This window comes from Anastrepha obliqua, chromosome 1, assembly GCF_027943255.1.
Source record: "Anastrepha obliqua isolate idAnaObli1 chromosome 1, idAnaObli1_1.0, whole genome shotgun sequence".
Lineage (NCBI taxonomy): Eukaryota > Metazoa > Arthropoda > Insecta > Diptera > Tephritidae > Anastrepha > Anastrepha obliqua.
This window is the reverse complement of record NC_072892.1, coordinates 73,694,222-73,940,826: the sequence shown is the minus strand read 5'-3', so window position 1 is coordinate 73,940,826 and position 246,605 is coordinate 73,694,222. Positions and strand designations below refer to the sequence as shown.

At 36.5% G+C, this 246,605-nt stretch overlaps 10 protein-coding genes across 21 annotated transcripts; 6 read left to right on the top strand and 4 right to left on the bottom strand.

Moving 5' to 3' along the window:
- The first annotated feature begins 7,725 nt into the window (after positions 1–7,725).
- On the top strand, positions 7,726–40,380 carry LOC129240781 (aminopeptidase N-like). Of its 5 annotated transcripts, none has more exons than XM_054876784.1 (6): positions 7,726–7,909; positions 34,246–34,799; positions 34,870–35,025; positions 35,095–36,508; positions 39,354–39,874; positions 39,938–40,379. In XM_054876784.1, exons 2-6 carry the CDS (start codon positions 34,261–34,263, stop codon positions 40,194–40,196), a joined length of 2,889 nt encoding a protein of 962 aa, XP_054732759.1. In that variant the 5' UTR covers positions 7,726–7,909; positions 34,246–34,260; the 3' UTR covers positions 40,197–40,379. The 5 variants fall into 5 exon arrangements, with proteins under 5 accessions (XP_054732759.1, XP_054732742.1, XP_054732767.1 ...); XM_054876767.1 differs by lacking the exon at positions 7,726–7,909 and adding an exon at positions 19,226–19,346 and having other exon boundaries at positions 39,938–40,380; XM_054876792.1 differs by lacking the exon at positions 7,726–7,909 and adding an exon at positions 19,247–19,357.
- Positions 40,381–60,617: 20,237 nt separating this feature from the next.
- Positions 60,618–81,825, bottom strand: LOC129253443 (pneumococcal serine-rich repeat protein). Of its 2 annotated transcripts, XM_054891932.1 has the most exons (6): positions 81,499–81,825; positions 80,774–80,972; positions 67,799–68,617; positions 66,367–67,657; positions 65,584–66,265; positions 60,618–65,494 (listed from the first exon to the last, which is right to left on the bottom strand). In XM_054891932.1, exons 3-6 carry the CDS (start codon positions 68,604–68,606, stop codon positions 64,205–64,207), a joined length of 4,071 nt encoding a protein of 1,356 aa, XP_054747907.1. In that variant the 5' UTR covers positions 68,607–68,617; positions 80,774–80,972; positions 81,499–81,825; the 3' UTR covers positions 60,618–64,204. The 2 variants fall into 2 exon arrangements, with proteins under 2 accessions (XP_054747907.1, XP_054747830.1); XM_054891855.1 differs by having other exon boundaries at positions 80,774–81,825.
- Positions 81,826–86,559: 4,734 nt separating this feature from the next.
- LOC129246123 (elongation factor 1-gamma) lies at positions 86,560–88,486 on the top strand. The gene is made up of 3 exons (XM_054884688.1): positions 86,560–86,675; positions 86,816–86,965; positions 87,094–88,486. Exons 1-3 carry the CDS (start codon positions 86,664–86,666, stop codon positions 88,213–88,215), a joined length of 1,284 nt encoding a protein of 427 aa, XP_054740663.1. The 5' UTR covers positions 86,560–86,663; the 3' UTR covers positions 88,216–88,486.
- Positions 88,487–89,017: 531 nt separating this feature from the next.
- Positions 89,018–90,867, bottom strand: LOC129246133 (CDGSH iron-sulfur domain-containing protein 2 homolog). The gene is made up of 3 exons (XM_054884698.1): positions 90,618–90,867; positions 89,486–89,703; positions 89,018–89,414 (listed from the first exon to the last, which is right to left on the bottom strand). The coding sequence occupies exons 1-3, from the start codon at positions 90,712–90,714 to the stop codon at positions 89,328–89,330; spliced, it is 402 nt and encodes a 133-aa protein (XP_054740673.1). The 5' UTR covers positions 90,715–90,867; the 3' UTR covers positions 89,018–89,327.
- A 5,217-nt stretch (positions 90,868–96,084) lies between these two features.
- Positions 96,085–213,428, top strand: LOC129236422 (PH and SEC7 domain-containing protein). 4 transcript variants are annotated; one of them, XM_054870808.1, is made up of 15 exons: positions 96,086–97,916; positions 170,607–170,673; positions 179,598–179,651; positions 179,727–180,556; positions 180,630–181,958; positions 191,584–192,776; positions 192,906–193,099; positions 193,915–194,107; positions 194,255–194,433; positions 194,529–194,626; positions 194,917–195,192; positions 195,337–195,474; positions 195,547–195,812; positions 208,774–208,983; positions 211,178–213,428. In XM_054870808.1, exons 1-14 carry the CDS (start codon positions 97,782–97,784, stop codon positions 208,793–208,795), a joined length of 4,974 nt encoding a protein of 1,657 aa, XP_054726783.1. In that variant the 5' UTR covers positions 96,086–97,781; the 3' UTR covers positions 208,796–208,983; positions 211,178–213,428. The 4 variants fall into 4 exon arrangements, with proteins under 4 accessions (XP_054726781.1, XP_054726783.1, XP_054726782.1 ...); XM_054870807.1 differs by having other exon boundaries at positions 211,161–213,428; XM_054870809.1 differs by lacking the exons at positions 208,774–208,983; positions 211,178–213,428 and adding an exon at positions 207,555–207,914 and having other exon boundaries at positions 191,584–192,070; positions 192,257–192,776.
- A 2,647-nt stretch (positions 213,429–216,075) lies between these two features.
- LOC129236425 (uncharacterized) lies at positions 216,076–217,848 on the top strand. 2 transcript variants are annotated; one of them, XM_054870814.1, is made up of 3 exons: positions 216,076–216,168; positions 216,377–216,818; positions 216,894–217,848. In XM_054870814.1, the coding sequence occupies exons 2-3, from the start codon at positions 216,639–216,641 to the stop codon at positions 217,746–217,748; spliced, it is 1,035 nt and encodes a 344-aa protein (XP_054726789.1). In that variant the 5' UTR covers positions 216,076–216,168; positions 216,377–216,638; the 3' UTR covers positions 217,749–217,848. The 2 variants fall into 2 exon arrangements, with proteins under 2 accessions (XP_054726789.1, XP_054726787.1); XM_054870812.1 differs by having other exon boundaries at positions 216,377–217,848.
- A 20-nt stretch (positions 217,849–217,868) lies between these two features.
- On the bottom strand, positions 217,869–223,116 carry LOC129236424 (ribosome-releasing factor 2, mitochondrial). Of its 2 annotated transcripts, XM_054870810.1 has the most exons (9): positions 222,675–223,072; positions 222,323–222,615; positions 221,896–222,262; positions 221,602–221,824; positions 221,234–221,543; positions 220,948–221,158; positions 220,677–220,890; positions 219,906–220,055; positions 217,869–219,590 (listed from the first exon to the last, which is right to left on the bottom strand). In XM_054870810.1, the coding sequence occupies exons 1-9, from the start codon at positions 222,953–222,955 to the stop codon at positions 219,426–219,428; spliced, it is 2,214 nt and encodes a 737-aa protein (XP_054726785.1). In that variant the 5' UTR covers positions 222,956–223,072; the 3' UTR covers positions 217,869–219,425. The 2 variants fall into 2 exon arrangements, with proteins under 2 accessions (XP_054726785.1, XP_054726786.1); XM_054870811.1 differs by lacking the exons at positions 217,869–219,590; positions 219,906–220,055 and having other exon boundaries at positions 220,777–220,885; positions 222,675–223,116.
- A 1,479-nt stretch (positions 223,117–224,595) lies between these two features.
- LOC129249531 (S1 RNA-binding domain-containing protein 1) lies at positions 224,596–231,599 on the top strand. Its single transcript, XM_054889368.1, has 13 exons — positions 224,596–225,030; positions 225,084–225,397; positions 225,458–225,771; positions 225,845–226,083; positions 226,158–226,543; positions 227,496–227,778; positions 227,873–228,072; positions 228,134–228,323; positions 228,390–228,524; positions 228,745–228,840; positions 230,141–230,270; positions 230,349–230,478; positions 230,562–231,599. Exons 1-13 carry the CDS (start codon positions 224,822–224,824, stop codon positions 230,774–230,776), a joined length of 2,841 nt encoding a protein of 946 aa, XP_054745343.1. The 5' UTR covers positions 224,596–224,821; the 3' UTR covers positions 230,777–231,599.
- Positions 231,600–237,057: 5,458 nt separating this feature from the next.
- Positions 237,058–238,150, top strand: LOC129235383 (60S ribosomal protein L27). The gene is made up of 2 exons (XM_054869197.1): positions 237,058–237,155; positions 237,568–238,150. The coding sequence occupies exon 2, from the start codon at positions 237,576–237,578 to the stop codon at positions 237,981–237,983; it is 408 nt and encodes a 135-aa protein (XP_054725172.1). The 5' UTR covers positions 237,058–237,155; positions 237,568–237,575; the 3' UTR covers positions 237,984–238,150.
- A 1,821-nt stretch (positions 238,151–239,971) lies between these two features.
- LOC129248939 (isocitrate dehydrogenase [NAD] subunit gamma, mitochondrial) lies at positions 239,972–243,696 on the bottom strand. Of its 2 annotated transcripts, XM_054888552.1 has the most exons (8): positions 243,533–243,696; positions 243,333–243,410; positions 242,570–243,241; positions 242,411–242,518; positions 242,160–242,346; positions 242,022–242,097; positions 240,546–240,982; positions 239,972–240,463 (listed from the first exon to the last, which is right to left on the bottom strand). In XM_054888552.1, exons 1-7 carry the CDS (start codon positions 243,587–243,589, stop codon positions 240,958–240,960), a joined length of 1,203 nt encoding a protein of 400 aa, XP_054744527.1. In that variant the 5' UTR covers positions 243,590–243,696; the 3' UTR covers positions 239,972–240,463; positions 240,546–240,957. The 2 variants fall into 2 exon arrangements, with proteins under 2 accessions (XP_054744527.1, XP_054744531.1); XM_054888556.1 differs by lacking the exon at positions 240,546–240,982.
- Positions 243,697–246,605: the final 2,909 nt, after the last annotated feature.

The window sequence follows — 246,605 nt, the reverse complement described above, 5'->3', positions numbered from 1 at the left end:
CACTTCATTTTGTACTGGCCTCCTAATGAGCACGGCGAAAGAAAAAAAAAATCAGCTAGTCTATTGCTATCTATCTACCTTTAACAGCTACCCCTTAGATGCACATATGTATATTTATAGGGCAATTTTGTTATTACCTTTTAAATATTACTTATTTGAAGCATTAAGTGAATCTGTTAAATGCCATTTATTTCCGAATAAAAAAATTTAAAATGCCTAAGTGAAGCACGACAATTTGCAGAAAAACGTGCATCGTTTCGTAAAATTATCAAAATTTGTGTATGCATTCGGCGAGTGCGTGTAGAATATCTTGTGTACTTTTTAATGATTTCATCTTTCTGACAGGTGTTTCATCTAAAGCCATTATTATGATTTTTTAAATCATAGTTTTAATTCTGCTTTTCTTTGGATAAATTCAATGTTACGGTCGATCACGTGATTGTTAAATAAAAGTCAGAAATTAATGTCAACATAACTTGCTTGCTTTATTTTCTGCACTTTATCACTTTACTATTCGTTTACATGCTAACACGCTTAACTTAAGGCTACATGCACCTCTTGTTACATAAAGGGTGATCAGATTGGAGGTACTTTTACAATAGGGTTTTTTTGACAGATCACGCGTGACTACTATCAAACTCAATACATAATTTTTTCAGTATTCATTGACATTTCATCATAGAAAGATTTACGCCTCAACTACGTTTACAAAACGTATTTTATTGTAAAACGAAAATCGACGCTCTCTGTCGCTCCGTGTTCATCGCGGGCTCAGGTCAACTTATTTTGTTCAGCGATGAGACCCATTTTTGGCTTAATAAGCAACATTTCTGTAGTTGGTTTGAAGAGCATCACGTTGTTAAATGTTCTCGAAGACTACTCAACCGATCTTGATGAAATTTTAGATACAATTTACTCGTGCTTGGACGAAGGATTACAACTATTTAAAAAAAAAACAAAATGTCAAGCAAATTTGACCGAAATTTTCATATAGCGTTTGCTTTTTGAACCACCTATTTTTTTGAGAATGGTAACACAAATGACATGTCAAATGTGTTCATAATTTACTTAAAGGTTTAACATTTACGAAATGGGACGCTATACGCTTGGGTGGCTCAAAAAGTACCAACAAGATTTTAGTTTTGACATCCTACCTATTATAACTATATATAACACAGATAAGGCATAATTATTTGTTTGACGCCACTCTTCACTATTACTTTGCATTCGATTATCACCCGCACTTCCTTATCTTGTTGTTGTTGAGGTGGTTGAACATTTCTTAGCTGAAATGCTCCTAATTAGTGACCAGCGCCGTTTTATTACCACTATCTCGTGAAATGATTTTTTTTTTTTTTTTTTTTGTTGTTTCCAAGTCAGATCCATTTAGTGAGGTCCAAGTAGTATAGGAGCAAATCCTTTATCTCGATGACTGAGATCTCCTTGATTTGCTGTAGGAAAGGCTTACCGAAGAATCGGAGTCGTGCCCTGGCTAGTCCCGGACATTCACATAAATAGTGGAACAGACTTTCCTTCGCCCCTTCCGCTTGACAGCTTCTACAGATAGGATTGAAGGGTAGATTGAGTCTAGCTGCATGATCCCCTACTTTCCAATGTCCTGTAAGGGTTGCTGTGATACGTAAAATCTTTGGCCGAGAACATCCTAACAGGTCATTCGTCCTTTGGATTTTATATGACGGCCATGTGTTTTTTGTTGTGATACATGTAGGTATTTGCTTCCATCTTCTTTCGGCTAAAGCATGATAGTGTGAAGCAATAGATGCTTTTAGTGTGTTCAGTGGGGTGGAGACTGGCACCGCCTCTGCTATGTCTAGTGTCATTGCCCGGTATGTTCCTATGACCGGGAACCCATATCAGGGTAATTTCAAGCCAATGGCTGAGCAGTTTCAGCTCCTCTCTACACTGTAGGACCAGTTTGGATGAAATGTAGTTGGAGTCTAAGGCCTTAATAGCTGCTTGACTGTCTGAGAAGATAGCTACTCTTGCACCAACTACCTTGTAGAGTTCTAAGGATTTGCATGCTTCTCTGATCGCTAAAAGTTCTGCCTGGAACACGGTGGCATAATCAGGAAGACGAATTTATTGGGATAGGTTGAGTGGCTCCGAATGGTTCAGTTCATCTTAGAACCATCGGTATAAATTTCGATATCGTGTCTTCCAATCACCTCTCCTTTGCTCCACTCGGCTCTTGATGGAAAACGTACCGTAAAGCCTTTCTTGAAGTTGAGGTCGGGGACTGTGTAGTCTGATCCGTTTTTGAGCAGCGGGGGTCCCTGTAGGAGGATCTTGCTGTGACCGTACGGCCTTGTTGTCCAGCTTCCTATGTCTCTGAGTCTCACCGCGCTGCAAGTAGCTATTGTTTTTATATGTAAGTCTAATGGTAATAGATGAGTTAGTACATTCAGCGCTTCAGTAGGACTAGTGCTAAGCGCTCCTGTAGTTAAGATACACGCTGTTCTTTGTATCTTGTTCAGCTTAGTTTTGTTGTATTTCCTTTCTGTTGCAGGCCACCAAACTAGTGCCGCATATGTTAGTATTGGCCTTACAATGGCTGTGTAGGACCAGTTGGATAATTTTGGTTGGAGACCCCATTTTTTCCCCAACATTCTCTTACACGTGTAAAGTGCTATAGTCGCTTTCTTTACCCTGTACTCTACGTTGGACTACCAGCTGTGTTTGGGGTCTATGATAACACCTAGGTATTTTGCCTATTGGGTTAACGTGAGACTGACGCCGTTTAGTTTTGGGATATTAAAGTTTGACACCTTGGTTTTCTTGGTGAATAGCATCAGTTCAGTTTTACTCGGGTTTACACTTAAACCACAGTCCGCGGCCCAATTGCTGAGTAATACCAGAACTCCTTCCATAATCTCACTGATTGTGGTTGGAAACATTCCTGAAACCATAAGCACTATGTCGTCCGCGTACGCCACCACTTTAATTCCCTTTTGGTTAAATTTGGTGAGGATGTTGTTGGTGACTAGTAACCATAGCAGAGGGGATAAGACTCCTCCCTGAGGGGTTCCCCTGTTGACAGAGCGTTTTATCGTGCTGCTGCCTACCTCACCGATGATTATTCTAGTTTTGAGCATGTTCTCTATCCATTCGTTGAGACCTATGTCTATGCCTAATATGTTAAAAGCCTCAATTATAGATCTTGTGGTAACATTGTTGAAGGCCCCCTCTATGTCGAGAAAAGCGACTACTGAGTATTGTTTGTATTCTATGCTCCTCTCAATCTCACTTACAACCTCATGAAGAGCTGTCTCTGTGGATTTTCTTTTTTAGGTAGACATGTTGAGATGGTGAAATCGTTGTGTCTGTAATCTTCTCCCTGAGATATACATCCAACAATCGCTCGAGAGTTTTGAGGATGAAGGAGGATAGGCTGATGGGTCTGAAATCTTTCGCTGTATCATGACCGCGTCAACCAGCTTTAGGGATAAAGATTACCTTAACCCTCCTCCAGCTTTTTGGTATGTGCCCCAGCATAAGGCTTTTCCTGAAAAAGACCTCCAGCCAAGGAATCGTCGTTTCTCGAGTGTTCCACAGCATGGCTGGGCTTCCTTATCTTATTTACCGCATTCTGATGAGGTGGTGATGTAGTACAATTAAAAGAATGTCCAAATCGGTTAAAATTCGCCTTCGTACAACATACTGCGCATATGTAGACAATCAACGAGCCCTTGAGAGATGATGAAAAAAGGATACCGACCAAATGGCAAAGTAGAGATTACCGCTTAGTTCTCTCCCAGGATAATTTACTGGAAGAATATTCGGCTGTACGCATCCTCATATGATTTGTAGCATACATTTTACACCTACATACATCTATGTACTGTTACAAAGCTTGATCTAAGGCTTAAAATGGTGTTTATTCGAATCACTTTATTTACATTTCTACCTTCATTATTTGATGACTGTAGCTAGATATCAACGAGCGGAGATATCAACAATCAGAGAAAGAGTGGGTTGGTTCTTTACTTGTGTAACTACTGTCAGGAATGTAAATAAATACTAACTCGCCCTCGGATTCATGTTGGTGCGTTCGAAATTAATCGCCGATGTTTGGCTTTTCTCACAACCGTATCCGAACACTTGGACAATAGGCTCATTGGGTACCTGCTAACAGAGACTTTGCGACCCTGCAGCTAGTTTCCCCGCGTTGAGGTTTCCTTAAACGTCTGCTCCTGGAAAGAGCGAGTTTCACATCAACTAAGCGAACATTGGGTAAGTGCATAAATGTACAATGTCACGAGATCCTTCCTAGATTCGAGACGAACTTCTAACGCTCTCAAATTATGTGATATTCTTTCCGGATATTGAACGTAAGGTCTCCACTCTCAGAAACTTGGTATTACAGCGCACGCTCGTTAACGTGAACTAATGCAAGCCAAGACAGTTCACGTTAACAAAAGTGTTCACGTTTTGGAATGCCCAAAAAGACTAAGTAAATATATTTTTTCACATTTAAATTCACATTGTATTCTTGTTTTCGTTACATATTAATTGAAAATTAAGTCATACGATGGTTTTATTTAAAAAAAATCAGTCATCTTTTTTTGTATCTTCTGTTTTTCTAAAACTTGAAGCACAGCTTTCTCCCTTGACCGTCTTAGCACACTCATATCATTTTGATCGACGTCTTCATGACCAGCCCATATTAACGCTTTGTTGAAAATTTCAACTTCTTCAGTCGGCTTAATTTTCTCCAGTTTCTCTGATACGCTGTCATCATCGGATTCATCCTCTTGTTGATGATCGTAATATGCATTGCCCTCCTCGATATTTTCGCTCCATTCATGAATGGCTGGTAACGTGAATTCAATCTGAAACTTTTAATAAAAAAAAGTTTTTTCAATAACCCACATACTTATCTTTGAGCATATCTGCGAACACGAACGAACCTCAGGATTTAAACTACTAAGGAGATCGACGGTGTTGCTCATCAAGGTGGAGGAGAGCTTTAATTCGTAAGGCTTTCTCCTTTAAAAACCATGTAACCTTAAAAAACAACCAGTTAACCTTAAAAATCGGACAAAACTTAAAAGGAATATTCACCTGTGGAACAAAAGACTCATAAAACCATTGCTTGAAAATAGCCGACGTCATCCAGGCGGATTTCGAGCTTTCATAGTCGGTGGAACACTGAAAGTTAAATAAACGGTTCACATAGGCAGGGCTGCATAACCTCTTGCCTGTCCCTTTTTTCTGGTTATATTCTAATAGCGTCGATCACCGCTCTTATGACATTTTTCAAGGATGTTTTACTAGTGTAAGAGGTAATTAAGGGTTCGTTGCTTCAAAAAGGACATTAAGAGTTGTATGTAAGTAAATGCATATTATTGTAACTTATTTCAAAACGGGCAACATTTATATACGCAACAGGTTTCTATATGAAAGTCTTCATTGAATTGATGATTGTTCGTAGGCTTGAATACTGTAAGCTGCATGTAGAGTTCTTACAGACTTCCCTAGGTTTAAATATTACTATGTGGTCAATTTAATAATAACTAGTTTATAATGGAGGATGGTTCCATGTGTCCCCACGTAATTGGGGAAAGTTACGATCGCCATTCACTTCGAAGTGGCCAGGACGATTCTTCTGCATATGGTTCAAGCAGATCACAAAACCCCTGGATTAGCCCAAGTACCCTCTGGGTAGCTTCCCAACACCCGTTCTAGGATAGCTGGTTGTGCGCAGGGTTTGGGACCCGCCACTTAAAAATCCCCCCCAATGAAAAGATATACAAAGCCTCTGATGAGAACTACCTTTACTGATGATGACCCCTGCAATCGAAATAGGGAATACGATTTGCGGGCATGCACCTGGAATGTCCGGTCCCTTAATGGAGAATGTGCCTCTGCCCAGCTGGTTGATGTTCTCGTGAGAGTAAAGGCTGACATCACTGCCATTCGAGAAATGCGATGGACAACAATATTTTATAAGAGCCTACATTTGTTGGCGTATGCCGATGATATTGACATCATCGGCCCTAACAACCGCGCTGTTAGTTCTATCTTCTCCAAACTGGATAAAGAGCCAAAGCGAATAGGTTTGGTGGTGGACGAGGACGAAACGAAGTACATCCTGTTATGAAACAAACAGTCGGCGCACACGCGTATCGGCACGCACGTTACTGTTGACAGTTATGATTTCGAGGTTGTACAAGACTTCATTTGTTTGGGAACCAGCATTAACACCGATAACAATGTCAGGCTGGAAATCCAACGTAGAATCTCTCTTGCCAACAAGTGCTATTTTAGACTAAGTAGGCTACTGAGCAGTAAAGTCCTCTAACACTCTACAAGACTCTCATCATGCCCGTCCTAACGTATGGCGCAGAAGCTTGGACGATGACAACATCCGATGAAGCGCTTGGAATGTTTGACAGAAAGATTATGCGTAAGATTTTAGGACCTTTGCACGTTGGCAACGGCAAATATCGCAGGCGATGGAACGATGAGCTGTAGGAGCCTTACGACGACATAGACATAGCGCAGCGAATAAAGATGCAGCGGCTACGTTGACTGGGTCATATCGTCCGAATGGATACAAACGCTCCGGCTCTGAAAGTATTCGATGATGAGGTATGATGAGGTACATACAATGTGTTGCCATCGAAGAGCAGACTTTACTGTGGCTACTTAGTGCAAAGTAGAACTTTTTGGAAAGATAGATTTTCCTTTAAATATCAAGTAAAGCTCTTTATTAATTCAAAATTGTGGGGTGCCAAGATGCGTTGGGTTCCAGATCCGTTCGATTTGCTTCTATTAGAGGAATCCAGTCTGGTATTGAAACACTCTGTAAGCTACTAAACTTTCAATTTTCTGGTAGAATTTCGTTGAGCATTCTCTATCAACTCAAGCTTTTTGTACTCTTGTATGTACTTGTATGTGCATATGTCCCTTTTCTCGCTTCAAGTCACAAATAGGAAAACAAAGACGTTTGTATTATTACATATAAATTATCATTGAATATAAGATGAAATTTATAAAGTAAACCGATGCACGTCCATCATACAAGTAGTGCGCTCTTTCAAATATAGTTCTCTTTCACACATTCGCATATCCTCTTTGCCGTTGACGGTATATTCCTTTGTAATTGCATAAAATTCCTCAACTCTTTTCCATGATGAGCTCCAGCTAAGCGTAATTTATTTGCTACGCAAAAAATAATCAGACATTGGCGAATTCTACTGGCACAGCATTTCTAGCCCTCCATCGACAGCAACTCTATGTTGGAGCCTTAATAGCTAGTCGCTGACATCGACAAACGAGTACAATAACAAAAAATACCATATACGAATTATGCTGCCACTATGACAACTGTTGCTATCACCAAAAGCTTACCAAGTACAATTCTTTACACAAAACTTACGCACATGCATACTTACAAGCACTCGTACCCATATAATGGCTAAGTGGTAATCTGCTCACGCGCGCAACCGCGCAGCGGCAAATTTCCACAAGTCGCAGCGTGTAATACGTAAAGTTGTATATATACTTGTGTGTGTGTATATAACTTTATTTATTTGCATTTAATTTTATTTGTATTTTATTATTTTCTTTCCGGCAGCAATTGGCGTTGGCAAAACGAAAGCGATATCTGCCCAGTCGCCAGCAGCCGAGTGCTCGTGCGTTTGTGGAGCGCATTGATGGCTATAGCTATGGCTATTTGCTTATAAGTGGCCGGTAGGTTGGTGAGAACGCTTCAGATAGACGGCACCTGTGTGCGGTGCTGGTTGTTGGTTAAAGCGTTAAGATAGTAAGTGCGCGGACGCAACTCATAAGCAAAAATACTCGTTTAGTGTATTACGGCAAATGTTTTCTAATTTGTGCATTTTATTGTAAAAAAAAACATTTGTTTGTTGCTGTTTCTGAAAGAGTAAGTGCGCAGGAAGTGTATACGGAAAAGTGCTTTCTTCAGCAATTAATTTTCACTGTTTGAAGCATTGAGTTTGATTTATAATCTAATATATGTACACAAATAACATTAACTTTGAGTTGAAAGCACTCACAAAAAGTGCAGTGAACGCAATATGTAAATTAAATATTTTGAGTTCCAATAATAATCAAGGAAGTGAAAAACCCAATGCAAAATAAATATACTTATTTACCTGCTTGTATTTTGTTGAATATGTGGTCGGTAGTTAATTAAAAGACAATCAAGTTATTAGCATAAAAAATCAGTTAACAGTTTAGAAGTTAATTTGTGTAAGATAAGAATTATTTAATTTTCAGTATTCAGTATTCCTTTACTTTAATCAAAAAATAAAAGAGAAAAATTGTTGTAACTGTCAGTCCCAAGATATGTATGTTAAAAAAGTGCAAGTACTTGATCAATAAAGTCAAAAATATTTATTATCTACTCATTCAAATTTATTGAATCCAAGGAATGCCCCTTTCGAAAGAATACACAGATCCCAATGAATAATTCAATCATTAACACAATCCTAAATGCATCAAACGCTTTTCCGATGTCGAAATTCGTTCACAATGAGTGGTACAAAATTGATAATATTTTTGACCAAAAATCTGGCCTTTTTTAGTGGCTTCTTTTTTAATTTTTACAGTCCCTTTAAATAACACCGGCACACAAAAAAAAAAAAGTGGGGAGTACTTTTGACTAGACCCATATATCCCTATGTATTTTGACGCGCTGAATCCGAATTCGGTGTCCGTTTTGCCCGTACACCCCCAAAATTTTAAGTAAATAGCGAAAAACCGTGAAACCCCATGAAAAATCGCTGAAAATCGCATTTATAGACGTTTGTCAATTTCAAAAACTTTTCTTATTATGAGTGTATTATACCTGATTTCAGTGTATTTTGACGCACTGAATCCGAATCCGGGGTTTGTTTTTCCCGTACACCCCCAAAATTTTGATTAAATAGGCTAAAACCGTGAAAACCGTGAAAAACCGTGAGAAATCGCTGAAAATCGCCTTTTTATACGTTGGTAAATGTTAAAAAGTTTTCGTACGAGTGTATTATACCTGATTTCAGTGTGTTTTGACGCACTGAATCCGAATCCGGTGTTTGTTTTGCCCGTACACCCCCAAAGATTTGATTAAATAGCGAAAAACCGCGAAAACCCGTGAAAAATTGCTGAAAATCGGTTCACGGTTTTTCGCTATTTACTTAAAATTTTGGGGGTGTACGGGCAAAACGGACACTGAATTCGGATTCAGCGCGTCAAAATACATAGGGATATATGGGTCTAGTCAAAAGTACTCCCCACTTTTTTTTTTTTGTGTGCCGGTGTAATCAATGTCCAATACTTTTTTATAAAATATAGATGTATGTTTGTTGTTTGTGCATTATTTTAAACTTAGGTATACTGACCGAATTTGAAAACGCTGGCAGTTAAATAATTTCCATTACACGAGTACCTTTGAGAATAGCGCCCCTCTCGCTTTGCAAATAACCAGGTCCTCTCAGCCAATGTACCGATCAGCCGGTTTTTTTCAACAAAGAACCTATATGCATTAAGCTAACCGGCGGTAAAAATTCTTGCGCAGCCATCTGGGGCTGGGGCGGGGGCTCTGGGGCTCGAATAACTTTAGGGTAAAGTAAAGTGAAAGCAATGCGTTATGTAAAGCTCCTTGAGATGTCTTAAGGGGTAACACCACTGTACACGCGTAAAATAAACACGATTTTTAAAGAATTTTTTTGTATAGAAGGAAAGGGAAAACAATCACTCTGATTTGGGAAGTTATTACTTATATACTAAAATACAAAACTACAAAGTTTGATCGAAAAATTTTACAAAATGGCGGCATTGGAGACATTTGTGTAATGTGGTTTCTCTTGAAGGAGCTCCGCGGCACGCAGCACAGAGGGTGCAAATTTTAATCTGGAACAAAGAAATTTTTTTTTTCTTAATCTAGATAAGAATAGCTAGAGAAACACGTAGGAGATTTAAAAAATATTTATTTTTGTGGAATTAGCAAGCATTTGAAGGAAAAAACTCTATTTTGGACGAAAAAAACGGCACTTAAATAATTATAACAATCGTTTAAATTAATCTATCGAAAATCCCCTAGGCTCTTCTCTTAAGAAGGTTATTATACAGACGTAGTGAAAAACCTGATTAAAAATATTTAAAATTGTTTGAGTTATGCTGCGTGCCAATTTCAGAAAACGTGTTTTGAGCAGTCACTAACGCTTGGTAAAAAGCTTAAAATATTTATGAAATAAACTTCGGTAACGTATAAAACTTTTTGTTCTGTATTTTAAAAGGTTCAAAGAATTTTTTAAGCTTATAAAAATAAAATCAATTTTTTGAAATTTCTACAGTGGTGTTACCCCTTAAGATCATTCTGCCGAAATTTAGTTGGGTGTCTAATTACACAAAACACTGCACATTCCCATATACCATATAGTGTAAATCTATCACTTCTGATAGATACTTGTCAAACAAAGCCAAGTCTCGAAATCGAATCTTGTGAAGATATTCGTTTAAGTTTGTCCATTTTAATCAGACGTAATGACTTTGAGAAAGACTTTAAGAATATAATTAGAAAAGTTTAAGCATCTCATAAACCGCCCTAGGGACAAACTGGGAATTCTCACATACCCTCTCACTGGTCATTGCAGACTACGTAGTCATCTGCACGACCCTTTCCGATTCTGCGATCTATCACCAGAAACACCATTATACTTGCATCTCGAATGCGATGCATAGCTTTAAGAAGAAATAAAAAATAACGGGTCCATCCTAGGTTTATTGAGGAAACTCGGCCTGGATGAGAGTAGAGTAAAGTGGAGAGTGGAAGAGTATTGTGAAGAGTAAAAGGCACAAAAAATCCTAAGGTCAAGATGCAAGCCTCTATTTCATTCCATTCCGTCCCATATATAAATAAGTGCACCATACAACTACTACCCAGTCTGCTAAGTGCTAGCAGCATTACGTATAATTTATATTATACGGCTGGCGCACAAATTCTGTGGCATGTATTTAGCATAGCTTCTCTTCAATCTTTACTACTTCTTTTTTCTTTCCTACAATATTTGGCCCCTCTTGCTTACATTCCCGTTCAATTTCATAGATCGATAACAAATTGCGATGCATTTTTTCTGTTACTTCTTACCCATATGTACTATGTGTTAAATGTTAAATGTTGCAACGACATTGTTGCAATGTAACAATAAATTTAACTATGAAGTAGGTATGAAAATTTCACACCCATCTGCATATATAATTTCTTATATACCCCTCACTTGGAAGAGCTGCCGTTTCACTCACATCTCAAATATAGTAGACGCTTGTCGCTATCGTTACCTAAGTCAACCGGTTCTACACACCATCTCAATTTATTTCCAAGCACTTCTCTTCTACACCCCACAACGTCTCAAGTTACCTACTTTCACATCGACTGTTTAATTAGGTTGAGTGAGCGCAAATTTAAAATTCGAATTTGATTGTCTCCAATCAATTGCGGTCAAACGGCGTTCAACAGCGTCAACAACTAAGTAAGAGCATAACAAAAACTGTCACACTGTATGGAAGGCACTTAACGATTTCACCAGTGGCAAGTGGACTAGACCAGCACTAACTCCTTCTAAGATTCATTTCTAGTATTTGATTGTTTTCTATTTTTTTATTTTTATTTCCTTATTTGGCAAATAATTCTACCTACGCTCCAAAAAATTACAATACGATTCAACTTTAAATTATCTGGAAATGTAGCTGATCAATTCTCAATACATCTGACACAAAAAAGAGCCTACTTAGTCTGGCCTAATGTCACACAAACACAGAGATAGAGAGCTCTGAAATGCCATTCTAACCGCGACAGGAACCACATATTTGGTTACTGATGTTGCCTATGGTAGCCACGAGTTAGCCCCATTAGCTCATTCTTGCTCAGTTTGTCGCTACTGCCCTGCCCGTTGACGAAGAATTTAGTTATTAAGCAGGCATTGCGCTTGCATCGACCGTCCCTGAGCCTTTTGTATATGGGTTTCTACAAAACTTGGATCGACATTTGGTTCTGATTTCACGATAATGACGATGAAAAGCTTGATTGACACACTGTGTTATTTTAACTTTAAATTCGTATCCGAAAATGTATGCCATGTGTGTTTTGCTGTGTTTATTGTTATATGGAAAGGACATTATTTTACAAGTTAAGATATTACTTCTTCACAAAAAAATGTTGAAATTTTTATATCATAACTCTGATTTCTGCCTTTAAAAAGCTTTTCTTAAAAACCATCGCAATGGTGCTTGTTGTAGGACTTTCTAGTTGTCGCGCACCTGCATTGGAAGGACAACTCAGAATAAACTCTTGTTAAGAATTCGCTATACTTATTTTTCAATTGCTGTTAGTGTATCAATAACAGAGGTGAATTAATTTTTATATTGTTTCATAAGTTTGTCTACATGTATTTATAAAATTACTTAAAAGGTACAGCCGCTATTATCTCTCACGAATATTTTGTATCTGCTTCATACTTCATTTTGATGGGTTTCGGTTTATTTAGATTAACTTTTAATATTTCTAACAACACTTACACAGTTACTCAAAATAATTTAATTTTGAAATATTTTCTTTATTAATATGTATACCATTTATTTCCGCTTTTACTATGTACTGTGCGTATTTTAATAATAAATAAAAGTTCCTTTTATAATTTATCAAAAATTGTTTTCAGAAAAAACATTAATTACGGAATCGAAGGTAGTTCTTTACGATCATTTAAAAAAAAATTACAATTCTTGCTTATTATGACTGCATGATTTGAGCAGAAAAAAAAAGTATGGAAAGAGCTAAATGTTTGTACGAAACCCAATTTTATATAGCCATTATTCAATTAGTTATGAATTGCTCGCTTATTATTTCTTCATGCGGTGTCCCTCCCAATTTCATTGTTATCGTATTCCTATACGTAATATCAATTTTAGCACATTTTATTTTTCAGTTTTTAATTATTACGATTCCCTAAGATATCTTCAAATACTCGTACGGACGCAAATAAAAAATCTGAATGTGAGGGTGGCAAACTGTGTTTTTTTCAAAAATTTCAATAATTATACCAAGTTTGATAGAGTTTGATAAAGAATATCAATTTTACTGGTACGAGTAACTAGCAAACGAAAGAGATGCTAGGAATTTTCTTTTTGCCAAGCATTAGCAGGTGGTGAATAGTTGAAGCAACTGGTATAACTGAACATATCTTAGCAGGGCTGGAATAGATCTGCCTAAAATTACATTTGTTTGTAAAATAGTGACTTACAATTATTATTATTATTTATTTAAAGAAGTAAATAAATTACAAATTTAAATTTAATTTCTCGCACTAGCACCTGAAGGCTTTCGGCTAGTCCCTGTTTGTCTTATACTTATAAATAGTTAAATAAACAAGTAGTCATTAAAAAGAAAATATTGGTGTAATTGATGACACACCACAGTCATAAAAACTATTGCTAATTTTTAAAAATTTGGAAATTAATTTTATGTTTGTTTTATTGACAATACCGAGTAGATCTTGTAGATTGGAGATCCCTATCGAATTTGCCGTGGCTCGAGCTGTTACACATTGACTTGTGAGGTGGTTGACTGAAATGTTGTTATTGTTGCACAGCGCGCATGAACGTTTTCCAGTTGATTCAAATAAGTATTTGTTGATTAACCTAGTGAGACCGATTCGGAATCTGGTGAAGGCGACGGCTTCTGGACGTGATACAGCCGTTGGATAGAGAGGAGGTGTTTTATAGGGGTTAACATGTTTGTAAAAGTGAGTTTAATTATTCCATTTTTGTGTGTTGATGTTGGCTACTATCGGATTGGCAGCTCTTTTGATGTATTTAGTGTTGCAGAATGGTGCAGTGATGAGTGGTGCTTTTTCATTACTATCATACAAATGCCAAAATGACTTGGTATCCAGAGTAATTTTAGCGATTTCTTGTTTTAAGGATATCCCTAATTTTATTCACTGTAAGTTCCGCGTTGTTGATGTTTTTTATAGCTGAGATTACCGAAAGAGAATCAGAACAAATAAAATTTTTTCTTTTATGCTTTTGTGTATATAAACAGGGCCCAAGAACTGCTTCCATTTCTGCTGCGAAGACGGATACATAGTTAGGGAAAATGGCAATTTTTAGAATGTTGAAATTTTCTTGGACAACACTAAACGCTGTAGTGGTGTCTGTTTTTGACCCGTTGTTTTGTGTTGTATTGCCATAGATAACTAGCGCATAGTCTATCATTAATAGAATTGTGGATTTGGCAATGTTGATCAGGGAATTGGTATTAGATTTCAAATTTAAATTGCTTAGACATTTGATTACATTTACTCTGGTATTTAGGGAGGATCATAAGCTATCCACGTGTGCTGACCATGCGTATTTTTCATTAAGTACGAGGCCAAGAATTTTAAGGTTTTGTACTTTTTCTAACCTCATATCAGTTTTATGACCAAGAATGGTAGAGAAATGAGTGCGTCTCTCGAATTCGCTGTGTCGTAAGAGTGAATGCGTAAGGGGGGCGTCCATAAATTACGTGAGATATTTAAGGGGGGAGGGGGTCGAGTCAAATCTCATCTAATCTTACGTTGGAGAGAGGGGGCGGTCTCGGCAAATATCACGCAATTTGTTTTCTGATTGAAACAAAAAAAAAATTATACTATTTTGGTCCATTATCCAGATTATATTGTACATGCTTAAGATTTAATCTTAAGCATAATCACTAATTCGTTCGAAAGAAAATAATTTCATTTATACATCAACGTTATGCACCACCGCTGTCAAACCACCATATTTGTTTTATACCAAATAGCTCAATTTAATCTGAATTTACGGTACAGTGTAGCCCGTCGTTTGTTTTCGCGCCACTATCAGCCGAACGTGCGACTCGATGAACAAGAGCGTACGAGCTGAGTGGCAGCGACACACGGACAGGTTCCAACCTTCTGTGTTTAGAGAGAGCCAATATTTACTCCAGGTACATTGCAGTTGATTCATATCAAATTTTTATGCGTGCTTATTTTATTTTTTTTTTTTTAGTTTTTTAACGAGCGCGAATGTCAACAAATTTTTATTAAGAGTTACAAAGGGAAATTGTTTTTAATTTTTTTTGGTTGTGAAATGCGATGATCAGAACTGCTGCAGCCCACGCCGGAGTGATCTGCGTATGATTCTTCACGACCGTTTTCTGCCACCTCCATACCCCATCACTTAGGTTGATTGACGTTTGATGATTCCGGACTTTAAAGAACATGACGGAAAGTCATTTGCTCCATTTCTAATACGCCTACCGATTCAACCGCTGAATACTTTTATCAGCACGCCTTATGATCTCTATTGCCCAAGTATTGCATCTATCACAAGAGCTGCAGAGCACAAGCGAGCAGCTCACATTGCACCAGCTATGTACCGCAAAGTGCGACCCTCACGGATTGTCGAAAGACGAGCTAATGAGTTACTGCGCGCAAGCGTCAACGGCTTGGAGTGGATAGATCAGAACGAAGTTGAAGGAGCAGATGATTTTACTGAAAATCATATGGACATGTTGGTCCCAATAATCTCTCTTGAAACCGCGCATGATTCTCCATGGACTGAATTAGAGTAGATATTCTTTTTTTAATCGCAGTAGTTACGATTTAAGTCTTCTACGAGTATTGTTAAATTTTTATTACACTTATAACTCTCAGCAATATTGATTACTAGTCTTAACTAGTTGTAAATAAAAGCACGAAGCAATTTTTTTTTCTTTTTACAATAACAATCTAACGCCTTTACATAAGAAACCCACATTTTGAAAAATCTCACGTGAGATTGGGGGATGGGGAGGGGGTTGAATAAAATCTCACGACATCTCATCAGGGGGGGAGGGAGGTACAGAAAATTGAAAAAAAAACACCTCACGTAATTTATGGACGCCCCTAAACAAACAAAAGGAAGGGGATTACTTGTGTGTGAAGAAGAAGAGTAGGTGAAAGCAATAGAAACAGCCAAATACAAGCAATTATACGCACACACACATACTTTCTTGCCGCACAAAAATGACAACCTGGGAATTGAATATCTAAATTTTTGTGAGAGATTTTTTTGGACTTAAACGTAACAAATTCGAAACAATATTCAGTCGAAAGTATCCATTTCACATTATTTTTCCCATAAAATCCATCTCATTTTATCCCATAAAATTTGCTTTAGGTACTAATAACTGATTTTTAGAATTTTTTAAAAGTCCCGTTAAATGCAATGTGGGCGTTGTTAGTGTATTTCGAAGACTAACCTACTTTGGAACGAAATAATGTATCATTGCGTCCATACATCTCGGCAGCGCGCGGAATTTTTAATGCTTCGGCTGATGGTCTTCCCACCGCTATAAACGCAGCTGACCATCATTATTATATTTTCATATGTGTCCAAAATTATGTAAACAAATTTCAATCGGCATAAAGTAGTTTTACTTTTTAATTTATTTTACAAGTTCACCTGTTCAGGTGATGTGTTTTCCCCGCTCTACCGCGCAGCTGACTATTTTTTTTTTATTCTACTTAATGTCAACAATACATGAAAAAAATTTCAGCCGGTATAAAATGAGTTGGTAGAAATTTTTTTTCGACACGTTTCGTACCCTCCCACAATCACACCCACCGCGGGTGCGCCAGCTGACGTTCACTTTCGTTATTCATGAAAGCTAAGTCACAAGTATAGTCAAGAATTTAACGGAATAAAAACGCAGTCTAAAATCGACCCCTGGCTCCTGGACTAAAAAGTTTTATAATGGTTTGTATTGTATTGATCAACGGAATATAACTGGCTTGTTGACGTTAACGTGTGCAATCAATCCGCAATGAGCAATGAATCTAAATTTTAATGCTTCGGCTGCAATATCATACATGTACGAGTATTTAACCTTTTCGAACCAGAAATCAACCAGCGAGAACATTTCGAGTTTAGTGATATATCTAGCTTCAGTACAGGCCCTGAAATCAGAAAATCTGAAAAGGAAGTCCACCACCCCATCCAGGGGCTCTAGCGGGTGAGATATATGTGTCCCCTTAGATGTTTTGAGCGGGACCTTCAAGTCCCATTAGGTCTCTATATCATACTAATAAATAAACACCAAATAATAAGTTGAATGTTTCATATCAACTAAAATAATGTATTTAATTTATTTTGAAATAAAATTAAATGAAATTATATAGGGTCCGCCATATAACTTTACGGAATTAAAAATGCTATAAAAAGGAAACTACTCAATATTTTTCCAAACTATTTTTTTTATTTTGAAGTACAATCCTTCCGGTTAATGATGGAACACAACTTCATTCATATGGCTGCCTCGGCTACCATACAAAGGTCTTTACGCAAAATTCGTCTCAATGATGTCTCCGAAATGTCCAATTGTTGAGAATGACGGTGAACTGATATTCCTGGTGATTAACGAACACTCTCGGCCACAGCAGCAATATTTTCGGGTGTACGCACGGTTTTTGGTCGGTCATGCGTTGGTTTGTCAATAAGCAACCCAGTTTCTCTTACTTTTTTCGCAAAGTAACGCACATACTCTTCATTCGGTGCTTTTCTTCTTCCCATTGCCGTACGTAATTTTCGTACACATTCTGCAACATTACCATGATTTTCAAAGTAATGTCGCAATATTTCCCAGCGTTCTTTGAGCGTATACACAACCATTTTCGTTCAGCGGAAGAATAAAACTAATTGTCTGTCAAATCAGATGACAGCTAAGTGTTACCATTCTTCAAATAATACCTAGTTCAAATCCGTAACGATAGATGGCGGGCCCTGTTTTTCATTTTGAACAAGAATTAAGTGAAATTATATTTCATTTAGATATTATAGCAATCAACGCTTATGATAAGGAGCGAAACAATTCTTACATAGTGGAACTTCACATTCTTCACATATTGTTTTAGTACGCCTTTCAACATTTTTGAGATGAAGCATTATTTCCGTTATCTTCGCTAGATTTTTCTGATAAGAAGCTTTCCTCTTCAGAGGGCTCGTAATTATCGTCACTGCTGTCTGAAAAATCGACGTCACCAAGGTCGCCAGATTCGTCACACTCCATTAGCTGGCCCAATATATCCTCTTCATTTAATTTTCTCGACATATTTCAAGGTTTTTCTAAATCAAAACAAGTTTATGATTGAATATGTTAATAATTTCGAAAGGTTAGAGAATGTCGACAAGCTCTAAACGGCACATATTTATACTAATAAATGAACCTAACGGGACACATAGATCCCATAAATAAAAATATTCGAAATAAGACTTAGAAACTGAAATAATGCTACATTAATTAACTTACCCAATTATGGCGATCCAATTCGAACTAAGTTTTAGTAAAATCTACTATTTTTTACACTTATTTTCGCTGAAAAAATCGAATATTCACAAGAAAATAGCAATTGATTTAAGCACAGTCACTTTAGAAGCAAACTGAGCAGCGTCTGTTTACTATTTTAGCATAAAAAAACACAGAACCGTTACCTGAACCTTCGTATACCAGACGGGACAGTTTTCAATGAGTTTTAATGGAAAATTTAGACTGTAGTTATAAGAAAACTGTTGCTGGGACGTATGTGTCCCAATAGGTCCGAAAGTGTTAAATATGTACATGCATATATATTTAAAATATGTTATATATAATATGTAATAATAACAGTATAATTATAATATTTTATAATTTCATTACCACTTGTCGATATTGAAAACTCCAATTGCTTTTCAAAGGCAACCAAAATTAGAAAAACTATTTTATCAACTGGGTTTTTATGCCCCCAGTTGAGCTCGGGCCCTACTGGATAGTCACGACAAACCTATTTTCGGGAAGTGGCACATACATGAAAAATGGAGTGGTAACGAGAGAAGTAGGTACAAAAACAGCAAAATATAGGAGCTAAGAAAGAAAGAATTTTTAAAATCAGGTAATCTCAGCTGTGGCCAACAAACCATTTCCAACACTTCTCTTACTCTCTATGCATGTAGATCTGTTAAATGAACATCAGTTAAGAAATACCAATCATTCCCTGCGGGAATAGAACTAAGCAGCCTTCTTAATTTCTTATAAGCAACAACAAGTAATTATACAATTTTAGAATTGGGGTTATGCTAACTTCACGACAGTGCTCGTATGTATACATACATATATATAATATATTACAGTTATAAACAAACATAGGACTGAAAATTTGCGAAAGCTGAGAAAAAGAGAACATTTAACATTTAGCAGCGTCCGTCTGAAGCACATTTCCCTTATAAAGCAAATGCTTGTTTGCTAATCGGAAGAAAATACTTGTATAATACATAAATCCAAAATGGAAATCTCTGCCTTACTTATGGTATAGAAAAAGTGTGTTAATTGTTCTCAACGCGAACGAGTTAGTTAGCTTCCCTTTTCAATTTTTTGTGTACCCGGTAGACATTGACCAATTTGTTTACCTGTATTGATTTAAACAATTCGTTGTGTAGCTTTAAAATAAAACAATTTTCGTATGCGCGGCCAGTCGCACAAAAGTTTCATGGACGCGTGCAAAAAAAAATAAAACACAAAATGAAAACAATAAAAAAATCGCTAAAAAAAGTTCATTAAACACACACAAAATTGAACAACTCTATTTAACTTAAACAAACACAACGAATGTGTACAAAACATAAAAAAATCAATGCGATAGAAAAGGTCGGAAAATTTAGAAAAAAATTTAGTTAATTATGTGAGTACATATGTATGTATATGCTGTACGTATAGAAAACTAAGAAATCAAGCAGGCGAAAACGTTGAGCGATAGGAAGTGGATCAGTACGCGCATCCGTAAACGGTTTCATTGGCCCAGACCTCAATGCGTGACATATATTTATATGGATTCTCAAGTGCAATTACCTGGCAACTCTGACTGATTTTTCTGTTGAGACGAATGATTTTAAATGAATTTTAAAAAGTTTACACATAAGCAAAAATTGCATGTACATATCGAGCGTTTATTTTTAATACACTCTCTCTGTAATTTTGACGACAATGAGTTTCTGGCGTTAACGTAAGATCTGACTTACATATTTTTCACCCATGTATTACATACCTTCTACTCAAATATGAACGAGACGTTATCAATAAAACGGTCCGCGGATGACATATGGCAAAAATAAATTTTTTGTTGGATGGTAGGACTGTTATAAGCTTACATGGCAAATTTCAGCGTGATATGTCACATAGTTTGTTTTCTGTGCTACTGTAAACAAGTCAAGCTCGAGTGTGTTTTTCGAATTTAACGATGGAAATTCAAGTTGAACAAAGAATTTGTTTGAAATTTTGTTATTCCAACAAAATTTCGGCTTCAGACGCCTTAAAAATATTGCAGACAACCTATGGGGACTCTGCTCTATCGCGTGCACGTGTTTTCCAGTGGTACAAAAGTGGCTCCCCGGAGGAGCCGAAACCCAAAAAACCACGCCAAAGTCGCTCAAAAATTAAGGTTATGCTGACTGTTTTTTTTCGATTACGAAGGTGTGGTGCATTCGGAGTTGCTGAATATTATTTAGACCTTTTAAAGCGTTTGCGCGAGAACATTCGTCTTAAAAGGAAGGAATTGTGGGACAGCAAGTCATGGTTCTTGCATCACGATAATGCACCAGCTCATACATCACGTCTTGTTCGCGATTATTTGAACAAAAATAATGTTAATATCGTTCCGCAAGCAACGTATTCGCCTGACATGGCTCCATGTGATTGTTTCCTGTTTCCCAAGCTCAAATTGCCGCTCCGTGGAAAACATTTTGAGACAATTGAAGTCATAAAAGAGAATTCGCAGAACACAGAACGAGCTTGACTTGTTTACAGTAGCACAGAAAACAAACTATGTGACATATCACGCTGAAATTTGCCATGTAAGCTTATAACAGTCCTACCAAAAAACAAAAAATTTATTTTTGCCATATGTCATCCGCGGACCGTTTTATTGATAACGTCTCGTTCATATTTGAGCAGAAGGTACATTGTCATTTGGAAAATTTCACCATCACCACTAACATTATACTGCAACGCAAAATTCTCTATCAACAAAATTTTTTTTTTTGTAATAATAATAGGTTTAATATACGTATTTAGAAAAACGTCATACTCAAATAGTGTGTGGTAGTGCACACGCTAAAATCAAAAACATACCACAGTGGCATACATCCCATTATGTAAATTATTGTGAAAAATTTTATAAAATATAATATTATATATGCAATATTAATTTTTTTGTGTTTTCCACATATTTCCTCATTTATTGACTATTCATATAAATGAAAATATTTATATGAATTTCATGTATTTTATTAATGTAAATTAAATAGATTAAAACTATCCACTCTCATAGGGACAAAAGTAGTTATTAGCCCACACGGCAATAAAACTATAAAATGTTGAAATAACTTAATTTAACATTTTGTTGGGGTGCCTTCTAACGTCTGGTTAATATTGTCTTTAACCGGTTGTAACGGCGACCGCCGTAGCCCAACGGATTGGTGCGTGACTACCATTGTCTTTAAACTGTAAGTTCGTCCATTTGTGGGACAACATCAAGACGCACGCCACAAATAGCAGGAAGAGCTCGGCGAAACACCCAAAAAAGGTATAAGCGCCAAAGAATGATAGCTTGTATTGACAATTTCGTTTTCAACAAGGCCTGATTAGCTCACGTCGTGTTACTTCGACCACTGTTAATATTTTACAACAACAAAAACTCACGAATGCGCGGAAACTCCACATCAGCTGAATTTTTCTGAAAATAATTGCATGCAAATAATCCTACCGCCTTGTGTACTGCATTTTTATTTATAATTCCGATAATATAATTTTATAATTATAGAATAGATAAAACAATTAATCGGCTACATATAATAATATATAATTTATTGATAGCACTCGCCGAGCGACACCCCAAGGTTGTGGAAAATAAAGAGAGGAAAGCGAATTATGGAGAGGATAAGCGATAGGGCATTTTAATAACATTGAACACTTTACTATTAATAAAACGGAAAATCGTATTATTCTTGCAAAGCTATTTAAACTTGCTAAACCAAATTGTATTTATTAATTTCATTACTGTCAACTGTCAGCTTTTGTTTCTACTTGCAGCTAATCAGGAGCTCATCTTCTGATACATTTTATTAGAAGTTAACTGAGAGATGTTCGATAGACATGTAATAAGCATTGAAAATTCACACACAATACATCGCTTGTGTAGATATCAAGTAAGCCTTTGACCGCATATCTAGGTTTTGACAGCTACTTCCTCAAAATTACCTTGAAACTGAGGAAGAGAGAAATAGTGGAATTCAATATAATGAATTGAAAAAAAAACCTCTGTAAGACAGTGTCTAAACAGTGTCGCCCTGTAACTCTAAGACTGTGTGTGTTCAGCCAAAAGGCCCGCTTTACACGCTCCTCCTTGTCAATAAGATTTTGAAGTTCTTGCGATGCGTTGATTGCGCTTCGAAGCGCTTTACTCAACAACAAATTTAATTTGTGCCCACATGCTGCTCCCGCCACCAGGCGTCTCATGCCTCAACGGCTACCACACCCCCTAATAGGCTGGCACTACCAATCGCCCCCACAAACCATATCTCTATGGTAAGGAGCATATTGGCGCAACACAACTTCCCCAACATAGCCCATCCCCTTCCCTCCTGCTCCAACCCTAGTGCGGGGACAAACCAACAGCTCTTGGTCACCCGCACAGTCTGTTTCGAGTGTCAGACCAGAAAACCACGGAGCCTGGCATCAGTCAAAGGCAATTTTTGCAATGGCTGGTGCCACTTTCGGAGATGCTCTGGCCTGCGCACCTCCCGTGAGTGGACAACTGACACGTTGCCCTCCCTTGCACAGCCCAGCATAATAAGGCTGCAACAACAATAGCGGAACGCACAGCAGGCCCAACGTAAACAACCTCACGCGTCCCTCATACCCCGAGCTACAATAGTCCCACCGAAAAGCTTCAAGCTTCTGCAATTTAACTGCAACGGACTAACGAGCAAGATAGATGCGATCGTTGACTTTATGAGCCGTCATGGAATCAAGATAGCTGCGGTCCAAGAAACCAAGCTGCACGCTAGCTCTTCCCTGATAATCGAGCTCGAAGTGTTTAATATATATATACCCCCTGTCACCTGCTGCCCAGCTGGATATCACCCTGACATAGATGCGCTCATCAGAGGTGAAAGCCGATTGGTTGTAGGTGACTTTAATGCGCATCACGATCTTTGACATTCAAGCCTACCAAACGATCGTAGGGGACATCAATTGGTAGAGCAGATAGCCGAATCGGCATTTAGCACAGTAAACGACGACGCCCCCATTATGATTGTGGGCAATTGCAAGAGCTCGCCTGAAATAACAATAGCTAGCGCTAGTCTGATAAATAGCATAACCTGGCGATCTATGCTATCGCTTGCATCAGACATCTTGCCCATTACCGTCTTGACTGAGAGACGATTTGTTTCCGCAAATCACCGGTCATATATTAACTTCAACAAAGCTAATTGGGCCAGATTCGCGGAATTCACTGAGGACACTTTCGCCACTCTTCCCATCCCCACCGATGTACGCGGAGGCGAAAGCGCATTCCGCAACGTGATAACAGCTGCTGCGGCTTGTTTCATCCAAGCTGGAAGGATGAAAGACATACGTCTTAATTTCCTAGCCGAAGCAACTGTTTTAGCAAACGAGAGTGGGCACCTACGCCAAGGAATCTCAATTTGGAGATTCGGCAACTGGTCATCCAACACAAGCGTACTAAATGGGTAGAGCACCTAAAGACCTGCAACTTCCCCACTGGTGTGAGAAAAGTCTGGTTCCCTGGTCCCTGTACCTGTCGAACCCAACGAAGCTCCACAATAAGGTGGACCTCACCTCCAACGGTTGCACTTCGTCGGTCCCGAAGTGATGCGCAAGCTATTTTAGCTGGGAATTCATACTGCATCCTCCGGCCGACAGATCCAAACGTAGTGCCACCAGAAGTGAAGTGAATTAGCATGGCTTCCGACGAGTGTAATCACCGTCACTAACACCCAGATCAACCGCGGGCTTAACCAAAACCGCCCCTGCGAGAGGACTGTCCTAGTAGTGTTGGACTTGAAAAAGACTTTCGATACTGTCAATCATTCCACGCTACTAGATGAGATTTCACTGTCGCGTGATGTCCTTTCACCCTTGCTGTTCAACTTTTATATATCGAAGCTCCCCAGCCACCGGAGGGAGTCTCCCTGGTCTCTTACGCTGACGATAATGGCGTCGGACAATAACATTAATGGCCTGTGCACCAAAGTAAGCGACTACCTCATGGATCTTTCTCGCTTTTTCACTGCAAGGAATCTACAACTTTTCCGCACAAAGTGCACGGCGACCCTCTTTACCACCTGGACAAGTGAGGTCAAACTGCAACTCAAGGTAAAAGTCGATGACACACCAATTCCGACTGCTAACAATCCTAAAATTTTGGGTGTAACCTTTGACAGTTTGCTCTCCTTCTCTGCGCACACAACCGATATTGCCACTAAAGTCCAAAATCGCAGCACTTGGGGCAAAGACAAAGAAATGTTGTTATCGACATTTAAGGCAATTGTCCGGTCAGTTCTAAACTGCGCTGCGCCTGCCTGGTCGCCTGGAACTAGTGACACGCAGTGGATAAAGCCACAGACTTGCCAAAACACTGTAATTCGGACAGAGGCGGGTTGCCTCCTGATATCCCCTCTTCAACATCTTTACAATGAGGCACAGATACTACCGGTAAAAGAGCACAACAAACTATTCAGCAAGCAGTTTCTGCTTGGGTGCTAACGCAGGTTTCAGGCGATGCCTCCTTAATTACGCCAAAAAACGAACACACAACTACTGGACCAGGCAGTGTTAAGACGGGCCACCTTCTTAAGCTCCCCACCACCGAATGCCGTCGGTCGGAGTCCAACCACCACCTACAGCAGATGAAGCAGTATCCAATAGCAGATTACGCTCCTACATTATCCAGACCATCCCTACCAAACATATGTCCTGCATGTGAAGGCACCTCGCACAACACTAACCACCTTTTCATATGCCCCATCAAACCCACTCATCTAACACCTCTCTCCTTCTGGACCCAACCTGTCGAAACAGCAAGTTTCCTGGGCTTACCTTTAAATGAGTTAGACGAAGACGGCCGGTAATTTGCACTACACTGACAGGGTTTAGTATTGCTACTACAACAGCAACAACGAAAAATTTAAAATGAAATGATATGCCACGAAAAAAAAATCTCTTTAGTTGACTGTTGCACATACGAGAAAGCAAACAGTTCGTACGGGATTAGCCATCACAGGTGCGTGCAGTTAGACGTCGAAAAGGTTCAAGGGGTTTGAATTAGACAATAACGATTTTCGTTTGGGACAAAGTCACTGTTGAGCTCATGATTCGTATGAGAATCTTTCTATTTCCAAAATGTAAAATAATCGATTTATGTGCAGGTACTCTTACGATGGGTGGCAATTAATCGATATACAGTACTTCCCAGTTAATTGCTTCCTCGCTTATTAGAATCGCCTAATGAGTCAGAAAAACGCTACATCAAAATAAAAGTAAATTTTTCCATATAATTTATCTTGTGTGTTATCGAAAAGAAATATACCTTCAATTTTTCCTAGTTAATTACACAGAAAATCATTAAATAAATAATCTGTTATTACCGCATGTGCGTACATATTTCCTAGAAATTGTGAAAAATAGTGGTTGTATCTCCCCTAAACATTTGAAAACATTTGCTTATGGTAACAAAAATTAGTAAGAAAGTGTAAGTATTTTTTTTTTCAATAGATTAAATTATCCAATTAAGGGAATTTTGTAATTGAACGAGCTTTTCAATTAAACGAGTATCAATTAATTTATTCAAAAATGGTGCAAGTTTGTAAATGCAATTTAGCGGGAAATACTATACAGATAGACTGAATTGTAAGTAAAATCGTCTACATCAATTATTGAATCCCTCCACCGACTAATGTCCTGGTACCTTCATAATTGTATTATACTTGCTAAGCTCGTCGTAATCCAAAAAAAAAAAAACGTGAGAAAAACGTCTTCATAGTTCATAATGAGGTACTATTAATAGATATCGCCATGAATTTTTTACATAGCATGAAATTAGAGTTTGTGGTCATTTCTACATACTTATCACAATATTCAAATTTACCTATACTACCGAGTAAGCCTTAATAGCTGAAAGACAAACACTTCTGCTTGAAAGGCAGACAGCAGAGGGCAACTAGTAAAGGATTACATTAAAAATACGGTATCAACTATCACCACTGATATTGGCATCCCTATGTTGTGACTGTATTGATTTATTAAATATATATGTATGTACTGTGCGGTAGCAAAAGCCTGCCATTAGCATTTGCCAACACTAAATGCAAACTTATTACTGATATTTGTTAAAAGCTTTGCAGCACGCCAATAATTTTAAATTACGGTAATTTGTCAACCTCACTGGAAATATTTGACTGATAGAATAGATTCACTGTTACTTTATATTCAGTATACGTTTTTATGGGCATATACACATTTGTACATTTGTATATGTATGTTTTCTTCTTTTTGTTTCGCACAGCACTAATAGGAGGAGGGGGTGTTAGCGCCAATTACATATACATATGTACATATGTACATACATTCTGCCAAAAAATATCGAGAATTGTTCATTTAAAAAGCGCGCATTACACATATGTCTAAATCTGTTGTTGCTGGAATATTGGTACAACTGTCCTTTATAGTGACGCAGAGTTTGAGCATGATCTGTCAATTAGCTTGTTTTTGGCATTTAATTATATCAGTCAACTGCAGGTGTGCTCTGTGATTTTCTCTATGGATAAAAATATCGCACAAAGAATTTGTCTTAAATTTTGTATTTTTAACGGGATTTCGTGTGCCGAATCGTTAAAAATGTTGCCTATGGCGAGTGTGTTTTATCAAAAACACGGGTCTGCGAGTGGTATAAGGCTTTTGGAGATTTGCCCCGATCTGGTCGCCCATCAACGTATTCAACAGATGAAAACGTCGACAAACTAAAGTAAATGGTGCTGAAGTACCATCATTTAAGTTTGAGGGAGGTAGCTCGTGACCTTAGCGAGTCTTATGAATCAATTCGCAACATTTTACACCATCAATTGGGCGTGAGACGCACGGCTGCTCGACTCGTTCCAAGGAAGTTGAATTTCTTTCAAAAAATTCATCGGAAGAAGATAGCTGAAGACATGCTTGAGCAAGTGAACTCGGACCCAACGTTTATCCAGCGTATCATAACAGGTGATGAGATGTAGGTATATGAGTTTGACATGCAAACCAGTCAACAGGCGGCTGAACAGCGCTATCCACATGAACCACGTTACAGTCGGACAAAAGTGAAAGTCATGCTACTCGTTTTCTTCGATTATCATGGTGTTGTGCACTCGGAATTCGTTCCAACAATTCGTTCCGACAAATATCATCGAACAACCACCGTATTCACCGAATTTAGCCTCCTGTGAATTTTCCTTTTCCCAAAATTTAATTTCCACTCCGCGGTCGCCGCTTTGCGTCAATAGATATGGCATAAGAAGAATTCTCTGAAGGAGCTGAAGAAGATCTCTTAAACGCATTTAAAAGGTGCTTTGATGTCTGGACTAATCGTTGGCATATGTGAATTTCCTCGAATGGAGCCTATTTTGAAAGCGAAAAAATAAATTTTGATGATTAAACAATTATTTTGCGTTTTATTGAATAACTCCCGGTACTTTTTTGACAGAATGATTGTTTTTGAGTTAAATAATATGCTCATATTTGCAGACGCAGGACAAACCAAAAGATTTTATTATTTTTTTTTCTCTCAAACCTCATTTCTCATTGAGTTCCGATGAACCCAATAAATAATTTCATAATTTTAGTTATATTTCCATAACTCAGTCTGAACCAGCCAAGATCCCTAATGATCTATGCAACCGCCGGAGAGTGGGGCACCGAATTTGAAGTATTGAAAGAATTGCGCTTGGTATTTGAAATTTTACACAAATTAAATATAAGCGCGGCAAACTTCGAGTTCCGTTACACAAAAAATTGAAATGCTGCAAATAGGCATATCCTTTTCGCAATAGGCTTTGTGCAATTTGATAGTTTTGTGAGAAACGTACAAAGCGTACGTTGTTTTTACAAACTGCGTTCCGCATATGAAAATCTATATGCAGCAGGGTTCCTATGTTCACACCCCAAAGGTTCAAAAAAGGCACGTGCATCTGCAGTAAAATAATACATATATGAAGAATTCGAAGAAGTTCATAAACAAATGGGTGCAACAGCATACCGAACTTGAAACGTTGATGATTTCCCCGTACAAGGCCCTAAGAAAAAATAGCTCTCTAAAGGAGAGAGCAGAAGGCCACTGATTTGCTTGTGACAAAGCCGAATCGTTGCATGCAAGTGAAGCAGTTTTAAACAAAAGTGGTGTTAATATATTAAAAAACACATTTAGAGGAAGAAGAACTTGGCAAACGTAATTGTATAAATACGCAGCATAAAAGAACAACCGGTCTCGATGAAGTAAACTAGGGAGTGAGTTTATTGAGCAACTTACTTATTCATAAGTAACGTAAAATTATGTATATATGTATTATTTGTGGCCATCTTAGTCGAATGGGTTGGTGCGTAACTACCATTCAGAATTCAGAGACAACGTAGGTTCGAATCTCGGTGAAACACCAAAATGAAGAAAAACATTTTCCTAATAGCGGTCGCCCCTCAGCAGGCAATGGCAGGCAAAAAGCTCCGCATAAAAAATATTGCCTTTCGGAATCGGCGTGAAACTGTAGGTCCCTCCATTTGTGGAACAACATCAAGACGCACGCCCCAAGTAGGAGGAGGGTGTACGCGTCAATTATATATATATATATATATGTCTTTAGGTACTTCTTATATACTAAAGAGAAACATTTTTGGAAAGTATGAAAATAATATAACTGTGAAAACGCAGATCGAAAGAGAATATGAGAATAAGCTGATACAATAAAGAGTAAGCGACTTAAATATTAGAACGCTTATTCGCGGTTGAATCTTTGGTTTCGACGAATAGTTTCAACTTCAAAGAACCATTAAGCATCCAGTGAAGGTTCATGTTTGGAGCTGTTTGTTATCGAAAGTTTGACAGGGAGCGGAAAAGATAGTAATCGGTCGGTGCAAGGTCCGGAGTATACGTCGGATGCCATACGAGCTCTTGGGGTGCTGCTTTGACGACTTGTGGAACATGGGGCCTGGCGTTGTGGCGAAGGAGTATGGTTTGACCATGTCGATCAGATCTTTTCAATCCAATAGCCTCATTCACGCGAGTAATGTAGAGCTCCTTGTTGACCATGACCTTCTTTTCGAGTATTTCCCAGTTCACCATGCCTTCCCAGTCCCACCAAACACAAATCATTATCTTCTTTGAATGAAGAATTCGAATTCAAAGGTTTTCCCCTGCGGAACGGGTCATCGACGTCAAAGTCGCAATTTTTGAACATTGCAAATCATTTCTGTGCTGTAGACTCGTCTATGACAGCTTCTCCATACATGTCGCAAATGGCCCGGGCTGATTCGGAAGCTTTTTGACCTCGATGAAAAGCAAAGAAAAGCAGATGTCTAAAATGTTGATTTTTGACTCCTGCGTATTCAAATTCTAAGCCCCAAAACTAATAAAAAATTAAATAACTCAAAAATACAAATAACATAGTTTTGTAGAGCAGAAAGAATTTTATCGAATGACAAACAAGCAAAAAAATCGTGGTAAAATAAAAGAAAATATAAAAATATAAGAAATATAATAATATAATAGTATATATACTAGGTGCATTCGCATAGGGTATTAGGCATAGTTAAATGTCTAAGTGCGTAACGAAAAGTAAATAACGTGATTCGCTAAAGCATGTGGTGTTGCGATTAATTTTTTTATTTGACAATTTAGTGATGGAGCTCAGAAGAATTATTGTAAAAAAATAGAGAAATATAAATATAATATAATAATTTATATACTGAGTAGAGTACAATAAACTTATTAATGGATTTTAATATTTCTAACTCTCTTAAAATTGTTTTTTTTTTTTGTTTGTTTTTTTATGAGGAAGAAAAACTAACTCCCCCTCACTGCAAAACTAATTCGAGAAGGTCTTCAACTTTGCAGTAAATTAAAAAATAATTTTCTTATTAATGACACCAATTCTGAACAAGCCTTTAAATTACAACGTGTGCTGTATAACTGCATATCTGGATATCGTGAGCTACATAAAAAATTAGTAGAATCATCATCGCAAAGTTTAATTACTGATTACATTTTCAGATAGAGCGAGAGTGAAGTTTGTGAAAAGCCATCGCCTTAACTTTCCTATACCCGCGTTAATTTTTGTAACACATATACCCGCACACGGTCTTACAGACCGAAAGTTCAAACTACATAAAATATTAGTTTTTTCAAACAAAACTAAAAACAAATTATTATTTTTCAATCCCGTAGATGTAATAAAAAAATAAAACTACGCATTCAATTTGTATTCACTTATTTTATTGATTTTAAGTGATTAAAAAAAAATCCATCAAAATCGATCATTTTTTCTTAAGTACTACAAAAACAAAACAATAACATATTTTTTTATTCACATAAATAAAAATAAGTTATAATAACTTAAAAAAACTTCTTGGACAATACATAAATTATAAATTATATTAGTTTTTAGTATTGAAATAAAAAGTCATGGCATATCGCAATTCATGTAAAAATCTGCCTTAAAAAGAAAACTTACGCTTTTACCTCTTCAAAAAAAAAAAACAAAAAATGCCTTTTCTAGCTTGAAAAATATTTATTTGCAATAAAAACGTCAAACTATCTTATTCATTATCCTTACGGAATTACTCAGGACACACCATAATAGCATGTTCCAAACAAAAATACTGTCGGCATGTAGCACAGTTGTAACACGTTTTTCGGTTTTTCTTTGAGGAACAGTATCCACAGCGACCACTTTTATTAAACGATGTTCCAGAAGTCTCGGGACCATCTATTTTACATAATTCAGAGAGCCGAAGTTTGATGGTTTTAGGCAAGGAACTGTTTAGAGCTCGACGTCGAAGTTGCGAGTTAATAAGATCATACGACAAAGATTCAAGAAAGGCTCTGCGGTCAATTTTCTTACTAGGATTATTTTGTACATGTATTATGTATGAATTTATACCCGCAACATTCATTCATTTTCTTGAAAAATTAGGTTTTATGAAGTTAAAAATAATCTCCAAACCTCGCCTATTTCCTTCAAGTTTTTTGCTTCTTTTCTAGGCCCTGGCAGTTGAGTGACTATATTCCTAGCGAGACGTCTTACACGATTTGACGGAGCATCATTATTACACCTAGTGTGTCCATCTTTACCAAGATAAAATTCTCTATCATCAATCTCATTCAACTCCTCGTCGTATTTTTCATCATCTTCTTGCTCGGTATCATAACTTTCTACATCTCCTGCAACAAAGTCTTCAACGTCGCTGTCATTTTCATCCTCATAATCAGAAGTCGAATTTTCTTCCTCCAAAAGTAGTCTGATTTCCTCTTCATTCATTGTAATATTAAAAAGTACCTGCAAAATAGTAAAACGTAAAAAAATAAGAAAGAAACAAAAAACAAAATAACTGCTTTAACTTCACAAAAAATTACACATATACCCGCGTCGGTCTCACAGACCAATTTTTATAAAATTCACCAACACGCCTGTCTAGTGCAAACGCCAAATCAACACTAATATAGAGCTTGCAAGAAAAGCGGAAGCTAGCAGTAAATTCGACTTTACAGAGTTTCTGGAACTCGAAAAACAAAAATTTACGTAAAATCATTTTCTCGGTCTCACAGACCAACGCGCGGGTATAGCAAGGTTAACCGCAAATATCTATTGCAGAAACAGTCTCTTCTGATAATGAATGTGATTTGGAACCACTTCGCAAACCATGCAAACCATTTTCAGATAGCGATAATGATTAAATAAGTAAATGTATTAAGTTTATTTTAATATTTTATATGAATTTCTTTCAGATATTCAAAGTAATTCATTAAGCACCCTATTTTTAAGTTAATTTTAGCGGTTTTAACTTAATTTTAAGTTGTTTTTTTTGGTTTTATGCGATTTTAGAAGTTTACGGAACGTATCCTTTTTTCAAGGCAATTAAAGTATTATGCGATTTTTTTACATAAGCTTTTCTGAACTACTCACCTCATAAAACGAGACCTTACAGTAATTAACTTTTCAATTTTGTTTAATGTTATTTCCCCAGTAACAGTTGCTAAAGTAATTGAGTTTGAGGGGATAAACGCTAAAAAAAAACACTTTTTTCATGAATTTATTGTAGCGAAACGGTTCAAGTCAGTTTATTAAAAGTTGTTGCATATTATAAAGTAACATTTCAAGAATATTTGATAAAATTTTCATGTAAAAATATTGCAAAATGAGCGAATGAGAGCACATTTACGTAGACGTCTTTTCAAAAATACATTTTGCAGTAGTCAGCATATCTCAGCGTAGAATCATCTTAAATCAAAAGAATCGAATAATTTAGTTAAAGTATGAGTTAAACTTCCCCCCAACGTTTATTTTGACGATTTATTTTCATTTTCAGCCATTTGGTAGTCGTTTGAAGTAAAAAGTGATTTTTGACGAAAAAATGCCGCCATTTTGTAGGTGTAAAACCACCTTAATATAAAAAAAAAAAATGGCGAAAAAAAACGTTGGGGGGAGGTTTTTTATATGTAAAATATGTGTGCAAAATTTCAAAAGGATCGGTTGAGTAGTTTTCAAATGCCAATGACTACGCACTTTAAAAAAAAAGGTTCGAGAAAACCGCGTTTAAAGTTTTAAGTTATGAAAACGTCAAGAAAATACGTTTTTTCTCTCTACTTACACGGAGTCGTCGATTCCAGCACCATAGAGTATGTTTCCACTAGCTTTGTCATTGTCTTCAGCATCTTTTTTAGCAAGTCTACGAGCTATCCTGCCCTCCTTAGTCTGTTGGTCGCATTTTTGGCCAGATCTTTCGATGCGAGTTTGGTCCGACAAACTGATGCTTCTCTCTGCTCCCTTTGAGATTTACAGTTGTTATATAGGTATAATACATAGTTTGAAGCATCAGCAGCTGTTATTGAATACAAAAGAATGTACTAGAAATATTTTTGGAGCAATAGACAGATACAAAAGTAACGGACTACGCGCGCAACTGCTGCGTCTCGGCAGATGTTTGAGGCGGCTCGGCTTTATGCTCTATAACTTAAAAAGTTTTGCTCGGATTGACTTAAAATTTTAACACGGTATTTTTGAAATGTTTTACTACAATAACATGCAAAAAAAAAATCGATTTTTATCCCTAACCCCCCAAAACTCAAAACTATGTTTTTCAAACTGGTGAACACTGTAACTTAAAAACCGCTACGTAGATTTCAATAAAATTTATACAGCTTTTGAAAAACATAAAAAACTTGTGCCTGATCGAAGGATTTTTTTTTTTTCAAAAATTTCGATTTTTTTTTAACAATTAACTGTTGTTTTTTTTTCTAAAATCTGGAAAAAAATTTCTGAGGCCGCCATTTTGTTCATTTTGAAAAAAAAAAAAAAAAAAGCTTCGATCCGGCTCGAGATTATCTGTCAATAAAAATAATTTTTCTCATCCGATTGGTTTTAGATGAATCTGCAAGGACTTGTGATGTTCACCGCAAGGGACTTCTGGAGAAACGGGCTTCACACAAACAGCGATAACTTTTGCAATTATTAATTTTTTTTTTTTGAAATTTTGGTGAAGTCAAGTTAAAACATGATGTTTTTATGCTATGTTTTTATTTTTGTTAAATAAATTAATTAAGTAGCAAAAAAAAATTCGTGAAAATCATCATTTTTTCGGGCCTCTGACTACCCCTAACCCCTTAAAAGCGTATCTGGTGTGTAGTATGTATGTACCAGTATATCCATGGAAATATCCATAGAAAAAGCCGCACGGCTTCGCTAAACTGAAGTTTCAATAATATTTTTTAATAATTTAGATCATTTTGTTCATTGAAAAGAAAATCCCTCTTTTTATTTTCGATTATTGCTGGATGTACATTTTTTGCTGGGTTTAAAAATGAAATTTCAAATTAAATTCAAAAATCTATACATATGTGTGTTAAAAAACTGATTGTTTACAAAATAATTTCCATTATATTTTTTTAGTACACTCACTTCAAGATGATTACCCGACTACGCCATCTCTGCGTCGCTTTGTGCTTCATGGGCATTGCTTCCCGAGTAGTCGCTTTCACCGCCACAGACGCCCTCGAACTAGATAGTGAAAACTCAGCAGTGCAACTCGCTACTAGCCGTTACAACCACTTCCGTCTGCCCAGATCGATCAAACCACAAAAATACACATTACATGTGATCACACATCTTGAGAATCCCGAAAATCTCACGTTTGTCGGTGAAGTTGCAATACATTTGATAGCGCTTGAGGATACAAGCAACATCACGCTGCATGCGCTCAATCTTACCATCAATAGCAACGAAATATTGCTGCACGATCTGCGTGCCAAGGAGAGTGAACAGAAGAATTGTGTGCATGCCACGGAAATAAATGCCTACCATGACTACTACATCATGTATTTGTGCGAACCATTACTCAAGGGCAGGGAATACATACTCACCATGCCATTCTCGAGTATTTTGAATTTGAACTTGCGTGGCTATTATCGCAGTTCATATGTAGATCGTGCGAGTAATCTAACTAGGTGCGTAATGATAGGAGGGAGGAAAGACTTTATTTTAAAAATTAAAAAAATTATATTTTTATGCTTTCAGATGGCTTGCAGTCACACAATTCGAACCAGCTTCAGCTCGTTTGGCATTTCCGTGCTTCGACGAGCCGGACTACAAAGCAAAATTTGTTGTTATACTTGGACATGATAAGAAGTACACAGCACTGAGTAATATGCCACTGAAGGAGACTCGCCCCATGTATGTATTATACTATACGTCCACGTTTGCATAAATTCTTGATAATTAATTAATTTTATCGTCCTTCAGGGCCGACAAAAAGGATTGGGTATGGAGCGAGTTCGAAGAGTCAGTGCCAATGTCGACCTATCTAGTCGCTTATACTATCAACGATTTCGCATATGTAAACTCGGAAACTAGTTTAAAGAACAAGGTGCAATTTCGCACTTGGGCACGTCCAGACGCCATTGATCAGTGCAATTATGCGGCCGAGGTTGGTCCTAAAGTGTTGCAATACTATGAGGATATCTTCAATATAAAATTCCCTTTGGATAAAATTGATGAGATCGCTATACCAGATTTTAGCGCTGGTGCTATGGAGAACTGGGGTCTTGTCACCTATCGTGAAACTGCCTTACTCTATGCCGAAAATGTTTCATCCCTAGAAAGCAAACAACGTGTCGCTTCTGTCATAGCCCATGAGCTGGCCCATCAATGGTTTGGCAATTTGGTCACAATGAAATGGTGGCAGGATCTGTGGTTAAATGAAGGTTTCGCCACTTATGTAGCCAGCTTGGGTATCCAGCATATAAATCCTGATTGGCGTGCACTGGAAAAAGAGTCCGTTGATAATACTTTGGCCATTTTCAAGCTAGACGCGCTCAAGAGCAGTCATCCAATTTCACAGCAGATAAATCATACAAACAAAATTGCAGAAATTTTCGACTCGATCTCGTACAAAAAGGGTTCAACCGTTCTACGCATGATGCATCTCTTTCTCGGCGATGAGGCATTTCGCGCCGGCTTACATTATTACCTCAAGAAACACGCTTACGCCAATGCAGAACAAGATGATCTCTGGTCCGCACTTACGGAGGCAGCACACAAATACCGTACATTACCCAAGTCTTTCGACATCAAAACCATCATGGATTCGTGGACATTACAAACCGGTTACCCAATCATTACGGTAACACGCGATTATGAACGTAAAATAGCCAAAGTGACACAAATGCGATATTTACTCGATACAGTCGTCTCCCGGAATGCCGAGCGCAACTGCTGGTGGGTGCCGTTAAGCCACACTTCCCAAAATGAGAATAACTTTGCTGATACTACACCGAAAAACTGGCTACAGTGTAGCGAAATGAATGAGCCCGTCACGAAGACACTTGGGGATATGCCCAGCCAAGATGAATGGATCCTTTTCAACGTTCAAATGTCAGGTCTGTACAAAGTTAAGTATGACGGACGCAATTGGAATATGTTGATTGAGACACTGACCAGTGAGGCTTATGAAAAGATCCATGTGATCAATCGTGCGCATCTCATCGACGATGCTTTGACATTAGCTTGGACAGGTGATCAGGATTATGACATCGCAATGCGTTTGATTGAGTACTTGGTGCGTGAACGAGAGTACATACCGTGGAAGGCCGCTCTAGACAATTTACGTGATGTTAATAGAATTTTGCGACAAACTCCAGAATACGAGTACTTTAAGGTAAGTCTACTGAGTGTTCGGGAAAAGATTTGCATATTCTGTAAAGACATTTTTTATAACATTTTTTAATGCTGCTAAAAAAAATTCGGGAAATGGGAATGCATGCCCGTAGCATTTCTTTAATGTAAGTAGTGGATAACCCGAAACGTATGAAATAAGTTTAGCTTATTATTTTCAAATAATTATCGTACAATTTATCTAAGCCTAAGGTATAAAAAGTCCTTCAGACATATTTGCAATGGCTTTGCAGAGGATTACGCACTAAAACCATGACAAGGAGGGAATAGAGAAGCTGTATAGTAAACACAGAACGGTAGCTTAGTAAACATCCTTACAGTTGGAAGAAAGTTTTATTGTTACCACGAGCTTGCTTTAACCAAATATTTATGTAAACATACTATTGTAGTGTATTACAAGCAAAACTAGCTGACGTTAAGGAAGAAGTCGATGGGCTCTGAACTATATATAGTGAGCTGACGTTATTTTATAAATAATGGTCCAGAAGAAATAAAATATTATTGACATCATTACAAAAAATGCGGCAACAGAAATATGGAAACGGAGGTTAGAAAACTCCGCAGTCGTATAAATTTTCAAAGACTTTCAAAGATTTTCAGGGAAGGTGGACGAAGTAGAACCGAAGATGAATGAATGAAAAAGGGGAGGTTTGCGCTTCAACCTCAACAGCGTTGTGCCCTAGAACCGAAGATAATCAAACTTCAGTCTCGGAAAATATATATATGTAATTGGCGCGTGCACCCTTTTTGGGTTTTCGGCCGAGCTCCTCCTCCTATTTGTGGTGTGCGTCTTGATGTTGCTCCACAAATGGAGGGACCTACAGTTTCACACCGACTCCGAACCGCAATATTTTTATGAGGAGCTTTTTCATGGCAGATATACACTCGGAGGTTTTCCATTGCAACCGCTATTAGGAAAATGTTTTTCTTCATTTTGGTGTTTCACCGAGATTCGAACCTGCGTTCTCTCTGAATTCTGAATGGTAGTCATGCACCAACCCATTCGGCTACAGCGGCCGCAAGTCTCGGAAAAGAAGCATCGAAATTTAGTCTAAAATGGCGTTTAATCGGCTGGCGTTTAATCATGGGATCACATATATTCCCACTGGACTCCCTGGTCTTGTGTAATTCTATTTTACTGGAATGGCTCCGGTTTTTCCCGACCAAGGGCTGCCGTCCCAGTAAACTAGCCCTGTCTAGTGTACCGCACCTCACTCCAAATACTTCTTATCAGGGCTGGTATCGAACCCAACCCTGGACCAGAAGTATTCTACTGCTGCATATGCCACAAATGGCTCTACCTCTGGTAGGTGCAATAAGTATAACGGGTGGTGCCATCTTAAGACCTGCTCAGGCCTTAAGTCACATAGGGAGTGATCCACGCAGTATGTGGCCACGTGTTGCTCCCACCATCAGGCGGCCACTCCCTCAACGGCTTCATCATCGAATGTGCCGGCAGGACCAACGCAGACAACCTCACACTCCGAGTTACGACTATACTGCCGAGGAGCTTCAAGCTCCTCCAACTTCACTGCAACGGACTCATGAGTAAGACAGACGGGATAGTCGACTTCATGAGCCGACATGAAATCATAATAGCTGCGGTCCAAGAGACAAAACTACACGCTAGCTCCTCCCTAATTACCAGGGATGGCTATAACGTGCCTAGCGTTCATAGTCCACCATACAGTGCAGCATCGTCTCATCGATGAAGGCATCCACCGCAGGGATATCACCTTAGAATGTCAAGGTATAGATGTCCGGTCAGGCAATGCCGAGCTCGAAATATTTAAAACATATAAAGTATACCCCCTCACCTGCTGCCCGGCTGGATATCACCCTGATATAGGTGCGCTCATCAGAGGTGAAAGCCGATTGGTTGTAGGTGACTTTAATGCGCATCACGATCTCTGACATTCAAGCCTACCAAACGATCGTAGGGGACATCAATTGGCAGAGCAAATAGACGATTCGACATTCAGCACTGTGAACGACGACGCCCCCTCCAGGGTAGTGGGCAATTACAGCAGCTCGCCCGATATAACAATAGCTAGCGCCGGTCTGATAAATAGCATAACCTGACGACCTATGCTATCACTGCGTAGGACTGTCTTAGTAGCGTTAGACCTAAAGAAGGCTTTCGGCACTGTCCGCCACGTCACGCTACTAGACGATATTTTACAGTCCACATTCCCGCCAAAACGAACATACAATTATTGGACCAGACAGTGTTTAGACTGGCAATAAACGACATTCATCGGGAGACTCTTACCATCTTCTTAAGCTCCCGACCACCGAATGCCGTCGGTCCAACCACCACCTACAGCAGATGAAGCGCTCCAATTTCCCCGTGAGACCCGCGTAATATTGGCACAATTACGTTCTGGATACTGTAGCAGATTAAGCTCCTACTCAACCAGATTTGACATACCAAACATATGTGCTGCATGTGAAGGCACCTCGCACGACATTAACCACCTTTTCATATGCCATCAAACCCACTCATCTAACACCCCTCTCCCTCTGGACCCAACCTATCGAAACAACAAGTTTCCTGGTCCTACCGTTAGATGAGCTAGATGAATATTATACAGACTTGTTTTAATAGGAAGTGCTCGGCGAGACTTTTAAGAACAAAGACACCAACTATTGAAAACAGTGGCATATATTTTGAAATTACCTCAATATTTCCTTACTAATATTTATTTATTTTTACGTTTTTCATAGAAATTCTTATTTGTTTCGAAATACAAGAATTCGCACGAGTTTCTGCGCTAAAGACTTATACAAAATATTTTAATCTCATGTATTTTCCACTTCTATTCCAGAAATACATGCGCAAAATACTCGCCCCTATTTACGTTTTCCTTGGCGGCTTGAATGTGACCAACGAAGCCAACATCGCGCCACACACTATTCTCCACAAAGAGCTCATCGCCAGCTGGGCTTGCCGCTTTGAAGTAGAAGATTGCATACCACGCGCACAGCATTACTTCAAGCAATGGCGCGGCGTACCTAATCCCGACGAATATAATCCAGTACCGAAGGATTTGCGCTCGGTCATCTATTGCACATCCATACGTCATGGCAATGAGGATGATTGGCAATTCCTTTGGGCACGTTACAAAAACTCCAATGTAGCAGCTGAGAAGCGTACCATTATTTCCGCGCTGGGTTGCTCACGCGAAATTTGGATTCTACAACGTTATCTAGAATGGGCATTCGACAGCGAGAAACATATACGTAGACAGGATTCCACCTTTGCTTTTGGTGCTGTGGCGCATGGAGAAGTTGGCTTCCATTTAGCCCGTAACTATTTCATCAACAACATTGAGTTCCTGCATGAGTAGTAAGTGTTGATGAAGTACGACGTCACACTGATTTTTTCATTTTCTCTTTCTCTTTTTACTAGCTATGAACCCAACGGCTCAGAGCTTCGACGCCTACTCTCTCCTATCGCCAGTCAAATGAGTAGTGAACGTGAATACGAGACAATGCGGACGTTCTGTGATGAAAACAAGCAGCTGCTACGCAAGGTCGAACAGGGAGTCCAACAAGCTTTGGAAACAATCAAGATAAACGCGCAGTGGAAGGAACGTAACTTAAATGAGATCTCACGTCATCTGCGCAGTCGAGTAACAGATAACGTTTGGGCTGCAAACCCAATATAATTCAACTTAAAAGTAGTTATTAATATATGTTTAGTTTTGTGTAGTCCTCCGGAAGCCTTTTATGGCATTATTATTTTATACAATCCACAAAAACCATATATTATTATTTAAAATTTTCACCAGCTCATGAGTAATAAAAGGGGAGAGATATGTGGAAAAATATTAAAGTAAATAAAATTTAATATTTTCCAAAAATAAAAAGCTACATTTCTTGAAATTTGTTGGCGGCCGGCGCAGCCGAATGGGCTTATGCATAACTAAGCTTCGAAAGGATCCGGGTTCAAAATCCATTGTGAGTATGAAACGCCAAATGATAGCAAAGCTTTTGTTTAAAACGGTCGGCAAGCCATGACAAACTTCAGTGTGTACTTCTGCCGTAAAAAGTCATCAGATGTTTGGAGGTGGACGCACACCAGAAATTGGAGGAGAAGCTAGTCGAAACATGTAATAAAAATAGTATACTCTGATTCACCTTCCGATTTTCGTCTAACTTAATGAAGCATAAAGACAAAATTCAAAGAACCATCGAGATTCCGCTGCTTCAAACTCAAATAGTAAGAGTGAGTAAATTAGGCGTCCCAGTAACCATCTCTAATATAGTTAACTGAAAAGATTGCAGAGGGTTGGACTAGGTGGAATTACTTACGAGTATCTTAAAATACAGACCTAGCAGCCGGTCTATCACCAACAGTGTATGAAATGGAATCAGCTGACCTCAAATATGAATGAATCGCTAATAATAATAATAGTAAGGAACATACACCTTGGGTAGCAGTGCAGTCCTATGATGACACTAAATGGCAGATGAATTTGATATGTAATAACTAGATTGTACAGTCGGTTAATAGGGAACGTGCCTTTACGCAACCGATTGATGGCTTCGTAAGAACAAAAGCTTGCATCGCCATCATAGAGGAGATGATGAGAACGGGGCAAAGTAACAAGGTCAACGGGCCATATAACCGTCTATTATAAAGGGTGATGAATTTAGAGGTATTGTATTTTAAATTGAAATAAAACAACGAAAATTCAAATTGATTGGGCCATCTTTATTATTTTTGTGTAGAACCATTCATGATATTTATTTCTTAAATGCAATCCCTTTCAAATGTTGGCCGTAAACACCAATTTTGAATGACTCGCTGGAGGACTTCGGTTCGGTACGATTTGTAAACGTTGTTGAGGTGTAAGCCTTTCCATGATGAAATGTCAATGAATACTGAAAAAATTTATGTATTTACTTTGGCAGTAGTCACGCGAAATCTGCCAAAACAACCCTATTGGAAAACATATATCCAATCTGAGCACTATTTAGTCTGAGCATCATTTAGCTGACGAATATTTCGAATATATCAAACCAAATAATGTAACATCTCGAGAACTTGCGCCCACGCTTCCATGGAAAAGAAAGATAACAGGATCAAAGATCGTTGCTATGAGCGCTTGGAGCATACTTAAGCCCTACCAGCCATCAAAAAATCAAAATCGTGCTAGGGTGGGAAAGGTAGCGAGTGGGAAAGGTAGCGAGTATGAGAGCTATAAGGAGAGAGGGGACAGAAAGTCAAAATACGTGAGTGTGAAGAACATAAGACGTTGGTCTACCATCCAAGCGCCTTAAAGATCATGGCCCTTATTATGAGCAGCATTCGATCTTCGACTATAGTCGAAAGTGCTGATCGAACGAATTTTCATTTGGTATTATGGTGCTCATTCGTTGAAGAATAGGACTATTGTGAATTTCGATCGCTCGACGCATTTACAATAGATAATTTTTCTCAGCTGATACAGCAAATCAAAATAAAAGAAAAACCGATTGTGTTGAAATTCTTTGCTAACAACATTTTTAAAAGTTAAAAAAAGTATTTTTTGTGAAAATGAGTACAACGGAGTTGTGGTTCGACGATTCATCGGACGATGAAAGATTAGTGAACTAGCTTAGAAGTAGAAAACAGCTGGGGGCGCATCCAACCCCCTAGAAATGGCTTCCACTCAGTAAGTTTAGTATTTTCAAAATGTGTTGACGTACTTAATATTACAGAAATTTCCTTACAGTTTTTTAAAGAACTTTAGATTATCTAAAGAGGCGTTTATGAACCTACTGTCCAGTACAGAAAACCAGTTGCAGCAGTGCACCCGAGCCAAGAGCTCTTCACTATTATCCAAAAAAAAGAAACACAAATTATTAATGTGTGTGCAGCTTTGCACAACATTTGCTTGTTTTATAATGTTCAACTTCCGGATGAAGAGTTATCCGATGAGACCCTCAACGATGATGCTGAAGATATTGAAGTGGAGCCAAATGACGGAGAAGCAGAAAACATAAGAAATGAAATTCTTAGAATATTATAGAAAAATCTAAAAAGTATTAAATAGAAACCTTTACGCCACAGTTTCTGTTTTATTTTTCTTATAAATTTTCTTTATTCAATTATTCGTGATTCGAAAAAAATATATATTTCAGTTCCTCTACGTATTTCAGCGAATACCTGGGAAAATAAAAATGTATTTCTATAAACATCACAAAAAAAAACCATTATTAACCTTAATCCATTTTGCTGCCGTCTAACTGGTGGTCCCAAGCAATTCAGCTCCGTTGTAAATTCCTCCCATTTTTTTGCTGCTTGTACTTTGGTGGAAATCCCTTTTGCGAATTGTGGATTCTCTTCCGTTAATGAAACTAGCCTTTCTAATTGCTGTTTGGTACTCACAACTTTCGACCTGCATAAAATTAACAAAATTAGTATATATTTATTATTTGGTTACTATAAAACTATAAATAATCGCAAACAACTTACATTTTAACAAGTTTTCCCACAATACGCTACACAATCGGAAGCAAAATTGCATTCGACTCTAAATTCGGTATACAACGAAAATTTCGACAGCGTTGCACCGCTCATAATACCAAATTGACATTCGATTTTCGATCTTCGACAACCAACCAATATCGAAGATCGAATGCAACTCATAATAGGGGCCTATATTACAAAGCTCGGCGGTTTACAGGTCTACCGTGATATTTTGTAAGAATAAGTACCATATTTTATAAGAGCGCTCAACTGCTGGTATTTGCCATTGATTTGAATAACCACGCCATAGATTCTGCCTTTTTAAGCTTCATAAAGACGCTAAGTGAATGGATCTGGGGGGGAATGAGCACAAGAAGACATCTTCAGGCATGCAGTCAACGCACTCGAGCCTCCCAATTATAATTTGAGGTGGTAAAGGACCTCGTTTCGAACTATCATTAACGTCAATAACAACCTTGAACGTAGAAAATTTCTTGCCAACAAGTGCGACTAAGCCACTGAATAGTAATGCCATCTCTCGACGATTTAAAATCACAGTTCACAAGACACAATTTGTAAGTCGACCCTTGGAGTGCTCGAGAGAAGAACCCTACCGAAGATTTTTGGACCTTCGCACTTTGGCTATAGTAAATATCGCAGACAATGGAACAACGAGTAGGATGAACTTTTCGGCGACATTCACATAAGGCAGGTCATGTTAGAAATGCTCCAATTCTGAGTATTGGATGCAGTACCTGCCTTGTGTTGAAAAGATCAGGTCGAGAGCTTGGAGTGGCCAACTATCATCAGTTATGCAGTAATCAGCCAATCAAGAAGGAGAAAAGAGAAAATTTTCCTTTTAATTAGCATTAAGAATGTCTAATTGATTTTCTGATAATAAGAATTATATTTTATTTCACATTTTCTTGCTCTTTTACTTCACTTCACTATTTAATAATCATAATCAGTTAATTATCCATTTAATAATAATAATAATCATAATAATGAGTGTTAATAATATATTTTTATGTATGTTTACAATAATGGTACTCACATAACTAGTTCTAATATCGTACATATGTATGAATGTATGTACATGTACAATGTAGCTCTACATTTTTTTTTTTCATTCTTTTAAGAGCATTCGCTTCTGTGCCACTGTAAACATATTTACTCTCTATGCACTATGTAAGTACATATGTATGTGTTATTAACTATTATATTTCATTTCACTTTTCGCATTTTGAGCTCAGAATTTGTTTTTTTGCACTGCAAACTGGCTTTCACTTAAGAAGTTGTATATATGCATGTGTTTTTTTGTAAATTCTTTATAAATATAGTTCGCATGCAGTTTCAAGTGAGGCATTTTGTATGTACCTGTATCTGCTACATACACTGTTCACTACTGCTACTCCCTTTAAACTATGTTTGCTAATTACCCATGCATAGTCGCCTGATTGTATGCAATTTATTTATTATAGATATTATTTAGATTACTGCTTAAATTAGTATTTTCATCCATTTATGTTAAGTAAATTTCAGTAAATCTGCCAATCAAACCTTCAATCAATAGACAATAATTTTTTTCATGAATTATATTTATGTATATATACTCGTATATATTTGCTTTACATTTTTTTATAATATGTTCAGTGGCTTAATATTTTTTATTAAATACAATAATATTTTTTGTACGATTCGTACGTATAGAATATTAATTAGTTGGTTGGTTGTTAATTTCCTTGTACCGTGGCTTTTATTGTTAAGCGCCTAAATGTATGCAATGATATCTTATGATAATATATAATTGGCGTGTACACCCTTTTTGGGTGTTTGGCCGAGCTCCTCCTCCCATTTGTGGTGTGCGTCATGATGTTGTTCCACAAATGGAGGGATCTACAGTTTCAAGCCGACTCCGAACGACAGTTTTTTTTATGAGAAGCTTTTTCATGGCAGGAATACACTCGGAGGTTTGCCATTGCCTGCCGAGGGGCGGCCGCTATTAGAAAAATGTTTTTCTTAATTTTGGTGTTTCACCGTTCTGAATTCCGAATGGTAGTCACGCACCAACCCATTCGGCTACGGCGGCCGCCCTAGGTTGCTTTTCCTTAATAATATGTATTAATAATTTTTTTTAAATTAAACTTTTTTTAAGCTAATACAACTTTTAACAATCATGCTCTAAAGTTACTCTCACTTATTTATGTTTTATTTTACTTTTTAGTTCTTTTGTATATGGTTTGCATTTTACTTACAAGTACAAATCACTTTATTGGCAATTTTGGAAATTGAATTTTTGCAAGTATCGACTTTGTCTATTATAACTTTTATTAGAGTCAGTTAGTTTTCTAATTACAATTGTAATAACAGAGCTTTGCTTTTCTACTATTTGCTTATTATTTTTATTCATATGTATGATTTATTTTCCGTTTGTGAGTTACAAGAAATGGAGGAAAATGTATGTTTTTTTCACATTAAAAAAAAAAAAACGAATGTGTGCATATTTTTCGACGTACTTTTTTGCGAGGATCATTTTCAGCATAAATAATTTTATGTAATATTTTTCATTCAGCTGCAGAAAAAGTTTAAAATTATATAAGTTAAATCGTTCCCAAAAAAGGAATTTCTACTGGAAAATCTCAAACGCTAAAACTGCACAACCAAATATTGCGTTATGGAAATAATGTGACACTCCTTGCAAATTATTGAAGAGTGTAACTGGATTGTCAGTTCTTGACCAGATATAAATCTATGTGATTCTGGCGGTGGCGATTTAGCAAACGTGAGTTTTCGAAGCTAAGCAAAGCAGTTTCGAAAAGTAATTGGATGCATTTATATACATTTGATAAGTTTAGTTAAGTTCTCCGCTTGAGTAAAGATATCGAAGAAAACTCATACTTGATTGTATTCGAGGATATAGATATTCAATATTAATACTGAAAGGAATTCAGATTTGTTTGCCTGAATTGTTTTCAAATACCGGCGTTAGCTGTCTCTATACATATCTACAACATATTATATATAAGCCGGTGCACACGTCTACGAAATGAATTCGAAAATTATGGCTTTCCATACACGATTTTGCGTCTTTAGACTATCAGTCAATTCCACACGCACAAAAACACGAAACTGAATTGCTGAAATTTTAATGGTCTTAAACTGTTTGACACTAGTTGTATTGCATTCACCTCTTTTTCAGTTAGTACTAACGTTAAAAAAGCAGCTGTTAAAATTTCATGATGTCCTATTCATTAGTTCAAGAGTTATTGTGCTAAAAAAATATCGTGTTTTAATTTTACACTGCTTCTTCATGGGATAAGATACCGTTCCAGCGAAGCAATGGCTTGAAAAGTATTATAGGGACTCCGCTCCATCAGAAACAGCAACGAAACGATGGTTTGCTGACTTCAAACGTGGTCGTAGAGACACCGACGATGCACCACGCAGTGAACGTTCAAACGAGGTGATAACACCAGAAAACATAAAAAAATTCCACAAATCATTTTGAGTGCTCAAAAAGTGAAGTTGCGTGAGTTAGCTGACATCGTAAAGATATCAAGAGAACGTGTTGGTTTTATATTGCATGAGCATTAGACTATGAGAAAACTCTGTTCACAGTGGGTGCCGCGTTTGCTCACTGTTTACCAAAAACAAGAACGTCCACCGAATTCGCCACATTGGCTCCAAGTAACTACTAGCTGTTCGTAACCCAAAAACTTGCTCGCCGATAAGAAATTTCGCTCGAATGAAGGAGTTGTCGCTGAAACTGAAGACTATTTTGAGACAAAAAACAAATCGTTCTACAAAAGTAATATTAAAATGTCAGAGCGATGCTGGAATGATTGATTGTCTTGTTCTTGATGGAAATTACGTTGATGAATAAAGCCAATTTTAAACAAATTAGACCAGGGACTTTTCAGCCCATGTGTTATATATGTACTGTCAAAAACTAGTTGCTTCCGAAGTGAATATACTAATAGGGGTAAGGGAACCAATGCATTTTCAATAACTTCTATATTTGCTAAACATATATTACATGTGGGTTTTCAGAGTTGTATATCTGTACACACATATGTACGAGTATATGTACTTTTATTAATCTTAAAAAAATTAACAAAGTTTTCAAAACACATTTAAACCGGCCCCTTCATGAGGAAGTAAACGGACTAAAATGTCCTGCAATAATATTGGTCTTATGTACATATAATATTAGTTTGGGGAAAAAGAAATCCTCTCTGTGGATGACTGTGGTGATCGATACCTCGTAAAGTATCGATCAAACAATTTAATGTTTATGCTCGTTTCACACTAAAAAACAAGTATTTTGCTAGTTTTTGTTTGTTCCACTCAGTTTTGAGTTACAGGGTGTTAACAATAGAAGTCAACAATGGGAAAATTCGGTAAATTTTCCAGTTTTTCTTTGATTAGGCGAAAATGCAAGCCAGGCCAGTGTTTAATGTACCGATACTGTAACAGCTACAGCTAATTAGGTGTAGTTTTTTTTTTTCGTCGATTCAGTTCAGGCATTTTTGATGTTAAAAAAAATGTCGAAAATGGCGATAAAATCACGGAAATAATCGAAGTTGACCGGCATGTTAGTAGTCGTAGCATACGTCAGGAGTTAAGGATCGACCATAAAACAGTTTTAATGTTTTAAAAATAATGGATTTCTTTTTCCCCAAACTAATATTGTACATAAAGGGTTTTTCAATAAGGGCGGGTAGATGTTGAAATGGAATAAAATGGTGTTTGCTGTGTGGCACGTAGCGCCGTCCTGCTGGAACCACATGTCGTCTAGGTCCATATGGTTCAATATGGGCCATAAGAAATTGGAAGGGCCACCACGTCTACCGAAAAATGGGCGCAATGCGCGCAACGTTTGCGTTAATGAACTCTCATTTTGATAATAAAGTTTTATCATTTGAACGTGCTGTTCAATCGTGTAACTTGCCATGATGATTTGGCATAAGCAACTGAATAATAAACAAAAGATTTGACAGATGACAGCAAAACAAAATGCCTGTTACAGGGCGCCAAAATCGACCCGCGCCAATTGAAAAACCCTTTATATACTCGTATATTTAAGTTAACACTTAAGTTTTACTGTTTTACCTGAGAATAGAAAAGGCCATGAAGATTTTGTATAGGGGGATATTATTTTCAGTCCGAGTTGAAAATCGCTTTAAAAAAAATTGGATTATATTGCAGTGCAATTAGCACAAGTGCATCCTTTGTTTGGTGTTTGGCCGAGCTTCCCATGGAAGAATCGCATGAAGAATGAAAATTTTAGACGGGAAATTTGCTGTTCAGGATTTCATTATCAGTCGCTGAATAAATAAATAAATAATCTCACTTAAAAGTTCTATAAGTACTATATGGATAAGAAATTTCCGGTACCAAAAATGTGGCAATTCAGTTTCTTCCATTTTCCCTATTTAATTAGTGAATATAAGCCGCCTCGATACTAGATAAAAATACTTCAGCCTAATCATATAAATCGAGCAGGAGTCATATTTTAGCGTGAGATGAAAATTTATCAAAATGAATTGCTGATTACTTTTAGGCATCGAAATGAAAAACTAATGGATGAAAACTAAATATGCAACTTCGAGGTACGCGCTAGAGATGCTCTTTCGGTTCGCTTTTGTGAGCTTAAACGTTTGTGTATTTTTAGGACTTTTGATAACCAACTCACATACACACATATACATTCAATATACGTATGTACGTATATACGCTACACTACTATATTTATTGTATTAAATTCGCTTTTTAATGTATGCATCTGTATGTGTATTCGAATTTCACTTTTTCGCATTCATTTCTATTAATCAACTGTGTTTTTATCTGCTTTTTATTTGTATTCTCCATTGGTGTTAATCAGTTGACGTTTCCTTTGGAATCTTACTTATTTTTAACTATTATTTTATTATAAATACTTTTTATTTCTTACATTCACCCACAAATATGTAACTATAAAATGATCATATATTTTTAGTAGAAAACAAAGGGGAATTATTTATATGTTTGATAGTAAATTTCTTACTTTTACATACAGTGTAGGGCAAAACATATTGAACTAAGTATTAATATAAACTTATTACCATTTAAACTTAAAAAATCAGCAAATATAATTCAATAAAATAAATAAGACTGAGTTCTTCATAATCGAATATGATTTGAATTAGGTTAAGTTAGGTTAGCCTGGTTGGCAATAAGCCACGCATAGACCTTTTGGACCCTAGCGATACCAGATGAAGACCGACCTCTATGAATACTGAAAGTAGACATCATGTAGGATGTCAACGCTTTTGGCGAATCTAAGCAGATTTGGGAGATCTGCTTTTGGGACACCCTCCAGACGCTCAAACAGTGGGTCTCATAGGCATTTTAAACGCGTGTTTAATAATGCCGGACAAACGCACAGAAGGTGTTCCAAAGTTGCCCCAACATCCTCTCTGCATTTCCTGCATTTGTCCGTGTTAGCAAACCCTATGGCCTGTCAGCGTACCTATGCTAGTTCTGCAGTCCTTTCGCGAGAGCGTAAGTACGAATTGAGCCAGTTTGTTGTTGTGAGTTCTACACATAACTTTTGCTGTTTTGCATGTTGTCAGATTAGTTCACCTAGCTTCCACTCGCTTTTTCGTATAGTCGTCCATTTCGTTGTATATTGTATTCAGCCGTTTTAATATGTCGTTCTCTTGTTCAAATGATAGTCTAACAGTACTTGCTATCTCATCTACTATTTCGTTTCCCTATTATGATTACGATTTGAATTACTATGAACCATTTTTTTACAAATTTGATACAAACGAACAGAAAAACAAGAATTGCGCGACATAATACCGTTATTTATAATGCGTAGTTTAAGCATTCTTAGCAAGATTTAATTAATGAAGCTCAAGCAAGTGTTAAAATTTAGACGTATTTAAATTTTTTAATACTTCCTTAAGAATCTAGTAAAAAAGTGTTTATGGCTATAAATAAACATTCAGTTCAATTACAAATATATTTATTAATGATAACAATAAACCGTTATTTCAGAAACACATTGCCACAATGTTATTATTAACAGTAAATTTCACAATAAGCAAGTCAGGATAGATGGAGGGCTGGAATCTTATTATCGAGGAGGGTGTCCTAAAGCTACAACAGGACAAAAACCACTCATGGATACTTATAGAAATAAATAGAAATAAAGAAACATCCACCTAGCATAATTCAATGCCTAAACTGAAAAGTAAGTGCAGGACTGTGTAAAGAAGAGTATGTGCAGATGGACTAAGAAGTTATAGACCAGCTAAAATTCACATATATTTCACGACAAAAAAAGGAAAGCGTTTTCAATTTGCTTCAGAACACATCCATTGGACAGAGAAACGCTGGACAACTGCACTCTTTTCTTATAAATCTAAATTTATTTGAAATATTCAGACGGAATGAGAAAAGTTCACTAACCCAGAAATAAGGGTTTAGAGGGCAGAGAGGGTGTCAATATAGGCAAAAATAAGTTAATTGAAACTGTTAACTGAAGAAAGAGTCTGGTTAAGTATGCCTCCAGAAATTAATTAAAATCTTATAGCTCTTAAAGTATTAAATAATAATTAGTCCATATCGTCCCCTTAGTATTAAAATAGCCTATAAATTTTTTGATGTTTTGAGAAAATGAATTTCAAACTTTTTATCGAAAGTATTTTTTTATTTATTTATTGAAAAGAGTAATAATTATAAACAATTATTCCACTTAAAGGTAAGAAAAAAAAAGGAACAAGCACTGGCTGCTAAGGCCTTCGGCTAAAGTAGCTCTAACTCAAATCTCGTTATGTCTGTAAATATTTATTATTTTTTGACTGACGTTTTGACCCACTTTGTGGAACTAGAATTTGACAAAATTTTGACCACATATAAATCGACGATGGAGAATCCAAAACTTCAAAAAAAAAAAAAATAGCCTATGAGCACGTATAACTATAGCCATACTAAGGGGACGATATGTTTTGTTGTAGATGCTTTCCATTTCAATTCAACCGGGCTATTCGGGTCATGTTCTTCGATTTCGATGTAACTGAAATATGTTGCCCTCTGGTCAAAATAATGAGACACGTATTTTTTTGTTCGGCCGAAAAAAATTTTTTTCAAGAGTTATCGGCAATTTTGTTTTTCGGCTCAAACTCGATTTTTTTAATTATATAAGAAAAATTTTTTTTAAATGCTCATAACTTAGTCAAAAATGAACCGATTTGAATGATTCTGGGTTCAAAATGATCATAATTACTTACACGAGCGACTTCATGCAGAAACAATTGCAAAGAAGTAGTTGAAAATGTTTTATTTTGCAAAAAACAAAAAGTGCGAAACACGGTTTTTACTCAAAAATTCATTACTCAAAAACAACTCATTTTAGCTACTAGGCATTCAGCTCAATTAAAGTTTGAGATGTCCTTTTGATTTGGAAAAAGTTATAAAAAAAAAAAAATATATACTTTTTGAAATATTGAATTTCGAAAAAATTTCAATTTTTTTTCTTTTTTGCTAAATAAAAAATTTTTGACTACTTTTTTGTAATTGTTTCTACATGAAGCCGCTCGTGTAACTAATTACGATCATTTTGAACCCAGAATTATTAAAATCGGTTCATTTTTGACTAAGTTATGGGCATTTAAAAACAAATTTTTCTTATATAATTAAAAAAAAAATCGAGTTTGAGCCGAAAAACAAAGTTGCCGATAACTCTTGAAAAAATTTTTTTTCGGGCGAACAAAAAAATACGTATCTCATTATTTTGACCAGAGAGCAACATATTTCAGTTACATCGAAATCGAAGAACATGACCCGAATAGCCCGGTTGAATTGAAATGGAAAGCATCTGTACTGATTATTGAATAGGCGCAATGTTTTCGTATATACATATACATATGTTATATCTCGGAGTGAAAGAAATTCTACGATTGTTTATGTTTTCTTAAAATGACTATTTATTCTTCATTTTTAAATAGTTTTATTATATTCAGAATAATATTTGTGATAATATCAATAATATGCATCAGTTCAATATGTTTTGCCCCACTGTATGTACACTGCAAGTTTTTTAATTTATTTCTAAGTATCTGTTGTAGGCTTTCACATTTTCCACTTTTATATTGTGTAGTGTTTCTAATTATATTGGTGATACATACTAATTATATGCTCGTATTAACAACAATATATAATATTATACGTATGTTATATGTAGGTATAAATGCTTATCAGCTTTGATTTATATCTTTTAAATTAAAAACAAAAATTTTAATTTAGTTTTCATACATTTTTAAATTCGTAGTGCATTTTATAGAACAAAGAATAAAGTATTGAAATCAAAACTTAATATTTTCTATTGACCGCGTTTTATTCGGCAATCAGCATAGGTTGGTTCGCTGGTTGATTGTTACAATAACACCTTGAGAACCAAGCTGATTTTAACTGTGCACAACCACAGGCCAAATAATTTCATTATTAACCTCATTCATTAAATTGCATACAATTTTACTAGTTTTTTATCTTATTTCATAATCGTTATTTTTGCCTCACTTTAAGATAATTATTATTAGATTTAAATCACGATTCATGTACTTTCCGCTTTAAGCAAATATATCTCAATCAAGGATAATAAACGAAGTGTAGGCGGATAAGCACCCAGGTAAGCAGGTTAAATACTGTGAGGCATTAATTCGCTCAAGCAAGCAACATTTAAGAATGAGGTAGACCGCTTGATTGGGGCCGACTTAAGGCTGCTCATACCCCTCCGGTTACACCATGTTGTAGTAAAATTTATGCAGCAAAAAATTCATATCCTCAGTTTTTCGTTTTCACATCAGTTTCATTTTTAAGGGACTTTAAAGTTTCAAACAAGAAAATTAAGAAAGAAATCGTTTTAAATATAGCGTTTTTCAATAGGTGCGCTTCAACTTTTTTCCGATAGGGAGGGCGAACGACGCAATATTTTTTACTTTTCGCTTGTCATTTATAAACTTCATTAGTATACATTTCATCATGGAACACTACACACTTGAGCAACGATTGCAAATCGTGCAAATTTTTTATGAAAATAATCGTTCTGTTGCAGAGAGCAGATTTTCCAAAAAATCATCTTCAGTGATGAAGCTCACTTTTGGCTCAATGGCTTTGTCAACAACCGAAATATGCGTTACTGGGCAGAAAGCAATCCACACGTGATTCATGAGGCACCGTTGCATCCCGAAAAAATCACTGTTTGGTGCGGATTACATGCCGGCGGCGTAATTGGCCCATATTTTTTCGTTGACGAGAACGATCGCCACGTTACTGTGAATGGAAATCGATACCGCGACATGATAAACGATTATTTTTGGCCGCAATTGAATGGTATGGACTTAGACGACATGTGGTTTCAACAGGACGGGGCCACAAGCCACACAGCACACGCTACAATTGATTTGTTGAAGAGTAAGTTCGATGAGCGCATTATTTCCAGAAATGGACCGGTCGAATGGCCGCCGCGCTCGTGTGATTTGACGCCTCTAAACTATTTTCTTTGGGGTTATGTGAAGTCATTGGTCTACAGAAACAAGCCGGCGACGATTTGTGAGCTCAGAGCCAATATTGAACGCGAAATTGCTGGAATTTCGGCCGATTAATGCAAAAGAGTGGTCGAAAATTGGGTTCAACGATTGGACTTCGTAAAACGTGCACGCGGTGGTCATGCAAAAGAAATCGAATTTCATACTTAAATGTATATGTTCAAACTCGATAATAAAAGTTAGTTCAAAAAGTCAAACCGTTTGTGTTTTATTCAAAAAAAAAGTTGAAGCGCTCTTACTGAAAAACGCTTTACTTATACTCACTCTGTGATATTAATATTTAATCCAAATGGAAAAGGATTTATCTAATTATTCAGGACAAATATAGTGAAATAATGTCCTTTGGAAAATTTATCCACAAATATCCTTGAAATTTCCTAATAAAGTATTTTGAGAAAAAAATGTCGAAAGTATACATAAAGCGCGCAATAAACGGTAGCACATCAAAATTTTGAGACGTTTCAACTATTTTAATTTTTCTTTTTTAAATATTCGTGTATGGGTACTTTTGTATAAAATTCAAAATTTGGGTTTTTGAGGTTTTACTTTTACAAAAAATAATGAGCTTAAAAAAAATTAAGGTAGTCAAAAATGCCCAAATGTTGAGGTGCTATCAGTAATGTATGTAGTAATATCAGGTCAGTTCTTTTTATAGCTTCTTTTGAGGAAAAGGTGATAATCACAAGGTACAATATCCAGAGAGTATGGTAGATGCGGCATTAGCTCTCATCCGAGCTCGTTCAGCTTGCCTAATGTTTGCCTTGCGGTATGAGGTCTTGCGTTGTCCTGGCGAAACAAAACTTTGCGTCTATTCACTAAAGACGGTCGATTTTTTTTATTTGCCTCATTCAGGTTTGATATAATAATCAGCAGTTATCATCTGGTTTGGCTCCAGAAGTTTATAATAAACAATATCGGCCATATCCCACCAAATATACAGGAGAATCTTCTTGGGGTGAAGGCCACCTCCAGGAGTCGGTTCTGGTGTTTCATCTCTATCTAACCATTGGCGTTTGCGAACAGAATTATTGTAAAGGACCTATTTTTCATCACCAGTAACGATACGATTCAAAAAACTTTCATTTTCAAGCCGTTGCAGCAGCTGAGAATACACATTCACTCTCTGCTGAAGGTAGGCGACGGAAAGTCTATGCGGAACCCATTTTCCCAGCTTTGAAACCTTTCCCAACTGAACCAGGTGCCTGTGAACTGTTCAATGCGATGAATTTAACCTCTGAGCTATCATATCGACCGTCAAATTTGGCTCAGCTTTCACGAGTTCGAGCAAGGCGTCAGAGTTAAAGACTTCAGGACGACCAATACGCGGGGCATCCTCCACGTCGCAGTTACCACTTCGGAATTTTGAAAACCACTTTTGCGCAGTCCTTACACTCACGGTACACTCCGTGAACAGTGTTTATTTCTGCAGCAGCAGTTGTTGCATTTTTACCACTTTTATAAAACAAATACAAAATATGCCTCTTATACGCGTTAATTTACGGAAAGAGAATACTCCAAACGCCGCTTACATGGCCAAGTTCGCCGAATCTATCGCAGACTACAAATTTAACGGATGGAAACTGATTTTTACTGACGGGTCAAAAAGATCCCACACTTCTTACGCAGTGGTAAAAGAAAATCAGGAAGTTATCGCGTACGACCTTCTATTTTCGTTCTGCTCTATTTTCACCGCTGAAGCAACCGCCATATTACAAGCCGTTCAATAATGCGCCAAAAGTAAGGGTAAGCATATAATTTGCTCCGACAGTTTGTCCTGCTTCCAATCCATTAAAAACAACAAAAAATCAAGCAAAATAATCGACAGTATCAAAAACATACTAATAACCCATCGGAGTAGCATCAAAATTATGTGGATACCTGGGCACTCCGGCATCCAGGGTAAGTCACTGGCAGATACAATTGCCAAAGACATGTCCATTACACCAAAAGTCACATCAGAAGTCATCCTATCTAGCGACATACACCGACTTATTCATGAACAGAGGCAAACTAAGTTACTTCGTGAATGGTCATATTACAAACACCATTATTCCAACATCAACCCCAAACGTTCAAAACCTGCCTATCCAACATCGGTACCCACCAACCACATTACCCCAAACACACCTCCGTATTGGGTACACCATAATTACCAGCGTACACCTATTACAGGGTAATACATCCAACACCTGCCCCTTCTGCCAAGCAACAGTCAGTGTATATCTCCTACTGGTATCCTGCCCAGAACTTGCTTCTCAAAGGCATCACCACTTCAGCAACACAGATCCTCTTCTACTTCTAAAAGAAGCAACTGAAGAAAACATCAAAAATATTTACAAATTTCTGAAGGACACCAACTTACTCCGTCGTATCTGATTCAACATATAGTACATCACCAGACAGCCGAAAGCCTCTGCTGCTAGCGCTGCGTTTGCTTAGTTTACTTTTAATTTTATTATCATGTAAGCTTTTAAAAATAAAAAAAAAATGAAAATAAAAATAAAAATAAATAACAAATAGCTCCGTTATATTCCGCAAATAATTTTTGTATGCAAAAATCGTACAAAAGTGAAATTATGGGTAAAATACGCACGAACCTATGGACTGACCTGATATGTACCTCAACTTTGTTCTTTTTGCTGTTTTATAAAAATTTAAAAAATAGTTGAACCTTCCTCCTTTGGAATAAAGTATACACAATTTATACCTCTGTTGTAGTATTCCGCTTTGCAATTTTGAAATTAATATTTTAATTTAAACTGATTATCCGTCATTACTATATATAATCTATAGTTTCACGTGTATATGTAACTCTTCTTGAACTATTTACAAAAGAGTATTATATTCTCATCCCAGCCGTGGCCGAATAGGTTGGTGCATGACTACCATTCGGAATTCAAAGAGAGAACGTAGATTCGAATCTCGGTGAAAGATCAAAAATTAAGAAAAAGTGTTTTCTAATAGCGGTCGCCCCTCGGCAGGCAATGGCAAACCTCCGAGTGTATTTCTGCCATGAAAAAAGCAGAAAAAATCATAAAAAAATATCTGCCGTTCGGAGTCGGCTTGAAACTGTAAGCCCCTCCATTTTGTGGAACAACATCGAAACGCGCACCGCAAATAGGAGGAGGAGCTCGGCCAAACTCCCAAAAAGGGTGTACGAACCAATTATATATATATACATATATTATATTCTCATCTGTATTAGATGGGTCGACCTTCCGCCTGAGACAAAATGGCGATTACGCCTGGAGGACCATAATACGCTCAACACATTTTATGTGAATATTCCATCTGGAGGGATCTATATTAAAATATATATTATACATATATTAAAATTTTTTATGAGAAAGATAGCTGATACTATGGCTACAACTACCATGGATATCTTAGAATTTATTAGTAAGTGTCAGATTACCTTGGGTATTGATTGAGGACCAGAGACTTGATATCGAATGGAAAAAGATCATTTAGGTCATTGTAACCCTATACGCCTTTTATATATACTTAATATCTTATCTAATCTGATTTATCTGTTTGGGATGCCTAACAGTCCACTTGATATGCCAACATAAAAAAGTTATAGAGCGTTTGAGAATTATAAATTCCCAAGTGAAGTTCAACATTTTCTGTTTATCTAAAAACTTCTAGTCTTCCAATTTAGTGGAGTTTAATAAAGTACGGTTCACTTGATTAGAGGCAATAATTTTTACAAGAGCCATTCAGTTGCCTAGATTTTTTGCACATTAAAGCTGTGGATTCGTCTTCTTAAGCATTCATTGATCGGAAACTTACTAGAACTTCTTAATTCTAATAAAATGGGAAAGAAGAAAGGTTTAATAGATCGTGGAAAAGGACAAGTAATATCTTGACTTCAGAGGGACATTCATATTGCTAAATTGCCAAAAGATTTGTCGAAGACCAACCGGTGCGGATTTTTTCATGAAACAAGGTGCCTATGGTAAGAACTACAAAGGCATCAAATTCCGACTTTCCAACAGCAAAAATCAAAGAAATTGCAAATGTTGCATCTGAAGCACAAAAAACTTTGAATAAATTTCGCAAAGAACTTCGCCTCGATTTTGCAAGGGACCACATGGGACAAATAACGATCCCGGTGAATGGAAAAAGTCGTATTTAGTGGCGGAAAGAAGTTCAATCTGGCTGGGCTGGATGGATACAATTACTATTTCGAAGACTTAAGAAAGGAGGAAAGTACTTGATTTGACATCACAGTCGTGAAGTTGGTGCTATGGTATGGGGAGCAATATCGTACTATAGCGCGCTCGAATTGAAAATTGTTGACTACAAAATGACGGCAAACAGCCATAAAGCTCAATTGGAATCATCTTTTCCCGAGATTCGTGAAACAGTTGGTTTATTAATTGGATCTTTCAACAAGACACACTTCAAGTGTGGTCAAAACTTGGATTGCGTCCCAAAAAATTGAAGCTTTTATCGTATTCCCCAGATCTGAACAGTATTGAAAATCCATGATGATGGCTTGTTCGTAAGGTTTATGAGAATGGGCAACAATTTGAAATGCTTTAATTTGAATTTGGAGAACTTGCACAAATCCATTCATCAACGTCTTTACGAAGTAACATAATTTATAAACAAGGTGGCAGGCAGCACAAACTATTAAGCTTTAAATAATAAATGTAAAAAATAGTATATTTATTATTTTTTCTTATTTGGTTAGTAAACCAATTCATCAAGCACAGTATTACAGCCGCAGATGTTTTACTGCTGCGAAATACCGTTAGATGGAATAATATTTTGATGCTTGTTTTTTTCGAGCAAAACACAGTTTTCACTTGAATTATCTGAAACCCCTGTGTTGCTTGATCAAACACGGTTGCTTTAATAACCCTTTTCTTCCATCAGAACTATTGTCTCTAATCAAGTGAACCGGACTTTATTTTACCAATTCTTCTGCACGGTCGAGACGTATACAGCTTAGATTTAGTACTAGCGAAAGCTGGAATCAATGCGCTTTTAAAATAAGTTTTAAAAGTTACGTGAAGGGAAACAAAAAACTAGAAAGTACGCGTTCACGGAAATATACTACTTTGTTATAAAAACATTTTTTGAAAATTAAATTGTTTTGCAAATAAGTATATACACATGGTAGAAAAAGTCTGCGTTCACGCACTGTTATAAAGTATTAAAATAATTTAACGGTTTTTATCTTAAAACTCTCAGTTATTTCTTTTCACTTATTTCAAAGAAAATTGTTCGTAGAGGGTATGAACAAAATTTTTTGGAGTTTGAGCTGCGTCGTGTTCAGATAACGGGATTGTAGTACAGTTACTTAAATAGGCTGAGCAGAAAAAGTGTGCGTTCATTTCGAAGAGTGACGATTATTTGCATGGCAATTACGTTAAATTTAATTTGAAATCATTCATGTAGTTGACGGTTAAGAACAAATCTAAAGAGGGAAAAATTGATATTAGAAATAAATTTTTTGTTACTATGGACCAAAGGCGAAAAGAAATAGATATTGGTGAAAGGAAAATCATTGCAAGTTTGTGGCAAAATAGTAAGAGCTATCGGGAAATCGCGAAAATTGTTGGGAGGCAATACTCCTCGGTCCAAAGATTGATAAACAACTTTAAGCAAACGAATTGTTTGGAGTCTAAGCCTCGTTCTGGGCGTCCAAAAAAACTGACGGAAAGAGAAGAACGCAACATAACTATTCTTGTCACGTCTAATCCACAATTAACAGCAAGCCAAATTTCAAAAGACATAGAAGTAAAATACCAAAAGAAAGTATATCCAGATACAGTAAGAAAAATTCTCAAAAGAATCGGATTTTACGGCAGAGTGGCCCGAAAAAACCCTTCATATCGCGAGTAAATCGACTTAAGCGGATGGCTTTCGCCAAGGAATACGTAAACAAGCCACCTGAGTTTTGGAATAGTGTGATTTTTTCAGATGAGAGCAAGTTTTGCATTTTCGGGATAAAAGGTCGTAAAATTATTTGGAGGAAAAACGAAACGGCACTTGGAAAGCAAAATCTGGTACCTACGGCAAAACATGGGGGAGGAGGTGCCATGATATGGGGGTGTATGGCTAGTTCAGGCGTTGGAAATATACAGTTTATTGAGTCGATAATGAACAGACATGATTATCTCGATATTTTAAAAACGAAGTTGAGGGAAAGTGCAATCTAACTGGGACTCGGTGAATGATTTGTTTTCCAACAGGACAACGACCCGAAACACACAGCAGAGATTGTTAGGTTGTGGTTGTTGTATAATGTTCCAAAACAACTTCGTACACCCCCACAATCAACTGACCTTAACCCCATTGAGCACTTATGGGACGTTCTAGAAAAAAAAAAATACGAGAGCGTACAATAACTAGCAAGGAAATACTTAAGAACGCGCTTAAAGAGGAATGGGAAGTCATAAGTCCAGAAATAACAGCCAAACTAGTAGGATCAATGAAAAGACGCCTTCTAGAAGTCATAAAAAGGCGTGAATATCCAACTAGCTATTAATTTTAAAACATTTCTATGATCTTAAGCCTTTTATTTTATTATTATTGAAGTGAACGCAAACTTTTTCCGTTTAGTTTGAATGGCCTTTTTAATTTTATGTGATCTCATTTTAAATGTGATTTTGTTATTGGTAGCGAAATATGTGTGATAGTTACGTTTAAGTGAACTAAATAAAACTCATTAAAAAAAATTTCTGAAATATTTATTGTTTTGAACTTTTTCTAATGCAAAGTATATTTGCATAGGTGAACGCAGACTTTTTCTACTATGTGTAAGGAGTGTATTTTCATATTTTTTGCGAAATAATCAAATGCAAATTTGAAAACAAAAGCAGCAATGCGAGCACGAAACATTCTTCAATATAAATATGATTATGTAAATACATTGCCTGTATATATAACATTTATATTTAAATATCTTGAAGCCGAATTTCGGGTGGCATGAAAATCTAGAGACGTTAAGTATCGAAAATTTTGTTTCCCCGGCTGCCCCTTATGTAAGCCAGATGCGATGCTAAGTGTTTCATTTATTCACACAAATCTTTATTTCAAAGCAAATCTCAAATATTTCCGTAAAAACGGTTTTATGCTCTGAAAGCCAAAAATGCCACAATTGTTTAAAGTACACAGTTTTGTAAAGCTTTTAATTTTTTTATGCATTTAATTGATTAGACATCAAACGTGTTACAGAGTTCTTGAAATTGCTTGGGAATACACCAGTTATAATTAAGTGATAATTTTACAATACATAGATATATATCCTCGTATATAAATGCAACCTTAGCTGTATTCAGGGGTTCTGCGAATTTAATTTCCCTAATTCATACATACTTTTCCATGGGAGGGATAATTAATGACTATAATAAAATACTTTTTTAAACAACCGATTACTGAAGAATCGCTTCACGTTTCCTGCCAACACAATAACAGCACAGTTTGATCACCTTGTCCCATGCTATTCGTATAATTTTTATTAACTACATAGCTATAGCCAAACAAATAAGGGATTTTAATTTGAAGTACAGTGCTCCATAATCCGGACACGCTGCAGTCACATTTTTTTCACTATGAATGGAACTCCAAATTAATTATTGCGTACTTCCGCTTTGTTTTGTATGAAGTGCTAAGTATTTTATAGGTAAATTTTCGTACGCAGTTAATTTTTGCTCTTGTTCTTTTATAGCAACATTTTATCATAGTGCCAATTGTCATAGCAGGCGGACGTGAAATTGTTATTGGTGCATATTGTTCTATTTTCCATATGACTCCATAAAATGGAGGTCTTGTTAAATATAAGAAAGTTGCTCAAACTCTTAGCTTTGATATTACCCAGGGCATTAAATTCAAGCTAATTAAAACCTTATTAGTAGCAATACTATTCTATCAAGGTTGCCATCACACAGCTCCGATGAAGAAATTGCAGTTACTAATCAACAATGCCGTTAGACATATTGATTCTAAACAAAAATGTTCCATGTTTCTGAATTTGCGATAAAAATTATTGACTGCAAAATCAAAAGTAAACAACATCGATCGTCGTTATGTGTTATTTATGTTTAATTAATCCACATGCAATAGCCAAATTATATTTTTGCTAGACTCATAATTGTAGAGTTAGACCGTACTTGTAACCTTATTGTGTCGTGCTTCAAGTATTCTGTTACATCAAGAATGTGCCTTAATATGAGTACATGTTCAATTGCCTTTACTTTCATCCTACTCTCTCGACTCTTATATTAGTATCTTCCTAATTTTAAGGTTTTTGAAACTTGATATTATTGAGATAATGCTTTTCAATTTTATATATAACACTATAAAAGACTGTATTATATGTATGTGTATAAAAAATAAAAGAAACTCCAAAAATATATGGTAACAAAACAGTAATTAACAATAAAACACAGTAAACGAATAAAAACTATACAAAAAGAAATAGTAGCAGCGTGACATATTTCAATGTTTTGACTGTTTATTCATTTTTTAATTTTTTTATTTCTTTGCGAACCATAAAAATCAAAGTTTCAAACTTTGTACAAAGTTTTCAAAGATAGTTATATAGCTTATTCAATTATGGTACAATATTGTGCAAATTTAAAGTGGCTGAAAATTCGCGTTGATTTTAGATACTTTTTTGTTGTTAACAGTATTATGCGTTTACTTTCAGATAAAGAATACTAGATTTTTTTATAGTAAATATTTTTTTATCATTTTATTTATTACAAACCCTGGCTATGTGTCACGCTGCTATTATTTTGACCGCCACTGTACATACGCTTGTTTGTATGAATTAAGTAAATTTAAAACATATTTTATTTGCGACAAAAGCAGTTTGTTGTGACTACTGTTAGCATTTATTACAAATTTAAAGTAAAAATAAAAATGGAATGAATTTGTTCGTAAAACAAGAAGGCAAATATATGTATGAATATGTTTTTTATCTTTGATATTTGTTTTTCCGTTTATCAATAGATTTCTTATTAATTAAATAATATTGTTTCTTTATCCTTGCATTTAACGTTTTAATATTGTTTGTTGATTTTTATTTCTTATCACCTTTAACGTATCTTATCAAGTAGTTGCAGAGTACGAACAGGCTTTTATTAAGTGTAATTTTTTCTTTCTTGTCATTTTATAATTATTATTATTATTTTTAATGCTTTCCAATTAGATTTTATATTTGATAGCTTTTCTGCATTGTATATATATATATATATGTATCAATATAAATGAGAGGATCAGTCAACTTTTTTATTTTTCATTAAATTAAATTAGTAAGTGAATATGATGATAAGATTATCCGCCACTATTAACCTCAGCTGCTCTAGGCAAATTAAAACGTTGAACCCAAGATCAGCCTGATAACTTCTAAAATACCTGAACAAGTACTGAATTCGGATTTGAAGCGGTGAATAAAATAACCGAAACAAAAAAAACTGGTAAGCCGAATTAATTTTGTATGCTTCTGAATAAGATTAAAGAACTTGATTAGACTGCTGAACAGTACTACTAAAAAGCAAAAAACCCAGTTGAAAAGGCAAATATCGAAATAAAAAAGTGATGAATAGCTGAATATAGTGCCGAACCGCAGAATTAAATTTATTTATAGCTAAGTCATCTGAATGCAGTTACAAAGTTCGTTTCATTTACGGAATAAACAGAAATAACCATATCTAGCACTGCTTTTATTTATTTGATTTCGACCACTGTATTAAACTAACTAGTCGATCAGTTAAATTGAAGCGTAGAATAGTTATGTTTTTCGGTGTTGCAAAATGTTGAAACTTCTAATTCATTTGATTCATCTTAGAAGATATTTGGCAAACTCAATGAACTAATTTTGCATTCAAAGAAAATATTGTTTTAAAGATTTCAAATAATGTTAAGCCGCATCCTGAGCAACTCGGCTGATTTCAAGAATGCGTTGTATTAGCAAAACTTAGTCACATAATATATCTATATTTTTTTTCTTATATTGCAGGCCTTCTCGCCTAAAACATCTTAACCGCTTAGCTATAAATGTATCTAAAGCAAAACGAATGCGTTAACTAAAATATATTACTTATAATTAGCAATACACGCACAATAATAAATAATATTTAATTGCTGAATGAAATGTGAAATGTAATTTAGTAAGCATAATTAGTATATTGATTATTACAAACTGGTCGCTTCAATGTACATATGTGTTTGTGTGAGTCATACTATAATAATAATAATAAGGAATACAAATAAGAATAATAATTAGCACAATCACAATTGGAGAAGAGGCAGGCGCGAGAAACATGCATGAATGATTTCTCGCAGCCGATGACGCGGCCAATGTGCGATTTTTCCGCCCACAGCAAAAATCCTCTATTTCAACGTCTCCTAGAGCTCGTCGTTTTCTACGTTTCAGTTCATTACATTTCCCCTCCATGCGTTTACCATTAGCCCGCGCCATCGTAGCCGCAAATTAAATTACCTGCTCACAGTTGCAGCGACGACGTGCACAGATATGCTGCCTAGATTTGCGTGCATGTGCTGCTACTGCAACCGCATCCATTAACTGGTCCAGCTGCTGCAACTGCATTTGCTGTTGTCGCGCCGTTGAAACCGTCGCCACAACCGACTCGCTCAGCGTTACTCACATTTTATGCAGGGCGGCTGCTGTGGCGCCTGGATTCAACGTCAAATTCTCATTGGACCAGGAAGATTGCTGCGCCGCAGTCGATGTGGATTTAGCGCTAGGCGGCGTCGATGTTTGCAAATCGAAGCGCGCATAGAAGAGCAGGTACGGCGTAACGGTGATTTTGCGCGCTGGCGACAGTAATTCTTCGAATTCGCGTTGCGTCATCGCTTTGATTTTATCATCGTCGCACATGTACCATATGGGTTCGCCATTGCTGCTACCCATCGCCGAAAGACTGCCACAACTGGATGCATAACCGCCACAAGCGCTGGCCTTCGTGCCACCTCGTCCAGTACTGCCATAACCAACTGGGTAGCTGCTGTAACCGCTAGTAGTGCTACTGCCACCACTACCAGTACCGCTGCCACCGCCGCCTCCAGCATTACTGCTACCGCTAATGCTCATTGAGGCTGATGCGTGATTGGAACCATTTGGCAGCGTCTCTTCGCTCAACTCATTATTGCTGGCACTCAACTGATGCTGTTGCAATTGTTGCTGCTGTACGCTGCAAATTCGCGTCGCGCAGCAAGTCAAACTGTGACATGTCGTGTTCATACTCAGCTTGCCAATTCCATTCGTGATGACTTTGCTTGTGATACCATTCAAATTTTTCATATTCTTACTCATATCACCACTGCTCGAGGCTTTGCTGCGACCGAACTTCATCTTCTTCATCAGACTGGATCCCGATGATGCGAGCGCCGATGCCGCCGCGCTTGCTGCAGAAGCAGCTTGTGTACCGGGGCTACTGCGTTCGTTTGGCGTTGAACCGCCACCAGATGCAGCCGAACCTACACCACCTCCCAATGGGTAAAGACTATTGTTCGAAAGTCCGTTCGCTTGAAGGCCCATTTGCTGCGAACCGCTATTAATATTCGCATTGCGTCTATCCTTTGGGCAATTCACATACTCATTGGCCCAGTCCAACGAGCAGGTGTAGGCGATGTAATGGCCCACAGACATGGTCGCACCAACATGCGTTATGACGCTATACAGTTTGTAGATATGCAGCTTATTGGCATCGCTGAGCTCGCAGCATTTAGCGCAAAAACATTGCAAAGTGAACGAAGTGGGAATGTAACTGTTTATCTTTTCCATACCCCCCGAGAAGCGACTCAACTGGATGACCAACAGGCGCGGCAACACCTCATACGAGATAGAGCGTATGGCTTCGGTGTAACCAGTACATTGTTCGCAGCGGTATTTGTTCTCGCCGCGAAAGAACTCGCGGGTAACACATGAATTCTGTGTAAAATAAAATAAAAATATCGAGTTTTAAGAATAACAGCTTATATAATATTTAAATCGAGTTTTTAAAGAAAAATGTCTCCTACCTGTATAAACGCACTGGGTTTATCCGTTAAATCGGCATTATCATAGCCAGAAATAGGTACCGGTACTGCAATGTCGATCATACTTTCTTTCTGCTCCGTGACCGTTTCGCAGCTCAAACATTTCGTAGTGGAGACGGTTACACCTTCAAAATCCTCACTGAAGAAGTCTAAACCCAACTCGCGTATCTTTTCGGCCAAGCGTTCTTTATCCTTTAACATGACAGGTGAAGAAAGCTCACTTTTCGAATCATTGCCTGTAGTACTAACTGAAAGACCTTTCACTGTAGTGCTTGGACTACTAGCTGACGCACTAACAGTTGCCGTCGCCGAAGTCGTGCTCGCATTATTCGATGACGCACCACTGAGATCTACAGAATTCAAGTAGAACAGACTGTTCGAAGTAGCCTGTATGCCACCACTCTGTCCATCTTTGAGCGGGGATTGCAACCGCGAGTTTTTGGAGTTTTTTGATTCCTCTTTTCGTTTGGACTTCCGCGAAAAAAAAGACGCTTTCGTAATGTTACTTGTGCTGAGACTAGACGACGATGAATTGGTGGCATTTGATGCCCCGGGCGCACCGCTACCACCATGTGCATTACTGCTGCTTGGCGTGGCATTGGCTCCACCCAGTGCATCACGTTCGATAGTGTAGGTGTCCAATTCATCGGGATTGCGAATGTAACTATAAAAAGTGATAAACGATAAGCAAAGCAATGAACACATAAAAGAAACACAATGGAGATTTATGAATCAGAAAAGTTTATATATATTAATATAGCTCACCCATTCATTATTAGGTCCGGATACTCGCCGATGGCTTTGATCAGCAGCTGGCAAGTCTCCCGTATGCTATTCAGCAAACACATTAGAAACTCATGTGCATCCTGCTGCTGGTTCCCTTCGAAAATCGCATTCACATCCTGCACGGCATGTAACAACGTATCCGCATGGAAAGGCTCCGTCGATTCGGCTAGTTCATTGCGATGCAAACACTGATACAACTCATGCAAGCGTTCGGTTAACATTTGGTGGCTACTTTTCTGCCCAATGCCGCCCCCGCAACCGCCCACGCCACCAACACCGACATTCATAAGTGCATTCTGTTCGAGCGCTGCCAAATCTTTGCTACTCCAGCTACGCGCATTCTCCAATTGTACGGCACTAATGCCACGTCCCAACGACGATGACTTGGCGGCGCGTTGACGCGCTATACACTGCTGTATGCTTGACAAATCCACTATCAAGTGATGAAGATTGTGTAGAAATTGTGGCGCAAAACGCAGCGTATACACAACCGAATTCAGGTAGCAAGTGTTGCCAATATTGCAGAGAGTCGCCATGGAAGGTGCGTGATTCAGTGCGCTGCCATTGCCTAGCGGTACGGCTGCGATAACACCACTGCCGCTGCTACTGCTACCGGCGAGGCCACTACTGGAGACTGATGCCACTGGCATGTAGTACTGTTGGGTGATGTCCTGTGTATTATCGGCGTCCGAGTGAACGGCGCTCGACGAGGCCGATGAAGTGCGCGTTGAACTGAGGTAGCCGTTTGTGACTACGCTCGCACCAGAGCGCGGCTCTGCGTCTGTGGTTTGGTACCGACGCTCATACAACGACATGCCGCCGCGTGCACGCTTTTTGCTGCTGCCGCTGCTAACGGATGAGCTAGATGCGGAATTAGATATAGCTGCTTTCGTGACTGCAACTACTCCTTTGGTCGCTGTTGTCGCCGTACTAGTTGAGGTTGCTACGTCAGTTAACTCAACAGAGACTGCTGTTGCTGTTGAGGATGTCTGTGTAGCGTTGGCTTGACTAATACTTTCAGACGTTTTAACGATACTAGGACCAGCGCTAATTTCTGCCGCTGGCGCACCAACGCAAGGAAGCGTGATAAAATCAAAACTTGCTGGAGACAAGTGCACCGCTGGTGGCGGGGTGTGCTTGAGGTTGATGCTGTTGCGCTTGCGTGCTGCTGCGACACTGCTGTCGCGTTTACGCTTACTACCGCTTTTTTTCACCTCAACTTCCAGCGGTTCGATTTTGTTCAGTAACGCCTCATTCAAATTATACCAGGCTGCAAGAAACCATAAAAATTTCAATTTAATATTTATCATATTCTTGTCATCATTATGAGTTGTTATAAGAATTAGTGACACCTACGTAACACAATTTTTCCACTTAAACACTACAAACATAATTTTATTCATGCTCTCACCTGCGTGCCTTTTCACTTGCAGTTCACAGTTGTTGTTCCCAACTTTTTGTTTTTTCTTGTCCTTACTGCTTTCTTCTACTTTCTTTCGATTGCGTAAAGTCGCTAATCGCGCTGCGGTTTCCTTGCTGTTGCCGCGAACTTTCAACACAGGCGACGCTGCCGCCGCCGCCGCTTTAGCCTTTGCTCTGTGCTTACGATTAGTAAAATTGGTAACGCTACGCCGTCGGCGTAGCTGCCGTCTACAAGTATTGTTGAGACGTTGAGTACTAGTAACACCGATAACACAAGTGCCGCCTGCTCCAACAGCTTTTATACTACTTCCTGTTGATCCTGCTTTGCTATTTCCGCTGGCGGTCAGTGACTCTAATTCGAAACAAGTCTCGATAACGATGGGATATAGTGTAGAAAAATATGGCGGAGAATAGAGTTTTTTTGATGTGGCTGATCTTGATTTAAGAGGCTTTTTATCGCCACTTGCTTTTCTTGTTGATGTTTCTATGGTTTTGGGAGTAACTGTGATAGTGCTGCACGTCGTGGTAGTAAGTTTCTTAGATCGTTTTTTGCTTCGCCGTTTTCTACGTTGTCCTCTCTTGTTTGATTGTTTTTGTTGTTGACCCTGCTTTTCTTTTTCTAATTCTGTTTGCTCACCTTGCTTTTCTCGTCTTTTTCCTTGTTGTGTTGTAATGGTTTTTGTTGGTGTAGTACTTTGTATTACAATTATTGTTTCTGTTACTGTTGTTGTTTTAGCTGTTTGTATTGGAAGACACACCACGTCGTTAATTAATTTCTTTACAGCATTTCTGGGCATTTTTTGAACACCTGGAATTTACAAGAATTTACAATTTATTTAGAAAACAAATACCAGTCAAAGAAAATAACTAATGTTATATATAAATACAGTTCTAAACACGAAACTAGCAGTACCAAGAAAATATTAGATTTTATCTACATAGGTATGATGTGATAGAGTTTTTATTATTATTTTGAAACATTATTAAATTCTTTAACTGAATACATATTTCAATCAATTCTTAGCGAAAAACAAAAATTTATATAACAAAAACCATTAAAATAGCAGCCGTCATAAGAAACAGATTCTGACCAAGTTTATATAAAAAACCACGCATCTTTAACAATTTAACAAAGTTGTTGATTGCTACTCGGCTCGGCATTTTGGACATCTCTTTTTAAGCCCTTTTTCATTTCTACTCTCAATTTCAGAATCTGCTTTCGTTGTTCTGTGGTGCAGTGTTTCGCTCGACCGCTGCGGTCAAAATCTTAGTAGTGCACATACGTAAAATGGAATGGTCAAACAAAACAAATCCCAAAAAAAATCCAACGTTTATCTTATTTCAGTAAGGCAAAATTATATTTAGAAAAACGTTAGCGAATTTCGAGCGGTCAAAAACTTTACTTAAAAACTTGTAACAAATTGTAAGAAAAATTTTGACAAAACTTTTATATGATGGTGATTTTATTTTTATTTTTACATGGGGTTTTGTTTAGTAATTAAATTAGTATTTTGTTGCATGACCCTTATTCTTTAGAATTGCAGCATAACGGCGTTGCATTGAGTCAACAAGTTTTTGGGATCTTTCAATCGAAATCGACTCCCATGCGCTCTTTACAGCTTCCCATAGTTGCGTATTAGATGTTAGCTTGCGTTGGGCTACTGCCTCATTTACAAATTTTCAATGGAGTTTATGTCTGGGGACTGTGGCGGCCATTCCATTACGTTGATCTGACTCTCCTCAAACCATCTTTTAGCAACTTTGCACATGTGTTTGGGGTCGTTGCCTTACTGGAACGTCCAAACAAGCAGCATTTCGTCTCTGGCATATGCAGCATGATGTCCTTGAGTATACATATCAACATATGAAGCGCCAGTCGTCATTTCCTTAACCCAATGAATGGGCCCTACGCCTAGCCATGAAAAGCATGCCCAGACCATAATGCTTGAACCACCATGCTTTATTGTTTTTGTTGTATACTTCGGCTGGTATTCGGTGTTATGTGTTACGTCTTACATATTGGCGCGATCCCTTTCCACCATACAAGATAATCTTCGACTCATCCGACCATAAAATGTTGCGCCATTTGGTCGAAGGCCAATTTATATGTTCTTTGGCGAATCGAAGTCTCTTTTCTAAATGTTTTTTTGTCAACAACGGTACTTTTATTGGACTGTCGGCACCCAGGTCGTGCTCAGGCAAATGCCGCAGAACAATCTCAACGCTCGAAGACACTTTTAAGGTATCTTTTATCTCAGTAGCAGCCACAATTGGAAACTGCTTTGAGTATCTGCCGATAGACTTAATTTCTCTTGCCGATATTGCTAGCTTTTTTCCACGCTTTTTCCCACTTGGTTTGTACTTGATGGCATTACGTACCATTGTTGGTGAGCAACCAATGATATTTTGCACTACCACATAAGTTTTCCATCAGCAATCAATTTTTTTTATGGGGACGTGTTTCTCGGGTGTGCAATTTTTCCTTCTGGACATTACTGAATGAGGAATAATAAAAATGTTGGCATTAGCTACAGAATATCAATTAAATAAACTAATCTCACCGTTTTTTTTTTATTTTTATTTTCACAAAGATAGTGGCGATAATATTAATCTTTCACATACTTTTTCACGCACTACTAAGATTTTGACTGACAAAAAAGCCGCTGCATCTAAAATTTCATGCAAAATTAACGAAGCCAACAGGTTAAGTTTAACAAGTGATTGCACTTGAAGCCGACTTCTTAATCTAACGGATGTTACAGTGGGTGGAAAAATTGTTGTGATAATGAGCCATAAGCACTACTAAGATTCTGAGCGCAGCTGCATATGCATAACACTCACTCAATTGCAAAACTATATATAAATACAATAAGAAATAAAAAAAAACGTTCTTCGGTCTGAATCTGTGTAAAATTTTATTAATATTCCTTGTATAACCTTAAAAACTGCTATTTCAACCCTTGGTAGATATTTGATATTGAAATTTTCTTTTGTATGATTTAAAGAGAAAAAAAATGACTTCAAAATAATTTTTTAAGGGTACTGTTAATTTCATGCCCACAGTTGTACATATATTTCGTAATTTTTTTTTTTCTAAAATTGTTTCAAAAAATTTTACAAAGAATTCGGGAGCTCCAAAACCATAGTTAAACCTAGTGAGTTGGACCGTTAAGAAAGATTTATAAAAGCACAACACTATTAAAAGTACAACACCAGCCAGCAAAAGGTTGCAGGTATGTACACTAAAAAAGTTTAATATTACTAAAAATGAAAAAAGGAAGAACCCCTGTTAATTACGGGCTACCAAGTTAAGTTCAAAAGCTTCGAAGACATGAAAAGAATTCTTCCACGACGCTTACAGCATAAAGTTCAAGTCGAAAGAATAGAGAAGTTGGCCTTAAAAAAACGTTAGGTGATAAGCTTCTGTCAAAAAAAGGTGTAAAAGAAACTGCATTTGCAATGCCGTAACATAGTAGCATATACAGCTGTGGCCAGAGAATTAGCGCACTTCGACGCTGTATTGTCCTCTATACGAATTATTTCTTAGAAGATTAACTAATATACATATTGGGATGCCAATTTTATGCTGTGAATCACTTCTCTCTAATATCGGACAACAAGTTCCATTAACTTTTTTAATGTTTCTTTTTGCCAAGACTCACTCGAAATGCATATTATTACGTTAGACAGCGAAATAGCAAATCATTAATAAAAAATTTTAAAACCAATTTTTTCATTTAAAATCATTATTGGCCACTTGAAAAGTACTCAACAAATACCATAAAACACGGTTGGGTATAATTTTCTGGGAATGGAATTGGACCAATTGTGGGAATAGAGGTTACTTATCTTGATGTCGTCAAAAATTCAATGGAGCAATATTGCTTCAAGTACATGCCTATAAGCTGGGTATTCATTCATGATAACGACCCCAAGCATACAGCAAAAGTGTTAAAAAATTGGCTTTCCAAAGAAAAAATTACAGTTCTGGATTTTGCACAGAACCTTGACTTTAACCCCATTGAAAATCTGTGAAACGATATTAAAGATAAAGTTTGAAAAAAAAAATTAAAAATGCCAATAAACTATATTAAGAGTACAGGCAGCATGGAACTCTATTACTTTGGAGAGAAGCCAAATGTTAATAAAACGTCACCTCGCAGGGTGTGAGGCAGCTTTAAAAAATAATTGATACTCAACAAAATACTAATCATATATGAAATTAATACACAAATTTAAACAATTTGAAATTGGGAACTGCTCTATTTCTGTGTCCATAGCTGTATGTACTATGCTCGTAAAGAGGTAGATATTTAATTTAATTTTTTCTTTATATTTAAATTTTTGTCATGCTGTTCACTTGAATATACATTTTTTTTACTCAAAATATAGTTGTTAGAAAATATTAGGTATTTTTAAGAGCCATATCTCATTATGTATGCATTGCACGGTGATTCAAAGGTGATTTTACGCATCACAAAAAGCTCGACAGTTTTATGTTTAGTAAAGTCAGTTGTTTATTACGGCGTTACAAATACGCCAAAGTTAAAAAGTCGGAGCAGGTGGTCAAAAATTTTTTCCTGTCTATGGACCTCTTTTTTAATTTAAGTTAAACTTAAAATTTTAATTTTATCAATTACAACGTGAAGGTCACAACGTTAGTGGCAAATTAACGAAAAATAAAACTGAAGCAAGCGCGTGATTATCGTTAAAAAATTTCGATAACCTTCCTTTGAGTGATGTTACCACCACCACTGCCATTCGTTTGTCAAAGAGCTTCTGAACTTATGCATCACCTGGCGCTTTTATCAGTAAACTCTTCGATTAGGTTTTTCTTTATTATTTTTTTTTAACAAAAAGTAAATAAATACACACTTAATAGTTTTTTGCGATAAGCAGCATTGGCACATGTACGCAAAACAACCAACAGATCTATTAAATAATCAATGATTATTTAATTGAAGAGTGGAAGTGGAATGAATGTCCTCAGAGACATCCATATATAGTACTTATTTATGATAAAAAATTTAGTGCAATACTTTTTTTTTACTTTCTTACTATTCTTGATATTTTTTCTTTGCATTTATTATTGCTGTTAGATGCTTTCAATTTTCAATTGAATGATTCAACCTTGTCATACACTGAAAGATATAATAAATATCACCAAAGACAAAGGAGCAGGAACGCTGAACGGCTGGGGTATTATTCACCCTGTTGTTGATGATGATAACAATAATAAATAGTAAATTTCTAATCTATATATATAAAAGAAAGTCATGTTAGTTACACTATTTATAACTCGAGAACGGCTGAACCGATTTGGCTGAAAATTGGTGGAGAGGTAGCTTAGAACTAGGAGACGGACATAGGATACTTTTTATCCCATTCGAACGCGTTTCCGTGAAGTCACTATAAAATGTGGTATAACAAAAACGCATCTGATATGGAATAACAAAACGCAAATGGCAGCTAAACGTAATTTTGTCTGTGGTTAAGTAGAAAATTTCATAATATAAATTTTGTCAGAAATATATAATCACAGTAATTTGTATTTTTTTTTTTGAATCATCATTATCAATGCCGCGACCAAGACGATCGAATCTTTCCCGACAAAGCCGTAATGCAAGAAGGATACGAAACATTGCGAATGAAACGACTGAAGAAGCGCAAGGAATTACGCATGAAGAGCGCCGCGTTAGTATGGCTCGACTTCGTGCTTCTCAATCACAAGAGCAAAGCGAGGCAGCCCATGAAACGGCTCGGTTGGTAATGCGAAATCGTCGAGCGAATAGCAGAGACGAACTTATCAATAAAGTATTCCCAAACATCATTAATAACTACACAAATAATGAATGGTTGAGTGAGCGAGCAATTTTAGCGACTAAGAATAAAGATGTAGATGACCTAAACTACATAATTCAAAATGATATCATTGGAACAACAATGCATTCATTCAAATCCATTGACTGTGTAACAAATGAAGATGAAGCCACCAACTATCCAATTGAATTTTTAAACTCCTTGGATGTGTCTGGCTTACCACCGTACACTTTACGCCTAATGAGCCAACTATTAGTAGTAATCATGCTTCGAAACATAAGCCCACCAAAACTTTGCAACGGTACGCGTTTGGTGGTAAATAAATTGATGAACAATGTGATTTACGCGACGATACTCAAAGGAAAATTCGAAAGTGAAGAAGTTCTCATTCCGAGGATCCCGATGATCCCAACCGATCTTCCGTTTGAGTTTAAAAGACTTCAATTTCCGATCTGTCTTGCATTCGCCATGACCATTAACAAATCACAAGGCCAATCCTTGAAAGTTTGTGGTCTGAATCTAGAAAATCAATGTTTCTCACATGGTCAATTATATGTGGCATGTTCACGGGTCGGAAAACCATCTGCGTTGTTTGTTCTTGCACCTGATAATAAACCAAAAAATGTCGTGTATCACAAGGTGCTTAACTGAAAAGTGCAATCTATTAAAGCTTCATTGAAATACTTGATTAATAAAAAAATTAACTTAATAAAATCAAAAATCTGCTTTTTTATTGCCTCTAGGGCGGAACAAAGTTCGCCGGGTCAGCTAGTTATTCATATGCGCATATTTTGTATCAATCACAGCAAGTTTCTTGCAGCGTACATACAGTGCGTCACGTGAAAATAAACCACCATAGAATTTCTAAAATAGCATGAGTTGCAACGGTTCATTTATTTTCTTTTTATTTTATTTTTTTCTTTTGTAAAATAACTTGAAATATTTTTTTCCTTTTACATTTTGTAAGACACTTAAATTTTTCGAAAAATATCTCAATCTGAGCGTCTTCTGATCAGTAATTTTTTAAAGCATATTTTTCACTAATCCAATATACAGACATACAGAATTATGGCATGGCACCTCTAATTGATTCCAGTGTTGCCCATACGTTGGTTCGATCAGCAAATTTACGGTGTTATGGTTATGGCACCCCTAATTTGGGCTTTAGTCCACGCGGAGACGGACTCTAGTGCAAAGGCTTAGTTTCATTTATAATTTTTTTTTTTCTCGGCAGTTGGCTATTATATGCGTTTTCTCTCAAAACATTTTGTACTGTTTGTGCATGAAAAATATATTCCGAATTTCTACGGCTGCTGTTTTCGGATTTTTGTCTACAATACTTTTGACGTTTTTTTAAATATTATTTGCACAGCTGACTTAGCACGACCATCAGTTTTAGCGATGGAATTCAAATTATTCCCCTTTTTTCTAAATCTTATTAGTTGATCTCACACTTCAAAGGGTTTTCGTAATCATTTGATAATAATAATAATATATTTTAAATAACTCAGCTTCGTCAATCGTTTTTCTGTATAAAATGCGAAATTTGAAAAAATACCTTGGCGTCATACGTTTGGTATACTTATCTGCGCCGCAATTTGCAAGTACCAAACCTGTACGGAACTAACGGGACAATTCGTTGCTTGTTTTAACAAATACTTCGTTACATATGCAAATACAAAGATAACATCGATCAGATTAACATCTGAAACTACATTTTTATGATTGTTTCGTATAGTTTCCTATGTAATTGTAAGTTTTGAATATAAGAAATCGTTGTTGTTGTTGTGACAGTATACTTAATCCTGTCAGTGTTGTGTAGATCACCGGCCGTTTTCGTCTAGCTCATCTAACGGTAGGCTCAGGAAACTTTCTGTTTCGACAGGTTGGGTCCAGAAGGAGAGGGGTGTTAGATGAACGGGTTTGATGGAGCATGTGCAAAAGTGGTTAGTGTCGTGCGAAGTGCCTTCACATCCCGAACATATGTTTAGTATGTCGGGATCAATCCTGGATAGGTAAGAGTTTAACCTGCTACAGTATCCAGAACGTAATTGTGCCAGGGTTACGCGTTTTTCAGGATAGCTGGAGCTCTTCATCTGTTATGGATGATGGTTGGACTCCGATAACGGCATTCGGGGGTCGGGATCTTAAAAAGGTGGTAAGTGTCTTCCGATGAATGTCGTTTAAAATCTATCTAAACACTCTCCGGCCAGTAGTTGTCAGTTCGTTTTGTCCTGGATCTCGTCGGCGTCTCTGCTGACGTGCCTGGGAGGCGGGGTCATAAGATGGTGTCACGTCCTGTCATAAAAGTTCTGCAACAACACCAACGTCATGCGTTCTTTCATCACAATATAAAGTCGAAATGGAAGGGGAAAAATATTTTTTTTTTAAATCCTACTCTAAAATTAAACATTGTTTATTTATTGGTTTTAACATAAAATAACTTCAAACGAAACAAAGTTATCAGCCAAGTTCCCATATTTTCAAACACGTTAGGCGCAATATCAGCAACAGGCCGCCAATAAACTAGCAGGGTAAATGTTAACCGCGGCGAACACACTCAAAGTTTTTAACAATGTTCGTATTATATATTATTAAGCTAAATTTCAAAGCCCAAGTGCCATATCATAATGCCACAACCCTAACCATAGTATTAACCATAACGATAGTTATGTCCATAGCCATAAGCAGCTGATACTTACCGCGTACACCCTTTTTGGGTATTTGGCCGAGCTCCTCCTCCTACAGTTTTAAGCCGACTCCGAACGGCAGATCCGAACGGCTTTTTCATGGCAGAAATACACTTGAAGGTTTGCCATTGCTTGCCCGAGGGGCGATCGCTATTAGAAAAATGTTTTTCTTAATTTTTCGAACCTACGTTTTCTCTGTGAATTCCGAATGGTAGTAACGCACTAACCCATTCGGCTACGCCGGCCGCCTTATATTTACATCACATAATTGTACATACCGACGTGTCCTTCTCCATTTCAGTATGCCTATCCAAATATGTACATTAAGGGATTAGGGGTAGTCAGAATTTTCAAAAAATCGATTTTTTTTTTGCATTTTCTTAAAGTATAATGTTTTAAAAATATTGTGTAAAAATTTGAAGTGAATCCGACAAATACTTTTTAAGTTATTCAACAATTAACAAAGGGCGCTCGGCCGCTCCGGAGAAGATAGCAAAACTTTAAATGCGTTTTTCTCAAAACTATGTTTTTCAAACTGGTGAACACTGTAACTTAAAAACCGCTACGTAGATTTCAATAAAATTAATACAGCTTTTGAAAAACATAAAAAACTTGTGCCTGATCGAAGGATTTTTTTTTTTTCAAAAATTTCGATTTTTTTTTAACAATTAACTGTTGGTTTTTTTTTTTCTAGAATCTGGAAAAAATTTTCTGAGGCCGCCATTTTGTTCATTTTGAAAAAAAAAAAAAAAGCTTCGATCAGGCACAAGATTATCTATTAATAAAACTAATTTTTCTTGTCCGATTGGTTTTAGATGAATCTGCAAGGACTTGTGATGTTCACCGCAAGGGACTTCTGGAGAAACGGGCTTCACACAAGCAGCGATAACTTTTGCAATTATTAATTTTTTTTTGTGAAATTTTGGTGAAGTCAAGTTAAAACAAGATGTTTTTATGCTATGTTTTTATTTTTGTTAAATAAATTAATTAAGTAGCAAAAAAAATTCGTGAAAATCATCATTTTTTCGGGCCTCTGACTACCCCTAACCCCTTAAATGATTTGAAAAACCTTGTTGCTAAGGTAGAGCTAGCCACCAACAGACTATGGGCATATTTTTAAACATAGATGGGGCGTTTGATAACGCCAATTTTGATAGTATGTATAGCTCTGCTAGTAGGCATGGCGTAGACCGGGTGCTAGTGTATTAGATTCGTTCGATGCTGGCCCAAAGAATCGTTACGGTGCGAGCAGAGGAAGATCTGCTGATGTCATCCGGAGTTAATAGAGGCTGCCCCAAAGGCGGCGTGCTCTCTCCATTGCTCTGGTGTATGGTAATCGATCCTCTGCTCAACACCTTAAATGATGCGGGAGTCTACGCACAAGCATATGCGGACGACGTTGCCTGTTTAGTAACAGACCTTTCTCTTATGAACATCTGTAGAAAAGTGCAGAAAACTCTAGATATGATTGACACTTGGTGCTGTGCGAATATACTATCGGCAAATACTACCAAGACTGTTATTGTCCTCTTTACCTTGATGGACTCATTCTGTTTAAGCTAAAAGGAGTGACAATCCATTTATCTAAAGAAATCAAATATCTTGGCATAATCTTCGATAGTAAACTCTTTGGAAGTCACATGTTGAAACAAGGACATCCAAAGCACTGACAGCATTCTGGCCTCAGCTCTTCAAATAAAGCTAGGGGCCTCCAAGCATTGTTATTTCTTTTCAGAATACAGGCTTACCAGAAATAATTTTGAATGAACGCAGATTCGTTGATTTCCCAATAACCATTATTTTAATTTTATGATTTCCAGCAGCGTTTGTACAAGTAAGGAACGTATTCTCTTATTTTTATTTGATAATTTTTCTACGCATATTTTTAGCCTCCGTATTCCATTTATCTTTTTAAGGTTTGCAACCCATCCATTGCTAGCGTGGAAACCAACAGACTCTTCCTGGATTCTGGCATGTAATAACTTGGCTTTCTCTTTTAGCCTATCACTTGTAATTAGTAAGTTTTTGGCCCTTTGATCCGCAAACCAATGAACTACGTCTTTTCCATTTTTGGAAACTGAGAAATCTTAAAAGTTTTCCTTTTACCTGGACCGATTCAAATCGAGTAAGAAACTCTTTATGGACGGTCCAATTTTTTTAATACGAGTTATTGTTGCTCTATGCTCGTGAAAGTTTTTAGCTCACGCATTAATGCAAATTCCCGCATTTGATTTGTTCGGGTTTCAGCTTTTTCTTTTATTATTAGCAGCGTAAATTTTCCCGTGCCATTATGAGACCATACCGTTCAAAAGTTAAAAAGAGCAAACGAGAAAGGCAAAATCAACAATATTACAAGTATCGAGTTAAAAATTTTCATAATGTCGCAAGTACTGAGTACACAATGAAAATAAAATCGTGGGCAAGTATTGAGTATGTGCAAGACTCGAGTTTCTACTGTAATATCCCAAAATTTTATCAGACTTGTCTTTTCCTAAATTTCCTACACACAATCTTTTGGTATCAAACATTCATTACTATTTAATTTTAGCTCTAATCGCAAGCCTACATACATATAATATATATTAAATAGTTTGTAAGAATATTCGTTCATTCCCGTAAATAAATAAATAAGCAAATCCCACTTCTGAGAGTTTAGGAAGTTGGTAAGGGTCTGCCGATGAATGTCGTTTAATGTTTGTCTGTATACTGTCCGGTCCAGTAGTTGCGGTTGTGCACCTGGTTGTGTCCTGGATCTCGTCAGTGTAGTTGAAGAGATGCCTTCTGAAATACATTCGATGCAGTATCAGCTGATGGTAGCAGAGCAGGAGGAAGGCCTCATTTGTATTGCAATTAGGTGGAGAACTTGGGTTCACTGGCACCGTTTAACACCAGAAGAAACTCGACCAAAATCTCTTAAATGGTTTACGCGTCAATCAAGAAGAAGAAGAAACATCAAATGAAGCATATGCAAAATTTGACGCGTTTTTATTGAAAATTTGTTATTAGGGTAATGCCTAACTTGAAGAGCGCAAAAAGAGACTAAACTAAGAAAAAGTGCAATTTTGTGTAGATCGGATCAGATTTTTATATTGACAAATTTTGATTCAAAGGAAACTACGCCTCGTTAACTAGGTTAGGGTTGAAATAAACAAATTAGCATTGTAACTCACTTTTCCGGCTTGTGGAATAGGAACGTTTACCAATAATTAATTTACATCAAGATGACCATTCCTAAAGACATATTGCAAATATTTCCGGTAAGACTCAAATCACGATCTGAAATGTAATTCATCTAACAAAACAAGAATAAGGCTGTATTTCGAAAAACTAGTTCGGAACATCGCAAAAGTCGATTATTCGCCACAAATACAAATATATGCAACCATAACAATACCAATCCCGGTGTATTCGATTTCAAATGAGAACTCAAATCACTTAATTTTTTATAAACCAATACCAAACATGCACATTTTTGTATTTGAAAAGCGCAGAAATAAAATTGAAAATATTAGAGAAAAACCACTAGATTGTATCAATTGGCATGGAAAATGTGAGCAAAGATACTGCAGTAGGGCTGTGATGCGCGATGACCGGCAACGAAATGACGAGTGACCGCTGACTGAACAAGGCCAAAAGCAAGGCTTCGAATACCCCCACATTGTTGTTGTTGTAGCAGTAACCTCTCTACCTCCGTTATTACTACTACAAAGTATTGTTTTTAATTTACATACATAGTATATTGCATGCGCAGGCTTGTCATGAACCCACAAATGGGGTGCAAATTGCTAATGTACAGAAGGTGAGTGTGCATTTAATAGAAGCAGGGGAAGGGTAGTAACTAAACAGTCAAATACTCACACATCATAACCGGGTATTCTTATGAATGCGAGCAATAGCGGGTGATAGCCATTCATTCGACACACTAACAATTTTACTATTGATTTGTTGCTGGATCGAAGGTCACGTCATATGTCACAAACACAACTGTATTTATATGACAACAAAAATATAGTAGCGGAAGACGTTGCTGCAATATAAAAACAACAACCAATAAATGTTAATAAAACCTTTGAAGTGAAGGGGAAGAAAACAGCATAGGCGAAAAACAGTTAGACAATGCCGCAGTCACATTCGCTGTTATGGTGCATCGCTCTGTCTCTGCCACTGCTATGTGCTCCTGTTGATGCACACTTTTCAGCCTGCCTCATTCTATAGTTATTGGATATTAACATTTTGTAAGTCTCTTATCTTCTGCTTTGTATGCGATACAAATTGCACACTATCTAATGTGCAGTCAATTGCATGCACACTAGCGTAAACACGCAAATATACGCATACCACCACTAGCATACCCATAAAATCTTACACCCATTACAATATATGTATTTAATCTCTGCAATAATATATATATAGTCTACTATTGTTTCTAAAACAACTAAAACTGAACTACTTACATAGTCTGTTGAAAATGCATTTGCTGCGGCGCTTGCTGCTACTGTAGACGTCCGATGTCCAGTTACAGCTGGCGACTTGGATTTCCTTTTAACAGCGAGTTTATGTCGTCAGTTGATCTTGGTTGTTGTTCCGCAAATTAGGAGCAAAACGGACTGAGATTTCGGTGTAGTGGTCACCGCCAATGAAACCATACTTTTTCTATTGAAAAAAAAAACGTTTTTTTCACTTCTGGGTGCAACAACTACTACAGATTCTGCTCCTCTGTGCCGTGCGAGTTTCTGTTTTTTATTCGTTCATACAATTTGCACACTAAGCACTGAATGCATGTACGGTTCTGCTTTCTTTTTGTTGTATCAAATCGATTTTTCTCTACTTTTCGTCTTTGATTATTTGTCCACGCACACACATTTAATATTTGTAATTTTAGCAAAAACGTGTAAATTGCATTATTCTATGTATACTCCTTTTAATTTTGGAACAATATACATGTCAATCATGTGACAAAATTGCCTGTTCGACTCGTAATAGTTGCATTTTGGGCGTTCAATAAATTATTTAGCTCACCCACTAAAAACTTAAAATTTTGGTCGAATATTTTTTTTTTTTGGTAGTTTCTATAAGCTGTTTGTAGCTATTTCTAGAAAACTAACTGCAATATCGTGTTTTCCGTTTGTCCAGTCTACAGTTACAATTCTCATAACACTATTTAACACTATTCGCCTACTCGCTTTCTCTGCCTTCTCCACGTTTTCCCCCGTTTATCTTCGATCGAACTCCTTTCTATTTCCTCACACCGCAATCGAATATGCGCAAGGGACACTAATCCAGACGTCGCAAATTATTTTTTTTACAGCGATAAAGATTTTCTGTCTCTGCTACAGTGAACATTTGAGATTTGTTTCCCTTAACTTGAACGACTTTTTTACATAAATTTACAAAGAAAACACTGAGTTTTTGTGCTTGAAAGCTAGAAATATGTGAAAATTTGTACGGCCGGCCGAACAAAATTGTTAAATTTTCCAAGATCGGCGTTAAGTTGGCTGCTCTGGAATGTGACAATTCAGCTTGGAAAACTTTGAACAGTACAATGTTGCCAGACACAAGGAGTCTGGTGGTTCATGTTCAAGCAAGGGGAACTAAATATGGAAGGTGGCGTCTTTCAAAACAGTTCCTTTATTTTTCGAGATTATGACAAGTCTGCACTAGGAGGCTTGATATTCATTTGTGTTTTCACAATTTAACGGCACTTCGTTTTCATTAGTTTGTTTAGTTTACATCTTAGGACATAACCCACTTAAAATGTCTCCTTTTTCAATTGAATTTCACAATTTTAATATTGTAGTGAAAAATAAATATCTCATACTCTGACACATCATTAATGTTCGCGAAAGTACTACGTTGTACACAAGGCGAATTTATTACAGGTGACAGCAAACACATATAAGTAAAACCCTACATGTATTTGTTGTTGCGTTTGGTGAAACCATCACGTCAAAATCAGCAAGCAAATGTAAACATACGAATGTAAACATACCAATACATACAAACAAAGCATATCATTTTGACGTAAGCCATACCTACGGTGAAAAATTCAGCTGGGTAAATGCTGTCACCTTAATAAATCCACCTTGGTTGTGCAGATCCACAAGTAAAAACACTCTCAGCTAGTTGCCAAAAAAATGCCCACAGCTGAGATGACCTGATTCCGAAGCATTCTTTTATGTAACATAGATATATAAAAAATGATCCAATTTCATGGAAGCTCGTATCAAGAAGTCTAAAATTTTATGTAAAAATTCAGATATTTCTCAATAAAAAGCATTATTATAGCTAACGATTCCAGTTAAGAACCGATCATGCAGCATTGAGTTGGTTACTCCAGTCAAGCATCCGAAAGGTGGATCGAAAGGCTGCAAAATTACGACCTCAAAATCGGGCATCGAAAATGAGAACAACATGGAAATGTAAGCATTGTTTCGAAGATCGAAAAATCTGAAAGAATAGTTATTATCAGATTAATGCAGTAGCCTTAAAAATTTTAATGGTGTTAGGCATCGTGTATGGGAAAGCGAAGACGGAAATCATTTCCATAATCTGATTATAGTTCCTAAATTCAAATTGCATCCGTGTTAGAGGAATTCCACAATGGACCTAGTGGAGGTGATCTGGGTATCATTAAAATGCTGGAGAAGATTAAGCAGCGATTTTATTGGGTGAACTGCAAAGTTGCTTCCAGGGCCGTCGGCTAGTTACTTTATTTCTTGCGATTTTGACAAGACTAACATCAGCTGCCTTCGCAATACAAAACAAGCAAAAGTAGGAGAAATGACATGTTTGTAAAAATTCAGTGAATGGCTTGGTAATATTGTGATTTGTGAGATTTAAACTAACCAAATTAATGAAAACAGAGTGACGTGTGTTAAATTGTTAAAGCACAAAAGAATGTAAAACCTCCAAATGCAGGTTTTTGCGTTTTTTGCGTATATGTGTGTGTGTATAATTTCTTGTGTTTGTTTCCATCGCTTTCGCCTACTCTTCTTCTTCACAAACAATTAATTCCCTTCCTTTTGTTTGCTTATTGATGGACTCTTACGACACGACGAATTCGAAAGGCGCAATCTTCTTCTCTATCATTCTTGACCAGTTAAGACCCTTTTAAGCAAATTTGGATCAAGCTAAATATGCTATACTGATAAAACCGTGAACATATCTTCGAGCCGAGTGTACCACCATAAAAAAAATAATAATGGAAAGCCGAATGTACGTCAAAGTACGTTCACATTTGCATTAATTACCAATAAATCCAAAAACTTAATCCACCCGTTTAGATATGGCAGATTACCTGCAAAATTGACAATCAGTTGTCAATACAGTTGTGAAAGGTTTTTTTTTCATAGAAATTATTTTGGTGGAATATTTCAGTGTTTTTGGTTTGTTTAATTATTATTAGCGATATGAAAAAATGGCAAAGAAAAGAAATAGCTTATTTAGTTGCGCAATTGGCTGCTAATAATAAACAGTTGGAGGAATATCCGTAAGCGACGTTTACTGAGGTTGCAAACAATTTTGGCAGCAATACGCACGGGAAATTCTATATTACATTTTATAATAAGTAATAAGAGGACAAAAGGTTTATGGACACAGGTTTTTTTTTTTTTTGTAAAATTAATCCATAATTAATAATTTTAACAAAAAACTTATTAGCATTATGTTCACAGACCTGTTTTCTTTGCTGACGTCCGTTTTATTTAGTTTATTTTTTATGTTTCTCCTTACATTCGTAATAATAATTTTCGTATGTCAAAAAGTATGGTTATTATCTAAGATTATTTTATAATCTCAGATTTTGGGAGAGAAATTGTGTATGGGAAATCTCTCTTTTTATCATCTACTTATATGTGAACGTATTATAACCCGCGGAATTTGAAAATTCATCTTATTTTTTGAACACACCTCATATTGGCATTGCCATATGCTGCAATTCAGCTATTTTCAGACCATACATAACATGTAGAACTGTTATATAGAAGAAAACTTCTCGCAAGAAAGAGTAACAAGAGAGCAATGGGGTAAACATGCTGGGATCCGAAAACCCATTTTCCTCAAAGTAATAACCGTTTGGCGTTTGTTGACGTTGTTAACAAAATTCTGAAATTCTTAACTATAAAATTATTTTTAGGGTATCAAATGAACTTTCTGAGAATTTCCATTCAAAATCATAGATCCTAATTGTTGAAATTTTAAATCCTGAAACTCCATGTATAACACAATTAATTTTTTGGAAATTTATGATCGTATTAAAAAAAGATTTTTATTTCAAATAAAAACAATTTTTTAAAATTTCAAATATAGTTTAATAAAATAATTTTAATTACTTACTTCAGCACTCACTTTTGGGCTATAAATACCTAACTGCTCATCAAGTGACAGTTTTCATGAAAAACTTGAATAACAATCAGTAACATTATTTTCAAGCAAATATTTGTTACAAAAATATTGATGATATTGCTGTATCCCACACCAAACCGTTATACCAAGTCGTCAACATTAACCAACACTCAAAGGACTATTCCAAACGTGATAACTTTAATATATTGTTTCGAACATTGAAGTTTCGCGATTAGGCTGGCAGCAGAGAACGTTCTGTCAGAACGGTTCTGGCAGCAATAGCGAACGAGATGCCAAAACAAAAACGTGAATTAGCTTTGATGGCGACAGCAGAAAGCGAGACAGACCACGGGTCTGGGTCTACCCTTATATGTGTTAGACGAAGACAACAGGTGACTACATCGGACAGACGGGGTTAAGAAAGCTGCTGCTAGAACAGAACTTGTCAGAAGATGCGAGCTGCCAGATCTACAAATTACGATATTTATTAAGCTCTATATAAGCCGAGGTGAATGCGCATGGGGTGGAAATTGAACTTGTAAGCAATAAACGAAATATGTTAGAGTGATTCAATCTTATAGCTCCTGATGACGCTCAAGCATGCATGTCCTGCAGCTTATATGTGTGCGTGTCGTTGTGCGTTGTAAAACAGAGAGGTTATTGTAAGAGGTTTAATTGAATTTTAACGTAATTCGTGACAATATCATGGTATAGTTGTATTATGGCCACTCTAATTAGCATTTATATTTTATTTTTGTGAATATTAATTTGATTTGAGCCGAATGGCTGCTGAAAACTAACTTAACAATGTAAGGACGGAAACGATTAAATGTTGTTTCGAGTTTATTTATATAAAATCTCTAACAATAATTCCTTGAGTTCGACCACTGGATTGCTAAATAAAAGTCTGAAATGAATGGCAGCACAACTTGCTGGATTTAGTGAATCAGTTTATTACTTTTCGTTAACACATTCACATATTCATCCAAGGATAATAAAATACCAGGCTGCGTCTTCCCAATTCACTGTGCCGTCAGAGCCCTTAAATAAACAAACAAAAAGAAGGAGAATTAATTGTTTTTACTTCAACAATTTATGTTTCATTAATTCGATTAGTTTAAATCTCACAAACCACAATATTACCAAGCCATTCAATGAATTTTCACAAACATGTAATTTCTCCTAGTTTTTTTCTTTTGTTTTGTATTGCGAAGGGAGCTGACGTCAGATTTGTCAAAATCGAAAAATAAGGCAACTAGCCGAAGGCCTGGCAGTCATTTAAGCAGAGATTTAAGTGTAGCATTGTAATTGTGTCTCTTGCTATTAATTAATAACAATAATAAAGTAACGGCGGCCGCCGTAGCCGAATGGATTGGTGCGTGACTACCATTCGGAATTCACAGAGAGAGCGTTGGTTCGAATCTCGGTGAAACACCAAAATTAAGAAAAACATTTTTCTAATAGCGTTCGAACCTCGGCAGTCAATGGCAAACCTCCGAGTGTGTTTCTGCCATGAAAAAGCTCCTCATAAAAAATATCTGCGGTTCGGAGTCGGCTTGAAACTGTAGGTCCCTCCATTTGTGGAACAACATCAAGACGCACACCACAAATAGGAGGAGGAGGATAGCCAAACACCCAAAAAAGGTGTAAGCGCCAATTATATATATATATATGTATATAACTGTTTTTAATGGCGTCACTTGAGACGCTCTATTTGCCTTGCGACGTTTCTATATTTTAAAACGCAAATGTCTAAGAAATATTAAGATATTCTCAGCTCAGATTTTTCTGTAGTAGTTCTCAAGTTCAACAGAAGTTTTGTTTGCAAAGCTCATCTATACATTCTTTTAAATTATTATTCTTTTATAAAAGATTATAAAATTAATTCGATTTGGTTTTATATATTTAAGTGGCAATACCTGTAAGCCTAAAGATTTCTTGACGGATGTTAACAACACGCCGGCTACTGTCACTCTTCCTTTTCTCCGGCAAGTAGCAAAGATGGCGACAGGCGTAAGTAAATTTTCACTAATTTAATTTGAAAATATCCAAATCATCGTGTTATATTATTAGCTAATTGTTGTTCGAAAATTTAATAGTCAAAAAACCTGCCGTGTTGATCGTAAATTTTATCAAAAATTTTTCATTTACAGACGCTTTATACCTACCCAGAAAACTTCCGTGCGTACAAAGCACTCATCGCTGCCCAGTACTCCGGTGCTCAGGTGAAAGTAGTTGAAAACTTCGTTTTTGGCGAGACCAACAAATCTGCCGAATTTCTGAAGAAGTTTCCCAGTGGCAAGGTAAGAATGGGTAACGGACGTGCCTGCTAAATACATTCGTGTGGTTGCTCAACCTATTTGGTTGGTTGCATGCACACGTCATCATGAACAGCAACATTCATTCATAAGCCTTTTATATACTTTTATAGGTGCCTGCTTTTGAAACTGCTGATGGCAAATACCTGTCGGAGTCGAATGCCATTGCTTTCTACGTAGCCAATGAACAGCTCCGCGGTGGCAAATGTCCACTTGCTCAAGCTGAAGTGTTACAATGGTTGTCGTATGCTGACAATGAGATCGTTCCAGCTTCCTGTTCTTGGGTTTTCCCACTGTTGGGCATTATGCCACAACAGAAGAATAGCACCGCTAAACAGGATGCCTCCGCCATTCTTACCGTATTGAACAATAAATTGTTAAATAGCACATATTTGGTTAGTGAACGTATTACACTCGCCGACGTGGTCGTCTTCAGCAGTCTGTTGCATTTGTACCAGTACGTGCTGGAGCCGAAAGTACGCGCCGAGTTCGGCAATGTAAACCGTTGGTTCGTGACCATCCTCAATCAGCCACAAGTTAAAGCCGTTATTAAAAATTTCACTTTGTGCGAGGCCGCACTCACTTTCGATCCTAAAAAATATGCTGAATTCATATCAAAGACTGGAGGGGCTAGCGAAAAGAAGCAGCAACCAAAGCAGAAGGAAGAGAAGAAGCCGAAGGAGGAAAAGAAAAAGGAAAATCCAAAAGAAGAATTGGACGCTGCTGATGAAGCGCTGCTTTTGGAACCCAAATCCAAGGATCCCTTCGATGCCATGCCTAAAGGAACATTCAATTTTGATGACTTTAAACGCTCTTACTCCAACGAGGACGAGGCGGTATCCATTCCCTACTTCTGGCAGAAATTCGACCCAGAAAACTACTCAATCTGGTTTGGTGAATATAAATATAACGACGAGTTGAGCAAGGTATTCATGTCGTGCAATCTCATTACTGGTATGTTCCAACGCCTTGATAAAATGCGCAAGCAAGCGTTTGCTTCAGTATGTCTCTTCGGCGAGGACAACAACAGTACCATCTCCGGAGTTTGGGTGTGGCGCGGACATGATTTGGCTTTCAAACTTTCACCCGACTGGCAGATTGATTACGACTGTTACTCATGGGAGAAACTCGACCCCAAATCTGAAAATACTAAACAATTAGTGCAACAGTACTTCTCATGGACTGGTACAGATAAAGATGGCCGCAAATTCAATCAGGGTAAAATATTTAAGTAAATAGAGGACAGAAACCTAAATGAATCATAAGCAGTTGAGATTTGTTCATCAATAAACAATAATCTTACCAAATGGGTCCTAATTTAAAGTTAACCAACCTTACCCTAACAACGATCCTACAAATAAACATTTAAGCTTACAAAAATGACCGCCTTTTGGTAATTAAAATATCTAGGTTTCTGTTTTTGTATTCCAGCAAACTCAAAAAGCCAGTCGGAAAAATTATTTATATTAAAATCTGTTCTTTTTTAAATAAAAGTTTGAAAACATATGACTATTGGATTTTCAATTTTATTGGTACAAGTTTTTCCTTCACAGGTAATGGCTCGAAAGACCAAATGCTTAATGATATGGTCGATTGGCTGACTTTCTCAACGTCGCTTTGCAATTCATCATTGCAACGCAATTTTTCAATACCACTGATGCTTTACCTCATAAAATTTTATGATGAACGATTTGTGTCTGCTGTTGTTGTAGCAGCGTGAGCATTCCCCATGCATATACGGGGAATGCTGAGGTGCCTTAGATATAAATCCGAGTAATTTGTATAACCGACTGTCGTGGGAACAATTATCTGGAGAGGAGCACTCTAATGAGTCTAAAAATGTATTTGCAATTGTGCTGCGATTACGCATCGACCATTTTAGTCACCCATTCCCAACAATTGTAGGTTGTTGGAGTAATAATGACATTATTTTACGAAATACTGAAACATTCTCAGGTTTTTCCTGAAGGAAGCATGGTTGCCGTTGGAACGTATGATTCCAATATGGTTAGCGCAAGTCGAGGATACAAATGCATATTTAATCTGTTATGCATTTTTGCTTGTTTACAATTTATTTTACATCAAAACTTTTGATCGATTCAATTGCTTCCAAAGCAGAATTTAAATATTCAATTTATAACTTTACATAAATTATTTATGGTAAAACGGAACATTAAAGCTTAACTTTACTGATCTCTGAAATGCGATTAGTGAAAGAGAAAAAATAACAATTCGACTGCTAATATCAAACTCAACAGTAGTAGTATTAATGTATAGCTGTGTATGCGTACAACTGTTCTTCGTTTTAACTTGCAAATGTGTTGGCAAATTCACGCCAACAATATATTTACTGCTTCCTCTGTAAGACAACAGGTCCAACGTTATCGCCCGTTCGCTTATTGTGTTCACCGTGACTGCCATCACAATAGGGCCACTAAAAAATAATTTGAAGGGTGATTGGAAATTATTCAATGTGAATTGTAATTTAAGTACTGATTTGCTTACGTTTTTGGTTTTCCAACAACGGCAGAAAGCTGCTTTTTCGGCAATGTTTTCAATGTCGATCATGTCCACGACTTTAGCTTCTGATTTACGAATAGACTGATTACAGCGGCCGGTACCTGAGCAGCCCTTTTGCGCAGCCGGGCAAAAGGCCAAGTATGAAACATAACCTAGCCCGGCAACGACAGCAGTGGGAGGGATAAGAGCTATCCAATCCTTAACTGTAAGAAATAAAGTGTTAATACTGTTCTTCTTGATCTATATGTAACTAGTATATAGGATGTATATCTCTTGTTAAAAGCTTGCCCGATCTTTTCCCTGCCTATCCAATGAGTTCTTTTATTGTTGTAATATATATGGGCAGACCTACAATTTTATGCCGCCTTCATACATCTGATGGTAGTTTGCTTTTGCACGTAGAGAACGGCTCCTGTTGACAATAAGTTTTTCATTTGAAGCTTCATGTCTACAGTGGGCATAGAGCCCGGGACATAACGAATGGTAGGCAGATACAATCCGCTCTGCTGTGACGGCTTCTTTAGGCTTATACATATCTAATTACAACTAACACCTGTTCGACCCTTACAAACGCTAATTAGCATTAATTTAAAGCAAAAAGCAAAGCAGTATGAATTTAAAATGGAACAAAACGAGCGCCAGCGCAGTAAAAGTTGCGAAGTGGACCGGTTGATACATAGAAACGAGACCAAAAAAAAAAAAAAAATATTTGAAAATTTGGTTTATTTAGCAATACTGTATTTAGTCCTTTATTTCATTATTCATATTACATATATGTATATGTATCTGCGTATCTATATATTTATTGGCGTAGCAGCATCAGTGCTTAATAAGGTTGACAGGTGAATTTTGTCTACTCTTGCATAATCGCAATGTAATTACAAATATTTGATCATACCGCAGGCTTATGTAGCACTGAGCTAATAGAAACAAACCAGTGGGATGATTGCAAGAAATCTTTATAATTTCGAAATCAAATCAATATAAATGCTAGATTGTACTGCTTTGGCCATACTAACCTTCTGACCTCATTGAAAAATATTGAATTGAAATTCGTTATGAACCACTGTCATCCTCTCCTTCAGTACATATCATAAATACACAAAACTTTACTTACATGACAATTTGAACCAACCCGAAAAGGAGTCTGGTATTGGCAAGTTGGACATGTAGTTTGGAATTGTTGTCTTGACTAAGCTCGAAACAGCCTGCATTTTGGCAATATTTTCTTTTAATGCAATGCTATGAATCTATACAAATTTTAAAATGGTCCTAATCTCTTTAATAACTTCGGTATTGCACGACAACACAGCGAGAGCAATTTACAAAACCAACCAAACAGCAAATGTCAACAGAATAATTATAGTGCTTTTGATGTTCAATGAAATATACATTGTTTTTGACACTTCGTTTATTGCAGTCATTCGCTGGCTGACATAGCCGCCACCAAGACGTACAGTGACTCAAAAAAGTATTGGCACACTCGAAAAATCAAAGTTCTCAGTGCTATAACTTTTCTTCTAATGAAAGTATAAATGGTATAAATGTATATATTTATTACGTATCTGAACAAAAAAAAAAAATAATTTCGACTTATGTTTACAAGCTCAACCATGAAAGGTAAAATAAGGCACAAAATCACATCAAAAAAGTTCTGGCACAGGTAGCGTAATCAACTTGTTTCATTGCAGCTGTAACGCGCTAATACTTTATGGGTCCTCCTTTAGACTGAATAACGGCCTGCAAACGTCTCTTCATAGTATTTACCACATTTGAAGTTTCGGAAGGTGTTATTTTATTCCATTCAGCAATTATTGCCTCTTTTAGAGATACCTTTGACGTTATGTGATGTGTGTGTGTTTTAAGTAGTTTGCAATAGTATATCAACCACTCCTGCACAAGATAAGACGAATGTTTTGGGTCATTATCTTGTTGAAATTGCCAAGTTATCCCATTAAGGCCCAGTTTTTCGACACTTGAACTTAAATTTTCTTTAAGAATGTCGTGATGCACATGCTTATTTTTTTTCTTTTTTTTTAAGGAGGTTAAAATTAAAATATCAGAAACATCATCAAAGGTGTCGTCACACCAGTGTTATGTGGGGCATGCTCCCACTAACACTATAACAACCCTCCTTATCGGGCGAGTTCCAGTCTGGGACCGTGGTAACACTTCGACAAGGTAGAGCCGCGTTTATATCTATTGACACAACAGGTACCTGCGCCCAGGTTCCTCTTACATGGGCGTATGGAGGCTATATGCTATCGATAGCATCCATTGCTTCCACTTCATAAGTGGTTCCGCAGCAAATGGAACATCGGAAAAGGTGTCGTAAGTATTACCGACATGTCGTAGTCTGATACCGTCTTGAGCACTGAGCTCAGGTGCCTGTTATTTGTCGTTAGTTCGTAGGCAGTTTACCTCCAGTCAATAGCTGCTGCTGAATTCTTCGCTGCGTGTTGCGTTGCCACTCTGCGCGTTGAAGATATAACCCTATCATTGTTGCAAAATTTGTTGCTGCTTTCCAGCAAGTATTTGATGCGATCATCTTGGTGATTAGATTTTCCGGGCACAGCTGACCACCCAGAAGTGCTTCAAGCGTTAGGCGCTCCTCTCTGAAACGATCGCAGTGGAAGAACACGTGTTCCGCTCTTTTTATCGCATTGTTGCAGTTTGGGCAGAACGGGGTGTCCTCCAGATTAAATCGATGGAGGTACTCCAAAAAACAACCGTCTCCACTCAGTATTTGAGTGAGCTAATATTTGAAATAAGCCTATGGGTCCAACGTCCGTTAGCTTACGAATCCCATCTGCTTAGCCATTCGTCTATCGAATGCAGTCTCTCTTTAGCTTTTTCTTCTAATGACGGCTTAGCCCGTCGCCTGCTATAGAGAAGGCTTAATTCCTTTGCTTGAATGTCGGCTGGTAGTTTGTCCGCAATAACGCCTATTGCGTCTCTCGAGACCATTCTGTAGCCACAAGCCACCCCTATTGCACTTCGGCGAAGTACCTGTGCTGCGTATTGTATGCTGGACGTTTTAGCTCCGGATTCCCTTTCCCAAGCATTTTGAAAAGTTGCAGTGTTGAAAGCTGATTTTTTCCATTTGCGGACACCCGTTTTGTATCTACGTACTTCGCTGGACGTTTGAATCATAATGGCCAGATGATCGCTATGCGAATGAATGCCTTTATCTACCGCCCAGATGGTGATATTCGCAGTTAGCCGATCCGCAAAGGCAAGATCGATGATGGAGTTTCCCTTTTTGCAGTCGTACGTATATACGCCAGGAGTGCTTAGAAGAACAAGGTCGAGCCATGCGACGGTGTTCTCAACCAGCCGACCCCTCTGATTGGTATGTATGTGTAGAGACCATCGTGGTGGTGCGTAGCAACTGACATAGAACACATCGTCCATTTTTATCCATGTAAATCCGTTGCGAACTGTCATCATTTTACACTGAGGAGTTTTATTGCCCACCAGCCAAACAACCGATCCCATGTTACTATCAGCAATCCAATTGTGGGTGTCAAATGGTTCCGAAAGTAGAACTATGTCAATGTTTTGCTCCGCTACAGTCTGCCATAGCAGGTCCTGAGCTGCTTGACCATAGTTAAGTTGAAGAACTTTCATGTTTTTCTAAGACACATTTCATTTCAGACTACCCGCTTTGTGAGACCTGCCAGGTCTTAACGGGGCGAAAGAGGCAATGAACCCTTCTGAAAGCCATTTTTGCAAGATTCCACTCCACATACTCAGGTAACAGAGGCTCATAGCCACAGCTTTTTCGCATTACACGATTAGTACAGCCGCTCCTTACATGGAGAGCAAACGCTGACCAGAGAGCCGCTAAATCTGAGGCAGATGCTTCTGGGTTTTGGTTTTTTGGGTAGTCCTCATACCCTAGCTTAGTGATAGTTGAACTAACCGCACCTCCAAGCAGGTGTTTGTCTGTTTTGGTCCGCGAGTGACTTCTCTATACTTTAACGTTCTCTGCTTTAACGTTCTCTGTCTACAGTCAACAACGACATTAAGAAGAACGAGAGCTCAAAGGGTGTCGATAGAGCGCGCGCAACATAACTAGGAAGTTGAGCTAAAAAAAATGCATGTTATGAACATGGCCTTACTAAAACTCATTTATGATTCCAAAACAAGGCGAATTGAGTATCTATTATGGCGCCATTAAAAAAACAGTTATAATACGTTCACATATGCATTAATCACCTATAAATCCACCAAATTAATCTACCCGTTCACATATGGGGATTGCCTGCAAAATGGAAAATCAGCAGTCAATACTGCTTTGAGAGGCTTTTCTGCATAGAAATTATTTTGGTGGAATATTTCGGTGTTTTTGGTTTCTTTAATTATTATTAATGATATGAAGAAAATAGAAGGAGAAGGAATAGCTAATTTAATTGCGCAATTATATATATATAATTGGCGCGTACACCCTGTTTGGCCGAGCTCCTTTTCCTATTTGTGGTGTGCGTCTTGATGTTGTTCCACAAATGGAGGGACCTACAGTTTCAAGCCGACTCCGAACGGCAGATATTTTTATGAGCAGCTTTTTCATGGCAGAAATACACTTGGAGGTTTGCCATTGCCTGCCGATGGGCGACCGCTATTAGAAAAATGTTTTTATTAATTTTTTTGTGTTTCACCGAGATTCGAACCAACGTTCTCTCTCTGAATTCCGAATGGTAGTCACCCACCAACCCATTCGGCTACGGCGGCCGCCTTGCGCAATTAATTTGATGCTAATAATAAACAGTTGGAAGAAATCCGTATGCGACGTTTACTGAGGTTGTGAAAAATTATGGCAGCAACGCGCATAGGATATTTAATATTACATTTTATAATAAGTAATAAGAGGACAAAATAGACACACGCTTTTTTCTGTAATCCCTAATCCCTAATTATTAATATTTAACAAACATTTTATTAGAATTATGTTTACAGACCTGTTTTTTCTTGCCGGCATCCATTTCATTTAGTTTTTATTTTGATGTTTCTCCTTACATTCGTAATAATAATTATCGATAACACAGAAAACACAGGGTTGTATGTCGAAAAGTATCGTTATTAACTAGGATTATTTTATAATCTCAGATTTTTGGAGAGAAATTTTGTATGGGAAATTGCGCTTTTTAATTCCGGATTTTGAGTAAAGCGGAAAAAAGTAGATCATCTACTTATATGTGAACGTATTATTTTTTTGTTTTTCGCGCTTTGACATGTCTGACGGCAGCTCAGTTCGCAATACAAAACAAATAAAAGTAAGAAGAATTACGTGTTTGTGAAAATTCATTGAAAGGCTTGTGATTTGTGAGATTTAAACTAATGAAACTAATGGAAATGAAGTGCCGTGTGTTAATCTCGGAAAGCACAAATTAATATAAAACCTATGGCCCATGCTGCTGCCTTGTGTGTATCATTTTCTGTGTTTGGTTGTTTCCATTGCTTTCGCCTACTCTCCTTCAAAAAGAAGTAATTCCCCTTCCTTTTACTTGTTTATTTTTCCGACACGGCAATTCAAACAAATGCCATATTTAAAAGCCAGAGTGATAGAGATACAGATTCCGCTTTTCCAATTCGCCGAGTCATAAGTGCGGACATGAAATTTTTCCAACTTTCGCTTATTTTGTTCGTTTGTTTTGTATTGCGATCTGAGCTGACGTCAGACTTGTAAAATAGCGAAAAATAAAGTAACTGTTTCTAATGGCGTCACCGTATATGCTCCATTCGTCTTGATTTAAAAGCTCTTTCCTAGTGGTGCCAATATAGGTTCATTTCAAGAATGATAGAATACAAGATTCCGCTTTCCGAATTCGCCGTGTCGTAAGAGCCCAATCGCGTACATTGATTACCTTAAGAGGGGCCATTAAAAACAGTTATTTTATTTTTCGCGATTTTGGTAATTCTGACGTCAGTTCCCTTTCCAATACAAAACAAACGAACAACACAAACAAAAGGAGAAGAAATGACATGTTTGTGAAACTGTTATTTGCGAGGTTTAAAATAAGCAAACGAATAAAAACGAAGTGCCCTGTGTTAAATTGTGAGAGCACAAATTAATATAAAGCGACCAAATGCAGATTGTTCCCGTTTTTATGTGGAAGACGGTGTGGCAAAAAAGTGAGTATGTGTGCGCATAATTTCTTGTGTTTGGTTTTATCCTTTGCTTTTGCCTACTCTTCCTCTTCGCAAACAAGTAATTCCCCTTCCTTTTCTTTGTTTATTCAAAGCCATCGGAATAAAATGAGAAAATGAATTTTAGCCGCCAAGTTTTATTTTAATATATTTTTGTTGTATTTAAGAAGTAAAAACTGTTAACTATCCGCAAGCAATAGGACATGGTACAAATACAAGAAAGTTTTTTCTGAACTTCAAAAAATTTGTATCATCGAACTGAAAACTTGGTAGCCACTTGTTCACCAAAATGTGTGTATATGTATGTAAACTAAAAAAGCTGCATGTAAATATTTTTTTGGACAATTCAAACAAGTGAACATGAATTAAAATTTTCCTTCATGACTGTCTGTTTATATATAATAATATTTGAATGGCAAATGTGTACGTTCCCGTCATTCCTTTTCTACTCAGTTTTTATGCAACATTGGAGTACTCGAAGACAACGACAGCAATTTCGCCGATTCGATGCGGCTGCGAAAGAATTTGAACACAACACTATCGTATATTTTGTGCCGTGTGCGCGTACTAAAAACAGTGTTTTTTAAGTTCTGGAAAGTGATTATAATATGGCAAATTAATTGAAAATTATTTTAATTGCAAATATAATAAAGTGGAAAGTCGGGAAATTTAAAGACGAAAATGCAAATTGGTGGCCTTCGTGAAGTGCTAGGATATGACGGGGATATCTGACACAAAACCTCAGTAGCTACGGAATCCGCGATGTGTCGTTGACGCCGACGTAGGTGCAGACGACGACGCGACTTCAGCCGTACAACTGACGAAGCTAATCCACACGAACAGCGGCAATCGGAATAATAGTAATGAAGTAAACCCGTTGGGGCATTGTGCAAAATGAATTTAAATTGAAAGATATTGGTTTCTAAAATAAATAAAATTAAAATGGTTTAGCAATTGGCTGTTTGGGCTATGCCGGAAAAGTGTTGTATGTATAAAATTTGTAAAGTGTGTTGAGCAGTGTATAGTGCTGATTATGTATGTGCAAAGTTAGAGTATTACTTAAAGTAAAGAGAACAATAAATAAATAATATAATTGAATAACTATTCGAAATTAAAAAAAAAAAATAGCGGACAGTTGTACGATTTCAACTTCTTGGTTTCAAAGTGCATATAATTTTATTGTGGAAGGGAACAAGAGGAATTTTCAAAGTAAATGAAAAAGTATAAAACGAGCAAACAAAACGGGTGGCGTACAAGTTGCAGCCACTGCACAATGCTCTATCACTTGTGCATATTTAGATGCTTGTGTTTGTTCGCCGCGAAAGAGTGCGCAGTGTACGCGGTGTAATATTTGTGGAAGCGAAGCGAAACAAAGCAAAGCAAAGCAAGAGGAGTAACAAGACAACGTAGCAGCGTCGAATCGAACCAAAAACAAAAACGTTTGCGGCTGTTTGTTAGCTCTTACTATCAGCAGTAACGACAACAACGTCGACGCTAACTACATATTGATGACGCCAATGTAGTCGGAGGCGGTGACAGCGACATCGGTGTGACCAAGCCCAAAAATCCAGTCAAGCACTACGAATTTATCAGCACGAAAGTTTATACCGCAGAAAGGAAAGACAAAGTCAGGTTATTGGTCATTAATGGGAACGGCAAATAGTGAAAAGTAACTAATTTTTGAGAAGAACTTTTCCAAATACAAACAAAAGGTTATGGAGAACCAACTAACGAAGCTAGAACGAAGGTAGCCGATAGACGGAGTACACACAAGCGGTACATGCGAAAAGCCGTAGCATTTGCAGAATTGCATGAATAATAAATTTGATTTAGCCGCAAACCATATAACTACTACTGATGTCACTTTCCTTGCATCTAGGAATTTAATAGAAATTGAAAATACAAACCTATAAAGTCGGAGGGCATCCAACGTCAGCTTGAAGCAGCAACATCGTCGTTGACTAATACTAAATACACAAATCAACGAGGTACATCGGCGGTGTGTCGTGATCGCACTTTCTGCAGTGGTCAACAAAGCGTGTCTGTGCACCTTCAACAACACCAGCAGTAGGAGTACGTACAGCGTTGGATTTGGAACGGCAGCAACAGTAGCTTCAACTGAGGCATAATAATGGCCGCCGAGGAACTGAAAGTGGTTTTGCGCCGCAATGAACATTCCGGTTTTGGGTTTTCGCTGTTGGGCACTACCGGACCACCGCATGTAATCTACGAGATACACGAGAATTCACCGGCCGCTGATGGTGCGGTAAGTAGGATTGATTTATATTTATTTACTGCAGTACCGTTCAAAAAGAATTTTTCTAGATGTACTGTGAGCAAATTAAATAGGAGTTGCCTCATTTTATCTCGAATTTGTTGAGTACCACTACTCATAACCACATGAGTTTTTTACGTGGTATGTAGTTATGCGGTTCATCAGATTGATATCCTTTTTTTAACTCAACTTGATGATTTCTACATTTTTATCTGCTGTTCAAATCCCATGCGTAGTTATGCCTGTATAATATTTGCTGGGAATGACTTCATCTTTTTAGAATTATTTTTTGTGAGTACCAACTGTAATCTTGTGAATGCTATCATTGGTGTTTAATGTGTTGTTGCAATGTATTAAGTACTCTTATGAGCTTACCAATTACAAATAAGCGAAAAAGATAATGAAGAAACTGAAAATGTGCGCGGTCGGTGGGGCGTTATGGATAAAACTGTGGCCTAACTGTGTATTCGCTAGGTGTTTACATTATCCGCTCTGACTGTTTTTTTTTAAATCTTTTTTTTTCTCAGCAATCAGAAGAAATATTATTTCTAACACTTTTCTTACATTTCTCTTCTCACATTAGCTTGAAAGTGGTTGCGCTTTCCCATTCGCACTGTAACTCGCACATTTTCAAAACCAACTAAATACACTTGCTCCTGCAATTTCTTTGTCAATTATTTGTCCTAATGTTGTTGCTGTTTTAGCATTTCATTTCTTCATTGAGCTTGGTTCGGCAAATTCCTGCATTGTCACTTTCAATGAAAAAATATTGCTTCGACGAACTATTTCGTTGTTCATCTTCCTTGTTCCTGGCCAAACAATAATATTATATTTTTATATTGTTGATACCTGTCACCTGCCTTGCCATTTTATGGCCTAATCGATTTTCGATAATACTATGTAGTTATTCCAGGCAAACTTCAGAGGCCTATCTTTACCTCTATTTAAAATGTATAGGGTGGGCCATGTAAAATTTGCTTTTTGAATCGGCTATAAAAAAAAAAACTAAACAATATTTTTTCAAACTTTTTTTTTATTTTGAAGATTGAACATTGTCATTTATGAATGAAAAATAATATCGTTCAAATGACTGCCACGACTGGCTTTACAGTAGGCCATTCGATCAACCCAATTTTTAAGCATATTTTCGGTTGTTTGGGCTCTAATTTCATGAATGGCAACTTCGATTTCGTGTTTTAAAGCATCAATCGCCTCTGGATGGTTCGCATAGCATTTGTCCTTAACGGCTCCCCACAAAAAATAGTCCAACGGGCTTAAATCACAGCTCCGAGGCGGCCAATTGATATCGGAATTCAAAAACGGTAGCCAAAAGTTCGAGTGTAACTTTGGCAGTCTGACAAGTTGCACCGTCCTGTTGAAACCAAATGTCGTCCATGTCATCCTCTTCAATTTTTGGAAACAAAAACTCGTTGAGCAAGTCACGGTAACGGTCGCCATTTACTGTAAACGCGGAAGAAGAAGAAGACTCCCCACTTTGGAAATAGGTTTTTAATATTTCCCAATTTTGTTTAAGCATATAGCGTAAATGTCAAACCTTTAAGTAAATTATGAACACATTTGACATGTCATTTGTGTTACCATTCTCAAAAAAATAGGTGGTTCAAAAAGCAAACGCTATATGGCCCACCCTGTATGTACAAATATAAATTTTCTAAAAAATTGTATACATTTAAATAATAAATACCTGTAATTACTACTTAAACCATAAATTAATTAATATCATTAATATTTACGTGAAAAAATTTAGTACATATTAGAAGGACTTTGCCGCATCATATGCCTATGTGGTACTATACAAAAAAATTATGAAAATAAGATAGACGGACAAAGTATCAAACGACAGTGTTACATAGGATTCAAACTTCAAGGAACATGCTAGCGGACATAAATGAACAACTGCAAATACATACAAGAAAAATCGAAGGGCGAAGAGATATTGGCAGGAGAAAAAAATTACTTGACTGGACAACATCATAGAGTGGACAGGTCTCAATACTATTGGCGAACTAACAGAGGCAGCAAGAAACATACACATAATGAATGACATAACTAATAATATATTATGACCTGAAAACCATAAGGCTTAGAGCAAATTGACGTCTGTATGTAATTAGCATCATCCAGCATGGATACGTCGAAGAATATGTATACATATCTTGAATCTCATTTGATTATAGAAGTAATTATGACCGTATGTATTTAACCACTAATGTCGTTATTAAGGCTCATCGTTATCAGTAGCTGAAGTGCGGCTGCTTAATTTCGGCAAACATATAATTGGGATTTTTGAGTGAAATGCGTTGAGTGATTAATTAAAAGGTTAGTTTTTCGAGTGGTAAAAAAATAAATATAACTGATATTCGATTGATACTAGAGCCATTTCGGCTTGAATTAGTAGACAGGCACTTCAAACGACAAAAAAAAAAATTAGTAAGGGTTTTCATTTAATGGAAATTTAATCATATGTATGTATGTATGTATGTGGGTGAAGGTATCGCTGCAATATAAATAGCTGAAAGTAAATGCTCTGTTGCTGAAGTGGTAATGTCTTTGAGAAGCAAGTTCTGGACAAGATACAAGTAGGTGATGCACTCTGGCTGTGGCTTGGCAGAAGGAGTAGGTGTGGGATATACTGCCCTATACTTCTAAAAATTATTTATTTCAAGTACAGTGGAAACTAATGAAAACCGAGCTATGTGTAAGGTTCAAGATTGTCGGAAGTAATGAGGCTTTCATACAAATTAAAATAGTTTTTTTACTGATAGCAATCCAAGTTTATTTGTTTTTATTATATTAATTAATTACACTTTAAAGCGAAAAGTTTCATTTGAAATTAAATAAATTTTCGATTTTGGTTTGTGCTGTACCACACTGTTTTTGAACCTCTGCAGAGTCATAACATCGTTTAACAAGGCATTGTTTTGCTCTGCCCAATCCAAGCCTATATTGAATGCTGAAATTGCCTCCGGCGATGTTATTTTTTTCGTATTTAGCATCACCTCGTTCCTTCACCGAATGTCCCGTCGTGTTCATTACAGTATTATTCATTTAAAGTTGTGGGTTCCGAAAGAGATTTAACAATCCATTGCTCGATTTTAGATTGGAAGACTTGCTGTAATGGTTCTACTTCCCGAAGCATAGTTGCAATGAATTGAATATTGATGATGCAGCTACCGTAGCCGCTTTTTCAAACAGTTTTTGAAACTATAACTGAACGACCATCCCATGCGCCAGCTAAAAAGTATATTGCATTTTTCAGGTCGATATTGGGCAGTAACACATCGATAGTTTCTCCACGAGTAACAATGTGACTTAAAAAGGATTTTTTGTAGTTAAAATTAGTAAGCCTAATAACATTTTGATCCATAGGCTGTATAAGAGCCGTACAGTTTGGAGGAAAGCACGTAACCGTAATAGCTCTTTAACTCGCCTTCTTTAAGATGGCGTGGAGCATTATCAATAAGAAGAAGTGCTTTTCCCAGAAATATTTGGCGCACGAAGAAAATCGTTTACCTTTTTATTTAAGACATTTTTGATTAAAACAGGAATCTTTGTTTAAAAAAGAAAATTTACATTCCTCTGGAACAAATGATCTGTGAAATCGTTCTTCAAATAAATCTCAGATCATCCAAGCATATTTATTTCTTTTGTAGACAACAGGTTTATTAGAAAAAATTTTGAATGAACGCGGATTCGCCGATTTCCCAAAAACCATTATTTTTACTTTATGATTTCCAACAGCGTTTGTACAAGTAAGGAATGTTATTCTCTCCTTACTGATCTTATTCCTCGGATCCGAGGTTTCTTTGATCGCACAAGATCGGGTAAGAGCTTCCTAAATAAGCTCGACTCGTCAACATTGCATATCTGCTCTTTTGTCAAACTTAAATCCATAATTATTTTGTTAAATTTGTCTAAAAATGGGTTGATGGAGACACTCTTATTTGATAATTTTTCTCCGCAAATTTTTAGCCCTTGTATTCCATGCCTCTTTTTAAATTATGCAACCCAACCAATGCTAGCGTGGAAACTAACATAAATTTCCTGAATTTTGGCATATAATAACTTGGCTTTCTCTTTTAGCATATCACTTACAATTAGTAAGTTTTTGGCCCTTTGATCCGTAAACCAATTGAACAACGCCTTTTCCATTTTTGGAAACTCAGAAATCTTAAGAGTTTTCCTTTTACCTGGACCGGATTCAGATCGCGTAACAAACTTCTTTATGGATTGTCCATTTTTTTTAATATGATTTATTGTTGCTCTACGCACGTGTAAGTTTTTAGCTAACGCATTAAAGCAAATTACCGCATTTCATTTTTTTCAGAATATCAGGTTTTTCTTGTATTGTAAGTAGCGTAAATTTTCTCTTGCCCTAACGAGACCACACCATGCAAAAGTTAACGCGAAACTAATTTCGTCAGCAAATGAATTAGACGGTACTTTCCCTAATTTCATTCAGTTGATTCAGTTCAAAAATTGTCATTACCCCGAGCTTTATTCTCAAAAATACCATGTAAACAGAGAAAAAGTGAAAGACAAAACAAAAAATGTTCCAAGTATCAAGGTAAAATTTTTTATAATGTCGCAAGTACTGAGAACGCAATGAAAATAATTGTGTCGAAAGTATCGAGGTGTGCGAGTATCCAGTTTCTTCTGTATATGGTTTTACAGAAATTTACAGATTAATTACAAGTAACTAGAACTAAAAATAATGTGGCCAATGCCAATGTTGTCCAAGCCTTGTCTAGTAGAGCTCTTATGCTGTGGTTATGCTTAAATTTTGTTTTGCGAACACCGTGCAATTGCTATTACATCAAACACGAAAAGAGAGAGAGAGAGTTTGGCGGCTCTTATGGTGAACAATATTTGTCCGTCCAAACAGAAAGTTGTGTTGCCATTCGCAAAAATTATTGGCATTATCATTAACCAAAAGAGAGCAAAAACTAATGGCGTGATCTAAAGAGTCTATGATTTTGAAGCTCCGAGAATGTTTCCATAAATATTAGAGATGTTCTTATAAAACGTCTATGGTCTTCTGTCTAAAATATGTAACTTTTGTTTACTCGCTTACTTGGCGAATGCCCGGAACAGTTTTGCAAAGACAACATCAATACATTCACACTATTTTACTAATTCAGTCATGTTTTTTGAAGGCAGTAAATTTTGCAAATAATTTTACGTATCTGATCAATTCGGCGACTTTTCGTTGTAGTTCGCGAAAGAAACGAAACCAAATCACAAAAAGGAACGCGGCTCTGAGAATTCTATTTTAATATAATCTACACCAAGAATGATAGAAACAAGATTGCGCCCATCACAGAGTACATGACGTCACATTAGCTGAGTTGTGCAGTGTTGCCAACCATTTGCGCTTTTTTATACCCAAAATGCAAACATTTTTTAGTTTCTTGTTTTTTTTTTTAATTTAAAGCTACCGAAAGTAAGTTAAAAAAAACTGTATTATTACACAAAAGAATGTTTGAAAAGGTCACTCTTAGAAAATTGTAGTGCTAATGAAAATTTGTTCATTCTTATAAAATTTGATAATTTGAAAGGGCAAATTTAATTTTTTGCTCCTTTTAAGGTTATGCAAGAATATTAAATCTTCTTCTCTCAACTCTTCTTAATATTGAAAACCTTTGTACATATTTTAAAAAGCGTTTGAATTTACTGAATGCGATTTAAAACCATAGAGGTGTAATCGTTTCTTCCGGTCCTCAATCCTTAGTGGGACATATGGCATCAAGAGGTGTATTCATATTAAAAATAAGCAAAAAAATACCAGAAAATACTGAAGAAACTATTACGACATTTTTACAAAAAGTGTACCTAATATGATATTATTACATAACCTCAAATATAGAAAGAAAGTCGTTCTTTTAACAAAAGATTTTGTCTTAACAAAAAACTCATAAATTAAATTTTATTGGGTTGGCAACTAAGTAATTGCGGATTTTGTTTTAGAAAATCAAAGACGATTTTTTCATGGAACTAAATAACTTTATTCTGTAATGTATTGCCCATTTTGATCAAATATCTTTTGCCATGTTTCAGGCAGCATCATAATCCCACGTTCATAAAACTTCTGGTTTTTATTAGCAAAAAACGGAATCAGGTAGGATTTGACATCATCATCATTATTGAAATTTTTACCATTCAAGGAGTTTTGTAAAGATCGAAACAAAAAGTAATCAGATGATGCAAGGTCAGGACTATATGGTGGATGTGGCAAAACATCCCAACCAAGCTCCAATAATTTTTGCCGAGTGGCCAAGGATGTGTGTGGCCTTGCATTGTCATGATAGAATACAATGCGATTAGTCAATTCGGGCCGCTTTTCTTCAACTGCATTTTTTAATTTCGTTAGTTGTTCAATATAGACATCAGAATTGATCGTTCGGTTGGGTGGTAAGAGTTCAAACTAGACAATTCCTTTGTAATCCCACCAAACTGATAAAAAACCTTCTTTTGATGAATATCAGCTTTTGATGTTGTTTGAGTTGGTTCACCTGCTCCACGATCTTTTCCGCTTGTCATTGTTGTAAAAACCAATTTTTCATCAAAAGTTATCAGTCGTTTTAAAAATGGATCATTTTCATTACGTTTCTTTAGCAAATCGCAGTTGTTACTGCGTTGCGTTAAATGCGTTTCTTTCAGTTCGTGGGGAACCCATGTATCAAGATTTTGAACATAGCCAAGTTGTTTTAAGTGATTTTCAATGCATGTATGTGATACATGAAGTTTCTCTGCAATCTTACGAGTTGTACTGTAACGATCAGAATCGATTATTGCTTTGATTAGGGCGTCATCAACTTCAGCTTGACGACCAGAGCGTTTTTCATCTTTGAGTGAAAAATCACCAGAACGAAATTGGGCAAACCAATTTTGACACTGCCGTTGTTTTGAGGCTTCGTCACCATAAACAGCACATAGCTTTTTATGAGCTTGCGATGCTGTTTTCCCTTTGCGGAAATAAAAAAGCAAAATATGACGAAAATGTTCCTCTTGATTTTCAATTTTTCAACGAAAGCCAGACGAAAACTACGCAACCGAGCAAAAAACTTTTTTTTACTGATTGACAGCTGAATTTCCAACTATCAAATAACAAAATGTGTTTTACATTTGTATTACGTCTGCAAACCTAAAAATTCAATTGAAACTATGAGTAAAATCCGTAATTACCCAATGCATAACCATAACACATTTATTAAAAAAAAAAAATATTTTGTAACGCATACAAAGATCTTTAAGTAATTCAGTAAAAAATTGGTATCTTATATTCTTTAAATGGGCATTTTAATACGTTTTTATATCCAAACATAGGCAACACTGCAGTAGCGAGAGAGAGATTTGACTGCTGGAAGGATAAGAACATCAACAATAACCGGAATCGCGGGCAATGTGACTAGATGTAAAAAAAGTAAAGTTAAATAGAACTGAGTGAACTATTGAAAACTAATTTTTAAAAAATGTATATTTTACAAAATTATAAACATTACATTTTAATTAGAACAGGCTAGAAAAATACCATGAAGAAAAAATTAAAACTCTGAGACTAAATAACAAAAAAAAAAGCTAAACTAAATTACGAAAATAGTAATCTGGCCATACTGGTCACCAATTGTGCTAATATGGCGTCACTCATTGTCAAATTTCCTGATAGTAAAGTGACGGTACCACGATAGGCGCCATCTCATTATTCTTTTCATCATGAGTCTACACTTCCTCAAATGTATACCCAGTCAAATCGAAGTCAGAACCAGTAATTTGTACGAAATTACATCACCGGCGGTTGCTTAGAAGTGAATTATCTATATAACTGTCTGAATGCCTAAGGTATACAGACAAATTTTCCATTTTTTGATAGCTAATACGTATTTTGAATTGTCTTCAGACACTCTTTGTGACTATTATATGTTCGCACTTCATAATAACTACGTTTTTTGGTTCTTCTTTCGTTCGGTATTGTTGCCAGATATTTCGCGATTCTTCATGATTTGTAAGAATATTTGGTATAAATTGAAATTAAATATATTGAAATAGAACGATTTACTTAATTTTTTTTGTAACAATTCAAAAAATTATAATTATGTATTTAGGCGCTCAACCTCATTTTTTCTAGATTATCGAAAATACTAGGTTGTTCAATAAGTTTTGCGGTTCGATAAGAAAAACGCAATTTAATGATTTGAAATACACTTTATTATACAGTGAAGTCTCCCTGAACATCAATACACTTGTTCTAACGAGATTCAAATTTATGAACTCCATCTCTGAAGTGAGAATCTGGAAGGGCTGCGAAATACGCTTCCACAGCTGTTATGACTCATCATTTCACTTTATTCTTTCGAAAACGATCTAAATGCTACTGAAGAAGTCACATTCGAGTGTGATCCATTGTTAGCGAATGCGGCACCCATTGTGCACTCAGTTTTCTGAAACCCAATACTTCAGTCAAAATATTGCTTACATTGCCTAATGAGATGCCAAGGGCTTTACTGAATCTCTTTCAGTCACTCGACGGTTTTCCAAAACAATATCCTGTATTTTTTCTATAATTTTTGATGTTGTTGGTGTTTTTGGATGTCCTTGACGTGGATCATTTTCAAGGCTTGTAAGACTACGTTTAAATTCAGCAGCCCATCCTTCTACTGTAGTAATTGATGACGAAAAGTCCTTATACATCATAAACTTCCTTTGCTTTGGAACCTCGCAAAATAAAAATTTAGTCACTATACGATACTTGATAAACAACAAATACTGAATTGACAGATTAAAATGAGACCTCACATATATACAATACGTTCATATGAAGAGTGTACCATTATAACAAAAAAAAAAAATGTAGGCTACTAGCAACGCCTCTCTTATCGAACCGCAGAGTTATTGAACGGCCTAGTACCACACACTCAACTGGTCAGGTTACAATCCTGAGAAAAAAACTAATGCAACACTATTGTGGGAAAAGAAAACACCTTTAGAAGATTTCGCTTTCTCATTGCCCATTTAATTTCAACTGAAAGATTTCTTCGCGCATTTGTTTCTTATTTGCATTAAACATTCCAACGAAAAAATATGCACGTAAAACTTGTTGAATTTCTTTGTAATTCTCTTATCAGAAAACGCAATACACCGCTATAAGGTCCTCACAATTAAAACCTGTTATCTTTATATAGCGTTTGGAATTATTTTACTTATTTAGGCTTAATAGAATAAGAAAATATTCCTTGCGGTCTGCTTCTCTTAAATACTTATCTTTCAAATTTTTGAATGACTGGCTAAAGCCTGCCTGAATTAAAAGAAACTTAAGTATATGCCATGATTCAATTACATATTAAAGGTTTGCTCACTTATGACATTAGAATTCTGGCACTCCCTTACAAAAGGTCGCATTTAAAAAGGATGAAGAAAATGGAAATATTAATAACTTTTTGATTAAAATAGTCCTTTTTTAGTTAAATTATAAAGAAATATATAGTATAAACGGAAGTATGATATTAAAAAAATGGTTTAACTTAATGCCAGAATTATATTTTGTGAATTAATTTTTAAGTTCAAAACTTATCACGAAGTATCGCACTATTATGTTACCTAAGCATTATGACCTTGAATTCTTTCATAGAATAAGCGAATTCATCATGAATTTGGTTGACTAAAAACAAACTTTGAACATACTCACGGCGCTTTACTGTACGAATAGCTTGCTGCGTGACTACCATTTGGAAGTTCAAGGATTTAAAGCCCCGGGCGTGAAACATCAAACGATAGGAAATGTTGTTTGTAATAGCGGTCGCTCTTCGGTGGGCAATGGCAAACCTCCGAGTGTATTTCCACCATAAAAAAGCCCCTCATAAAAATCATCTTTCATCCGGAATCTGTGATTAATTACATATTGCTAAATGTGCTCTTGTTGGTAACATATGTATTTTTAGAGTAACCTAGTAAGCACATTCCCAACCTATATTTGAAAGGCATCGGGCTCAAATTGTTAAATCGTCCATCTTTCTCGTTTATTGCCCTAAAAAGATGCGCTATCATATCCTACAACACTTCCATATATTGTTCGTGTATTTTAATTCCACGCTTTCATTTTTTCGCTTTTAAGTGATTCTTGTTATCTATATTTTTAAAGAGCTGATCAATAGGTGAGAGCAAGGATGATAGATTACCAGGTTTGGACCTAGAGTAACCTCGGCTGCCACGTCACTTCGGATTAAGCGCAGAATTCTGCCCCTCGTTTCAAAAATATTCACACACTCGTCCAAACAGTCGTTGTATAGATGGCAACGAAGTAGCAATACAATCTCAGTTGTCTTGTAAGTAAACCGATGTAATTATACGGTTTTTGTCCAAAACTACTGGAATAATGATTTATTACTGTAAGAATTATTGTGTTAACAACGTTGTTTCATTCGCCTAGCACCTCTCAACAGCCTTATGAAACAATATGTTTAAATCGACTGATTTCTCCCACGATAGCCGTATTTACATTACAGCTCAAACTCAAATAAATCACTCAATTCCTTGAAATAGTGGCGGCCGCCCTAGCCGAATGGGTTGGTGCGTGACTACCATACGGAATTCGGAGTGAACGAACTTACGTTCTCCGTGAAACACTAAAATGAAGAAAAAGTTTTTTCTAATAGCGGTCGCCCTTCGGCAGGCAATGGCAAATCTCCGATTGTATTTCTGCAATGAAAAAGCTCCTCATAAAAAAACGTTTGCCGTTCGGCTTAAAACGGAGGGGAGGGACCATTTGTGTAACAACATAAAGACTCACGCCAAAAATAGGAGGAGGAGCTCGGTCAAACACCTAAAAAGTGTGTACGCGCCAATTACTCGTTTGTATAAGTATATGCATGTATTAATAAACTTTCACTGTTTAAATAAAATTTAACTAAAAGGTCATGACAGTTGTTATCTTGTTTCAGTTGCAAACGTTTTGTCAGACGCTGTACAAGTATGTTTAATGCAAATATCAAGCAGTTGCACTCAAATTCCTGTGAAGCTCTGAAGTGACAGTCCATGGTCGGATATAAATTCGCGTTGTTTTGGCTTGTTTCGCAGATTTTTATTAACATAATGGGCGGAGAATGTATAAAGAGGCGCTCCCACGACAGTCGGTTCTACGTTACCGGACCGATCCGTATTAAATACAGCCAAGGGCTGTCATTCCAATTCCCCGTATGTATACTTAATACATTTTTATGCTGCTACAACACCCCCACCAACATCAGTAACAACTTAACCAACAAGAAAAACAAATGTTATAATAATGTTAATATTAATAATAATAAAATAATAACAATAAGAATGAGTAAAGAGAAAGTGTAACACCCGGCCCTTTTCTGCACCGAAATTCGCGAACAACATTCACCAGACTAAAAACGAATGCGTTGAAATCGGAATAAAATATGAATTTTTGTGCGGAGGAACTAGCGGCAGCTTCTTTTTTAGTCGTTCTCTTGAATACAGTGCACCTAATGTTAAATTTGCACCAATATTAAGATTGTTTAAGTATTTATTATTTTGTTGCGAAATTTGTAATTATCTGTTTTCTAATTTTTCTCTTCTCGTTTCTTGCTTCTGCAAAAATGTTGTTTCCATTAATTTGTTATTATTAATTTGATTTTTGTTTCCTCTTTGGTTTGATTTTCACTTTTTCGTCCATTGGGTTCGCAGACTCGTCGCCATGATTGCGGCGATGGAGTTGTTGGCGAATGCCTCTAAACTAACTGGTTAATACCAGCTTGTCGTTAAATAGATAATGAGCAAAAAATAATAAAGTCTAAAATATACAGAATGTGAGTGTGCATACCCGCATGCATGCATATGTATGTTACGTATGTATGTATATGAGATGGTACTTGTATGTTCGTAAGGTGGAAGAGGAACAGCAAAGATGTGTGACTTTATTGAAGTTGAATGTACGTGGATACATACGAACATATGTATATGGCTTCAAAGCCAGACAACGTAAATGATTACAACACGTAAACAAAGGAAAGTAAAAATATTAAAAAGGAAGAAACAATAACATCGCTCGCATAACTAATATCACAAAAGAAAAGAAAATAAAAAACGTGCAGCGAATTTTAAAAAAATCCATATTGAAAATAAAATTCCAGGTAGGGGTAGAGGCTTGGATTGGATTGAAGAAGCAGAGACGCGGTAAATTCCGCTACTCATACCTGGATATAACATACTTCCTTACATTTCCTATTCCTATTCATGTATCAATTGGTATTCTCTCTCTTGTTTCCCGATAGAAATAAAGCAGTTTAGCGTGATCACCGCTTAGCTTATTTCGATAAACGGAAAGACGCGCCAAAATGTATATTCTTATACATACGTATGTATGTAATAGCTGGGAACTTAAAATCAATCAATTCACTGTATGAGCTGCAAATTCCTGTCAGAGCAAAGAGCTATGCCGAGACAATTGTTTAACTGGTGTTTTCTAAAAAAATAATTTTATTATACATTTCACTTATGTTATGTCGTAGGTAGGTAGGTAGGTAGGGTGGTTGTCGCAAGACACACTTAGACCTTCGGCAGGTCCATTGTGATACCACTGGAGCTTATCCTTACTCTACGTGTTCCTTTTCAAACCATCCGGTTGCTTTAATAAACGAGCAGAGCTTCGTTAGTTTTAGATGGGCTATGTCCGCTACATCGGTTAGAAATGCTGTATCGAGAGTGCGCAGCCTTCTCATAGCTAGGCTTTCACACTCACATAAAAGGTGTCTGACTGTTTCCTCTTCTTCTGTATTAAGACAGCTTCTACAGAAATCGAAGTAAGGGAGTCCTAACCTTCTAGCGTGGCTGCCTATTAAGCAATGACCAGTTAAAACACCTATCATTTTTCTTATAGATTCTCTGTTGAATCGTAGCAAGATCTTCGATCGACCGCTGTTCCAGTTCGGCCATGTCTGTCTGCTTAGTTCGCATGTTGTGAGGTTTTGCCAGATTGTATTTACCTTTTTGATGGTTTCCCTGTCTATAAGTAATTTACAAGTGGCTATGGGCATGGGTATCAGCGCATTATCCGGTTCGAGACCGAGCGTTGTACCGGTTCTTGCAAGTTCATCCGCCTTACAATTTCCTGCAATGTTTCTGTGGCCTGGCACCCAGATAAGGTGCACCTTGTAGCACTTAGATACGTCATCTAGTAGTTTAAAACATTCTAGAACTGTTTTTGACGAGTGTGTTTTTGATTCCAGCGCTTTTATTGCTGCTTGACTGTCCGAGTAAATGAAGACTTCATTTGCGGATAATACTCTCGTTTTTATCTCTTTAAGTCCCTCTTTTATGGCAGTGACTTCCGCCTGAAATACACTGCAATGATCAGGCAAGCGAAATGATTGGCATACTCCGAGTTTGTCGGAGTAGACCCCTCCGCCTACTTGGTTGTCTAGTTTTGAGCCATCTGTGTAGATGTTTAAGTCATTTATCTTGACAATGAGCCCGTTATCCCATTCCTCTTTGGAAGGAAATACTGTGACAAAGGATTTATCGAAATTGATGTCCTTAGTCCTACAGAAATCCGTTGTGCTGGGAATGCAGGGGAATTGTTCTAAAATTGAGGAGTGCCCTCTTTGGTACGTTCTGAGTAGGCCGATTTCTCTTAGTCTGAGAGTTGCTTTGGCAGCTGTTTGCTTACCGTACTGCTCTATTGGTAGAATGTTAAGAATAATATTTAGTGCATCTGTGGGTGTGGTTCTGAGGGCCCCGCAGATGCAAAGACTGGCCATTCTTTGTACGTGTGCCATGGTTCTTTTGACGTACAATTTATCTAAAGCTGGCCACCATACTAATATGCCGTATGTTAGGATTGGTCTGACAATTGCTGTGTAAAGCCAGTATACAATAGATGGGGAGAGACCCCAACTTAGTCCTATTAGCTGTTTACAAGAGTATAGTGCTATTGTCGCCCTTTTTACTCTATCTTCGACATTTGCCTTCCATGTTAGCTTTCGGTCTAGTATTAGACCTAGGTAGCGGGCCTCATCACTGAATGACAGTGCCGTTCCACCTAGAGTCGGAGGAGTTATATTTGGAATTTTGTGTTTCCTGGTAAATAGGATGAGTTCAGTTTTATTGGGGTTGACGCTTAGCCCATTTGCTTTTGACCAGTTTTCAACCATGTTTAGTAAATCCTGCATGACTTCTATGAGTGTATTGGGGAATTTCCCCCTTACTACCAATGCAACATCGTCCGCATAGGCATATATCGTATGTTATTCATAAAAATATTTACTCTATTTCTAAACTAAAAAAAAATAAAAAATACTTGAGAACGATGCGTTTACAACCATATGTATGTATGTGCATGTCTTATCGAGTGAGGTGCCGTAACGGTACTTTTCACGGTACATTCATTGAAATTCGTTCATTTACGCATTTCTCATGGAGGGGGAGTATCGAAAACATCAACGATACTTTAAGGAACACGATACTTAGTCAAAGATTACAGGGTTGCGTTTAGGAACTTGATACTTTGTTCGCGCACAAAGCAACAGGCGTTTTGGAAAACGCCCTAACTAAAATATAAATTATCTGGAGTATTCCTGCAGCACCTTACTAAAGTTGAAAAGTTTCAATAATGTTGAAAAGGAAAAATTGCACCCCAGCTTTTCGAAAAGCTACAATTAAAAGTTTCAAAAACGATCGTTTCCAATGCTTTAAAATCTTTTTCTGGGCTGGTATATATTATTAAGTTGCTAGAAAAAAGAAAGCGCGAAAGACTAAGACAGGTTTCGAGGAAGAGTGCTGCTGAAGGAAGAGACGTTTTTGTTTTTATTCGAAAAGCCAATACGGAAAGAACAGTTGCGCTTTGATATAAAAGCAGGGTTTCATGGTCGACTGGCACGGAGGAAGCCATTGGCAACAGCATCGCAACGACTACGCCGAATTAAGTTTGCTCGAGAGCACTTATTCTGGGCCAAAATCAGTGGAGTTATATTTTGCGGGTGCCGTAGCCGAATGGATTGGTGCGTGATTACCATCCGGAATTCACAGAGAGAACGTTGGTTCGAATCTCGGTGTAACATCAAAATTAAGAAAAACATTTTTCTAATAGCGGTCGCCCCTCGGCAGGCAATGGCAAACCTCCGAGTGTATTTCTGCCATGAAAAAGCTCCTCATAAAAATATTTGCCGTTCAGAGTCGGCTTGAAACTGTAGGTCCCTCCATTTGTGGAACAACATCAAGACGCACACAACAAATAGGAGGAAGAGCTCGGCCAAACACCCAAAAAGGGTGTACGCGCCAATTATATATATATATATATATTTTATTCACGATGAAACGAAAATAAATAGAGTTGGTCCAGATGGAAGGAAGTACGTGCGGCGGCCAAAATGTGCAGCAATCGACCCCAAGTTCGTCTCACCAATCATAAAGCACCGGGGAGACTCAATGGTGGAGGGTGCTTTTCGTGGAACGGTGACGGGCTTACTCATCATATTGAAAACTTTTCTAAGACAATTCTATCACTGTTCTGGATTTTTCTGACGCAAAAAATGTAATCAGTACGCAGAACCCATTCGGCTGCCGTACTCCGATACTTCGTCTTTTATTTTCAAGCTGACGTTCTTTTGGTTTAGTAAAATACGCTTCATTTTATTTATCGTTAAGAAAAAATAAAAACTCTTCTCTGACTGAGCTGGGTGGTATCTCGGTAATTTTGCTTTGGTATTTCATCGAAACCAACGAGATTTCTGCATGCCGATAACTTGAAAATTTACTCTGAGGTTAGTTGTCTTTATGACTCAATTGTTTTACAGTCAGAACTCAATAAGCTTTATAATTAGTGCGTAACGCATAGTATTTCCTTAACTTCAAAAATGTCCTAAAGTAACGTTTTGTAAGTTGCATAAACCACTTATTACATCTAACCATGTTTTCAATACCACTCTTCAATCGGTCGACGAGATTAATGATTTAGGAGTGTGTGTTGATTCAAAGTTCAATTTTACTTTGCATGAAAATTATATTATTTCAAAGTCACTTGCCATGCTGGTATTTGTAGGCGTCAGTCTTCACCATTCTCTGACTTATATACACTCAAGATTCTATACTCTCAATTTGTTCGGTCTAAATTGGAATACGCTGTTCATATATGTAAATCGATTGAAGACATTTGCTAGACTGAAATACTATTTATTGTGTAATAATTTAATAATAATAAGTATAATATCAAAAAAAGCTTAGAAATGAATCTAACAAAATACAATATTAGCAAACAAAGTCGTTAAATAATGCCTGCACTTGATCGCGGGAGGGCTCCGAAAAAATATAAACCAGCTAAACCTATCATTTTTGAAAAGAAATTTGACTTTGTTTGTATTACAGAATTACATTTAACAGACGCAATAAATAATGATGAAATAAAATTGAGCAACTATTCAATAGTAAGATGTGATAGTATCTCCAACCACACTGGAGGTGTGCTTTCCTATATACATCCTGAATGGAATGTGGAAGCGTTAAGTAAAGTCGCTGTGGCAAAGATGGTTTGATGGCTCGTGATAAAGGTCAAATAGAAAAATGTAACTTTCACACTAGTGGCAACCTATAGATCGCTTGGTAAACAGAAATCACTGAAAATATAATATATTTCTTGAATATTTTAAGGAGCGAATAGAAGAAATTGGTGATGCCAATGATGAAGCATTAATAACACGGTGCTACAAAATAAAAATTTAGAAAATTCAAAACACCCTCAAATTTTTTATTTATTGTTAAAAACCCGATTTATAGCATTTTTGATGAAGTAAAAATACATAACTAACTCATTTTTCAACCGATTTTTTATATCGGTATGGTCTTGGGAAGGGGGGAGTGTATGTGCGTTATGAATGTATATAATTCTAAGATTGAACGATTGACGTTGAAAAGAAATTTTCAATAACAAGCTCTGATTTGTGAAAAATTTCCAGGTTTTTTCAATGTGATGCAATTTTTTGGCCACTATACTCCAACGACATATTTTTAAACTCCAATAAAATGTGCTCGAAATACGCTATTTTTCATCTTCATACATTGAAAACTGTAAAAGTAACGATTTTTTTTTTTTTAAGTTTTTTTCCACATTTTTAAAAATCCAGCTGAACTGAGGCGGCGAGAGAATACCGCATGACCGATAGTGCTTTACTGCTGATTGTGGCTAGTTTTGAAAGACAGGAATAAGTTTACATAACTATGAATACATCAGATATGTCAAAACTCATTATAACCCAAGCTTACCTCATTCGAACTGACCAATCGAAGTTTGCATGACACAGCAGAACCGTTTGCAATTTGCTAGTAAGCATGTACAATTTAATGAGTGTGAAGAATATCACTCTTGAATGGTCAAGACCTATTAAAACTTAGCTAAGTGCATCTAACCTAACCTAACCTTACCTAAGTGTATTAAGTAAACATATGTAAATCAGAATGTGTGATAAGCGTAATCATTTTTGTTACATCTGCGGAATGTTTGTTGACAAAAAGCCTCGTTTGGAATTCGCAAAAAGTAAGGCCGTGGTTGAAGTATATAATCTTCTTTTTGAACGCATATACATTGAAAGTCAGTGGTTTGAACCTGAATATGTTTGTTCAATGTGCACTACTACAATTAAAAAATGGAGATATGAAAAAAATCAGTGTTTCCTGAACTTAGTGACGCTAAAATAAAAGAAGGCAAGAAAAATTTCTTTTTCTTAAAGTAACTCACATTTGAAAACGATTTCAAATTTCGTTTTGAAAAATTTCAGGTGTATTTGTAGGGCCACAGATACGAAAACTGATGGTTGATGAAACTTTCGTGCTGAAGTTGAATGAAGTTGAAAAAAGAGCATGGATAAGTTTCATTTCTTTATGTCGCAACTTTTTAGGAAACGAAAGAAGTGCTAACTATGTTAACGTCGGTTCAATTGTGTTACGTCGGGTTCTATTTGAGTGAAGTGAGATTAGGATAAGATATTCAATGATACGTCAAGTTTGGATAGGTTGGCATTGCAAACTAATCAAAATGACTTCCTTTTGCAATGCAGAAAAGCAGCACAATTGGTTCGATTGTCTCACATTGTGTACGGTTAGATTGTTTTCGATAACGTTAGGTTGAAAAAGAAATTTGAAAAGGTCGAGCCAAGGAGCACCAGGGGATTTAGGGGCTTCTAAAACACTCAGGCTAGGCCCATTGTATTTAAAGCTCTGCAAAGGGGGTAGATAGTCAAGGAGGGAAGGAAAAAAGTATCAGAAAAAGAGATAGGAAAGAATAGAGACAGGGATAGAGATAGTTAGTCCTGTGAGAATTTTCCAGATTCTTTAGCAAATCTGTAAATATCCCAGTTTTAGAGAAGGAATATTACTCATTCTCAAGTGTAGTCATGAAAATTCATTCAAAATAACTTCCGTATATTTGAGACGGCAGGATACATATTAATAAAAGCTTTTTAATCAACGCCATTTCAGATATTTATAATATTAGATAGATCTGACGTCTTTTCAACACAATGCCAAGTTATAGAAATAATGCCTAGTTATGGCAACCTATAATAAAACCGCTGCAAAGTTAAAAAATAAAGGCGAAAAAAACTATCTGCGGGACCCTTGCTTATTTCTCCTATGCTTGGATTTTGATCTCTAAATTATACTTACGACCACATAGACAATTTGCGGACCACCTCTTCGGCGCGAGAGTTGAATACTGAATATCATTTAGTTGAGTGGAATGGTACTCAAACAAAAGCTGTAGTTACAAGTCCTCAGATGTTTAACCCATTTTGTCCTCTGATGTTGAATTACCAGTTGCCGAATTTCCAATTTGAGATCCTCTATCTGAGGAACCCGGGATCGATCGGGATTCAGGGTTAATTTGCTAGAAACGGGGAACGGGGAAATTATTTTGAATTTCTTTGTCTAAGACCATGATGTTGCTCGCATAAACAAACGCCATGTTTCTTTTACTTTTTAATATGGCATTACTCATTAACGTCCACTGTCCAGAACTGTTTGTTGAATATTTTTGTTATTATTAGTAATTATTTTCTATAATTTTGAAAAATATTTATTATTTAAATTTTTGTAGGCAGATCAACATTTTGGAATGAAATTTGACGAATTAAATTTTTTTTTAATATTCTTTATAATTTTTATTTAAATAATATCTATTGTGTGCGGTATGATGCAATAACTTACAATATATTAGTGCGCAAATTTTGATTAAATCGGTTAATTTAAATATAGTATGCTACACCTATCAATAATGATCGAAGCGGCACTAAAAAGAATTATATTATATAATATAATGCTCACTTACAGAAACAGACTTCGTTCAAGAATTAATTGTCCCACTACATTCGCACTACTAATAGTTGTGTGTGTCTGTTACTTTTGTTGTAATACTCAGTCAACAATTTACAACGTGCAACGTTTTGATTTGGACTAAGGAAAGCATACACTTGGTAGGCATTCGCCTGGTAGGCACACTTGTGTTGCAAGTGTTTCTCTTCTTTTTTCGTTTAGTACTACTCAGCTATGTACCTATATAAAACTATCTTTGTCTAATGTACTTAACTTTTTGCAATGCTTTAACTTTTTTTAAATTTTTCTGACTGTTTATTTCATTTCTTTATTTATTTATTCTTTCTCTTTTTTCCTCGTATTATTTTTATATGAATTTCCTATTTCTTCTATTCTTTCGATTTGTTATTTACATTTTTTACTATTTTACAGTCACGTCTTAACATCTGACCATCTTCCTGTTACACAGCAAGTCCACTGTCTTTTGTTGTGCGCAGTCGTAGTCGATCCACGCTCAATCGATACCAAGCAGTAGTCAATGAATATTGATAATCCCCAACCCTTTGTTCATTATGTGCTAAACAGAATTGCAGCGGATAGCGGGTAACGGACTGACGGGTGCCTCCTGTCAAAATTAGAATGCATTCTCAGAATTACGGAGGTTATTTTTAGGGCGGGAAAATATTTAGATTCATTTTTATTTTCTCCGCCGGGTGGATGACTTAGTGTTTCTTTTCTAATCATTTGACAACAATTTGTTTGCTTACAAGTAATACCAGGCAAGAGGATGTTCTATCCGAATTGGAATTAAATAAAACCTGTCATAACTTGTTTCCAATGGCATAGACGCCTAGGGGGTTGGGAAGCCCACCTAAATGAAAGAGGTTCCTTAAATAAATCCAAACGAAACACTTCTTTAAGAGGTCAGTCAAAGCCATACCGTAAAACACTTTCAGAACTGAAGCCTTGTGCACAGTTTTGATGAGAAGGAGTGGACAGTTTTCGAGATTCTGTACCATTACATAAATCGCGCGCCGATTAACAATGCTGAGACCAAAGTTCTGCTCTCGCTTGCTACCCGATTCGAAGGCATAGTTCTCATATGGACATATTGAAAACTCTCTGGCCATATTGAAAACTCGAAACAGAATGTCAAAATCGAACCAAATATATAGGAAAAATCAAATCGGATATTAAGTTGTTATCACCTGTTCAATGTACCGTGGTTTTTAGTAAATTCTCTTTGTTTTTGTTTAAAATTTCGTTCAAAATAAAGAAATAAGCTGAAGCTCAGTTGTGTCACCTTGCGCATTGTTATTACATTGTTGTTGTTAATTTTGTATTTAAACTAGTTTTATCATTACTCTTCCAACTTATCTGCCGTTACCTCGTTCTTATAAACTACTAACATTCTGATATTCATTGAGCTTCATTCCCACTGCAATTATACAAATATACATACATGCATTGTTTTATGTCTACGGTACTTACTCGTTACTCGCTATTATAAATGCAATGTTATTCAATGCTTTACGAAGCGTAGTATCAGAAGTCGGTATATTTCCCTTGGTGCGACTGTTATCTTATCTTACAATTGTAATGCCAATTGATTTATTTGTATCAGTTATGTGAGGGAAGAAGTAAACATAGGTATATGTATGTACATTCATACATACCACATACAACTGTTGAGAAGTATTTACGGATGATGCCCAACCCTCTTTGTTCCGCACTTTTTAGCTACAATAAAATTAGCAAATTTTGTTGCATTAAATTTTTTTGTTCTTAAATTTGATATAATACTATATTTACAGTGTTGGACCAAAGTCTACACTCACTACACCCCCTATTTTCGTTGGTTTGAAGATCCAAAAAGTTAAAAAAAAAATATGTGGATACAGTTTTATTTGAACCCTTTTTATAATCACAATAAGCAGAAAGAAATCAATTCTTTAGCATAAAATAACAAAATTATGGGAGAAACACGCAAAAAAAAATGTTGATCAATGCCAGATATTGGTTTTTTTTAGTATTTATTTGGTCCATCGCTAGCATCAATAACTGCTTGCCAGCTCTGCAGATGTTATATTGTTTCAAGCTTCTATCGTGCGCTCTTTGCGTATACAGCGCTAGGAACCTGAATTTTTCCAATTTTGAGTTTCAAATTTTCCCCATAACACATGGGCTGAAAAGTCCCGGGCCTAACACATATATGACAATAACTTTATCGCATACGCCTATTTTTCAGTGAGTACTAACCTTATCACAAAAAATCCACAAAATAGTTTTGAATGATCGAAAAGTGCAGTTGCGTGAGTTAACTGACATCGTAAAGATATCAAGAGAACGTGTTTGTTTTTATATTGCATAAGTATTGAAGTAAATCGTTCTACAAAAGTGGTATTGAAATGTTAGAGTGGCGCTGGAGTAATTGCGCTGTACTTGATGGAAATTACATTGATGAATAAAGCTAAAACGTGTTTTCTTTCTTAGGCTCGGGACTTTTCAGCCCATGCATGTTCAATAATATTTAAATCTCTCTTCTAGTGCATAGTAAAGCCGTCAATCCTTGATAATGTGTACCATGTGTTTTGTATCGTTATCTTGTTTAAAGATCCAACCTGAACCAAGCTCAAAATTACATTTATAACGATCCATATTACCCTCAATAAATGCTATTCTTCTAATTCCAAATGTCGCAACAGCTCTCCAAACCATCACATTGCCGCCCTCATGCTGGACAGTTGATACTGAATTCTTCGGAACACACAACACACGTTCTCTATGTAGACTTCTGTCAGCACTGCTTTTGTGTTTTCCCCCATATCTGTGTTATTTTATGTTAAAGAATGGGCTTTTTTTCAATTTATTGTGATTAAAGGAAAGGAATCAAATAAAATTGTATAATTTTTCAATAAAGTTTTCAGACTTCCAAACCAAAGGCAAAAGGAGGTTTATGTAGACTTTCATCACTGTATCTATATATTAATACGGAGAGCAAAATTTTGTCGTACCTTTTTTTAGTATTTATAGTCAGAGAAAAAAGTTGAAACATGTATCAATGGATAGCATATGTGGAGACGGTTTGCACAATGTAATAAAATAGATACATAAGTGAATAGGTGCAGGTAAAATTAATCACACTATTTTACCTGTATTATATATCATGTTATAATATGTATCATTATATAAAAGTTGATGAAACAACTGGAAACTTATATATTGTGAATGCTATATATTAGACCGGGTCGATTTGTGGGGAGGCAAAAAAATCGCCCATTGCTCTGTGAAAATCGTATTCTAGGGATCGAAATAAGAAACTTTGCCGAAGGAACCATACCTCTAAAACGAATTCTGATGTCCCCCAATTTGGGTCGAACTTTTAGTGACTTTTGTGGGGAGGCAAAAAAATCACCCATTGCTCTGTGAAAATCATATTCTAGGGATCAAAATAAGAAACTTTGCCGAAGGAACCATACCTCTAAAACGAATTCTGGTCGAACTTTTTAGTTTCTTTTCTCATGTAAATGCCAAAAATGGTGATATTTTGAAATTATTGTATGGGGAACCCCCCAGGGGAGTTCCAGGGGGTGGGCCACTGGCATGGGTGGATCGGCCGTCAAAAGTTAGTGGGGGTCGGTCATACATTTGGACTCGATTGGAGCACTCTAAATGGGTCAAAGTGGGATTCTTTGTTCGACCCAAATTGGGGCACATCAGAATTCGTTTTAGAGGTATGGTTCCTTCGGCAAAGTTTCTTATTTCGATCCCTAGAATACGATTTTCACAGAGCAATGAGCGATTTTTAAATCGACCCGCCCTAATGTATACCCCTATTTAAGTATGCCTAAAGTGTATGTTAAATGTGTGTATGAGTACCAGAAGTGAATTTGAACGGCTTGGTGTTCGACAATAAAATTTTTGTCCTTCTGCTTGTGCCGTAAAATACTCAAATTTGGTGCTCCGGCTACTTTTTTATTTGCCATTTTCTAAGTGAGTTTGCGTTTTCTACATTCTGCAGTTTAATTTTTATTACGTTTATTTACGTTATTTTTTACTCATCGTAAGTTTTCCCTTGCTTAATTTTTTAAAGTAGTTTTGCACATTTGTTGACCTCCTTTTTCATTAATTTCTAAGCTCGAAATTTATTTGTCAATTTGCAATTTGTTGTGGGCGTCATTTACCGCACAAAAAGTGGGGGTGGCAATATGAAAATTCGAATGCTGAAATTATTAAATACATGTACGTAGGTGTGTATGTGTGTATGTAGTCAATTCATTATTTAATTGAGCTTTACAAATTTTTATTAATCAATTTTTCCCATTATTTGCTCAATTACTCCTCTGAGGTCTTTTTATTTCTTATTATTTTTGCATTTTTATGCATTACGCAGTTTTGCGTTTGTACAACACATGTTGACTCAATTGAGTATTAAATAACACTGTCCAACAATTCCAGTGTCACTGCCTGGGCGTAAGATTCCAACTCAGGATGAAAGACTTAGGCCTATGTAGTAAAGTCTTCAAATCTGTTTGCATTCCCAAATACATTTTGATTATGGCTATATTAAATCTGCAATTTTTTGTATGATTGTTCCTAGAATATGGTTAGTGGAAATTCGTATTGGAGCGAAGTATAGAAAAAATTCGGGAGAAATAATTTTCTTGAACATTTCAACCCATTAGCTCTCTAATGAAAGATTCGTTTACATATACATTAGGGCGGGTCGATTTAAAACTCGCTCATTGCTCTGTGAAAATCATATTCTAGGGATCAAAATAAGAAACTTTGCCGAAGGAACCATACCTCTAAAACGAATTCTGATGTCCCCCAATTTCAAAATATCACCATTTTTGGCCTTTACATGAAAAAATCAGCTAAATGGCTATGTTTTTTCTTTATTTTTATTTATTTATAATAATATTTATTATTTATTTATAATAATATCTATTTTTTCTCTTAAGAAATTTATTTAGTCAGAACATATGTAAATGAAAAAATTAATTTAAGTGAGTTATAGAAAAGAAACTAAAAAGTTCGACCCAAATTGGGGGACATCAGAATTCGTTTTAGAGGTATGGTTCCTTCGGCAAAGTTTCTTATTTTGATCCCTAGAATATGATTTTCACAGAGCAATGGGCGATTTTTTTGCCTCCCCACAAATCGACCCGGCCTAATGTATATATAATAATATGTATATATGTAATAATATATAAATATATGGCGTGATCGTGTTATCACACGTTTACAACATTGTATCAATACAACCAAACACAAACCCACACAAACCGATGTATTGTGTAAATATATAACCAAGCGAAAGCAGCTGTTTTCTAAGGGCACAAGCTTTCCTTAATTTTGTGTATCCTACGGGCAACGGAAAGGGGCTACGGCAACGTCGGTGAGTGTGGGCACCATTACTCTTATTCTTAATTGCATTTATTCTTTCTTGCTATTGTCCGAGCAACTTCGACTGCCACGTATTCACATACTCGGCCAATCAGTAGTTGTTCAGACGGCAACCAAACTACATGGGCGAAGGCTATGTTGATTTTTTTTGTTTATCACCAACACAATCTCAGTTTCTTCGTAAACAAACAGCCAATCAGCTGATTCTTTCAAATTCGCTGAGAGCCGGTTAACGGTCTGATATTGGCCACACCTTTTGAATTCTTTTTACCATGGTATCCTCTTTTCGTGAAAATTTTATTTAAGCTTTAAGTTAAAAATAATAAAATTGTGATTTGAAACAAAAAGCCGTTTAACTTCATTATTATATAAATTTCGAGTTGCGAGACGGACTAGTCATATCCGTCCGGGTAAAAAGGGTACAATTAGCCTCTTGACAGGATAAACAAAAGGGAACAGTTAGTTCCATATACAGAGAGTCAATATACGCACGCACATTCGCACTCATTTAATATAAAATTTGTTCTCTTTATAGAACAATTTTGCAGGGTATTATGCTGTAAACAGTGAAGAACGTACGCAGTCCCTTACCGCAGCCCCTAATGAGCACAAAAACTCATCCCCTGAGAACAACACACTTTTTCACACATCCGCGTTATCAGTTACAATTTTACATTGTTTAATAAACCAAAGCCAACAAATGCAAATAGTTCATTTATCTATAATTAACATTATTCAACAGTGTTTTTAAGTTATTTTAATAAAAATTATAATTTTTCCAAGCTTATTTTGTAAATGATTTCGAAATGTACTGCTTGGCAGCACTGTGTAGTGAGAGAGCAATCAGCTGACAGGGTATTACGGGAATTTTTAAATATCGTGAAATAAAATCTACGATACTACGATACGGAAGGAAGGAATTTTTCATTTACATGGGGCTCTCATTAGTTTAATCGTAACAGCTGACAGGGTTTACGTCGTTCACTGTTTTCAGCATTAATAATCACGCCGACAACACTAAGCGCCACTCGCTCATACGCCAGTGCATTCTCGCAGCAGACAAATGGTTGCATAGATAGGCGTGCCAAGAAGCAGACATACCAACTGTAAACAAAATAGATAAACAGACGAGTAGACAAAGTGACAGACAATTGTTCGTTGACTCTTTTACAAAGTATTTTTTTCTTTTAAATTTTATTGTTTATTCGAATTTTTTTGTTGTAGGTGTTGCAAGTGTCTTTTATTTTGTTGTTATTGTTGGACATATTGGTGCATCTTAACTGCAGCTTTACAAGCATGACAATTGGATTTATTTTTTTTTTTTTTAATGCTCGATTAGTTTATATTCCTTGATTCCGTTTCATTCTCCATTTTTTTCTCACTACTTGAATTTCACTTTTCCACTATATATTTTTGCTAGTTAAAAATGTCTCTATGTACATATGTATGTACATACATAAACTCATGCATACCAACAAAAAGAAGCACAACAAAAATGTTTACTTTGGCTACACTTCTAATTGAAATTGTATTTTTTTAATTGAATTAAAGTGAATTTATTTCGTATACAGTTCGGATGTCAACTGAATGTTTCGTCCACGACGCTCACGTCAACGTTAACGCCAGCGCCGACGTTAACACGCAAATATTACAGAAACTTTCGTACCCCTGCTCACTCTCACTTGCTCATTTACTAAACGCGAAACAAACATTGGTTTTGTCTTTGTAGTCTCATTTAGTTATCAACTTACGGGTTGTTGTTGGCTTTGCTTAACCAAGTCATTCCTCACCTACGCACTGAATTGTATACAATATATACATATAATATATAGGTTTACCAACTATTGCTATACAAAGTTGACAACCGCCCATGCCTTCAATAGCACGTCCCCGTGCTAATTTGTCATAGTATTTGACGTGCTAAGTGCCTGACATTGTATTTCCAATGTGGCTTTCAATTATATTTCTGGGTTTTTTCTACTATACTTTATATTTGACTGTTCCTGTTACTCCTAGGCTTGCAGAAGCTAACATTTGTTTTATTTGCCTTCCTATTTCTATATTACTCCTTCGAAAGCTGAAGCAATGTGTTGATATAGGTTTTCTCATTCATCATCACCAGCATTAGCACTACAGTCTTGTGTAGACCATTGCTTCCACAACTACTGTTTTCCACTCCGATCGATCCTCCACCATGGGTTTTCAGTTTGTGATCCCATTTTCCGCAGGTCGGCTGTGACCTCATCAACCCCAGTATTGCGTTTCCATTGTGTATCAATATGTCGCAGTGCCTTTCTTTCAAACCTCAGTATTTGGTCGATGTCTGTTGTTTTAAGTACCCATACCTCGCTGGTGCATGTTTTTATGAGTCTTACAAGCGCTTTATACATTGCTATATTTTGATCGCTCAATAACAATCGAGACTTGAATAATTTTATGCGGGCAAACAATGTTATGCTTTATTTGCCGCGCTTACACGGTCATTCATTGCCAGGGAAGTGTCAGAATTTTTCGACTCTCTGTATGCGAGGTGCATATATTTCGTTATCTCTGTGTTTACACATAGATCCACTTCTAAAGCTGAATTTTTCGCTTATACAAGGTGAAGTCCAAAATAAATAAGACTGAGATAAAATAGAAACCACTGGCGCTTTGTTCTGACAACTTCGAGTTTATTTGTTCAAAATAGTCCCCTCTGCCTCGATACACTGTTTTGCGCGATCTAAAAGCTTTTGGAAAGAGTATTTCAGGTTATTTACCGGAATGTCATTGAGGATGTCGGTACAAGCCTTTTGGATGGCCTCTACGGACGCAAAACGTTTTCCTTTCATAGCCAAATGCAATTTTCCGAATAGGTAGCAGTCACATGGAGCCATATCAGGCGAATACGGTGAGTATTGATGGTTAAATGCGATTTCTAGTCAAAAAATCAGTCATAAGAGTGGATCGATGAGATGGTGCATTATCATGCAATAAGCGCCAGCTTCCTCCTTCGCGGTATTTAGGGCGAATTCAATGAATGAGATGCAACAAACTCTTCAAAACGCCAAGATAGAAAATTTCATTGCCGGTTTGGACGTTGACACGAACTTCTTGTGGACAATTCCTTGGAATCGTAAAAACAAATGAGCATCGACTTGATTTTTGACTTCTTCAAACGCGATTTTTGGTGCACGCGAACGTGCACAGATCTTTCGTAAGCCCAAATGGTGAGTTAAAATGCGATAAATCGTAGTTCTGGAGATATTCAACTCCGATTCAATGAATTTCAACGATGACTTCTGTTCATTTTTGATAAATTTACGAACAATTTCGAATTTCTGGCCGCATTTGACTCCAGGAAGAGCGACTTTTGAGGCCTGTTCGAGCCGCAGCGCGCTTTAGCGGATTACAAGATTTTCGTGGTCGGCAGTCCAGTAATATACATGCCAGTGCGGCTGCACTAACTGTAGAGCCGATAATTCAACACGAAACCTCACAATACTAGTCGGTGCAATCTAAGCCCCCGTTTCCACCAAAAGCAAACACCGTGTTTGCAGGAGTTGTGTTTATGAGAACTGTCAACTGTTTCCACCGAAATGTGTTTGCAAAGTGTATGGTCTTTGGTATGGTAAACAGATTTATGATACATTATTTTGCGGCGACAGCACAGCGCGATAGCCCAGCGGCTAGCAATGTGGGCTTCCGATCCGAAATCCTTGGTTCGAATCACAAGAAAATTTTTTTTTTTTTTTTTTTATGCATTTATTTCATTTTGTTTTATGATATGTTTATGAGCAGATTTTTTTCATGGCAGAAATACACTCGGAGGTTTGCCATTGCCTGCCGAGGGGCGACCGCTATTAGAAAAATGTTTTCATTAATTTTGCTTTCACCGAGATTCGAACCAACGACCTCTCTGTGAATTCCGAATGGTGATCACGCACCAACCCACTCGGCTACGAATGCAATAAAAAATTAGGAAAATGAGCAACATTGCCACCACTTAATAATTAAATTAGACGCAAACCCAACAAAACACGCTTTGAAAGTGAGTTTAGCCCCCGTTTCCACCAAAAGCAAACACCGTGTTTGCAGGAGTTGTGTTTATGAGAACTGTCAACTGTTTCCACCGAAATGTGTTTGCAAAGTGTATGGTCTTTGGTATGGTAAACAGATTTATGATACATTATTTTGCGGCGACAGCACAGCGCGATAGCCCAGCGGCTAGCAATGTGGGCTTCCGATCCGAAATCCTTAGTTCGAATCACAAGAAAATTTTTTTTTTTTTTTTTTTTTTATGCATTTATTTCATTTTGTTTTATGATATGTTTATGAGCAGATTTTTTTCATGGCAGAAATACACTCGGAGGTTTGCCATTGCCTGCCGAGGGGCGACCGCTATTAGAAAAATGTTTTCATTAATTTTGCTTTCACCGAGATTCGAACCAACGACCTCTCTGTGAATTCCGAATGGTGATCACGCACCAACCCACTCGGCTACGAATGCAATAAAAAATGAGGAAAATGAGCAACATTGCCACCACTTAATAATTAAATTAGACGCAAACCCAACAAAACACGCTTTAAATTAGACGCAAACCCACAAAACACGCTTTGAAAGTGAGTTTAGGTATAGAGTTGTGTTTTAATTTTGTATGGGATTTGACAGGAGTTTTGTTTCGTGTTTGCGCTAAGAACACGATAGCGGCAGAGAACACGCTAGCGGCTGCGGTGGAAACTTACTATTAGGTATGGAGTTGTGTTTTAATTTTGTATGGGATTTGACAGATTATAGTAAGTTTCCACCGCAGCCGCTAGCGTGTTCTCTGCCGCTATCGTGTTCTTAGCGCAAACACGAAACAAAACTCCTGTCAAATCCCATACAAAATTAAAACACAACTCCATACCTAAACTCACTTTCAAAGCGTGTTTTGTGGGTTTGCGTCTAATTTAAAGCGTGTTTTGTTGGGTTTGCGTCTAATTTAATTATTAAGTGGTGGCAATGTTGCTCATTTTCCTCATTTTTTATTGCATTCGTAGCCGAGTGGGTTGGTGCGTGATCACCATTCGGAATTCACAGAGAGGTCGTTGGTTCGAATCTCGGTGAAAGCAAAATTAATGAAAACATTTTTCTAATAGCGGTCGCCCCTCGGCAGGCAATGGCAAACCTCCGAGTGTATTTCTGCCATGAAAAAAATCTGCTCATAAACATATCATAAAACAAAATGAAATAAATGCATAAAAAAAAAAAAAAAAAAATTTTCTTGTGATTCGAACCAAGGATTTCGGATCGGAAGCCCACATTGCTAGCCGCTGGGCTATCGCGCTGTGCTGTCGCCGCAAAATAATGTATCATAAATCTGTTTACCATACCAAAGACCATACACTTTGCAAACACATTTCGGTGGAAACAGTTGACAGTTCTCATAAACACAACTCCTGCAAACACGGTGTTTGCTTTTGGTGGAAACGGGGGCTTAGTTTGTTGTCAAAATATTTTATTTGACGAAAACAGAATCAATTGGGCTAAATATTATTCTTAATAGCGTTTAAGATTTAAATATTCCAGATACATTTTTTATTAGTAAAATTATAGCTCACGTGAAAGAAAATATACACTTTTAGTAATTGCGTATTCAATATCACATCATGTAATTGTAATAGGGAAAATTATTCTTAGATTCTAAAAAAATAATAGTATGAAATTTTTTCTATATTAATTAATTAAAATTATTAATAAGAATGTGATATTGTTACTATTACGTAATATTGAAGCTACTTATATTAATATTGAAGTTACTTATATTATTTTGCTTAAAATAATAATAATGTTATTTTATCAACAATTTTCTTTTTCGGAGTTATCGATATGCGCCCCGACCAGTAAATACCCCGGCTACGCCTCGGATTTGCTAAAGTCGGGCGCCGCCCCTCCCTCGCGTTTGTAAATCCTTGCAAGGATACGTACTTTCGGCGGGAGATCAAGAAAAGTAGTATACTACCCACGGCCAGAATTTTGGATATCCTAGCGTGTGTGAGATGGCCTTGTGTTGTAATATATATTACTATCGTTAAAGTCGTAAAGTTGATGTTGACTTACCTTAACATTAGGTATGAAATTAATAACAAATAACGTAAAACTTTTATCCACTAGAACTGTGCACTAGAACGTCGGGGTGATGACTTTACAATACAATAAAAAGAAACTTTGCGCTTGCGAGTCTGCAAGTTGCCGTATGAAGAAAATTACTCTTACAGACAAATGAAATATAGATAAATAAACTGAACAACACGGGGATTCCCCGTCCAGAGTCTCGTGCGCCGTGCGCGAAATTGAGAGTTTTCACACTACCCGGTAATACGATATTGGTATCGGACGCTCATAATGAAGAGCACATACACACATTATGTTTGTATATGTACAGTGGCTCAATAAAGAACTCGGACAAACCTTATTTAAAACTTTGTATAAAAAACACTGCTAAAATAAAAGCAATTTGAAACAATATATTTCGATTTCTAAATGCTTTATTTATATAATTTAAGAAATAACAAAAACATAAGATAAGTCGTGTGCACTTCTTTTACAATAACAAAAAACTTTCAAAATGAGGAGAATTCACGCCAAAAAAGAACTCGGACATCTGGCATCACTTCGTAATTTCTGACAGTTTAAATGGGGGAATCCCATTTTTTAAATTATATATAGTTAATTGAGGAACGATCGACAGTTTTGGAAGTAAATTGTGTCAAGAAAATTGTGTCAAGTACGCATTTTCTTTTTTGTAAAATGAGTCGACAACGTAGCCAAACTTCGGTGGAAGTGCGAAAAATAATTATTGAGCACCATATAAATGGAAAAACCATGCGTGAAATCGGCAAACTTGTAAATCGACCGCGATCAACTGTATGTGACACCATAAAACGCTTTAAAGAAACAAAATCTGTAGAAAACAAAGTAAAATCAGGACGGCCAAAGCTTTTTACGGACGCTAACGAGCGGTGGATAGTAAACCAAGTCAGAGCAAATCCTCATTTAAGTGCTCCAAAACTTACAACACAAGTTAAAGAACATCTTGAAATTGACTACAATCCAGAAACTTTGCGATTACTTCTAAGAAAAAACTACCTCAATGGCAGAGTCGCAAGAAAAAAACCCTACATTAGGAAAATAAAAACAAACGAATTAATTTTGCAAAAACCTATAAAAATAAGGACATTGAATTCTGGAAAGATCTGATATTTTGCGACGAAAGCAAATACAACATATTCAGATCAGATGGGCAGTCGTATGTATGGAGGAAGCCAAATGAGGAGCTGAAAGAGAAAAACCTGCGTGCCACTGTTAAACACGGTGGCGGTTCAGTGATGGTTTGGGGATGTATGTCCGCCTCCGGACCCGGAAATCTTTGTTTTATTGATGGCATAATGGATCACAAGCAATATCTTTCAATTTTAAAAAGAAATTTAATTCAAAGTGCTGAAAAATTGGGTATAAAGGAACAATTTTATTTTTACCAAGACAATGACCCCAAGCATAAGCCGCTTGATGTTCGCTTGTGGTTGATGTATAACTGCCCGAAAGTGCTCGAAACTCCACCACAGTCCCCTGATATAAAAATTATTGAGCATTTATGGGCGCATTTGGAGAATAAACTCAAAAATCACAAAATTTCAAACAAAAAGGACCTCGAAGCTGCTCTTAAGGACGAATGGGCTAAAATTGATCCTTCCGTTTGCAGAAATTTGGTGGAGTCAATTGCGAAAAGACTAAATGCTGTTATTAAATCCAAAGGGTTTCCCACAAAACATTAATTTTTACTTTTATTGGCTTTTAAAGTAAAATTAATTTCCATGTCCGAGTTCTTTTTTGGCGTGAATTCTCCTCATTTTGAAAGTTTTTTGTTATTGTAAAAGAAGTGCACACGACTTATCTTATGTTTTTGTTATTTCTTAAATTATATAAATAAAGCATTTAGAAATCGAAAAATATTGTTTCAAATTGCCTTTATTTTAGCAGTGTTTTTTATACAAAGTTTTAACTAAGGTTTGTCCGAGTTCTTTATTGAGCCACTGTATGTAAGGTATCCGCGATTGTGTTTGCAGAAACGCTGTTCTCACAACCTATAATGAAAAGGTTTAAAAGAATTTTAAAAATGCCTAATCGGGACTTACATTTTAATCGATCGATTATCACTAGAAATAAGACACGACCAATATAAATCATGGAAATTGTTATTAATTTGCAGACAAACGGTGTTCAAAATGGGAACCGTTCCGACAATTTATACGTAAGACCAATAAAGTCCAAAATTAAAGATGAATTATGGGAAGCAGTGAAGAAAATCTAGTACTCCGTTCCGCAGAAGACATATTAGAATTTAGTGGAATCTATGTCAAAACGGTGTGTGACTGTAATAGATAATAAGGAATAATCAAAACGGAAAAATATTCATTTAGAAATGGCTGCATAATGTACCTTCTGCTCAAATATGAACGAGACGTTATCAATAAAACGGTCCGCGGATGACATATGGCAAAAATAAATTTTTTGTTCATTGGTAGGACTGTTATAAGCTTACATGGCAAATTTCAGCGTGATATGTCACATAGTTTGTTTTCTGTGCTAATGTAAACAAGTCAAGCTCGAGTGTGTTCTTCGAATTTAACGATGGAAATTCAAAGAATTTGTTTGAAATTTTGTTATTCCAACAAAATTTCGGCTTCAGACGCCTTAAAAATGTTGCAGACAACCTATGGGGACTCTGCTTTATCGCGTGCACGTGTTTTCCAGTGGTACAAATCGTTCAAAGAGGGCCGCACATCGGTTGAAAACTTGCCTCATGAACGTCGTCCAGCAACATCAGTAAACGACGAAAACATCGGAAAAGGAAATTGTGCTTGAAAATCGCACAAATCGCAAAATCGGTTAACGCTGAATATTATTTAGACGTTTTAAAGCGTTTGCGAGAGAACATTCGTCTTAAAAGGAAGGAATTGTGGGACAACAAGTCATGGTTCTTGCATCACGATAATGCACCAGCTCACACATCACGTCTTGTTCGCGGTTATTTGAACAAAAATAATGTTAATATCGTTCCGCAAGCACCGTATTCGCCTGATATGGCTCCATGTGATTTGTTCCTGTTTCCCAAAACATTTTGAGACAATTGAAGTCATAAAAGAGAATTCGAAGAACACACTCGAGCTTGACTTGTTTACAGTAGCACAGAAAACAAACTATGTGACATATCACGCTGAAATTTGCCATGTAAGCTTATAACAGTCCTACCAAAAAATAAAAAAATTATTTTTGCCATATGTCATCCGCGGACCGTTTCATTGATACCGTCTCGTTCATATTTGAGCAGAAGCTATTTTTGTGATATTGAAATAAAACAATGAAAATTCAAATTGATGGGGCCCTCCTTATTTTTGTGTAGAACCATTGATAACATTTATTTTTTAAAGATAATAATTTTCTTTAATGTTGGCCACAACTGCGTCGTAATTCAGTCATCCGTCAACACCAATTTTGAATGACTCGCTGGGCGATTTCGGTCCGGTATCTCGTGAATAAGGTGAGTAATGTTGGCTGCCAATGCCTCAATCCAAGCTGATTTATCCATAAAGCATTCAGACTTTACATACCCCACAAATAAGAGTCCAAAGGAGTGATATATCACGATCTCGGAGGCCTATCCACTAATCCGAGACGAGTGATAAATTACTCAACGAGACGTCGACGCAGTAAATCCATTGTTTCACGGGCTGTATGGCAAGTAGCACCGTCTTTGTGGAACTAAATGCTGTGGAGATCACGGGCTTCAATTTCCAGCATCAAAAAGTCGTTTATCATGGCGCAATATCATTCGCCATTTACTGTTACATTGGCGCAAGCCTCGTTTTTTTTTTAATATGGGCTGATGGTTCCTCCAACCCCTAGGATATAATGGGTGTTCTTGAAGGGCTTCGGGTTGCTCTTGAGTCCAAAAACGGCAATTTTGCTTATTGACGTAGCCATTAAACCAAAACTGGACATAATCGCTGAACACCATAAGTTGGGGTGAGCGCTCGCTATTTTCACAATACAGTTGTACCTACGATTTGTAAACGTTGTTGAGGCGTTAGTTTTTCCATGATGAAATGTCAATGAAAAATAAAGAAATTATGTCTTTAGTTTGACAGTAGTCACGCGTGATCTATCAAAAAAACCCTATAGGAGAAAGTACCTCCAACCTGATTACCAGGTAACTGGGAACTTTGAAGCGAAGTTTTTTGAAAAGTAGATTTAATGGCTCGCTAGAATAAGTAGCTCAGTACATGGAACATTCTCATACACCTTCACATACATACTCAGAATAACTGATTCATCTCTATTTCATCACAATCAGCTAAGTGGGATGGAAAGGTATAAATTATAAACCACCGAATGCTTTCAGATTGGCACATATATAAGGTTGTCAAAAAAGTCTTGCGGTATTTTTATTGAATTTTCAATTGTTTATAAAATTGGTTATAATAATGCGTTTTGTTCGATGACGAGTTCCCAACGAGATGCCAACTTCATAATGCCCCTCTTATAGAAGCTCGCTTCCCTATTGTCAAAAAACTCGGAGAGCAATTTTCACAGGACTCTCTTGTGGACAACTTCCGACTACCAAGCTCGTTCGTCATGGACAGAAATAGGTGGTAATCATTTGGTGCGAGATCCGGACTATACCGTGGATGCAAAAGAACCTTCCATCCGAGCTCCCGGAGCTTCTCGCGCGTCACCAAAGATGTGTGTGGCCTGGCGGTGTCCTGATGGAAGACAATTCGGCCTCTGTTGATCAAAGATGGCCTCTTCTGCATGAGTGCTACATTCAAGCGGTCCAGTTGTTGGCAGTACAGGTCCGAATTGAGCGTTTGGCCATAGGAGAGCAGCTCATAGTGGATGATTCCCTGCCAATCCCACCAAACACACAGAAGAACCTTCCTGGCCGTCAATCTAGGCTTGGCCACCTTCTGGGCAGCTTCACCGCTTTTCGACCACGACCGTTTGCGCTTCACGTTGTCGTAAGTGACCCACTTTTCATCGCCAGTCACCATCCGCTTCAAAAACGGGTCGATTTTGTTGCGATTCAGAAGCGATTCGCATGCATCCATATGGGCAAAAATGTTTTTTTGCATCAAGTCGTGTGGCACCCATACATCGAGCTTCTTTTTGAATCCAAGCTTCTTCAAATGGTTTATAACGGTTTGATGACTCATGCCCAGCTCTTGGCCGATGCTACGGCTGCTACTATGCCGGTCTCTTTCGATCAATTCAGCGATTTTATCGCAATTTTCGCCGACAGGCCTTCCGGACCGTGGCGCATCTTCGATCACCTCTGCACCAGAACGAAAACGTTGAAACCATCGTTGTGCGATAGAAATGGAAACTGTATCGGGTCCATAAACTGCACAAATTTTATTGGCAGCATGAGATGCATTTTTGCCTTTATCGTAGTAGTACTGTAAAATATGCCGTATTTTCTCTTTATTTTGCTCCATGTTTGCGACGCTATAACTCACGAACGACTAAAAGCAAACAACAATTAATCAAACACGTGTTAGCACGTGAAAAGAGCTTTCCAAAAAGCTCTAGCGTGAACCGATGCGACGAATACAACTAGAACTACGCGCTTGCAAAGACAAGCTTGCGGAAATACCGCAAGACTTTTTTGACAACCTTATATATTTACATATAATATAAACGCGATTATTGGACGTCCACATGTTACTGACTCATAGAATTTTAGTTTTACCGTCACGTGTGACCCACAATACCAATGACCTCAATATGCAATCAATTCTAAAAGTTCATTCATCAGATTTTATTCGCAAATTTTATATATGTAAAATTCAGTAAATCGTTTATGTGCTTGCACAACTTGTGCTTGATAAATATTTCGCGCATTCTGTCAAGAGGAAATGGCCACGAACATAAGCAAATAAAAGTTATTTTGAAATTAAGATAAGATAGAAAAATGTCGCAATGTAAACAGTTTTAAATGGTGGAAAATGAGAAATGTCTATGAACGCGTCTTTCATTGATTATCAACATTTAACAAATTGCTCTTGACTGTAGTAAAATATCACACAATATTTTGCGCAGTACTTTATTAAGATGGATATTACGTATAGTACCAAAAAACAACTCTAAAAAGTTTGATTTGAGCATCTAAATGGAAGAATTTATGTCTATTTAGTTTTGATTTGGCTGGTTTTCTAATCGGCAGAACTAAAGAGGGCTAAATCATTCTTTATCTTAGTCTTGCGATAATGCATTCCGTAATAAAATAGATAGGCATATAGAGTTTCTCCCCTAAAACCTCATGGAGTGTGACAACAACCGTAAATTAACCTAACCTGGTTCATTTGAAAGCAAACAGCAATCAGGGCGTCCAAAAACACTTTCAAATATGAGCTCCGGCAGGCTCAAGAAACATGCTGTTTCGACGAGTTGGGTCTCAAGGGATCCGCTTGCAATGCCCTGAACGCAATTATGCCAAGATACTCGTAACGCAGGTCTCACGAGGCAGCTGAAGTTCTTCGTTTGCAATTGGTGGAGGGTAGACTCCAATGAAGTGGAGGCGGGAGTTTAGAAAGGTAGTAAAATACTCTCGATGAGTACCATTCAATGCCTGTCTATGTACTGTTAGGTCAGGTAGTTGAAGTTGTGCTTTGTTCTGGATTTCGTCAGTGTAGCTTGAAATATGCTTTCTAACTCGCCTGGAAAATGGGTCAGCCTTCAGCAAATGCCTGGTAGAACCGGCTACCACGAGAACGAAATAAGTTTTGTATTCGTTGCGGCTATCATCTACAGGAAACTACTACTTATAAATAACATACGCAGTTCTGTTGCAGTCGCTGTTGCTCATCCTCCGAAGGGTGCATTCTCCGCATATCCATTTCTAACCCCATTTAAAGCAACAACAATAATTTAAATTTTCTTTAGATACCCGAGCGCGCAAAACTCAAAAGCGTAGTGCCTTGAAGCGTGTAATCATTCAGTGCAAAATGACTTACTACGAGCCTTAACCAACGGAGGCACCGCAGTTCGCTCTATTCGCTCGCAGCTACCCACACGTACCTGCATACCATATTTATATATACCATACATATGTATCTTTGGGGTAATTTGTTGCTTAGCCACCGCTCGCTGAGCTGATGCCACATTCAGTTGACTCTTGCGGTGGCGGTAAAGAAGGCGTTATTGTTATGCCACACTGCGCTTAAGAAGTTAAGAGCGTGTTTGCAACCACAATCGGAGGAACAACAACAATATAGATGCACATCCGTTCATTAGAGCTTGCGTGCAATTTCATTTTACTTTACTGCTGCTGCCACTCTGCCACTTTGCTCGGCGCGCGATAACTTCCAATGCGAATCGCAAGACTTCTCGGTGTGAAAGCACCACCGGGTGGTTAGTGAGTAGTTACCAATTGTTGGCATGTGCTGCACTATGCGCTAAATTAACAATACGTATACATGCAAATACAAATGCACATATTAGTATTCGTTTGTAGCATAGCAGCAGTATGTATTAAAAGAAAATTGTCGATAACTACCAAGCTACTTAAAAAAGTCAATTTCATTAATACGCTTCAAGAAATAAGCTAACAATTTGATGACGTTGCCGCCGTCGATCGTACAAAAACAATAGGAAGAACTTTGTTAAAAAAGGTAATACATATTTCGCCATCGCAAATGCTAGCAGGTAAGTACTGCGTGAGTAGTGACAAGAGCAAGAAAACCAATAAAAGTTATTCTATAACCTACTTACGAAAGTGACTTGACGAAAAGATGTGAAAAAGTGGTGGTGACGAAGGAGCGAAAGCAAACCAGCGTAGAAGACTCATTCAGACTCGGCCAAGAAATGGGAGATTTACAGCAGCGTCACACACCGACAGCCAATATATTAACGATGCACATGCACATATACATATACATGTATATATATAGGGACAGTGGAAGCTTATTTTTAAGATATATAGGACTCTTGAAATAAATACACACATTCTAAGGAAACAAGACTGATTTTACGCGGTAAATACTTTAAGGGGTTAGGGGTAGTCAGAGGCCCGAAAAAATGATGATTTTCACGAATTTTTTTTTGCTACTTAATTAATTTATTTAACAAAAATAAAAACATAGCATAAAGACATCATGTTTTAACTTGACTTCACCAAAATTTCAAAAAAAAAAATTAATTGCAAAAGTTATCGCTGTTTGTGTGAAGCCCGTTTCTCCAGGAGTCCCTTGCGGTGAACAACACAAGTCCTTGCAGATTCATCTAAAACCAATCGGACAAGAAAAATTAGTTTTATTAATAAATAATCTTGTGCCTGATCGAAGCTTTTTTTTTTTTTCAAAATGAACAAAATGGCGGCCTCAGAAAATTTTTTCCAGATTTTAGAGCAAAAAACCAACAGTTAATTGTTAAAAAAAAATCGAAATTTTTGAAAAAAAAATCCTTCGATCAGGCACAAGTTTTTTATGTTTTTCAAAAGCTGTATAAATTTTATTGAAATCTACGTAGCGGTTTTTAAGTTACAGTGTTCACCAGTTTGAAAGACATAGTTTTGAGAAAAACGCATTTAAAGTTTTGCTATCGGCTCCGGAGCGGCCGAGCGCCCTTTGTTAATTGTTGAATAACTTGAAAAGTATTTGTCGGATTCACTTCAAATTTTTACACAATATTTTTAAAACATTATACTTTAAGAAAATGCAAAAAAAAAATCAATTTTTTGAAAATTCTGACTACCCCTAACCCCTTAATGCGAACCCTTAAAGATGTGGCATAGGGTCCAATATGTAATATGCCTGTCGGATTACCTATAGTAGGGAGAAACTTTTACAAAAACATTACTCGGTGTATAGGCAAAGAGTATTGAGATACAGCGCACGCTCGATAACGTGAACTAATTTAAACTAAGGCAGTTCACGTTAACAAAAGTGTTCACGTATTGGAATGCCCAAAAAGACAAGCAAATATATTTTTTCATATTTAAATTCACATTTTATTCTTGTTTTCGTTACATATTAATTCAAAATTAAGTCCTATGATGGTTTTATTTAAAAAAAATCAGTCATCTTTTTTTGTATCTTCTGTTTTTCTAAAACTTGAAGCGCAGCTTCCTCCTTAACCGTCTTAGCACACTCATATCATTTTGATCGACGTCTTCATGACCAGCCCATATTAACGCCTTGTTCAAAATTTCAACTGCTTCAGTCGGCTTAATTTTCTCCAGTTTCTCTGATATGCTGTCATCATCGGATTCGTCCTCTTGTTGATGATCGTCATCTGCATTGCCCTCCTCGATATCTTCGTTCCATTCATGAATGGCTGGTAACGTGAATTCAATCTGAAATTTTTAATAAAAAAAGTTTTTCCAATAACCCACATACATATCTTTGAGCATATCTGCGAACACGAACGAACCTCAGGATTTAAACTATAATACTAAGGAGATAGACGGTGTTGCTCATCAAGGTGCGAAGTTCAGCTTCCCATTTTTCTTTTAACCTGTTAAGTGATTATGTCGTATATTTGCGCCAATGTCAAAAGTTCATTTTTTAGTTAATGTCGTATATGTGCATCGTGCCAAAAAAGAAAATTGCATTTGCTATGAAATTTAAAGTTAAGCAAAAAACGAAAATTTCCCTGTTATTTCTACATATAAAGTAAGCATGAACACTGAATTTCCTGATAATCGTTATCATAATCGTTCAGCCAACGCGCACGGTGAATCCAATATTTGACTGAAAACCGGTTTAGCATCGACAGTCTTCGCTTGAAATTAATTCAGCACAGTAAATCGAGCTGTCTAAGAAAAACTAATCGCTTAACAGGTTAAAACCGCCAACGGAACATTATCTTCGGGATCATCATTGTTTACCGCAAAATTTAAAATACTGTTCCAGCACTTAGCTAATGTTGTTTCACCAACACGAAACCAAGCCGCATCAAAAAGATTTATAGCTGTTTTTAAGTTAATTTTTTTCAACGACTCGAGCAAATCAGACTTTGTTGCTGCTATTGAAGCTAGAAGGCTGTTTCTGAAATGCAACTTAGAGATTTTTATGGCATTCTGATCCATCGGTTGAATGAGGGGGGTAACGTTTGGAGGCATAAACATTGCCGTAATTTGCCCATTCTCCGTTGTCAGTTCAGCTTCATTTGGGTGAGAAGGAGTGTTGTCGATTAGGAGGAGAGATTTAATTGGTAAGGCTTTTTCCTTTAAAAATTATGTAACCTTAAAAAACAACCAGTTAACCTTAAAAATCGGACAAAACTTAAAAAGAATATTCACCTGTGGAACAAATGATTCATGAAACCATTACTTGAAAATAGCCGACGTCATCCATGCGGATTTCGAGGTCTTATAGTCGGTGGGACACTGAAAGTTTTTAAAGCCACGTGGATTCTTCGCCTATCCAATTACCAAAAGCTTAGGCTTGTGGAATCCAGTGGCGTTCGCACAGCATAAAAACGTGATTTGCTGCTTTTCGGACTTTACCCGTGGGACTCTCTTCTCCAAACTTGACGCGTACGTTTTCTCTGGTCAAAGTATCCAGAATAACCCCGACTCATCAGCATTATATAACTGATCGTTGCACAACTCAAATTCGGCCATTTTAGCTTTAAGTTTTTCTTTAAACGGATCCACTAGCTGAGGGTGGAAATACACTTTCTCGCCTGATATTTTAAGAAGACGAATACCGTACCTCTAGTAAAGAAGTTTGCTTCATTTTCTTTAAAATTTGCATGCAGTGGTTTTGCCTTTTCTTTCAACATTAGGGCACTTACTGGCCAGTTTTTATCTCGCATTCGAATAAACCAACGATAAAGAGCTCTTTCCATTTTGGGCAAGTCTGAAGAACGCAGTGTTTTTCTATTTCCAGGTCCACAATACGCATATACGCATTTTAAAATCACTTGCTTTTTCGCTTTAGTGTTACAAATTGTTGATTTAGCAACATTATACCTATTTCTTTGCTAAAATCGTCAAAGATGAGCCTTTTTTAAAAAAGCCTTTTGTTTTAATGTCAAACACACGGGTTTTTTAGAACTCATTTTCACCAGAAAACATAAGACGAAACACTCTTTGCAAAACCAAAACCGCGACTGAAATATTTTATTCCTTACATGCAATTACGAATAAAATGCCTATTTTATAATTAGGGGATTCCCCAATTTCAGAATTACTTGAGATCAATGTAAACTACATTTAAATAATTGTAACGTTTATTGTTCAATTTATAGAGCGTTTTGGGTTTGTTCACGTTTTAGAACGTTCACGTTATCGAGCGTGCGCTGTACATACATTTTAAAGGCAATCGGTGGCTTAGAACTTGGTTGTAAAATGCTTGGCCCGCCCTCAAATCCATGTTGCTTAAAACTCATTTATTTCGAAACTACTGTTTTCTGCGTGGTTTCTATTGGAAACCAAAGCTCAATGCTACAGGGTAAAACCGTCAATTCGCGCGAAGCAATCCGCCAGAAACACCCGGATTGGTGGAAGAACAAAAATTGGCTCTTGCATTACGAGAACGACCCTACTCACACATCGTTGATTGTGCGCGACTTTTTGACCAAAAACAACACACTAATGATGCCACAGCCACCGTATTCCGCAGATCTGGCCCCCTGTGACTTTTTCTTGCTCCCATGAAAGGACGACGCTACGCTACGATTGACGAGATAAAGACGGCATCGAAGGAGGAGCTGAACAAGATAAAAAAATTATCGTTGGTACAAGTGCATAATATCTCATTGGGATTACTTTGAAGGGGACAAAATAAATATTAAACACAAAATTCGCGATACTTTTTGAACACACCTCGTACGTGTATGCCTGTATATATGTATTGCGCATACTATGCATTTGTGGGACACTTTTGCCACAGGCACTTCGCTAGGCCCTGAGGGCGCTTGCCTTCACTCAACATCGGAACAGCTCCAAACACTTGGTAATATGCGCTGCCACCCACGTCAGAAGTTGCAGTTATTATGTTGTTGTTGTTGTAGCAATTCACCGAGTCCTGGCATTACGGTGTACTCACCGGTCGTCATCATTTATCTCATCTAACGATTGGCCCAAGAAACATGCTTTTTCGACGGGTTGGGCGCAGTTATTATTTTTGTGTTTTGTTGTTATTGTTGGAACATTTTCAGTAACTAATATACTATTCATCACAGTAATTCCAATATGTGCTTCGTTGGTGCATTCCACCACACGCTATACGCTGTTATTCGCATTCTCCAATTAATGGAAGTTACTAACTTGGAGCATTAGCTTGCCGATGGCGCCAGCGCTAAAAAATTCTGTTGCACACAATGAAGTAGGTCAAATAGGACGTTAAGGTGTCCTCACAATCTGCACTAAAAATCATAATATACTGTACTGTTTAGTACATTTATGTTAACACCAAAAAGTTTTGAACACCTATATTTCTCTGGATGTCGCTATGTCATGTTTTATGATGTATACATTACATGCGGCGCTTTAAAGGTTATATATATATAAATATATATATATAATTGGCGCGTACACCCTTTTTGGGTGTTTGGCCGAGCTCCTCCTCCTATTTGTGGTGTGCTTCTTGATGTTGTTCCACAAATGGAGGGACCTACAGTTTCAAGCCGACTCCGAACGGCAGATATTTTTATGAGGAGCTTTTTCATGGCAGAAATACACTCGGAAGTTTGCCATTGCCTGCCGAGGGGCGACCGCTATTAGGAAAATGTTTTTCCTTATCTTGGTGTTTTACCGAGATTCGAACCTGCGTTCTTTCTGTGCATTCCCAATGGTAGTCACACACCAACCCATTCGGCTACGGCGGCCGCCAGGGTTATACACGCTTCCAAAATAGATTCGGCAGATTCGTGTTTGGTGAAGTGTAGCTTGAGCTAGACCCTGTGGAAAAAATATATAAAACTGAGTTTTTCATGAACAATGCACCATAATAGCCTCCATCGATAGAAAATATAAACGTAAGGAATATGGCACAAACTTCGAAAAATTGTTTTTAAAATAGCTCGATTTTTAGTCCCTTGCTGAGCAAAATATTTTTTAAGTGAAATTCATAAAATATGAACATTTTTTTTATTCGTTTAGAAAACCAGTCACCTTAATGTACCTATGTACTTGTGTAGGTGTATGTGTATACAAACGATGCAGCAGGCTCAGAGCAATACATACACATACAAATATGCTGGTGGTTGCAGGTGATTGAACTTATTGTAACGCTCTTCTATCTTGCCTTTATTCTTTTTTGCAATATTTTACTCGCTGGCTCGCTTTTGTTGTTCTACCCAAGACATGCACCCATATTTGCTCGTACATGGAGCAATGTGGTGAGCGTCGGCGCTTTCAAACATTGATAATAAATGCCTCCTAGAATTCAGGTCATTAGGATCAAATTATTAAATAACACATTTGATGTCTGAACTGGGGCCATAAAAAATTGTAGGAGGGTCATAAAATAGGGATAAGCAACTACTGTTTAACAGTGATGACTTCATTAGCTCTGTAATAGAGTTGCCTTTAATGGGAATGATTGACTTCTTTTATACGCACAATTAGATATCTATGTACGTCTTTTATTTCCAGTAAAAATGGTTAAAAGTTAGATGTAGGTGATTTGATAAATTCGATTATAATATTAAAATTGTAATTTAAGGTCTTACTTACGTTTTGAGATAGACAAGTGATAATCGAATGTGGATTTACCTATAAGAATTTGCAATGGAACGACAACAGCAATATCGGAATTTGCGAGGAAATTTTATGAAAAAAAAAAGACCGTGTTGGTCTGAGGTAACCCTCAATGTTACAATAGCTTGAAAGTCAAAATGTCGAAGATAAGTGATAAAAACCAATTGGCCTAAGATACTGTGCTGAATTAAAATAAATCAAGGACTTCTTCATGCAAAGACATATTTGTTTTAAAGAAAATGTATTACATTTTCAATCGTAAAATATGAAAATAAATTTTGGAGATATAATCAATGTCAAACATTAGTAAATGCTGGGAGTTCTTTTAGAATTTTTGGATCAATGTGCACCTACATATTCTGGTGTCCATCAAAATAGCTTCGTAGCCTTCGTATGCATTCAATCATTCATATCCCCAATACAAATGCACTCATGCTGAACTGTTCTAAACACTTTTTCTTGTACTGACCTCGTGTCCTTAGCAACAACATAAACATTTAACATTTTAACATATACTTAAAGTGCCAATTAATATACTCCTTTTATTTTATTATCAATATTCTTTAAACTTAAAATAAAAAATAAAAAACATTTTGACTAAAAAAAGAGGTTAGGAAATAACTTTTGCTTATTAATAATTAATTGCTGATCCTTTGGCTCGCGTTCAACAGTCTTGCACACTGTTTCTTCGTGATGGATTGATAAATCAACTGCACTTTCCTTCATAAATTAATTAATGGCTTTGGCATTTAAAAAAGCGCCCGCTTCACAATTTTCTATAAATTCTCAATGGATTGAGATCTGGATTCTGGGAGAGTCGTTCCAGCACGCGTATATCTTCATTACGCATCATAATCTCAACATCAGCTTCAGCTTAGCCTGAGTTCAGTTTGCTTTTCTCTTAGAGCTCCCTTCTTTATGTTTCGGTAAGTCTACAGTAGAATTTGACAATGGGTTACGTGGTTTTAGCTCCAGTATGGCCAGATTACCATTTTCGTAACTTGATTTAGCATTTGTTTTTTGTTATTTAGTCTTGGAGTCTTATTTCTTATGACATTTTGCTGTTCTAATTAAAAGTAATGTTTATAATTTTGTAAAATATACATTTTTTTAAAATTAGTTCAATAATTCACTCAGTTTTATTTAGCTTTACTTTTGTAAGATCTGATAGCATTGCCCGCGATTGCAGTTGTTGGTGTTCTGCTTTCAGCGGTCAAATCTCTCTCTCGCTATTGCAGTGTTGCCTAGCTTTGGATATAAAAACGCACTAAAATGCCCATTTAAAGAAAATAAAACACCAGATTTTTATTGAATTACTTAAGGGGGTAGTATGGTATTTTTTTTTTTCATTTTTTTTTTTTTTTTTTTTTTTAAATTATTCTATAACATCTTAAGGGGTCAGTCTACTTTGGAGACTCGAAAAAAAGGCTATATTCGTGATTTTTTTTTTGAGAAAACTATAAATGATAGTAATATAAAATTTGTTTGATTTATTAAATAAAGTCTTAAAATTCAGAAATAAATTTTTTTTTATTCAATTTTATAGTATTTTTAGTAAAAAAATAGCAGTGAAGCGTAACGTCTCAAACATGGGTTGGTGAGGCAGCTCCATCAGAACTCAAGAACGGCTTGTCTGAAACAAAAAAATCAAAATGTTTCAGATTCAGTAAGATACTGGCTACAAAATGACCCTCGGATATTAGGTTTTAATGAAGACAAAAAAAATGGCTGATAAAAATGGAAAATTTTTGATAGAACGGTTTTTTTTTTCGCATATTTAAAAAAAATATATAGTAAAAATTTAAAATTTCAAAACCCCCGAGCGTCAATTTGGTGCAAATTATGTCTAGAATAGGTGATCCAAATTTTATGAAAATCGGTTGATTAGTTTTTGAGATACAGTGGAGCTAGATTTTGAAAACGTTGTTTTGAGAAAAACGCGTTTAAAGTTTTTAATGCACGCTATACGCGCAGGTAGACGAAATGATGTTCAGGTAAAAAAAAAATAGTTAGAGTGCTCGGATTTTCTTAAAATTTTTACACAATATTTCTGGATATATATACTTTCAAATTATGCAAAAAAAAAAAAATTGAAAAATTTTAAAGTGACAAAGTAGACTAACCCCTTAAGATTATTGTGTGAAAGTTTGAAGTGCATTAGAGTAAAATTGACAAAGACACAAAGGATTAAGTATCTACCTCTCCAACCGGATTTCACGCTGCCGAAAATAGGTACCTAATCTTTAAACGCGTTTTTCTCACACTTGCCTTTTTTACGGTCGGTGTCCACTGTAGATTCATATCTACTGCACCGATTCTTTTCAAATTTGGTTTTTTTGTTTCTTTACTTTATTCACGAGGTAATGACGTCGAGTTTTTTTTTTTTTTAAATTTTGTCATATTTTAAAACAACAAAGTTTTCAAGTTTTTTTTATGAAAAATCGGTGTTTTGACTTCAAAGCGCTTTAAAAAATTAAAAAAAAAAAAAAAAATTCGACGTTGTTACCTGCGAAACTTTATTAGCTGATGAAATCAATTTGGTTTTTTGATTTTAGTTGATCCATTAATGAGTTCTGAGGGACACCGCAATAAAACTTTTTTATGAGACGTCCGCGAAGATTCGCTGCCACCAACTCATTTCTTCATAAAAATCAATGAAAATTTCACACAATATTCTTTAAATATGACTTTATAATGAAGTAATTTTAAAATTTTGAATAAATCAACTGTGTCGACAAAAAAAATTTCGAAAAATATGCTTGTTTTACACCGAATTAACCATACTACCCCCTTAAAGAACTTTGTATGCGTGACAAATTGTCTTTAGAATGTGCGTTTTTTTTTAATAAATGTGTTTTGCTTATGTACAATTTAATTTATGAGTTTTTGTTTTTGTTAAGGGGGTCTTCTGGTCTCGAGGCCCTGAAATGAAGGGTTTTTTTGGGGATTGATTGTGACAAATCCTGTGAATATTTAAAAAAAATTTTTTTTTATTTTAAAGGTACATGTCTTGGCTTTTAAAAAATGGTTTTGACTTTGAAAAAAATTAACACCCGCGACCTTGAAATGGCGCTGAAGACGTCCACCTCCAAACGAAACAGGTCTCCATTTTGGTCACGGTTTTTCCACCTGGGTAATCAGAAAGCAAAAATTAGATATGCGTTGTCTTCAGAGTTGCCCTGTTTGCTCATTTTTTGAACTTTAAAAGGTTATAAAAATGGAATGAAAAAAAAATTTCAAAAATCGTACACGGGGAAACTTAACGGTAAGTTTTCCGAACCTTTTAAGACCAAAACCATTGAAATCGGAGTATAACTACTATGAAAAGTGTGACCAAAATGCTTAAAAAACACGATTTTCGGGGACACGCGTTTAAAGATAAAGTTTATGATAAAACGGAGGGTACACTTCGGTGCCCAGAAAAATGTGAAAAAATGCGATTTTCAAAAAATCCTTTCTGTGGCGTATTCTCGCATACACATACAACAAAATTATGCAAAAAAAAAATCGATTTTTTTTTCGCTGGAGACCAGAAGACCCCCTTAAGGCCGGCGGGCCAATTAGATGTCCTAAATTCAGTAGTTTTCGCGAAGCGTTGTAGGATGAGAAAAAAAACAATTAGCCAAATGAAGTTTTGGGGATAGTTTAATATATATTTGAACTAAAAAAAAAAATTTGTACAATCTCCAACAATATATTGTAAGCCGAGTTATCAATAGATTCCCAGAGCGCCTTGCCACTGAAGTATCCAACTTGTGTACAAGATACAACTTGCAATTTTCATCTTAAAACAAAAAAAAAAAGATTATTAATTTTCATGTAATTATCTTCGATGTGAACTAAGAAAATTGGGAGAAACACGTAAAACTCGAATTTTTGGGGAAGGTAGAAAACAAAAGTGGTTTTTCAAGGAAAAAAAAAATCTTCAACTGGGTAAAAGAGTCGCTTAAAAAAAGTTTTTGGATGTTTTTTTTAGTTCACATAGAAGAGAAAACAATACTGAAGATAACGCATTTTGAATGAAATGGATAGCTCGTTTAGTTTTTTTGCAATCGTGTACATAAATTAGGTAAAATCATGAAAATGAAAAGCCGAGAAAACGCGCTTCAAAGTTTCAAAGTAAGCGCACGGTTGCTCGACGCCGCACTACGCTCGGCTCTGTAACTCTGCAAATACTTGAAATTTAACTCTGAAAATTTGTGTCTCATGTTCTTGAATATCTAAGCTATTGATTTCAGGAAAAAAAAAAAAATCGATTTTTTTGACCTTTTAATTGGCCCGCCGGCCTTAAGCGAGACTCTTTTGTTAAGGGAACGACTTTTTTGTATGTAACTAGATAAGGTACTCTTTTTGCAAAAATGTCAGTATGGTTCCTTTGGTATTTTCTGGTATTTTTTGGCTTAGTTTTACAATGAATATACCGCTTGATGCCCAATGTCCCACTAAGGATTGATGGCCGGAAGAAACGATTACACCTCTATGGTGTTAATTCGCATTCAGTAAGTTCAAACGCTTTTTAAAATATGTAAAAAGGTTTTCAATATTAAGGAGAGTTGAGAGAAGAAGATTTAATATTTTTGCATAACCTTAAATGGAGCCAAAAATTAAATTTGCATTTTCAAATTATCAAATTTTATAAGAGTCAAAAAATTTTCATTAGCACTAAAATCTTCTCAGAGGTACCTGTTTTAATCTTTTTTTTTAATAATATAGTTTTTTTTTAACTTAAAGTTTCGGTAGCTTTAAGTTTAAAAAAAAGAAACATCCACGAAACTTCAAAATTTTCGCATTTTGGGTATAAAAAAGCACTTAATTTATTGTGAAGAGCAAATTGTTGGCAACACTGCACAACTTGGAAAAACGGGACGTCACGCACTCTTGATGGGCGCAATCTTCTTTCTATCATTGTTGAATCTTTGTAATACTGTCTTCGCCTTTATATCCTATTCAGTTTTTTTTCTGCCTGCGGCTACAAATTTACCCAATGTTGGCTTTTGTTGGGTTAAAAATATATGAATATTATTAAGTAACTGTTCTCGAAGCAATTGCAACTCGTCGAACTACAGTTTAGTAAGATAAATGTGAAAAAATTTAAGATCGAGTTCAGTGTGTTTAACTTTCTACCTTTTTTCACTCGACATTCGAAGTCGTCATCTGCAGGGTGGCTGATGAATTTTGCTACATTAAGAAACCCAAATAACTTTTTTTTTAGTGTATGGAATTCATTTATTTTTTTTTTCAAGTTGAAGGTCATTAAATTTTATTAATATAAATGTAGCTTAACTAGTTTTAAAAATAATTGAATTTAAATGCCCCCCATGCTCGTTGACACAAGTGCGGCATCTTAGTAAAAAGTTGTTCATTGCTGCTTTGAGAGTTGCGACAGGAATAGCCGCAATTGTTGCCCGAATGGATTGTTTTAGTTCATCCAAATTTGTTGGCTTTGTTTTATAAACTTCTTGTTTACATAAACCCCACAAGAAAAAGTCAGGTGCAGTAAGGTCAGGCGACCTGGGGGGCCAACGAAATTCGGAGTTTCTTGAAATCAGTTTATTGGGAAATTTTCGTCGCAACTCTGTCATAACAGTCTGGGCTATGTGAGACGTTGCCCCATCTTGTTGAAACCACACAGAGTTGAAAGGAATTCTCTTTCGGCGTAGTTCTGGATAGACAAATTCTTTCAGCATTTTCAAATAACGGTCTCCAGTACCGTAACGGTGTGACCATTTTCTTAAAAAAAAAATAAGGCCCGACAATACAGCGTGAAGAAACCGCACACCACACTGTCACGCGAAGAGGATGCAATTCCGTCTCGTGGAGTATCTGTGGGTTAGAAGTACTCCATATTCGACAATTTTGTTTGTTCACATTGCCGTTTAAATCGAAATGGGCCTCATCAGACATGAAAAGGCAGTTTAACATGTTTTGGTCTTCTTCCACCATTTGCAGGATCTTCTGGCAAAATTCCAAGCGAATCGGCAAGTCTGCTGCATTCAGTTTGTTAACCATTTAAATTTTGTAGGGAAATAAGTCTAAATCTTTGTGCATTATTGTTTGCAAAGACTGTCGGCTGACACCAAGTTGAGCAGATAAGCTTCTTGTTGAAACCCTTGGATTGCTTTGTATAGCTGCAGCTACAGCAGCGATCGTTTTCTCCGTCCGAACTGGTGGGTTTCGATGATAAGGCCTTCTTGCGACTGTTCCTTGCTCAGCAAAATTATTCACCAGTCTCATTATGGTCCATCTGCTCGGGGGATCGCCGCCAAACATCCGCCTGTACTCTCTCTGTACCAAAACTACGGACTCCAGTGCGTGATAGCGGCGGACTATCCAAATTCTTGTTTGCGTGTCCCAGTTATCCATTTTAATAAATTTTAAAGATCAATCTGCAAATTAAAAAAAAAATGGAACAGATAACTTAAAAAGAAAAAAAGTTATTCAATTTTTTTTTGGTAGCGGGTTTCATCACCCACCCTGTATGTTGCAACAGGAAATAACTGCCAGTACTGCCAAGTTGAAATTTTTTTTTCTCAGAATTTATAGGTTGGCAATTGACTAGTGGTCAGGATGTTCTCAACACTTTTTGTGCGATTGCTGCTTGTACCTTGTGGAGTCGCGCGCTCAAATGATCAAGCTCCTTTTCCATCATAGTGAAATATTAAATTTGTTTACATGCATCCATTAGGCGGGTACCATGGTTGAAAAAATACAGAAGATTGCGAATATCGTGGTACCGTGGCACAGTTTTAAAACTCTGTTTACATTTTTTTTGATTACAGACAACTTTTTTCTTTTTATTCTTTTCAATGCATGCAGTGTCCTTACCTACATTTTCCTTTTGATTAACATTGGTTAGCTATTTTTACACTCTTACTGCTCTCCCACATCTCATCTAGAATTACATACGTCGCGACATTGTTACGCTAATTTTTTGGCTTCGAGTTGCGTATATATTTCATTATTGCGTCTGTACGATAATATGCATACACTCAAATTCCATTTCCACATACATTTATTTCATGTCAAACATTTGATCGTGAAAGGTTCGTATTAGGTTATAGTAATCCATTCTCATTCAATTATGGGTATTTTTTCTTTCAAAGTAAGTTATTTTATGTCCTAATGTAAACTTACTTTTAATCTAAATAAACTTGATTTTGTTTCCTTAATTCATTTTTATGCTGTTTACAAGTATTTTTACTTTCGCCACAGCTGCTTTGCTTTATATCTACGTTCGCCTCCACCTCTGCTTAATCTGAATCTGAACCTACGCACTGTTGTCACTCGTAAGGCAAGCACAGCATTTCTCTGCATGTTTTCGCGTCATTCACTTATTTATTCATTGTATTCAATTATACTGGTCGTCGAGCTTATTTGTTTGTGCTCACTTCCAAATACTTATGCAAATAAATACTTTAAATACTTTTTCTTAACATTATTTTAATGCTCTTATTATATTTACAACTTGTGTGCATTTTGTCGTCAGACATCGCGCAATTGTTTGAATATATTTTGTTGTTATTTTTGTTTTTTCTTGCCGTAGTTATCTCTGTGGTGGTTAGTAGCTGCATAAAAAAATTTTAATCCATACACACAATCACCTACTTTTTTTTGTCAATACTACAATTGACCTGAACTCCCCTCAAAGTCTTTTGTGTTTGTGTTCTGGAGGCGCTCGCTCATTGTCATTCAACCGTGCGAACAACGACAAAAAGCATTCTCCCATTTTATGGAGATGTTGTTGTTGACAGTGTACTCTGAGTGCCATACTCATAAGGTTTGTATGTATATGCATCTGTTCGTTGTTGTGAAGGGTCAGTGATGAATTTCAATTCAATCAGTGTACCCTTGTCAACCTTGAGTAACATTGCCTAAGTGAATATGTTTCTTTTTCATGCAACAACAATGTCATACCACAGATTAACTACATTTATCCCATGATTGTTGTTATATTGGGGGGCATTCAGTAAATGGGATGGAACTTTTGACATCTGTTATAATAAATGTTTTGCTATATTTGCTCCGCAACTTACGCAAACTATGTAGTTATATTTCGTTACATGGAAACGAATCGGAGCCGTATTATGACAGATATAACAAATTTAATATAATTTTAAATAACCTATTTTACTATATTATCGAAAAATAAACCGATTATAACAATACCATAAATTTGCTGTAGATGGTTCTATTTAAATGATGCCACAAATTGGAAAAGAAACCCTTCCAAACACTTAACAAACAATGGACTCGGGAATTATGTATGCACACATAACCAATAAAGTCTACGTACACCTGAAAAATACTATATTTTTAAATTGATTAAAAACACAATATAAATTTATAGTTAAAAACCTATTTTATTTATTTATTCTTTCATTACATTCTTATGTTACAAAAGCAGAAGAAAATAAAAAGGTTCCTCACTTCATTTTTAACATAACGGTATTTGCAGCAACATGTAAATATATATTAGCAACCAGAAAGTCTGCGCACAGTTTTTCCTATTAATAGTTTAATAGGAATTAATTTCGTTTTTGCGCCATTTTCATTCTTTGTTATTAAATTGATCGGTTAGCGAAATCACTTGCACATTTTATTTAAAAGTGGTAATAAATAAAAAAAAAAAATTAAAAAATGGTAACCAAATACATTAAAAAGAAATTTAAAAAAGTATTTGTGCGGAAACTGCAGAAAAATTTTGCGAGAAGCTAGAATCCATGGTATAGTCGCTCGAAGAGAGCCGTTTATTTCATTTGTGGAACGGACGAAAGCGCATTGAATTTGCTAATAATTATAAATGTAAGTAAGCTTTCAATGTTTTAGAAACATGTGATTTTTTTTAGACTAAAGTAAATTTTGTATTTTTGGGAAGAGGTCGTCAAATTGATTGGCGCGAATCAGGAATTGCTCTTGAAAAAACAAATCTTGTTGGTACAATCAAACACGGCGATAGTGAAGTTATGATGTGGGGAGGCATGACGATAAGTGGTGTGGGTCAGTTAGAATTTATTGAATCAACAATAGATTAATGGGGGTATTTGAACATTTTAAAAATATATTTGAGACAGAGTGCCGAAAATCTGGGCTTATCAAGAACATTTTGGTTCCAGCAAGATAAAGACCCAAAACATACAGTAGATACCGTTAAGCTTTGGCTCCATAACAGATGAAAACGCCCCCATAATTGCCGAATCTCAATCCTATTGAGCATCTATAGGAATCTATTAGAAAAAAGAATTCGACAGATTACAAATGAGGAACCAGAGATGTTAGTAAACTCAATGCCAAATAGATTGAGTGAAGTCCTAAAACATCGTGGCTATCCAATAGAATATTAATTTTCACTTTTGTCTATTATTTATAAAGCTCTTTCCTTCCTTCTCATGTTTTAAAACAGTACACAGACTTTCTGGTTGCCATATTTACATATTGCTGCAATCACTTACCGTTATGTAAACAAAGGAGTGAGGAATCTTATGTAACTTAAGAATATAATGAAAAAATAAATAAATAGAACATCTTTCCAACTATAAATTTCTATTGCGTTTTTAATAAATTTAAAAATATTTATAAGGTGTACGCAGACTTTGTGACTATGTGTATATTTGTATGTGATCAAAGCAGTGACGTCAGTTCCCGAGCCATAACATAATTGCAAGAACTTAAATGCCACGCCCCTTATTACGGTGGCCGAATGACCGTTGTGCTCACTGACCTGTTACCTTTAGACCCAGAGGCGACTTCTTTGCTATTATTTGTTAATCTATTGGATACATGCCCAGTATCATATTTAGTGTTGTTTGGAGAGTGGTGCATAGCACTATAGTCATACGCAAACTTGCTAGTCTCTGAAGAGAACCGAGGAGATAAACTGTCGCTCTTGTGGTAGCAGCATAAACACTCCTACATACAATTACGGGAAATGCTGCTGGAGTGACAGTCCTTGGCAGGATATACATAAATCCTGGTCATTCCGGCCATGTAGAACCGACTGTCATGAATGTTCCCACCGGATTTGTATCAGGCCTAGTACTGTCAATCTAGTAGTATGGGGAATGTTTATGCTGCTACAACAACAAGAACAACCATCACCGCGGACCTCATGTTATCGATCATATTCCTGTTAACCTATAATGCATTTTTGGCGTTCTTAACCCTCTTCTCTATATTCACAATCCACCCTCTACGGCGCCTTACTTTTTGTAAAACTTCCTACAGGTGTGTATCTCGTAGATGATTTAGGAGATAGGGTATTCTGAGATTAAGGATGGGGTGCGGCCGCCGTAGCTGAATGGGCGTATTTCTGCCATGAAAAAGCTCCTCATAAAAACATCAAAACGCATGCTGCAAAGAGTAGAAGGAGCTCGGCCAAACCCCCAGAAAGGGTGTACGCGCCAATTATATATATATATATATTATATATATATATATGTGTATATAAGGATGGGGTGCGCTTATTGAACAAATGTATATTTCTACTTTCTCTTAATTTTTTGTTTTGTTTTTTGTTTTGACAACTAGCAAGTACAGCACTCAGAAAATATTAAGTCCATTGTACTGCACTCGATTCTCTTTTAATTTTCTTTAAATCTACCCGACCTCCGAAGAAATCGGAGTAGTGGTGCGCAGAAAGTGGTCCGCCGCCTGAAACACAGATGCAAAGTGCCGTTTTGTTCCGCTGGATTCCACGTAGATACCCCTATTGTGACTAGCACCAATAATTATAAGGTTTATTCTTGCTGTGTTAGGATCGAATCATTAAATAAATAATACATACTTATGTACAACTCATATATTATTGCTGGCGTACCTTGACCACGAATCGGACGCTCAGCTGGCGAATGCAATATGCAATTTTATTTCCTTTTTGTTTTTATATACATACACACAACCACTTGGCAAAGACTTGCGTTTTTAATTTTAATTAATCCTACGCGTATACGCCACATGCAAGGTTCGGCGAATCGGTTGGTGTTAATATTGGTTCCACTTCACTGCCAACTATAGTCAACCAGAGTCAGCCCACGGCGCAGAGCAGAGCAAGCGGGTAATGATGGGAAGGCGACGTGTGCCACTGTGTTTGTTATAATCAGGTGAAAAAATAATACAAATATGTGCAAACTAGGTGCGGCGTGGCAATAGTATTCCTCGTCGCCTGGCCGAGCGTAGCTTTTATTTGTTTTGAGCTACCGCTTTAATTCTCATTGGGTTGGCTGTGCAATGTTGGAAATTATAACGGGCATACATATAAATACAATACGGTTAATTTGCAGCTGTTGATGATGGAACGGAACGCTAGAAAACGGTCGGATGCATTAAATTCTGTTTTTTGGCTTGACACCAGTGGGGCATGTAGGCAAGCACATCAAGGACCGACAACCCAATTCCAACTTGTCTTCAAAAAATGCGTTTGATATGTGGGTGCGTATACGGCAAATTCATTCACGGAGGTGCGCTAGATTATCTCATTTTGCAATTTAGTGTTTTTAATTTCAAAGTAGACTTTTTGTTGTTGTTGTTGTTGTTGTTGTTGTTGTTGCAACAGTTCATCAAGTCATCATTTTGTTTACATTTTCATGGAAATTTCGAACTCAAAACAACAAATTTCAAAAACAATATAAAAAACATCAAAAGTGATAAGATACAAGATTGCACCCATTAGAGAGGCGTGACGTTCCACTGGTGCAATTGCGTGAGAGAAATGTGAAAATGCGAACAAGATTTTAAGTAGACAAATTGGCGTTTCTGGCAAATTCACTGAGAGCGGATTGGGGGGCGAAATAGGCGCCACTTTTTACGCTCTACATCGTGGGTGCGCACACAAAATGTTGTTTCCATCCAGTTTAGCACTCTTTCTCCAAACATTGAGATAGGGTTGCCAATATAAACTTGCGCTCACATAATTAAGTCACTTGCTCTATAACATTTCCCAACATTTTCGGAACAAATGAGTCAAAGCTTTAAAATTTGTACAAAATACACCAAAAATTCAACAAATTTCAAAAGCATTTCAACTTGCAACTTTTAATTTCAATATTTAATCATGCATCTGCAATTACTTTAAACATAAGGCCGCAAATAGTACCAACGGGATCGCCTGTAACCAAATCCAATGTCTTGGTCAATGGGATATTTGTGGGAACGTCGAAGAAAATACAAGGGAGCTCTGAGGAATTCAATTATACTTTCTTTATCTAGCGAGATGCTGCTCTGACTATTTGGGATAAGGGAGACTAGGAAAGCGTGGTGCAAGAATAAGCTTTCTCTATATACTGGCGGCCGCCGTAGCCGAATGAGTTGATGCGTGACTACCTTTTGGAAGTGCCATCAAAATGATGAATGATGATGAAAAAGTTTTTTCTAAAAGCGGTCGCTCCTAGGCAGGCAATGGCAAACCTCCGAGTGTAATTCTGCCATAAAAAAAAGCGCGTCATACAAAATATCTGCCGTTCGGGGTCGGCATATGATGAAAAAGTTTTTTCTAAAAGCGGTCGCTCCTAGGCAGGCAATGGCAAACCTCCGAGTGTATTTCTGCCATAAAAAAAAGCGCGTCATATAAAATATATGCCGTTCGGGGTCGGCTTACAGCCGTAGGCCCCTCCATTTGCGAAACAACATCAAATAGGAGGAGGAGCTTGGCCAAACACCCAAAAATGGTGTAAGCGTCAATTACATATATATATACTGTGAACCAAAAATAAACGGGGACACTTGTTTGTTCTGACTTCAATCCTTTACAACTTGAGAACGATTCAATTGATTTTCAAAAGACAAAAGCCAATAAAAAGTAGTCGTTTCCATATTTTATTATAAAGAACGAAAATAATAAAATATTTAAGTAATTTGGAAGTTTTCCAGTAAATAAAACGATAACTTAATTTTACAACTCAAACATAAAGTGGAACAGTAAAGAAAATATGAAAATAAAGAAAAATTGATGAACTAATATTTTGTGTGTTGACCACTAATCTGCCGTTTGCGGAATTCCCTTTCGATGTGGACCCACAAGTTTTTAATAATTTTCCCATTCTCTACAATCAGTATGCTTTGAATCGTTGTAGTTAATGAAGTTGAACGTTGCCGGCAATTGTAATTTTTCGACATTTTATGAAATATGCTCCTTCAATATTTCTAATAATTTATTCTAATCACAGGGTCTTCCATAAAACAAAACAAGCCTACTCCTTTTGCCGTCATTGCTCCCCAAATCATAACATGGATTGAACTCCTTTTTCCAGACAAAACTGCGGCCATCCGACCCAAATAAGTTGAATTACGACTCCTCGGTGAAAATAATATTGCTCCAAAATTGATTTGGATTGCGAACATATTTTTTAGAATAGTTCAAACTTTTACTCACATTAATCTCCGAAAGAAGGAGACTTTTTCTAGTAGTGTATGCTCTGTATTCGTTCCTGTACAGAAAATGTCGTTTAAATGCATAGTTCTTTTTTTGGTCCAATTTTAGTTAATTTTGAAAACTTTTCCAGTACCACTTTTTCTAAGAGAAGAATGGGGTTTTTCAAAATTTCCGCCATTTGAAGCTTACTTTCCCCTTCTTACTTTTATTCAATTCAAAGTAAAAAATGTGTGAAAACAATACAATATTAGGAACTTTTGTTAGCTTTAAAACCCATTTTTTTAAATTATTGTACGATTTTTTAAAAAAAAGTTATGACATTTTGAAATTAACAGTTTCAGTTACGTATACGTTGGGTATAACGTCTATTGGCGTAACTGAAACTGTTAATTTCAAAATGTCATAACTTTTTTTTAAAAAATCGTACAATAATTTAAAAAAATAGGTTTTAAAGCTAAAGAGTTGTACTATGCGACCTTTACGTCGAAAATTGAAAAAAAAAATTTCTATCCCAAAAAAAATTATCAAAAATGGCTAAAATGGCCATTTTTTGACCTTTTAGGCTTTATTTACCGAAAATCCTGACGTGATGGAGCATTTTGAAGGTCAGATTCGTTTTCTGCGTATAAAAAACTACAAGAAACAAGTACAGCCATTCTAGAAACTGAAAAAAGTTAAATTTCGCAGGCCTGTGTTATTAGGCTTAAATATAATTGGGGTATTATTAGTGATAAGTGCAACAATTGAACGATCACTTGGGAGCACCGCAACCAATTGAAAACTATCGATGGCTTAGCCATAGTCACACCAACAATAGTCGTATTCCCCCTGATACAATTTCTAATTTCTACTAAATCCTACTACTTTTGACTAAGTAGTACAGGAACGCAACTAATGTATAACGATATTAATAATAAATAAGATAAATAAAAATGTAAATTTAAGTGCATATATTTTTCACACGAAAAGCCTGTTGGCCACTCTGTCGTGCAGTAGTTACGTTACTATTATCCGTAACCCTATTTTTACAATGCCGTCGAAACACTCACTACGGCAAACCGACTACTGTCATATGCGGAGTCTCATTCCACATCTGCCACCATCTCTCATTTAAGTACTCTCCATACAACTGCAACAACACATATCTACATATATTTGCAGAAGTATCCTTTTATGCGCTCTTCCGATTTTGCAGCTTTACTGTTGAGACTCAGCCTGCCTGCATTACTGATTTGTTTTCGTTACATTCTTAGTTCTGGTTCGACTGTTCGACACGATATCCTTTACTTTAGCTACATGCAATTGTGCAAATGAGTTATAGATAATTTGTATATACATATCTATCGCATAAAAATATTCAATATTCATATAATAAATACTCGTACATAAACACAATAATAGTGCCGTGAATGGTTTTTAACATATCAACTGTATTTGTTGCACAACCAAAGAAAAAAAATTAGAAATGTTGGAAATTAAGACATCGCCCCGCTTGTTCGCTTCTACTTACTAGTACAGTGATAAATCTAATTGTGTTAATGGGTGGACAATTCACCCATTTTTCTTTCCTTTTTGTTCGAGTTTCTCCAACACAAAACTTCATAGCCAATTCGTGCGCTCAACGAGGTGTGGTTTAAAGATTCTAAAGAAAAGGATAAGTTTTCATTTTGCTTTTGTAGGTATTGGTGATTTTTTATTATTTTGATTATATGTAGGCTTACGAGGCTTGCAGCATATTTTAGCGTTTCACACTTTACCGGCTTCACTAGCTTAGAAATTTTTAATAGTTTCTTTCTAAATTCTCTTCATTCGTTGTCACTGTCCTAATTGGTTAGTTGAGAGACATAAAAACTGTAAACAGTATGATTAGGAATTGGATTATGGTTACTTTTCGTGCACGGTCACTTTTATAATGATAATGAAAGATATTTCTTTTAATTATTTAATATTGTGGTCAAATTTTCATAGCACTATGATGACTTTTTTGTTTTATAGTAAATACTCTGAGGTACATTGTGTGTTTTACAGTTATATACACATACGAGGGGTGCCTTTTATATTTCGGGATTAGAGTACAAAAAAAAAATTTTAATCACCGAAAATCGCTTTATTGTTTTTCAAAATATTCTCCATGAAGATCTAGACACTTTTGCATGCGTTTGAACCAATTGTCGAAGCAGTTTTGCTACTCTGAATGAGGTACGTCCTAAACATGCATTCTGAATGCCGCAACCGCTTCTTCAGGTGTCGAAAAACGTTGACCTCTCAGTTTGTTTTTTACGTACGGGAATAAAAAGAAGTCATTCGGTGCCAAGTCAGGACTATACGGCGGATGACCCATTAATTCGATGTTTTGGGTGCTCAAAAATGCAGTTGTTTGAGCCGATGTGTGAGAGCTCGCATTGTCCTGGTGAAGTGGAGTGATCCATCTTTGGCGATTGGTTTTCCTAATTTCTTGGAAGACAACTGGCAAACAAATGGTTGTGTACCACTCAGAATTTACTGTCCTGCGTTGTTCTAGTGGTACGGTTGCGACATGTCCAGTTTTTCCGAAAAAACAGGCGACCATTTGCTTGGAAGTGCTTTGTGCGCGAACAACTTTTGTTGGATTTGGCTCATCTTGAAACACCCATACAGTCGACTGCTGTTTACTTTGGGGCTCATACGCGTAAATCCATGATTCATCACCTGTCACGATGTCATAGACGTGTTTCGAAGCCCCGCGATCGTATTTTTTGAGCATTTCCTTCGACCAATCGACACGAGCCTTTTTTTTGAGCGATTGACAAATTGTGTGGGATCCAACGCGAACAAATTTTTTTGACAGTCAAATGTTTATGCAATATTGAATGTATGCTGGTCCCACTAATGCCTAAGATTGTCTCAATCTCACGATAGGTCACATGACGATCTTGCAATATCAGTTCGCGCACAGCATCAATGGTTTTCGGAACAACAACTGATTTTGGACGACCTTCACGAAATTCGTCTTGGAGTGAACTACGACCACGATTGAATTCACCATACCATCGATACACACTGGTCCTTGATGGAGCTTCATCGCCAAAAAATGAATTAAGTTCGTCCATGCAATGTTGCTAAGTTACTCGTAATCCACGTCGAAAGTTGTAAAAAAGAATCGCACGAAAATGTTCACGATTTAATTCCATTTTTGGACCGAGATGAATCTTTTAAGTTACTGTAAACAACACAAATAGCGCTGGTATTTCAAAACGTTCTGAGTACGTAAAAGCCAAAAAATGTCAAACTTTGCGATACAGCTGTCAGTTGCCAGATTGCAGCGCCAGGGTTGCCAAATCCCGAAATATAAAAGGCACCCCTCGTATAGTACATATGCATATTGGCGCGTACATTATTTGTTGGGTGTTGGATTGAGCTCCTCTTCCAATTCGTGGTGTGCGCCTTGATTTTACAAATAAAAAATGCGTGAAACAGAATAGTCCAGAAGAGACGTCCGGGTTTTGAAAAGAGTTTATCACAGCTATATGGCTCTGTTAATGAAAGCAAGGGATTTCCGACTAAACATTATGTTTTTTCTCTCTAATTTCCTCTTATTTTCATTGATATTTTTAAAAGTGGTAAATTCAAGTTCAACTCTAGCTTAGTCCCCATTTACACAGGGAAACATATGGAAGGGAAACATTTTGTTCGGTGGAGACGGACGGCCGCGGAAGAGAGAGGGGATTTTGTCTCCCGTACTGGCGACATGCTTTACGCTTCTTATTCGTATTTCCAATTTTAAAACTGCTTCATTCGTTTTCTTCTTTTGTGGGAGAAAATTCTAAGTTCTGTGTTGATTTCCAATTAAACGGAAAAAAATCAACGATGACAAGCATCAGAACGTAGCTTGTGAAATGCAGGCTTATTTTTGCTAGTAAAATAAGTATAATTTAAAAAAACTTTGCCCCATAATTTTATGTTGAATTTCTAGATATTCAAGTTAATCTGAAGTTAATTATTTATATATGAAGTATTTTTAATTAATTTTTTTTTATTCAAGTACACAAATTTATATTTATGTATATGTATGTAAAAACAAAGAAAACACCAAATTATTTAACCAGTTTGCATTCTTCATTGAAACATTTAAGAAACTGTTGCCGAACGTTCTCTGCTTTACATGTTAGCGGGTTGTACAGGGTCCGGCACTCGGAGTGTAACCGATTAAAAAGGCCATAAATTTAGTTCGGAAAATTACTTTTATTTAATTCAAATTAAAAAATGTGTGAAAATAATACGACATTAAGAATCAATTTAATTTTGCTCGGTATGAACACCTTTTGCCTTGACTTTGGCCTTGAGACGGTCCAGAAACGAATCGCAAGCTGCCCGAATGTGACTTACAGGTATTTTGGCCCACTCGCTGACAACGACTTATTTCAGCGCCTCGAGGCTGGTGAATCTTTTAGTTCGGACCTTACTCTCCAAAATGGCCATCGAATGTGCGTTTGGTGAATTTGAGAGAAATTGTGCGGGCGTTATGAAGTTCGGAACGTTGTTTCTAAGCCATTCTTAGTTTACTCGAGCTTTGTGAGACGGTGCCGAATCCTGTTCAAAGTCCATGGTCTGCCACCGAAATGTTTGTCTACCCATGGCTTCAAAGCAACCTCCATAATACTTTCCCGACAATATTTCGCATTTACCTTGATGCCAGGCTCGATGAAAACGATTAGAGAGCACCCATCTGCGATTACAGCGGCCCAAACCATTACCTGTGGCGGGTGCTGTCTCCTGGTGGCCAATCCATGAATCAGATTCTCGTATGAATGGTCGAACAAGTAAACCCTATCGTTTGGGAGTTTACGAATTGCTCAATTTGAAAAAATTTTTCATCAGAAAACACAATGTTTGGAAATTGACCACTTTCGGCCAAGCGAAGTAGCTCCTTCGCTCTCTCAAGTCTGACTTGTTGTTACTTTGGTGTGAGATCATGCGTCTTTTGGATCTTGTAACGCTTGACTTAGAGATCATTTTTCAATATGCGACGGATGTTATGGGCAGATATTTTTAGTTCTTTCGCCATTTGATTGTCCGTGCATCAGCTGCGCGAGGGGTCTGAAGTTGGTTACACTTCGAGTTAACGTCAAAATGTTGCCGAAAACGATGTTGCCTGTATGACCGCAAATAAAACATTAAAAGAGAATTTCCAGTGTCTGCCTTCCGGATGTCTCCGTGTGTAAATCACACTTTATAACGGTATTGTTTCCTACTTAGTAAATACTTTCCAACAAAAATAGCAGTAAAAATTTAGTTTGCTAATTAGAAAGACTGTGGAAATAGTTTTTTCTCCGTTTGTTTTTAGTATTTCGTCGGGAGGCAGTTTGAGCGTTGCACTCAGCGTCAGTTACTGTGCTGATGCAAAACGTCACAAGCTACATCTGCCTATTACCACCACTGTTAAGTCATATCTGAAGAGAACCACCCCTGTCGAATCTATACGCCCCGATGCCCCGTGTCCCTGTTCGTTATAATAGAAAAGTTAGTTTATAATAGTGGAATGGTCAGTTTACCTGCATTTTAATCTCTGTATAGGTGTGCTGCTTCACGTTCTTATTTGGCGTTCGCGCATCCGCCTTGCTTGCTCGCTATGTCGGAGGTGCTGCATTATTTCAGCAGCCATGTGTTAAACTTTGTTCCAATTGCCCTGGCTCTTCAACATCAGTGGCACTAAATTCTTGGGCGTGATGCTGCTGCCCTTACTCTTCTGAAGCGGGTCACGTGAAAAGCACATTTCTGCGTCCTCCTCAACTGCTGGTGTGCACTGAGACTGTCCTGAAGGCAGAGCAGATTCACTTCTCCAGCCAGGACATGTCTTGTCTGCTGTCTAGGTCCTCCAATGTTCGCCATTATTCTAGCCAGGGCTACCGTCGATGTCGCAGCTTTGTTGCTAGCATATTCCAAGTGATCTCGGCAGCACATTCGGTGGTCTAATAAGACGCCTAAGTATTTTATTAATGGCTTTGACTCGATAATGCTGTCCCAACTCTCACAATTGACCTTTTCAACTCTCTTTCGGCTGCTGATGAGTACGGCTTCGGTTTTATGCATAGCTAGCTTTAAACCGTTCGCGCCTAGCCATCTCTCAGCCGCTCCTATAGCTTATTGCGTGATATTTACAATTTCCGCAAGCGTTTTCGCGGTTATAACGAAACCAACGAATGATGCTCTATTCTGTACCTTTAGCCGCAAAATGCCGTAGTACATAATGTTCCACAGGAGAGTCCCTAGTACGGATCGTTGTGGCACACCAGCTGTGACCTTGTCGTCAACGATTCCGGCGTCGCTGTCGTAACGTAACACTATCAGACAGATAGCTGGATATGAGATGCTGTATATAGTCGTGCGCGGAGGGCTATCCATCTGGTACAGTTGAACGCACTTTTGACATCGATTGTTACTATAAGGCAATATTCTTTTGCGCCACCTAACCTTCGCTTGCCTTCAATTGCCTTTTCCGCAATTATTTTACGGCCTCTATAGCGTCTGTGGTAGATCGCTTCCTCCTAAAGCCAAACTGACCTGTCCATCTACATATGTTTTCAGCTGGCTTACGTGTTTGGCGTCTTCTTTCTCGGACCATAGCGGTATCGCAAGCTTTGCTGATGGCTGACCTTATCCCCGACGCCGGAGTTTCAACCGTAAATATTACCTCGGTGTCGTCGAAGGCTATCTCAAAGAGCTTCTCGTCGAAGCTTTTTGTTTTCCACCCATTCTGGCGTTTGTAGGGTATTTCAATTGCAATGACTATTGCCCAATGATCGCTATGTGTGTAGCAGTCGCTGATGTACCATCTTGTAGTTCTTGTGCTTCGATAGGCGGGCACAGTGGGTGGGCTAGATATGAGGTGTATCTCTAAGGCTTTCTGATGCTGCCTCTCTATTGCACTCACTAATTCTCTCACTGGAATGTTGATATGCCTCTGCACTTCCATCATACTGATGAGCTCTTTTATTTTTTCTCCCATCACACGTAGGGGCTCCCCGTCTGATTCTCGCTTGCTCACTTTTCTCTTCCTTCTGCTGTTGCGTGTTGCTTTTTCTATGTATATTTGGAGTTTTATGCATAGATAACTAGATGTGAAACTTCTTCATTTTGAGAGAGAGCGCGCCCATGAGGACGTTTAAAAACTTGGCAGCACTCACACATTATGGGATTTTGAACAGCTGATAGGCGAAATGGCAGACTGCCAGAAGAAACGCGCCGAAAATAACTGACGAAAACAGTTCGTTTTTGCTTAATGGAGAAATGACGTGTTGAAATGTTTATAATTATTTGTCTTAAAATTAATTCAATTGCAATGTAATAATTTGAATTTAAGGGAGTTTGTAGAATCCAAAGCTCATTATATACTTTTCGACTTCTACTTTTAATTAGTCTTATGTGCATACATGTACTTTTATTGAAATCTGTATGTTGGTTTATGTCTGTAAATTTGTATATACGTAAATATTCTATGAGTGAAAAGCGTAGGTAAGGGAATTTAATTTAAGTTTGAGATATTTTACAAAGATTAAAAGTAATCTGCTTTAACTTATTCTGTTCGTTGTTTGAGAATTTTTTTTTTGTGTTACCCACTTTCTGTGTTATATTAAAAAATCGGAATAAGTCATGTTTTTAATTATAACTTATGTTTTTCGCGTTCATTACTTTATTATTATTAAATTACTTTTGAATTTCAGTTTTAAATAATTTCATTTACATATAAATTTTTAAATTTTTTGCTTATTTATGTACATATTTCATACGGATTGTGCTTATTTTTAGTATATGTAGGTGTTTACAAGTGATATAAGGCTATTGGGCAACCGCACACTAAATACTAACCTCAATGGTGGTATGGAAACTAAAAATTCCAGACCTTTGGTTCAAAAATACCCAACTCATGTTTCTACCGGTGTGGCAATATTGGAAAATGTTATAAAAAATGCACATTTTTCAGCGCTCTCACGAGAAAAAGAGTTTCACATCTAGTCATCTATGGTTTTATGCTCGCATTGGTGTTTTTCAACGCGATTAAGCAACTGTTCTCTCTCTTAGCAACTACACTTTTCACCGTTTACTTAATAATTTCTCGATTTTTTTTTTTAATGGTTTTTTGTCTTTTTCACTCTTTTGGAGTTTGATAAAAAATGGCTGTATTTACCCCTGGTTGGTCAAGTACACCTGCCAGAGGCAATCACTGGTCACTGCCCTAACTCCTGGGAGCACACTTGCACACTTTTTATCACTACCGTGGGGCTTTTTCCCAAAATTATCGTCACTTTTGTAGGAGCACTTGCAGAACACGTCTTTCACTGTTAACGAAGCGCTGCCCACACTGTGGAAGGAATGTGGTCTTTAACATAAGAGTGCTACAATCGTAACCACCATTGTATATGTAGAGTGTCGAACAAAACATTTGCGGCTGGAGCACATCCTTAGATATGTTTTCTCTTACAATGCCATCTTTTATTTCTTATTGTATGGTTTGGGCACTATATAGTGGTAAAACGATTCGTACTACTTTCCGTTCTTTAACTGTATTTTATTTATTTTGATTAATATGTGACATGCGCAGCTGTCGAGAAGTGTTCCCTCCATAATTTAAGTGTGTTCTGGATGTCAATCACCAGATCGCCGTCTTTGTTCTTACTGGAAAATGCCCCGGTTTTAAAACCTTCTGTAAGCCGCCGAACTTTCTGATAGAATTTTCGAGCGTTGTTCCTATTGGCCAGCATCTCCTTGCTGTTTCGATCTCTCGTTTCTTCTTTCTAATAATACGTCTCTCTTCCTTTCTTAGCTCTCAGTAGCTATCTCACATGGCGCCCGATCGCAACGTGGCTCTATAGGCAGCATCTTTTTTTTCTGCGGCAACATGACATTCCTCGTACCAAATGTTTTCTTGGGCTCGCCGGAATCCGATTTCTTCTTCGGCGGCGGTACGTAGAGAACGAGAAATGTTGCTCCACTGCTCGTTCATGCCGGATTGTTGAGCAGTACTCTCTGAGAGCAGCAGTGAGAGTCGAGTCGCATCTACAAGGCTCTCATCATGCCCGTCTTAACGTTGGCACAGAAGCGTGCACGATGACAATATCCGATGAAGCTTCACTTGGAGTGTTTGAGAGAAAGATTCTGCGGAAGATTTTTGGACCTTTGCACGTTGGCGACGGCGAATATCGCAGGCGATGGAACGATGAGCTGTATGAGCTTTACGGCGATATAGACATATATATATATATATATATATATATGTAATTGGCGCGTACACCCTTTTTGGGAGTTTGGCCGAGCTCCTCCTCCTATTTGTGGCGTGCATCTTGATGTTGTTCCACAAACGGAGGGACCTACAGTTTCAAGCCGACTCCGAACGGCAGATATTTTTTTATGAGGACGCTTATTATTGATGATTACATTAACAGCACTTCTCAAAAATGAAACAATCTTTCCTTAAAATTTAACATTCGTAAGCCGAAAATTTCACGAATTATAATAGGGCCTTCGCAATAGTCTAGTGAGGGGTCCGACGAAAAAAAAAATACGTTCCCACGACAGTTGGTTCTACTTAACCGGAACGACCCGGATTTATATCCGGTCAAGGACTTTCACTTCAGCAGCATTCCTCGTATATGCATAGGGAATGTTGATGCTGCTACGACAATAAAAAAAGATACGCAAAAAACTGCTAATGCGATAGAGACGTGAAAAATATGCGTTTAAATGTGCTCCACAATCTCTAAAGAGCTTAGATTGAATTTCTTCTCAAGAATTGTTACGCAGAATATGAGCGAAGCATGCAGCAGCGGTCCTACTCGTAATAAAGTGCTTCCAAAGAATAAAGCGGACTTAATGCATTGAAATATAATATTAAGTTTTCCTTTTACTTTATGAAAAATCTTTAAATTGGTTTGTTTCGTTGAAAATAGTCATTATATCCTATTTTTACTTACATTTAAAATATGAATTCTGAAATTTAAGCAAAAGGTCACAGACGGTTAACGCTGCATTCCCAGTATTCCGCCACTCTATATATGAAGTTCGGAGATATGAAGCCAAAAAGAGCTGCTATGTAAAAATAACATATGTATGCTGGAAGAACGCCATAACTAAAAAAAAATCGAAAGAAACGGCTTCAAAGCTTGTGAGATACCATTTTTATACATTGAGATACCGTGGTCAATTCTGTATCTAAAATAGTCGTAGATTATGACATTCTTGCAGCAAATGAGCGATATTATTTATAAAAAAACATACATTTGGAACACCCTGTATTGTTGTTGCAGTTTCTTTTACGTTATTTGTTTTCGTTTTTGCGCTAAAAATCTCAATTTTCGAAGTTACTGCCTTTGTTTTTGAAATTTAGTTTGATTTTTTTCCATGCCTATACAGCATTACATGCATGGTAAACGGATATGCAAAAAATATGTCGTAATTTGCACAGAATATCACAAGTATGTAAAAGTTTATACTTTGCTGCCTTTGGGTTATGATGCGATCTTCAATAACTTTTGTTTATGACAACAGTTTATTTTGCGTCTGTTTGGCCGGACAAATTTATTTCGCTGTAAGAGTCGACGAACTCTCTATTTGTTGTTGTTTTGCTGTAGCAGCATAAACATTCCCCCTACATGTGCTGGAATGACAGTCCTTGGCCGGGTCGTTTCGGTAACGTAGAACCGACTGTCGTGGGAAAGACCTCTCCCTCTCTCTTCGTGATCGGTGCAGCAAGGTTTGGATGGTGTTCGCCAAACCAGACTTCAACATAATCACGGCCGTTGTCGTTAGCCAAGGGTGATAGATTACAAGGTTTGACCATCCGAAGAAGAATTGTGAGAGTAACTTCGGCTGCCACCTCATAGGGGTTCAGCAGCAGAATTGTGCCCGCTCATTTCACCTTTATTCTTACGCTCTTCTAATCAGTCGCTGCTCATAAGTAATGGTTGCCTTGATATTTTCTTAAAATAATCTCAGACCTGCCCGGAACTAACCACTGTCACATCCTTTGTTACGTCAGCAAATCAGCTGATTCCTTCAAAATCGCTGAGAGCCTGTTAACGGTCTGATGTTGGCCACAGCTTCTGAATCCTCTACATTGTGCCTGATATTACACATTTTGTTTTTATTTCATTCGTCTCCCTGTCAAATCCCCCATGACGTAACAACCAAAGTTAGTCTCACATTTCGTTCATTTATTCCTATTTTGTAGGTCGCGGATTCGCCTTTCGTTGTAAAAGTTTTTAGTGTGCAAATTTTCAATTCACCATCAAAAAGTTATAAAACAATTAAAAACAAAAAAGGAAAAAACTTTGTTGCACTGTAGAAAACTTACCTAATAAAGAAGTGCAAATACAATTTTAGTGCGCTAATAGCTACATAGTAAAAAGTCGATAGACAAAAAACAGAAAGACGAAACTTTTGTGCGACATTCATGCTTACATATGTACGTATAAGAACATACATTTTGAACTAATTTCGAGTTTCACGTAAATTCAATCGTAACCAAAAATGCCGAATTCAAGTGCATTCCTATACGAAATAGTGAAAAAAATTTAATTTTGTTCTTTGAATAATTGATACGGAAAAAAGTGAGGCAGTGCAAAAAGAGAAAGTAAATAGAGAATTAAGAAACATATACATATTACTCCACAAATGGAGGGACGTACAGTTTCAGATATTTTTTATAAGGCGCTTTTTCATGGCAGAAATAGACTCGGAAGTTTACCATTGCCTGCCGAAGGGCGACCGCTATTTTCTTCATTTTGGTCTTTCACCAAGATTCGAACCTACGTTCTCTCTGAATTCCGAATAGTAGTCACGCACCAAGCCATGCGACTACGGCGGCCAAAATATTTATATATGAATGCGAATCTTTGAAGTAAACATCGGCACTGTGCTTGACGGCACTCACGTATGTGTGAGTATGTACGAGTGTGAATATGTATGTATGTTCATTTGCACTCTACTATGCGAGACTATACCAAACAGGGGAATTATTCTAAATTAGAGTACTAGCTATAAAATCGGTGATTTTTTGCCTCCATCTTCTATATCTGACTTTAATGCGCTGCACGGCATCTTTTTCACCGTATCAGAGTGAGTTTTGACGCCAGAAGGACTTCAATTGACAATCTAACATTAGAAAGAAGTGGGAGATGGCTGTGGAAATACCCAAGCTTCTGAGTTCAAGCGCTCAAGACAGTTTTGAAGCATATTTCCTCAACAATAAGAGTGATAAAGTATACTGTTTTTTTAAACGCAGTATAATTTTTGTTTTAGGCACAGGGTACAAATGTTCAACCTTATTCTGTCTTTCAGCATAGCTGTGATATACCTATACTACATATATGTAGTATGGGAGCTGCGGTGCTGGTTTAGAGGGAGCGAACGCGAAGCAAATTATATACTAGGTTGTTGAATAAGTTTTGCGGTTCGATAAGAAAACACAGTTTTATGGTTTGAAATGTACTTTATTATTCCGTGAAGTCTCCCTGAATATCAATACACTTGTCCCAACGAAATTCTAATTTATGAACTCCATCCCTGGAGTGAGAATCTGGAAGGGTTGCAAAATACGCTCCACAGCTGTTATAACCTCATCATCTGATGAAAAACGCTTTTCACACATGATTTTTTTGGCCTGGAAACAAATGGGAGTCGCTAGCGGCCAAATCTCGTGAACACGGTGGATGCTCCAATAATTCGAACTTGAATTCGTGGATTTTAGCCATTGGTCTTGATGAAAAAGAATTTTTTTCTTTTGCAATTGAATTGAATTGATTATTTTTTCTATAATTTTTGGTGTTGTTGCTGTATTTGGACGTCCTTGACGTGGATCGTCTTCAAGGCTTGTACGACAACGTTTAAATTCAGCAACCCATTGTACTGATTCATGGCGAAAAGTTCTCATACACTTTCAACATTCGTTCATAAATTTCCCTTGCTTTTAAACCTTCCAAAAATAAAAAATCAATCACCGTACGGTACTTGATTTTTTCTATTGTAGAAAATACTGTGACACGTCGATACTAAATCGCTTGTAAACAAAGAATGAATAGACAGATTGAAATGAAACTTCACATACGTTCATATGAAGTGTGTACCAACATAACAAATAAATGTAGGCTACTAGCAATTCCCTCTTATCGAAGCGCAAAACTTATTGAACAACCTGGTATTTACAATATAATGCTATACTCTGATAGTCAAGCAGCAAAAATGACTCAAAAGCCTATCTACAGACTAAATGAGTTCAGTAGCTATACTACTGTGTAACTTATGTGATCAGCCAGACACACTGATTTCGAGGGGAAGGAAAAGGTTGCTGCATTAACAAAAGCAGACTTGGCGCTTAAATCAACTCGTACTCAACCTGTAGTTGAGACTGTTGGCCTAATCAGAAATGAAATGAGAACATCCAAGCGCTTTAATCTCATGCGGCTTATATGCATTACTAAATTGACTTTTCGTTAAGTCGAGCTACAGGGCCTTTGGGAAAACTAGTGCTTTGAGTTTACACTGGTGTTAGGGGAGGTTGTTAACTTCATTCCTACCAGAATAATCTTCGACAACCTTAATCTCTTTCCGAAAACCAAAAGCGCTTAACATAACTAAACTATAGTCTATTGTTACCTATTGTTTTCAATCAAAACGAATGGAATTAGAAAATAAATAAACCATAGTCAACATTTTTGAACCATATACAAAAGAATATGGGTACAGAAATAGGGAGTTTTCTAAAAAAAAAATTTAAAAAAATATTTGCAGCGAACAAAGAGGCTTGGGTTCCGTGAAAGCCAAAAGACATGTTCAAAGACTGCCAGTATTATTAGGTTTTTTAGAAATATATATATATATATATATATATATATCGGCATAGGTATGATCACGATTCCGCGAGTATCTCCAATATCGTTTTTCAGGCTTTCCATCCAATTTTGGCTGAATGTCGTATATCTGATTCAACCGAGATAGATTACATACATACATTTTTTTCATGGATATTGATTATAGTTATAGATTTTTTAGTTTTGCTATTAAAGTATCCTGTTGTTTCTTGATAAATGGAGCGCATCTTTGCCATTGTTGTGAATTGCCTATCATAACCTGCTACAATTAAAATAGATTCATTTCTACATATTTTTTGGTTTAATATTTTATATTCCTCTCAAGCACTATTGTCATATTCTGGTTTAAGTTAGAAAGCGAAAACAATAAACGCTTGAACGAAAATCGATAGAAGCTGATGCTTACAAGCAAATTTTAGTTTCTGCGAGGAGGCGAAAAGGCATCAATAACAACTCATCCCTCTTTTGATTCATATTTTTATAGGACGCACTGTTTTTTATTTGTGAATGGCAGTTAGTAACAAAACTTTTTGCTTCACAAACTTTCTTTCAAGTATATTTTCCATAAAAGTATGTCAAAACTAATTTACAGGGATTGTCTCATTGATTTGATGTATGTATGCCTGTGTATGTATGTAGATATGTTATATTTCAATGTTATATACAATTGCGCATACATACATACATATGTACACATTTTTTAAAATTCTTCTGTTAACTTGGGAATACGCTGCTTTTGATTTGTGGTGGGTGGAGAGGGTTTCATATTGGCGGCTAGAAAATTATATTATAAAAATATATTCGATTTTACCAAAGGATTTTTATTATTTTTTTTTTTTTGTTTTTTTTAATTGTGGATTAATGTACTAAATTTCTGAGACAAAAAATTGTTTAAAGTAGTTCGTACGCTTTAAAAAGTATGTCAACAAACCTTTTCTAAATATATTCATATGTATGTAGATATATTTTAATCTACGATGAAAGAATTTCTTTGTATTAAATTTCCTTTTTTTAATTTTAGGTCGAAGCTGGTGATATTATTTTAAAGGTAAACGGCACTGACGTTCATCGATATACAACGAAAGAAGGTGAGTGCTATATTTTATTGTATTAAATTATTGAATTAAAAAATCTCTTTTTTTTATTTACATTTTTTTTTATTTTTTTAAATTTTATGTATCTTATTACACATATTGTACAGTGCCTTATCGATAATTGTGACTAACAAAAACCCGAACCAATCGCAGTAATCAGGGTTAGTTTTTCGCATGTAAATAAATGAAAATGTGTAATTGAAACTACATTACTACTACTACATTTGCGACCTTGTAGAATTTATACTTAAAATTCATAAAATTGTAGTTTAGCAATATGCGGCACTGCATTTTTCTTAAGATCCAATTTAATATAATTTCGTTTGGTTGAATTACATTTTTTTATAATATTTAATCCTATTTTACGTAAATACTTTATTTTAACTTTATATTATTTTATAAATTTTTATTTATTCTTATTCTTTTTTATATATAAAAATTAATGTTTGTCTGTATGTCCTCGATGAACTCACAAACTACTTTACCGATTACGAGGGGTGCCTTTTATGTGTCGGGATTAGAGAACAAAAACAAATTTTAATCATCGAAAATCACTTTATTGTTTTTGAAAATATTCTCCATGAAGATCTATACACTTTTGCATGGGTTTGAACCAATTGTCGAAGCAGTTTTGCCACTCTGAATGAGGTACCTCCAAAACATGCATTCTGAATGCCGCAACCGCTTCTTCAGGTGTCGAAAAACGTTGACCTCTCAGTTTGTTTTTTACGTACGGGAATAAAAAGAAGTCATTCGGTGCCAAGTCAGGACTATACGATGGATGACCCATTAATTCGATGTTTTGGGTGCTCAAAAATGCAGTTGTTTGAGCCGATGTGTGAGAGCTCGCATTGTCCGGGTGAAGAGTGATCCGTCTTTGGCGATTGGTTTTCCTAATTTCTTGGAAGAAAACTGGCAAACAAATGGTTGTGTACCACTCAGAATTTACTGTTCTGTGTTCTAGTGGTACGGTTGCGACATGTCCAGTTTTTCCGAAAAAACAGGCGACCATTTGCTTCGAAGTGCTTCGTGCGCGAACAACTTTTGTTGGATTTGGCTCATCTTGAAACACCCATACAGTCGACTGCTGTTTACTTTCGGGCTCATACCCGTAAATCCATGATTCATCACCTGTCACGATGTCATAGACGTGTTTCGAAGCCCCGCGATCGTATTTTTTGAGCATTTCCTTCGACCAATCGACACGAGCCTTTTTTTGAGCGATTGACAAATTGTGTGGGATCCAACGCGAACAAATTTTTTTGACAGTCAAATGTTTATGCAATATTGAATGTATGCTGGTCGCACTAATGCCTAAGATTGTCTCAATCTCACGATAGGTCACATGACGATCTTGCAATATCAGTTCGCGCACAACATCAATGGTTTTCGGAACAACAACTGATTTTGGACGACCTTCACGAAATTCGTCGTGGAGTGAACTACGACCACGATTGAATTCACCATACCATCGATAAACACTGGTCCTTGATGGAGCTTCATCGCCAAAAAATGAATTAAGTTCATCCATGCAATGTTGCTGAGTTAATCTACGTCGAAAGTTGTAAAAAATAATCGCACGAAAATGTTCACGATTTAATTCCATTTTTGGGCCGAGATGAATCTTTTAAGTTACTGTAAACAACACAAATAGCGCTGGTATTTCAAAATGTTCTGAGTACGTAAAAGCCAAAAAATGTCAAACGTTGCGATACAGCTCTCAGTTGCCAGATTGCAGCGCCAGGGTTGCCAAATCCCGAAATATAAAAGGCACCCCTCGTATTATAAAAATTGGTATATATACGTATTTTTCCACGGAGAAGGTTTGTAGAATATGCTCATTGCTGCCACGCGCCACCAGGTGGCGCTGCAGAGTAGCAACTTCTGCGCCGTTCAACCGATTTTTTCGAAATAAACAAAATCAATAAAATGGTTTAGAATGAATTAAATATTTGTATACTGATTTTTCTTTAAAGTTATTTTTCTGAAATTTATTTTAATTGGTGGCGTAGCAGCGCGCCGGGTACAGCTAGATTTAAATATTTTTAATTTAATGCTGTTAACAATAATGTGTATTGTGTCTTAATAATAATATAATTTTGTATCTTTAGTGTGCCCGATGGCCGATACTTTGACCTAAAAGATCTTTTAGTTTATTGTCTTATAATGTATAGTTATTTATAATTATTTATTTATTTTTTCTAAGTATATTTTCTTTAGTTTTTGTATTTTATTTATATATGATTTTTATTCTAACATTTTATTGCTATATTTTGTTTTCCACCCTTTCTCTGAGTTGTACGTCTAAAATTCGCTCAAGTGTTTTGAGGTTAAGGACTATACTGTCTATATGATCGCTAATGGTTTGGTTTTTATCAATATTTGTATATTCCGCATTGCTTGGAAGTGTGTGTTCTTAAGAATGTCTAAGGGCTCAGCAGACAAATTTATCCATTTAGCGTTTAAATTTTTAATAAATGATAGCCATCAATGGTCTTTGGCTATGAGCATGCTTATCTGGGCGGAATATTTAAATGATTCAATTTTAATGCAGAAGACCATTCCCGCCGCCTTTGTGTATTCTCCGAGACAATCTTTATAAGGTTAGTAGTATTTATGTTTGTGACAAATGTTATATAACGCTCTCGTCATCTCTGATATTTTTAACGTCTTCGGACCACAAAGGCGGTGTTGTTTTTTTTTGCTGTAAGAGATTTGGCACGAGACATTGAAAGCAGAGTTCATAGCCATCTTGAAGACTCTGACCTTGTCGTCCAGATTCGACGGTGGATTTATCGAGTTAGTGGGTATGCGACGTAATTTGGATACGCTTAACTAAGCGACATTCGGTTCTTTTAGAGTTTATATAGGGCGCTAGATCTTCAAACTTAAGATGCAATCCAAATAGGATCCAGTTGTGGTTTGAAAATAACTTCTGACTGCCTAGGCAATGCCTAAGATCTCCTCTCACTTGCATTACTGCTACAACAACAACATGCTCCTCTCACCCCTTGTACTCGTCGGAAAGATGGAACTCGAAAAGACAAAAGTTAGAGTGCTAAATTAATAATTTAAATGACTTAATTTCATTTATTTTCATTTTTTTCATTATCAGAATATCGTATATGTAGTTTTTGTTATACAGTAGGTTCTGTTTTTATGCGGTAGATACGTTCCGCAAGAAACAGCATAAAAAAAAACAGCATAAAAAAAGCTACTAGTTCTATAGTAAAACTATAGATACGTTTCAAAAGTGCTAAAACCGCATAAATCTGAAATAATGTAATAAAATCGCATAAAAAAGGGCACTAGTCCCATATTATAACTATAGATACGTTCCATAGACCGCATGAATCTGAAATAATTAAATAAAATCGCATAAACAAAATATTGTATTTTTGAAAATTATATCTTTATTTAAGAAACGTCAGAATCGAAAAATAAATTTAAGTCAGAAATAGAATCAGACAATACCCACATGTTGCGCGTTCGTTTAGGATTTGGCGTAAAATCACTTCCGTCACTTGAGAAAATGTACACGTCTGATCTGGATGGTGATGCAGGCGGTTCCATACTTGTAAGGTTAGCATTTTTGATATAATGTGTGATGAGTTTTTGCTTACTGGTTTAGAATCTTGTTTATATGTACAATTCCCGATAGGTCTACATGCATTTTGTAATTTAAAAAAAACCGCACTATTTCAAAACCGCATAAAAAAAGCCGCATAAAAACAGAACCTACTGTATTTTGTTAAGGTGTTATTTTATTATCTTTGACTAAATGTAAGTTAGTGCAGGTTATAAATATTTATTTTTTTCATGTGCTTGTTAAAATGTTTAAAGTTCAATTGATTGTTCATAGTGTTTATATTTTTCTAAATAAAATTTTGTTAACAAAACATCGTAACTTATTTTAATCTTATGATATATTGATCAATTTTAGCTATTTTAATTAAATTTGACAGAAAATACAGCAACTGCTTTTGAGAACGTGAAGAAGCTTTCCACATAAAAAATTTTCACACTTGATAAAAACGGTAAATTATCACGTGATAGACGTATCAGATATAGCAATCGCCTATTCTTTAAGAAAATTATCTCGAATTGAAATTAATTACTAAACATTTGACAGAGAAATTTTAGCAAAATACAGTTGAATTAAACATTTAAAACTTTTTCTTAAACGCAGAACCTTTACTGTATATACTGGCCATAAAGGAGAGTGCAATATAGTTAGTTTAACTTATTTTTCATAATTTGTTAAAATCACCCACTTCTATTACATTTTGTTCTACAAACTATATTTTAATTTTTTAGTTGTGTATGTATTTATATATCCACTTATTCTGTATATTATAATTTTCTTTGATTTACATATATATTTGTTTGTTGTAATATTATATAATCTATTATTATATTGTTATTATTTTTATTATTATCAGTTTAACTTTATAAATAAATAATAAAAGTAGACTTAAAGCTAAGGATACTAGTAGCTATAGGGGACATCGCCCTATTTTGCTTTAATTTATGTTTAAATAAATTTTCGCTGGTTTCGATTCATCAACACTTAGGTTGTAGTGAACAAAAAAAATGTATGTATGTAATAACATTAATTTTCAAAGCATTGCGTCTAAAGCCTATTCAGGACACCATCACTTTTTTGTGTGAAATTAGTTTTTATTGATTTCAAAAACAAAATTGTTCAAAAATGATTACAATTTTGACATATATTCACTTTAGCTCGATATGACCACCTTTTGCCTTGACTATAGCCTTCAAGCGGTCAAAAAATGAGTTGCATGCTGCACGAATGTGATCTCGAGGTATTTTGGCCCATTCTTGTATAATCGCTTTTGTCAGCGCATCCATACGGGCATATTTTTTAGTCCTCACCTTGCTCTCTAAAATGGACCAGATGGAATAGTCCATCGGATTTGCGTCTGGCGAATTCGAAAGCCATTGTGTGGACGAAATGAAGTGTGGAACATGATTTTTTAATCATTTTTGGTTCACACGAACTTTATGAGACGGTGCCGAGTCCTGTTGGAACGTCCATGGTCTACGACCGAAATGTTTGCGTGTCCACTGCTCTAAAGCAGCTTCTAAAACATTTTCCCGATAATAAGTCGCATTCACTTTGACACATGGCTCGATAAAAACGATTGGAGAGCGTCCATCAGCGGTCACTGCGGCCCAAGCCATTACTTGAGATGGGAAATTGCTTCGAGTGGCCATACGTAGGCTCAAATTCTCGTATGAGCGTTCGGTCAAGTAAACACGATCGTTTTGAGTGTTTATGAACTGCTCAATTGGGAAATTTTTTTCATCAGAAAACACAATGTTAGGAAATTCGCCACGTTCGTGCAAGCGCAACAACTTCTTTGCTCTTTCGCACCGAACTTTTTTTTGCTGGGGGGAAAGATCGTGGGCTTTTTGGAACTTGTAAGCCTTGGACCTTGAGCTCATTTTTCAATATGCTTCGAATGCTGTCTTGCGATATTTTCAGTTCTTTGGCCATTTTTCTTCCACTTCGACGTGGATTTCGTTCAAGTCGAGCCTTCATTTTCCGAACCATTTCTGGCGTTGTTGCGGTTGTTTTGGTCCACCTCCATAGCGTTTTGCAATGCTACCAGTATTATTGTAACGTTGTATAGTGCGATACACAAACATTTTATTCACTTTGAGGTGACTGAGCTCACGAACAATGGCTGGTTGTGATTTTCAAGCCAAATATAACGCAATCACACTATTACGTTTGAATTCCATCACAGAAAAAAACATTCAATAAAACTGAGACGCAAATGCTTTTGATGGCTTATAAACAATATATTAGAACAATTTTGACGTTGATGTCATGAGCTGTTTTACAGATACAAGCAGTGTGAAGTTGGTAACACTTCATATCGTTCACCCTGTATCACTACTACTCATATCGCTCGTGGGCTAAATGGCTATAAACAAAGTCGTTTGATCATTGCTAAATTGTTGTCACTTTCACTTACAAATTTTTCGCTTGGCGAGTATAGGAGTGGTGAATCGAAAGCGGCGTTTATTACATTGAATTGTATATGAATTTTCTTCGTATTCCATGTTCCGTTTTATTTAATTTTTTTAATACATCAGTTTTTATTTTTTTATCTATGTCGTTACTTGTTATACAATATGCTGAAATTTTTTTTCCATAATATTTTTTATTTATTTTAGTATTTGAAATTTTTTTATTATAAATAAAATATATATTTCGCAAAATTTATGTTATGAGAATTTATAATATTATATTCTTAAAAATATTATGTTTAGTTTAATAAATGTACATGTCATATCAAGGGTTATTCAAAAGACGCGCCTAGATGTTGTTTTAAAATAAAAATTTAGGTTCTTTCAGGTTTCACTATTTTTATTGAAAGTACGGCTCTTAGCAAGCCCGCCTGTCGTTTCTTTCTCGTGCTAACCGGTGCCAATTGGACACCCCAAGTGAAGCCAAGTTCTTCTCCACCTCCTTTTTGCAGCGTAGAGGTACCGTATCGAATACTTTCAGAGTCGGAGCGTTTGTATCCATTCGGACGGCATGACCCAACCAACAAAACCGCTAGAATATGTCTATGTCGTCGAAAGCTCATACAACTCATTGTTCCATCGCCTGCGATACTCGCTGCCGCTAACATGCAAAGGTCCAAAAATCTTCCCCAGAATCTTTTTTACAAACACTCCAAGGGATGCCTCATCGGATATTGTCATCGTCCAAGCTTCTGCGCCATACGATAGGACGAGTATGGTGAGAGCCTTATAAAATGTTAGTTTTGTTCGTCGAGAGAGGACTTTACTACTTAGTTGCTTACTTAATCCAAAGAAGCACTTATTGTCCGAGGGATTCTACGTTTGATCCTAAGGCTGACAGTGGTATCAGTGTTAATGCTGGTTCTTAAATAAACGAAGTCTCTTACAACCTCGAAATCATAACTGTCAACAATGACGTAGGTGCCGATACGTCAGTGCGCCAACCGTTTGTTTGATGGCAGGAGGTGCTTAATTTTGTCCTGCTTCACCACCAGACACATTCGCTTTGCTTCTTTATCTATACAGTTTGGTAAAGGCAGAACTAATAGCGCGGTTGTTAAGGCCGATAATTTCAATATCATCGGCGTACGCTAACAATTGTACGCTCTTATAGAAAATTGTGCCTGAATGATTAAGTATTTTGCAGTATCAGGTTAAAGAAGTCACACGACAGCGAGTCACCCTGTCTGAAACCTCATTTAGTATCAAACGGCTTGGAGAGGTCCTTCCCAATTCTGACGGCGTTACTGGTATTGAGCAACGCCATTTTGCATAGCCGTAATAGTTTTGCGAGGATAACAAATGCATACATCTCGTCATATAGGCAACTTCTGTTCATCGTTTCTTCTTTCATGGATCTTTTCTAAGACTTTACGTATTATGAATATCTGGTCGATTGTAGATTTTCCAGGTCTAGCCACACTGATAAGGTCCAATCTGTTGGTAGTATGCTCGCTGGATCCTTACACGCGATATTTAGAAGACTAATTCCGCGTTTTCTATAAGCAGGCACATAGTTTACTGTATTTAGTCGATCAGCCCATGTCCGTTACGGGATGTTTCGTTGTGTAGGCTGAATTTTCCAACCGTGGGACCAAAATTGTTCTCCTCGCCCACCCTCTTCAATACTAAGTAGCCAAGCACGATTTTTATGTCGGGGCGAGGCAGCGCCCATAGAAGCAATTTTTGGCTCCATCGTCTTTCTCTTTCTTAGGGGCATGGGCGCAAATGAGCGATTGTTGAAAAATTTCGCTTTGATGCCGATTATTACCAGACGCTCGTCCACCGGAGTGAACGAAAGTAAGTACTAGACGACGAAGCATCTCTCACTATAATTTTGTGATCCTTTACAGACGTAGCAAGGTCCATGGTTCTTCTTGCCTTGTCCCGTCCATTGCATCTCTTGAATATCAGCCTTTGCTCCTACGAGGATATCAACCAGCCGGTCAGAGGCATCTTCCTCATTAAGGGACCGGACATTCCAGCTATGCGCCCTCAAATCATAAACCTTAGTTCGTTTGCAGGGGTCATCATCAGAGAAGGCCTAGTGGAGTTAGATTGCATAATCTACCATTTATGTTACCATTACGTGAAATTAATCAACCGGAAAACTTAGGTAATAATGCGCTGTTTTTCCGTGTTGTGTGTTTTGTGGCTCCATCCTGTTGAAAATCAAAATCATCTATGTCTATTTCTTCAAACTCAGGCCACAAAAATCTTGAATCAGCTGTCTATAGCGATGTCCATTGACAGTAACAGCTCTTTCATTTTCATCTTCGAAGAAAAACGGGCCCATTATTCCTCCAGCCTAAAAACTACACCCTGTTTGGTGTACATTTCAGTGGATGTAATGATTTTTCTCCGTAGCCGAATGGGTTGGTGCGTGACTACCATCCGGAATTCACAGAGAGAACGTTGGTTCGAATCTCGGTGAAACACCAAAATTAAAAAAAAAAACATTTTTCTAATAGCGGTCGCCCTCGGCAGGCAATGCCAAACCTCCGAGTGTATTTCTGCCATGAAAAAGCTCCTCATAAAAATATATCTTGTTCAAATAACCAATTGACGAAGTTTCTGTGGTGATAACGATCTGTTAGGTTCAATTCTTATCTTAATATCCATGGTTAAAATTGTACATCTGCCTACTCGGAAATGCCAAAGATGCCATAAAAAGGTATCGTCTAGGAATTATTCACTACTGACATCTGGGCGTGACTTTTCTAAGACCATTTATTTTGTTATTTTTAATCGTTCTTTTTTTATCATTCTTTTAAATTTACTTTTATGTTTCTTTCCGTGTTCTAATTTTGCTGTTGCATTTATCGAACAATTACCTTCATCCTAACAACTTCCAACAGTTTTGAAGTGCTTACGTCTATCCGATGACTCGGTCACATTGGAATTGCGTCGAGGTAAGCTTTTTTTCCCCATTCTCTCTATTTCTTTCGAAATTTAATTCTTTATCAAATATTGATTAACTTCTACAGATCCCAAATTGAAGGCACGTCTCAAAGAACAGCTGGCTAATACAAAAAATCCCCATTACGAAGACATCGAACCATCTCCGCACATTTACGATTACAAAGTATCGAGTTGTCGATCACCAACTACACACCATCGCTCTTTATCGCTACAGGACTCTTACGAACCGTCACATAATAGCAACTCAAATTCATCGTCTTCGCCTGCGATACGCTACCCTAAATCTCCCACACACTTGCCACACCGCCAGGGTTCGCTGCCAACGCCTGGGGCTAGCCAACAACAACAGGGCAATCACAGTCGCAGTTCTTCCGCTTCGTCAGCTCAGCTACAATTTGGTGATATAAACGCTTCAGCAACGACTACTGGTGGTGGTGGAGGCGCGGGTGGAGCTACTTGCACATCCCCCACATGTCGTCCATCGCGCATTCCAACTGCTTTGAAAGCACCACAGAAGCCACCCGTACAACATTCGCCACAGCATAAGCGACCGCGGCCATCACAAATTCCTACGAAGGCTGGCACGGTGGGTTCGGCCACCACTAACGGTAACACACCTACAAGCGGCCACGTAACGACAGCGTCAGCAACAGGTGTTTGCGTGGGTGGAAGTAATAGTGTGCATTTACAGCATTCGAACAGTTATAGCGGCGGTAGCACACGTTTTTCACAAGCAACACAACAACAAAGCGAACGTGACGCTGAGCCTAATTCGGCGCCACCGCAGCCAGCGAAGGCGCCACGTTTTGAAGCGTACATGATGACTGGTGAACTGATATTAAATTTATCGAGGACATCACAAAGTAGTAATCTACTGCCAGGGCACGCAAAGAAGGTTCGTTAATGCTTATTGCAGTATCTTATTTGGAATGGGTTTAATAATTTTGTTTTTGCTCCCTTTCCTACAGATTGACAGTTTGCGTGACTCACCACAACGTGCTGTCGTGGCTGCGCGCGCCAACGGTACCCTAGCGCCTCGCGCCTCTGGTGAATCATCGCCCACATCATCCTCTTCGGTGGATTCACCCACCCATACGGGAAGTTCTGAGTCGGCACACCACCAGAAAGACCGCGGCAGAAGACGTCACCAACAACCGCATCATCATTTACTACAACAACAGTTGGATAGCATTAACAATAGTTACAATAACAGTAACAGTGGTGGGGGCGTCGGAGGTGGTGTGGGCGTGACAGGTGATGATCCGCGCAAAGACGACACACTGTTGTTGTGCGAAGAGCTAGAGCGTGACGACGAGGAAACAGGCGGCGAAAATAATCGCAGACAACGATATCAACAACATAAACAGTATTCAGTGCGTCGACATCAATACAGTCACCAACAGCAACACAGCAGTTACGAACACGACGAAGTGGCCGACATCGAGGAAAACGAGGAGGATCAAACCCACTACGACATCACAAACATCGAAACATACAATAGTGGCGGAATTGGTGCCGGGGACGTGTGCGGAGATGATGACGCAAGCGATCGGCAGTGCTTGGTGACGCATTATGGCGACGACGATGACGAGGACGGTGACGGCGAAGGTGAGGACTTCGATGCTGAAGGCGAAGATGGCTGTGCTGCAGAGCACGAAGACGAAGATTACTCTTCGAATTCGCTCACATCGGCATCGGCGAAGCAACGGTTGCGCGCACTCAAACATAAAGCCGCTGCTGCGCATTACAAACACGCACAAAGTGTGGTGCGCGCTAGTGGAGGCGGCGGCGCCTACGATTCGGTCGATTGTGCGCGCCAACACTACCACCACCACCACCATCAACCCCATCACCAACAGCAACAACATCATCGGCAACAGCAACGCGGTTCAGGTGGCTCGACTTCCTCATCGGCGACGGTGAAAAGCGACGGCATGGCTGGCATAAACACCTCACCCGATGAAACTTCTTTCTCAGTGCCCACCTCACCGATTTCGCTGTCCACCCCATTAATTGATAAGGATACAGCAAACTCAGTACCCACCAGTCCAGAGCCATCGAGTCTGGGCGCAGTGGGCGGTGGTGGCACCGCAGGCCATGATGGTGTGGTGCGGCGACACAATGGTGTCGTGCGTACATGCGATTCGGCTGGTTTTCGTACTAGCAAATCCGAGGATCATTTGCAACAAGTACAGCGTGAAGGCATGGCTGCCGTAATACCGATCGACATTGATGAGGATGTGAATAGTTCACTGAATACGTTGCTGGATACAAGACAAGACTCTGAAGACTCGCAGGTAAGTCATGGGTGTAAAGGAAGGGAGTTGTGATCAAAATGAGTTGAATAATGGTAGAGTTGTTAGATTGGGCGTTTATAAGAATCAGTCTCCTAGAGTGAAAATTAGGAAGGATTAAAATTAAAATAAGTGAAACAAGACGCCATTTCTATGTGCCTAGCATTGGATGTCTAAAGATGAATTTGAGAAAATTGTATGGAATTATTAGAAAATGTGGGATACTTTTAAACTGATCTTATGAAGTTTTGATCCAAAAAATTATTGTTATTGTATAAAAAATTGTATTGCATTTTTATAATTGAAGAGGTTATATCTTTAAGACTAAAATAAAAAAATAGATTTTAAGTATATATACAATATACAATATTTTGCCAATTGATTTCATACGAATCTATTTAATCTTAATTACTGTTTCAAATTAGCTTGAAAATGTGATTTTTTATTTTTGTTTCGTTATTAAAAATTCATAGCAATTTTGTTTTATTCAAATGGTTGTCAGTTGAAAAAAATATTTTTATTTTTTAGACAATTTTTGTATTCTTGTCCCTATGATTGATTGTATGTGTTGCATAATTTTGGCTGAATTTATGCTTGCAAAATTATGCTAATTGAAATTTTTGTTTGAGAAGCTGTAACAAATTGTGCCTAAAGGCAACTCAAAAAATATTTAATTTATTTAAAGTGTCGTTACTTTTTACAATTAGCACAACTTTATTTATGTACATCAAAAATGGCTAGATAGTGGAAATACTTCTTGTTGCTTTATTTCAATTTGCACATTTCAAACTTTGTAGTCTGAAGCTAGATCTTCTATATAAAAGTACTTTGGTACTAAAAATCACACAAAAATATGCAAATGTACAACATACACCAGATTGTACGGTTTTTTTTACTCAAGCGGCCGAAAACTGTTTTTAGGTAACTTTTGACGCTGATTATGAATTCGTATACGATTTTCTAACAAGTAAAGATTCTTGGATAAATTAATTATTATTTTTGTTTTTTCTTTTTGACAAAAACAGTTTACTAGTTCAAAAAGTGTCAACAATCAAATCGGCGTCCATTGTAATTTTCTGTGTTTATTCCATATACATATAAAATATTTCCTAGAATTACTTGTATCTTCGTATAGTAATTCAAGTACTTTCTCGTACTAAAGGGGGGCGGCATATGGTCGTTATCAGCCAATATAAGTGTCTAGTGTGTAGATGAAAATATTATTTGTCCGACTTTTGCTAGGTTAAGGTTGCACATTTTTGAATAAGAGTGCTGTGAAAGTACAAATTATCTTATCTAACCCTCGATCAATATTTTCAGGTTCATTAGGGAGTCAATTAAGTTTGAAGAGAAGTAATTAAACAAAATCTCCTATCCTATGTCTAAAGTATAATGGACAAATATTCCATTTTTCCATTAACGTAACGTACTTTACACGAAATTTTTAAAATTTCGGTTTATTACGAATACGGCAAGTTGTTAATTGTTGTAAACCCAAAATCAAGAGCATCAAAATGTTTTAAGCTTGTACTCTTAAAAATCTACATATTCAACATTGAATGAATATCACAGATCCAACTTAGAAAGCAAAAACTAATATATATATTATAGAATTTATCTTTTATAGAGTGTTAACAAGGAGATTTTATTGTTTTTAACCGCAGCCAATTTTTTGGCAACATATTTTAAACTTACTCCACCATATAAGCAATTACTCCAGAAGACTGAGGTTCGAACTGTGGTGGGCATAACAATTAAAAAATTAAAAGTATTTTCTTTTAAAAGCTTTAAAAAGTTTTTTAAGTAATATACAAAACTATTATTAATGACTATTTCACCACCAGTTGTTTTGAATCCCGGCTTCGATGCCAATATAAAAAGGTTTTTTGCAATAGTGGCTGCCACTCGGCTGACGATGGTTTGTATTGTACTGAAAAAGTTTCTCATTGAGAATCATTTACCTCTCCGAGTCGACATAAAATTTGTCTTCTATTTGTAATACAACATTTATTGAAAACCCTGCCGTAACTGAGTGGGATTTTCCGTGTTTACAAATGATATGGCAAGTTTTTTCTAATAGCGGTCGCCCCTCGGCAGCCAATGACACAGTTTCGAGAGAGTATTTACCTTGAGTAAGTTTCTCATTAAAAATCAACTATCAGTAGGAGGTGCTAACAAACCGCAGAACTCACCACAAATGGGAGAAAACGCTTGGCCAGATATATAACAAAAAGAATGTTCGCGTACTATGTAGTGATCATGTATGTATTGATATGTATTGTCAGCGTCAAAAGAAAATCAGCACCACGTATTGACAGACTTTGACCATTTATTTTTTTATTTATTTACAGCCTTCGGAAATAATTTAGCACTTTATCGATATATGTTTTAGTTAAAATTATCTTTTATAAAAATATAGTTCATTATACATTAAATACCATATTAAGCCTAGTTTCAAACTTGGTATGAGATATATAAAAATTCGTTAAATGTTTACCAAAATTCAGAATTTTTCATCAGAATTTAGAAACTACATAAATTGGGTAGCCAGTATCATAGCCCATAAAATTTTGGTATAATAAAAAGCAAGATGAAAGTGGCTCAAAATTCTCGTTGATTTTTGATAATTTTTTTATACCGACGGTATTGCGCATTTTCTTCATCCACCATTTTTTTTATATGGAGAAACATTTTCCCGTCACGGAAAACACTTATAAAAAATAAATGGTATGTTCTAGCAACTTTACATTTATATACTTTTTTGTTAGGCAAACTGTGCTAGTCTTTTATAAAAGAATAAGGAACGTTAAAAAAAAATAATCAAGACTGGTAAAAGTATTGAGGTTCTATATTTTTTTGCGGACTGTATATGCATGTTAATGCTACAATAAAAACCATATAACACAAAGCTTCAAACTTTGTCGCATTTTGATCAAAATCTTAAACTTCCTAGTAAGGATTTCAACAAAAATTATACTGGGTATGCAGTTGCTCAAAATTCAATATGCCAAAAATGTTTTTATTTATTTCGTGGAAGAAAATGCGCAACACCCTAGGAAAAAAATTTGTCGAAAATTTTTACACACGTGAAACCAGCACTTTGTTATACCGGGTCCGCACAGGAAGTGTAACGAATTAAAAAGGCCATAAATTTAGTTGGAAAAATTACTTTTATTCAATTCAAATTAAAAAATGTGTGAAAATAATACAACATTAAGAATCAATTTACTTTGGCTCGGTATGGACACCTTTTGCCTTTACTATAGCCTTGCCTTGACTATGGCCAGAAGCGATCGAAAGCTGCCCGAATGTGACTTACAGGTACTTTGGCCCACTCGCTGACAACGATTTATTTCAGCGCCTCGAGGCTGGTGAATCTTTTAGTTCGGACCTTACTCTCCAAAATGGCCATCGAATGCGCGTCTGGTGAATTTGAGAGACATTGTGCGGCCGTTATGAAGTTTGGAACATTGTTTCTAAGCCATTCTTAGTTTACTCGAGCTTTGTGAGACGGTGCCGAATCCTGTTCAAACGTCCATATGGTCTGCCACCGAAATGTTTGCCAGCCCATGGCTTCAAAGCAACCTCCATAATACTTTCCCGACAATATTTCGCATTTACCTTGATGCCAGGCTCGATGAAAACGATTGGAGACCACCCATCTGCGGTTACAGCGGCCCAAACCATTATCTGTGGCGGGTGCTGTCTCCTGGTGGCCAATCCATGAATCAAATTCTCGTATGAATGGTCGAACAAGTAAACTCTATCGTTTGGGAGTTTACGAATTGCTCAATTTGAAAAATTTTCTCATCAGAAAACACAATGTTAGGAAATTGACCGCTTTCGGTCAAGCGAAGTAGCTCCTTCGCTCTCTCAAATCTGACTTGTTGCTACTTTGGTGTGAGATCATGCGCCTTTTTGATCATGTAAGGCTTGACTTAGAGATCATTTTTCAGTATGCGGCGGATGTTACGGTCAGATATTTTCAGTTCTCTCGCCATTTGATTGTCACTTCATCGGGGATTTCGCTCAAGTCGCCTCTTCACTTTTTGAACCATTTCACGTGACGTTGCTGTCTTTTCGCGATCGCTGATTGTGATTTTCCAGCCAAATGTAATGCAATCACCATATTACGTTCGAAATGCATTGCTGATTTTCTTTTTTCGCGTTTACTCTCAGCAAAATGCGAGAGAAACGCGCGCTTGTAAACAATACTCTTGACTGTCATTTAGCCAACTAACAGACAGCTGATGCACTTCAGCGGTCTGAAGTTGGTTACACTTCGAGTGCCGGGCCATGTAAATTTATATAATATTATTAATAATAAATTTTAATGGGCTATAAAACTGCATACCCAGAATCTTTCTAAAAATTAAGACTAAAAAGTTTGAAATTTTTATTAAAATTTACCGAAGTTTTATAAAATGTATACAAACTTTGCATTGAATAGTTTTTGTGGTAGTAGTTTCATAAAAAATAAAAAAATGAATAATTAGTCAAAACCAGTTAATATTAATATGTGGTGTAAACTTTCTTTCGACGTTGACAACATGCATATGTACTCGTATGTATTTAAGTATAGTCGTTCCTTATATAAAAATACATTTTTAGTTAATACCCAATTTCATTGCTCCTAAGAACATTCCATAAAAAATATATCAAATTTTCATTTTTTATTTCAGTAGCTAAACTTGAAAGCTTTAAACCTGTTGCTGTTGAACTGTTAAAACTCTTGCTCTACTACAATTACTAATATTTATACACATTGTCTATGTCACTCTCTAACGTTGTTATGTCTTTTTGTTTATTTCTTTTCCTCTCCACTCTCTTTTTAACACAATTACATTTGTTATATGTTAAAATGCCTAAATGCCAAAAACATACTCCTACATGCAAAAAAATGTGTGTATAAAACGAAAATAACTAAATTTTTCAATTAACAATTATACACTTAAATCGAACCTTTTGTATTGTGCTGTATTGTTATTATTTATTTTTTATATTTACGGTTTTAATCTGTTCACAATTTTTTGTTTTTATATGATAATTTTTTTTTGTCGTTGTCTCTCTGTGTATGTATGTATGTTGTCTTTTAGCCATCTATTACTACTTCTACACCTACTAACCACATGAACAAAGCAACAATGAAATCAACAACGAAACGCAGCTCCACTTTCTCACCATTCGCTACATCTATTTCATCATCTACATCATCATCGCCATCATCGGCGGCTTTGAAAACAGCGCTCCTGAATGCTGCTACGGCAGCAGCAGCGGCTGCTTCCTCCTCTTCGCCCTCATCTTCGCCTACTCTGCTGGTATCATCGCCCGAATCAACGCTCCTCAGTCAACGCGATATTTTCAATAGGCGACGCCGCAAAGTGCGCATTAGCATACCACGTATCGTTTTGGATGCGTCAAGCGCAGATGCAGCACAAACACCAGAAGAAAACGGACACAAAAACAATAATAACAACAACAATACCAATACAATTAATATTCAAAATATTGCCACTACTACTACTATCTCTAATACAACCTGTTCTGATCCTACAGTTAGTAACACTAATGAAACAACAGCTATTTCTACTAATACTACTTCTACAATAACAACTACTGCATGCACTATGACAATAATAAAAACTGCAAAAGTAATAACCACAACCAACTCAACAGCTGAATTTGCTCACAAAAAGGTTGAGAGATACATATTAGATTGTAGCGTTAAATAAATAATGAAAAAAATTAAGAAAATAAGGAAATACTTCATACTTATACTTGTTTAAAATAGGCGCTTAATTTTCGCTTTATCAAATCATTCTCAAGCATTTTCTGTTGTTCCCCATCAGATTGCTGTATTTATGTTTTACATTTGGTAGCGCATGCACTTATGAGTCTTACGTAGAAATGTGTTTAGCCGTAGTTTATTATTTGATATCTGTTGCCTCTTTCCATTTAAGTAGTTTATTATTAAAAAAGTAACTAGTTGGAAAATATTAAGTTATTTAATCAAGTGCACACAAATGCATTACGTAAATACTTTAACAGCGGGGACCTACAAAGAGTTCACATATGTAATTTTTTTTTGTTAGTTCGGGGGTTCTACAAATTCCATAAAAATACATTTGTAAAAAATACGGATGAACCAAGTAATGATATTTCCCTTAGCGTTTCCCAAAAAAGAGTAAACTGTGTTTATACTAGCAAGACTTTTTATGAGAGTTTGTCGAGATAGAAGGTTCCATAAATTTGAGAAAAGTTACATACTACATAGTTGGCCGCACTATTGGGGTGCGCTAGAGTACACCATGTGCAATAAATTTGAAATAAATAGAGCGATAGGGCGGGTAGTTCCCTCTACCCAATTCACGCTTTCAATTTAAGATGATATTCAGAAACGCCAACTATTGCATACCTGCAGCCGTAGAAAGTATTAAGCGCAACAGGCCTAAGATATTATTTCAATTCTTCTTCTCTATGGCCGTCCATGTAAACTTACTTTATTGCGTAACTCCAAATTTTAATTGCAATCGGATGCAGGATATTAAAATGCATAAACAACAAGCCACAATTCAAGAACATCAAAAAGGGCCATCTACCTTAACTGCCGTCCAAATCATCACAAACGATGGTGCTTGACTTCTTGTGGCTATTCGAAATGTTTGTATATTTCCTCTGTAAATCAAACTCGATGATTTTATTTCTTAACGCATTTTAATTTGCCGCATCAGAGAAGACGGGTGTCAAATGGACGCATTCGTAGAAATGTTAAATTCTCTGGCTTACTTTATTTTGGAACATCCAAAAGATTTGACCTTTTATGGAACTTTTGCACTCTGCACTCCCTTGTGGGGTTACCTTTGATATGTTCTACAGAACGTGAGTCTTAACTTTCCGAGTCACTTCTGCCACAGATAATATTTTTGAGCACCAATTTTCTTGTTTAAACTACGAACAATGTATGTACTTATTTATATTGAGGTGTTTGGAGGCTTAAATAATACCACGAGGCCTCCCGTTTCTTTTTGTTTCAAAGAATTGCTATGAAGAGAATATATACCCATAATTCTTTCGAAAAAAGTTATTGGCAGGCTGACAGTTTGCTAATATGGCCACGCACGCAAGCAATTTGGTTCGGAGCACTGCCCTTTTTACCACTTTATCCCAAAACATCTGGAAATATTTATTGAAAATTTAATTAATAACACTGTCGGGACGCTAAATGGCACATAAAAACGCCGAGGGAAGTAATCTTAGTTTTTGATGGTAGATAACCGATCGGTGTGTCGGCATTTTTCTGTGTCATTTGATATTTTCCGTACTGTGTAATCTGTAAAGTTAAAAGAAATCTTGGTTTATAAGCCTTAAATGAACTAATTCGTGGTAAAGATAATTTATGTAAACACTATTTTTTGAATTATATATCCCTTTACATACATTTTCTTATTGCAAAGTGGTATGAAGATAATTAAATTCTTGAATTTATAAATGTAATGCCTTCACTTTTTTATTTAGAAATATTGCTTTTTCAAAAATATGGGCTTTTAGTGTTCTGGAACTAAACGATTTTAATTTCTGAACAAAAAAATAAATAATGAAAGAAAAATTGTGTTTAAGACATTCTAAACAATTGTTATTTTTTATATATTTCTATTTTTTATTTTTAACTAATCAGTTAAATAAATTCAAACACCCATACTAGTTAGTACATCCGTTAAAAAACCCCACGCTTTTCTAAACACATTTTTTATATAGAGGAAAAGTTCAACACCGAAAGCAAAACAAATTTACCGAGATCAACGCGATTTTTGATCTTCCACTTTTTTATACTAAAATTGAATGAAAACTGCGTACTCAAAACATTTCTAAAAATTCTCATTACAAATTTGAAAATTTTGGTACATTTTTCTGATTTTCATACGAAGTTTGTAACTTTGGCTGGTATGGCTTTTTTTAAGATAATGATCTATATCTTAATAAAAAAATTAAATTCAAAAAATTGAATACCAAAATTTATAATCACAAGGAGTAGAGGTGCGTGGGTTTTTTCGGCAGGTATGCAGGCATTGGCGGTCGCCGTAGCCGAATGGGTTGGTTAGTCACGCACTATTCGGAATTAAGAGAGAACGTAGGTTCGAATCTCGGTGAAACACCAAAATTAAGAAAACCTCTGAGTGTATTTCTGCCATGAAAAAGCTCCTCATAAAAAATATCTGATGTTCGGAGTCGACTTGAAACTGTAGGTCCCTCCATTTGTGAAACAACATCAAGACAAATACGAGGAGGAGCTCGGCCAAACACCCAAAAAGTGTGTAAGCGCCAATTATATATATATATATATATACATAAGTCATGATTCAATGATAAAAGGTTTGCTCAGTAAGCAGCTTTCTCGTTCTGACAAATCGGCTTCCTTAGCAAGACACTGGGTTGCTAGCTCTAGATATTTTGAGTAAAAGTGGAGGAAAAGTAAAATTTGTAGAAAAAACATTTCATTTTCAATATGGTCTGCTTACGAGCAACAACTCGCTAAAGAGTTTTCATCGGTATGTTCAGGACTATGGTAGTATGACATGAAATACATACCGTTTAAGTCAGGACATGCTAGAGTAATTGAGGCAATCCAAGATCGATGAGTGGAGAATTTACAAAGCTTTATTTCTTATGATGTGGTGATTTAGACGGAATAGATGTTTTGCAAACAGCTAGCATTTCCCAAAGAGTTACGGCACTGAGAACACTTGGATAGTCCCGACGCGATCGATAACATTTCAGACCTCATTGTAAAAAAGTTGGGATTGACGGAACTTGTCTCCAATGAGCCCACCTTCCCCTGAATAGATGACGTGTCCAGAGGAGGCTTAGCAAAGAAAAGTACCAGCATGAAAAAGCTCTACATAAAACTGTAGGTCCTTCCATTTATGGAATAACATCAAGACGCGCGCTACAAATAGGAGGAGGATCTCGGCCAAACTCCTAACAGAATTGTACGTGCCAATTATTTATTTATTTTTAACAAAAAAGTTTCATATTGACGAAACTTCGCAACTTCGCCATCGGTTTTAAATTTAAAAATGAATTCATAAAATACAATCTTAGATTAAGTAATTTCTTATTTTAATATTAGATTTGGCAATAACTTCTATTTGTACCATTCTTTATTTTCAAATATTAATTAAAATTTATTTTTTAAACCGTTCGCAGTTTTTTTGCATTTAAGTAAGAAAATACTTTTTTGCTACCATTTTTACCAAAAAGGATTTAATATTTTCCACTTTATTCACCTTCTTAAATAAAAGCTTTTGTAAGGGAGTGTCAAAAATCGAATGTCACCAGTGAGCAGACCTTTAATAATTGAATCATGTGCATAAGTATACTTATTCAAAAAGTTAAAACTTCAAACGATTATATTTATTTTTCAGTTTTTGTTTGTAAATAAAACCAAATAGAAAACAAAACAAAAAAATGTATTATTGTTAGTCAATTATAGAAACTAATTTAGTAACTTAGTCTAGAATAGGTAGTAAAAGCCAGACTTCGTTTTGCTATTGTTAGCTGTTTTACAGAATCATTTGCTAATTAATATTTTATCCTCTTTCTCTGTTCTTCCGTTCGTCTACCGCTGCAGGGCTCCAGTCGCGATCGCATCGTTTGGACATATAACGCACCACTGGCGCCACACCAAATAGAACAATTACAGCAGCAGCAACAACTGCAGCAACAAATACAACAGCAACAACAACAATATTCGACAGCACAATATGGCGGCCACAATAATTCATCACCGAATTCGCAGTCACATTCACACTCCCATTCCCACTCACATTCGCATTCACACTCGCATTCGAGTTCAATAAGTTCATCACCACAGCATTCAGCTGGCAGCCCCGCCTCACCTACATCCGTGTCAAGTTCGGTAATGTCATCGTCTGGTTCGAAGGGTGCGCTTGGCATTGGTGGCGCTTATGCGTTATGCAGCAACAATAATAATGGTGGTCATCATCAGCAACAACAACAACAACAGCAGCAACACCTTCAATTGGCAGCAAATGCAGCTAATGGTGGCACGAGCGGTGGCACCAGCGCAACCACAGCCACAACGGCTTTACAAATGGGTTTGTTACAATGTCCTACTGGTAGTGGTAATGGTAGTGGTGGAGGTGGTAATGGTAGTGGTGGTGGTAACAATAGTTTTGCAGGTGGTGCCGGTTGCGACCAAAGCGTCTCCGAAGCCATCTCGAATATTTCTAGTCCCGACTATCAGGACGATGATAATTTATTGAGCTCTCGCGATCTTGCAGGCGGCATGGTACTTAGTGATCCCAGTGATTCGGATTCAACGATACTCGTATCGGATACGGCAGCAACTCGACAAAAGCAACAGCACCATCAACAATCACAACTACAAGCACAAACGTTTCATCAACAGCAATTGCAACAACAACAGAAGGTTGGTGGTATGGGTCAACAACAGAATTCCGAACAGCATAAACTAGTGATACAGGTGCGTGGCATCGATAATAGTAACAATGCTTCACCACGCTCGGCCTACACCGAACTGAGAGACTCCGAAGATGAATTGGCCACATTGACAGAGGAGCCATTGAATACTGTTTTGACAGCAGCGGGGGGTGATAGTGGCAGTACGGGACGGGACTCATCGCCACCTGTCTCAGATGATGGTAGCGATGTGGAGTCGTTACATTCCTACCATTACTCACCAAAGGCTGTAGATATGCCGTCAGCGATACGACTGGCCAAAAGGCTGTACTCACTGGATGGTTTCAAGAAGAGCGATGTGTCGCGACACCTCAGTAAAAAGTGAGTAGACTGGATTAACTGGATTTAATTAAATTTCAAATATTTTAAATGATATTAAATTCATAAAGTAGTTAGTAACTTTTAAGTAATTGTAAATTTTTTGCATTAAAATCTTGTATTTATTTTTAGCAACGACTTCAGCCGCGCTGTCGCCGATGAATACCTAAAGTATTTCAATTTCGAAAAGAAAACGCTGGATCAATCGTTGCGCGAATTTTTGCAACAATTTTCGTTGTCAGGTGAGACGCAAGAGCGTGAACGTGTGCTGGTCCATTTTTCGAAACGCTTTCTGGACTGCAATCCGGGAACATTCAATTCACAAGGTGAGTGAATCTGTCCGTCTACGCGCCCGATGACTCAAGCAAAAACTAATGTATTTCAATGAAACTTGGTGGACAAATGTATTACTCTTTCCAAGTCCACTTCCCATATAATGATAATATTCAGAAAAAAATTGACATCTTTGTTATACACGAAGCAAAATCATTCGAAATGTAGAGTGATAAACGAAAAAATAAAAAAATGGGCTGTGCTACGCCCACTTTTTGTAACTGCTTGTATTTCGATAACGACTTAATAAAACTCATCCAAACTTAATATACGTATTGCTCCTCACTTCATTGAGAATCGACAAAAATATTAAGATCGTATAAAATCCACGACTTTTTTGGCATGTGAAATCGTTCGATAACCATCCCCATTTCCCATATAACGTTAATTTTCAAAAAATTAAAAAATGTGAAAAAGCAAAATTACCCAAATTTGGTACAAATTATAAACCCGAAACATTTAGTACGATGAAAGAAGACTTACTAAAACTCGCCCAAACTTGGCATACGTATTGCCCCACACCAAATTCAGATCGGTATAAAGTATATGGTTTTCCGGACGGAATTTAAAGCCGGTTTTTCAAACTGCTTCGAATCAGCTTTTTGAGAAATTTTGAATGGATTAAAAGTAACAAATTACCTGCTTTGCAAAATGCTTTTACTTTAAGTCAAGAATGCAGTTGAAGACTCTAATCGAAAATACATATTTTTGTTGATAAATGTATTATATTCTGTTGACGCATATTTTTAATATATTGATTAGTCAATATCATATTAATTTTAATTTGTTTCTATTATTTTCGGAAAAGATGCTGTGCACACTTTAACTTGCGCTATTATGCTTCTGAATACCGATTTGCATGGCCAGAATATTGGACGAAAAATGACTTGTGCGGAATTCATTGAAAACCTGGCCGAACTGAACGACGGCGAAAACTTCCCCAAAGACGTTTTGAAATACCTATATCAAGCCATTAAGACACAACCGCTGGAATGGGCGCTGTAAGAAAATACTAAAAACCTATTGATTTATTTACATGAAATATATAAACTAATATTAATGATCGCTGCTTTTATATCGAATTTTACTTGCTCTAATTTATTTATCTCATATCTTATATCTTTAATATTTTTTATTTTACATTGCAGCGACGAAGATGCCAATGAGTTGCAAAAGCAACGCGCCGACAATAATGTGGAGAACAGCACATCCACCAGCCTTATCGGACAAAATCCCTTCTTAGACATACCAGAATCGTCGTCGGCGATTGAATACAAAAAGGGTTATGTGATGCGCAAGTGTTGTTTCGATTCCAACTACAAAAAAAGTTAGTTCTAAGTAGATTTTTATTTTCAACGAGTTTTAATGGCTAATTTTTTCCCACAATATTTGTTCATAAATTCGATTTTTTATTGCCCTTAGCACCATTCGGTAAGCGTTCCTGGAAGATGTTCTATTGCACGCTGCGTGATTTGGTGCTATTCTTGCACAAAGATGAGCATGGCTTTCGTAAGAGCCAGGTGAGTGTATACATTAATTCTGTAGAAAATTAAAAAAGTGCTGAAAGCAACAAAAATTGTGGTCAAAATGGAATGATCCCCGTTTTGGAAAATAACTCGAAGGAAATTTAAAATAATTTTTTACGAGTTGTTAGTTAGGGGGAATTTTTGTTTACATGATTATATTTTATTTTATTACTTATTTTGGGCAATAACTTTTTTGAAAGCTGTCTCCTTCAAAGCGACAAAATACATTTTCATGTTCAGTATAAAATTAGACGCTGCATTTTTCAATTCTAAATATTTCACAGATGTCCGATAACCTGCATAATGCGATACGCATCCATCATGCTTTGGCCACCAAGGCTACCGATTATACGAAAAAACAACACGTTTTCCGATTGCAAACTGCCGATCAAGCCGAGTACTTATTCCAAACTAGTGATTCCAAAGAGCTACAATCATGGGTGGAGACGATAAATTTCGTTTGCGCCGCATATTCAGCACCGCCACTGGAGGGTGGTGTGGGCAGTCAGAAACGTTTTCAACGTCCATTACTTCCCAGCACACACACAAAGTACTTGATGGTATGTAGATTTTTATTTGCTAATACATAAGAAAAAAATAAAAAAAAAAGTTTGGCATTAAAACTATCAAAAAAAATTAATTAAAATAATTTAAACGAGATTTAAAATAATTCTTTTTTTATGACTCACCTTTTTCCTGAATAGAAAGAGCAATTAGAATCGCATGAGCAGCAATTAGCCCAATTAGAAGCTGCTCTCGCAGATCATAAGAAAGGACCTTTGCCAAACAAAGGACTTCCCCTACAGAATTACAAAGAAAAAGAGAACTATTTACAGTATGAGGTGAGGTGCTTGTCCTAATACTTGTTTCCACTCTCCCCTTTCATACTCGGGACTTTTTTCGATTTGTAATAGATACGCCGCTATCGTTCTTATGTGTCAATTTTAACTGCTAAACTGCTTGCTGAGCAACAACAATTAGAGGCCACGCAACAGCAGCTACAATTAACGAACAACGAGGAATTGGATACATTCTCAACGAGTGGAGGAGGAGCTGTGATTGGTGCACGGCAACAACAGCCGCCACCTGCGTATCCGCAACAATTACAATTACAACAACCAACTGCACAGTTACCAACAGCACAACAGCCACAGCCGCAACAACAGCAAACTTCAAACAGGTATAATTATCAGCAACAAGATATTGGCTGACGGGTAATGGGAGTTTTCTCAGCTTGTGTGGTTTAATTTTATTATCTATCCCCTCTATTTACTCGTTAACTTTTTAGTTCTTTTTGATTTTATTTTCTTTTCAAATGTATTCTTTTCGAATTTTAGTTTATAACTTTTATGTTTTTTTTCTTTTTAAATATATATCTATCTAACGAAAGAAATTTAATGGCGTAAAATTGTTCGCTAAGTAATTTGCTTATAGAAATATTCATGGTTACATTTATCCATAAAATAATTACAATTTTGTTTTTATATATTGGGTTGGGAATAAGTTTCCGTCCTTTCTTACTCAAAGTTACGAATTAATTAATTAATTAAAATTAAAAAATACATGATTCATCTTTTAGGCAGCATACGGATTCCTCTGACGAAAAATTCGCATTCTTTTGGCTTGTAACCTAGTGAACTACTGACTGCATTGATTGGAACAGATGGTAATCCGAAGATGCAATGTCTGAGGAATATAGCGGGTCGGGCACAATTTCCCAATTCAGTCCCTCTAAATATTTTTTGACCGATTTAGCAACGTGTTACCTGGCGTTGTCATGCAATAAAATCCGTCTGTTATGTCTACCGTCCCATTCCCGCCGCTTTTCTTTGAGAGCTCGATTCAAACGCATTAGCTACAGTCGGTAACGATCGCCAGTGATGGTTTCAGATGGTTGAAGGAGTTCATAATAGATGACACCCTTCTGATGCCACCAAATGCACAACATAGAATCATGCATTTTTTTTTTTTGCTGTCGATGGACCTGGTTCACCTGGCAGGGTCCAACATTTTCGACGCTTAGCGTTATTACAATAGATCCATTTTTCATGCCAGTAACGTCACACGTCACCAAACTTCTTTCGATATCCCTTTCCTTCATTTGATGTGGCACCCAGTTATCTGCTTTCTGGACCATTCCCTTCGCATGCAAACGTCGGATCCGTCAACATCCAACTCTTTACACATAGCATCAAGGGTTCGTCATGCGTCTTCATCCAATAATTGTTGTAAATGAGTATCTTCGAATTTTTTCGGTGTCCCTTCGCGATCTTTATCGCTCACGTCGAAATTGCCAATTTGAAAGCGTCGAATCCTCTCTTTACAAGTTGGATTAGATGGAGCATGATTACCGTAAATATTGATCAATATACAACACGTTTCAGCTGCACTTTTCTTTAAAATGTAATAATGAAGCATAATGGAAATGCTGTTTTTTCGGGACGGATGTAGACATTTTTGACATCAGATAAGAAAGGATCTTTACTCTTGAAACGAATGTCAAATACTGCGATCGAAACCTCACATATACACCTCCAAATCACCAGTATATTACTAGAGCGGACACAAAAATAGCATCAGCAGCGACACCTCTTTTACGAGGGCGGAAACTTATTTCCATACTTTCAAAAATAAGAATACTCAACACAAATTTTGGGTTCTAGATGTTAAATTTCTTTACGTTAGTAGTAAAATTGTTACCCGCCGCATATATACAATCCGCTTATAAACAACCAAAAATTTCAAGATTTATTTATAGTCATAAAAATGACCAAAGCAAGTTGTATTCACGCCAAATAAAGTTCTTATTTTGCCATGAAAAGAGCCAAAATTTGTGGATTAAAATAGAAACTTAATCAAATTTCGTTGGCTTGTGTAATTTTTACTTTTCTACGAGAAAGAATTATCTTTATTGAAGTTTATCTTTAGTTGCTATTATTATTTTTTAGTTTTATTTTTGTACCAACATAATGATTTTTTCCCCAAGAACAATGATCATTTTTTGTTTATTGCTCAAATATGATAGTTATTTCTTATTTTAAGTTAATTCTTATTTTATTATTTCCAATCTTGATTGAAAGGGAAGCTCGCTCGAGTGCCTTAAGATTAAAAGGTATATCTAAACTTAAAAGTGGGGATATGAAAGGACATTTAAAGATCTTAGAAGACTTCCTACATAGTCCCATTCTTCATAGGGATGATATACTATCACCCAAACCAATACTCTTCAGGAACTTTCAAGTTATAATTAATGAACGCACAGACTGGAGAACTAATTCTATCACTTTCAAACCTGGCTCTCAGCTACGGTTTACTGATGGGTGCAAATTGGAAAATGGTAGAACAGGAGCAGGAATCAATGGGCCTAAATTCAAAAAATCGATTCCGATGGGACTCTACCCAACAATATTCCAGGCAGAAATACATGCCATTGAAATATGTGTGAGAGAATGCCTTAGCAGGAAAATGAGAGCTACTCACATCTACATACTTTCAGATAGCCAAGCGGCTCTAAAAGCCCTTCTATCAACAACTATCACCTCTAAATTGGTAAATGGTTGCCTAAACCTTCTCAACATGTTTGGAAACCTCAACATAGTAACACTAGGCTGGATTCCGGGACATGAAGGGCATAAGGGAAATTAAATGGCTGATGACCTTGCATAACAAGGAGCAAATATGCAACTTACTGGTCCTGAGCCTTTCTGTGGACTCACAAAAGGCCAAAGAAAATTTACTGCACACTGGCTAAACTGTGCCGGTCAGCGTCAAGCCAAACTATTCATAAGTCCCAACAAAGGAATATCTGACAAGCTTCTCTCACTAAGCAGAGTAGATCTGCATCTTTTAACAGGATATCTTACAGTTCACTGCAGCTTGAGGTATCATCTGAGACCAACATGTGCTTTGTGAATGTTCTGCGTTGGGCAGACAGAGACTTCATCACCTTGGTGGTATCGTAGTATCTCCATGCAATCTTTGGAACAACAAACCCAAAATTGTGTTAAAATTTTTAAAAAGCCTAAAACTCTAGGGTTACAAAAATAGGCCTTTCACAATAGATCAGCTCTGGTCGCAGTGCGTAATGGGCTTCTAATAGCCTTCTAATTTATGTTAAAGGCAACAATTAAGGACCGTTATAGTATTCTAACAATACTTTTGGCATATCTAATCTAATAGAACAACCGATTTGACACCAATACAATAGTTATTGGAAATTAGGTCTAAAATCACCCGAAGATAGAATGAAGATTAAATCATTTTGAAGTTAAATTTTATAGCTTCATTCTCATTCATGCATTCATTCGGTTTACTCATATGTCTTTATTCTCAATGATATAGGATATCGTAATGTTCTTTTTTTCATTTAAAACCCCATATTTACGTACATACCATACATACAGCAGTTGAAAAATACTTAAGATCGATACTCAGTTCTCTCCATTTGAGACTTTTTCAATAAAATCACTTAAAAATATTGCTTATTAAGTTTTATTTTATAAATTTGAAATGTTTTCAATGTGTATCAGTTTTTTATATAAAAAAAACCTTTTTTTTTACTTCATGTATAAAAAGATAGTTAGAAAGTCCTTCGAAAAAAACTTAAGATCATAGCAAAATAATTGTAAAATCATAAAAATTGCTTTATTACTGCTACACAGCGCTTTTGCATGGACATTATTAAACCTCTATAACGTTCAACAGGAATGGATTCCCATGCCGCCTTGGCCTGTAATGATCCAAATTTCTGATATTTGGCCAAATAACTGCTCCAAATTTGTGATATTCTGCATACTAAGTGCATTTTTTACGTCGTGATTCAATTGACTCGTGATTACAGTGATCATATTGTCTTCGAAAAACTATTTGACCACATGAGAAGTGTGCTTCGGATTATTGTCTTGTTGAAATTTTCAAATCACGGGTAAATTCTCTTCCCCATAAGGCAACATTATATTTTAAAGTATCCGAACGTACTGACCGCATCCATTTTACCTTCAATACGATGAATTGGCCCAACACCGTTCCACGAAAAGCAACCCCACACCATTACTAAGCCTCCCGGTGCTTTATGATTGATGAGATGAACTTGGCGTCGAATTCTGCACGTTCTGGTCGCCATACATACTTCCTTCCATCTAGACCAACTCTATTTATTTTCGTTTCAAAGCTGAATAAAATATAACTCCACTGATTTTAAGCTCACGATTTTGTGCTCTCTAGCAACCTCAATTCGGCCTTGTTATTGCGTTGCTATTACCAATGGCGGATGACGTGCCAGTCGTTCATGAAACCATACTTCTGACCATCGACGCGCAACTGTTCTTTTCGTTATAGGCTTCTCCAGGTCAACTAAAATTTCTCGATAGATATCAGCACCACTCTTTCTGGGATTCTGTTTTGACAATTTAAGGGGTTACATGGGTTTCATCGGGTAAAAAAGGTCTATTTTCAATATTTTTTTTTTCTATGTAAAAAATGATTTATTTATGTAATTCAAACTTTTTTCTGTCTTTTAGATACATATTTAAAGAATAATTTCTCAAATTTAAAAAAAAAATTGAAACTCCTCCACTGTGACGTCATTTCCGGTGACCCCTCGAAAAAAAGGAACGTCCGCGTTGTCAGCATAACTCCTGACAGGATCATCAAAAATAAATAAACCAAAATAATTGTTTTAGTTAAGACCATAACTCGTGCTTGAACGAAGGAAAGAAAAAAAGTAAAAATTGGAATTTTGACAGATATTTTTCCAAAAAAATGAAAATTTCGGTCAAATATGCTTGATATTTTTTTTTTTTAAATAGTTGTAATTGAAAAAAAATCCTTCGTCCAAGCACGAGTAAATTACAGTTGCGGGCAAAACTCTCCGTTCGACTCCTTTTTTCTTAATTTCTCCCGATCTCAAGCATTTAAAAGAAATGTAGTGATACAGTTTTGTTTCAAGTTTATTAATATAACACATACTAAAAAAAAAATTATTTTCAGTATTTACTTTAAAAGTTGTTTACGAAAATCCAAAAATAGAACTGACAGTTGTGATTAATCTCATCAATTTTGTTTTCAAAGTTTGCTTTTTTTTTACATCGGATTTTCATTGTTCCCTGCGTTGCACAGCAACATCAGCGTTGGGAGGTGTTTACTTTTTTTGAAAAACGCTATCATTAACCGATATGATTTAGCAAGCGAATTGTTCCATCAAAGCTGGGGTACCATCTTGTCCTTTAGGAGAAAAGTAGCAGCCTCCACCTCCTCTTTAAAAACCTTCTCAATATTTTTAAAGCAGGGGTCGAAATTCGCATCTTGTTAGCATTAAGGAGTTTCTTTTTGGCGATAAAATCAACTTGTTTTTTCGCAATCGTTTCAATATCCAAAACGACTGGGAGATGGTGGCTGCCCCCGAGAGGAAAGGGAATGACTCTCCAAGCACAATTTTTAGCGAGGCTAACAAAGGAGAGGTCTAACACCGATCAATTCAAACTTTTTAGGTCTTTTTTAAAGGTGATGTTACCTTCGTTTAGGCATACAAATTTTTAACCGAGAATGATTCTAATTAGCTTTTTCCCCTTGTCTGTGTCCATTGCATTACCCCACAATTTGCTTCTAACATTAAAATCACCCGCAATGATAACAATTTGGCAGCCTTCTAAAAAGCCTAGAAGCCTTTCAATTTCTGCTTCAAAATCACCAGTGGAGATACTGGACAGGAAGTAAACTGAAACGAAAGTCAAATTTGGGACTCGTTTTTTTTTAATAATACTTGAACTGTTTTACATTCTACTCTTTTGAATTCGGTCTGCTTTCTACTGTTTGACACTTGAAATGAGAAGATTTCGTTAAGGGGGGGAGCTGGTCTAGAGCGCAAAAAATGGGCATATTTTATGAATTTATTTTGACTCAACAAAGGAATCAATCGAAAATCTGTGAAATAGGTTTAATAATATAGCTTTCATGGTACAAATAATATAGCTTTCAATTCAAACTTTTTAGGTCTTTTTTAAAGGTGATGTTACCTTCGTTTAGGCATACAAATTTTTAACCGAGAATGATTCTAATTAGCTTTTTCCCCTTGTCTGTGTCCATTGCATTACCCCACAATTTGCTTCTAACATTAAAATCACCCGCAATGATAACAATTTGGCAGCCTTCTAAAAAGCCTAGAAGCCTTTCAATTTCTGCTTCAAAATCACCAGTGGAGATACTGGACAGGAAGTAAACTGAAACGAAAGTCAAATTTGGGACTCGTTTTTTTTTAATAATACTTGAACTGTTTTACATTCTACTCTTTTGAATTCGGTCTGCTTTCTACTGTTTGACACTTGAAATGAGAAGATGTCGTTAAGGGGGGGAGCTGGTCTAGAGCGCAAAAAATGGGCATATTTTATGAATTTATTTTGACTCAACAAAGGAATCAATCGAAAATCTGTGAAATAGGTTTAATAATATAGCTTTCATGGTACAAATACAAAATTTTTCGTCTGAATTAATTTCAAAATGGCCGCTGTCCAGCAGTTCTCCTAAGGCGCCTTTTTTTCTAGTGGGTCCATTGCCGAAGACGTAAACTCCTTAATTTTTGTCCTGGATAAAAAAATAAAATTTTTTTAGTTTCTATATAACAACAGAAAGAGACGTACGTAGGATTTTTTCGATATTTTGTTTTTTCGCGAAATGGTGCACGTTTGAACAAAAAGTTACAATTTTCTACTATAAAGAATGACATAAAAAATCCTACGTACGTCTCTGGAGAAAGGTATTTCGAATGTATTGTCAAAATTTCGTAAGAATCGGTAAAGATTTGTTCGAGTTATGTCTTCGGCCAGTTTAAAAAAAGTGATTTCGAGATAAACGCGTTTAAAGTTGTAAGTAGCGTTCGGGGCATACCTGCGAGGCACTGCCGTCGAATGAAAAATTTGGCCATTTAGACATTTTTGCTGGCATCCCTCATTTGGTATATTATTTCTAAGACCATAAAGTACATTTTAAGACAAAAAAAAATCTTTCGCTTTTTTCAAAATTCTAGACCAGCTTCCCCTCTTAAGGCAGCATACGTCGATATCATTGTTATTGATGTAATAATCAATGCTGTCGAAATTTCCTTTGAGTGATTGACAAATATATTGTAATACTCGAATCGAATTATATTGTAATACTGTCTTGGGCTGCAACCATCAGGCTTGCCGCACTACATTCATCTCTTTCCTGAGCGGCATCCTTTTAGTGTATATCACAGTCTGCCATAATTGTGACACTGACGCACAGGGGGAAAAAAGTGTCTTACACCAAATCTAGAATATTGTAAGATAACGTTTTTGGGGATTTTTCCTCCGCTGAAGCCAATTTTGACTGTTGTTGTTGGGATAAAATTGGTCCCATCCGCTGATCTACGCTTTTATCTCATATTTGATATTTTTGAGTATTTTGTTTTCTGAGAGGTAGAGTGCAACTCCACTGATCACGCCATATGTTTCAATGGCGGATCTCGGGATGAAGGGTTTGAGCTTCATGGCTTTTATGTTTTCATTTTTAGCAAGATTCCCACAGCCTCAATTAAATCTAAATTTTGGATGTTTCAGTGGCGAATGCGCTGATAAAGCCCCATTCCGCTTCTAGTTTTTTGATTTTTAAACAGGTCACATTTTGTCACGTCTAGCTGGACCTGTATGATCATCTGTATATACTATTTGTTCTCTGTTTCCAGGTTTGCTTGCATTTTTTCCGTCTTGACTCTGTTGCTTTGGTGAAACATTAGCAAAGTTGGAGCACCCTTATTGCTCCTGGATCAGATCACCGACGCTGTTAGTTGTCGTATCTTGGGGGATTATGTTTGCTAACTCTTCGTTTATATCAGCCCCGCGCGCTTGCACCACCTTCCCCACGCGGTCAGGTACCTTTTTTTCTTTTCATAATTTGCGCTAAATTGCGCGCCTTACTCTCTGCAAAGTCTTCAAAATCACTTTCGTGACAGCGAGGGCCTCGCTGCCGCCACTACACGTTTATTAACACCCGACGCCACCGACAGTAATGGCGACAACTGACGCTAACACACAACTTACCAAACTTTGGAATTTGTGATGAAAAATTTCTTCTCCTTAGAAGTCAATTATATCGTAAGAACAGCACGTTGCTAAAAATTTACTGAAAAATTTAGCACACCAGTTCACTCGAGGTCTTGAGCGAGAATGGGTGCTCCTATTAACGCAAAAAATTAATGCGAACCCTTCAAGAGAAATATATACATACATATATGAAAGGACGGCCGCCGTAGCCGAATGGGTTGGTGCGTGACTACCATTCGGAATTCACAGAGCGAACGTCGGTTCGAATCTCGGTGAAACACCAAAATTAAGAAAAACATTTTTCTAACAGCGGTCGCCCCTCGGCAGGCAATGGCAAACCTCCGAGTGTATTTCTGCCATGAAAAAGCTCCTCATAAAAATAGCTGCCATTCGGAGTCGGCTTGAAATTGTAGGTCCCTCCATTTTGTGGAACAACATCAAGACGCACACCACAAATAGGAGGAGGAGCTCGGCCAAACACCCAAAAAAGGGTGTACGCGCCAATTACAATTATAATATATATATATGAAAGGAAATATATTCAAGCGCAAAAAGTACTGTTACGGCACCGTACTCTATAAAAGATGCGCATATGTATATGGTTACAGCGCATCGTTCTTAAGTATTTGTCAACGACTGTATATTGCAACTTCTTGCTTAAAGAAGTCATTGTTTGGTATGTTATAAATACCTACCTGTCGATTCAAAGTCAATACAAAAAACTAGCAGTAAAAAATTAGATTGTTCTACTTACATATGATAATTTAGTGCTACTCTGTTTTCCTAAGTTCCCTAACCTTTTTGTTGCCCATTACTATCTTTCAGTTAAAGTTGCTATAATCCGTTTATAGGGATGTCCTTTGAAATAAAATAAATTATCTAAATATACCCCCATACTTGTAAATTTTGTTTTTCATGTTGCGTCTCTATGTTTGCGCTTTCTGTATATAATGAATTGCTTTTTGTATCCATTATTTGTAAATATTATTTAATATGCTTATTAAACGTTAAATCCTAAAACGTATACAAGTTTTTAGTAAACGAAATTAATATTCATGGCAAAAAAGCATAGGTCAATAAATTAAATAAAAAATAGTTTTAAAGCTAAAGTCGCTGAAATTTAACTGATTGTTTTTATTTCAAATTCATTAAATTTTAATAAATTTTTAAAATGTTTAACATTCAAATTTTGATACTTCCTTTTGGACCACAAAATCTGTGAAAACTCGCGATTGAAAATAAAATATGCTTTAGCTTATGAAAAAAAAAAAAAACAAAGAAAAAAAGATATAAAGATATAAAGTCAAAACAAATTAAAAGAGGATACAATTCAGCGAATAAATTTAAAGAAAATTAGAAAGGAAAATCACCTTAAAATATATGCATTATATGCAAAATTTATTAGATATAACAAAATAAAAAAAAAAGAATTGTTCAATTCAACACGCAGAGAGAAGCACAAGACAAAAATTATAATTAAACTTTAAAATTTATAGTTATAGAGCAGTAAAAAGTAGTATATAGAATGTTCCGATTTTACTTGTTTCTAGCGTTAGCGGTTCACACTCACAAACATATAAGCATACAAGCATATTTATCAGTAAAAACTGCTAAAGTTCAACAGTAAAAATTAGTTAATACAAAGACATACGATAACGATATAAAGCAATATCAGAAAAAATATTTACAAAAAATATAATTTATAAGCCGTATGCACATTCAAATTAAATTTGAGTGGTACAAAAACAAAATCGTAATAAATATTAGAAATAAGAATCCCAAAACAAGCAAAAAATGCGTTGACTTTAAACGTTAACTATACGAGATAATGGGCCTTTAGAATGCAGCAAGTAGAAAAAAAATCACTAAAAAATTAAAATTCTCCATTTATTTTTCGGCGAAAAAAGTGGGCGTGCTACAAAAAAAAGTATTTAAATGAATCAAACAAATTTTAATTAAGTAGAAAATAGGCTATCATAATGGCAAGTGGACACTCATAATTGAACTGGACTCATAGTATTTATTTAATTGTTTTTAGTACCTGTTATTAATTTTATTTCAGATGAAAATACATTTGTTTTTGTTTTGCTGATTTTTGTATTTCATTGAATTAGCTATTCAAATTGATATTCAACAAAAGTGGGTACATAAAAAGCGAAAATAATCTGCTAAGTACTTTTTTGTGTTTTGATGACGAGACTGATCGGTTTTTTTGTTTCGAATAATAAACTGAACGATTTTGTGAATAACCTTTAATTTTGTATTCTTGAAAATATAAAATATATAATATATATACATATGTATATATGCCGCCGTAGCCGAATGGGCTTATGTGTGATTACCATGCGGTATGACCTCGGTTTGAAACCTACATGGACACGAAACACCAGTTGATAAAAATGTTGTTTTTCTTATAGCGGCTGCCCCCCGGCAAGCAGTGGCAAATTTCCTGAGTGTATTTCTGATGTGAGAAAACTATTGTTTTAAAAACTAAACTGATCAGTTTCGTAAAAGCCTCAAATTTGGTATTTGCGAAATTTTCATTAAATTTAACAATACTTTTGATGACTAATATCCATACGTATGCTCAAAGATGATTGCATATCGATGGTTTTCGAGAAAAGTGACATAATTCAAAAATACAAAATACTGAGTTGGGTCAGTTTTCTAGATAAGTGACGCGCAAATTCGATCACCTGACAAAACGACACTAACGCCATCTCTCAGAATTGCTTCAAGATTCGCTTATGACGCTTTTCCAGATAAAAATATATAAACTCTGTAGTTGATTTTTGCTTTTAACGGCAAAACTCCGAATTTTGAGTTAATTTTGAGTTGTGTCGCTTTTCTCGAAAACCATCAATATGCTGTATTAGTACTGCAACGTAGGGCTGATGCATACAAGCATAACGCCTAGAGTGGCTAACAACCATTTATTAATGAGTAAGTTGAGTGTTGCTGTTCGGTAAATGTGGGAAAAGTTTAGCTCTTGGAGCATGATGCTATTACTGCCGTTGACTGCTGTGCTATGAACATAGTTATAAGAAGCAAATAAAGCATAAACTGTCTGAGTATTGAACTTACGGATGATTGTCGAATCAAATAAACAAAAAGCATAAACAAAATAACAATTAATATTAGTGACCATTAGAAATTGGCCAAAGTTGCGTAGTCGCCTAATTTAAAGACGGGGCTTTTGAATATAGTTAAAAAAAACTATGTATAAAGCAATTCCTTAGAAAACGAACAAGGTGCATCGATTAATGTCTGAAACCATTGTGTGATTTGTGTTTGAATTAAATAAAATTTTATTGTTGGTCATTTCATGCAAACTCTTACAACACTAAATTATTATTTTGTTTGATTTTATTTTTTCGCTAACATTTTTTACACTCAATTGCGCTTACTCTCTTCACCATTTTATTTGTATATACTATATGTTTTTACGCTACTAAGTGCGCATAGTTAACAATGCAATTAACTGTTTTAAAAAGTGGTTCAATTCTTATACATACTTTCTTTTGTTCTTTATATGTTTGTTGTTGCAACTACGCTGCCTTTGTAAATACGAGCAAGCAATTTATCCTTTTCATAATGACTAAATAATACTAGTAACAGTACAATTTATGCATATACAAATATATGTGCATATGCATGTATATACATACATATCCATACATACATGTACTTGTAATACACTATGTACATACATAATTCTTCGTTTGTTGGTAATAAATATCTTTTAAATTAAAGCAAAATTCAAATGCAATTTAAAAAGAAAATCCACAATTGGTTATCACCTGCAAATCGTTTTCTTTTTTCTTTCTCTTCCTCTGGTTTTTTTTCTAACGTACATTGCATTGCAGATGGTTATGTGGCTGCGCCTGGTGGTCGATGCTGTTTTGCTAAGCAGAATTGGTGAAACAAAACAAATAACAAAAAAAAAAGCCTTAAGCATCTTAACTACAAACATTATGTAACACACGAATTCCTTCTTCTAAAATGCTAATACAACCATAAGACTTCCCCTCACAACCAAAAACTCTACTACCGCACATCCAACATCATTACCGGCAGTGTTCGTTTAACTGCCAATTACTCACCAGCCAACTTCTCAGCCAGCACGTTCAATCCCTAAAAATCTAAAAAACTTAAAGAATTAATGGTAACCGGTATTTTTTATTTATATTCTTTCATATGCATACTGCAGCGTTGAAGCGCCTATTATGCGCTGCAAATAGTGCAGGTAAAAACAAATTTACATATATCAAAAAGGTAAAGAAAAAGTAAATATGTTGCTTCTTTAATTTGTTTTTGGATTCCTTTATATTGTCGTATGGTACTCGAGGCTTTCTCTGTTTTAATGTTTTGTATATTTTTTTTGTAATATATGCATATATGCAATAATGCAATATACATTATGTAGTTGGGCTGGAAAGCACCCTTGAATAGAAAGCATAGAAGTTTGTAAGTACAATCTAAATAGTAGAAATTATTTAGTACCGAAGAGATTTTAATTTTCATCGAAACCGGAATATGAAATTCATCTCAGATATTAAGCAACATCTATCAGGGTGCCTCAATTGAACTGCAACTTTTCCGAAATAAAAAAAAAAAATGGGATTTAAAAAAAGATTGATGTAGAATTTTATCAAGTTGGTTTTCAACGCATTTTATTATTGGAAAACATCCATAGACTGTATACATAAGAAAACATGAATTATATAAATACTTATGTACTCCTTTTTTTAACTGTTGTAGATTAAGTTTATTTTTTATTGGTGCCATCACATTTTATAATTTATAATTTTTTGCGGCACGCCTTACTGTCTTCAATACCTTCATTTTAATAATTTCATAATTTGTTTCTTTTGTAGTTATTTTCCTCTCTTTCTCTCAAAATAAATAAATTATGTTCTACTATGTTTAAAATATTTTGCTAGAGTATAAGATATACTTTATTGATGTATGTATTTGTTTTCCACCACATTTTTATTATTTACAGTTACAAACATACATGCATACCTTTAATTTTTTCAAAACAATTTTCTTTTTCGTTCTTTTTTTCGATTTCTACAATTACAGAAAGAAAGAGAAAAAGAAATGAAGGGTACACAATCGCTAGCGACTCAATCAAAGAGCCTTGAACAGGAATGAGTATACTAAAGCACACACATATACAAACAAACAAAGAACAAACGAGTGTGAAGAATCTTTTCGCATTTAACATTCAGTATAATAAAATTGCGTAAAAAATACAAGAAACAAATAAATAAAGAAAAAAAAATCGAATTGGTAAGTGAAAGAAACAATTTTTGAGTAGTTACAGAGAAAAGGTTTAATGCATAATACCAGTAGAGTTTAAAAAATGCATATTTAGTATGTAGACATGTTTTATGCATTAGTTCGAACTTCTAGGGGTAGAGGTTAAGCTACCGGAGCGGTGGTTTTTGGGACCTTGCTCAAAATTCAATTTTCTGTTGCCATCTCGAGTCTGCCATTTTGAATTTATAAAAATTGCCATCAGATATGTAACCAGCGGCGCCAAAATTCCTCAAGTAATAATTTGTATAAGCTTGGAACTATTTATTACCTGTTAACTCTATAGGTCTCTATAGTCATTTCAAGTATATATCCAGACTAATGAAAGTTGGGAAAATTTGTGAAGCAAATGGCATTCTTACCTAGGAGATCAAAGCTTATATTAGCCACTAAAACAATCCCTCCCATTTTTGTCGCATCCTTCGTTGTTCTGCCAGTTGTATAGCGTTGCTTATCTCAACTATCAGGTCAGTCCATAAATTCATGCGTTTTTTAAAGGAGTTTTCTATTCTCTAAACATGGTCAATTTTTGTTAAGTGCCTCATTCAGGCTTGATAGCTGATGGGAATAATAATCAGCAGTTATCGTCTGGTTTGGTTCCAGAAGTTCATAATAAACAATACCGGCCATATCCCACCAAATATACAGGAGAATCTTCTTGGGGTGAAGCCCATCTCTAGGGTCGATTGTGGTGTTTCATCTCTATCTAACCATTGGCGTTTGCGAACAGGATTATTGTAAAGGACCTATTTTTTATCACCAGTAACGATACGAAACACTTACTTGTGAGCATCTCTATATAATTTTAGCCATTGCAAAACAATAAATATATTGTATAAAATACTAAATTCCATAATATAAGTATGCATATATACATAGTGGCAGTCAAAATGATATAAGCGCAATCTATTGCTAAGTTTTGACAACTTTTTTATTTAGTTTTCTTCTAATTTTTTTTTTGTAAAAATATAGTTCATACTATAACAAAAATCATATAACTTGAAGTATTAAACTTTGTAGAAATTTAAAAAGTTCAACAAATGCTTCTGAAAATTTCAATATTCTTACGAACTTTTGTGGCCCATTGATTTTGGTAAATATGGTTTAGGTTTGAAGTGACTGAAAATTCCCATTGACTTTTGACATTGACAAATACCATAAAGTCAAAACTTTATAGCGCGCTGTTATATTGACCGCCATTGGATAAGAAAAGTTGGCGGGTGTCGGGTCTATGGAACCATTCAGAAAAGCAGATTCGTGATTAAGCGGGAGCCTGGTTTATGAGGTCTAAAAATTGCATCTCTTTGCGATTTTTTTTTTTTTTTTAAGGAAAAAATTAATTTAGCACTGCAAAGTTTTTTCTATCTTTTAATGAACATTTAAAAAGTATAAAAAATTTTTGTACTGGTTAAAATAAGTTGAAAAAAAATGTTTAACATAGAAATTAGTAGAGCACTGCAACGCTGGAGTTTCCAACTGGCGTACAAGATACAGCTCGTAATTATTATCTAAAGCAAAAAATTCAAATGGATTTCTAATTATCATAATTTTTTATTCTAGATGAACTAAGAAAACTGAGAAAAATTTCAACTTTTTTGAGGTTTTAAAGAAAAAAATGCCTTTCTATAAAAAAAAAAAATTCACTTCAACTTGGTATAAAAATCTTGAAAAACTTTTTTTTTATCTATTTTGTTAGTTCAAATAGAAGAGAATTTAATACTGAAGGGAACAAGCTATGATTCATTTCAAAAGGTTCATTAGTTTATTTTCATTCATGTACACCAATTCAAAGAAATCATAAAAATGAAAAGTCGAGAAAAGAAGATAACGCTCGCCTACCCCTGGCTTTGTATCTACGGAAATATTGAGAATTAAGCTCTGTAACTTTGTGTGAATATTCTGAAATATATTAGGATTCGCTTAAAACGAAAAAAAAAAAATGATTTTTTTGACCTTATAAACCAGGCTCCCCCCTTAAATAATTATAATATTATTTCTAGAAGCACGATCGTTATCGATTTGCTAGTTTATATGATTTGTTTTTCTCGGAGTGTACACTAATTTTGAAGCTCGTGATAGCATTTTTTACTGAATTATGCATTCAGCTTATATTCACATTCCTTTCCTTTATTTACCTGTTTTTTGCTTAGTTCTAACTTTTTTTCAGCCACTTTTTATTTCAACTCTCCACTCATGCGACCATACACCAGAACATACATACATCTAAATAGCTCTACTGCAAATGAAGAAATAAGTTACACTCGCCCTTGGCGCTTCGTATATCAGCACTTCATCATAAACCGCAAGGACAAAAATATCTGCCTGTAGCCAAGCAACATCGATCAACAAAGTTATTCCTTCACCCACATATACAATACAAACATACATATAAAAACGCTCACACTTCGATGCCCAGAAAAATATGTGTATACATGATTGTGTATGTGTCTTACAGTGTCTGCCAAGAGTTGTGAACCACCATACATTTGAAACAAACGCCGTCGCCGTCGTTCATGCATACATACATAACGAATACTATTATTTTTAATTTATATAATATTTACTATATGTATTTACTTACCTATATATAATATATTATGTGTATGTATATTGATAATTATATTTTAATTTTAATTACAAGTAATTACTATATTAGGAATGTAATTATACAACAAAAACATACACATACGTCTAAAAAATATGCATATAAATGGGAAAGCAGTAAGAAATTACGATCTTCATCGTATTTATATTATATAATATTATACATATGCAGATTTACGCTATTTTAAAATTATTTATACAACATACTTATATAAACAATACATATAAAGAACTTTCGAAAAGGCGAATTAAATCAAAGAAAAGAAAAACAAATCGATAGAGGAAAAAAATCTTTAAAAGAGAATCATTATGAATGATAGAAAGCGTATTAAAAAGTAAGCGATTGAGCGAAAATCACTTCGACAAATTTACATTTATATTCTCATATATATATTTTGAGTTTTTTTGAAATATAACGCGAAAGTGACGCCTAAAAAAAGTTGGTGAGAGTAAAACGAAAGTAAATTGAAGAAAAGAGGCGAATGAAGATATTTTTATAACCTCAGCTACTTACCCAAAATAAGATAAGCCCTACTTATTAAAATTTGTATTTGTTAAAAGAAAAGGTTATGGAGAACCTCTAAAATTCTATGTGAATTATTTGATTGAAATTACTTTCAGGCGCTATGAAAGTGTCGTTTCGCTATGCGCCAATTTTTGCAGTGCGCTCCAGCCTAACTAAGTTTGAAATCCAATCTTATAGAGATAAATTTTGTTTCAAAATTCACAACACTTAAACTCGTGCTGAAAAGCGGCTTGCAAAACTCAAATTTTATAACTCATAAACAAATCACAAACCCAAAATAAAAAAAGTCGATGAAGGGAGTGAAAATTAATGATCGCAGCTAAAACGCAAATTATTCTTTTCAATTTGCTCAAGTTAATATTTTTGTATTATCCGAAACGTAAAACACTTATGACATTATTTCGAGGCGATTTCTTTCGTTTCTAACTATTTTGAAAAGGTTATTTTGCTTTACAAAAACAAAAACAAAAAAGAGAAAACGCAATGCATAAACTTCACGCCACTTGAAATATGAAAAGGTAGACATAACATAGGTATCTACGTGCATACACTGCGATTACACTACTGCATTAATTCCTAAACTAAACTAATTCCACAATTTGAATTCCTTCATTTGTTTGTAAGCAAATTCTACTTTTAAATATATTTGTTTAATGTACATTGAGCTACTTTTGTTTTTCCTCCAACGGATTTCCTTTACGTTACCGTTTCTTTTTGTTCTCGTTTCCGTAGTTTTATAATATATAGTACATGTATATATACATATTCATTATATTATGGATCACATTGTTTTCTAATTGTATGTTCAATTTGTCGCTTTATTGTCTTATTATTTATTATCCTTGATTTGAAATCTTTTACTTTATACCTACATATTAATGCATATATATAAACAAAATATACGTTCAATCATATGTCCACGTCTGTAGTTAGGATATTAAATTTGAAGTAAAATAAACGTAAGAAGCTAAACGAAATAAACGAAAATTAAAAAAAGTAAAACAAGAAAATGCCTCGATCTTTTTACGCCTCCTAAAATCCTATGGGATTTTGAATAAATTTTTTTTTGTGATGTTACCTTAGAAAATATACTTAAATTTAATGATGAAAAATACGTGAGTACACATACTAATGGTAGCTGTGTAGTCTCTGTGTTTCTTTTATTTTAGTTTTCAACTAATCTAAGTAATACAGCTGAATGCGCTGGTGTGTCATCAACTTGGATTGGTGAAACACTACTTTTTTCTTAATCTCCCTAAACCTCTTATCCAGTATCCAAAATACCTTTTATTGCTTCGCAACTATTCAAGAATGCGAACACGAAGTCGCTCTCAGTAACAAGTCCCTCTAAAAACTAATATATGGCATTGTATTGATATCAGAAGCGTCCTTACTATCAAATTATATTACAAAAGATCATTTCCGGGGTGTGATAATAACATACACTTAACACACATAACACTTCTCGAACCTGTTAAACAGTGATAGCTGCGCATGTCACAGAGAATGTGAAGATCCCTATACCCCAATCGTTGACGATGGAATTGTCGTTCCGCTACCCGACCATGACGAGGTGAGAATTGAGATAACTCAGCTAAAGAACAACAAAACCGCGGGCGCCGACGGCCTGCCGGCTAAGCTTTTCAAACATGGCGGCGAGGAGCTGGTAAGGCGCATGAACCAGCTCCTATGGAAAATATGGTCGGATGAAAGCATGCCTGCCGATTGGAATTTAAGTGTGCTCTGCCCAACCCATAAGAAGGGTGATCCTGCAATTTGTGCAAAATATCGCGGGATTAGTCTTCTAAATACCGCCTATAAGGTTCTAGCGCGCGTATTGTGTGAAAGGCTGAAGCCCACCGTCAACCAACTTATTGGACCTTATCAGTGTGGCTTGAAACCTGGAAAGTCTACCATCGACCAAATATTCACAATACGCCAAATCTTGGAAAAGACCCATGAAAGGAGAATCGACACACACCATCTTTTCGTCGACTTCAAAGCTGCATTCGACCGTACGGAAAGGAGTTACTTGTATGCCGCGATGTCTGAATTTCGTATCCCAGCAAAACTAATACGGCTATGCAAGATGACGTTGCTCAATACCAGCAGCGCCCTCAGAATTGGGAAGGACCTCTCCGAGCCGTTTGATACCAAACGAGGTTTCAGACAGGGTGACTCGATGTCGTGTGACTTCTTTAACCTGATGTTGGAGAGGATCGTACGAGCCGCAGAACTTAATCGCTCAGGTACAATTTTTATATAAGAGCGTACAATTGGCGTATGCCGATGATATTGACATCATCGGCTTTAACAACCGCGCCGTTAGTTCTACCTTCTCCAAACTGGATAAAGAGGCAAAGCGAATGGGTCTTGTGGTGAACGAGGACAAAACGAAGTACCTTCTGTCTTCAAACAAACAGTCGACGCACTCGCGTATCGACACCCACAATACTGTTGGCAGTTATGATTTCGTTATGATTTGTAAAAGACTTCGTATATTTAGGAACCAGCATTAACACCTATAATAATGTCAGGCTGGGAATCCAACGTAGAATCTCTCTTGCCAACGAGTGCTACTTTGGACTAAGTAGGCAAATGAGTAGTAAAATCCTCTACAAGGCTCTCATCATGCCCGTCCTAATGTATGGCGCAGAAGCGTGGGCAATTACAACATCCGATGAAACGACGCTTGGAGTGTTCGAGAGAAAGATTCTGCGAAAGATTTTTGGACCTTTGCACGTTGGCAACGGCGAATATCGCAGGCGATGGAACGATAGGCTGTATGAGCTTTACGACGACATAGACATAGCGCAGCGAATAAAGATCCAGTGGCTACGTTGGCTGGGTCATGTCGTCCGAATGGATACAAACGCTCCGGCTCTGAAAGTATTCAATGCGGTACCAGTTGGTGGTAGTAGAGGAAGAGGAAGACCTCCTCTGCGTTGGAAAGATCAAGTGGAGAAGGACTTGGCTTCACTTGGTGTGTTCAATTGGCGCCGGTAACACGAAAAAGAAACGACTGGCGCGCTTTAATAAACTCGGCCAAAATCGCGCAAACGGTTATCACGCCAATTAAGAAAGAAGAAAGAAAGATAATTACATAGATTTGCAGGTTTATTTCGCAAAAATGGGCAGAATCGCATTTCGGTCGAATATGCTGAGTTTCGAATCATTGCACACATATTCATTAGGTGAAATCTTCTCCAGGAGGGTTTGCCGTTTGTGAATACCTCTCGTAAAACCACCCCAATATATATATTTTTTTAGCGTATGAGGTAAGGTTCAAAATGCCTTCGCACTTACAGCAATCGTCGTCTACTGCATCGTGTGGTGTGGCCACTAAAACGATCCCTCCTCTCCTTCTGGGGAGACACCCTTCCCGGGACTGCCCGGGCCCAGAACGGCATCCAATTCTACGCGACGGGGTTAATTTGGAAGAGAAACGTAAACAACCTTTGAAAAAGATATTTTTATAAATAAGTCTACAAGGCGCAATCAGGTAGAAATAACAGCCCAGCCGACCTCTCTCATATTTATATTATATATATACATATGTACTATATATGGCGCTTACAACCTTTTTGAGTGTTTGGCCGAGCTCATACTCCTATTTGTGGTGTGCGTCTTAATGTTGTTCCATATTTTTTATGAGGAGCTTTTTTCATGGTAGAAATACACTCGGAGGTTTGCCATTGTCTGAATTCCGAATGGTAGTCACGCACCAACCCATTCGGCTACGGCGCACAGTGATTTAAACAATAGACAAAAATCAAAAAATTAAAAGCAATATTTTAGAAAAACTAAAATTGAAATAAAATCTTCATTATATTGCTCAAATAAAATCACCTTAAGTTTATTTTTATTTTTTGTTTCCTTATCAGTAAAATTATGTTAAAGTCTACCTAAATAAAATCCTATTTTGTTTTTTTTAGATTTGATCAACATTTATTATTGTATGGTAGTTCGTTCTGAACGTTTCGATATTTTATAGTTTGACTCGTTTATTATGGCAAATATTCAGCAAGGTATGTAAATATTTTAATATATGTTTGGTATTTTTCTTAATTTTTTTTGTAAAGTAGTTATTTTTAGAAAACTCTATTTTTGCTAAAAGGTCCCTAAAGTTGCCTTTCCAAATTTGTTATTATTTGATATTTTAAACTGTTCTGTTTTTAAAGGTATAGGTCTTTTTTTGCGCAAAGTTGTACTTTATTCCGAATTTTTATTTTTTAGGTACTTTGTCAAATATAAAAAATAAAGATTTGGTGTATACATGGATTTCATTGCCCAAAAAACAAAGGAAAAATAAGTTAGTTGAAAAGGTTCTAAACCTAATGAGACTTCAGACTGTCACGAAAGCAACTAAGTGGGAATTTGAAAAATCTGTTGGCATTTTCTGTAGAAAAATAAATATTAAATGGCAAAAAAATTTTCGCAGAAAAGAAGAGTTTTTAGCCAAAGAAAGCAAATGGCTGAACTCTGAAATACAATATATATGACCTCATCACTAAAAGCTATTTTAAGAAAACCAGCTGTTCCAGGTAACACTTTGACAGAACAAAGCACTTCTCGTGGAAGACCTTATGTAGCTTTTGGGGAGTCAAGTGAGAAGACTAAAAAGAGGCGAATTGAAGAACTGGTCTTAAAATACACCTTGGAGGAGCTTTCTTTTGCGGTAAAAGAATTATCTAAAAAAAGTAATAGTCAGGTTGAGTTTAAGGAGTTCAAAAAACATTCTTTGACTTTACAGGAAACTTTAGCGCTTTATCTTCAGTTAGATCTTTCTCAGAGAAAATATAACTTACTTAGATCAATTATTAATAGTGTGCATTCAGAATTTTTACCTAGCATCTATAAACTGCGACAGTTTCGAGACAGTTTATTACCAAAAGATATTATAAACACAGTACAAGGATCTGAAATAAATCTACAACAACTTCTTGATTATACATTAAAAAGCATTTTAAAATCAATATTAGACAAAGAATATATAAAAAGTGAAACTTTAACACTGACATGTAAATACGGATTCGATGGAAGCTCTGGGCATAGCACCTACAAACAAGTATTTAGCTCCACAGAAATGACTGACGAATATTTATTTTTAGTTGCTATGTCACCCCTTAACTTGTCAGATGAAAAAGGTTATATTTTTTGGAATAATCCTCGCTCTTCGTCAAAATTTTTCTGTCGACCAATTAAATTTATTTTTGTTAAAGAAAATTCCTATTTAGTTAAAACAGAAGTCTTGAGACTGCAGCAAGAAATAAACGATTTAAAACCTATAATTATAAATTTTCAAAACAAAAATTACACTGTAAATTTTAAATTTCACTTTACAATGCTTGATGGAAGTTGCATTAATATCTTATCAGAGACTAATTCTACTCAAACTTGCTTCATTTGTGGAGCTACACCAAAACAAATGAATACAAAAGAAGTTCTTAAACGACCAGTTAAAATCGAAAATTTTAATTTTGGGATGTCATCTCTTCATTCGTGGATCCGTAGCTTCGAATGTTTATTACGTATTGCTTATAGGCTTTCTTTTATAAGCTGGCAAGTAAAAGGCACAGAAAAAAAATTTCAGATAGTGACTAACTAAATAATTTTCTTTTTCTTCCTTTCCTATGTTAAGTATATTTTTTTGTACTACTGAAAAAAATTTTTTGTTTTTATTATTTAAAGTTGATTATATAAAGTTGGTGAATGCGTTAAAAATATTCCTAGCTAATCAAAGAGGAAACATAATTTTGATTTTTTGAAATTTATAGCAAAAATTATTGTTTTAAATAAATTAATATTATTAAAAGTTCAATGTTTAATATTCTAAAATTTTTTGTTTATACTTCCTGCCTCCTAACTTAGCCCAGAACTTTTTTTTCATGCTACAGTTGTAACTCTATACATGAGCTACACAACTGCTTTTATTAAATTAAAATCGGTAAAGTAATACAGGAGTAGTGATTTTTGTCCGATTAGCCCATATACCTGAATCACTGTGCGGCGGCCGCCGAACTTTCTCATACCTGACTATTATATTATATTAAAAAGTGAAAACAACAATATTATTCCCTTGTGAGGCATGCAACATGAAATGAAAGTGTATGTAAGTATGAAAATATTCGAAATTGTCTTAAAGTCAGCTTCATTGTACTAGTTGTTGCATTTTCGTTTTAATCTTCAAGAAAATTGCATACTGACTAAAATGAGACACATTCATTTATAAAACCGTTTTTGTAATTTTCTTGTTCATATTAAGCGTCTAAAGCTATGCATGTTATCATAGTGTTCGCAAAGCATTTGCTTCTATATTTTAATGTAAACGTGGATGCAAAAACCAAAATCACGTAAATGTTGTATAGATTGGGCTTGGTCTGTGTTTAAAATAAAGCGAACGCATATTATTTCAAAACGAATTACATTTGTTTACATTGGCAGATTAGTATGCAAGCAGTTTGCGGAAATTGGGAGGGAGAAAGAGAGAGAGCATGAAAAGAGATTGCAAATATGTAAACATCTGTCCGCCTCCGTTTTCCGACATTTAGATGGATGGAATAGGTATTTAATTAATTTACACAGCCATAATTTTACAATTTCGTACTCTATAAAACATGTAGCATTCGTAAAATAGTTACAAAAGGAGATTTAACTTGATATTAAATTATTTTCTGCAGATTCTTTTATATATTATGTATTAAGCGAACAATGTCCCCAACTATAGCTATGTACATACTGTTTCATAGTTGAATTTTACATATATTATTGTTTGTGTTTGTCATTCAACTGTTCTTTTAATTAATTTTCTTCTCTAAAAATTATAATGCCAAGAAAATGCACACCTTTTAAACAAATACATACATACATATAATCGCTAAGCGTACATTCATAAATTATATGATTCTCAAAGAACCAGTGAGGTTAGAATGTAAACACAAAATAATAATTATACTTATACTGAAAATTACATATAGTTATAAATATGTATCTAGGTACACACATGCTTTAAGTAATAAGCAAATTAACAAATAAAAAATTAATTGAATGCAGAAAAATTACATAAAAGAGACAGTTAAAAATGAGATAAATGAAAACTTTGAAATAAATACTTCCAAAAATGAATAAATTAATGGTGTTTTATTTATTTACATAACCAAATGTAGGTATATGGTACTTTCGGCGTTATCTTAATCCACGAATTCTTACGTAAATAGCGACAAAAATGGGATATACATATGTAACTGTAGGCAGTACGTGATTCTTTTCAGCGAGATCACACATCTTATTCAAATCCTTGTGCTCTTTTAATCGCGCGCAGTTCATCGTTTGCATTCATTCTTGCAAAACCACATGGTTGCATTGTCATGCTTGCCGTGCCAGAGGTTATGGTACGCAGAGCACTTGAATAGCCGGATAACTCTGCCAATGGCGCACTCACAGATATTATCTACAAAATTAAAAGATTTCAGAATAAAAAGAATAAAAGAACTTATGACAAGGTTTTTGGTTGTTGTTGTGACGGCATGAAACATTTCTTATAAATTATAGGGTAATACTGCTGAAGTGACAGTTCTTGACCGATTATAAATCCCTATCATGCCGTTGCGAAAACTGTCGAGAATATGTGAAATATTACTCCAACGGCAATCCTCGAAAATGCATACGGAAAATTTTATGCTGTTACAATAACAGCAATCACCACTTTTAATATTTTGAAAAATACCAATATTTTTACACATATAAAATTTTCTCCCTCACTCACATTATTTTGTTCACTTTTCGGACGAACATCGTTAATCGTGGCTCGGCGACGTGACAAATCAGCTATAATTGTAGATATCCGTTCGGATGGCGCAACAATTTCCAAAGCCATGACAGGCTCCAACAAGCGCGTACCAGCTGAGGTTAGTATCTGCAAGCAAAGAGAAGTGAATTAAAAATCTAAAAAACATTAATAAATAGAGGCAACATAAATGAAAAATATATTTTCAAGCAAACTAAAACCTAGGTCTGGCCTACTGGTACTGGTACATAGTCGTATATGTATTAAAACTGCGGTAATTATTTTTGTAACTGTTATATTTTGAATAAATGTTCAGAAGTTGTGCATAAAAAGTATTCGTATTTTTTTTCTAGTATGTTAATCGGTGAAACAACTTCCTTTGTGTAACAATACTTCAGAAAATTTGCATACATATCGTGTTTCGCTCCTTACCCCATATGGCTTTATTGCCTCCAGGGTATGTTTTTTCCTGTCATCAGTCAATCCACCAGATGTAATTTTTACCTTTTGCAAAGTATATTTCTAGATTTATCAAGATATCTAGACTGTCCGTAAGAGCAACCCTTCCTCTTCCAATTTTGGTATTTCTATCAAGGCATCTTTCGCACACTTCTCGCAAAACAAGAGTTCTCGTTTTCCGACGACAACGGTTTTTTTTTAACGGAAATTCTCGTTTCCCGATGCGAATGTGTTCATATGACTCCTTAAAACTACTCAACAAAGAGACTTTTCACTTCCACGTGGACATACCTTTTGTACACATTGTGCTGTTGCGGCCATTATAAATGAATCGGCCGTACCGCGTCCTATTGTCATATTATGTAACCGTATTTGCGTATCAACCACTTGACCACCAACACGTGGCCCACGTTCCAAACCAGATAATGCACCTTTACGTATCACTTGTAGCGTACGTGGGCGTAATGCACTTAAATTAGCTGCATTTTCCCCGGATTTATCTAAACTGGAAAGGGAAAAAGAATTCAGTTAACTTGCTCTATTATAAAAAAGTTGCACCCACCTAAACCTTTCCTTTTCTTCGTGTAAGAGTTCCAAAGTAATCGTGACACTTTGTTTGTTTCCAGCTATTTCTTTTTCTATTTGAAAAGTATCCATCGCTGGTGTCTCAATCGTTTCTTTGTAGGCAATTTGTAGTGGACCTAAGTCCACATCGATTTTGAATTCGGTGAGTATGCGCGATTTAACAATGTCCATGTGCAGTTCACCCATGCCTACAATTAAGTAAATTAAAAATTAAAAAATAATTAGTGGGGAAGCTTAATCAATTCAATTCGGAATTTTCTTACCACCCAACACAGTTTGTCCAGTAACAGTGTCATAATTTACGCGCAAACTGGGATCTTCACGCTGCAGTTGCTTTAGTGCTGCCTCCATAGCGTTTTGTGTTGCCAAGCTAGGTGGTTCGATTGAACAAAAGTACACCGCATCAGGTATTTGTGGCTCAGTGGAGAATATTTCCCTCACTAAAGCAGCGTCGGCGTCGTTCTCTTCAGGCGCCTCATATCTTTCCGGTAATTTCAGAGTTTTTTGTAGACGTTTTTGCGCATTTTTTAGCGAAGAGGTGCTGACAGTCAACAAATCACCAGTAACTGTATGCTACAGAAAGCGCAAATCATTTTAAGTTCCTTAACTAAAATAACATATAGATTCTTACCTTCAAGCCTGCACAAATTGCTACATCTCCCGCTGGCACACCACTTATTTCCCGATACTCGTCCGCCAATGGTTCATAAACTTTGCTAACCACCTCTGCATTGTTGCGCGTAGTAACCAGACGTGCGCCTCTCTTCAGTTCGCCACGAAAAACACGCACCAAAGTTAGCGAGCCACGTTGCTTGTCGTGCACGATTTTAAAAACTTTGCCCACAAAATCTTCGCTGATTCCAATTTAAAAGCACGAATAAATACGCATAATGCGAATTAAGCATATTATTAAATTTTATTTTACCCAAAACAATCGTAAAGCTGATTACGTTCGGGTGGCGCCGGTAAATAATCAATAACCCCATCCATTAGATGTTGCACCCCTACGTTTTTGTATGCCGAGCCCAAAAGTACTGGCACCACTTTGCGTTGTTCTACAGCGCGTCGCAAAGCTTGTTTTATCAAATCATTTCTAATTTGATCAAAGCCTTCGTTGTTAATGACTACCTGTGCTAGGTCATCATCTATGCCCGAGAGCTCATCTATCAAGGCGTAACGTTTTTCTTGCAGCTCCGCAACATGTTCATCAAATAGAGGCTGCGCTGTGTACTCGCGACCTAAACTTACATTATTCCAAGTGAACATCTGCTGTGTTATTACATCCAAAATAACTGAAATATATTTAAATAAATTATTTGAAACTCATCGACTAAAATTTTAGCTTCACTTACTCAAATTTCCATTTTCGTCCTTTAATGGGGACTGCAAACAAATTGGTTTTGCATCCAATTTTTGTGACAGATCCTGAATGCAGGTCATGAAATCTGCGTCAGGTCGATCCATTTTATTGACAAATACTATTTTCGGCAAGCGATGTTTTTCGGCCTGTGCCCATACAGTGATAGTTTGTGCCTCCACACCTGCTGTACCATCCAGCACCACAACAACGCCATCTACAGCATGCAACGATTGTTCCACCTCCATAGTGAAATCTATGTGACCCGGTGTATCCAGAAGATTTATTCTATGGATTTAATATAAAAATGAATAATTTTTCATAAGCATATGGTGTGCTCCACCAACTTATGTCCATGCCAATTGAAAGCGACCGCCGAACTGCATATCGTTATGCCGCGTTCACGCTCCTGCGTCAAATAATCTGTCACGGTGTTACCACGGTGCACCTCTCCCAGAGTTCGCGTTTTCCCAGCATAGAAGAGCATGCGTTCCGTGGTGGTTGTTTTACCTGCATCGATATGTGCTAAAATACCAATATTTCGCAACTTTGCACTGCTATAAAAACGCTGCCATCGTGCGTGCACATTGACGCATTTCAACAATGGGAAGCCGCGTGCTATTGACATTTGTTACTATCATATATATTTTAATATAAATTTGTATTTTTATGTTTTAATCCCTCCGCTTCAAGCTTTGATGTTGTTGTTTTTATGCTCGATGTTTTTCTCTTTTAGATCCAAGCCAAGGCGAATTTATTAATCCACCTTTAATAAATCCACCTTGATGCAAAGCGTATTGAGTACTGGAGGTGGCGTCTTCCCAAAACAGTTACTTTATTTTTCGCGATTTTGACATGTCTGTTGTCGAGTCCCTTACCAATACGAAACAAACAACAGGAGGAGAAATTATATGTTATGAAAATTCAGTGAATTGCTTGGTAAAAGCACGTTCAGATATGCATTAATTACCAATAAATCCACAAAATGTATCTGCCCGTTCACATATGGCAGATTACCTTCAAAATTGACAAGGTCAATATTGACAGGTCAATACTGTTTCTTCATAGAAATTATTTTGGTGGAATGTTTCGGTGCTTCTGCTTTGTTTAACTATTACTAACGATATGAAGAAAATACAAGGAAAAGGAATAGCTAATTTAATTGCGCAATTGGCTGCTAATAATAAACAGTTGGAAGAAATCCGTAAACGACGTTTACTGAGGTTTCAAAAAAAGCAATACGCAAGCGAAACTCGATAATACATTTTATAATAAGTAATAAGAGGACACACGTTTATGGATACACTTTTTTTCTGTTATATGAATGCATACTTAATAATACCTAACAAAAATTTTATTAGAATTATGTCTACAAACCTTTTTTTCTGCCGGCATCCATTATATTTAATTTTTACTTTGACGTTTTTCTTAACACTCGTAAATATAATGATATATTACCCAGAAAACACAGGGTTGTTGTCAAAAAGTATGGTTATTATCTAAGATTATTTTATAACCTCAGATTTTAGGAGAGAAATGTTCTATGGAAATCTCGCTTTTTAATTACGATTGGGAGTTAAGTACGAAAAAGTAGATAATCTACTTATATGTGAACGTATTATATTGTGATATGTGTGAATTAAACTATACAAATTAATGAAAACGAAGTGTCATTTGTTAAATTACGAACAAATTGATATACAGCCTCCAAAAGCAATTTATTTGCATTCTTATGCGGAAGGCGCCGAAGAAAGTGAGTCTGTGCGAAGAATTTCTTGTGTTTTTGCGAAACCTGATATTATATCCTTGGTTATCAAGCAAGAATGATAGAGAAACAGTCTACCGAATTCGCTGTGTCATAAGAGCGGATGAATAAACGAGCAACAGGAAGGGAAATTACTTGTTTGTGAAGAAGAAGGGTAGGCGAAAGCAATGGGAGCAACCAAACACAAGAAATTATACACACACACATAAAAACGCAACCTTCATGTGGAAACTTTATATTAATTTATACTTTCACAATTTTACATACAGCACTTCGTTTACATTAGTTTGATTGAAAAAAAATAAAATAGTTTAAATCTCGCAAATCACAATACTACCAAGGCATTCTCTGAATTTTCACAAACATGCAATATCTCTTACTTTTGTTTGTTTTGTTCGTTTGTATTGGTAAGGAACCTGACGTCAAAGTGGTCAATATAGCAAAAAATAAGGTAACTGATTTGGAAAGGCGCCACCTATAGTACACAATTCGTCTTGGGTTGTTTGGGTTTTTAATGCGACATCTGATGCGCACGTTGTTTTTTTAATTTTTACTTGATCGTGCGAGGAAATTAAATAAATCGCGGAACGAGAATTCGCCTTTAATTGCAATTTTGAAACGATTTGTTTTGCGTTTGCAAAAAAAATTATACACCCTTTTTCCAAGAATCTACTGATAATTCTGTGCTGGTGTTAACGTTTTCAATATATCCCAACAACTTTTGGTACAATGACTGGACGCACGAGACGTCAAGCGGCCCTTAGAGCTGTGCAGATAATAGAACTATCTGATTCCGAAGATGATGTCTCAAGTGTTTCCCGAAGAACACGACGTGATAGCTCCTTTTCGCCACCACCGACCAAGTCTGCCCGAATTGATGCTGCAACACGTTCCGTAGCTCAGCGGGATATGGCTGCTACAAGCGCAACAACTGGACGGTATATAGAAAAGTTAAGTGTGTTTAATGTTTATGTTTATTTTGCTTTTACAGAAAACGCTGGCCTACTTCAAGAAGTGACGAGAATGCTAAGGAAGAGAAAATTTCGGGAAAGCGTACCAAAAAAGACGCTAAATCAGCTTCATCAAAACCTAAGAAAGCGAAAGAGCAAATGAATGTACCAAACGAAGTTGACACTGATGTTATAGAAATGCCGAATGATGTAGCTGTTGAGCAAGAAAGCATGGATTTGAGCAATCAAGCAGCACCTGTAGAGACTATAGATGGCCAATGCAGTTCACGTGTTGAGATGTCCGCAAGCAAGGTTGCACTTGATTCCACTTACACCGGTCGCAGCTCATTTTGGGGTATTTAAAATGGCTATTATTCGTATCCTAATGTATTAATTTCAAATTGTATTATATTAGCACGCCGCAAAGTGTGGCGTGTCGACGAACTTCTCGCTGAAAAGGAAAACGTTGCACCGGGCACTGCAAAGAATATTGTAGAATTACTTGAGACTGAGAATACAATTCCTTTCATATGCCGATATCGTCGCGATTTGATCAGTCACATAACGCCTGAGCGATTACGTGATATAAAGAATTCTTATACGGAAATTGTAGAATTGCGTAAACGTGCTGAAACGATTGTGACACAATTGCAGAAAGAACAACAGATTGACGAAGAAGTGCGAACAGAGATCTTATGTGCCAAAAGTAATGAGGAATTGGAGTTTTTGGTAAGTGAAATCTTCAAAGTTCTCATGTTTTCATTCCAATACAAAACTTCTGGCATTAATTTTTCACAATTAGTATGCCCCATATAAACCCGCTAGTAAAGGCTCACTTGCTGAACGAGCGAAAGCTCTCGGTTTGGGCAATGCCGCAGACTGTTTGTTATTTGGCGAGGCACCGGAGGTGTTTTTGGAATACCTAGTAGATCGCAACAATGCGGATTTGGATAGTGCAGAAAAGGTTTTGCAGGGCATTTGCCATATAATTTCACATAATATTAGCAAACATACAGGCGTCTTGGAAGAGTTGCGAAGGCTGTAAGTTAACGAAGTTGCACATTTTAGTTTATTAAATATTATTATTATATCTTAAATTTTTCATTATTTTTCAGTCAAAAAGTGCATCGTATTGTTCTTAAGTGCACTAAAACAAAGACTCCTGCCACAACAGCTGGTGGTAAGGTATCAACCACGGCAAAGAGCAAGTTAAATAGTAATAACAACAACTCTTTGCATTCAAAGACTAAAACGGATGCTTCGAAGTATGAAATTTATTATAATTTTCAACAAGATGTACGATATTTGAAACCACATCAGGTGCTCGCCATCAATCGTGCAGAAAAACAAAAGTTCTTAACAGTAAAAATAATCCCCGCAGACTATGTTAAGAATGACATTAAACGTTATACACGTGAGCTATTTATGCATGAAGGTCTGCGTTATCCATTGCGCAACCAGGTGTTTGAGCAGGCATTCGAGGAGTGCTATAGCAAAAAATGTAAGTTTTATTTATTGGAAAGGAAGAAGACAATCGTCCATCTGTACGCCTGACAGTAGTGACACGCTATGGAAGAAGATCCAAACCTGCCAAAGTACTGCTATCAGGTCGGTCACAGGTTGCCTCTGATGTCTCCTTTACAATATCTTCAGAGCGAGGCCACTATCCTCCTGTTAATGATCATAGCAGTATGCTTGGCAAGCAATTTCTGTTAGGTTACTAACGCAGGATCCAAACATTCATTCACCTGATTGAAGCTTGGTATAATTCTGTTTAGGATGTTGTGGTAGGTTAAACTCCTCTGTAAATAAGCAACCCCGACATATTCAACATATGTTTCACATGTAAAAATACCCCACACGGGACTAACCACCTATTTACGTGCCCCCTCAAATCCACTCACCAAACACACCTCTCCCATTGAACATATCCCGTCGAAACAGAATGTTACTTGGCCTTACCATTGGATGAGACAGACGATGACCTGCTACAACAAAAACACAGTCGGATCTAAACGGTTCACTAGGCGGGGCTAGTTTATTGCGGCGGCAGCCTTTGGTCGGGAAAGCCCGAGTCATTCTAGTAACGGAGAACCTATCCTGCCACCTTTTCACATGCCCCTCAAAACCCACTCATCTAACACCCCTATCCCTCTACCTACCTGCCTTTAGATGAGTTAGACGAAGACGATCGGTGATACCCACTACACAGAAAGGGCTTGTATTACTGCTACGACAACAACAACAGTCCTTCCAAGGACTGTCACTTTAGCAGCATTCCCCTTACATGTATGGGAAATTTTTATGCTGCAACAACAACAACTACCGATGACTTCACCGTGCCTGGCAGATCTTTATGAATTGCTACATCAACAATAATTTATTTTTGTTTGTTTTGTATTCCAATAATGTATTCCTACATTTTTTAATAGACAGTTTTGAATTTTTTTTAGTACAACCGCTTTTATCGCGACAATTGCGTAGTGATTTGAACGAGTTAGCCAAAAAGGCTGCCATCGATGTTTTTGCGCAAAACTTGAAGCAATTGCTGCTCCAATCCCCACTCAAAGGAGAGCGTATTCTTGGCATTGATCCAGGCTTTACAAATGGTTGCAAACTGGCACTTATTTCCGAGACAGCAGATGTGTTAGAAACTGGTGTGATATATCCGCATGCGCGTACCAGTGACCCAGAAGAAGTTGGCAATAAATTAGCTAAAATGTTGGTCCGACACAAGTAAGTAGCCTTGAAACAAAACTTAAAGTTAAGAAAAAAATCGTTGTCTTTTTCAAAACTAATATAAGTATTGCGTATTCTTTTAATTTAATAGCTGTAAAATAATCGCTTTAGGCAACGGTACTGCTTGTCGGGAAACTGAATTTTGGCTTTCAAATCTTTTCGATATTGGTATTTTAGACAAAAGTACTGTGCGTTATAGTATCATTTCGGAGCAAGGTGCCTCAATATACTCATGTAGTGATGTAGCGCTTAAGGAATTCCCTGACATGGATATGAACGAAATAAGTGCAGGTAAAGATACTTATAAAAAAGCTAAGGAATAACAACTTTGTAAATATTTTTCCTTCTGCAGTTTCCATTGCACGTCGGTTAAATGACCCGTTAAGTGAATATGTGAAAATAGAACCGCGTCACATTGGTGTTGGCATGTATCAACATGATGTGCCAGAAAAAACGCTCAATGAAGCCCTGAACGAAGTTGTGTCTGAGTGTGTGAGTTTCGTGGGCGTGGATATTAATACGGCGAGCTTGAGTGTATTAAAGTAAGTTTATCAAGTTTATTTGCTTAATTATTCAATGCATCTGTGGTCTATTAATTTGTTTTTTAGAAATGTGGCCGGCTTGGGTGAAAAGAAAGCACAAAAAATAATAGAATACCGTACAAGTAATGGTCCTTTTCAAACGCGTAAAGATCTATTAAAAGTAAAGTCTATTGGCGAAAAGACATTTGTACAATGCGCAGGGTAAGGAATTAATTCGAAACACATTCATTAAATGATTGGCTTGTGCTTTCACCATCATACATTTCTGGGGAATGCTGCTGAAGTGTCAATCCTATTCCGGATATAAATTCCGGCCGTGGGCAACCTTAAGCGAATTACAAAATAAGCCAATCAAAAAGTTTTATTGTCCTTTATTAAATTAACTCTCATAACTAAACTATTTTATTAATTCTCATTCTAGCTTTATACGTATCGATCCTTTGAGTGTTGGTGGAAAAATTGAAAACCCGCTTGACTGCACTTGGGTGCATCCGGAAAGTTATGCAGTTGCCAAAAAGTAAATAGAATTAGAATTAGATTAATGGGGGTTTTGCACTTTGACCTAAAAACCTTTTGGTCTCCCAACTCATCACAATACCTCATCTAAACCCAGTTCCCTCAGTAAGCCCCGGATTGAATTGAGTTAGGCTGAGCGTATGTGTCTTTTGCTAGGCTGTACCAGGCCGAAATATCTACTTCTTCTCTCTATCGCATTCAAGAAAAAGGTGTGTTTTAGTTTCTGGGGATTGGACACAGAAATTACAGAAGTCAGTGAGGGTGTAGATGGTACTGCTACCACAACTACAACAACAACAAGGGTGCAGATGGATGCGCTCCTCACTTCTAAGCTAAAATTGATCTATGCACAGCATATATTATATTATATAACATACACATGCTGTGCTAGATTGAGATGGGTGGTGGACATGCTAGGTGTTGAAGCTTGGTCAAGTGTACCAGAACTGTTGTTGTTGTTGTAGCAGCATAAACATTCCCCATACATATATGGGGGCTACTGCTGAAGCGGCAGTCCTTGGCCGGATATAAATCCGGTTCGTTCCGGTAACATAGAACCGACTGTCATGGGAACGCTACCAGAACTGTCGATTGGGCGACTTTTGATACCAAGCCACCGCTCTGTTTGTTATCATTAGCGTAATTACTATACCAAAGTGTTTGTCCTGCAACGCCAGGATTTTCTTGCTAACCGTTTGCACACAATAAGTACCTTCGCTGCCTTATACAGAGCTACCTCAGCGTGCTTGGGATTAGTTAAGCTCGTCGTCCAGGATAAAGCCATTCATTCGTCCAGTTTTATTTTCTTCATTCCTGGTAAAGGTCTTCCTCTACTGAAGGGAATGATGGATGTTTTAAAGGCTTTTATATTAAGATCTACATCAGCACATCATGGAAAGCTCTTTGCGCTATATCGTGAGGGGTGTTCTAGAACTTAGCTGTTGTTGTGTTTTTATTCTCTATGGCCACACATACTCCCGAGCGTTGTCAAACGATCCTTCGATTTCAGGCACAGTGTACTCTTTCCTCGCAGTCTAAAGAACTTTGGCTCTCAATGGGCAACTGATATAGCGCATTGCCTGTAGACCGTCCTGTCCTGTATGCATGTTGAAAAACAAAGTAAGATTTAGTTTTCAGATCATGGCTTACATGATAGTGTTTGGTCGCGTCTGAACCGCGGATTGTTTTTATGAGAGCCTTTGTCATAGCTCGCACCTTGACTACTCGTTTTCGGCTTTGTATATACAATTTAATAATTTTTTAGATAAAATTTAAATTAAAAAGTAAATTTTTCTTGACAGAATCATAAGCAAATGTAATTTGTTACTGAAAGACATCGGCACAAACGCATTTGTTTGCAAAATTAAAGCATTCGTACTACAATGTGATATGCAAGAGTTGGCAGAGGATTTTCAGATACCAGAAGAGCGGGTAAGAAAAAAATGTTGCACAAGAAACATATTATGTTTGATTTATTTATTGTATTTGGTTTCATTTATGAAATTCTAGCTCGATGTTGTATTAATGGCCTTACAACGTGAGCTTACACAAGACTATCGCTCAGAATTCGCTAAACGTCCACTATTCAAGCAAGGCTTAACACGTATAACTGAACTGTCTGAGGGTGATGTGTTGACAGGTAATGGCCCTATTTTTATTGAAATTTATTTTTTTAATTCTAGTAAAAAACTAAATTGAATGCACTTTAACTTCTACTTTTAGGCGCAATATCAAACATAACTCACTTTGGCGCCTTCGTTGATATTGGCGTTGAATGTAATGCTCTTATACATATAAGTAAAATGAAGAATGCAGAACTGAGTGTAGGTGATCGTGTTGTTGTTTCTATCATTCAAATTGATGTACCTCGCAAACGTATCAGTGTACAACTGGAGGAAATAAAAGTAAACGACAACGATTCGTTTACTTTGGTATAACTAAGTTAAGTTTAATTATATAGGGTTTTCCAAAAAGGCAGGCCGAAATGAAACAAAGTTAAAGTAAGCTGTGTTGTGGGCTATTAATGAAGTTATTATTATTGCATACTCATTATGACATCGTCCGTCGCGGCATTTTGAACGGAATGGAATTTGAGCAGTGAGTTACGTGTACTTTGAGGAAATAGGTCGATTGAAGCTGCTTATTGGCATAGATCTTTGACTTCTGAATGTCACCTCAGCGAAATATGTATAACCATACCCTAAATCGTTCATAATAAAGTTTAATCATTTGTATGTGGTGCTCAGTAGTGTAACTTCCGTCTTGATTTGGCATCAATAACTGAAAAATAAACAACAGATTTGGCAGACACCTGCATACAAAAAGGGCGCTCCATCCTGTCAACATCGGCCCGCCTCTTATTACAAAGCCCTATATTAGTAGTTAAGCTCGATGCAAGTTTACTTATTAAATTTCATATTTATCCGTTTATATATACGTACCATATATATCTTTTTTTGGTGTTAAAGTTTCAATCATGATACGATTCTACGTGCCGGAATTACCCGGGGGTTTTCTCGACCAAGGGCTGCGGCCATAGTAAATTAGCCCTGTCTATTCAGCTTAATCTTACAAGTTAAATTAATGTTAGCTTAAGGTTAAAAGTACGTTCACATATGCATTAATTACCAATAAATATAAAAAATTAATCTACCCGTTCACATATGGCAGATTGTCTGCAAAATTGACCATCAGGTCAATGCTGTTGTGAAAGGTTTAATTTGAAATGAAAATGAATAATAAAATTTAATTGGTGGAATATTTCGGTGTTTTTGGTTTGTTTAATTATTATTAACGATATGAAGAAAGGACAAGGAGAAGGAATAGCTAATTTTGTTTGGTAATTGACTGGTAATAATAAAAAGTTGAAGGAAATCCGTAAACGACGTTTACTAAGGTTTCAAAAAATTAAGGCAGCAATACGCATGTGAAATTCGACTTTTTGTAATAAGCAATAAGCCAGCAGCCGCGGTAGCCGAATGGGTTGGTGCGAACTACCATTCGGAATTCACAAAGAGAACGTAGGTTCGAAACACCAAAATTAAGAAAAACATTTTTCTAATAGCGGTCGCCCCTCGGCAGGCAATGGCAAACATCCGAGTGCATTTCTCCCATGAAAAGGCTCCTCATACAAATATCTGCCGTTCGGAGTCGGCTTGAAACTGTAGGTCCCTCCATTTGCGTAACAACATCAAGACGCACACCACAAATAGGAGGAGGAGCTCGGCCAAACACCCAAAAAGGGTGTACGCGCCAATTATATATATAAGTATATGTATGTATAATATGAGTACACACGCTTTTTTTCTGAATGCATAGTTAATAAAACCTAGCATACATTTTATTAGAATTATGTCTATAAACATGTTTTCTTTGCCGGCATACATTTTATTCAATTTTTACTTTGTCGTTTTTTTTACATTGTAATAATAATTATCGATAACACAGAAAACACAGGTTGTATAGTATGTCAAAAATTATGGTTATTATCTAGGATTATTTTATAATTTCAGATTTCGGGAGAGAAATTTTGTATATGAAATCTCGCTTTTTAATTACGGATTCGGATTTAAGCACGAAAAAGTAGACCATCTGCTTATATGTGTACGTATTATAAGTTAACCCGGCTGGCATTAAGCCACACATGGATCTTTTGGCCCCTAGCGGTACCAGATTTAGACTGACCTCTATTCTGACCCCTAAACTGTGGGGCTCCCAGGGATTTCGAGAGCGTTTTTGATAATGCCGGACAAAGACACAGAAGGTGCTCTAAAGTTTCCTCTACATCTTCTCTGCACTTCCTGCATTTGTCGTTGCTAGCAGTCCTATCTTGTGAGCATGTGCAGCCAATAAATTATTACCTGTCAGCGTACCTATAACAGTTCTGCAGTATTTTTGCGTGAGCGTATCAGTTTTTTGTCATTAGTTCTACACGGGATTTTTGCAGTTTTGCATGTGGTCAGATTAGTCCACTTAGTTTCCGCTTGCTTTTTCATGCATTAAGCTGTTTTTCTATGTTGTTCTCTTGTTCAAAAGGTAGGTTTACAACACTTTTAGCTATCTCATCTATCTATGATGTCTTTGAGACCCGGTACCCAATAGATGTGCAGCCTTCTGTTTGCGGAAAGCCTTTTTATGGTCTCCCTGCTCCTTTTGACATTTTTGGACTTAGTACAATATGAGGTTTTTGCTTTTATTGATGCTTGGCTGTCCACGTACGCACTATTGACTCATTTTCAGTTTTCGTGTAGACTAGCTCCACGGCTTTCGTAACAGCAAGAACTTCCACTTGGAAAATACAGCTCGAGTTCGGCAGCTTGATTGATTGCCTAATCCCTAGTTTTGAGCAGTAAGCGCCCGCTCCCACTCCGATTAAAAGTCTTAGAGCCGTCTGCGTAAAAAATAAATGTTCTACGGCGGGGCGTCATGCCTTTATGCCATCCATCCTCTTCAATTCTAGTATGAAATATTTTCTCCTAATTAAAACGCGAAGCCATGTATGTAGTATCTGCAACCTGTACTCCTCTTTTCTATTGAGCTGTGTTCGAAAGTTCCGTAAGTAAATACCCCAGCATCCACTAATCTTTCCGTGGGTTTTGCTGCAAGATTTTCCATCATAAGGTCAGTAGGTGGTGTACTAAGTATCAATTCTAGAGGGGTTTTCATTGGTCCTGTTATGCATAGGACAGCGAGTCGTTAAATCCTTTCCAATGATATGTAAATTTTCTTGTTTCAGCACCAATGCATCAGTGAGGGCGATAAACCCCAAGTAACGCCCAGCATTCTTATGGATGCATACATCGCATTCCTATCCTTTTTCACCCTTTCTTCAACATTGTGATTCCACAGTAATTTACTGTTCAGTATTACTCCAAGGTACTTCGCATGATCTTTCAGGATGCATTTCGTTGTTGCCTAGCTTCGCCAGGACCTTATACGAGTACTTCCTAGCAAAAAGTATCATATCCGTCCTTTCTACGTTTATCCCCAGACCTGCGCGAGATGTCCACTGATAGACAGTTTTTAAAGTGTTGTTCATCAAGTTATTGATGGTGTCCAGGTCCTTTCCCCTCAAGAGAGTGGTCCCACTACTGAAAACTGAAAAACCCGCCAACCAAGGGGAATCTTATCGTCCCTTAACTCTCCTTTCCTCAGTAGTGAAGACACTTGAAGCCCTTCTACTCCAACTCTTCACGAAACATCTGGCCCCAGCCCCACATCAGCATGGTTTCCGACGAGTGAATTAGCCGCATAAACCGCGGGCTTAACGAAAACCGCCCCAGCGAGAGGACTATCCTAATAGCGTTGGACTTGAAGAAGGCTTTCGACACAGTCAGTCATTCCACGCTACTAGTTGATATTTATCAGTCGACAGCGTTTACTTTTGTAGAGGTTTATTTGAAGGACCTTCAACATGTGGTTCTGGCACCTTCTCGGAGTTGGATACTTCCTCCAGCTCACCCTTCTCCACTTCCTGTAGATTTTAGGAGACTTCTATAGTCTCTTTTATACCGAGATCATTTTCATCTGCCCCGCCTCGAGCATGTTGTGATTGTCGTATGTCGGGTTACGCTTTCTGAGGCGAAGGTACACGTTGCCAACTATCCACGCCATCCTCGCGAATCGTATGTACAATTAATTCTCTGGCGACTTATTGATTCGGAGTATGTAAATTAGTCCTGGCCCCCATCAGCAGATGCTCGCTTCACCACATTCAACACCTTCTATTCACTTGTCGGCACGTTTAGGCAGGATAAGTACCTTTGCCTTTGGTATTGAAGGAATACAGCTGCGGTCAACTATGTCGAGGGATGCTATGAGATGTTTTTTGGCAATTTCACTGTCCGCTGCCGCTGCTTTTTTCGTCGTCGGTTTTTATTTAGCGGGATTTTTCGGCTATGTCATCTCGTGTTTGTACTTAAAGTATAAAAGTTTGGTATTCTATTTTCTTTAAATGTGCATTTTAGTGCGTTTTTTATATCCTAAGCTAGGCAACACTGCAGTAGCGAGAGAGAGATTTGACTGCTGAAAGCAGAATAACACCAACAATAACCGCAATCGCGGGCAATGCTATCAGATGTTAAAAAAAGTAAAGCTAAATAAAACTGAGTGAACTATTGAACTAATTAAAAAAAAATTATATTTGATAAAATTATAAATATATAATTTTAATTAGAACAGGCTAGAATAATGTCATGAAGAAAGAACTAAAACTCCGAGACTAAATAACAAAAAAATGCTAAATCAAGTTACGAAAAAGGGAATTCGGCCTTACTGGTGCTAATACGACGTCACTCATTGTCAACTTTGCTGAGAGCAAAGTAACCGTACCACGCCAGGCGCCATCTCATTATTCCTTCCATCGTGTGTTTTTGAGATTTTTTACCACAGTAGTTAACGTAGAGAGAGCGACATCTTTTGCTCCAAGCTTAGAGTGCATTTCATGAGCGAATTTCATGAGTGATTTGTAACATCATGTTCTTTATTTTTTGTTTCAGCCGAAAGAACTATAAAGTTTGACACCTAATAGAAGAGCGTCTATCAGCAGAGCAGGCCTTGCAAAGATTGGCTGATACAAAAAAAAAAAAAAAAACAAATTAGCAATAACAACTCATTCGTAACAAAATATTAACAACGCTTGAGGGATATAGTTGCACAATTTTCCATTCCTAACTTGACCTTATTTAAATTTTTAAAAATAATTTTTCTTTTATTTTATCGTATGAGTGCATGTTTGTAATCAAACATTATTTACCGGTAAATTGTTTCAACTAAATATAGTATATTCAGTAAGAATTTGGTGCTTCTTTCTCTCTTTCCCTTGCCCATTGCAAACCCGTTTCAGACCGTCTACAAAGATGAAATTACACTCATACTGAAGAAATATATTATACTTTTTTTAAAAAGTGGTTGTCGTAGTCACGTTGTAAGTGGCTGATATACGGCTACATTGGGTTCGAAAACCATAGTGGGCATGAAACATCAAATTATGAAAACGGCAACAAGAATAACAAACCTCTGATTACATTTGTAAAACACTTTTCATAAAAACTATCTACTATTCAGAGTTGGCTTAAACTGTAAGATAACAACAAGACACACATTACAAATTTGACGAGGAGATTGGCCAAACAGCTAATGTATTATGTTATATAATGGATTATATCCACATACGGTTAAGATTTTTTATAAATAAAACGTCTCTCTGAGTTCGATCACTGCTGATGTTCGGACAATTATGACAAGAAATTTAGTAAGACAGATATAACAGTGAAATTAGTGAGGTGTCAGGTGTAGGCATTTCTGTTTTGAGAGAGGTTTTTGACGTGATAACGTCTTATAATTCGATGTAGCCGGCTGCCCGCACCAAAAAATGCGTCGTTATCTTGCTCATGTGGCGTTATCTTGCGCATGCATCGTTACCTTGCTTGAACTGCAAGCGAAAGCGCGGAACGAACGACAAAGAGCACAATCGGCCCCCGCGTTCGGCAACGTTCGACATCTGGCGCTCTCCTACTTGAGTGAGCATATATATGTACATATGTATATGCGCATATGTATATAAATTCACATATTTGTATTTGTATATGCCTTCTTCCTGTGTGCATGGTAATGAACCATTCCTCTGTTGAGAATAGGACGATAGCACAATCGAAATTGAACATATCTTTTATGAATTTTATAAATGTTTCGTAATTTTTCACGTTTGTGTGATTCCATTTACCTCCTTCTCTATATCCATACAAAATATCCCTCAAACAAATAAAATTAAAATTTTCTTTCGAAAAATGCAACCATTCCATCAGTATTTTCTTATGACGTTGTCACGTTAAACTATCGTCAGTAAACCGACTTTACAGACCACCTCTTTTTAACATAATATGTATTTAGAAGGTATAAATGTGAGGTAAAGGTTAACGTTCGGTTGCAATTTAGGATAGGATAGAAAAACAATTATTTGCGTTTCCACGACAGTCGGTTCTACGTTACCGAAATGACCCGGTTTTCTATCCGGCCAAGGACTGTCACCCCAGCAGCATTCCCCGTATGTAAATATGGGGAATGTTTATGCCACAACAACAACAACAATAAACAATTATTTTAAACTTAAAATATATTCTCTCACATGTGCGTCTCAAATTCTCTACAAGGAGCTCGAAAAACAATAGAATACCAAATAATTAGCGCTAAGTATTTTATGCTGGCAGTACCGTAATCTGTTGTAATGCTGAATAGCTGACGTTCACAAAACGTCAAAGTAATGTGCGAAATGTCAACCCTTTTCTCTTTCTCTATATCCGGTCAGCCATAAGACCTGTAAGTGAAATTTATACTTAAATTGATTTTTAATCGAAAAAATCAAGTGAAATATTAAAAAATCGCAGCTAATAAACAAAATAGAATTATATAGAAATTGTCTAAGTATATACTAGTGGACTTCTTTTACGTAATTGTGTAATATATTATGTGAAAAAGTGTGTTGTAGTCTGTCCAAATTTGTATGGACGTCGCAAGAATGCTATACTAAGTTGAAGCTGCTTTTTTTTTGAGTGATTTCAATAGTTCACTTGATATATTTCGCATTCATAAACTTGCCACACATTTGTTTTCTCGAAATGTGAAAAACTAACTAATATGTATTTCTTTTTCATGTATCGTTTACCTACACATCTGTAATCAACATTGTGCTTGGCATCTTACAAATGTTTTATTTGTGTACTTACGGCAGCCACCAAAATGAGGAAAATTATGAAACAAGGTAAAATCGTAATCGTCCTTAGTGGACGTTACGCCGGTCGTAAGGCCATCATTGTAAAGACATCGGATGACGGCACACCGGAGAAACCATTCGGACAGGCGCTTGTCGCCGGCATCGACCGTTATCCACGTAAGGTGACCAAGAAGATGGGCAAGAACAAGTTGAAGAAGAAGTCCAAAATCAAGCCTTTCCTGAAGGTACTGAACTACAATCACCTAATGCCCACCCGTTATGCTGTGCATGATATCTCATTTGAGAAATTGTCGCCCAAGGATCTTAAAGATCCCGTCAAAAAGAAGACACATCGCTTCCAAACACGCGTTAAGTTCGAATCTACCTACAAAGAGGGCAAGAACAAGTGGTTCTTCCAAAAGCTGCGTTTCTAAGCCATCACCTATGGATTATTTGATTCGTAGTTAAGTCCCCTTAATTTTTATACATTTAAAAACATAATTTTATATGTTTTAATTGTGTGGAGAAGAGCAACAATGATGTAGGTGTTAGTGTTGGAATGCAATCAAAAACAGTCTTAAATAAAGTAATTAAAAAAAGATGGGTGTGTTTATTGACCTTGTTATTATACATGCAAATAATAAGTTGTTGAAGAGGTAGTTTAGTTCTTGAATAAGACGCCAGCCGTCTGAGAATAACATTTCTTATTTCTACTTCGGCTTTCCAAAAATTTGTGTGAATTTATTGTTTCGTTTATATTGTTTTCTGCTCACAAGCGTTGTAGTGATGACAAAGCGAAATCAGCCATTCTCTCTGAAATTTAATTATTAGTATTTGAATCAAAATATAGACAACCATGTATTTCATGCCATATGTGAACGGGTAGATTAATTTGTTGGATTTATTATAGGTGATTAATGCATATGTGATTAACGCATATATGTGCGCCCGCCGTAGCCAAATGGGGTGCGTGACTACAATTCGGAATTCACAGAGAGAACGTATGTAGGTTCGAATCTCGGTGAAACACCGAAATTAAGAAAAACATTTTTCTAATAGCGGTCGCGCCTCCGCAGGCAATGTCAAACCTCTGAGTGTATTTCTGCCATGAAAAAAAGCTTCTCATAAAAATATTTGCCGTTCGGAGTCGGCTTGAAACTGTAGGTCCCTCCATTTGAGGAACAACATTAAGACGCACACCACAAATAGGAGGAGGAGCTCGGCCAAACACCCAAACAGGGTGTACGCGCCAATTATATATAATATAAAGGGTGGTTAAATTTCAAGGGCCCATGTTGAATTTGAACCACAGCTAAACGTCAACGACACCGTTGGACTTCTTTCTTTGGGATTATTTGAAGGAAAAGGTGTACGTCGATAAGCCAGCAACAATTGAAGAGCTAAAGAATGAGATAATTCGGCACATTAATGGCATAGAACCTCAATTATGCCTCAGCGTAGTAATAATTAAACAAACCAAGAACTCCAAAATATTCCACCAAAGCAATTTGTATGAAGAAAAACTTTTCAAAGTAGTATTGACAGCAGATAGTCAATACGTGAGGTAATCTGTCATTTGTGAACGAATAGATTAATTTTGTGGATTTATTGGCAATTACTGCATATAAGGCAAAACGAATGGGTCTGGTGGTGAACGAGGACAAAACGAAGTACCTTTTGTCTTCAAACAAACAATCGGCGCACTCGCGTATCGGCATCCACGTCACTGTAGACAGTTATAATTTCGAGGGTTTCGTTTATTTAGGAACCAGCATTAACATCGATAACAATGTCAGCTTTGAAATCCAAAGTAGAATCTCTCTTGCCAACAATTTGCTACTTTGGACTCTCGACGAACAAAACTAACACCCTACGAGGCTCTTATCATGCCCATCCTAACGTGTGGCGCAGAAGATTGGACGATGACAACATCCGATGAAGCGACGCTTGAAGTGTTTGATAGAAAGATTCAACGTAAGATTTTTGGGCCTTTGCACGTTGGCAACGGCGAATATCGCAGGCGATGGAACCATGAGCTGTATGAGCTTTACGACGACATAGACGTAGCACAGCCAATCAAAATCCAGCGGCTACGTTGGCTGAGTCATGTCGTCCGAATGGATACAAACGCTCCGGCTCTGAAAGTATTTGATGCGGTGCCAGCTGGTCGTAGCAGAGGAGGAGGAAGGCCTCCTTTGCGTTGGAAAGATCAAGTGGAGAAGTACTTGGCTTCACTTGGTGTGTCCAATTGGCGCCGGTTACCACGAAAAAGAAACGGCTGGCGCGCTTTGTTAAACTCGGCCAAAATCGCGTAAACGGTCATCGGTAGGATCTACCAGATTATAATAAAAAAATCATTCCAAAAATATTTCTGTTTTGTATTATCATTTTAAGTTCTCAAGCTTTTAAAAAACACTCGATATAAAGGTTTCGTTTACAACTACTTTATTAATGCGAACAAGGCTGTTTTTGCTCATCATATGAGATTTTAATATATTAAAAGGGATACATTTTATCTAATTACCATAGGATAAAAATAAATTAATTTAGCAGCTTTTTTCTTATGAAAAACCAAAAAAGTAAAAATATATAATAGTACATTGATTCATAAAAATATGTAGTGTTTTCTCTTTGTATACGTTAAGAGCACAATAAGCGGAAAATGAGAATTAATCAAAATCTTGTAGTACAATTTAAAACTATAAAGAGATGGCAACAAACAAATTTACATTAAAAATATTGCTTAAATATTTATTTAGTCATGTTCTCAGGGTTATATTGCAAGGGAAAACTCTGATAGAGGCCAGTAGAAACAAAAAAGAAAACGTGCAGAAGCTATTTCGCCACGCAAAAGCCAAGCTGTGTTCTGTTGTGCAGATTTTTCACACCAGTATCCAAGTATCCAATTGGGAATCTGTAAGAGTTAAAAAGAGTTTAGTAAAATAAATGCAGCATGAAGAAAGTTTCTGATATTTATAATTCTTTAATGAAATTACCTGCTGCTCTATTACTCTTTTACGCTGACACGCAACACAAGGAGTTACAGAGGTGACACGCTTTTGCATTAGTAGAGCACGATCGGGCTGAGGTTTGGGCATCGAGCCGGGCGGATTTAACAACAATATACTGCATTTTGGCGGATAGGCGTATAATTTGGATTTTGATTTGGGCATCCTAATTTTTTTGGTTTTTTCAAATTTTATAATTTTTCAACATTTGTACCAATTTGCTTAGTTGCTGTGGATTAAGTGCTGGCGGTTAACTTTTTGGCTCCTAATGCAGTTGGAGTTGTTAAACATATATAAATATACATAATACATATGAACAGCAGTCAAATATCGGCATTAATCCGGGGTTTTGTAAAATTATATAAATTTTTCCTAAGGTGAATTAATTTTGGTTTTTAACTTAATCGCGATATTGTCCTTGGGGCCTATTATGTGTAGCGGTGCATTGTGTGGGATCCCACATAACCAGTTTTTGTTATTGGTTGACAGTTAGACGGATATCGGATACAATGTGCGGGGCAGGCAGCGTGAAAGTAGATTTGTTTTTTTTTTTTGTGATAGAAATTAGCAAATTTAATAACGTATGTAACAAAAAGTATAATTTGAAATAAATATCGAATCAATTTAATAAAGAAGCATTGCATAAACGATGCAGTCAATATAATAAAAATAATTATAAAGACTACACACGCAAAGCTGGAGAAGCCACTTAGGCTGCCGAAACCAAAAGTACAAGGTAGAGATACAAAGGTGCAACATACTAAATACCAATTTACTTATCAAGTGCGAATGTGTGTACAATATTGTGGTGCAGGATTGGTTAACCTATGTCGGGGAAAAATAGGTGCATTTTGAATGTTATGGAATACGGTAATAAAAAGTGTGTAAGCAACTCTATAAGAAATCTATTTGACAGACTCCAAATAATAAAGTACGAAATATAACATCAGATTAAGAATATTATTGCGGAGTTAGTAGAAAAAGCATGTTGGAGTTGGAAGTTATAATTAGTTGTTTGGTTGTAATTAGTATAAATAAAACTAAAACAAGCATATACGAAATTTACAAACATAACAAGTTACAAGTTAATGCAATAGCATATATATGACATATAAATACAGATTTAACACTTTAAATGTTATCACATAATTAGATGAAAATAATATATAATTGACGTACTAGGTAGTACTTGTAAATAATTTAGCCATTCAATGTGTAGATTTTTAGAAATATAAAATATGTGTGCTTAACAATTCAGTTTTTTAGCTTTCACTGTTGAATTAAGATTGTCAAATGTGCATAGTTTATATAAGCATGCATTGAATAGTTAAATCTCTTTTTAAACTAAGTAAGTACATCATAATAGTGAAAATACATTGTCATTGGGAAAATTGTCAGAGGTGGACTGGACAATTGCACGCAGGCACTTGATAGTCTAATTATGAGTGTATCTAATTGCTTTACCAGTTCACGCGCTTGTTGGCCAAAAGCTTAAGAATATTTTCCACTACATCGGTACTGGAGGCGGTGCCTCCCAAATCTAGATGAATAAGAAAACACGTGTAAAGAAGTATTACTTAAATATTATTTGATTTTTCAAACCTGGTGTGCGAATTCCATCATTAACTACAGTTTCGTAGGTCGCCTCATAGATGACACGCGCATGCTCCTTGTGCCCTAAGTGGTTTAACATATCTGCGCTGGCATTGATCATGGCTACTGGATTGGCAATGTTCTTACCAGCAATAGCTGTACCAGTGTTACGGGTGCCGGGTTCGAAAACGGCAAACTAAAACATTTATAAGAATAAAAATTTAATTAAAGGAATATTCCAATAGTTTATCGAGGATTACATGATCGCCGTAATTTGCGCCCGAAAGCAGACCGGCACCGCCAATCAAACCACAAATAACATTGGAAACGATAGTGCCATACAAGTTGGTCATGTTCATGACATCAAACTACAAAAAAATTAGTAAAACATTGTAATCAAACGAAATATATGAGCTTACTTGATGTGGATTGGAAACCAATTGCATGCATGTGTTATCAATAATCATGTTGTTGTGCTCAATCTCAGGATAATCCTTATGTACTTGTTTGGCCACGTCGAGAAAGAGCCCATCAGATAATTTCATAATATTGGCCTTATGAATGGTAGTCACCTTCTTTCGATTATTCTGTCGTGCGTATTCAAATGCATAACGTGCCACTCGTTCAGCATTTTCCACAGTTACGACCTTCATACTTTCTACCACCCCGCGCACTGATTCATGCTCGAGCATAGCATACTCACCATCGGTATTTTGACGAATTAGCACAACATCTATGTTCTTGTGACGGGAGGGAATACCGGGATATGAACGGCAATGTACGACATTTACATACAAGTCCAGTTCATTACGAATGGCGACATTTCGGGAAACCTCATCCAAGCCTTGCGATTTTGTTTCAATATTACCCTTAATGGCAACACCATTACGCTTGATCGAAGTAATGGCATAATCCAAATCGTCATTACCCTCGGTGGAAGGATCAATTTCTATTACTTCAAAATCGACCGGGGCCCCAACGAAACGGAAGATCTCGCGAATGTAATGCATTAGTTCTGGACCGATACCGCCCCCTGGTAGCATTGTGACAGCGTGACGTCCGCCATATTGCGCAGATGGTATATCAACACCCTAGACAGTTAGAACAACTCTGATTAACCTCACTTTTGTTTACATTTTGTGCGAGTAGGTAAGCGCCAGTCAATAAAAAGGATATATTTACCGTCCACTTTTTCTGAAGCGCCGATTTTGTGTGTGCTACATCTTCGGTTTTTTCTTTGGTCACTAACAGCGGATAACCCTGTATTAGCACAAAAATTATTGATAAGTTAATTTAATACATTTCTTTGCTAGCTGTTTCTTATGTAATTTTAGTTCGTAGAACAAGGTTTTATATATATTCTGCTGGTATATAATACTCACGCGCGTTAAAAACGGTACTTGATTTTGCAATAAACGCTGTGTAAAACGTAAGGCCATTTTTATATATTTTACAACTTTACCTAATTATTAAGGGTTCAATTATTTTGCAAAATCTACTTGGCCAAATATTTTTCGGTGACCGCACTTCTGCTTCAAAATCGAAGTGCCATTCACAATGTGAATGTTTTTGAAAGTGCTGCCAGCTCTGTTCCGTCAAGTGCATAGAATACTAAAGGTGCCTCCTTTCCAAAACAGTTACATTACTCTTGCGGTTTTGAATGGTCTGACGGCAGACTCCTTTCCAATACAAAACAAACGAACAAAACAAACAACAGGAGGAGAAATTACATGTTTGTGAAAATTCAATGAATAGCTTGTAATATTGTGATGTGTGAGATTTAAACCAAAAAAACTATTGAAAATGAACTGCCGCGTGTTAAATTGTGAAATTGGGTGTAGTATGTAGCCCAAGGCGAATTTATTACAGTTGATAGCATCCACATATAAGTAAAAACGTACGTAAATTTTGTTTTTGCTTTTCGAATTCCGTTATATCAAAATCAATATGCTCTGCTCCACACTTGCCGTTTCGTTTCTCCATCAGAAACGTCAAAACAGTCTTTTACACGGTTCAACTTCTTTCAAGCCCAATGCACATTTATTCATGTATTCGTTTTGAAATATTTCACATAAGATGTTTTTTGAATCATCAACAAAAAATATTAATGTACACAAATAGAAAAGTAAACATACGGATATAAACAAAAAAATCTTGTTGGTGTTATTTATACATACGACGAAAAAACACCTAGGCGGATACAAGATCGCGATCGAATTCGCTTTAACTTTAGGATCCATGAATAAACAAACAAAAGGACGTGGAATTACTTATTTGTGAAGAGGACACAATTGGTGTTCGTATTGAGCCAATGATTCTATATCAGTGGTGATGTGGATTTTTGAAGTTTTCTGCCTCTTTCACGGGGGAGAGACCGTAAAACATATTTTCCATAAGAAAGAGTTAAAATAAAAAAGTGCAAAAGAAAGTTTTAAATATTAACCGTATCATAACAATATACGCAATCCATGGATTGCAAAAGGTGCAAACTGCAAATCCGTGGAGAGACGGGAATAAGGTGTACGGGTGTATGTGGCAAAATGTATCATTCCCAATCGAAATGCTCGGGAATAGATCAATATACATTAAACATAGATCAGAGGATTGTAATAAAGTTAGTATTCAAAAATGTCTTAACTACATACGAGCTAATTAGAAGTTACATTTAGGCGTAGACGTAAATCATCCAACTCAGAGCAAAAGATGCCCGGTATACCTCAACAAAGTTGAAATAAGGCGAAAGCATATTAGCTATTAGCAACCATCGCCTACGCATCATTTGTTGATTTCATCGAAAATTTGTCTCTTAATTTTAATAATATCGTTGTAGCAGGAGATTTTAACAGCGACCTACTTTCCGTGCCAGGTTTTTCTAAGCACGATTTAATTTTCATGACATTTGACTTCTAATTGACCTATGTCACTAAATACTATTCGTGCCGTGATTTTCTACGCATATATTATAAGCTTCTTGAAGGGGCTGTGGAGGAAATTGACTGGGAATGTATCCGTAACTTAATATCTAGTAATGAGCAAATTAGCTTCATTGAAGAAAACATTAGCTCGCTCTTTGATCACTTCGTACCACTTGTACACAAACCAGTAAATGATAAAAACCGGCCATGGTTCAACAACCATATTTAACACCTGATTTACAAACGCAACAAAGCGTATCGCAAATGGAAGAGTTTCGGAACCTCGGAAACCTATAACACCCGATTGCAATATTGCCGTTCTCATCTAAAGTTCTTGAGCGTATTATGCATCGCCAAATAAACACGTTTCTGAATAACAACGCCTTGGAGAACACATTGCAGTCGGGGTTTAGATTGTAGTAGGAGCCGCATCACAGCACTCCTAAAAGTGTTTGATGACATAAGGCTCAACATTGACAAAAAGCATGTGACTTTTCTAACTCTACTTGACCATTCCAAGGCATTTGAGTCCGTAGACCATAAACTCTTAATCTTGAAGCTTAAAAACTTATTTAGCTTTTCAACGTCGGCTTTGACTCTTATAGAAACGTATATTAGTGACCGATTACAAGCAGTATGTGGTGATATCAAACTTTCTACCTGTAACCAGAGGTGTACCTCAAGGCTCTATCCTTGGCCCTCTTTTATTTGTCTTGTAAATTAACGACTTGTTCAGTGTGATTAAATATAGTGTTGTCCATGTACATGCTAATGACGTTCAATTATATGTTAGTTGCCCCATTAGCTGAAATTTTTGACTTGAGCCTCACAAGCAAGGGCGTTTCTGACAACGGATTAATTCTTAATCCTGTTAAGTCCCAATGTATCGTTATATACAAAAAATATATCAAGCTCGATGGCTATGATTAAATATGTGGACAATGTTAAAAATTTAGGGGCTACATTTAATAGAACTTTGACATGGAGCAACCACATCTTTACTGTCATAGGCAAAGTTTATGGTATGCTCCGAAATTTATGGACAACTCAATATTTTACAACAGTAAACATTCGACGGCTACTAGCTCAAACGTATTTGTTACCAACGTTACTGTATGGTTGTGAGTTATATACTCCTTGTGATAGTGTGTGTCGTAGTAAGCTTAATGTTTTGTATAACAACGTTGCAAGATACGTGTACTGTAAAAAACGTTATGACCATATTTCTGTTTTTGCGAAAAAAATTGCTTCCGTAGCCTTTTACGACTTGCTTAGGTTTAAATGTTTAGTTTTACTCCAGCAGATCATAAACACTCAGGAGCCCAGATATCTCAAAGATCGACTTATGTTTTCAAAGTCCTGCCGTTCGTTAAACTTAGTCCCGATGAAATACAGTTGCTTGGTGACTGAACGTCAATACTTTGTGTTCTCTGCCTTTGGAATACCCCACCTTACAAAATTCAACGTATAAAATAAAGCTCGTGTTTCAAAAATAAATTGCTTCGCTATCTTGCCAAAAATTACTGAATGTACTCAAATG

Excerpts from the sequence above, each read along its gene's own strand:
- LOC129240781 (XM_054876767.1), top strand. The coding sequence starts at position 19,323 with ATGGAAATCTCTGCCTTACTTATG. Across the intron at positions 35,026-35,094 it reads CTGAAGGAGACTCGCCCCAT|GGCCGACAAAAAGGATTGGG; the intron begins GTATGTATTATA and ends ATCGTCCTTCAG. Across the intron at positions 36,509-39,353 it reads CAGAATACGAGTACTTTAAG|AAATACATGCGCAAAATACT; the intron begins GTAAGTCTACTG and ends CTTCTATTCCAG.
- LOC129253443 (XM_054891855.1), bottom strand. The coding sequence starts at position 68,606 with ATGCCCAGAAATGCTGTAAAGAAATTAATTAACGACGTGGTGTGTCTT. Across the intron at positions 66,266-66,366 it reads CCGGACCTAATAATGAATGG|TTACATTCGCAATCCCGATG; the intron begins GTGAGCTATATT and ends CACTTTTTATAG. Across the intron at positions 65,495-65,583 it reads AACCCAGTGCGTTTATACAG|AATTCATGTGTTACCCGCGA; the intron begins GTAGGAGACATT and ends TATTTTACACAG.
- LOC129246123 (XM_054884688.1), top strand. Across the intron at positions 86,966-87,093 it reads AGAAGTTTCCCAGTGGCAAG|GTGCCTGCTTTTGAAACTGC; the intron begins GTAAGAATGGGT and ends ATACTTTTATAG.
- LOC129246133 (XM_054884698.1), bottom strand. The coding sequence starts at position 90,714 with ATGCAGGCTGTTTCGAGCTTAGTCAAGACAACAATTCCAAACTACATG. Across the intron at positions 89,704-90,617 it reads GGGTTGGTTCAAATTGTCAT|TTAAGGATTGGATAGCTCTT; the intron begins GTAAGTAAAGTT and ends TATTTCTTACAG. Across the intron at positions 89,415-89,485 it reads GTTGTTGGAAAACCAAAAAC|TGGCCCTATTGTGATGGCAG; the intron begins GTAAGCAAATCA and ends ATTATTTTTTAG.
- LOC129236422 (XM_054870806.1), top strand. The coding sequence starts at position 97,782 with ATGGCCGCCGAGGAACTGAAAGTGGTTTTGCGCCGCAATGAACATTCC. Across the intron at positions 179,652-179,726 it reads CACATTGGAATTGCGTCGAG|ATCCCAAATTGAAGGCACGT; the intron begins GTAAGCTTTTTT and ends TAACTTCTACAG. Across the intron at positions 195,475-195,546 it reads AGAACTATTTACAGTATGAG|ATACGCCGCTATCGTTCTTA; the intron begins GTGAGGTGCTTG and ends GATTTGTAATAG.
- LOC129236425 (XM_054870812.1), top strand. The coding sequence starts at position 216,639 with ATGACCTCATCACTAAAAGCTATTTTAAGAAAACCAGCTGTTCCAGGT.
- LOC129236424 (XM_054870810.1), bottom strand. The coding sequence starts at position 222,955 with ATGTCAATAGCACGCGGCTTCCCATTGTTGAAATGCGTCAATGTGCAC. Across the intron at positions 221,159-221,233 it reads TGGACAAACTGTGTTGGGTG|GCATGGGTGAACTGCACATG; the intron begins GTAAGAAAATTC and ends ACTTAATTGTAG. Across the intron at positions 220,891-220,947 it reads GAAGAAAAGGAAAGGTTTAG|TTTAGATAAATCCGGGGAAA; the intron begins GTGGGTGCAACT and ends TTCCCTTTCCAG.
- LOC129249531 (XM_054889368.1), top strand. The coding sequence starts at position 224,822 with ATGACTGGACGCACGAGACGTCAAGCGGCCCTTAGAGCTGTGCAGATA. Across the intron at positions 226,084-226,157 it reads TTGGAAGAGTTGCGAAGGCT|TCAAAAAGTGCATCGTATTG; the intron begins GTAAGTTAACGA and ends ATTATTTTTCAG. Across the intron at positions 227,779-227,872 it reads AAAATGTTGGTCCGACACAA|CTGTAAAATAATCGCTTTAG; the intron begins GTAAGTAGCCTT and ends TTAATTTAATAG.
- LOC129235383 (XM_054869197.1), top strand. The coding sequence starts at position 237,576 with ATGAGGAAAATTATGAAACAAGGTAAAATCGTAATCGTCCTTAGTGGA.
- LOC129248939 (XM_054888552.1), bottom strand. The coding sequence starts at position 243,589 with ATGGCCTTACGTTTTACACAGCGTTTATTGCAAAATCAAGTACCGTTT. Across the intron at positions 243,242-243,332 it reads CGCTTCAGAAAAAGTGGACG|GGTGTTGATATACCATCTGC; the intron begins GTAAATATATCC and ends CTAACTGTCTAG. Across the intron at positions 242,519-242,569 it reads TGGTTTCCAATCCACATCAA|TTTGATGTCATGAACATGAC; the intron begins GTAAGCTCATAT and ends ATTTTTTTGTAG.